The sequence below is a fragment of the Hypanus sabinus genome, chromosome 22 (genome assembly GCF_030144855.1).
Source record: "Hypanus sabinus isolate sHypSab1 chromosome 22, sHypSab1.hap1, whole genome shotgun sequence".
NCBI classification, from domain to species: Eukaryota; Metazoa; Chordata; class Chondrichthyes; order Myliobatiformes; family Dasyatidae; genus Hypanus; species Hypanus sabinus.
Genome location: NC_082727.1, coordinates 59,729,184 through 60,015,664, shown reverse-complemented (window position 1 = coordinate 60,015,664; position 286,481 = coordinate 59,729,184). Strand labels below are relative to the sequence as shown.

At 41.7% G+C, this 286,481-nt stretch overlaps 4 protein-coding genes across 15 annotated transcripts; 1 reads left to right on the top strand and 3 right to left on the bottom strand.

Moving 5' to 3' along the window:
• Nucleotides 1-10,992: 10,992 nt before the first annotated feature.
• On the bottom strand, nt 10,993-44,512 carry LOC132379667 (pleckstrin homology domain-containing family S member 1-like). 3 transcript variants are annotated; one of them, XM_059947889.1, is made up of 16 exons: nt 44,340-44,512; nt 40,852-40,896; nt 40,054-40,154; nt 35,907-36,028; nt 34,613-34,744; nt 33,209-33,275; nt 32,745-32,858; nt 30,447-30,563; nt 29,188-29,289; nt 26,429-26,490; nt 22,606-22,695; nt 20,428-20,538; nt 19,609-19,710; nt 17,438-17,561; nt 16,305-16,388; nt 10,993-14,222 (listed from the first exon to the last, which is right to left on the bottom strand). In XM_059947889.1, the coding sequence occupies exons 2-16, from the start codon at nt 40,862-40,864 to the stop codon at nt 14,169-14,171; spliced, it is 1,395 nt and encodes a 464-aa protein (XP_059803872.1). In that variant the 5' UTR covers nt 40,865-40,896; nt 44,340-44,512; the 3' UTR covers nt 10,993-14,168. The 3 variants fall into 3 exon arrangements, with proteins under 3 accessions (XP_059803872.1, XP_059803873.1, XP_059803874.1); XM_059947890.1 differs by having other exon boundaries at nt 44,345-44,512; XM_059947891.1 differs by lacking the exon at nt 22,606-22,695.
• Nucleotides 44,513-76,838: 32,326 nt separating this feature from the next.
• Nucleotides 76,839-126,930, bottom strand: casp7 (caspase 7, apoptosis-related cysteine peptidase). 4 transcript variants are annotated; one of them, XM_059947893.1, is made up of 7 exons: nt 126,779-126,930; nt 115,050-115,164; nt 93,279-93,430; nt 85,999-86,127; nt 85,197-85,372; nt 81,197-81,332; nt 76,839-77,362 (listed from the first exon to the last, which is right to left on the bottom strand). In XM_059947893.1, the coding sequence occupies exons 2-7, from the start codon at nt 115,160-115,162 to the stop codon at nt 77,130-77,132; spliced, it is 939 nt and encodes a 312-aa protein (XP_059803876.1). In that variant the 5' UTR covers nt 115,163-115,164; nt 126,779-126,930; the 3' UTR covers nt 76,839-77,129. The 4 variants fall into 4 exon arrangements, with proteins under 4 accessions (XP_059803876.1, XP_059803879.1, XP_059803878.1 ...); XM_059947896.1 differs by having other exon boundaries at nt 126,826-126,923; XM_059947895.1 differs by having other exon boundaries at nt 126,609-126,917.
• An 11,885-nt stretch (nt 126,931-138,815) lies between these two features.
• Nucleotides 138,816-151,348, bottom strand: LOC132379664 (uncharacterized protein DDB_G0290685-like). The gene is made up of 3 exons (XM_059947882.1): nt 151,149-151,348; nt 141,351-142,507; nt 138,816-140,457 (listed from the first exon to the last, which is right to left on the bottom strand). Exons 1-3 carry the CDS (start codon nt 151,201-151,203, stop codon nt 140,323-140,325), a joined length of 1,347 nt encoding a protein of 448 aa, XP_059803865.1. The 5' UTR covers nt 151,204-151,348; the 3' UTR covers nt 138,816-140,322.
• Nucleotides 151,349-151,359: 11 nt separating this feature from the next.
• Nucleotides 151,360-280,583, top strand: nrap (nebulin-related anchoring protein). Of its 7 annotated transcripts, XM_059947878.1 has the most exons (44): nt 151,360-151,369; nt 151,733-151,842; nt 157,995-158,159; nt 164,738-165,206; nt 166,322-166,480; nt 166,570-166,664; nt 166,999-167,083; nt 172,235-172,339; nt 173,116-173,211; nt 173,322-173,420; nt 176,439-176,543; nt 181,309-181,416; nt 184,871-184,987; nt 192,987-193,091; nt 195,650-195,757; nt 200,279-200,383; nt 205,355-205,453; nt 205,759-205,863; nt 213,400-213,507; nt 215,421-215,528; nt 216,372-216,569; nt 217,638-217,742; nt 223,099-223,197; nt 225,715-225,819; nt 228,648-228,755; nt 231,049-231,360; nt 233,788-233,892; nt 234,756-234,854; nt 239,019-239,123; nt 242,847-242,954; nt 248,977-249,090; nt 250,674-250,871; nt 252,424-252,528; nt 255,329-255,427; nt 259,612-259,716; nt 259,806-259,913; nt 260,669-260,980; nt 266,018-266,122; nt 267,236-267,334; nt 274,312-274,416; nt 275,098-275,205; nt 276,030-276,341; nt 278,269-278,421; nt 280,318-280,583. In XM_059947878.1, the coding sequence occupies exons 5-44, from the start codon at nt 166,412-166,414 to the stop codon at nt 280,426-280,428; spliced, it is 4,995 nt and encodes a 1,664-aa protein (XP_059803861.1). In that variant the 5' UTR covers nt 151,360-151,369; nt 151,733-151,842; nt 157,995-158,159; nt 164,738-165,206; nt 166,322-166,411; the 3' UTR covers nt 280,429-280,583. The 7 variants fall into 7 exon arrangements, with proteins under 7 accessions (XP_059803861.1, XP_059803860.1, XP_059803858.1 ...); XM_059947877.1 differs by lacking the exon at nt 151,360-151,369 and having other exon boundaries at nt 151,591-151,842; nt 164,738-164,781; XM_059947875.1 differs by lacking the exon at nt 151,360-151,369 and having other exon boundaries at nt 151,591-151,842.
• The last annotated feature ends 5,898 nt before the right edge of the window (nt 280,584-286,481 follow it).

Sequence of the window (286,481 nt, the reverse complement as noted above, 5' to 3'; positions counted from 1 at the left end):
TGGCTTTTCACTAATATTGTAAAATATCAATAGCAGATTATACTTAAAAAATAGTTGATGCATTCATGGTGAGAAAGTTTCTTCCTCCCAGACTCAAAAACATTTTGTCTCAGTATAATTAGCACACTGGAAATGTTAAAGCTCATTCAGCTGGCTTGCAAACAGCAGCCTGTCTTGTCTGATAGTGTTTATTACCGGCAAGGATAACCTTTTAAGCAGACTTGTGATTTTTGGCACAAGAACTACTTGAACTAAAACCGAGAGGAAATCTAAATGCTCCAATGTTGATTTTACTCAAATATGGTGGTTTCTGATAGCGTCTTTAGTGCTAATTACTGTTTTAAAATTATGCTAACATTCAGAAGCATTAGTCAGGAAAGATAGAGCTTTTGCAAATGGGGGAGGGGGATCTTTCATAATTTTGTTTTAAGTCTCTGTCGTAAGTCTACTACATCCAGCATGACCCATGCATTGTGTGCTTTCAAAATAAAATTGGAGAGAAATCTTTCAACGCAGGAGCCTTGGCTCTCCTATGCTCTAAAAAGTTATTCTAAAATATAGCTCCCTTTGTGAAAATGAGCATTTCTAATGGCTAATGTTATCCAAAGGAGGTAGTTACACACTCAGCAGAAGAGATCTGTTATTTTGCTATGTCCCGGAATGGCCACTGACTTTCTGTCCAACAGTTAAATGTACACCCCTGTTGCCCAATGTTTCCAGAGATGATTGAAGTTACAGGGCCTCAGATTTGTCCCACCTACCTGGTTCGTTGTTGGTATTGCAGAATCAGGTTTATTATCACTGACGTATGTCAGGAATTTTGCTTCTTTTGTAGCTGCAGTAAAATGCAAGACATAAAAAATCTGTAAGTTTCAATAATAAATATGTAGATAGATAAATAGATGAATAAACAGTGCAGAAAAAGCGTAGTCACGTAGGGTTCATGGGTTCATTGTCCATTCAGAAATCTGATGACGGAGGAGAAGGAGCTGTTCCTAAAATGTTGAGTGTGAGTCTTCAGGCTCTTGTATCTCTTCCTTGACGATAGTAATGAGAAGAAGCCATGTCCTAGGTGGTGAAGGTCCTTAATGATGATGTAGTCTTCTTGAGGTAGTGCCTTTTGAAGATGTCCTTGATGGTGGGGAGAATTTGATAAATTTATGGAATGAACTGGCATTAGCTGTTGAATTATTCAGTAGTGGAACTTGGGGAATCCGAAAGGCACAATTCCCATTTGTTGGTTGTACTTTGGGACTTGGTTTTGACAGCGGACCCTCTGTAATTGCAATTCAAAGATCAGACTCTCTGACGGACAGCTTGACAGGTTTGTTGCTGGTAAGTTTAATTCTGAAATGGCTGAGCAGCTGATGCCTTCCTTTGTATGGGGACATCATGGTGTGAAAGTTCTTTCAACAAAAGCTCCAACACTAGAGTTGATGAACTAAGGAAAGAAGCTACCTGCAAAGTTGGACCCTCACAAGATTGGCTTGGTTCTGCAGGAGACAAATGTCTACATTATTTGAGAGTCTTTGCTGCATGTCATAATCAGAGGCAGGTTTTATATGGTGTGAAATTTATTGTTAGAGAAGGTGCTATGACAAGGTTTTCTGTTCTGAGCCTCCAGGAATTAATAGTTTCTCATAACCTCCTCCTAAATAAGGTGGGACTCTCCAGAGGAGGCTGAGGACAAACTAATTGAGGTTTTTAATTAAATGATAAGGCAGCAGTAAATATACGTTTTCACTTGTCAGGCAATTCAAATCTAAAGGAACATGAATGTTAGAATGTTTTAACATTTAAACAGGCACATGCGTAGGAAAGGAAATGGGCCAAACACAGGCAAATGGGATGAGCTCCGGTAGACAACTTGTTCAGTATGGGTGAGTTGGACCAAAGGGCCTGTTTCATGCTATAATACTCCATGACTCTGAAATAGTTGCAAATCAATCCAGAAAATAATTCAGGAGATGCTTTCTTAACAATTTACTAAAATGCAGGAGAAACAATACTTAGTACAATTCTTAAGTAAAACTGGATTTGACCCAGTCTATCACTGGCAAAGCACTCCCAATGATTGAGCACATCTACATGAAGCACACTTACAGGGAAGCAGCATCCACCATCAGAGACACCCACTACCCAGCATGTGCTCTCTTTTCACAGCTGCCATCAGGAAGAAGATACAGAAGCCCTGGGACTTGCACCACCAGGTTCAGGAACAATTACCACCCCTCAACCATCAGGCTCTTGAGTCAAAGGGGATAACTTCACTCAACTCCACTCGCCCCATCACTGATTGCTCCTACAACCAATAGACTGACTTTCAAGGATACTTCACCTTATGTTCTCAGTATTTATTGCTTATTTACTTATTGTTTATTCTTCGTATATTGGTTCCTTCAGGTTCTTATAGTTGCGATGGTAATAAGGACAAGCTCCCACTACCTATTAAATGCTTCCAATGGCATGCACCTCAAATAGCCTTTGGCAGCCATGTCCAGCTCTTGGCCTTCACATGTGGCTCAGCTGCTAAGCCTGTCAGAACCATTTCTACTGATAGGAGAAGGGGCAAAGGAGGGTTACTGGCACCTTAAAAGCATTCACTTAAGGCAGATGGGGCTCATCAGCCATGGTTAGCAGCTCATCTAGGAGCAGGAAAACCCTGATCTCAAATCTCTGCTGCCGTGCAGCTTTACCCACTGATGGGGAAGGCTTCAGGAGTAATCCCTGAGAAAGAAGTACAAAGCAGGAGTCCCTAACACAGTCCTACGAGGAGTTCAGTGCTGCCTGGCAACTCCTGTGACGCTGCTGATACCAAACTGTATCGGTCTCTGCCTTTGGGTTCGTCAGATGCATGGAGATGGGGAGCCTGCTACATGGGCAACAGTTTTCTCCCCATATTGTACTGCCCACGCTTGAGAATCTAGACAGCTAAATGCCACATCCATGGTCAACCCTGACCAACGTAGGCCTCACTCACTATTTGTTGTCTTCTGCCCTCTGGTTGAATGCCCTGGTTGGGTGACCTTTCATTTATTCTGCTATGGGTATTATTCTGTAGATTTGTTGAGTATGCCCGCAAGAGAATGAGCCTCTGGGTTATATGTGGTGTCATTTATGTACTTCAGTAATAGCATTTACTTTGAACTTTGAACTTAGAAAATAAACCAGAAACAATTTCCCCAATAAATAACTAAAATGCAGCAGAAACAATGCATGGTAGAATTATGTAGTAAAACTGGAACAGTCAAAGGTTTCAAAGGTACATTAAATGTCAGAGATATGTATACAATATACATCCTGAAATGCTTTTTCTTCTCAACTATCCACAAAAACAAAGGAGTGCCTCAAAGAATGTTAGAACCCCAGAGTCCCCTCCCCCCCGGTTCCCCTCCCTCCCGTGTGTAAGCTGCAGCAAGCAATGATCTCCCACCCCATCGGCACCCACCACCGAGCACTCAAGTGTGAGCAAAGCAACAGCAAAGACACAGACTTGCAGCACAAAGACTACTCATTCACCCAGTATTCGACATACCGCAGGCTCTTTCTCTCCCCCGATAAGGGAGAAAGAGGAGTCTCCGTTTCAGAGTGAGTGGGGAGACATGACAAACAACTTGCTGGTTTATGATGTTAAAAGTCTGTTGCGTAACTTTTTCTGAGCTCTGTGCTCAAAGATCTCGGGTCTCTGGGCACACAGCCTTAGATCTTCCATCTCCCACAACACACCAATCTCCCGCCTGGACACCAACCTCCAATCTCCCCATCTCCAGAGCCATGAAATCTTGCACCTCCAAAGGTGAGTGAAGATTTTAGGTCATGCCCTTGGCGAGCTGAATAACAGCCAGTCATTAAACCCCGAGAACGGGTCCCGTTCCCACAAAGAACGTAGTCAGCATGTAACTCCAGGGCAGGGTCTTCAAAAGTACCCTGAAAGGGAAAAATAGAGATATTAAAGATGGAAATAGATGCAAGCAAAGGAGTTGCCATTAGCTGTCGTTTTGGAAATAGTCAGCAATTAGGCAGCATCTGGAGGGGGAAACGTAGTTAGCAATGCAAGTTCGAAAGTTTTTATTAACTTTGTTTCTCTTTCCACTAACAGTGGCCTGAGCTTCTGTGTGGATCTGGCATTTGCTAATGTGGGAAAATTCAAGTGGCCTTTTCATCAGAACAGGAAGCAATTGGAAATAGTTTATGATGCAAGATGTGTAAGACACTAGTGAGGCTGCACTTGAGTATTATGTTCAGTTTCGATCACCCTGTTATAGGCGAAATGTCATCAAGATGTGAGAAGCACAGAGAAGAGAATGTTGCCAGGATTCAGTGGCCTGAGTTATGGAAAGGTTGGGCAGGCTGGGCCTTTATCCCTTGGAATATAGGAGACTGAGGGCAACTTTACACTGGTGCATAAAATCACAAGGGGCAGAGATAGGATGAATTCACAGAGTCTAAGGAAATGGAACCAAACACTAGAGGGCATAGTTTTAACAATTTAAAAGGGACCTGAGGTATAACTTCTTCATGTAGAGGTTGGTGCATTATGAGGAATGAGCTGCCAGGGAGAGTAATTGAGGCTGGTACAACAACGGCATTTAAAAGAGCTTTAGCTAGCTATTGGGATAGAAAAAGTTTAAAGCAGTGATTCCCAGCCTGTTTTATGCCAATACCATTAACACATGGACCCGAGGTTGAGAGCTTCTGGTTTGGAGGGATATGGGCCACATGTGGGCAAATGGCATGAGCTTAAGTGGGAACATTGGTTGGCATGAAGAGGTTGGGTCAAAGGGTGTATTTCTGTACTGTACTATTCTATGATTCTATAACAACAGATGCAGAGAACGAGGGGAGAGCATGAAAGAACTAAAAGGAAGCTGGTTTCCTTTTGACAGCAGAATTTTGTTAGTGACAGTTTCAGTCACGGAGTCATACTGTAGTATCTGTAATATATTGTGGACACTGATCTCTGCTGGATTCCTTGCTGTTGAAGGCCCTGGGCTCAAGCCTGTAAGAAGCTCTCTTGTCTGCATTAGAGTCATTGAAAAGCACAGAAATTAGCCCCTTGTCCCATCTAGTCTGTGCCAAACCAGTTAAAATGCCTACTCCCCTCAACCTGCACTGGGACCAGAGCCCCTCATACCCCTACCATCCATGCAATTATCCAAACTTCTCTTAAACATGGAAACTGAGCCTGCATGCACCACTTGTATTGGCAGCTTGTTCTACAATCTCATGACCTTTAAGTGAAAAAGTTTCCCCTCATGTTCTCCTTAAACTTTTCACCTTTCACTTTTAACCCATGACCACTGGTTCTTGTCCCACCCAACCTCAGTGGAAATAAACCTTCTTGTATTTACCCTATCTATACCCCTCACAATTTTGTATACCTCTATCAAATCTCCCCTCAATCTTCTACGGTCCATGGAAAGAAGTCCTCACCTATTCAATCTTTCCTCATAACTCAGGTTCTCCATTCCCAATATTCAGTAAACTTGCAACGTTGTGGAAAAGCCCTGAAACACGGACTGCCATTTCTTATTTTGCTTTGGAACCATCCCCACATCTACGAATAAATACACTGAGAAAACCTCTGATAGCAATGAGACAGCTGGAACAGAGTGAACAATACTCCTCTGTTCTCTGTCCTGTTGATTCTTTATCTCTGACTCATCTTGCTCTTGTTTAAGTGGGATTTGGACAGGATTGACCAGTCAAAATATCAAAAATTTAACAATCAATTATAGTCCCTTCTTTGACAGTGGCATAAGAGGAACAAAGAGCTTTCAGGGTAATTTGGTTCCTATCCAGACACGAAAGCAATGCATCATGTTCTCATAGGGTGAATCACTTATAATTCATAGGCTGTCTGCTCATTGTATTTATTCATTTGGAGAAACCGTGCAGTGTAGGCCCTTCCAACCCTTTAAGACACGGTGCTCCAGCAAACCTGATTAACCCTGACCTAATGATGGGACAATTTGCAATCATCAATTAACCTACCTACTACATCTTTGGACTGTGGGGGGAAACTGGAGCACACGGGGAAAACCACACACTCCGTGGGGAGGACATACAGAAGCACCGGATTTGAACTATGAACTCCAGACACCACGAGCTGTAATAGCGTTGTACTAACCGCTATGCTACTGTGATTAGAATTTTTCTAATTGGTATCGAAACCAGAATGCTTGATCAGTACACCAGAACTGAGCTCAACATTCCCTCTCCAATTCCAAGCACTCCAAGAGTAGGGCATTGACCTAAGTTTATTCTGAGAAACACAGGATTAATGTCCACTGTGTAGAAGTTAGACCTGCCGTGACTTCAAGACTCCTTCAGTGTGAGCCCACACCTGAATATCTTCCATTATCCCTTCATCTTCATTGGACTAAAACCTTGAGTCCTTCACCAGCATAGAAAATAGAATAGTACAGCACATTACAGGCCCTTCGGCCCACAATGTTGTGCCGAACCTCAAACCCTGCCTCCTATATAACCCTCCCAATTTAAATTCCTCCATGTACCTGTCTAGTAGTCTCTTAAACTTCACTAGTGTATCTGCCTCCACCACTGACTCAGACAGTGCATTCCACACACCAACCACTCTCTGAGTGAAAAATCTTCCTCTAATATCCCCCTTGAACTTCCCTCCCCTTACCTTAAAGCCATGTCTTGTACTGAGCAGTGGTGCCCTGGGGAAGAGGCACTGGCTGTCCACTCTGTCTATTCCTCTTAATATCTTGTACATCTCTATCATGTCTCCTCTCATCCTCCTTCTCTCCAAAGAGTAAAGCCCTAGCTCCCTTAATCTCTGATCATAATCCATACTCTCTAAACCAGGCAGCATCCTAGTAAATCTCCTGTGTACCCTTTCCAACGCTTCCACATCCTTCCTATAGTGAGGCGACCAGAACTGGACACAGTACTCCAAGTATGGCCTAACTAGAGTTTTATAGAGCTGCATCATTACATCATTGTTTGAAGTGAAAGAGTCGTTGGCCTCATGATTGCTACAATTTATGATGAAGGTCCATGCTCGTGATTTGTAGATGAGAAATAAACATGGGCCTTCCACGTGGTATCATCCCAAAGCAGTGTTTTCACAAAACACTTTCAACAAGTTCATGCTGTGTTCCTTGCAGTCCTAACACAGGTTCTCGGCCCAAAACCCCAACTCTTTATTCCTCTCCATACACGCTGTCTGACCTGCTTAGATTCTCCAGCATTGTGTGTCGGTTGCTCTGGACCTCATGCATCTGCAGAATCTTGTGTGTGTCTGTGTTCTTTGTTGTATTTGTTCATTTATTCTCTGCCATGTCCTGTGATGTGGACAACCATGGTCTTTACCATGACTGTTCCTGGCCAGTTCTTCTACAAAAGTGGCTTGCCATTGCTTTCTTCTGGACAGTGTCTTTACGATATGGGTGACCCCAGCCACAATTACTAATCTTCAGAGATTGTCTTCCTGGTGTCAGTGGTCACATAACCAGGATGTGTGATATGCACCAGCTGCTCATACGACTGTCCACCACCTGCTCCCATGGTTTCGGGTGACCCTGATAAGGAGTCTTACACCTCCTTTGGTAGAGAAGTATCCTCACTCCACCACTCACTTTGTACTATACCGGAGGCAATCTGCTGTTAGTAAGTCTCTGCTGAACCTCAGCAAGAAGTCCTACTCCAACATTGACGTATACCTCAGCCTGGACAACAGCAGTAAATGAATCAAGATGAAGCCATACTGCTACTGTGCCATTCAGAAAGATCTTGTTGATCCATTGCCTTGCCCCTGATCCAGCTGCATCTTCTGTCCCACTTAACTGAGAAGTTGCAGTCCTCTGGCAGAGAAAGCCCACAAGCTTTCATAGAGAAAGATTCCCACATAACTGACCCCTCACACTGTGTCTCTGACTTCTATTAAAAATATTGCTGTTTTAATATCCTTCCTGACAAATTAACATTTTCCTGTGTGTGAAACAAGAGATTCTGCTGATATTGGGAATCTTGAGCAACACACATAAAATATTCAGGCCAGATCAGACAGCTTCAAAGCAGGGGACTAAGTAGTTGACATTTCAGGCTGAGACAGCGACTGTTCATTTCCCTCCATTTTCTATGTGTGATCTGAAAAGTCAGTATTCTGATTTTAGACTTTCCAGCTAAAAGGAACACTTTAAATATTGCCTGTCAATTCTTCAGATGTTTTAATGGCTTCCAGGGAACAGAGACCATTCTGACTCAATTTCTCCCTGAAGGACAAAATACTCACCCCAGAAATCTGTTACACAGCTTCCAACAGAGGCATATTCTTCCTTAGATCCAGAGATCAAACTCCACAAGGCTGGCATCCCCAGACTGGTTCACCAATCCTCATCGTGCTGCTGCCTTTTAAAATGCTTGTACAGGAACTTGTAAAATTCCTTTGTTTTAACTTTCTAAGTATAACACAGATGGCCATTCTGTCCATCAGTTCAATGAATGGTCCAGAGTAATCCCCTGATTCCCATTTCCCCCTTTTCTTCTATCTCTGTATTCCTGCTACTTATTGTTTCTACATACCAGCAACATATCCCGCTACCATCCCTAAGCTGAAACTCACAGCAGCCAATTAACCAACTAGCGCATCCTTGGGATTTAGGGGAGGGGAAGTGGATCATCCCATACAGCCTGGCCTGGAAGCAACAATGCCTTTGAACAGAAAATCTTACAAAAAGTAGTGGATATGGCCCAGTCCATCATGGGTAAAGTGCTTCCAACTATTGAGCATATCTGCATGACATAACATTGTAGGAAAGAAGCATCCATCATCAGAGATCCCCACCTCTCAGGTCATGATCTCTTCTTGCTTTTGCCATCGGGTAGAAGGTACAAGAGCCTCAGGGCTCACACCAGCAGGTTCAGAAACAGTTACTACCCCTCGACCATCAGGCTTGTGACCAAAAGGAGTTAACTACACTGAACTTCACTTGCCCCGTCATTGAAGTGTTCCCACAACTGATGGACTCAATTCCAAGGACTCTTAATCTTGTGTTCCCATTACTTATTGCTATTTATTTATATTTTCATTTGCAGAGTTTGTTGTCTTCTGCTCTCTGGTTGATCTTCCATTGATCCTATTATAGTTACTATTCTATAAATGCATTGAGCATGCCTGCAAGAAAACAAATCTCAGGGTTGTTCACGGTGACATTTATGTTCTTTGATATTAAAATTTACTTTGAACTTCGGTTGTTGTGTGTTGTTTTCCATTGATTATATTGTGTTTCTTTGTATCTACTGTGAATGCCCTCAGAAAACTGAATCTCAGAGGTGGTATGTGGTGACATATGTATATTTTGATAATAAATTTACTTTGAACTTTGATATGAGCTCTAACATATTTTTGAAATGGACAGAAGCTTCAAGAAGGCATATATGCATCATTTTTAATATTCTTCAGCAGATCTGCACTGAAATCAGATAGAAGATGATTTGGGCAAGACTGAAATTTTCCAGGGTAAAACCAATGTGTTATTTTGAGTATCGTATTCAGTGCGTAGAGAGTCTGGAAGTTCGATATGTGGTAAAACTCCAGACTTCAAATGATGATTTACTGCTTTGTTGCCTCTTAATAGTCTCTGAGCAATGTTTTGTTAATGGTTTCCAAAGTTCGGGAGTTGGATTCTGTCATGATGACCTGGGTTAATAGGGCTTCATGTAAATAATGTGTAGCCACCAATTTTCATTTAATTTTGAACTAAGTCCTTCTTTAATCTTCTGTCACCTATGTTTTTGGCACTGAGGCAAGAGGGACAGAGCTGTGCAAAATGGCGCTGACTGTGAACTGTAACAAGTGTTGGGTGAATGCGATAAAGGACTTCTAAAACTTAGTTGCCTCTCCTCAGTTATGTTATAGGTTGCCTTGGTAGCTTAGTGGTTAGCACGATGATATTACAGGTCTGGGTGTCAGAGCTCAGAATTCAATCCCAGCATCCTCTGTAAGGAGGTTGTGTATCCTCCTCATGGAATGCATGGGTTTTTTCCCTGTTCTCTGGTTTCCTCCCACAGTCCAAAGATGTACTAGTTGGTGGGTTAATAGTTCATTGTAAGTTGTCCCGTGATTAGGCTGGGGTTAAATCGGTGGGTTACTCAGCAGCATGGCTCGACAGGCTTATTCTGCACAATGTCGTGGAAAAGCAAATTAAATAAATGAGCAAAGATTGCCATCTTCCAACTGTATCAAGGATGGTGAGTGGATTGTGAAATGATGGAAACAGGAGGAAGTTGCAGAGGATGCCTTGTGTTTCGGCAGACCACTAAAGCGATTCAATAGATAACACTGAATTCAAAGCACATAAATTGACAGTAACTTTTTGGACCCCATATCTCAGAAAGGATATGTTGTCATTGGAGAGATTTCAGAGGAGGTTCACGAGGATGATTCCGGGAATGAAGAGGTCGACATACGAGAAACATCTGGCAGCTTTGAGTCTGTACTCGCTGGATTTTGAAGAATGCATGGGGACCTCATTGAAGCCTACCAAATGTTGGAAGGAGTAGATAGGCTGGATGTGGAGAGGATGTTCCCAATAGTGGGGATATTTAGAACTAGGGGGCACAGCTTCAAAGTTGAGGGACGACCCTTTAAAAACAGGGGTAAGGAGGAATTTCTTTTAGCCAGAGAGTAGTGAATCTGTGGAATGCTCTGCTGTAGACTGTGGTGGAGGCCATGTTGGTGGGTCTACGTGAGGTGGAAGTTGATAGTTTCCTATCAGTCAGGGCATCAAAGAATATGGCGAGAAGGCAGGTGTGTAGGGTTAAGAGGGATGCGGGATCAGCCATGATGGAATGGCGGAGCAGACTCGGGCCAAATGGCCTAATTCTGCTCCTATGTCATATAGTCTAACTAAGACTGAGGACATTAGATTCAGGGTCACTTAGACTCATTTTGAACTGCACACAAATACCTTTTGCAGAGAACACATAGGAATTGACAATTAGAGCTGATTCAGGCATAAATGTTTTTATTGTATAAAAGTATTCATATTATGCGTACACTACATGTTTTGCAATATGCAATAACTGTGGCATCTACTGGAGATTAGGAGAACTACAAACAACTCAACACTGAAAAAGAGTGCAGATTCTTTTTGGATTTACTTCCTTCAGTTGTCTTTCTTGGTAATTCTGTAACGAAAATCACAAGAATTCATGCCATTCATGCTGTATTCTTGCATGAATGGTATAACATATTAAAAGTATGCAAAAAAAAAGGGAGTGACAATGATTTGGCAACATACACCTGACCAGTGACATTATCAACAATGGATGCAATTGTGAAATTAAGACCTGTAGAACAGAGTATTAAAAATCTCTAGTGAGCAGCAGGTACTATGAAAGACCTGATCTTTGAGCCTTTAAGGTTTAGCAGCCGTGCGTTAATGTGCTATAATTACCAGCATCCAGCTGATGACTTGTTACTTCAGCTGCAAAGCAAACTCCAAGCATTCAGCTGCAAGAATACTTGTCACACGGAGACTCATCCCGCCTGGTGGTGGAGTAAGCAGGAAAGCCCAACAAACCAGCACCCCACTAGTTGCAATAAGTCACAGCAACATTAATCTATGCCAGTTGGGGTTCTTTTGACATCTAAATCAGGCCACTAGAAAAAATACAGAATAAATAAAAATGATAAAAGGGCATAATTGAGACAACGGCTCAACTAACTCCGATTTTAAACTTGTTAAGCCTCACTTCTAACTGCTGGAGGGTGTGTTAGTCTCTGCCCTAAATGAAATTTTAAAGTCAGAGGAAAGAATGTGTTACATATTATATCCAGCACAGTGCCTCACATCACTTGAGCCACAATCTGTCTTAAGATAAACATAGTACCTTTTCAAAAACTTCGACTGTTCATGTTTTTCAATGATGTTGGTGTTCAATTATCTCATTTAAAGACACAAAGCAGCATAAAGCCAGGGTTCCCAACCTTTGTTATGCCATGGACCAATCCTATCAAGCAAGGGCTCCATAGACCTCAGTTGGGAACCCCTGCATAAAGCATAAATTTCACCAATTGTGTACTCAAACGTTGTGGAGTGTACATCAATGAACAACCGCTATGTTACATTTCAAGTTTAGGAAGGTCAGATACGAATTGCCATTAAATCTTGAAATATCTGATTGATATCTCAACTGATCACTGAACTCTAAGGGAGCTCTCAATGATCTGACATTACAATTATTTACAAGGTGCCATTACAGACATTGTGTTTCTTTTAGAAAATAATGCAATCCATAGAAATCATGTCATAATACTAGATTAATTTGCCAATACAATTTATATTAAAGATCTGAAACTGTAGTTTCAAATTTTTAATCTTCATATAAAACCAATGTTTTAAACATGCACTGACTGCATGCCTAAATAACAATTATACATATATACATCATTGCAATATTTACACCCTGGTGCAACTTGCAGGAGACAATTACAATTGACCATATTTTCTATAGGCATCATGCTATGTATATAAAATCACAAATTAAAGTAACAAATCTTGCTGAAGATTTCAATAGTGCTCTTAGCATGTTGTTTGTTCTATAACATTTCCTGTATACTTTTAGAATATTGCATTGGAATACAGTGGCAGTGAGCACATTTTTATAGCAGAATGAAAAGGACATCAGGATATCTTGCAGCATTTCACCACAAGTGAAGTTCTTTTGTTGTTTCGTTCTTGGTGTCGGAAGCTACAGTGCTCAGTGTGTGAATTGCAAAGTTTGGTATACTGTGCAAAACAAAGCTGAACAGATAATTTGTTTGAACAACATTGGGTAAAGACACTGCCAGGAGAACTTTAATTATCTATGTGAGACAGCAGATGGCTTTCAACGTCATTTACACAAATGGCAGCTTTAGGCCTAAATGTCAATTTTAATCATGGATTCAGAAAGACACAGAAAACATGCAGAATTCCAAACTAATGATTGGGTTGTTAGCTAATAAGTTTTGCTGCTTATTAAATTCCTTGATTTGGCGGATTTTCACAGAGCAATTAGATGCACACTATCACCCTGGCAGTCACCTATTCACCAAATTGCTATCAGGGAGACGCTGCCAGTCCATCACCAGGACTGCATGTCATCTCCGTAGCTTCTTTCCTGTAGCTATCCAGCTTCTCAATAAAACTCACTCTAGCTGTCCCTCCACAACATCCATTAAATGGTCCTTCCTGCTCTCCTTGTTCTGTTGATAGTTATTGAGTTTGTTCATATCTTCACACTTACTTCAGTTTGATTGACATTTGCACTAATTGCCAATTGCTTGTGGCTATTTGCACTATTGTCCTATTAGCTGTTGTGCTGTCTGTTATGGTTTTGCCATCATCGCCGAGGCCTGACAAGGTCATTGTCAGAAACCTCAAAGCAGGTGGTGAATGGCAGGACTGACAGTTCTTTGGGAAGACCAGATTGAGGAGGCGTTTGAGGCTGTTTGCACTATCAGTTGCTATTGTGTTGCCTGTTATGGTATTGTCCTGTGTTTTATGCTTGGCACCGAACCACTATCAATTCTAGTTTGTTTCACACACTGGCAATAAAGTGACTCTGATTCTGGATGGGTAGAACAGCACCAAGGTCAGATCATCTCGGAACAGATCTAGGGCAGCAAATGCGCATTACTACCAAGTCAGATCTGTACTACATTCCAACATGAAAATACACCGTTTTATTAACTACACCCTGGGAAAACATTTATGAAGGATAGTGGCTATTAACTGTACATTTGCCAAGGAGTAATTACTGTTGGAGGGAAAAACGTTGAGCAATTAGGCATGATGCTCCTGCTTATAATGATGTAAAGTGTCTTAGAAATGAACAGCAGATATTAACACGACCTCCTTTGTTCTATTAAGTAAAGGGCATAAACTGCAACAAAGTGTTAAAGAAAGATTCCTGATTCGTCAAAAGTATATAGTCCAGATGTTACACATCATTCAAAGGAGAACTTGCAAGAGGTGTCAATGAACTCAGACCACAAGGAATGAAAGGATGACCAATGTTTCCAGAACTAAATGTTGCAAACATGTTCATCATTAAATCAGTAGTGATCCATAAGATTCAGAGGAGTATACCAGTTCATTGAGTACTGATGAATGTCTGCTGGATAACGTAAGCTGATTATTTCTGGCTTTTCATGGTGATTGGCTTGTTGGTGGTTCTTTGTGTAAATTACCACGTTGTACAACCTTGCAAAAAGAAATTAAATATCATTAATTTGCATAACATTCCTTAAACATTGTTTCAAAGACATCCATAAGACCGTAAAACCATCAGATATAGCAGCAAAGTTAGACGTTTTGGTCCATTGAGTCTGCTCAGGCACTCCATCATGGCTGATCCAATTCCCTCTCAGCCCCAATCTCCTGCCTTCTCCCTGATCCCTTCATGCCCTGACTAATCAAGAATCTATCAAACAGATTTCAGATGTTTTTAAACTTTCTCTTCAGATGGATGATATTTGTTTTTCATTTTCCAGTCACTCAATGCACATCTTACTTGCATTCTCACGAGTCCTGTCCCAATCATGGCCCTTCAGTACTCCATACGAAATATGACTTCAAGGCTATTCCTATGGTTAAGTTTTAAGGACACAGACTAGTCCTGTACATCCATGCTGGGAAATGGTGTAATTCAAATAGATTATTTGCTTGGTGGAATAAAAGCAGGAAAGATGCACAAATGAAAAACAAAGGAGGCTGAAAGGAAAATGCTTTGAGTCCAATAAACTTGTAACTCAATGTCAATATGACTAAACACACACATTCTTCCCTGTCCACTAACATTAAATGTGTGTGAACTTAGCAACACACACAAAATGCTGGAGGATTTCAGCAGGTCAGGTAGCACCTATGGAAATGAATAAACAGCTGCTGTTTCATGCCGAAACCCTTGTCTGGAGCTTAGAAGGAAAGGGGAAGAGCAACAGTGCTGGGGGGAGGGGAAGGAGGGTAGCTTGAAAGTGACAGCTGAAGCCAGGTGGGTGGGAAAGGTAAAGGGCTGGAGAGGAAGGAATCAGATAGGAGAGGAGAGTGGACCACAGGAGAAAGGGGAGGAGGAGGGGACCCAGTGGAGGTGAAAGGCAAGTGAGAAGAGATAAAAGGCCAGAGTGGGTAATAGAAGAATAGGGGAGGGGGAGGGAAAAAATTTGGTGAACCTATTAGTCTTTGGTTGTACACTTGTTTCCATTGCCGTAAGTGGAACCGTAGGTATAGAGGTACAAATAACTGTCAGCCAAATCCAGCAAACGCATTAAACGGCAGCAATCAAAGGCAAACTTCTATCTTATAAACGTGCCTTTGCTTATTTTCACTTAGACCGGGGGTCCCAACCTGGGGACCACATTAAACCTTGCTTAATGGTTTTGATCCATGGCATAAAAAGGGTTGGGACCCCCTGATTTACAGACAGAGCACAGTAACAGGCCCTTTTGTCCAATTACATACAATTAATCTTCCAAATGGTACGGTGTTCGGAATGTGGGAGGAAACCAGTGGACTCAGGGGAAACTCATGTGGTCACAGGGAGAACACAAAAAGGAATTGGTGGGAACTGAACCTGGGTCACTGGCACCGTAATACTGTTAGGCTGCCTACTATACCCAATTGCCCCTAGCATTGTCCCTTCTTTATTAAGCAGTGCTTCCACTTTCTGGGGAATACAGTACCTTGCAAAAGTCTTAGGTACATATATATGCTGGAGTGGTTAAGACTTTCGTATTTGTCAAAGTGGAGTGGAGAGCCAGTTTGGTAGGAGCAAAGTGCCATGGGAGAGGTATGGGAGAGGTGGCAGAGAAGGAATGCGAGGGGCAGGGGTGGCGCAGTTGCAGACATACCCAGCTCTGAGACACCAAGCAAGGTAACTTGATTCCAAACTATTGGATTATTATTCATTACAGAATGTCTCTCTGGTGCTTCCCACTCCATCATCTCTCCCTTCCCTTTTTCCCACCCATGATTCCCCTCTCCCTGCCCCCTTCCCACTCTCAGTCCACAACAGAGACTCATATTGGGATCAGGTTTATCATCACTCACACGTCATGAAATTTGTTATTATTTTACAGCATCAGTACAGTGCAATACATAAAATTATTACAGTCCTATGCAAATGTCTTAGGCACCCTAACTATATGTATGTCCTAAGACCTTCAAACAGAACTGTACATCCGTTGTAACTGAACATATAAAAATTGCCTCGAGTAACACAGTGGTTTTCTGGACAATACAGTTCAAATGAACCATTTCCACTGCAGACAAGGCATAGACACTTACTTTTATTATTTCCTTCCTTAGCTTTTCCATATTTTCATTGTGGGCTGATGGAGAATCAGGCATTCGCAATATGGTGGCAAGCACCTAGGAGAAAGAATCACTTCCTTTAACTTCCAGAAGAACATCCAGTTTATTTCCCAATAAGCACTAAAGGACATCTTTGAAGGTGGTTTAACTTCACACAGTTCAAACCTTTTGTCGACTGACCCTATTCTAATCTTCACCCTTCTGCACACTTAAAGCATAAACCCCTTTTTTCCTTTTGCTGATCACAATTCAATCTCTGGAAATCCTTTGTCAAAGGTTCCTCTAAAAATCTTCTTAACCTTTAACTCTTCTGGTAAGCTTTTGATTACCCAAATTTATCTTTCTTCGCTATAAGTATATGGTTTCCACTTACCTGTCTGTGAAATTCTTCCCCTGAATGGTCTCTCAGACCATCTTAAACCATTTGCAGCTTCTCAGCTTCCCACACAGGGAAGCCTGGATGTACAGTTATACCCCTGTGCATTATCTAAGAGAGATGGAACCATCTCTAGTTGTTGCACCAGTATGAACCATGGCACCAGAGATCTCTGGATGTTTCAGTGCATCCCCGCCCAAGTGAAAGCACATCCAGGAAAGGAGGTCTGGAAAACAGACCAGAACTTGGAGACACCAGGCTTCGGCCTAATGAGACGGAACCTCCCTTTGGAACCGGACTAAAGGTAGGACTTCTTCATACTCAGTACCTTAGGACACCTTCTCTGTGTGAGAACAGATCACCTTAACAGCCTGGTCCATGGGGATGGCTCAGGTCCCTGAAGACTGAGATAAGTTGGGGGCAGTTCCCTTATCCCACTGGAGAAAAACATGATTCTCTTTATTGTTTTCCAGGGATGAGGTCATGATTTCCAAATTGGCACCTCCCACTGCAGTGCGCAGGAGCCTAGGAGATGTGTGTACATACATTGAGGAACCACAAACATTCTACAGTAGGACCAGAGGGGAAAGGCCTGGTTTTGCAAGTGGAATGGTGGTGTTGGGATTATCATATTTGTCAAAACTAACATCATTTTTACTAAAGCAATATCCAACACATAGTTTGACTGAAGAACAACCATTATTAAATCCACATAAAAAATGCAACTTACTTCCTCTTCCATTGACCTGTTTAGTAACATCCGCAGTTCCCCCACATTCCGGATCTGAAGTTTATTAATTGCCACAATTTGATCTCCAGGTTTGAATGCACACTTCTCATCCGAATATGTGACACTGTGGGCCAGATGAAGGATTTATTAGGAAGCCTTCATCACACACTTGACAAAGTGACTAGCTAAAAAAAAGGACCATTGGGATTGAAGAGAAAATGTATTTTAGGAGCTGGTGATATGTGCAATCAGCCACAGGGTGGCACCGTTGCTCGGTTTCCAAGGCCATGATTCACCCTGGCTTTGTGTCGATGCTGTACTTGGAACCGTAAGCACTCTGGCCCAGAGTGCCGAATCAATTAGATTAATAATCAAATGGCCAACTAAAGTAATCCTTTATGCCTACACCACCCCAGGCAGCATTTTCCAGGCACCCCCCACTCTGTGTAAAAAAACTTGCCCCTGATATCTTCTTTGAAAATACCCCCCTCACCTTAAATGCATGCTCTTTCGTATGAGACATTTCGACCCTGGAGAAAAGAAGCTGTCTGCCTACTCTACCTTTGCCTTTCATATCTGCTAATCCAGAGAAAACAACCCACATTTGTCCAACCTCTTGTTATAGCACATGCCCTCTAATCCAGGCAGCACTCTGGTAAATCTCCATCCATTCTATCCAAAGCCTTGACATCTTTCCTAAACTGGGGTGACTAGAACCATATGCAATACTCCAGATGTAAACTAACTAGAATTTTATAAACCTGCATCCAAACTTCCTGACCTATAAGGCGCGAGTTTATGGAACACTAAACTGCACTTTTTCCCTTTTTGTCTTGGAGACATATGCTCGCCCGAGTAAAATACACAGAGGAAAACTGAATAGGGTGAAGCAACCTTCAATAAAATATCCTGAATTTCGCTGCATTCATCTCAAATGGATGGAAGATCTTGCAAATTTTATTGCAGCTTCCCTTCCCCTTTTTCCAACCATGACTCCCATCTCCCTGGCCCCTTCCCACTCCCAGTCCACATTAGAGACCCAAATTGCCCAATTTTATTGCCTCCTATTTCCTGATTTCTTCTTTATGCAGAATGTTGTGCTCAAGAAGAAAGTCTGCCCTTCCACACAGTCTGTGCAACAGGTACATGCTGTATACAGAGCTAGCGTGCGCAAGACTCTGGCACAGGGTTGTAGTAATTTTATATATTGCACTGTTATTGCTGCCATAAAAAAGACAAAATTTCATGATATATGTGATAAACCTGATTCCAATTTGCGTCTCTAATGTGGACTGGGAGTGGGAAGGGGCCAGGGAGATGGGAGTCATGGTTGGAAAAAGGGGAAAGGAGAGAGGAAGGAACATGAAGCACCAGAGAGACATCTGTAATGATTAATAACCCAAATGTTTGGAATCAAATAACCTTTCCTTATGTCTTAGGGCTGGGTGTGCCTGCACCCACACCACCCTCCACCCCTAACACTCCTTCTCTGCCACCTGACCCACACCCCTACCTTCGCCATTCTCAACATCCTTTGCACCCACCAGGTTTACAAACTCACTCTCTGCCCCATGTTGACAATAACAGTACTGTGAAAAAGTCTCAGGCATCCTAACTACATACATGTGCCTAAGACTTTTCCACTGAACAGCATGTTCTTCTTCCTTGGCAGTCTGTCAAGCTCAAGAAAGACAAATTATCAGTGTGAGCAATTTGCAGGTGGTATGAATGTTTGTTACAAGAAAGTCAACAGTATTCTGGCTGTCAACACTGAAGCTAAACAGGAAATGAAATGTGCTGTTGCAAACAAATTTTTGTAACACTCACAAATCAATACTCTTTGGACTGAATCAGTACTGCAATGGCAGCAAATATTATCAAAATGGATAAGACTGCCATTGAGTCAGCCCTGTTCAAAACACCAATGCAGTCCAGGTCTCTGTACAGCTTGTCCCTCTTTGTACGCTGCAATATGGAAATATCCTCATTTCTGAGCAATTCTGAACTAACATTTGTTTTAACCAAGTGAATTTTACATATCTTTATTCACACCTTCATACAAAGTATTTTGCAACAACTTAGAGGAACAATTTTTTACTTCATGATGTAGTTTGTGTTGGTCTTAAAGGTTTCATAATATGTTAGAAGAAAAAAAATCAAAAGTGACTTACCAAACTTTGTCCTGCACTTCTAAAAGTGAAAGATTGGTTTTGAAGTCCTGTTGGCAAACAGCTATGTTCAATTTTAGCAGCTTGGTTTCTTCTGTAATTTTGCTGAAAAATGAAGTTATGTATATATTCAGAATAATCTAGTGCAAATATCATCAAAAAAAGTTTGAGATTGGTGTTGACCTGACAAAGCTACAAATCTGTTCTGAAGTCTCACAGATCATATGTCCAAGTAATTCATTGCTGGACAATACAGTTTTGTAGCCAGCCACTGGGCATACAGAAGGGTATGCGCAACTGACTCACGTGATCTACAGATAGCTGAAGGTTGAGGTCCCTACATGCCCACCTTGGAATTAGAGAACAAAAGAATTTCCTCAGTTACTGTTGCCAGGTGTGGATCCTGACAAACTTAAATAGTCCAACCTTGGCTCTTCCGAGTGCTCCAGCTTCCTTCCACAGTCCACAGTTAGTAGGTTAGTCATTGTAAATTGCCCATAAATATGCTAAGATTAAATCGGGGGTTGCTGGGCAACGTGATTAAACTACTCGTAAACCACTCTTTCTTGCTCAGTCCTTCGAGAGAAATTTTTTGAAAGAAGCAGGTTTAGTATCACTGGCATATGTCGTAAAATTTGAGAAATTGAGAGTTACTGCAAAATAACAACATTAGTTGATGTGAAGATGGTGGGATCAAAGAGGCTACCTTCTTTTTAAATTACCCAACCTTTTCCAGGCAGAGAGAACTCCAACTGAGAAGTGACATTACAACACTGCTGTGGAGAATTCGCACCAGGGAAGGAAGGAAGGCGGCTTTCTTACCTAAGCAATGTTTCCAAGTCCTCTTTGGCAAGTTGTCTTCCCTTGTTTGATTCTTTGAGTGGTGACTGAAGACAATTTTCATCCAGGAAGCCATCTGGAAACATGTCATTCCTGAACAAAGAAGTCTTCCAGTCAGTCACATGTTCATCATGAGCCGTGCTGCACTAAGTTCAATATGTTAAGCCAGGGCTATTCCTCGCTAAATAAGCAAATTAATGTAAAGTACATTAATCCCGACACAAAAATATTTCAAAGTAAGCAATATTTGGAAAAGTGTAAATGACATTACGTTCCATTAATTTTGTACTTTGATGTTTAATTTTGTGATTTTTGCTCATTTTTGCAATTTGTTCTTTTTTGCATGTTGGGGATTTGATGTTTTTCTTTGAATGGGTTGTATACATTGATAATAAATGTACTTTGAATTTTTGAATTATGATGGTTTAGGTTTTACCTTAACCATATACAAATTGTTATGTGTCTGTTTTATTTAATGCCCTGTCATGTTCAAAAGAAATGTGTTTACTTATTGAGATACTGCACGAAATAGGCCCTTCGAGCCCGTGGCAGAGCAACCCTCCGATTTAACCCTACCCAAAGCCACACGGTCACAGGGAGAACGTGCAAACACCTTACAGGCAGCTACCGGAATTGAACCCAGGTCGCTGGCACTGTGAAGTGTTGTGCTAACCACTTCGCTTCCGTCCTGTCCCAGCATAAGTGTTTTTGCTTACTGAGTTTGTCACAGCCGGGGTATTGCATTCATTTCTGCCCACCCATTCTAGGAATAATGTCGAGGTGTTGGATCTGGAAGAGGTTTTCCAGGTTGCTAGAAGGCACGAGCTATAAAAAAAGGTTGGGTAACTTGGGCTGTTTTCTCTGGAGTAGTAGAGTTGAGGGGAGATCTGATAAAGGTTTAAGGTTATGAGAGGCATAGTCAGCCAGTATCTTTTTCCCTGGGTTGAATTATCTAATACTAGAGGTCAAACATACAAGGTAAGAGAGGTTAAGTTCAAAGATGTGCAAGCCAATTTTTTGAAAAATATTTATTCACAGAGTGGTGGATGCCTGGAATGCACTGCCAAGGTTGTGGTGGAGGGAGATACGTTCGAGGTGTTCAAGAGGCTCTTAGATGGACCCCTGACTATGGAGCAAATGGAAAGATATGGCCATTGTGCAGGCTGAAGAGATTAGCTTAGTGGGCAATTTGATTACTAATTTACTCAGTTTGGCACAGAATTGTGGGTCAAAGGGCCGGTTCTTGCATTACGCAATTCTATATTCTATGCTCCAAAGTCTAAAGCTCCAGGAGGCTTCAGCAGTCCTGATCACAACTCTGAAATGCTGCATGACCTCTTGAGTATTTCTGACAGTGTTGCTATTTGTTGCAGATTTCTACAGTGTTTCTCTTCAAAAAATCATGACAAAAACTTGAGGAAATATTAATTTAATTTCATCTCACCACTGGGGTGCACAGATGAAGAAAGCAGATCTCAGCTCCATAAGCAGTATTAAATCGAACTTTTTCAAGGGTGATAAAATGATTCACACCCACACTGTCCAACTCCCTAGCATTCAATTGCAAACTTTCCTCAAAATAGAATGTCTATTGAAAAATATCTCAAGTCATTTTCAAAGTATAAAATTATAACATGGTTTTATTGGTTATACAACTTGGATGGAGTGGTAGTACTGGTAGTTTCTACAAGGAAACATTGATTACAAACGTTATCAAAGTTCATTTATGTTGCCTTTAAGAATAAAATTGATGTAGAACTATCCAATGAACTTAACAGTCTTGTATAAAAATGTTTCCTGGGATCTATCCATCATAGAGTAGCAAATTCCACTTGTGTTGTGTTTCAGATTTATTTCCATTAATAACTTTGGTTCCAGAAAATTTTCTATTGTCATACCCAAAAGCCCAAATCTAATCTATTGCCCGATTCTGTACCACGATCTCCTAACTCACATCATTCTGTGCAGAAAGGAAAGTAATCACTCATTAATTACTGGAGTTTGGAACCAATTTACATATGAGTAATAAAAGCAATAAGATAGAGAACAGCCAAGCTGCTTGTAAATTGTATTTAGGGAGGTTGACTACCCCAAAGGTAAACAATGACTCTTAAGGTTGGCATCAATCTGGTCAGATGTAATTAAGTTAGAAATACATACGCTGTCTTGAGATTTAAAAAACTGCTTTCATGTATATGATCAGAAGATCCAAGAGAGTCGATAGATGAAACCGAATCATGGCAGGCTTTACTGAAATAATAAGCAACATTGAAATGTAGTTGGCTTGACTTTCAAAGTCTTAACCCCTGTTTTTCATATAATCATCATCATCATGTGCCGTGTCATAGAAAAGTTTGCCAAGAACAATCATGGCCATGGAAAGACCATGATCGCCCATGTCATATGACACGGTATATAACAAGTTTGTTGCACTGCACTGCTGCCACAAAGCAAGTTTAGCAACGTATGTCAGTGCTAGAGCTGACTGCCCAACAAATGTTTAACTGTTTCATTTGTTTGAAGATGAGAAAGGCCTCAAGCCCATTTCAGGAACAGGAGAAAATCTGCAGATGCTGGAAATCCAAGCAACACACACAAAACGCCGGGGGAACTCAGCAGGCCAGGCAGCATCTATGGAAAACAGTACAGACGACGTTTCGGGCCCAGATCCATCAGTAGGACAGGAAAAAAAGATGAGGAGTCAGAGTAAGAAAGGGAGGAAGAAAGACAAGGTGATAGGTGAAATTGGGAGGGTTGAAGTGAAGAGTTGGGAAGTTGATTAGTGAAAGAGATACAGGACTGGAGAAAGGGTAATCTCAGAGAACAGAAGGCCATGAAAGAAAGAGAAGAGGGATGAGCACAAGAGGGAGGTGATGGGCAGGTAAGCAAGTAAGGTGAGAGAGGGAAATGGGAATGAGGAATGGTGAAGGGCTGGTGGGGGGGTGGGGGGTGGCGCTATACCAGAAGTTCAAGTAATCGATGGTCATGCCACAAGTTTGGAGGCTACCCTGGATGGAATATACAGTGTTGTTTCTCCAACCTGAGTGCCTGAGTGTGGCCTCATTGTGATAGTAGAGGATGGATGGACATGTCAGAAAGGGAATGGGAAGTGGAATTAAAATGGAGATCCCACTTTTTCTGGTGGACGGAGTGTAGGTGCTCAACAAAGTGGTCTCCAATCTGCATAAGGTCTCCCCAGTATCCAGGAGGCCGCACCAGGAGCACCGGATACAGTATATGACCCCAACAGATTCACAGGTGAAGGGAGGTGCAGAGGCACTTATTCTGCTTGCAAGGTTAAGTGCCAGGAGGAAGATCATTGGGGAGGGACGAATGGACAAGGTAGTTGCGTAGGGAACAACTCCTGTGGAAAGCAGAAGGGGGGGAGGGAAAGATGTGCTTGGTGGTGGGATCCTGCTGGATATGTATGGCAGAAGTTACAGAACACTTGTGTGCTGGACACCCAGGCTGGTGGGGTGTTAGGTAGTAGCCCATTTGAGGTACGGTCAATGCTTTCAGATTTTATTTATTTTTCCTAATATAGCAGAAGTTGAACTTTCAACTTATAATGAACTTGATATTACAACAGGAAAGGCAAAGACAGAAGAGATACTCTTCAGAGATAAACAAAATGTAGTCATATTTTGTTACTACTCAGCTCAATTTTAAACAGGATCTTTATGTACCTGTTAAAGAAGTTCATTGTGAACTCCAAAACAAGGAACAAAGAAGGTGCTTGTTAAAGCAGGAGAAAATCTGCAGATGCTGGAAACCCGAGCAACACGCACAAAATGCTGGAGGAACTTAGTGGGCCAGGCAGCATCTATGGAAAAAATTCCTGCCGAAGGGTTTCTGCCTGAAACGTTGATTGTACTTTTTTCCATAGATGCTGCCTGGCCTGCTGAGTTCCTCCAGCATTTTGTGTGTGTTGTTAGAACATATATATTGTGATAACTTCTACTTTACAAAAAGACGCCACTCCAAACACCAGCCGATTGTATCTGAATAATCCCTTGTGCGTATTGATGGTGACGTACTCATTTGAATTCTTGTCGAGCAGCAGCTGTTGGTAGGCGTGGCTCATGTCCAGCTTTGTGAACAGTTTACCCCCTGACAGGGTCGCAAACAGGTCATTCACCCGTGGCAATGTGTACTCCTCCAGCTTAGAGACCCGAATCACCGTAAGCTTGTAGTCCCCACATATCCTCACCGTTTTATCCGTCTTCAAAACTGGACGGGCTCAATGATGCCCAGTCCCTGTAAACGTACCAGTTGTGCCTCGACTTTGCCTTTCATGGCATAGGGCACTGCCCTGGGCTTAAAAAAACATGGTGTGGCCTCAGGGTCGACACGGTCACGCCCATCAGTGTGCCCAGCTCATCCCTGAAAACGTCACTGTACCGCTGCAGAATGTCCTCCGTTGTGCGTGCATACTTAATTTCATGCCAGTTGAGCTGGATTTTGCAAAGCCAATCACGGCCCAAAAGACTGGGCCAACTGCCCTTAGCTATCACCAGCCTGGCTTCAGCCTTCTGGCCCCCGGCCGAAATATCCACATATAACACCCCTAAATGAGGTCCCCCGTATAGGTCCTGAGTTGGAGCTTAGATGGTCTGATGGGAGGCAGGTTGGATCCCCAGGTCCTCCTGTAGGTCTCTTCACTAATGCCCCTGAATCAATCTCGAACTTAATGTCCTTTCCCTTGACAGTGACGGTGGCATAATATGGTTCAGGTGGTCCCTCATCCGTTCCCACCCCAAACATGTTGTAGGCACACGTTGCCTCCTTGTCTGCTTCCCCTAGGTGGTGTGTGGCTGCCTGAGTCTGCTGAGCTTTCCCCTGCCCAGGCTTAACCTCACCCTTTAAGCTCCTGCACTTTTTAACGACATGTCCCTTTTTGCCACAAGCATGACAGACAGTATCTTTGAATTTACAAACATTTGCATATTGCATTCCTCCACACCGAAAACATTCGACCCGCTTTCCCTGTCTACCAGTCTCCCTCCTGACTTGGAGCACTGCCGTCGACTGCGACCCCCCATATTCTTTCTGTGTATCCTTGGCATTATCAGCAGCCAGCTCCATGCCTTGAGCAATCTCTAGGGCTGTCTTGAAAGTCAACGGTGAGGTTTCCCCCAACAAGCGGCATTGTACGGCGGCATTATTAATGCCGCATACTAATCTGTCACGGAGCATGTCAGCCAACATGGCTCCGAAATCTCAATGCTCCGACAGCTGCTGAAGCTCGGCCACAAAATCGCCCACAGACTGACCTGGCCTCCGGACACGGCTGTGAAACTTGAACCGTTGAACTGTCACTGAAGGCTTCAGATTGTGGTGGTTCCCCACGAGCTTGACCAGTTCGTCGTACGGAATTTCTCCGTTTCCGCGGCGTAGCTAAGTTCCGTATCAGCTTGTACGTCCTTGCCCCACACACACTCAGGAGAATACAGCGCTTCTTAGCCTCCTCAGTAATTTCAGTAGCACAGAAAAAGTGGCCCAACCTTCCCTCGTACTCCGGCCACTCCTCGATTTGCTCGTCGAACACACCGACCGTTCCGAACGCAGCCATCCGAACACAAGGCTCCTCACCTGCTCACAGCTCCTGACCGAAAAAGGAGCCAACCCGTCCACAAAACCAGTTTACCTCGTTGCCAAAAATATGTGGTAACTTCTACTTTACAAAAAGACCACTCGACAACTTGATGGCCAAAAGAGCATCTTTATCTGGGACGGCAAATGATATTTACAATACAGAGGCTTCCAGGTACCTCGTGCAGCCTGGGTGGGGGAACTATATACAATGCGTACTGGGAGTAAAAAGAGTGGAAGTAAAGACCCCGCCAACCCCAGATCCCACCTCTTGCTACCAACAGCTTCCCGATTAGTATTAACTTACTTTTAATAACACTCACATTACAACATATATCTTTCTAATTACAGAGGCCTATTATTTTAACTACTGAAATTCTTTTATACTCACATTGTGGCCATGGACTCATAGATCCCTGAGTCGGCCGATTCCCCTTTCTTACTTCTCCAGTTCTAGATTTGTGACAGGAAAAAAACTGAATGAGCTTTTAAAAAGTTAATAAAAATTGGCCACATTTTGCAAACACACTGTTAGCTTTTAAAATCTCTAACTATGTGACAAACCCAGAGACGTTCATATTCTAAACTGCTTGTTTGGGTGTTTTGAGTTTGGACTAGTTACAGCATTATGTGGATCAATCTTTGTTGAATGTTAACACGTTGCCTAATGAATACATTAACCCTGGTGATCTGGTTTTTTAATGTATCAATTTCTTGGCTTAAATCCTGAAAAAAGAAATGCTATTTTTAAAATTTCTTGTGCAATGGATCTGAAGGAATTTTGGCAACTTCTAAATAAGATGAGATTAAATTTGGGAACAGGGACAGGCAGTGTCACAGTCAAATGTTTCGCATGGAGGTATCAAATACAGAGTCATGGTGCTATCATTTAGCCTAATCTCAATGGAATTAGAAAGGATAGTCTGTCCTCTAATCTCATTTTGTTTCATCTGGTTTAACACATGAATACAGTTCTCCCAGATGACAGAAATGGTAGTCGACTCCTCCAGGTGGGGCTCTACCACCTTTTACCTGCAGGTGAGTAAAGGTATCACAATAATGCTTCCTTAAACATTAGTGACAAATTACTCCCCACTATCTTCAGGCTGGTAACTGATGACGAGGCGTACAAGAGCGAGATAGATCAGCTGGTTGAACGGTGTCACGGGAACAACATCAGTAAGACCAAAGAACCGACTGTGGACTTCAGGCAGGGGAAGTTGCAGGAACATACACCAGTTCTCATCGAGGGATCAGCCGTGGAAAGTGTGAACAATTTCAAATTCCTGGGTGTCGACATCTCTGATGATCTATCCTGGGCGCAGCTTATGGAAGCAGTTATAAAGAAGGCTTGACAGCAGCTGTGTTTCATTAGGAATCAGTATATCATCAACAGCTCTCACAAACTTCTACAGATGTACTGGGGAGAGCGTTCTAACTGGTTGCATCACCATCTGGTATGAGGCGAGGGGGCACTGCACAGGATCGGAAAAAGCTGCAGAAAGTTGTAAACTCAGCCAGCTCTATCATGGGCACTCGCCTCCCTAGCATCGAGGACATCTTCAAAAGGCGATGCCTCAAAAAGGTGGCATCCATCATTAAGGACCCTCATCATTCAGGACACGTCCTCTTCTCATTGCTACCATCTAGGTAGTGGTACAGGAGCCTGAAGATACACCCTCAACGTTTCAGAAACGGCTTCTTCCCCTCCGTAATCAGATTTCTGAATGCGCATTGAGCCTATGAACAACACCTTAATATATTTTCCTTTTTTTGCATTATTTATTTGTTTATTATTGTGATTAATAGTTTTTATTATTGTGTATTGCAATGTACTGCTGCACATAACAAATTTTATGGCATATGCCAGTGATAATAAATCTTAATTCTTGCACATTTCAAAGGTGTTGGGGCACTTTACATCTTTTACAATACATTTTACAAATAATAATCTTTGAACCTCAGTTTTGCCATTTAAAGTTTCCAGATGACAGGATTTGATAGTTTTGTAGATTAAGTAATTAATAAATATTTTCATTAATTTGCCCACTGCATATACGTGAGAAGCTTCTATTGTGGTCATCTAATTGACCTGGAAGTGATTGACCTACCAGGCCTTTCCTGAGGGCAAAGATGTGCTGACCAGATTGGTGAGGTGGAGTTGTCAATAAGCGCTGACCAGATTGGTGAGGTGGAGATGTCAATAAGCGCTGACCAGATTGGTGAGGTGGAGTTGTCAATAAGCGCTGACCAGATTGGTGAGGTGGAGTTGTCAATAAGCACTGACCAGATTGGTGAGGTGGAGTTGTTGATAAGCACTGACCAGATTGGTGAGGTGGAGTTGTCGATAAGCACTGACCAGATTGGTGAGGTGGAGTTGTCGATAAGCACTGACCAGATTGGTGAGGTGGAGTTGTCGATAAGCACTGACCAGATTGGTGAGGTGGAGTTGTCGATAAGCACTGACCAGATTGGTGAGGTGGAGTTGTCGATAAGCACTGACCAGATTGGTGAGGTGGAGTTGTCGATAAGCACTGACCAGATTGGTGAGGTGGAGTTGTCGATAAGCGCTGACCAGATTGGTGAGGTGGAGTTGTCGATAAGCGCTGACCAGATTGGTGAGGTGGAGTTGTCGATAAGCGCTGACCAGATTGGTGAGGTGGAGTTGTCAATAAGCTCGATCAAGTAAGGATTGCTAATGTCCTTCCTTTGATATTTGATGCCAGTAGAGCTTTAACAACAATCCAGTAATTTCACCCCCACAATTACAGTTACCAGTTATTATTATTATTTCTTTTTCTTTTTGTATTTGCAGTTTGTTTTTTTTTACACACTGGTTATTTGTCCGAACTGTTGGGCATGTCTTTCAATGATTCTATTGAGTTTCTACATTTACTATAAATGCTCACAAGACAATGAATCTCAGGGTTGTGTATGGTGACAGATATGTACCTTGGTGATAAATTCACTTTGAACTTTGATTTGTTTTATTTAACTGGTAGACACAAATTCAAACTCAGGGCTCTGGATTAGTAATTTACGGCTTTGGGTACTGGTTCAGTAATTTAACGAAAGTGTTAATATAACCACAGTGGAAAAAAACAAGTAGGTAAGAAGCAATTTTTTTTTAAAGAAATCTGTCAAACTTACAGCAGCTATAACCTTCCTGGGTACATCATAGTGGGCTGGGAGCTGTGGGGTAGGCAGTGAATAACTACGTAGCTTTTCTTTGTTGGCTGGTTCTGGTGTGGGCTGCAAGTAAGAAAAGATGAGCGAAACAACTTACTTTTTTGATACCTTTGCTTAGCATGTAGAACATTACACATAATACAGGCACTTTGGCCCATAATGTTGTACTGACCTTTTACCCTACTCTAAGATCAATTTAACCCTTTCCTCCTACACAGCTCTGCATCATCCAGGTGCCTATCTAATCACTTGGTGAGCTGAGGCCTGTGTTGGTCAGGGTTGACCATGGATATTGCCTCTAGCTATCTAGATACACGAGGCTGCGTAGAACAATATGGACAGCAGGCTGTTGGCCATGTAGCAAGCTGCCCCTCTCCATGCATCTGGCAAACCCAAAGGAACGGCAGGGACTGATACAGTTTGGTACCAGCAGCGTCCCGGGAGTTGCTAATCAGCATTGAATTCAATGTAGGACTGCCTTAGGGACTCCAGCTCTGGATTTTTTTCCTCAGGGATTACTCCTGAAGCCTTCCCAATGAGTGGGGATAGCCACACGGCAGCAGAGGTTTGACATCAGAATTTTCCTTCTCCGATGCTGCCAACCACGGCTGACGCCCCACCTGCCTAAAGTGACTGGTTTTGAGTTGCCAGTAACCTGCCTTTGCCCTTTCTCCACTCAGTAGAAACAGTTCCGCCAGGCTTAGAAGCCAGGTCACAAATGCAGGCCTTAAGCTGAACTTGGTTGTCAGAGGCTATTTGAGGCACATGCCATTCAGAGCATTTACTAGGTAGTGGGAGCTTGTCCCCATTACCAACCATAGCTATAACAACCTTAAGGAACCTGTAATCATTTGATTTAATATAATTTCATAATTTTATTATTGTCATCTTCTGTAACTTGCCTGTCACAGGAAAGCCAGCTGCTTTTGCAGAGTCCTCTCAGCTTGGAACAGAACTTACAGAGTTATCTAGAGCACACAGACCCTTTGGCCAACCAAATCTATGCTGACCACTCACCTGTAACTAGGAGCGATTTACGGTTGCCAATGAGCCACACGTTTTTGGGGCTTGGGAAGAAACCGGTGTGCCCGGGGGAAATGTGCAAACTCAGTGTAGACAGCACAGTGGTCAGGCTTGAACCCCGCTTACCGCAGATGTAAGGAAGCTGATTCTAGCAGTGCAGCACTGGAAAATGTTTGGAAAGAGGACATTTACACTACCTGTGACAGCCTGAGTAGTAGACTCCTGGGAACATCGTAATAGGACTTTGAGTCGTCTGTGAAAGTATATTCAACAAATGGTTCTGGATTGCTTGTGGCCCTTTGTTGTTTGTGTGCCTGAAAGCAAGGATACATTGGTAATCTTTTAATGATGTCTGTCCAGTCCATCAAATCCATTCAAGTCTGTAGCACCTTCTGTAGTTTCAGCACCTGGTCAACTCAAAATGCTTTTACTGCAAGGTCTGCTGCCTCAAAAGTTCAACACGTTTCACCACATCTTCACTTTCAAAGAACTGCAGATTGCAATAATCAATTATCCCTAAATCTGTGCAAAATATGTTCATTGTTCATGCACGTAGAAGTGCTTCAGATACGAACATCCCAAAACATTTTTATTATTTTATTTTAAAGATATGGCGCGGAGCAGGCCCTTTCCCCCCAACGAGCCGTGCCACCTATTTAACTCCAGCCTAATCACAGGGCAATTTACAGTGACCAATCAACCTACCAACTGGTTTCTTTTTGGAATGTGGGAGGAAACCAGAGCACCCAGAGGAAACCCACACAGTCACGGGGTGCAAACTCCTTACAGATGGCTCTGGAATTGAACTCCAAACTCTGACACATCGAGCTGTAATATATGCTTTTCAAAGTGGAGGTGTTTTTGATCTAAAAGGTAAGTTGCCATTTTGGTCTTTGTAATATCTTTATGGTATCTATCTATTGTTGTTAACTTCAATCTGTTCACAGTGCACAAAGTTAACTGCAGACAATATGCAAGTTATATATAATTTATGTTAATTTAAATGTATAACTTCTATTTATCCTCGTCTCGTAATGCACTGTGCTGCAGCAAAAAGATGCTTTTCATAGCATGATGTAAGCATATGACAACAATAAACTTGAACTTGTGTTCTGAGTCCCAAACACAATGCTGTGGGTGCTGGAGATCTTGAACAGCACACACAAAATGCTGGAGGAACTCAGCAGCAGGTCAGGCAGCATCCATGGAGGGGAATATTTCCAGCTGAGATCCTTCATCAACCTCCAAGAGGATCACAACCTTGTTGTTGGGTTTGAAGGTTTGCATGCCTCAATGATCAGGAGAGCTATGTTGGCTGGAGTCAGGTCTTTACACTTTGGCTCTTGGTAAGGTCACCCATGCCAAACAGTTCAAAGGATAGAGGCTAGACTAAGAGTGGCCCACTGTTCCTCCAGGTTCAGCGGGGTGGGGGTGGGGGGGTCAGCTCAGCCAGCCCCATCACCGGCACAACCCTCTCTACCATTGAGAACATCTTCAAGGGGGTACCTCAAGAATCCATCACTGACCATCCAAAACAAGTTTAACGATATTGTCAGCGATAATGAACTCAATTCTGATTCAATGTGAAATCATAATTGTTTCTAGAGGCATTCTAGCAATGTCTACTCATCACATGCAGATCTTACATTACTGAAAAGAGCCTCTAATTCACGCCACTCTAGCATCTTTCCTTCTACAACCCTCTAACCACACTCCTCTCTTTGCTCAACCAACGTCTCCTTTGGCATTCTTCTCATCTAAGTTCTCCAGAAGAAAATTCCATGTTTGCATCACTCTCAGTAATGGAGCTTCTTATGAATTCGTTAGGTGGGACGATGATGATTATGGTGTAGGTTTTGCTATTCTTTTTCCCTATAGTGAAAAGCACCCTAGGAGTCTGCTCTTTGACCTAAACTTCATACACTCTGACAAGATGGAGTATGTTACCAAAGTAAATTATCCAGTTAATCAAATCATTGGGAAACACCTTCAACTAACTGGCTTAATATTAAAGAGCAACACCAAGATACCCATTACCTTTACCCTATGTATACTTCCTTGATGCCAGTCGCTTTGGGCAGATGGGGCTCATCTAGGAGAAGAAGAACTCTGATCTCTGCTGCCTTGGGGCTATATCCACTCACATCGAAGGCTTCGGGAGTAAACCCCAAGGAAAAATACTCCCAAGGAGCTGGAGTCCCTAATGCAGTCCCATGTTGAGTTCAACATTGACTGGCAACTCCTGTGATGCTGCTGGTGCCAAACTGTATCGGTCTTTGCTGTTCATTTGGGTTATCAGATGTATGGAGAGGGGAAGCTTGCTCATGAATAAAACCTTGCTCTCCATACTGTGCTGCCCTGGTGTGCAAATCTAGACAGCTTGGATGCAAATTCCATGGCTGACCCCGGACAATGGAGGCTTCAGATTTCCTTCCCAATGGCCACTAAGTAAGAAGTATCAACACCACAGAGTGCAAAGAAATATATCGCATTACCTGCTCTTGCTGCAGAACTTCACGTATTGAGACATAGATTTCATCAGCTTCATTTGGTGGTGTAAATTGTGATTGTTGATTCAGATTGGTATTCACAAGTTCACAGGAATTATTCTGTAGATAAACATCATTTAAAACTTGAAAACCAAGCATCCTAGAAATCTAAACTTCAAGCCTAGTTTGTGTATTTATTTTTCAGTTGTATAAAACATCGCGGAATCATACACCTCTTGGCACTGGATTTCTGGACAATAAAAATACCACCAGTGTTGATATAAGATCAATTTAAATATACTTTAACCAATAATCATATCACTACTAGTTCATACTAAATTATAAATACAAGTCGCACACATTATGGAAGCACCTGTAGCATTTTAATTGGTGTTAAGATGATTCTAAATGAGCAAGCGCATTTGAAACTTTTAGCCACAGTTAGTTTTGCACGTGTCAATTTTTCTTACCTGGATTTGGCTTTCACTCATCTGACGCAGACTTGCAATTACTTGGTGCAGTAGTTCTAAGGATTTTCTGAGAATGAAAAGTCACAGTTAAAAGAGGTAATCTACAGGACATTCTCACTGTTACACATGTAGTGATACCATTTCACACCCTGTTTATTGCCAGTCTTTCCTTAACTTCATGACCTTTAAAAGCTTGGTTGATGGAAACTTCTGTGGACTTCCAATGACTTCCCCCATATATACGAGCACATAATTCTGTCACCTTAATTCCAGATGTGTATGCCTTGGAATTATTTACAGTTCACTTCTAAATCGCCTTTACACCATAGTAGTGCCTCAGTTTCTTTCTTTATCTATTTATTTGTTTAGAGATACAGCACTGAACAGGTCCTTCTAGCCCACTGGGCCAAGCTGCCCAGCATCCCACCTATTTAAACCTAGCGAAATCACAGGACAATTTACAATGACCACTTAACCTCCCACCCAGTGCATCTTTGGACTGTGGGAGGAAATTGAAGCACCTGAAGGAAACCCAGACAGTCCTTGGGAGAATGTATAAACTCCTTACAGAATCTGAACTTGAACTCCAAACTCCAATGTCCTGAGCTGTAATAGTGTTGCACTAACCACTATGTTACCATGGTGTCTGGTTCTACTGTCACCCTGATCCAGGAACCCAAGTTTGGTCCTGAATTTGGGTCATGTCAGTCTGCCTCTTCATCTCATGTTCTCAATATTTCTTTCTTTTTTTTTGTATTGGCACAATTTGTTGTCTTTTGCACACGGGTTGTTTGTCTGTCCTGTTGGGTACCATCTTTCATTGATTCTATTGTGTTTCTTGGATTTATTGTGCATGCATGCAAGGAACTGAATCTCAGGGTTGTATAAGCTGACATATTTGTACTTGGATAATAAATTTAAGTTGAATTTTGAAGTTTGTTCATTTCTCTTGGAACCACATAGGTGCACTGATTTCCCTCCAAGTGGCTAATATAAATTCTGTAGTGCGAGTGACAAAAGAATCAAAGGTGATGTGGGAACAAAAAATAGTAAGTTGTAACTGCACCTGATAGAAGCTCTGTTAAGCAGTGCTAGAGATGAGGCTGAAAGGCAATACTATTGTGTGTGACCATCTCCAAGATGTAGTGGACCTGTTTTCAGTGTCATACTTAGAAAGTCACCAGCAAGTTCATTGGAGACAGGATCAAAGACAATTTGATTTATTAGTACCAAGGTTAACTGGTAAACTCGGGTAAATTCTTAAGCTTCAGAATATTAGTCATGACAATGTCCTGCTGTGCTCTATTTGTATATTAGTTATATTATAAATTTTCACTCAAGCTTCTCAGAACATTCTGCATTTGTTGATACCAAAATGTGATCATTCTAATTCTCAATACTCACGCTTCTCCGATAAAAAAGTATTCTCTTTCTTCAGTCTTCACAAGCATAACATTCTCAGAAGAACATTTTAAAAGTTTTTGTAGTGTATTCCATTTGGAATGGTAATCTGGTCTTATGCATAACTCTGTAATGCTGTTTAAATAAAGAGAAATATATGAAAGATTATCAAATGTGGTTTGAGTGTTAGCTTTTGATCACATTAATAAAACTTTAATGATTAAAACAGCAATTAAATGTTAAGCAACACAAACTAAATACGAGAGGAACTCAGCAAGTCATGCAGCATCTATGGAAATGTTGATACAGTCAACGTTTCTGGCCAAGACCCTTCATCAGGACTGGAAAGGAAGGGGCAGGTGCCAGAATTGAAAGGCGGGCAGAAGGGAAGGAAGACAGGCTGGAAGGTGATAGGTGAAGCCAGGTGGGAAGGAAAAGTAAAGGGTTGTAGAGGAAGGAATCTGATAGGAGAGTGGATCATGGGAGAAAGGGAAGGAGGAGGGGGCACCAGCGGATAGGGTGTTGAGAAAATATAAGAGACCATAGAGGGGAATAGAAGAGGAGGGGAGGTAGACTGAGCAAAACATAGCAATGCCCTTTCCTTCAACACTTTTTTTTAACTCATGCATGTACTTGGGTCAGGGATAGCCAATCAGATTCAATATAGCAAGGATACTCTAACAGACTTAAAGTTTTGGAAACGAAAGATGGAATATATCACAGGAGTGCTGACATTAGGAAGCATCATTTGATCTAGAAATGGAGGATGTCGCATATGGAACACGTCTTGCAGTGAAAGTAGTTTGTAGATCAGGATTAATCAATTCTGCCATGGATAGTCCCAAGCCAAGTTGTGAAAAGAGGAGGTTTAGGTATGCAGCTCGGAACCTGATCCCGTAAAAACCCAGAGCTCCAGAAATGTTAACAGAAGCTCCAAAGACCTCGTCCCTGGGAGAAGATGGGCTACACTTGTGACAACTTGCAAGACTGGCCCAGGACAGAGAACTCAAGTGGGTTGCTGATGGCAGCCTATGCCCCAGTAGGGAATGATGGCTTAAGTCAGAATTAATACTGAAAACTGTCAAAGGAACCATTCTCAATTAAGTCAAAGCTGAGACTGCTCTCTTTAAGTGAAAGTTGATTGAGTAGCCATTTCAGGTTCAATCACCAAATTTTACCAGACAAATTAATAAAAGACAAACTGTTCTGAAGAGAACTTGGTATAGATATTCTATAAACCACAGCAGAACTTCAATGCATGAAAAATAAATTAACTTTAATAATGCTGTGTTCTTACTTTCTTATACGTATCTCCCCCAGTGGCAGTGACTTTCGGCTCACTTCTTTGTTTTTGAAGTAACTCAGAACATGTTCTTCTTTTGATTTTGCCAGTATGAAGTATCGTTTTTTCCATGATGACTAAGAAAAGAAAATAATGAGTCTGAGTAAAGGCCAACCCACACCAAGAGCAAATTCGCTAGAAGTGCAGATTGGTTAGTTGGTGGCATTGTGCTAACAAGCTAAAGTTTGCTCCTCACCAAGATTAATTTCAGAAAATGCAAATTTTACACGATGCTGTGATAAGTAAATGCCATAGATTCATAATTTTGTCTCTTAGTTCTCCTCCTATGACAGTCCCCCGGAGTTGAGGCTGACCTGCTTCCAGTGAGGTTCTGTGTTCTGAGGTGGGTGATGAGGCCCGTTGTAAACTGCAGACTCTTCCACGAAAAGGCAGGAAGTGACTGAGGGGGCAAGGTTGTAACATGCCGTGCTCTTTCCCCTCTAACACGGGGATTCCGCATGCTCCTAATATATATCCTCGAGGTATTCAACACAATCCTGGATGCTGCTGCACTTTAGATGGTCATGGGCCAGTGATTCCCAAGCATCAGTGGGAATTTTGAACTTTAAGGAAACTTTGAGCACATCCTTCAGTCTTTTTCTGTCTGCCTGCTTACCTCCTCCCACAAGCTCAGAATAAGGGCCCTGTTTTGGGAGTTTGGTGTCAAGCATGCAGTTGATGTGGCCAGTCCAGTGCTGTTGGTTTGGTGCTACAAAGGCCTCAGCACCAGAGATGTGGTTGGGAGAAAAGGCTGATGCTGATTCACTCACCTTTTCTGGGAACTTGGAGGATTTTTCAGAGTGTTGCTGGTATTGATCACATACCTAGGCCTGGGGTTGGGGTGGGGGGTCCACACCTTTTTTATGCCATGGACCAATAGCATTAAGCAAAGGGCCTGTGGACACCAAGTTGGAAACACCTGCAGGTGCTTCAAGTATCAGAAGCCTGGAGGGGACATCATTCATTGAGGCTAGACAGACCAACAGTCTTGTGCCAAGTAAGAGGTCTTGATCTTCAAATATCTTTTAGCTTATTCAACCAAATTTTCACAAAAATTATACACTGGATGAATGTTAAAACTGCACTGATAAGAAAGTCACAAACAAGAGAAAATCTTCAGATGCTGGAAATCCAAGCAACACACACAAGATGCTGGAAGAACTCAGCAGGCCAGGCAGCATCTATGGAAAAGAGTATAGTTGATGTTTCAAGCTAAGACCCTGCAGTACGACTGGAGAAAAAAAGATGAGTCGATTAAAAAGTGGGGGGAGGGGAAGGAGAAGCATAAGGTGATTGGTAAAATCGGGAGAGGAAGAGGTGAAGTACAGAGCTGGAAAGTTGATTGGTGAAAGAGATACAGGGTTGGAGAAGGGGAATCTATAAGAGAGGACTGAAGGACGTGGAAGGAAGGAAAGGGAGGAAGAGCACCAGAGATAGTGAGAGAGGGTAAAGGGGATGGGGAATGGTGAAGGGGGGCCCATTACCAGAAATTTGAAAAATTGATGTCCATGCCAGCAGGTTGGAGGCTACCCAGACTGAATACAAGGTGTTGTTCCTCCAACCTGAGTGTGGCCTCGTCCTGACAGCAGGGGATGCTGTGGATAGACTTATCGGAATGGGAATAGGAAGTGGAATTAAAATAGGTGACCAGAGGACACCACCTGAGAATAGAGGGGTCTTTCTAGAACAGAGAGGAGGAATTTCTTTAGCCAGAAAGTGGTGAGCCTGTGTAATTTGTTGTCACAGATGGCTGAGCAGGCCAAGTCATTGGGTATATTTAAGGCCACACCAGGAGCTCCAGATACAGTAGATGACCCCAACAGACTTACAGGTGAAGTGTCACCTCACCTGAAAGAACTGTTTGGGGCCTTAAGCTATGTTAGGGAAGGAGGTGTATGGGCAGGTGTAGCACTTGTTCTGTTTGCAAGGGTAAGTGCCAGGAGGGAGATCAGTGAGGAGGGACGAATGGACAAGAGAGTTACACAGGGAGCAATCCCTCCGGAAAGTAGAAAGTGGGGGCGAGGGAAAGATATGTTTGGTGGTGGGATCCCATTGGAGATGGCAGAAGTTGCGGAGAATTATGTGCTGGACACAGAGGCTGGTGGGGTGGAAGATGAGGACAAGAGGAGCCCTATTCCTGGTAGGATGGTGGGAGAATCAGGTGAGAGAAGATATGCGTGAAATGAAAGAGATGCTGTTGAGGGTAGTGTTGATGATGGAGGAAGGGAATCACCCTCCTTTGAAAAAGGAGAACATCCCTTTTGTTCTGAGTTGAAAAGCTTCATCCTGAGAGCAGATGTGGTGGAGACAAAGGAATTGAGAGAAGGGAATGGCGTTTTTACATGTAACAGGGTAGGAGGAGGTATAGTCCAGATAGCTGTGAGAGTCAGTAGGCTTGTAATAGACATCAGTAGATAAGCTGTCTCCAGAGATAGAGAAAGGGAAGGGAGGTGTCGGAAATCGACCAGGTAAATTTGAGGACGGGTGGAAGTTGGAGGCAAAGTGAATGAAGTTGATGAGCTCCGCATGGGTGCAGGAAGCAGCACCAATGTAGTCACTGATGTAGCTACGGAAAAGTGGCAGATGGCCGCAAGTGTAGGCTTGGGATACAGACTGTTCCATGTAGCAGACAAAAAAGTAGGCATAGCTGGGACCCATGCAAGTGTCCATGGCTACACCTTTTATTTGAAGGAAGTGTTTTTGATTATCAATATCTTTCGTTGAGATTTTTTGCAGAAATATTTAAAGACACCTTGTATGATGGGGGAGTCCAAGACCTGAAGACACAGCCTCAGGTTACAGGGGCATCATTCTAGAATGGAGATGAGGAGGAATTTCTTTAGCCAGAGAGTGGTGAATCTGAGTAATTTGTTGCCACAGGCAGCTGTGGAGACCAAGTCATTGGGTATGTTTAAGGCAGAGGTTGATAGATTCTTGATTAGTCAGGACATGAAGGGATATTGAGAGAAGGCAGGAGATTGGGGTTGAGAGGGAATATGGATCAGCCATGATGAAACAGCAGAGCAGACTCAATGGGCCAAATGGCCTAATTCTGCTCCTATATCTTATGGTCTGCTGGTTATTTTGCTAATTTAAATTCACTCCCTTCACCCTGTATTAACAGACATAACTGTTGCTGAAAGGCCTTTTCCTGTGCTATATTCTTCTGTAACTCATGAAAGTGACAGGACAACATTGGATAACTCAGGTAATATTCATTTCAGGTAATGTTCCTGATCTTGCTGTGTGACATTGTGCAATAGGTTATTCAAATTTAAGTTACAAGTGGAATTCTGGCACATATAACGAGAGTATATTAGAATCAGAATCAGCTTTGTGATCACAGATTTATGTCCTGAAACTTGTACAGCAGTACAGTGCAATACACAACACATGCAAAAAAATTACAAGAAATACATTTTAAAAATTACATAGGTAGTGCAAAAAAAGAGCAAAATTAGTGAGGTAATGTTCATGGGTTCTTTGTCTGTTTAGACATTCTGATCATGGAGGGAAAGGAACTGTCATTTCACTAAACTTTTTGTTCCTTTGTTTGATAGGACTACTTTTTCAATGGCTGTTCACTACATTTTTAAGTGCATTGATGGGATGTTTTGCTAAAAGGCAATATTCTCTTCAATTTAAAGAAATACTTATTTGTTGAATAGGCTCTTCCACCCCCCTTCAAGCCACACCACCCAACAAAGTCCCGATTAAATCCACGCCTAATCACGGGACAATTTACAATGACCAAGTAACCTACCAACCAGTAAGCCTTTGGCTTGCTGGAGAAAACAGGAGCACCTGGAGGAAACCCATGCGGACACGGGGATAACATACAAACTCCTTACAGGCAGCGGCAAGAATTGGACCCGGGCCATCTATACTGTAAGGTGTTGTGCTAACCATTACACTACCGTGCCAGGTTTTATGTATGAAAACATTATGCAAAATGATTTTTTAGATACAGATTTCTTCCATATCACATTATACTTACATGGGTTTTTGTTTGCAATTTTCCTGTATTTCAATACCAGAAATATATTCATGAATGCTTAAAAAGCTGTCAAGTACAACATCTCAGTGAATATTTTGAACATACCTGTGTTCCAAATTTACTCGCAGGTGGTGACTTTATCAGATAGTCCTCATAGCAAATGTCATCCTCCTTGATGTCATTTCCCAAGTAAAATGCTGAATTGCCTATTTTGAAACATTGTAGCATTAATTTAACTGTATTTTATAAGATAACTCTGTATTAGTACCATATCAAATAACAAAATATCTTCAGCAGGTTTTACATTGGTTTACTTTCATGATAGTGCAGTCCAAAGCAAGGGAAAAATAGTACCAAATTTTTAAACTTCTAAAATAGCATGGAATCTGTAAAATTTTAAAGGTAAATCATGCCAAATCCCTTAAAGATTTGAAGTAACTTTATTATCAAGCAGAATACTACTCTCAGAGATCCGTCCTCCCATAGGCAGCCGTGAAACAAAGAAGCACCACTGAACTTGTGTGAGAAAACATCAAACACCCAATCTGTGAGAAAAGACAAATTGTGCAAGTGGCAAAAAGCGGGCAAGAAATCTGGCCGTGCAGCACGAACAAAATACTCAGACTGTAGGGGTCTAGAGTTACTAATGCAGGTGGCAAAGTATTTTTTAATCCCATCCCCAAGTAAGATTCTCAGTTCAATTTTGAAGCATTAGTCATTTTCAGTGAAAGGGAGCAACAGTAACTTTGGTGAAAATGGCACATGGAGGAGGTGGTGCTGAAGAAAGGATTCTATGGTGTTCTCATGTAGCATAGAAGTTTTTGATTACAATGCAAGCTAAATAATGTGATCAAGCATTTTTCTTTGAAAAATAGAAACCATTTAAAAATGTAAAATTATTACCTTTTTTATTCATTTTTAAAGAAGATTTTTACTATTAGAACAGATCTGGTGGGAGAAGAATAAAATGTATCAGAAAACTCCAGGAATATTAAACAGAAATATACAGTAGTTCTAAAAAAAAATCCCAAGATCCAGTCAGTGCCAATATTTTGGATTGGATCTTCACTAACAATAAGAACACAGTGAATTGAACTTGGTAACATTCAACATTTATGTTTAAATATTATATTTTATCAGTTTATACTATTTCAGGTGGCGGGGTGGAAATGCGTCTCTACCAAAGGAGGTGTAAAGCACTCTTTCCTTCCATTTTAGCTTGCAGGTCCCCCTTGGGCAAGGTGTAGCACCTGCTTCGCCCCCCAGCCAGTATCATGTGAAGTGATATGAGTAGGTGGTGGATAGTTGTACAAGCAGTTGGCGCATATCACAAGTCCTGGTTATGTGACCACTGATGCCAGGCTGACGATCTCTGAAGAGTATTGATAATGGCTGGGGTCACCTGTCCTGTAAGGGCACTTCCCAGAAGAAGGCAATGTCAAGCCACTTCTGTAGAAAAGATTTACTAAGAAGATTTACAAGGAAGATTTGCAGAGATTTACAAGGATGTTGCCTGGATTGGAGAGCATGCCTTATGAGAATAGGTTTAGTGAACTCGGCCTTTTCTCCTTGGAGTGAAGGAGGATGAGAGGTGACCTGACAGAGGTGTACAAGATGATGAGAGGTATTGATCGTGTGGATAGTCAGAGGCTTTTTCCCAGGGCTGAAATGGTTGCTACAAGAGGACATAGGTTTAAGGTGCTGGGGAGTAGGTACAGAGGTGTTAGAACAGGGGGTAAGTTTTTTACTCAGAGAGTGGTGAATGCGTGGAATGGGCTGCCAGCATCGTTGGTGGAGGCAGATATGATAGGGTCTTTTAAGAGGCTTTTAGATAGGTACATGGAATTTAGTAAAATAGAGGGCTATAGGTAAGCCTAGTAATTTCTAAGGTAGGGACGTGTGCGGCACAACTGTATTGTGCTGCAGGTTTTCTGTTTCTAATTGTAGTCAGGGACAGAGAAAAGAATATCAGTGTGCAGGGTCTTCCCAACAGGCAACAATCAGATGGAAGACCATGATTGCCCACATCTATAACGAGGCACATAACGATGATGATGATGATGATATTACAACTTATTCAAAGTCCAGTTGTCAAAAATACCTAAATTCAGAAGGGGGATTTATAGTCCGGGTGCTTAAAGCAGACTAGCCCGATTTGCAAAAGAGCTGCATAACAGCGCACAAGGTGTTCCTCAGCGACGTTGTGGACCAGTGTTGCTGGGACGCAAGCCGGGGTCTGATCAAACCTGGCTGGGTCGCCTGGGCAAGAGCATCTGACGTTGGAGGAACTGAAACACCCGATGACCCCAGGTTACATCATTGACGATGTGCCCCAGCGCATATTTATATACATACATACATACATGGACATCTCTTTAGAACCAAGATGAGCAGAAATTTCATTAGCCAGAGGGACTTTTTACAGGAAAATGATAACCACACAGCAAAGCTTACAAATCACAGCAAGGAAAAACAAACACACTGGAGAGCACAGAATCTTATTCTGATGTTGCTCAAGCTTTCCTGTTTTACTTCTTTTCCTCCAAGAAAGCCAAATACCTTCACTCCGGTTTTGCCCAACAAATTTAATAAGAGTCCTGGTTGCGTGAAACAGTTGTGATGAAGAAATGCAAGTGACCTTCTTACTGCATGGTTCAAGGTTCAAGGTTCATGGTACATTTATGATCAAAGTACAGGGTACGTATTCAGTATGGATTCAGCTCGGAGAATCGTCGTCAAAATTAAACAGCCACAAAACAAAGAAAAACCATGGAAGCCGTTCAAGGAAAAACATCAACAAACCACCCCGCCAAAAAACAAAAATCGCACAAACGGTTAAGCATTGTTCGAACGATTTGGCCCTGAGGTCACCTGACAGTCCGGAGCTGGCCTCCCAAACCACCACCACAGACCTGGACTGTTTAGAAGGTCGATCCAAACACACTTTATCGGCGCGCAGTTGTTAACATCGGGACACTACAATACGGCGGCCGTTTCAGTTCCCACGGGTCTGCTTATTCACTTCAGCTCCGGGCGCAAATCCCGAGCGGAGATATTTTATTTCGTATTCAAGTGGAACGAGACTGCCTGGACGAAGGAACCTCATTCTAGCCGATTTATGCCACAGTGTTAGAGCAATTGTTGCAGCATAGTCAGTGGGGTGGGTGCTGGGGTGTAAATTCGGCCCACTTAGTCTGTGCTAGCTGTCTGCGAAGCAATGCATTCCCTTACTCTTTCCCTGCAGGCATGCAAATTATTTTATCTCTACTATCCTTGCAAATGTCTTATTTCCAGCACCCTTTGTCTTGCGGAGAAACGGACTCAGTACTAGGATCAAACACATCGTTATGGAGAAACTCCAACATTTTTCCTCAAGTGGGGGAGTTGAGAACATGCTCAGAACACAGGGACGTCACAGAGATGAGGAGGCACTTCTTTAGCCAGAGGGCGACGGATCTGCGGCGGCCAAGTCATTGGGTATGCTTTAAGTACTGTATATAGGTTCTTAATTAGGGCGTCAGAGGTTACGGAGAGAAGACAGAAGAACGGGGTTAAGAGGGGTAATACATCACAGGCGCACCAGAGACAAACAGTTCTGCTCCTATGTCTTATCGTCAACACATCATCAGCCACTGTCTGATAGAACCATAGAAACAGGCCTTTTGGCTGTGCCGAACCATTGTTCTGCCTAGTCCCACCGACCTGCACCTGGGCCATATCCCTCCAAACCCCGCTCATCCATATCCCTGTCCAAGTTTTTCTTAAATGTTAAAAGTGAGCCCGCATTCACCACTTCATCTGGCAGCTCATTCCACACTCCCACCACTCTCTGCGTGAAGAAGCCCCCCTAATGTTCCCTTTAAACTTCTCCCCCTTCCCCCTTAACCCATGATGTCTGGGTTTTTTTTTCTCCCCTAGCCTCAGTGGAAAAAGCCTGCTTGCATTCACTCTATCTATGCCCATCATAATTTTATACACCTCTATCAAATCTCCCCTCATTCTCCTAGGCTCCAGGGAATAAAGTCCTAACTAATTCAAACTTCCTCTGTCTTTCTCAAGTCCCAGCAACATCCTTGTAAACCTTCTCTGCACCCTTTCAACCTTATTAATATCCTTCCTGTGATTAGGTGACCAAAACTGCAACAATCGTCCTAGGTACCAATCAGATGCCATGATTAAAGTCAGTCAACGCAACTGCGAGTGTGGCAAATGGAGACAGTACTCGGCAATTTCTTTTCCTTTAATGTTGCACTTCTCCATTACCTAACCTGTGTAATATATACAACATGTAAGAAATCTCTGCCCTCAGTGTTCTGAGGAATTCTATAAAACCCCGTTAAGCCTCTGTCTTTTTAAACCCCATTTCGAGAGGAGAACTTGGTAGTACTCACTGTACCGCAAGCTTTTCACTCTGCCGATATATTCCGTGCGTTAGTTCAGTCCCGAGCACCTCCCGGGAACACTAAGCGCTTGACCAGCTAACTCTCACTGCTCTTCTGACTGTGAACAAGCTTTTTAAGTTTTCTCAAAGGGACATTCCACCCGGAAATCACACACCGCGGTGCTTTTCCTTTCCACCCCCACTTCAGTCGACGTCAACCTGTAATCATTAATGAAACTCCCAGGGCGTCTCCAGTGATTTTGCTACAGTTGTTAAGGAACCAAAAGTACAGCTGTGAGTTGTTGGGCCACATCCAATAACCCTATGGGAAAGAAGGGGATTTTTTAAAAAGTTTCTTAGCTCTACACATAGCTTGAAGTTTGAAATCCTCGGTACCAATGAGATGCCATGACTCAAGTGCGAGTGTGGGAAATGGAGACAGTGTTCGGGAATTTCTTTTCCTTTGGCTTTCGGCCAGTATGGCTTGAATAATCCTGGGTGTTCTGGACAATGTTTCTCACCTGCATGCCACCTTGGCTGAACACTTTCAGTAATAGGCTAAAGGCAACTGCGCTGCTCAAAGAGATGGTTCTTACCCTCGGCCATTAGGCTCTATAATGAGTCAACCTGCAGCCGGGGAAGTGATGACCCCCCAGCCCCAATCCTGTTAAACTGTTTCTTGTAACTTTTTTTTATTCTTTCTACTTCTAATATTTACATCTGTGCACTTGTAATGCTACTGAGACACTGATTTCCTTTGGGATCAATAAAGTACCTATCTATCTACTCTTCAGAGGCTGTCTGCGGGGTGCCAGTGGTCTCTCATAACCAGGACGTGACATGCCCCAGCTGCTCATTCGACCATCTACCACTTGCTCCCATGGCTTCACTTGACCCTGATCGGGGGCTAAGCAGGTGCTACACCTTGCTCAAGGATAAGGTGCTACACCTTGCTGGGGGAAGGGGTGCAGGGGTGCCTTGTGCCTTGTGCCTTACACCTTCTTTGGTAGAGAGGTATCTCTATCTTACCACCCAAATTGTGTGTGTGTGTGTATCTAAATAAGTAGTGGAAAAAGAGAGGAGAAATGCTGAGGTCACGTTCACAGGGTTCGTTGTCCATTCAAGTCTGATGGCAGAGGGCAACAAGCTGTTGCTGAGATGTTGACTGCGTGTCCTCAGCCTCCTGAATCTCCTCCTTGATGGAAGCAGTGAGAAGAGGGCATGTCCCATCCTGCCGTCCTTAATGACAGATGCTGACCTTTTGATATCTGAAATAAGGAAAAAATATGGAGACTTCCATGTTAAGTTTCTTCTCTCTCTCTCTCTCTCTCTGGATATGCTCCTCAGCTGCTGAGCACATCAAAGTTGATATTTATTGTCATATGCAGAGTGGTGGGGTGGAGAAACATCTCTACCGAAGGTGTAAAACGCTCTTTCCCTCTTGCTAGCCTTCAGGTCACCCTTGGGCAAGCATAGCACCTGCTTAGCCTGATCAGGGTCACATGAAGCCATGAGAGCAGGTGGTGGACGGTCGTATGAGCAGCAGGTGCATATCACAGGTTCTGGTTATGTGACCACTGATGCCAGGTGGACAATCTCTGAAGAGTGTTGATTGGCTGGGATTACTCATCTTGTCAGGACACTGCCCAGAAGAGGGCAATGGCAAACCATTTTTATAGTAAAATTTACTTAGAACAATGATGGTCTTGAAAAGACCATGATTGCCTATGTCATAAAACATGGCATATAATGAACAAACGACTTGTCATATGTACAAGTGTACAGGATCATCACCATCACTTGCAGCACCATCACTGGCACATAGCATTCTTTAAGCAGCATTCATAGGTAAAGAATAAATTAAACAAAAAGAACACAATTAAATTTTTTAAAATGTCCAGATGTAGCGAATAAGGTCGTGCAGGTTAGTTCAAGAACAGGATGGTTGTGGAATGTGATGGTGGGACCTCAGGCTTCTTTTCCTCTTGCTTTGGTTATCACTGTGAAAAGATGCCATGGCTGAATGCTTCCATAACCAGCATACTCTGCAAAATAATTTTCACACTGACAATCTTCCTTTGCACATTAAGTAATTTCAAAGCCCATGGTAGAAATAGAATATTACACATAAACTTGTTGAATATCATTTTGTCTGCTGACTGTTTTGCTGAGAGGAATATTGCCTTTGAACCAAAAGATTATCAGTCCAACCCCATTCTAGGATATAACTAAACCAAGTGTTCTCTTATTGTAATGATGGTATACTGATATCCATGATTTATTGTCCATATTGGTATCTGGTGTGAAATCATGAATGTCAGCCATATGCCATTCAAAAGGTTATAGTCTATATGACAAAGTGTCTTTTGATTGTAGTTGTGTGATAGCACCTAGGACATGACAGGAGTTTCCAAAGGTGTGAAAAGATGGCCTGCTCCACCTTCTGGGATTTGCAGCTAGCTCATGTTGTCCAGGTACTGTAGTTCAGGAATTGCTCCAGTATGGTTGGTGATGGCATCTTTGCATGTGGTGTGTTTGTTGATGAGTTGAGACTGCTCTGAAATGAGATGTATTGTTGGGTGTCTCTCCCACAGTAGTTTTTGAATGGACCCACCATTGGGTCATGTCTTCCATTTTGTAGTGAATTGTTTTAATGGGGTTGTGACATGCTTGATGAAGATTTTCTTTCTCTAAACCTGAGGGAACACTGTTCACCAGCTTTGTTAGCCAGTTGATGGTAATAATAGACATGGCTTGTTATAGGTCTACTATCTATCTGTAAAAATCCCACACTCAGGGTACAGGAGATTAAAGACATAGCAGAGACTTGCATGTTTTTACCTCTCATTCTATTTGGTTTCTGGAGCTACTTCAAGACATTTGTATTTATCTTCATCCTTTCCCTGGTTTCAAGAGCTGGTGGCAGAGGCTGACCTTGGCATTGCCTTCCTTCAATTGTAAACCTCATGGAGTGATCCCTGTGGCTGACAATGGAGCAAGGCACTGGAGCTACAAATGCTCATTTTCTGCTTCAATATGTTGGCACTCTAGTCAGAATGAAATTTTTATTAAAAATGTTCTATTAGTTTAATCATTAACCGAGATCTAGGTAATACAGAGCTGTTTTAACAGATATCACCAGACTGCAGAGTCACTACGTTATCGATAAATTCCTATTGAATTGTACTTTATGGCTTTTATATATTTAGTGCATACTTTGATGTCATAAGCAACAAAAATATTTATTTTTCTGGACTTAAAATATAAACCTTTAGACTTTTCTCAGGGCAAAATATTATTTATTTTTGTTTTGACTTTAATTGTTTTGATATGGAGATATTCTGAAATCTGAGGGGCTCTATTCTGAGCCTGGCCATTTTATGGAAAGCAAAACAGTATTTTTGCTTCTTGTCAAAGACTCTTCATGAGAACTGTGAAAGAGTGGAAACAAATTAGTTTTAAGTTCTGGAGCAGGGGTTCATGGACCTCTCGGTTAATGGTAGGTGTCCTAAAAGGTTGGGAACCTCTGTTCCAGACAATGTGGGCAAAGGATGGATAGGACGAAGGAGACAGCTGTGACAAAGGGGAATCCAAGGTTGTCATGTTGATCAGCTCTTGATGAGTGATTGTGTTATGGTTGATGAGGGCAGACAGACAGTCTGAAAACCATGGAACATGTAAACGCTTTGAACTGTGGGTCAGAGTGCAGGAAATTCCCAGGACATTAGGCATCCTCATAGTGAACATTTTCACCTTTAACTTTATCCAGATCAAACGTTTCACTATTGGAACTCATATGGTCCAAAACCACACCTGTTTTCTTGTGGGAAACATGAAATAATCCTTACTACAGTTCTACACTGTCCCCCTCAGCTTTGTTTCTGTAAATCCACGAGTCTGTTGGTATTGCTTCCTACACTTGTACAGAACTAGAAATTATTATTACTTCACTACCAATGCCTATACCTGCTCATTCACATGCCTCACCTCTGACTCACCTCTCTCTCAAACTCTTTGTTTACACCATGGATGATCAGTTTAAAAACAAATATCCATCAATAGGCCCCAGGCTTCCTCAGCTAACCAGATCTCCCCTCAACCTGTCAACCTGTTCATTCACCCCGTTTATCTCCATTATATCAAAACCAGTAATGAGATTTTTCACATTGAGGAGATTGAGGGGAGATTTGATAGTGCTTTACAGAATTATGAGGGGTACAGACAGAGTAAATGCGAGTAGGTTCTTTCCACTTAGATTTAGGAGAGATAAATACAAGAGGGCGTGGCTTTAAGGTGAAAAGGGTAAGATTTACGGGGAACATTAAAGGGAACTCCCTCACTCAGAGAGTTGTGGGAGTGTGGAATGAGCTGCCATCTGACATGATAAATGCGGGCTCACTCTTAAGTTTTAAAAATAAATTGAATAGATACATGGATGGGAGAGGTCTGGAGGGTTGTGGACTGGGTGCAGGAAAATGGGACTAGCGGAATAAAGTTTTGGCACAGACTAGAAGGGCCGAATGGCCTGTGTTCTGTGCTGTAGTGTTCTATGGTTCTATGGATGGCTGTGAGAAGTTTTCATTCTTCCTGAATCATGACTTCCCTGTGCCACAGTTGACGGAGCTCTTAATAGATCAGGTTTATTTGTCACATGTACATCTAAACAGCTAGCTAAATGCATAGTTTTTGCATCAATGACCAACACATTTTGAGGATTATGCTGGGGCATCTCGCAAGTGTTGCCATGCTTTCAGTGCCAAGGTAGCGTGCTGAAACTCACTAACCCTCATAGATCACATTTGGAATGTGGGAGGAAACCACAGCACATGGAGGAAGGTCACACACAAGATGCTGGAGGAACTCAGCAGGTCAGGGAGCATCTATGGAGAGGAATAAAGAGTTGATGTTTTGGGCTGATACCCTTCATTAGGATTGGAAAAGAAGGGGGTGTGAGGTGGAATAAGAAGATGGGGTGGGGGGGGGAAGGAGTCTAAGCTGGCAGGTGGTAGGTGAGACCAGGTGAGGGAGGGAGGTGGGTAGTTAGGGGAAGGGGAATTGAGTAAGAAGCTGAGAGGTGATCGGTGGAAGAGGTAAAGGGCTGAAGGAAAAAGATTGATAGGAAAGGACAATGGATCTTGGGAGAAGGGGAAGGAGAAGGGGCACAAGAAGGAGATGCTGGGCAACTGAGGGTCAGGTGAATGACTAAGAGGGAAGCCAGAATGAGTGATGGAAAAAGGGAGAAGGGGCATGGGGGAGAAAGTTTGAAGAAATCAGTGTTCATGCCATCAGGTTGGGGGCTACCCAGATGGAATATGAGATGTTGCTCCTCCAAACTGAGTGTGGCCTCATTGTGGCAGTAGAGGAGGCCAGGGAATGATATGTAAGAATGGGAATGGGAAGTTGAATTGAAATAAGTGGCCTCTGGGAAATCCTGCCTTTCATGGCGGACGAAGAGAAGGTGGCTGACAAAGTGGCCCTTCGATCTATGTCGGGTCTCAAAAATGTAGAGGAGGCCGTGCCAGGGTCTCCATTAGCACTTTGGGTACGTTGCTCTGGATTTCCAACATCTGCAGAATCATGTGGTTATGATTTCAAGTATCTTGCTTTCTCTGTTCTGTTTTTGGTTATGGGTGATATCAACTACATGTTTCAGTCTACTAGCATTGCTTGAATTGTTGAGCATTTCTAACTGCTATGCCATCTTTTCTGTGTTCCTTTGGTTTATTCCTCTCTCTCCGATGTATACCGAGCGCTATGATGAACTGACGCTGTGGCCTGCTCCAGCTGCAGTGATGCCAGGCTCTGTGCCATTCACAAATCTTCAGTTTTAAATGCATTTTGCTTGCTCTTGTTGTTTGTGTGGTTTGCACGTTGGGTGTTTGATGGTCTTTTTTTTTAATGGGTTTCTTTGTTTTGTGGCTGCCTGTAAGCAGGAGAATCTCAAGGTTGTAAAATGTGTGCACACTTTGAGAATAGATCTACGTTGACACCTCTCATTGACCGACCAACCAGATGGCTCTATGCACAGGCAACACTGACCTCACCATATCGGAATTATTCCCTTTTTCCTGTCCATTCTTCCCTCAGCCTCTCTATCACTCAAATCTAACATGTCTTCTCTCTTTTCCATTTCTGATGATTGGTCTTCATCTGGAAACGTTAACCTTGTCCCACTTTCTGTGTATGCTGCTTGATCGACTGACTTTCAGCAGTGATCTTTTTTGTGTTTATTTCAGATTTCCGGTATCTCCCTTCATTTTTCCCGTTTTTAATTAATGATCATTCTAGATTGGGCTGACAAAAGCAAAATGTTACACTGATATCTCATTTTACAACATTAGGATATTCCAGAGTATGGTTGTGCTCTCATCTGTAACATAGGTTTGTCATCATCATTATGTTCTGTGTGGAGTGGCATGGTGACTAAACTTTTCTACAGAAATGGTTTACCATTGCCTTCTTCTGGGCAGTGTCTTTTAAAGACAATCAATGCTTCTCAGAGATTGCCTGTCTGGTGTCAGTGGTCACATAACCAGGACTTGTGATCTGCACCGGCAGCTCATCCACCACCTGCCCCCATGGCTTCACATGACCCTGATTGGTGGTGGTGGGGAGTTGGGTTGTTGGGGGTTGGGAGGGGGGAGCTAAACAGGGGCTACACCTCGCTTGAGAGTGACCTGCAGGCCAGCGGACAGAAGGAGCGCCTTACCTCAGAGATAGAGGCGTATCTCCACCCTGCAAGTGGGCTGGCTTTTTAAAATTACCGGTAATAAGATGAATTAATCAAGGTAATGACAGAATACCTCTATGTGCTTGATGCGCCATCAATAAATCTCTGCCGTGGGAGGCGAGATATCGGCTTTTATTGACTGGAAGAAAGAACAAGCAGCAATTGACCACCATGCTACATCCTGGAGACTGAGGGCCGGGCTCAGACCCCAATCGCCTTTATACCGGGGTCTGTGGGAGGAGCCACGGTCAGTGGGAGCAGTCAGTGGGGGGCGTGTCCAGACAGGTATATGTAGTTCACCACTGTGTCCCAAGGTTGAATGGTTTCTTAACCATTTGAAGAATGTTGAAATGCCGGACTACCAGGTACAACCTAACTAACTGCCACTCAACTTTTTTTTTGTTTCTTTTGAGAACCTCGGCCGGGCGGTGGCCTTTAAAAGAACGTGTTTAAAACCTTACTGCTTTTCATGATTTTTTTTTGAAAGATGATTTGCCCGAATCTTACATTCGTTCAGGGCGTGTGTCCTCTGTCGACTTATTCCGGCTTTCTTCTCCAAAGTTACCGGTAAACACAGCAGATAGGCGCGTGTAAAGCAGGTCACGTAACTTAAACCAGAGCGCTCTTTGTTTACGGAGGATTAACAAGGAAATTACCGAAGATCTGTGAGGAGGATGTGCAGTGAGAAATCAGCAGATTTCAAGGATTCAGACCAATGAGGGAGAAAGAGTACTTCGAATTTGCTATGGGGTATTTATTTATAGCAGGGGTTCTTAACGCGAGGGTCCGTGGATAGATTCCTGGGGGGAGGGGGAGTCGCTGAACACAGGAAGAAATGCATTTTTATTTTCAGTAACAAACTGAAATTTATAATTTCCTTCAATTATGAATGTAGGCAACAAACCACAGTAACGTGAGCAGTATTTGAGCACTAATAGAAATCACAGATATTTTATATCATATTACATTTGTTACAAATATCTCAAAATATCGTTTACGGCACGCTCATCACTATTTTTGAAATGATGGTAGTTATTAGACCTGCCACTAAATCGAATGTAATCGCTCATATGCGACACAGCCGGACAGCTATCGATACTCGTTCAGCCGCCACATTTGTGACCCAGACATCCGCTGCGTAGAAGGAGGGGAGTCGTTTTTACTGTTTGTTTAAGTTTTGTCAAACCGGACAGTTCAAATGAGAATTCTTTAACTCTCCGTAAGGCCGCGCCACTCCATGGGCTTCCATAGCCCGATTCCAGAAAGGACTTGACGCTTGGGCTACCGCGGGTAATCCCTCTGTTTATCCGTGTTTCTAAAAGTCATTAGAAGTGTTAAAACTTAGTATAAATTGTAAAACCTGCCTTATTTTACATTTCCCAGAAAAAAATTCTTGAATATCCTTCACTTTGCTTAATTAACATACTGATTACTTATTTGCAGATTTATCAAACAAATTACTTGAAAACCATACAAAAATATTGTTTCAAAGCATGTCAATTAAATACATCATTCTGAGAAGGCTCACCAGACTGCTGAAGGGGTCAATGCTTATAAAAGGTTAAGAACTGCTGATTTAAATTATAACAAGATATGAGTACTATATACAGAAGAGTGAGGCTAAAAGACAGTGTAGAAGGATTGATGAAAGAACAAGTTGCACGCCCTTCTGTGTGGATTCCAATTTAGGATAACTGGTCGGGAGGATCTCAAAGATCCTTGGGACTGATCCCAATTCTGTTCAATGAATCTGTTCATTACTCACTCTGAGTGCCTGTACTTTTTTAATCTATGCATTCTGGTTAGCTACAATTCTTAAACGGGACAGTTCAAATGAGAGATTGATGAGGGTAGGGCAGTGGATGCTGCCTACATGGATATTAGTAAGGCCTTTGGCAAAGCCCCTCACGGGAGGTTAATTAGGATGCATGGGGTCCGCGGCAGGTTGACTGTTTGGATTCAGAACTGGCTTGTGAATATAGAAGACAGGGTAGTGATGAGGGGACCTGTGCCAGCTGGAGATCTGTAAATAGTGGTGTTCTGCAGGGATCTGTGTGGCGACCTCTGCTACTTGCAAACTAAATGACCTGGATGAAAATGTAGATGTGTGGGTTAGTAACTTTGTGGATGATACCAAGACTGGTGGAGTTGCGGATAGTACAGAAGGCTAGAAAAGAATACAGTGCAATATAGATCTGTTGCAAATATGGGTGAGAAATGGCAGGTGGAGGTTAACCCAAATGCAGGGAAACAGTACATTGTTAAGGCAAGGTGTTGTTGAGCAGATGGATCTTGAGATCCAAGTTCATAGCTCCAGGAAAGTGGCTACACATTGTTGATAAGGTGGTGAAGAAGGCCAATGGAATGCTTGCTTTCTTTAGTCGAGGCTTTGAGTCCAGAAGTCAAGAGGTTATGTTGCAAGAGGCTCTGGCGAGGCCCCATCTGGAGTATTGTGTACAGTTCTGGTTGCGGCTTTGGAGAGGCTGCAGAAGAGATTTACCAGGATGCTGCCTGGTTTAGAGGGCATTTGAATTTTGTATTTATTTTATTTCTTACATCCAAGGGAGTAAAAACCTTTTATGTTGTGTCTCTGTCGCAATGTAAAGCAATAAGGAAGGGAAATGTGGGAGGATATTGCCCAAACACTAAGATTGTATACATATTGTTTTGTATACATGTGTACAGTCAGGTAAGCAATCAGATCAATGTGTATTGATAAATCTGATGGCCTGGTGATAGAAGCTGTCCAGAAGCCTGTTGGTCCTGGCCATAATGCTGTGGAACAGTTTGCCAGACGGAAGCAGCTAAAACAGTTTGTGGTTGGGGTGACTGGAGTCCCTGATGACCCTCCGGGCTCTTTTTTACTCACCTGCTGCTGTCAGTGTCCTGAAAAGAGGAAAGTTCACATCTGCAGATGCACTGGGCTATCCGTACCACAGACCATAGAAGAAAGGGAAGGAGGAGGAGCATCAGAGGGAGGCGTTGGGCAGGTAAGGTGGTACGGTAAAAGACAGAACCAGGAATGGGGAATGGTGAAGGCATTTGACGATGCCATGGACTGGTGTGTCAGAATGGGAATGGAAGGTAGAATTGAAATGGATGGCTACTGGGAGCTCCTGCTTCTTGAGAAAAGTGCTTGGTAAAATAGTCTCCCAATCTACGTTGGGTCTCACTGAAATACAGGAGGCCATACTGGGAGCACTGGATACAGTAGATGACCCCAACAGCCTCATATACTGATCAGCTGAGTAAATAAAATACCATATTTGGAATAGTTGATTTTCAGTATGAAAGTAATTGATTGTGAGTAGCAATTAAATCATATTTTCATTTCTGATCAATCCTCCAGAATATCTGAGTTGCTGAGAATGCATCCTTTATTGATTTTCAACACTTGTTCATACATTCTGCATGAATAATAAAATTCCCCTGAAAGATCCCAAATTCAGATGGCTCACATTTCCGTGGCAGGTTTACATCCTCTTCAAAAATAAGGGCATGCAGAACTATAGCAGAATTTGCTACTTAGCCATCAAAGGTGCCGACACTGCTTTATGTTATTTATAAATACATATCATAGCAATTTTGGATCAAGCTCAGATATGCAGTGGAGTGAAAATATTCAAAGGTTGTTTGCTGAGCCATGTTGCCATCTTCCTGTGATCTTCTAGAAGTATCTAAGATCACAAGCGGTGTAGATGGGGTGAATGCACGTGCTTTCTCTCAGAGTTGGGGTATCAGGATTAGGTAGTGTAGCGGTTAGCACAACACTCTTTACAGCTCAGGGCATTCTGAAGTTCAGAGGTCAACTCCAGCGCTGTTCGGTAAGGAGTCTCTGTATGTCCTCCATGTGGAACGAGTGGGTTTTCCCCAGCTGCTCCAGTTTCCTTCACAGTCCAGTGACCTACCAGATATTAATTGGCCATCGTAAATTGTTCTGTGATTAGGTTAGGTTTAATCGGGGCTGCTAAATAGTAAGTCTCGAAGGGCTGTCTCCATGTTGTATTGATAAAACAAACAGGCAGCACAAGGTACAATATAAGGTGAGAGGGGAATGTTTTAAAAAGAACAGAAGGGGCATTTTTATTAAACCAGTTTGAAACAAATATGGAATGAGCCAAATCCAAAGATTAGCCACACTGAGTATCATTAATGTTACAAAATTTACAAAGTCATTTTACAATTTATTATAACTTATTTTATAGAAATAACTGCCACAGTTCAAGTTCTGCAGTAGCTCTGTGAAATAATACGAGTGAGTCAATTCTTCCTGATGGCTTTGCTGTTGTAAACCAGTGATATCACTGGCTCTGCCAGCCTGCTGTCAGTATTGCTGGAAGTGAGGAAAATATTCTGTGACAAACAAGAGGAAATCTGCAGATGCTGGAAATCCGAGCAACACACAAAATGCTGGAGGAACTCAGCTGGCCAGGCAGCATCTATGGAAAAGAGTACAGTTGACTTTTTGGGCCGAAACCCTTCAGCAGGACTGGAGAAAAAAAGCTGAGGAGTAGATTTAAAAGGTGAAGGGAGGAGAGAGAAACATCAGGTGTTAGGTGAAACCTGAAGGGGGAAATTGATAAAAGAGACAGAAGGTCATGGAAGAAAGCAAAGAGGGGAGCAGCACCAGAGGGAAATGAGAGAGGGAAAGAGGATGGGAAATGGTGAAAGAGAGGGGGGTGGGGCCATTACTGGAAGTTTGAGAAATCGATGTACGTGTCATCAGGTTGGAGGCTACCCAAACAGAATATAAGGTGTTGTTCCTCCAATCTAAGTGTGGCCTCAGCACCACAATGGAGGAGGCCATGATTAGACATATCGCAATGGGAATGGGAAGTGGAATTAAAACGGGTGGCCACTGGGAAATCCTACTTTTTCAGTAGGTGCTTGCTGACCCAATCTATGTTGGGTCTCACTGATATAGAGGAGGCCACACCGGGAGCACCGGACACCGTATAGGACCCCAACAGACTCACAGGTGAAGTGTCGCCTCATCTGGAAGGACAATTTGGGGCCCTGAATGGTAGTGAGGGAGTAGGTGTAGAGGCAGGTGTAGCACTTGTTCTGCTTACAAGGTAAGTGCCGGGAGGGACTTATTCTGTGAACTTAGACTGCCACAAGTACACAATTATATTTGTAGAATCCAAGTTTGGCAATCATGTGAAATGGTCACTGATTAAGTACATTTGGTTTTGCTGAACAACGCTTTAAAGGGTAACTCTTCTGACATGTCTTGTACTTGAAAGTTGCAGAAGTAAACACATAGCCAGGTTCCAGATTACATTACAAGCTTGATTTTATTTGGGATAGTTTGAAAGTTTGGGTTTTGCATACGATACTTTAATTATGTACCTCAAATTCAAGTTTTTCACACAGTTCCATGTACCATGTGCTGGATGCATCCAGGATCAGATTAGTAATTGCTGAGATGAGAGACTCACTGGACCTGAATGCTTATACCTTGCTGTATTGTTCTATATTTACAGGTGGCTTGATAGTGCAGTGGTTAGCACAACGCATTACAGTACCAGCAACCCCACTTCAACTAATGCTGCTGCCTGTAGGGAGTTTGTATCTCCTCCCTTGGACTAAATAGGTTTCCTCCGGGTGCTCCGGTTTCCTCCCACTGTCCAGAGACCTGCCGGTTGGTAGGTTAATTGGTCATTGTAAATTGACAATTTAATAGTTTTTAATCATCACCATAAATATTTAAGAGACTTTGATAGGGTGAGGTTCTGTCACAACCTTCTCTCCTATCAGAGGTCACCAGGCTTCAACAGTATGCAGAGGCCTAGTCATCTGAAGTCTTGCTATATCTCACCTCTTGATTGTAGGGTCAGGAGACGCAGGATGACTGGAGCGATACATCCATACCTGGTTAGTATTTGCATGGAGAAAGCATGAGGATTATTCTGAGCAGCAAGTGTATATCAAATATTCACATTACTTGGGGTATCATCATCATCTTTATGTGCTGTGTCCTATGACATGGATGATCGTAAGTCTTTGACCATGATTATTCTTGGCAAATTTTTCTGCTGAAGTGCATTGCCATTATCTTCTTCTGGGCAGTCTCTTTACAAGATGGGTGACCCCAGCCATTATCAATACTCTGCCTGGTGTCAGTTGTCACATTACCAGGACTTGTGATATGCACCAGCTGCTCATACGACCATCCACCACCTGCTCTCATGGCTTCACGTGACCCTGTTTGGGGGGCTAAGAAGGTGCTACACCTTGCCCAAGGGCTAGTGGAGGGAAGGAGCACCTCCTTGCCGGAGATGTATCTGCACTCCGCCACCCTACTTAAGTATAGAACAATTAAAACTACCAAGGAGGTTGTTTTGTATTAAAGTACATTTTTATTTGATTTGTTTTTACTTTGCTGGCTCCATCCATTGATAAATATTGTTATCATTATAAAGCCTTGTATGATAATGATTTTTGTTTCAGTACAAATATAGAGTTACTGGGAGCCAACGACTGAAGCAGCAATTTACTTCACAAAGCCCATTCTGCATATAATAAACTTAAGTAGAAGACTTTCAAAATCAAAGGTCATAACTGACCTTTCCAGCTATCCTAACTATCCCCTAATTTCTCTTGTTCTAAATGGAATGAATTGGTAATACAGTCAATTGGCAGCGTATTGTCCATTCGGGCAAGGATTCAGCTCCTCTTCACTAAATGAAGAAATGTCTCAGTTTCTGTTCTGAGGCTCTGTACCTAATTCCGAGTGCCCTCAACCAGAGAACCTCCTTGAGCACTAAATATACCGTTTCAGCTCACCTCTCATTCATCTAAACTCCAAAAATTGGCAGGGTATTCCTGATGCAAATCTCTTGTCATTTTGAGCAGCATTGTAACATAATACTCAAAAGTATTTCATCAGAAACATAGAAAACCTACAGCACACTACAGGTCCTTTGGCCCACAATGCTGTGCCAAATATGCCAAACTTTAGAAATTACCTAGGGTTACCCATAGCCTTCTGTTTTTCTAAGCTCCATGTACCTATCCAGGAGTCTCTCTAAAGATCCTAATGTACCCTATTATACCATCATCGGCAGCCTATTCCATACACTCACCACTCTCTGTGTGTAAAAAAAAAAACACCCCGACATCTCCTCTGTACCTACTTCCAAACACCTTAAAACTGCCCTCTTGTGTTAGCCATTTCAGCCCTGGGGAAAAGCCTCTGACTATTGTCTGGAATGCCTTATTGTTGAAATTACATTCTGTATAAAGATCAGTAGTACAATCTCCTATTGGTATGACATCTCACTGATAATATTCCAAGAACTTACGTTGCCATGTTTAAAACCAGGGGAATCTTTAGAAATGGATATTTTAGATCATAGACTTGATAGCACCAAGAGGGCTGCTTTCTCAGCAGACTTCTATCTATGCAGAAATAAACTTATGCTCACCCAAAACAATCCCAATAGACTTTGATCCCAGATTCGCTTAAAAGTAGAATTAGTGTACTTCTCTGCAGACGCAAATGTATGATTAGTAGTAAAAATACCGCTGACCATCACTATCAACAGTCTTTATTTTATATGCAGTTTTTTCACTAATGTTTTATTTATTGCAACACTTGGGAAGTACAAATTGCTTAAAATGCAACAGATTCTGTAAAATGGAGGCAATGTAGATGGCTGTCATAGATAACCATCCTTATGTGAGAATGCTGTTCTTGGATTACAGTTCAGCATTCAACACCATAATTCCATCCAGCTCAGAGACCTCGACCTTGACCCTGCCTTGTGCAACTGGATCCTGGACTTACTGTTAGATTGCCAGCACGTGGTAAGAGTGGGCTCCCTCACCTCCATCCCGCTGACTCAATACAGGAGCCCTTCATGGTTGCGTACTAAGTCCCCTCTTTTACTCCCTGTACACCCATGTCTGTGTCACCACCCACAGTTCTAAACGGCTAATTAAATTTACCAACGACACTACGTTGATTGGCCTAATCTCAAACAATAACGAGGTGGCCTACAGGGAAGAAGCCATCTCTCTGACATAATGGTGTCAAAAAAAACCTCTCTCAATGTTGCAAAAACACAGGACTACAGGAGGTATGGAGACAGGCTACCCCCATTGGCATCAATGGATCTGGGGTTGAGAGAGTGAACAGCTTTAAGCTCCTCAGCATCCACATCACCGAGGACCTCGCGTAATCTGTATGCATCAGCTGTGAGCTGAAAAAGGCACAACAGCGCCTCTTTCACCTCAGACGTTTGAGGAACTTTGGTGTGGGCCCTCAAATCCTAAGAACTTTCTACAGGGGCACAATTGAGAGCATCCTGACTGGCTGCATCACTGCCTGGTATGGGAACTGTATCTCCCTTAATCACAGGATTCTGCAGAGTGGTGCGGACAGCCCAGTGCATCTGTAGATATGAACTTTCCACTATTCAGGATATTTACAAAGACAGGTGTGTAAAAAGAGCCAAAGGGTCATTGGGGACCCGAGTTGCCCCAACCTCAATTATGAGTACCGCAGCATAAAGCCAGGATCAACTGGCTCTGGGTCAGCTTCTTCCACCAGGCCTTCAGACTGATGAACTTAGGCTGATTTGATGTATTTCTATGTTACACTGACTGTTCTATTTATTATAAATTACTATGATTGCACGTTGTACATTTAGATGGAGACGTAAAGATTTTTACTCATGTATGTGAAGGATGTTAGAACTAAAGTCAGATCAATTCAGTAACTGATTTCTAAAACATTAGTTGTGAAATTGAAGTAAACTAAGAAAGTATGGTGAGAACACAAGAACTCAGCAACTCCTCTATGGGAGGAGGTAGTGACGACTTTTCAGGCCGAAACCCTTCATCAGGAGTGTTGCCTAAGGAAGTATGGTCATGGATTTGTGGATAAGTTAGGTTTGCTCATGTTTTTTTTCTTGTATATGTTCTAAATGATAGCATTTCAATATCTGAGAACTATTTGTCTAAATACTGTATGACAACTTGCTGTATTTAAAAATGTTGCCCACAATGTGTTAAAATAAAATAGTTAGCACAAACATGAGAGAATATCCAAAGGAAATCCAGTCGTGATGAAAGATTTTGGCCCAAAACTTTGGCTGTTTACTCTTTCCCATAGATGCTGCCTGACCTGCTGAGTTTCTTCAGCATTTTGTGTGTGTTGCTAGTCTTAAGTAGTCTTCTTCCCTTCTGCCATCAGCTTTCTGAATGGCCCATGAACATAACCTCATCATTCCTTTCCTTTTGCACTGTTTATTTATTTTGTAAATTTATAATCATTTTGTGTCTTTGCACTGTTCTGTTCCCACATAAACAAATCTCATGTCATAAAAGACAGTGATAAATTACCTGATTCTGCAATGTGTGTGTGTGTATACAAATAGTTCAATCATCTGGTGATTAGGCAACAAAAAATTAGCCATAAAAAAGAAAAATATGAAATGCACGTGTCTCAGGTTTGTTCTTGAATGTCTGCCATTGCATAATTGACTAATACAAAAGGATTGTTATTCATTAACTTCTCAATGGGAAGGCAAAGTGGATGGCTGCTGTCGATTGGGCTGCAGTTAGTCTGTGCCTAAATCGGCTGCAGGCCATCTTCATGCAGAATCAAGACCATTTCTCAGAGGTTGAGCCGTTGAAAATATTTCACATGAATCTCAAAACACAAGTGAACAAGCTGATTCGATCTCTACACAGAACTATCCAAGAAGATATAGAAATGCTCTGGTAACATTGCTCTCATAATCAGAAGGTGGAACAGCATTGCAGTGTAGTGGTTAGCACAATGCTTTACTGTGCCAGCGACACGGGTTCAATTCCTGTCGCTGCCTGTGTGGAGCTTGTTTGTTCTCCCTGTGACCACATGGGTTTCCTCCGGATGCTCCAGTTTCCTCCCACAGTCCAAAGATATACTCACCAGTGGATAGGTTAATTGGTCATTGTAAATTGCCCTGTGATTAGGCAAGGGTTAAATTGGCAGAGGACTAGGTGGCGCAGCTCATAGGGCTGCAAGGTCCTATTCTCAATAAATAATAAATTCCCTTTTCCAGTGATCTGACTGTGAAGTTTGGACTGAAGACACAGGAAACAGCAGGTGCTGGAATCTGGAACAAAAAGAGCAAATTGCTGGAAGACTGCTGTGGGCCAACGAGGCATGCGTGGAGGCAAAGGAGTGCTGATGCTGTATCAGACTGGCACTGACAGTGCTATCCTTTTATGAAACTGAAGGCCTGTCTGGCTCTTTTGTATGGAAGTACAAGTTCTACAATCTCTAATTACCTCAGGCTTCCCAACCTGAGGTCCATGGACTCCTTTATTAATAGTATTGGGCCGTGGCATTAAAGAAAGGTTGGGAACCCCTGAGTATAAAGAGGAGCTCTCTCTGGTTTCCAGAATAATAGTCATCCCTCAAACAATGTCACTTAAAAATATTATCTAATAATTAGCACTTTAATAGCAAAAATATAGTTATTTTTCTTGAATTATGACTGACAGGACTTCATAGATTCAAAATATGGAATATACAATTCAAAGTCCTCCTATGTGTTCCATGTAATCATCAAGCATGCAACTTCAAAATCATTAAAAATCCTTGATAATAAATACCTTTCACAACCAGAAATTGATGAACTATACTCTATTCTCAATACAAGCATTTTGAGTAAGACTATAAGGCCTACCATAAGAGCTGAGTGAGGCCATTTTCCTCATCATGTCTCAATACCATTCTCCTGGCTTCTCCCATGCCCGTTGACACCCCGCCTGACTAAGAGCTTATCAACCTTCACTTTAACTGTACCCAATGACCATCTGAGGCAATGAAACTCACAGATTCAGCACCATGTGGCCAAAGAATTTTTTTCCTCATCTCTGTTCTATATGGATATGCCTAGATTCTGTGACTGTGCGATAGAGTGGTGGGGTGGAGATATGTCATCACCAAAGGAAGTCTAAGGCACACAATCCCTCCACTAGTCTGCAGGTCACCCTTGGGCAAGGTGTAGCACCTGCTTACCCCCCTGATCAGGGTCGTATGAAGCCATGTGAGCAGGTGGTGGATGGTCGTATGAGCAGCTGATGCAGATCACAAGTCCTGGTTATGCGACCACTGACGCCAGGCAGACAATCTCTGAAGAATATTGATAATGGCTGGGATCACCCATCTTGTCAAGGCACTGCCCAGAAGGTGGCAATGGCAAACCATTAGTGTAGAAAAATTTGGTCATGTTCAAATGACACGGCACATAATGATGATAATGCTAACAGATTAGGATAAATAAATAGTCTACTTCTGGAAGAAGAGATGAAATCGCAGTGTCTACACTGTTGTTTGGTGCAACACAATCACGTTTCAAAATGTATGGCTACTTCAGATTTTTTTTCATAATGTCTCCATCCTCAATGCAATATGGAATACCAAGGAAAATTGGCTGCCTGTGTTATGAATGTGAAGCAACTCTGAAGGGCCGAAGGGTACAAAGTCGCCCCCTCCTTTTTGAGAATCGCAAGATCGCTATTAATTCGGGTCTGGAGCCCAGGAAATGAGAGAGAGACATGCAGAATACACAAGGTTTGGAATGTGTCCTGGCCTCAGTGGAACGGATCCACTGATAATGGCCATTCTCTCTTGGAGACGGAATTGTGTATTGAGTACTGTACTATTCATTGAAGCCCTCAGGGGACAACCAAAGTGGTCTGGTTGAGGGATTGCATCATCCCAACCTGATTGACATCTGAGACCCCGTGAGTGAGGATAAAAGAGGGTCTGGGGAACAACCCCTTTAGACGCAACAGGAGAAACGCTAGAAATCCCGTGATAGCGTTTTACAGCGAAGGCCGGTGAGGGCTTGTGTGCGTCCTCCCTTGCCAGGGTGGTGGGCTCATCACGGAAGAACGGTTTAGCTAAAGGAGAGGCCACAAGTGAACGGCCACGACAACGAGACTCCGACGGATTGAAATCATAAAAGGAAAGCCGGCAAGTTTTTCTCCAAATCTCTCTCTCTCTCCAACCATTGCAACCCAGCGGTCCCCAAAGGCTGCAGCCTGCAAGAACTGAGTGAACTTTATATTTCCATTGGACAATACATTATCCCCTAGACAACGATAGAGCTTATTTCTTGTTGATTATTATTATACCCGCACTTTTAGATTTAGTATTGACGACGTATATTATCTGTATATTTGCATTGATATTATTTTTGTGTATTTTTACTAATAAATACTGTTAAAAAGGTATCATCAGACTTCAACGGACATCTCCATCTTTGCTGGTGTTACGTACTCGTGACATGTGACAGTGGATCCTTGTCACGTGACTGGGGTTGAAGCTATACTGGACTTGAGGTAGTGGTCTTGTGTTGGTGGAGTGACGTCATTTTCCCACCAGTAGAGGTCATGTGACAGGTTTTTTTTTACAGGGTATAAAAGGAGGACCCCTCCTCGTGAGGAGGGGCAGTTCGTGGCTGGATTTGCCATGTTGACTTCATGCCACTGCGTGATTTAATGTGATGACACAGTTTAGTTGAAAGATGAAGTTTTATTTAATGCCTAAAGTTTAAAAGGTCATTGCCAGCAGTTTCTTTACAATACTGTTAGTTAAGAATCAGTGGAGAGTGAAGATTGGAGTTCGGGAGATAGAAGATCGAGGAGAATCGATTTCGACGGTGAAACGGGTTCGACCTTGTTTGATCCTTATTCGGAAGGAATTCATTGACTGTTCTCATGTTAATCCCTGCGAAATAGTAGAAAGGATTGAGAACAGTGTTTCAAAGGAAAGGTCAGTGCCTTTAAACCGTTTCGTTTCGTAAATTCTTCGTGGGAAAAAGTTTGATTTGGGAACCGAAGCAACACGACGTGAAAGATAATTCAAATCTACTTAAAAAGTCTCTCCCTTTAATGGACTGTGAGCATTTTGAACTTTTGGCAATACTACTTTAAAGAACAGTTTGTTCAACATTGCTTTAAGAACTGTTTAAGCTTCATTGCTTTAAGAACTGTGTAAGCTGCCGCACAGCAGCTGATTTCTGGTTACGTTAGTGATTTGTTTACTTTTGGGGGGAGTTTGTTTTCAGTGTTTAATAAACATGTTATTTGTTACAAAAACCCTTGCCTAACTCATATATCTATTGTTGCCTGAATCTGTAACATAAATATGGGGGCTCGTCCAGGATTGGATCGTTTGAGTTTAAATGCTTGCTAACTTTTGGATCAGTGTTCTGGAGAAGGGGAATACTTGATTCTTTTGTTTGATTGGCTTGTGAGTGGTTTTCGGAAACAATGAATATTGATGAGTTTCTGGCTTTGCCAGGCGCGGAGTTGTTAGCGAAGGCGAAAAAAACTGAGGTATCTGAGATGGCTAGTAGATTGCAACTTAAAGGTATTTTGCAGACTACATCAAAGGCTCTATTACAGAGAAAAATCGCGTCACACTATGTGGATTCGGGTGTTTTTGATGAATCGATTTTAGAGTTGTTTCCAATAAGTAATCTGGAGATGCTGTTGCGAATTGAACAGATGAAGTTGGAACAAAGTAAAGCTGAATTGGAGTGTTGTAGGTTAGAAGCTGAAAGTAAACAGAGGGAATTTGAATATGCAATGACGGAATTAAGGTCTGGGAATCAGTCTGCTGGTTCTAATAAACTGTTTGTTGCTAGTCAAGAAATTAAATTAGTCCCCCCATTTAGTGAAACAGAGGTGGAAAGATATTTCCAACATTTTGAAACTATTGCTCGGATGTCAGAGTGGCCAAAAGATAAATGGTCAGTGTTGCTACAGAGTGTAATTAAAGGCAAAGCACAACAAGTTTACACAGCTTTAACTGCTGCGCAAGCACTTGATTATGATATTGTGAAAATGCATATTTTAAAGTCATACAAATTAGTCCCAGAAGCATATAGAGAAAGATTCAGAAGTTTGAAGAAGTCTGTGGAAAAGACTTATGTGGAATTTGCCTATGATAAAGCTATGTGTTTTGAGAGATGGGTTTCTTCTAGAAATGTAAATGGGGTCTATGATACATTGAAAGAGCTGATTTTAATGGAGGAATTTAAAAGAAGCATTCCTGTTGAAGTAAGGACCTACTTAAATGAGAGGGATACTGATAAATTGCAGGACTGTGCTAGATTAGCTGATGAGTATGTTTTAATCCATAAGAATAAATTTCTTCAGGGCAAAATTTTTAAGAGGAAAAATAACACAGAGACTCACGGTAAATCAGAAATTAAATCAGAAGTTAATGAGAAAGGTAAGGAGGAAGGAAAACCTGTGAAGGAAAGACAGTTTGGTCTTATTTGTAACTATTGTAAGAAGCCTGGACATGTAATAGCTAACTGTTTCAGATTGAAAAAGAAAGAGAAGGAAGTAATTCCAGATGCTTGTGTGCAACATACTGAAGCACCTGTAAAATTACAGGGTTTGATAAACACAAATAAGGCTTTGTTAGAGTCTGACCAAGTTAGAAAGGGATATGATCATTTTATAACTGAAGGGTTTGAATCCTTGAAAGAAGGATCTACTCTGGTGCCAATAAAAATCCTTAGGGATACTGGAGCTTCTCAATCACTGATGTTAGACAGTGTATTGAAGTTTAATGAAGAGTCTGATACTGGTGACGTAAATTATGTAAGAGGTGTTGGGAGTGATTTTATGCCTGTACATTTACATAAAGTAAATTAAAGTCAGGGTTAGTTACAGGATTTGTTAAAGTAGGATTACAGCATAGCTTACCTGTGAAGGGTATTTCTTTATTGTAAGGTAATGACTTGGCAGGTGGACAAGTTTTTCCTGAAGTGCATTTGACAATGGAGGCAGAAGAGCCAGAGATGAATTCTAACACAGATTCTTCCTGTGTTGTGACTAGAGCTATGGCTAAAAAGATTGATGCGCAGAATGAGGTTGTTACTCAGGACTGTTCAACTCAGGATTCGAGTTTTGAGGATGTGTCAGAGACTTTCTTACCTTCATTGTTTGAACAAGATTCTTGGAGTAAGTCTGACTATGAAGTTTTATCTCTGTCTCGGAAGGAGATGATAGCAGAGCAGAATAGAGACCCTGAGATTATAAAATTAAGAGAACCTTTACTAGGTAGTGAAATTGAGAAGGTGCCAGTAGGATATTACTTCGAAAAAGGAGTGTTGATGAGGAAGTGGAGATCACCTACAATTCCTGCAAGTGAGCAATGGAATGTTGTTTACCAGGTAGTTGTCCCTAAAGTTTATCGAAATGAGATTTTGACTTTAGCTCATAGTGTGCCTTTAGGTGGACATCAAGGGGTAAGGAAAACTGTGGACAAGATTTTAAAACATTTTTACTGGCCTGGCCTAAGAAAAGATGTGGCGATGTTTTGTAAAACATGCCATACTTGTCAAATTGTGGGTAGACCAAATCAAGTTACACCAGTGGCTCCATTACAACCTACTCCAGCATTTGGTGAACCGTTTTCTAAAGTTATTGTCCATTACCGAAGACAAAAACTGGTTATCAGTTTTTGTTGACTATCATGTGTACTTCGTCTAGGTTTCCAGAGGCAGTACCACTTAGGAATATGAAAGCTAAAACTGTGACAAAGGCCCTTATAAAATTCTTTACTTATTTTGGATTACCTAAGGAGATACAAACTGATCAAGGCAGTAATTTTATGTCTGGATTGTTTCAACAGATAGTTTATAAATTGGGAGCTAGGCAAATCACTTCGTCTGCATACCATCCAGAGTCGCAAGGTGCTTTGAAGAGGTTTCATTCTACCCTCAAGAATATGATTAGGACATATTGTGTGGAAAATGAAAGTGACTGGGATGAGGGTATAAACTTACTTTTATTTGCAGTAAAGGAATCGGTACAGGAATTTTTAGGTTTCAGTCCATTTGAACTTGTGTTTGGGCATAGAGTTAGAGGATCTTTAGCTTTATTGAAAGAACAGTGGACTAGTAAGGAAATACACACTAATTTGTTGGACTATGTTTTGAAATTTAAGGACAGGTTACATAAAGCTTGTAGCTTAGCCAAGGACAATTTAAAATTGGCTCAGGAGAAAATGAAGACTTGGTATGATAAAGAAGCTAGGATGAGGATGTTTAAGCCCGGAGATAAGGTGTTGGTTCTTTTCCCAGTGCAAACGAATCCTTTACAAGCTAGATTTCATGGTCCTTATGAAATTGTGTCTAAAATCAATGATGTGGATTACGTGATAAAAACTCTGGATCGTAGAAGGTCAACACAACCTTGCCATATAAATATGATAAAACCATATTTTGGGTAACAATCTGATACTGTGACTGTTGTGGTTAATGAAAAGGAGTTTGATTTAACTAGGAACATGATAGATGATTCATCTGAATTTCATTCTAAATCCAACATTGTTTCTGTTAGGTTATCAAATTCAACCATTTTGGAAAATATTGATGAGAAATTTGCACATTTACAGCTAGAGCAGAAACAACAGATGAAGGAGTTAATTTTTAAATATAAGGATTTGTTTCCAGATGTTCCGAGAAGGACTACTATAGCTTCACATGATGTAGATGTTGGAGATGCCAAACCTATTAAACAACACCCATATAGGATGAACATAGAAAAATGTGAACTTGCTGAGAAAGAAGTTGAATATATGTTAGAGAATAATATTATTAGACATTCTAACTCGAATTAGAGTTCACCCTGTGTTATGGTGCCAAAACCAGATGGTAGTATTAGGTTTTGTACGGACTATAGGAAGGTGAATGCTGTAACGAAAACAGATGCATATCCAATTCCTAGAGTAGATGATTGTGTAGATAAAGTTGGAAAAGCAAAGTTCCTTACAAAGATTGATTTATTGAAAGGGTATTGGTGTGTTCCATTAATGGACAGAGGTAGAGAGATTTCTGCATTGTAACTCCATCTGGGCTATATGAATATAACGTTCTTCCATTTGGGATGAAGAATGCCCCAGGTACTTTCCAGAGGATGATTGTGATTCAGGGATTGAAAGATACTGATGCTTATATTGATGATTTAGTGACAGGAAATGATACTTGGGAAGCACACATTATTGCAGTGGAGAAATTGTTTGAAAGGCTTTCAAAAGCTAACTTAACTATTAATTTAGCTAAGAGGGAATTTGGACATGCCACTGTGACTTACCTTGGTTATGTTGTGGGTCAAGGTAAGGTAGCTCCTGTTCAGGCAAAAGTTCGGGCAATTGTAGAGATTCCCACTCCAATGGGGGAAAAAACTCTCAGAAGATTCTTGGGAATGGTAGGATATTATCGAAAATTTTGTAAGAATTTTGCTAATGTTGCCCTTCCATTAACTAACCTTTTGCAGAAGAATGTGAAGTTTGTATGGACAGTGCCTTGTCAAGAAGCATTTGAAAGATTGAAAACGATGATATGTCAACAACCTGTGCTTAAGGCACCTGACTTTGAAAAACCTTTTTCATTAGCTGTAGATGTTAGTGATGAGGCTGCAGGAGCAGTATTAATGCAAAGGAATGAGGGTGATGAGGTTGATCATCCAGTAGCTTACTTTTCTAAGAAATTTAATAAGCATCAAAGAAACTATTCGACAATAGAGAAAGAATTGTTATCTCTTGTTTTAGCTTTAGAATATTTTGAGGTATATGTTGGTACAACTCAAAAACTACTTATTGTTTACACTGATCATAATCCGTTAGTTTTTCTGAGTAAGATGAAAAACAAAAACAGAAGATTATTAAATTGGAGTTTGAAGTTACAATATTGTGATAACTCATATTAAAGGTAAAGATAATGTGGTTGCTGATTGTCTATCTTGATGTTGAATGTACAATGTAATTTTTTTATGGAATGGTTTCTTTTTTCAATTGTAACACTCCTACTGTATTGAGTTGTACGATGTTATATGATGGTCTTGTATATTGTGTATGTTATAATATTTATCTATTTGTTTTTCTTGTAAATAATTGTTGAAATTTTTGTTCATGTCAGACCAAAAATGTTTTTTTTTTGGAGGGAGGTGTTACGTACTTGTGACACATGACAGTGGACCCTTGTCACGTGACTGGGGTTGAAGCTATACTGGACTTGAGGTAGTGGTCTTGTGATGGTGGAGTGATGTCATTTTCCCACCAGTAGAGGTCATGTGACAGGTTTTTTTTACATGGTATAAAAGGAGGACCCCTCCTTGTGAGGAGGGGCAGTTCGTGGCTGGATTTACCATGTTGACTTCATGCCACTGCGTGATTTAATGTGATGATGCAGTTTAGTTGAAAGATGAAGTTTTATTTTATGCCTAAAGTTTAAAAGGTCATTGCCAGCAGTTTCTTTACAATACAGCTAGTTAAGAATCAGTGGAGAATGAAGATTGGAGTTCAGGAGATAGAAGATCGAGGAGAATCAATTTCGACGGTGAAACGGGTTCGACCTTGTTTGATCCTTATTCGGAAGGAATTCATTGACTGTTCTTGTGTTAATCCCTGCGAAATAGTAGAAAGGATTGAGTACAGTGTTTCAACGGAAAGGTCAGTGCCTTTAAACCGTTTCGTTTCGTAAATTCTTCGTGGGAAAAAGTTTGATTTGGGAACCAAAGCAACACGACGTGAAAGATAATTCAAATCTACTTAAAAAGTCTCTCCCTTTAATGGACTGTGAGCATTTTGAACTTTTGGCAATACTACTTTAAAGAACTGTTTTTGCAACATCGCTTTAAGAACTGTTTAAGCCGCCGCACAGCAGCTGATTTCCGGTTACGTTAGCGATTTGTTTACTTTTGGGGAGTTTGTTTTCAGTGTTTAATAAACATGTTATTTGTTATAAAAACCCTTGCCTAACTCATATATTTATTGTTGCCTGAATCCGTAACACTGGTAAGTGACCCAGTTATGGGGTTCGTAACAACGTGGGGCCTCGTCTCGAGATTTGATACCAAATTGGAGGGCCAGTAAATCAAGCTTTTAAGTCCAAACTTGGATCTGGTTGCGCGGGTAACCAGACGGAAAGCTAGCAAAGATGGATGCAGACGAATTCATAGAAAACCTGACTCTGGAGGTGCTAGAGGCTGCCACAAAGTCGGACTTGATAAATATTGCGAAAGGACTAAATCTCGCAGAGGTGAGGTTGTCAATGAAAAAGCGGGAGGTGCGGAGGGCCATAACTCAGTATTATATTGTGAAGAATGTGTTATCAGCTGAGGTATTGGAAAATATCCCTGAAAAGGTACCAGCTAGTGGGACAACTCAGTTAGAGTTGGAGAAACTAAGGTTGGAACATGAAATTAAGTTAAAGCAGCTGCAAGCATCCGAAAAGGAAAAAGAGCAGGAAAGAGCTGAGAACTAAAGCGAGAAGGAGAAACAGAGGCAACATGAGATGGACCTGGAGAAGTTAAGGCAAGAGCGAAGAGGAGAGATTTAATGTTAGTAGGGAGTTTAGGTTAGTACCTCCGTTTGAGGAGACAGATGTTGATAGTTATTTCTTGCATTTTGTAAAGGTGGCAGTGAATCAGAAGTGGCCCAGAGATCAGTGGGTGGCGTTGTTACAAAGTGTGTTAAAAGGGAAGGCACAACGGGCATATGCGGCATTGTCTGTGGAGGAGGAGGAGTCTGAGAATTATGAGAAAGTAAATGAGGCCATTCTTCGGACCTATGAATTGGTACCTGAGGCCTATAGACAAAAGTTCAGAAATTTAAAGTAAGGGTGGAATCAGACGTATGCAGAGTTTGCCTATGAGAAGGGTGTGCTCTTGGATCGTTGGTGTGCAGCGGAAATAGTGGAAGAGGATTTTTGGCATCTCAGGGAGTTAATTCTGATTGAGGAATTTAAAGGTTGTGTTTCGGATGATATCCGGATGTATTTGAACGAGAAGCTGAATAAGTCCATATCAGAATTTGCCAGGTTCGCAGATGAATATGCCCTAACCCACAAGACAAAGTTTTCCTCGAATAAGAGTTACCAGAAAGACCGTGGGAACGGTAGAGAAAGCCCGCCGGCTGAGGCAGAGATCCAGCCAGGAGCTAGTGGTAAAAATAAGGAGGAGGAAAGGCAAGACGGCAGGAGGGTTCCTGGCTTGACCTGTTTTAATTGTGGAAAGGTGGGTCATATTGCATCTATGTGCCTTGCTCCGAGGAAGGAGACAGGAAAAGGGAAAACAGCAGTCCCTATAGGATGTATTGTGGTGATCAGTAAATTGATAAGAAGCCCCAGGTAGACAGAATATGAGAGGGGCCTGAGAAATTTATTTCAGAAGGAACCGTGTCTGTGAAAGAGGGGGAGACACCAGTTCCAGTGCAGATCTGGAGAGACACTGGAGCTGAGCTGTCATTGATTCTCAGTAAGGTACTAGATTTTGGTCCTGAGACTGGAGAGGTAGCTTTGAGAGGCATAGGAAAAGGGACAGAAGCTGTGCCTTTGCATAGGATCATTATAAATTGTGAGCTGGTATCTGGACCAGTTGAAATAGGGGTGCGATCAGAATTCCCGAGAACTGACGTAGACATCCTTCTGGGTAACGATTTAGCTGGTGGTGAAGTCTGGTCGGCCATGGAGCTGACGAGCCAGCCTGTAAGTGTTGAGAACCCGCCCCTAGATTCCAAGATCTATCCCGCATGCGCGACCACTCACAGCATGTCAGAAAAGGCAGCTGAGAAAGAGGCCAGTATCAATTTGGCTGAGACGTTTTTACCGACCCTGTACCAAGAGGGGTTCAAAGGTGGTAAAACGGAGAATAGGGAGGTGAAAGAGAGTAAGGAAAAGGAGGTAGACCTGCCCTTAGCCAGGAGGAGATTTATAGAGGCACGGAGTAAAAATGAGAAACAGATAGGGCTGTTAGAAGGTCCAGGGTTGGACATGGATGATCTGTCTGGTTTGACAGAACTGTTTGAAGAAGTTGAAAATTCTAAAGGTGTTCCCGTTAATGAAATGAGGGCAGTCCTAGATGAAAAGGATGCCATTATCTTGAAGAAGTCTGCTGGGTTGGCAGATGAGGTTGTTTCAGCCCGCAGGGTTGAGTTTACTCCGGAAGGGAGTTGCCCAGAGAGTAACTGGGAGGATCAGGGGAACTTAGAATTTGAAAAGGGTACGGGTATTGAAAGCCTGGAAGAGGCAGGTGTCCCGTTTGAGTGTGTTCAAGATGTGGATGCACGTGGTACTGAACCTAGTAATGGAACTCAGGAAAAGTCTGAGGTATTTGATTCAGTTGAAAAGGAATGCAGTCCTTGTGGGTCAGATGGGCTTGGTTCAGTGAAGAAAGGGTTAACCTTGGTACTAGTGGGAAGTGAGAATTCCCAGTTGTTTGTGTTCGAAGGTGTGTTAAAAGTTAGTGAGGAGGTAAAAGGTGGTGAGGTGAATATTATTATTGAAGGAAAAGGGAAAAGTGTAGTTCCCAAATTGAATGAAGAAAATTTAAAGTCTGGATTGATGTCAGGAGCAGTAACCAGGCTGAAGGGACAATGACTTGTTAATGCCTGCGAATCAATTACAGGTTGATTTGGAATGTAAAGGTGCCCCACACGCTATTTTTATTCAAGAGTGTGCTGTGAAGAGGCGGAATTTGAAATGCTGTTTGGACAAAGAGGGATCGCTTGCAGATTTTAAACTTAAAACCAATAGAATGAAGGGTCTTGAAGATAAAACTAACGACTTGCTTAAAAATAAAGAATTGTGTGGAGATTCAGCCAATGGGCTACGTTTGGAAAACACTGTTGATAAAATATGAAGGGAGCATGCAAAAGCCTATTCCACACTGGTATACAAGCTAACCACATGGGAGTTAACTGGAAAAGGGGCGAGGGTTGACGGGATGTCACTTTAAATAACAGGATCCGGTTTTAAGGGGATTTCGACAAAGCATGTGACTAATAAAGACAACCCCATGGAAGATTGACTTAAGTTTGAAAGGAAAATAAAGATTAGTATTTGCCTGAACTTTTGTAATATACACATAAGCTAAGATCACAACTCTTTAGTTTTGTTTGTTGAAGAAAAGGAATAAAAATAGGTGGTTATTAAATTGGAGTCTGATACTACAAGAATTTATTAAGGTACAAGATATTAAGATATTAAAGGAAGTGACAATGTAATCGCTAACTGTTTAGATGCTGAATTGAATGTATAATTGTATTACTCTGTAGTGAAAAAAAAGCTCTTTTGTATTGTGTTAAAGACTCTGTATTAATTAATTTTTACCTGTGGCAAAAATCTTAGAAGGAAGGAGGTGTTATGAATATGAAGCAACACTGAAGGGCCGAAGGGTACAAAGTCGCACCCTCCTTTTTGAGAATCGCAAGATCACTATTAATTCGGGTCTGGGACCCAGGAAATGAGAGAGAGACATGCAGAATACACAATGTTTGGAATGTGTCCTGGCCTCAGCAGAACGGATCCACTGATAACGGCCATTGTCTCTTGGAGACGGAATTGTGTATTGAGTACTGTACTATTCATTGAAAACCCTCTGGGGACGACCAGAGTGGGCTGGTTGAGGGATTGCATCATCCCAACCTGATTGACATCTGAGACCCCGTGAGTGAGGATAAAAGAGGGTCTGGGGAACAACCCCTTTAGACGCAACAGGAGAAACGCTAGAAATCCCGTGATAGCGTTTTATAGCGAAGGCTGGTGACAGTTCATGTGCATCCTCCCTTGCCAGGGTGGCGGGCTCATCACAGAAGAATGGTTTAGCTAAAGGAGAGGCCACAAGTGAAAGGCCACGACGAGACTCCTGACAGATCGAAATCATAAAAGGAAAGTCGGCAAGTTTTTCTCCAAATCTCTCTCTCTCTCTCCAACCATTGCAACCCAGCGGTCCCCAAAGGCTGCAGCCTGCATGAACTGAGTGAACTTTATATTTCCATCGGACAATGCATTATCCCCTAGACAACGATAGAACTTATTTCCTATTGATTATTATTATACCCGCACTTTTAGATTTAGTATTGATGACGTATATTATCTGTATTTTTGCATTGATATTATTTTTGTGTATTTTTACTAATAAATACTGTTAAAAATAGTATCATCAGACTTCAACGGACGTCTCCATCTTTCCTGGTAAGTGACCCAGTTACGGGGTTCATAACACCTGTAATAGTTTGTAAGATTTAATTCAGCAGTTTCAGATTGTGGTAGCACTCGTAACATTGACCTGGGAGAATGAAATTATTCATGTAAATTAAAATGGCCAGATTAAGTACACAAATTTTGTTAAACTGTCTAGTAATTATGTACATCTTCAACCAACAGGCTCCTGAACCAGTGTGGACATCTTCACTCACCACTGCATGAACTGATCATTGGACACAAAATTACTGACACCCTTTCAAGGACTCTACAACAAGTTGGATAAGTCACTGGTACCAGACAACATGTACCCTAGGCAACCATGGGAGGTGAGGAAAGAAATTGCTGAGACTCTGGCGATGATCTTTGCATCATCAATAGGCACGGGAGAGGTTCTGGAGGATTGGAAGGTTGCAGATGTTGCTCCATTATTCAAGAAAGGGAGTAGAGATAGCCCAGGAAATTATAAACCAGTGAGTCTTACTTCAGTGGTTGGTAAGTTGATGGAGAAGATCCTGAGAGGCAAGATTTATGAACATTTGGAGAGGTATAATATGATTAGGAATAGTCAGCATGGCTTTGTCAAGGGCAGGTCGTGCCTTACAAGCCTGATTGAATTTTTTGAGGATGTGACTAAACACATCGATGGAGGTAGAGCAGTAGATGTAGTGTATATGGATTTCAGCGAGGTGTTTGATAAGGTACCCCATGCATGTTTTATTAAGAAAGTAAGGAGGCATGGGATCCAAGGGGACATTGCTTTGTGGATCCAGAACTGGCTTGCCTACAGAACACACAGAGTGGCTGTTGACTGGTCACATTCTGCATGGAGGTCGGTGACCTGTGGTGAGTCTCAGGCATCTGTTCTGGGACTCCTTCTCTTTGTGATTTTTATAAATGAACTGGATGAGGAAGTGGAGGGATGGGTCAGTAAACATGCTGATGACACAAAGGTTGGTGGTGTTGTGGATAGTGTGGAGGGCTGTCAGAGGTTACTGTGGGACATTGATAGGATGAAAAACTGGTTAGGAAGGTGGTTAAGAAGGCATACAGTGTATTGGCCTTCATCAACCATGGGATTGAATTTAGGAGCTGAGGTAATGTTGCAGCTATATAGGACCCTGGTCAGACCCCACTTGGAGTACTGTGCTCAGTTCTGGTCACCTCACTACAGGAAAGATGTGGAAGCCATAGAAAGGGTGCAGAGATTTACAAGGATGTTGCCTGGATTGGGGAGCATGCCTTATGAGAACAGGTTGAGTGAACTCGGCCTTTTCTCCCTGGAGCGACAGAGGATGAGCGGTGACCTGATAGAGGTGTATAAGATGATGAGAGGCTTTGATTGTGTGGATAGTCAGAGGCTTTTTCCCAGGGCTGAAATGGCTAACAGGAGAGGACACAGGTTTAAGGTGCTTGGAAGTAAATACAGATGAGATATCAGGGGCAAATTTTTTATGCAGAGAATGGTGAGCATGTGGAATGGGCGGCTGGCAATGGTGGTGGAGGCGGATACGATAGGGTCTTTTAAGAGACTCCTGGACAGGGATATGGAGCTTAGAAAAATAGAGGGCTATGGATAACCCTAGGTAATTTCGAAGGTAAGGACATGTTTGGCACAGCTTTGTGGGCCAAAGGGCCTGTATTGTGCTGCAGTTTTTGTATGTTTCATGTTCTCAGAATTATTTATTATTATTTGTTTCTTTTTGTATTCGTGCGGTCTTTATTTGTGTGTACTATTTAATTGATTCTATTGTACTTTGTCCTACTGTGAATGCATTCAAGAAAATGACTACTAGGGTAGTATTTGGTGACGTATATGTATTTTGATAATAAATTTGCTTTGAACTTTTGGCTTTGAATTGAAACCAGATTATGCATTGGCATTGCCTGCTTTTACCAAAATAAGTTCCTATTATGTTCTTTTCCAGTTATTAACCATAATAATAATTAAAATAAGGCAAACCTTTTTGCACAATTTTTAAAGCAAGTTTTTAGCATTTTAAGAAAACAGGGTAGCATTCTGTACTAGCAACATCAAACAACTGTAAGATAAAAGAACAGTTTTGTGTGTATGTGTATCTGCGGGTGTGTCTGTCTGTGATCTTCCTCTGCATCATGAGCAAACTGTGATGTCCAAAAATAAAGAGGCAGATTTTGTTTGAGATATCTATTTCCAATCCATTATCTGATGTTCATTAGTAGATTCTGATATGGAGGGAAAAAGTGTTTGTTACACAAATTTGGCTGTTTCAGATTCTGGAACAAAATATGTAAATTCTGGCAACGTTAATGGGGTGAAAGATACTCTGCAAGTTCTGGTGGATGGAAAGGTTTCTTGGTTTCTTGTTTTTGCAGTGAGCAGCGCTTGAAGGAATGGTGCAGGACTGAGATGTAAGAAACAGATTCCCCAACAATTCACTTAAAGAATTCAACTTTGAGGTATGGTCATAGAGCACCACAGCACAGAAGCAGGCCTTTTTGACCCATCTAGTCCATGCCGAACTGTTATTCTGCTAAATCCCATCGACCCACACCTGGACCATAGCCCTCCATACTCCTTCCCATCCCATCCAAGTACTAGACCAAACTTCCTGTAAATGTTGATCGAAACCACATCCATCAAATATATTAGTTGAAATATTTCTAGAAGTTTAAAATTCGCAGCCCATTAATAAATCTGTACTGTAAATCATACTGCTGGCTTTGTCTAAAGAACTTTGAATCTTTAAGCAAAACGTGTAACAGATTAATGAGACAAATTCATGAGTCAGTTTGTACTCCAGCTGTATCAAGTGGCCATTTATAAACTGCATTGTGAAGTGATTCAGACAACGTCAGAGAAGAGACATTATTAGTTTATGTCCCAATGTATGAGGTCCAGGTGAGAGAGAGAGAGAGAAAAAAATAACCGATAAATTCACAGAGATAGCAAGTGTTTTCCCTGAATCTTAGTTTCCTTCAGCTCAGTTTTAAATTTTCACTTGAAAGAAAGACCTAAAAAGCAACTTAAATTTTACAATTCAACGTTTCCCTGAAATACTAATGGAAAGATAGAGTTTCATTTTTGCTTAAAATAGAGTTCTTTTGTTAGCATGGAAACAATGCAGGGGATCTGCTTCTTCTCACTGAACCGCGGGTCTTCAGACCAAGACTCAAAGTGCATGGCCACCATGTAGTTGACCCTGGTTAAAATTTGCATGATCTCAAAATCCTTCCCATATTCTTTGAAAGCATTGCACAGGGCCTGTGCAAACCAAGAGCCCTTGCCTGGATTCCTCCATGAGTAGTATCCTGCAATGACAGATAGGCATCATTCTCAAAAACGCTTCATACAATAGTGTGAATTTTATAGACATACAATGAAACTAGCTCTCAACTGCATTAACTTGTTCTTTAAATACACTTTCAACTGGATGATTAGAAAATATTTAAAAATATAGTCATTATATAGATATTAGTACAAGTTAATAATTAAAAATTCAGGCTCCTGTACCACCTTACTAATGGTGGCAATGAGAAGAAGGCATGTCCTGGGTGTCCTTAATGATGGATGCTGTCTTTTTGGGGCATCACTTGTTGAAGATGTTCTGGATACTATGGAGGCTGGTGCCCATGATGGAGCCGACTAAGTTTGCAACCCTCTGCAGCTTTATTTCGATCCTGTGCAGTAGCCCCACCCCTCCCTCATGCCAGATAGTGATGCAGCCTTGAACATTGGTTGTTTGCCAGTCTTTATCTCTGTGTAGTTTTTTGATTCTTTTGTATTTCTTTGTTCTACTATGAATGACTGCAAGACAATGAATCTCAGGGTAGTTTTTGGTGATATACATGCGCTTTAATAATAAATTTACTTTGAATACCCCTACCTTAGCATAGGTAGTGTGGGGAATTCATCAATATAGTCTGCCTAATGCTCATGGTTGACTTGTGAACCTACAATTTGGGAGTAGAAGTCCATCAATTGTTCCCTCAGATCTGGTCTGGTCTCTCTGAAACTTCAATACCACATTGTAAACCTGTATCCCTTAAAATCAAGAATTGATCTTAGACTATAAGGTATAGGAGCAGAACTAGATAGATAGGTACAGTGCCCACAGAAAGTATTCACCCCCTCCAGAAGTTCTTATGTTTTATTGTTTTACAACATTGAATCACAGTGGATTTAACTTGGCTGTTTTGCCACTGATCACCAGAAAAATACTTCTGTGTTAAAGAGAAAACATATCTACAAAGTAATCTAGATTAATTACAAATATAAAAACACAAAATAATTGATGCATAAGTATTCACCCCCTTCGTCAGTATTTAGTAGATGCACCTTTGGCAGCAATTACAGCCTTGAGTCTGTGTGGACAGGTCTCTATCAGCTTTGCGCATCTGGAATCTGCACTTTTCCCCCATTCTTCTTTACAAAACTGCTTAAGCTCTGTCAGATTGCAAAGGGTTCTTATGTGATCCAGCCATGAGTTCTAAACCGGATTGAGGTCTGGACTCTGACTTGGCCACTCCAAGATATTAACTTTGTTGTTTTTAAGCCATTCCTGTGTGGCTTTGGCTTTATGCTTGGGATCATTGTCTTGCTGGAAAACAAATCTTCTCCTCAGTCACAGTTCTCTTGCAGACTGCATCAGGTTTTCCTCCAGGATTTCCCCATATTTTGCTGCATTCATTTTACAATCTACCTTCATAAGCCTTCCAGGGCCTGCTGGGCTGAAGCATCCCCACAGCATGATGCAGCCACCACCATGCTTCAGGGTAGGGATGTTGGGTTTTTGATGATGTGCGGTGTTTGGCTTGAGTGTTTAGTCTGATGGCAAAAAGCTCAATTTTGGTTTCACTAGACCATAAAACCTTCTCCCAGCTGACTTCAGAATCTCCCACAATGTCCAGCCGAGATTTCACGTGAGCTTTTTCAACAGTGGCTTTCTATTTGCCACTCGCCCATAGAGCTGTGATTGGTGAAGCACTCAGGCAACAGTTATTGTACGCGCAGTCTCTCCCATCTCAGCCACTGAAGCTTGTAACTTCTCCAGAGTTGTCATAGGTCTCCAGGAGGCTTCCCCTGCTAGTCCTCTTTTGGCACGGTTACTCAGTTTTTGAGGACGGCCTGCTCTAGTCAGATTTACAGTTGTGACATATTCTCTTCATTTCTTGTTGATTGAATTTTCTAGATCCATCTCCTGACCTGTGTATTTCAAAAACCTTTTCACCGAGTTGCTTGGAGTGTTCTTTTGTCTTCATGGTGTAGGTTTTGCTGGGTGTAATCCTCACCAGCAGTTGGACCTTCCAGACAGAGGTGTATTTTCACTGCAATCAATTGAAACACCTTGACTGCACACGGTGATCTCCATTTAATTAATTATGTGACTTCTAAAATGAAGTGATGCTTTGGTGTGTCATATTAAAGGGGGCAAATACTTAAGCAATTAATTATTTTGTGTTTTATATTTGTAATCAACTTAGATCCCTTTGACATGAAAGAGACTTTTTTCTGTTGATCAGTGTCAAAAAGTCAAATTAAATTCACCATGATTTAATGTTGTAAAGCAACAAAATATGAAAACTTCTAAGGGGGATGACTACTTTTTACAGGCACTGTAGATGGTTCATTGATTCCCAAAGGATATTACAGTACCACAGTAGCATTACAAGTGCAGAGATATACAGATATTAGAAGCAAAGTAAGAAAGAATAAAAAATAAATTGCCTCAAACAGTCTTACAGGAGGGGGTCATCACCTCCCTGGCTATAGGTTGACTCATAGAGCTAATGGCCCAGGGTAAAAATGACCTCATACAACATTCCTTGGAGAAGCGCTATTGTCTTAGTCTATTACTAAAAGTGCTTCTCTATTCAGAGGGTGAGAAATATTGTCCAGATTTGTCAGAATTTTTCATAGGGTCCTTTGTTTTAACACAGCCTCCAGAGTGTCCAGTTTGACCCGGCTAATGGATCCAGCCAGTCTAATCAGTTTATTGAGGCTGTTGATGTCATTGCCCTAGCACATCACTGCACAGAAAATTGTACCGGCAACAATTAGGCCATTTGGCCCATCAAGTCCATTCTTAATCTTTTATTCCCTAATCTTATCAAGAACCTAGCTAGTTTTTTCTTAATATTATTCAAAGATCCTTCTTCCATCAGCCTTTGGTTAAAGGGAATTGCAAAAGCACACGACCTTCAGATACAAAAAAAAATTGCCTCATCTCTGTCTTTAATGTGATTCACGCCATTGTTAAGGTTTTGTATTCTCTCACAATAAGAAATATTCACAGCCATCCTGTCAAATCTTTTCAGGGCCTCTGTACTGGAGGGGGAGAGTGGAGAATCCCCAGGGGTCTGTCTGGGATGGAGCATTTCAGTTACGAATAGAGACTGGGTAGAGGGTAGAGTGTATTTTCCTTGGAGTGGAAGAGGCAAGTTGTAGGGGAGGGAGGGAATGTGAGAGAGATATACAAAATTATAATAGGCATGAATGTGAAGGATGGTAGGAAGCATTTTTCCATAGAATCAGTGTCCAAAACTGCTGGTGACTGGGACTAGTATAGATAGGTACTTGATGGTCAAAGTTCAAAGCAAATCTATAATCAAAGTACATATATGTCACCATACACAACCCTGAGATTCATTTTCTTGCAGTTATACTCGATGAATCTATATTAGAACAATAATCCATTGAAGGCTGCACCAATTTGGGTGATCAACCAGTGTGCAAAAGACAACAAATTGCAAATATAAAAAGAAAGAAAAAATAATAATAAATAAATAAGCAACAAATATCAAGAACATGAGATGAAGAGCCCTTGATAATGAGTCTATAGGTTGTGGGAACATTTCAGTGATGGGGCAAGTTAAGCTGGTTACAAAGCCTGATTGTTGAGAGGTAATAACCATTCCTGAACCTGGTGGTGCGAGTCAGTGTGGACTTATGGAGCTGTGGGGCCTAATTTTTGTGCTGCATGACTTTATCTTGTATATTTTAGCAAATTCCCTTTGACAAACCCAGCCTGTACAATATATAAAATTGATTATGCATGGAAATTGGGAGTGGGCAAAGCAGTACAGGTATTAGCCTAGACTATTACTGGAAATCTAATGCATGATTAACTCTAGTATGTGCATTACCTGGTACAGTAGAATATGCATACAAGAAGTCAGCCTCCACTGGGATTTTGTATCGAGGATTTGCATCCGTTTCTACTTCGCCAGCGGAACCTGAGTCCGTTTGTACTCCCTCATCAAATTCTGAACCTCTACAAGCCTGAAACAAGCCAAGAAAAGCAGTGTCCATAATAATTTTATGTAATAAATGTAATGCAATTGTCACGAAACTTCATCATCATTATGTTCCATGTCGTATGACGTGAATGATCATGGTCTCCATGACCTAGATTGTTCTGGGAAATATTTCAACGTAAGTGGTTTGCTAGTTGCTATTCTTCCGGGCAGTGTCTTTACAAGATGGATGACCCCAGCCATTTTCAATGTTCTTCAGAGATTGTCTGCTTGGCATCAGTGGTTGCAAAACCAGGACTTGTGAAATGTACCAGCTGTTCGCACGACCATCCGCCATCTGGTCCCATGGCTTCACGTGACCCTGATCGGGGGTTGCAGGGAGACTAAGCAGGTGCCACACCTTGCCCAATAGTGACCTGCAGGCTAGCAGAGGGAAGGAGCACCTTACACTTCCTTTGGTAGAGACGTATCTCCATCCTGCCACTCTGGCATGATACTTAGGGCTTCAAATTACATTGTACAGAGAATAACATACACATCCTAATCCTAATAGGACTGAGAATAGAAACTCACCCACTTGGCAGCTCTAAAATATTCTGAAGTCAGTGAAATTAAATGTATTTATTTATTTATTGAGATACAATGCGGCAAAGGCCCTTCCAGACCTTCGAGCCGCACTGCCCAGCAACCCCCAATTTAACCCAGGCCGAATCATGGGATGATTTACAATGACGAATTAACCTACTAAATGGTTATGTCTTTGAACTGTGGGAGGAAACCAGGGCACTGCGGGGAAACCCAGAGAGAGTGTCTTACAAACTCCTTACAGGCAGTGTGGGAAATCAGTCGGGTTGCAGCTAACAACTACAGTTCCATGCCACCCTTTGCTTTGGAGGCAAAGCACACATTACGCACAAGAGAAAGAATTTCTAACCCCTAGTACTTCTGTTCAAATGCAGTTTTCTCCATGTCCAATTAGCATAATTGAGTAATTTTAAGTACAAGTTACTTTCAGTAGAACTTAAGTTCTGGCAGCCTTTCCTTACAAGCCACTTGCACCAGGGGCAGTGGAAGAGGCAGATACATTAGGGACATATATGAGGCTGTTAGGTAGGCACACGGATGATAGAAAAGTGGAGAGCTATGCAGAAGGGAAGGTTTAAATTGATCTTGGAGTAGGTTAAAAGGCTGGCATAACATCATTGGCCAAAGGGTGTCTACAGTGCTGTACTGTTCTATGTTCTACATAAAGCTGGAAAAGTTCCCTTTCTAAATTCAGAACAATTGGGTGTTTTGGCTGTTCATCTTAGATCAGTGTATAGTGTGATCCAAAAACTATGCTGGACCTTTTGGGCACAAAGATATCAAAAGGATCTGTGATGTACTGTACTTAGGTTTACCAATGAAACGACTACTGCATACCGATCCTCCCACAGATTACACTTGGAGGCCACTTCAGTAGGTACACCAGCTTGTTAATGCAAGTATCTAATCAGCCAGTCATGTGGCAGCAACTCAATGCATGCAGACATTGTCAAGAGGTTCAGGCATTGTTCAGCCCAATGTCAGAATGGGGAAAAAGTGTGATCTAAGTGATTTGGACTGTTCTAGGGCTTACAGATGATTTTAAGTGTAAGTTCGGGGTAAGAGACCAAGATATAAAGTAGGTACAATGTATGCCAGAGTCTGTATCATGTCCCAAATAATATATCCTTTGAAAGTCAAATTAAATTACTCTGTGACTATGATGTATGTATTGGAATAAGAGGGTAACAGAGTGGAAATGTGTCTCTACCAAAGGAGGTGTAAAGTGCTCCTTCCCCCCACTAGCCTGCAGGTCACCCTTGGGTAGGGTGCCACAGCTGTTTAGGCCTCCCACACCGAGATAGGGGTCATGTGAAGCCATAGGAGCAGCCGGTGCATGTCACAAGTCCTGGTTATGCGACCACTGACACCTGGCAGGCAATCTCTGAACGGTATTGATGATGGCTGGGGTCACCTGTCTTGTAAAGACACTGCCCAGAAAAAGGCAATGACAAACCACTTCAGTGAAAAATTTGCCAAGAGCAATCAGGGTCATGGAGACCATGATCACCCATGTCACATGATGTAGTACACATGATGATGATGACTGGAATGGGAATGCTGTTAAAGATTTGTATACTGTTTCAGAGAAGGTAAGAATAGCTCCACCCTTTCTCCACATTCTTGAGCAATACTCCCTCATTTCAAGTCAAGTCACTTTTATTGTCATTTCGACCATAACTGTTGGTACAGTACATAGTAAAAATGAGACAATGTTTTTCAGGACCAATGTGTTACATGACACAGTACAAAAACTAGACTGAGCTACGTAAAAAAAACCAGAGAAAGCTACACTAGACTACAGATACACAATGAAATATTTGTTCAGGAATGTACTTTAGTTGAGCAGACATTCCTCTAGTCAGTTACACAATGACCATAAAGGAAGCTACCTTCTGTCCAGATGATGCAATTGTTATTTTCATATTATCAGGTGTAAAACAAATATTTTAATTGAATTCTTGAAGTCTGAGCACAATTATTTTTGGCAGTTTTCAAAACTCCCAATTTTAAAAGGCACTCAGAATTTACATGAGTTCATTTGCACTGTGCAGGTAGGCAAAATATATCAACATGTCTGATTTTAATAACTGCAGTTCCGTACAGTTGGTTTGCTTCATCATCATCATCATACGCCATGTCGTGTGACATCATCATATGACGTGGGTGATCATGGTCTTTCCACGACCATGATTGTTTTTGGGAAATTTTTTACAGAAGTGGTTTGTCATTGCCTTCCTCTGGGCCATGTCTTTACAAGATGGGTGACCCCAGCAATTATCGAGACTTTTCAGAGATTGTCTGCCTGGTGTCAGTGGTCGCATAACCAGGAATTGTGATATGCACCAGGGGTTCATACGACCATCCACCACCTGCTCCTATGGTTTCACGTGACCCTGATTAGGGCTAAGCATGTACTACACTTTGCCCAAGGATGACTTGCAGGCTGGCAGAGGGAAGGAATGCCTTAGACCTCCTTTGGTAGAGATGTATCTCCACCCTGCCACCCATAATTTTGATTTCACTGCTAGGTATCAAGAGATAGTGGTCAATATAAAAACTAAAACCAGGCTCAAATGACTGTAAAGACCCTTCCAAAATGGTTCTCTATTGATAGAATCTTAGAATTCTTCCTTCTGTTCTTTGTTAACCTCAAAGCACCTTGCAGCACTTGCAGGCCCTGTGGAAGTTTTAGTGAAACTTGGGCTGGTGAATATCACAAAAGATTCCATTCATCTTTGCTTTAATCTGTAAATGGGGAAATTCCAATTCCTTTTCTGCACTACAGGAAGAATTCAATCTCCTTCTGGTAAACCATTTCCCCCTTCCCTTTCTTCTATTCACCACTCTGACCTTTTGCCTCTGCTCACCTGCCTACCACTTCCCCCTCCATCCCCTCCTCCTTCCCTTTCTCCTATGGTCCACACTCCTCTCCTATCAGATTCCTTCCTCTCCAGTCCTTTACTTTCCCACCCATCTGGCTTCAACTATCACCTTCCAGCTAACTTCTTTCCCCTCCCCTCCCACCTTTTTAGACTTGTGTCTTCCCCCTTCCTTTTCAGTCCTGAAGAAGGGTCACATTCCAAAACATCGACCCTTTATTCATTTCCATAGATACTGCCTGACCTGCCAAGTTCCTACAGCATTTTGTGTGTGTTGCTTTGGATTACCAGCATCTGCAAACATCTTTGTGTTTATAATATAACATACACCATTCCAACCACACTGACAGACAATTTAAACATGTTCACTCAATAAATGAGTGAAGTCTTTTTGCAAAGAAGCTCAAGAACATCAGTGTTACCTGAATGAAGAAGAGTTTTGGTTTCCCTACAAGGGTCTTGCACACATCACCTCGAAAGAGAGAAGTGAGGGTCTTGATGGGCATTGGTCCATCGGTGCCATAGATCTTGCCTTCATCGCCATGGCTCAAAAGGATACAGGCAAAACATGCATTGTTGCTGTGGTTTTCCTGAGAAACTACAGATGCAACATATTTAGCTCCAAAAGTCAGGCACTCCAGAAGATGCTTTTTCTTTGGATAACCAAGTACCATGTTTCATACTGATCAGCATTAAATTAAATAGAACATGTGGAATTAAAGGAGAAAAGCAATCAATCATATTAATGGCCCTGCTTTCCACATTGGACATGTCAGCATCACTACATCCCCAATGCTACACTATCTGATTACTTTTCTCAACAATCAATACTAACCACTACCCTTTAAAAGACCATCCCAGGCCACTTGCAGAAAAAGATTAGCTTATTGGTATCATAGTTATTATACGGTTCCTTAAGGTTGTTATAGTCAGGGGAGATAGTGGGATAATCTCCCACTACATATTAAATATGCCTAATGATGTGTGCCTCAAATAGCCTCAACTTCTCCTCTTTTACGTGTGGCTTAGCTACTAAACCCAGCGGAACCGTTTCTACTGACAGAAGAAGGGGAAAAGACGGGTTACTGGCTCCCTTCAGGCAAATGGGGCTTGTCAGTTGTGGTCGGCAGCTTGTCCAGGAGAAAGAAAACTCTGACCCCGAACCTTCACTGCCTTGCGGCTATAGCCGCTCAAGCCGAAGTCGGAGTCCCTACATTTACTCACCGTCCTGCAGTACTGTTTTCATCTGAGAACAAGTCTGGTCGTTTAAAACAATAACTTGGAAACCCAAAGAGCAAAAACACTTGAATAGATTTCCAGCATCAATGTCGGTGCCGTTACGCACATTCATTTCTAGAAAACACAACACACATGACCAGAATAGCTTAAGTTTTCAGACTGCAAGATAACAAAGCAGAAAGTAGTTTTATTATCAAAGTACATATATATCACCATGTACTGTACAGTCTAGAGATACATTTTCTTATGGGCATACTCAACAATTCCATGATCGAATAATAACCATAACAGAATCAATGAAAGACTACACCAACTTGGGCTTCCAACCAGTGTGCAAAAGACAGCAAACTGTGCAAATACAGAAAGGAAGAAATAATAATAAATAATTAAGCAATAAATACCGAGAACATGAGATAAACAGTCTTTGAAAGTGAGCCTGTAGGTTGTAGGAACATTTCAGTGATGGGGCAATAACTTACAATGGATAATCTATATTATAATAATATATTAATAAATAACTTACAAAGTGGCTATGCTATGTTGCCACTGAAATGTGTGATAACACCTGTGGGATAACCGTGTACACTCTCAATGTATTGGTTATTAACACTGCACTTCACGCTATGTTTCAATGTACTCCTGAAAAGAAATTTGTGTTTTTGACCTTGAACTCCAAAAGTTATTGTGATTACGTGTATGATTGTTACTAACCTTTGATCTTCAAGGAAGTAAAGTCTATGAGTTTCGGTATAGCTTAAACAGCCATTATTTGGAGATAGAATACTTGAGACAGGACCATTTAAGATAAGTTCATTGCATTCAGAGAAAATTTAGTTTATAAAGCTACTGGACAGTTTGATAGCATGATCCTTGTAAAGGTTATGAAGGTTCTCGTTATGATTTTACTTCATTGGAAGCATTGCAGGTCAAGGAGTTTCAGTTATCATGGTTTCTATTATGTGTAATTTAAACACACACTTTAAATCTATCCAGAATACACACACACACACACACACCCACATCCACACACAAAATGCTGGCAGAACTCAGCAAGTCACACAGCATCCACAGAAATGGATAAAAGTTGACTTTTTGGGCCGAGACCCTTCTTCAAGACAGAAAAGGAAGGGGGCAGAAGCCAGAAAAAGGTGGACAGAGGGGGAGGAGGACAACTTAGAAAGTGATCAGTGGAACCAGGTGGGTGGAGGAGAAGGGGATGAAGTAAGAAGCTAGGAGATAAAGGGTGGAAAAAGTAAAGGGATAGAGAAGAATGAATCTGATAGGAGAGGAGTGTGGATCATGGAAGAAAGGGAGGAGAAAGGGCACCGGGGGAGGTGAGAGGCAGGTGAGGAGAAGAGGTAAGAGGCTAGAGTGGGGAAATGAAGGGGGAGGAGAAATTACATTTACCAACTTTATTGTTATTTCTAAGTTATGCATGTTCGGGTTTTCTTACTCATTGAACACACTCTTGCATTTGTGGACCAATTTTTCTGCTCTTAACAAATGGGGATTTATTTTCTCATTTCCCATTTCCAGATGCCAATGATCGGAAACAGTGAACAACAGGAATACTACACCCCTTATCTACAAGATAAAGTTCCAGTACAATATCCCAGTGGAAGGTTCCTCCACCATTGATGCTGCCCTGACTCCATTTCCTCCATTTCCCGAACATTAGCACTCACCCCATCTTCCTGCTGCCTTAACTGTGATAGAGTTCCTCTTGACCTTACTTGCCAGCCCATGAACCCCCGCATCCAGCACATCATCCTCTATGGGTTCCGCCATCTCCAAAGTGATCCTACCACCAAACATACCCTTACCTCACCCTCTCTCTCCACTTTCCACTGGGATCGCTTCCTCCATGATTTCCTTGTCCATTCATCCCTCCCGGCACGTACCCCTGTAAGCGGCAAAAATGCTACACGTCCCCATTCACCTTCATTCAGGGCGCCAAACAGTCCTTCCAGATGACCTGCTGGGGTTATTGATTGTGTTTGGTGCTTCTGATGCTGCCTCTCTACATCGGTGAGACCTGATGTAAATCAGGGGACTGCTTCATCAAGCAGTTCTGCTCTATCCACCAAAACCAGAACTTCCCAGTGGGCAGACATTTTAATTCCAATTCCCATTCCGACTTGTTGGTCCATGGCCTTCTCTTGTGCCAAGATAAGGCACCCTCAGGGTGGCCTCCACCTCCCCTTTTTCCTATACTCATCTCTCCTCTCCTATCAGATTCCTTCCTCTCCAGCCCTTTATCTTCCCTACTCACCTGGCTTCATCTATCACCTTGTAGTTATCCTCCTTTTCCTTCCCCCACCATTTTATTCTGGTGTCTTCCCCTCTTTTCCCAGTCCTGAAAATGGGTCTCGGCCTGAAATGTCAACTGTTTATCCATCTCCATAGATGCTGCCTGACCTGCTGAGTTCCTCCAGTATTTTGTGTGCGTTGCTAATATAAGTACCAGGTACCTGCATAACTCCATTTCATTATCCTGTTACTTTGCCTAGTGGAGGATTTAGACTTTGCTTGTTCCCTCTTCATTAACTGGATGGCTCCTTTAGTCAAGTTTCATTTTCCAGGCATCAGGAGTTTTGGAGAAGAAATCGAGAGGATTTTTTTTTTGTTGGAGATCTCACCACACAAAGTGATGCTTTAATTTAGGCCACACAGTCAAGCCTGGATATAATGCCTCCCTTTGCCATAATTGTTTACCAAGTTACAAGACTCTATTTAAAAGATATACAGAATCATATTATATTAAGTTTCAACGGCAATATTTTCAAGACCCTATTTGCCGTTTTCTTCTCCATATCTCTGAAAAAAATAGGAAATCCTCTTTTCTAATTAAACAAATCAACTTGAATGCAGTTTCTGGGTCAGAAAGTTCTACACTTCCAACTTCCACACCACACTATATTTTCTAAACTACTTTGGGAGAAGATCACATTTGAGAACAAAGTTCTATTTTTCTCACATCTACACAAACCAACCATTGCTTTGAGCAGATTTTTACATGGTCTGAAAACTGCACAGCACTTTAAATGTCTTTTTTATACATAAGTATTCTATGAATATTTAGAATTTAGAAAAAAATTTTGATTTAATTTATTGAGTATAATGAAATACAGTACAACAAAGATAATCTTTCATATTTTTAAATGTGTTTGTGTCTGTCATTATTACAAATCCTCTGTCTATAAACACTGTCCAGGTTAATTTCACATCCAGATGAAAGATACATCTTAATCCTCATTAGATCATCCAAATGTTACACTTCTAGTCTGTTCCTGGATTTATTTATTGTTACAATTTGTGTTACGTCCATAGCCCCCTCCTTTGTGAGAATCGCAAGATCACTGTTGGGTTGGGTAAAGGTGCGCAGGAAAGGGGAAAAGAGACGTGCAGGCTGGCTCGTTTCCCCGGCGATGTAAAGCTATGGGACATGGCCATTGTCTCCGGAAGACCAAGTTGTGTATTGAGTACTGTACTATTCATTGAAGCCCCTCAGGGGATTACCAGAGTGGGCTGGTTGAGTGATTGCATCATCCCAAACTGATTGACATCGGAGACCCCGTGAAGAAGTATAAAAGAGGGTCTGGGGAACAACACTTTCTGACGCACCAGAAGAAACGTTAAGCGACCACGTAACAGCAGGAAGTCATCTGAAGGAAGCCACGTGCGTTCGAATCCGTGGCCGGAATTGGTGGCTGGAACCAATGGAAAACAGCTTTTAGCTAACAACGGGGAAGCCCGCTCCCCTGACTCAACGGATTGGCATCATAGAAGACCTGGGGCAAGTTTAAACCACATTGTTTTTAAACACAACAATGCTGCAGCTTGAGCGAACTGATAGTGACTGTTATCTTTCCATCGGACAATACATTATCCCCTAGACAACGATAGAACGATTTCTTATTGATTATTATTATACCCACGCACTAGATTTAGTATTGATGACGTATATTATCTGTATGTTTGCATTAATCTTATTTTTGTGCCCTTTATCAATAAATACTTTTAAAAATAGTACCATCAGACTTCAATGGACCTCTCTATCTTTGCTGGTAAGTGACCCAGTTACGGGAATTTGTAACATTTGTAACAGAGTTGTAACTTGAAACACTGATAATGTAAACACGTTGAAGCTCTGAAATACTCAAAGTAAAGGCTGTGGCACATTTGTTATTTAGAACATTTATGGATTATATTCATTTACGCATAATTCATTTGTTTGTTATGTGCCGAGTCGTATGACGTGGGCAATCACAGTCTTTCCATGACCGTGATAGTTCTGCAGAAGTAGTTTGCCATTGCCTTCTTCTGGGCAGTGACTTCACAAGATGGGTGACCTCAGCCATTATCAATACTCTTCAAAGGCCTTACACCTCCTTTGGTAGAGACCTAGCTCCACCCGCCACCCAAACATATAATTATTAACAAGATATTTCACAATTACATTAACATAATTAAAAAAATTATATTAGCATAATTTGAAATTATATTATTATTATTATACAATAGAAAATTCCATCTTGCTGCAACAAGGGCTATGTGCAAGGGAGCAATTCAGTTACTGCGCGGCCCAGCTTAGAGGGAAGAGTGTTTTGGAGAGGATCAGTTCTCAATTATTTTATGCTTTATATTTCTGAAAGCTAAGGATGAAAAATTAATTTTGGAATCTTTCATTCTGATACAGACAAGAATAGGTATGGTCCTTGTGGGCACATTTTAAATTGGAGTAGGGCAAATTACGAGGGCATTAGGCAGGAACTAAAAAGCATTAATTGGGAACACCTTTTTGGGTCCCAGTTTATATTAGGGAAGTCAAAATCTCCCATGACCACAATCCTTTTATTTTACACATTACTTTAATCTGATTGCACATCTGTTCCTCAACATCGCAGTGGCTCTTAGTAGGGGGGGGGGGGCTTGCTGTAATACAATCCCACCAGTGTGACTGCACCCTTCCTGAATTCTACCCAAAATTCTACCCAAATGGACTCAGTGCCTGACCCCTCATGTCTCCCCAGTGTAATCTATTAAACCTGATTAGTAGTGCAACTCCCCGCTCGATCCTTTATCTCCCCCTCTATCTTTTCTAAAACTGTAAAACTACATTAATCACCCATTCCTGTCCCTCTCTCAACCAAGTTACAGTAATGGCGACAACATCGTGCTTCCATGTACTGATCCATGCTCTAAGTTCATCACCCTTACCCATAATACTCCTAGCATTATAACATACACACTTCAAACTTTCCAACCCATCATACCTGTTATTTCAATTTTGTTTTTCAACACTTTTTCTGACATCTACATTCTGGTCCAATCTTTCCCTTACTGACCTGTGGCTCCAGTTCTCAGTCCCCTGTAAAACTGGTTTAACCTCCCGGCCAGGATATTGGTTTCCCTCCAGTTCAGGTGCAACCCGTCCCTCTTGTATAGATCACCCCTTCCCCAGAAAAGAGTCCAATGATCCAAGAACTTGAAACCCTGTCTCCTGCACCATCTCTGCAGCCTCTCGTTCATCTGAGCTATCCTTATTTAAACCAAAATCTAAAACTTCAGGGATATGCTTTATGTGTGTTAGAACAGGCCAGATTATCCAGCAGTGACACTGGCTCTGTTTTTCTCCATCAGCACAACCTGATTTGACGGGCCTGACCTGCTGCTCCGCATTTTGCAGCTTTCACATTACTTTGTCTATGCCAGCGATTCCCAACCTGGGGTCCATGGATCCCTCGTTAATGGTAGGGGTGCAGGGCATAAAAAAGGTTGGGAACCCCTGGTCTATTTTATACCCCTGAAGAACAAAGGATCATGTCACAGTTGGTTTGGCAACCAGATGATCATTTGCCAGTTTATCCCCAGAGCCTCACCCTAACAGATTGAAACTTTGTGCTATCCAAAGTTCAAAACACATTTAGTACATATATATCACCATAAACTATGCTAAGATTCATTTTCTTGCAGGCATTCACAGCAGAACAACATTAGAATCAATAAAAACTACACCTACAATCAATCTATTAAACTTACAATCAATGAAAATTCATCCCTACCCCACACCTCTTGCAGCTTTAAGCTAACTTATTTATTCTATTTCCTAGTTCAAACTGAAATAATAACTTTATTTCTCTTTCCACGGATACCGCCTGACCTACCAAATGTTCATGGCCTTTTCTGTTTTTATTTCAAATTTTCAGTGTCTGCAGATTTTTGTTTTGATTTTTATTTCCTTACTTACATTGGACTCCATTCTCCGGTTCATAATTCAAACTATACAAACTTTACAATACTGCTTGTCCTTGCTGATATGAAATGTTTGTTCCATCTTACACTAATTTTTATTTTGATGCTTCTACATCCTTTTTCTATTCTTGTTTAGATCATAATATAATTCAGAAGGATCATCATTAGGCCTTTGTTGGCTAGAATAATAGATCACGCAACAGGAGAACAGTAAAATTGTCCTCAGGAGGAAATTGGCAGTTTTTTTGTGTAATGAAATATGAAGAAGCATAGCTTGTTTTTATAGTCAATAGTACACTTTCTCCCCAAACTCTAATTGCCATTGTGAGGGTGGCATGCTAGTGTAGTGGTTAGCTGGTGGAGTACCAGCAACCTGGGTTCAATTTCCACCGCTGCCTATAAGGAGTTTGTTCCTTCTCCTTGTGATGGCGTGGGTTTCCTCCCACAGTCCAAAGACGTACCAGCTGGGCGTAGTAAACTGTCTCCTGATCAGGCTTTGATTAAAAATGGGGGATTGCTGGGTGGTGTGGTTCAAAGGGGGGGGGGGGGAAGGAAGGGGATAGATAGAAAGGAGAGGGGAATGGAGAGAGAGAGGGGGATGGAGAGAGGGAGGGGAAGGGATGGAGAGGGGGATGGAGAGAGGGAGGGGAAGGGATGGAGAGAAAGAGGGGAAGGGATGGAGAGAAGGAGGGGGGTAGAGAGAGGGAGGAGAGGATGGAGAAAGGGAGGGAGAGGGGATGGAGAAAGGGAGGGAGAGAGGGAGGCGGGGATGGAGAGAGGGAGGGGGATGGACAGAGGGAGGAAGGGGTGGAGAGAGTGAGGGGATGGATGGAGAGATGGAGGGAGGGAGAGGGATGGAGTGAGGGGGTAGGAGAGAGAGAGGGGAATGAAGAGAGGGAGGGAGAGGGATGGAGAGGTAGATAAATAGATAACTTTGCTAACCAAATTCAATTAATGCAGCTTAGCAATCTCTCAAAACACAGTGAATTGTTACAAAAGTAATACCATACCTGTTACATCATCAAAATTCTTATTATTAATAATAATGCATTTTCCTAGTGTTTTGTAGTTCATGTCGTACAGATGTGTGGGTGCAACAATCCGTGTGCGATGATCAGTTATTTCAGGATCCTGCCGTTGTTCATCTTTTGATTTTTTCTTGCTGTATGGAAAATAGAGAGAACCCATGAGAAGAAATCACAGTGACATGCTGTTTGTCCAGCCCCTCTTCATACTAATCGATCTTGTTGTGATTGAGATATTTAGCTGCTATGATAAAGATCCATTTAGCCTGGCCCATTCTAACGCTCCACTTCACCACGTCGTGAGGCTAGTTAATTGCACTTCAGGATGCTTGCCCCATTAGCCCTACTTAACAGTTTCTTTAGGAAAAGGCCAGGGTCAATGGAAACCAAAAGAAAGTTAACTGCATAACTTCTACACCAAAACATTGATTTGATTTTTGTTTATGTGGAGTTACAGAGATGACGAATAATTTCTTTAGCCAGAGAGTGGTGAATCTGTGGAATTCATTGTCACAGATGGATGTGGAGGCCAAGCCATTTAAAACAGAGTTTGATAGGTTCTGAGTAGTCAGGATGTCAAAGGTTACAGGGAGAAGGCAGGAGAATGGACATGTGAGGGAAGTATAAACCAGTCATAATTGAATGGTGAAGCAAACTCAATGAGCCAAATTGCCCAGCTTTTCTGCTCCAATGTCTTACGGTCTACATTAGTCATGAGCTTTTCACCTGGTTCACTTGCCAACTGCATTGAGGCAAATAATGCCAAGAGAATTCAGAGTGCCCTAATATTAGGGGTGGAGGTGGTGTGTAAGGGAGGAAGGACAATGGCAATCCTGGATCTTAGACATAAGTGATGAACTTTAGATGTGTCTATATTCAAAGGGTACTATGATCTCAATGGGGTGGTCCTGCTGAAAGAGTGTGGCGATGGGAGGCATCAGAACTTAACAATGCTTGGGTGAAGAACAAATGCTGGGAGACCTACAGAGATTAATGCTGGTGATGAGCTAAAACATGAGACAGTACATTTGTAAATGGAAGTTCTCCAGTTTCTTTTATATCCTTCCAAACCCTTTACACTGGTACTTTTCCATGCATTTGGTATCTGCCCCTACACAATGCCCTCGTCATCCTGTGGGAAAAAAACCATGTTTTTTTCCTGACAGCATCACAACAGATATAGGCGAAGGAAGAAGAGATCCATTCCAGTGCTCTGCTGGAAAGAGGTTGGGGTTGCCCAATAACAGACTGTCCTGGGATAGAGGTCCAAGTTTCTATTACAAGGGAATGTTGGACAGGGAACAACATCAGCAGCCCAAGGTTAAAGCAGTCCTGATGGTGAATCTTGAGCAGAAATGTCAATTATCCTCTTACCTCCACAATACTGCTTGACCCACTGAGTTGCACCAGCAGTCTGTTTTGTGCTCTGGATCCCAGCATCTGCAATCTTGCATGTCTCCAAGGGTAAAGCATGGCCCAATGTTACTTGGTTCAGTTCTCAGAGTGAGGCAAGGCAACCCAGAAATGGTCCATTATCAGTCATGATAATGCAAAGCAAACACAATACGAACTTCAAGAAATAAGTTCCTTGGAAGTACTTCCTACATTTCCAGATGTTGCCCGGTGTATAATGTCCAATAACACTGGACAACAAAGATTTTGGGCTACTGATCATGAAAATCACCATGAAATTTCCTTATCATACACCATTTAAAAAATGCCTATCCTTGTTACTTCAATTCATAATTCAAGTCAATTAAAATTTTGCCCACAATGTAAGCTGAAAAGTTTTCTATCTTGTCCAGGCGTGCCTGGGTATGCATAGGCAGGGCAGATACTACATGGTAGGGCAGGTTTTAAAAAGGCTATAAATTTCCTTGAAGGATTTTGATTTTTGAGTTAGGTGTTTTCCAAAATAACTGAAACCAAGATTAAGAAAGGTATTTTTCTTCCACAAATCAAACAGACCATCAGAGCCAGGCAATTTGACAAATTTCTAGTGGGGTGGAGAAAAATGCATGGAAGGCATTTAAGGATGTGGTTGAAGGTTTTCTTGGCAGCTATGGAGCACCTGTACAAACTACATGCAGCTGGTTGACAACGTGCTTCAAGCATATAAAACCATGAAGTGCAACATGTCACTAAAAATTCTTTTTCTGCATTCCCATTTAGACTTCTTCCCTGCAAATCTTGGTGCTCTCAGTGATGAGCATGGTGAAAAGTTTCAACAGAATATTGCGGTCATGGAGAAATGTTATCAGGGCAACTGGAATCCATAAATGCTGGCTGATTATTGTTCGAAACTTAAGCGAGAAGCCTCAGACACCGAGTGCAAATGAAAATCATCAAGAAAGCATTTTTAGCTGAGTTGAACTATTGCAAAGCATCAGCAGCGTTATGCAATTAACAGCTATATATTCAATAAAAGTTATTGTCTTGTTTCTCCAAATTCCTATGTGATACAAGTAGTCTGAAATTATATTTGTGCTTGGCTTCAGGCGGACTATCATAAACAAAGAACAATTCTGAGGAAGCGACAGTTTCAAAATACATGTTGTCCAGTGTTATTGGACATGGTTATAAGTGTTTCTGATTCCTGGTTACTCCTTTTTTATTGCTATTTTGTGATTTTGATCAGGGCTGACTGGCTCTGTGGCCTGCAGTCACTGAACAACACAGTGCTAAATTGAACTGAACTGAATATTCCCAGACTGTTTCAAGGATTCTGCAGGTTGATGTATAATGGTCTGTGTGCTATTTGCTTGTTTTTTGCCATTTTCTCAATTTGTTCATATTTGCGTGTTGAGTGTTTGAGGCTTTCTTTCAATGTGTTCCATGGTGTTTCTCTATGTTGTGGCTGTCTGTGGGAAGATGAATCTCAGGGTTGAATACTGCATACATTGATAATAAATGTACTTTTGACTTTGAATTATTAGGTCAAAGAGCTTGAGTGAAATAAATAGCAGAAATTTTTCTTTAAATGTGATTCAATTTTTCAGTATCTGGGCAATGATAAAAAAAAGACTGTATTTACTGTTTGTCCCTAACTGTCTTTGAGAACGAGGCAGTGAGCCACCTGCCTGCACTGCTGCAGACTGTTGGGTAAAGATACTCCAACAATGTTGTTGGGTAGAAGGTTCCAGAATATACACCCAGAATATATAAAGAAATGGTGATACATTGGTAAGTTAGGGATGGCTTGTAATTTAGATTACAGAAAGAAACAGAGCAGTGTAATACTGTGGCCTCAGAGGAAAGAAACCAACATGAAAGCTCTTAAATTTTACCATCTGCTCCAGGAAACCTGCTTTGACCAATTTCCACTCCAATATTGGGCAGTCAACTAGGTTGATAATTTGACTTGATTTCTCCTAATGTAGTCACCCCATGTGGAACAATAACAGAGTTTTCTAGAAATATTGCTGTATCGGAAAAAGACCAAATTAATCTTCTCTTAAGTGACCTTATTCCAAAGTAAAAACATAAAAGTGGAATTACTGATGAAGAAAAACTTGACATTTGGTATTTTTTCATCTTGAAATAGTCACTCCCCACATGAAACGGAGAAGAAATTTCTCCTCCTCAGTCCTAAATTAACCGCTGTAACATTGTTTTTTTTTAAATTTTTACTACCACAAAGCAATACCAGAGGGGACAACTTCACTCAAGATCAGGGGTTCACCTTTTTCATGGCGTGGAGCCTTTCCATTAATGAAGGGGTCTGTGAACCCCAGCTTGGGCACCCCTGATCTGGATGTTCCCAGAGTCTATGGACTGACTTTCAAGGACTCTTCATCTCATGTTCTCGATACTTTTTGCCTTTTTCTTTATAGCCTTGTATAATTTATACTCATGTGTTGTCCTACCTTATGCTAGTGATGCTGCTGCAAAAAAATTTTCATTGTAGTCATACCTCACCCTAATTATACAGATGACAAACACAAATTAACTCAAGCAAATCCCACAGAATTATTGTACAGGAAATGAATGTATGTATGTCAAGTGACAAAAGATGAAAACATTTGGGTGATCAAATTTGAACAGCCAGGTAAAAGGTTAACTCAGTACGAAATCAAATAAATCTAGTGGAAAACTGAGAAGTCTGTTTTTCAAACTATTATTTAGGATATACACTCGGAAAATTTACAGTGTGGCAAGTCTTTTTTTAAATAACAGCAATCCTACTGCATTACTAACTGTTGACTTCAGAAAAGGTAAGATGAGGGATGACAAATCAATCCTCAGGGGAATCAGAAGAGAAGAGCACGAGCAATTTCAAGACCCTGGTGTCAACATTTCTGAGGATCTAACCAGGTCCCAACCTATTGCAGCTAAAATGGCGGCAAGACAGTGGCTATATTTCATTAGAAGTTTGAGGAGATTTGGTTTGTCACCTAAAACACTCAAACTTCTACAGATATACTGTGGAGAGCATTCTGAATGGCTGCATTATTGTCTGATATGGGGAGAGGGGTGAGGGGCTATTGTACAGGATCGAAATAAGCTGCAGAGAGTTGTAAGCTTAGTCAGCCCCACAGTGGGCACCAGCCTCTGTAGTATCCAGGACATCTTCAAGGAGTGATGCCTCCAAAAAGACAGTGCCCATCATTTAGGACCCTCATCTTCCAGGTCATGCCTTGTTCTCAGTGCTTACATCAGGGAGGAGGTACAGAAGCCTGAAGGCACACACTCAACGATACAAAAATAGCTTCTTCCCCTCTGCCATCTGATTTCTAAATGGACATTGAACCCATGAACACTACCTCACTACTTTTTTATTTGTTTTTGCACTACTTATTTAACTTAACCGTTTAATATAAATGTATATACTTCCCACAATTCAGTTTTTTCCCTCTATATTTATCATGCATTGCACTGCTGCTGCTAAGGTAACAAATTTCACGACATATGCTAACAATAGTAAACCTGATCCTGGCATTGCCTTAGTTTATGAATATAGTATTCATTCAGATAATGGGTCCATGATAAATTGGAGTCAATCCTCCACATGATTGAATACATTCACTGAAGTTTATGAAGAGCTTGGGCCTAACCCGTGGGATTCATCATAAATATGTTCTCTACAAACCTGCTCTCAATGTAAAACAATGAAGTTTCACAGCAAGCTCTTTGAAAACATGCATCTACTCCCAGAATCAGAGTGAGGTTTAATATCATCGGCATATGCCATGAAATTCGTTGTTTTTGTGGCAGCAGTACAATGCAATACATAGTGTTACGTGTGCGGAACAAACCAGATGGAAATGGGGTCCAGAGCTAGCCCCTCTTCTCCCCCCCCCCCCCGGGAACTATGCTGCTAATGAGAGAGAGAGACGAAGAACAGAGGGAGAGGCATCTGCTACAGATAAGAGAGAGAGAGAGAGAGAGACGACTGATTTATGTATTATGGCTTCTTACCTTTTGCTACAAGGACGCTTCTTTGCTCGTTAACATTCTTGCTGAGACAGCAGGGAGTGGCCTAGTTTGATGGACATGGACATAGTGAGTTGATGGATGGCTGATACCCCGTCAATGGGGATAAAAGACGGATCTGGGGAGACACCCTCAGACACACCAGTGGAAACTGACCGAGTGTTGTGCACCCACAGGAAGGTGAGGGCTTCGAGGACTGAATCAGGAGATCTGGCAACAAAGCTCACAGTGTGACGGCAGGGCCGGTGGGGACTTGTGTGTGTGTCCACTCATGCCAGAGTGACGAGTCCACCACAGAAGAACAGTCTAGCCGAGAACGGAGGGGTCATAACCGAATTACCACAACGGTATGACGGAACAAGAAGACAACGGAAGGTTTGCCTGCTGCAGCTGCTCCCATCTCGCTCACTCTCTCTCTCTCCAACACCGCAACACAACAACTACCTCAGCACGAACTGAACTCTATCTTCTCTTATGACATTCATTTACCCCTAGACTTTGATAGAGCTTGTTTTTTACTGTTGATTATTATTCCTACACTTCTGTTTTTATTGTTGCTAACCTGTTTTATATGTATATTTGCATTTTTGATACTGTATTGTTTAGTTTACTAATAAACACCTTTAGTTACAGTACCACCAGACTCCAACGTATCTTTCCATTTCTGCTGGTCTGTTAACCCAGTTACGGGGTATGTAACAATAGTAATAGAACAAACTGAATTATAGTAAATACACATACATAGATATTAAATAGTTAAATTAAATTAGTGCAAAATAGAAATTTTAAAAGAGTAGTGAGGTAGTATTAATGGGTTCAATGTCCATCCAGAAATCAGGAATCAGAACGGAAGAAGCTGTTCCTGAATTGTTGAGTGTGTGTCTTCAGGCTCCTGTACCTCCTTTCTGATGGCACCAACAAGAACAAGGCGCGCCCTGGGTGATGGCGGTCCTTAATGATAGGCGCCACCTTTTTCAGGCATCGCTCCTTGAAGATGTCCTGGATACCATGGAGGCTGGTGCCCACGGTGGGGCTGACTAAGTTTACAATTCTCTGCAGCTTACTTTGATCCTGTGCAGTAGCAGCCCCAACCATCCCCCATAACAGACAGTGATGTAGCCTTTCCTGTTGAATCTACTTCTTATTAAATAATAAAATTCACCATGATTTTCAATGTATGAGCATTGTCCTTGGCCAAATAAATGTTTGAAGATCCAGATCTGGCAAGTCTTGTCTACCTGGCTGCGGTGAGACTTTAACAACCTACTGCAGGCGCTTCAAGGGCTTGAGTGATACCGTAACACTGTCTCTGAAGAATCCTCTACATCCATTAGAAAGATAGTTGAACCAACGTCAATGTCCAACATACACAGCCTTCAGCCCCTGGATGAGAAAACTCATTTCCAAGTTTGGCATTAGGCTCCCAAAACAGATCCTATGTTCTGAGTTCTGTCAAAGGGCAAAATTATCAAAATAAAAATAAGGATCTTTTCAGTCTTTCTTGTAAGATTTAAAAAGCAACATCCGCATTTATCCCTGGAAATCCTTAGCCCTTGATTGTTCAAGGCAGCTGAGAAGCATTTGAAATATTTCAAAGAGCTTCAAAGCACAAGGAAGCTCAGGGTAAATAAATAAACCTCACTTATTTCCCTGACCTTTACACACATACAAACACACACTCGCACACGTACACAGTGCCGAAAAAAGTATTCACTTCCCCGTGGAAGTTCTCATGTTTTTGTTGTTTTACAACATTGAATCACAGTGGATTTAATTTGGGCTTTTTGACACTGATTAACAGAAACGGCTCTTTCATGTCGCAGTGAAAACAGATATCTACAAAGTGAACTAAATTAATTAAAATATAAAACTATATATATAGTTAAAATAAAATTAATTGGTGCAAAAACAGAAATAAAACAAAAGTAGTGAGGTACTATACACGGGTTCAATGCCCATTCAGGAATCAGATGGCAGAGGGGAAGAGGCTGTTCCTGAATCACTGAGTGTGTGCCTTCAGGCTTCTGTATCTCTTTCCCGATGGTAACAATGAGGAGAGGGCATGTTCTGTGTGGTGGCAATCCTTAATGTTGAATACTGCCTTTCTGAGGCACTGCCCCTTGAAGATGTCTTGGATACTATGGAGGCTAGCGCCCACAAGGGTTATTAAATTAAATTTTATTTTTACATATTTACTTTTTATTGCTAGTTATAGCTTTTATGATGATGTATTGCAATGTACTACTGCCATAAAACAAATCTCACAACATATGTCAATGATATTAAACCTGATTCTGATCTCAATGGCCCACCTCAGAAGAATATGTTATTGCAATCCAATATATAATGATGATTTTTATTAAGCAAATGTTATTGCTTTTAATTACTCACCACTTTGCAAGCCACAAAGTTACATTTTTATAATGATACTAGCTCAAATTAATTTCTTTTGATATTATAATCACAAAATCTTGCAGCAGAAACAGATCCTTCTTCCTATCACATCAAGGACCCATTGACCCTAATCCTCTCTCAATCACATTTTTCATTCTTCTCATGCTCCTAGAAACTAACCCCCCAATTCTACCAATTACCTACACTACTGGCATTTAGGGCAGCAAAGAAGCTTCTCCATCTGTGGCAGTGTTCAGGGCTTCCTTCATCGTGTCAGTAGCTCTGTTGTCACTGCTGTCAGTCATGCAAGTCCCGAGTAGCTACTCAGGAATACTGTCACACTGAGATGTAGAAGGATTCTTCATTGTTATGGAAACAGCGGTCAGCCCTGAAATGAACGCCCCAAACCTGGAGGACCAGTGGACCACTCTTAGTTTGTCTCTACCATTTGACCTGTTTGATATGGGTGACCCTACCAAGAAGCCAAAACATAAAGTCCCGACTCCCGCCAACGTGGCTCTCCGGGTGATTGAGGCACGCAAGCCGCCAGACCACAACAAGGTTCTTGAAGGAATTTGGGTGTCATTTATAATGGCTATGAAGTAGCCAAAACTATAATTAGTTAACCTACTCCCCAAATGTCTATCCAATAGGACTGCACTTTCCTCACTGTAATTTGCAATTATTTGGTTGCAAATTTCAAATCATGTTAAATGCTGTTGAAAAGACAGTGTACAGCATTTTGCCTTTATTTGCTGAATAACCTATCAAAGTTAATATGACCATTACAGATGGCCAGTACATCACATATTCAAATTATTTCTGAGTGTTTAAGTATTTCCTGCCAAGTTAAATATTTAGTGGGTGGAGCTGGGAATGGAAAATGCTGAGGCTGACATCAAGAGAACCTTAAACCCAGGTGAGGAATTGTTCTGCCCTACTGACTCAGTGTACCTGTTTACCTCTTAAACTGCAAAGTGGAGTAGCAACACAATGATGCTTCCTTTCAAACTGTAAACTGAGTCCACAGATTTATTTACGTATTGAGTCACAACCTGGAGTAGCTCTTCCAGACATGCCACCCAGCAGCCCCAGTATAATCCTAGCCTAATCACAGGATGATTTATGGGGAGAACATACAAACTCCTTACAGGTAGCAATGGGACTAAACCTGGGTCACACTGACTGCTAACCACTGCATTACTGTGCCAGTTGCAGATGCTGGAAATCCAAAACAACAAGCAGTTGACGTTTCCGGCCAAGACCCTTCTTTAGGACTGAAGAGGAGGGGGAAGACAGCAGAATAAAAAGGCGGAGGGAGGGGAAGGAGGATAGTTAGAAGGTGATAGGTGAAGCCAGGTGGGCAGGAAAGATAAAAGGGAAGGAGTGCACCCAGGGGAGGTGATAGTTAGGTGAGAAGAGGTAAGACGCCAACTGGGTAATAGAAGATGGGAGGTGGAAGGGATTATTCTTTAGCCTTAAGGAGAAATGGATATTCACTCCATCAGGTTGAAGGATACCCAGAATAAGGTGTTGGTCCTCCATCCTGAGGGTGGCCTCAAGAGGAGGCCATGGACTGTCGTGCCAGAATGGGAAAGGGAATAAGAGTTAGAATGCCTGGCCACAGGGAAGTTCTGCTTTTGATGGATGGTGCAGGGGTGCTCGATGACGAGGTCCCCCAATTCAGGATGGGTCTCAGCAATGTACAGGAGGCCGCATCGGGAGCACCAGACACAACAGAAGACCCCAGAAGATTCTCAGGTGAAGTGTTGTCGCTCCTGGACGGACTGTGTGGGACCCTGAATAGGAGGGAGGGAGGAGGTGAATGGACAGCTGTAGCACTTTGGCCAATTGCATGGAGAGGAGCCGGGAGGAAGATATGTGGGAATGGACAAATGGTCAAGGGTCCTGGCAAGGCAGGCCATGCACAGAAGTTGAAAATATAACTGAAAAAAGGGGTATTAAATTCACTAGTTCCAGCAAACAAAGGTGTTGGAACGGTGACACATGATTAGCCCATGTCTGTTTGATGCAGTGCAAGAAGCACGACAAGCCTGGCCACCCAGGGGATCACTGTGGGAATAATGAGCTTCACTTAAGGCTAGTCGACCCAAGCTGAAACGATGGGCGGGTGGATGATAGACTGAGGCAGACACAGCATGGAATCAGACCGCTCGGCACAATGCATCCATACTGACCATGTCCCATTTACCTGCTTTTGTCCCATATTCCTCTAAACACCTCCTATCCATCTAATAATCCAAATGCCTTTAAATGTTGCTATTGTGCCTACATTAACCACTTTTCCGGCAGATCATTCCACACATGCACCAGCATCTGTGTCAACACACTGTCTCTCTCATGACTCGTTTTCACATTGTTCAGCCCTCGCCTGAAACGTATTCACTCACCTTTTTGCGTCCCCTCTCTGAGTGCTCACCCGAACAATACTCCTCGTGATTACAGTTGGAGGTCCTGGCTGAGTGCTCTATAAGTGAAGGAAATGTGGGGAGTGGGGAAGAATAAAGCAATACACCCCACTCCCCCACGGAGGGACTCAGCAGGGCAGGCAGTATCTATTCAGAGAAGTAAGCAGTCGACATTTTGGGCTGAAACCTTTCATCAGGACTCACCATTGTAAGACCATAAGAGATAAGAACAGAATTAAGCCATTCAGCCCATCAAATCTGCTCCGCCATTTCATCATTAGCTGTTCCATTTCCATCTCAATTCCATTCTCCTGCCTTCTCCCCAAAACACTTCATGCCATGACTAATCAAGGCCTTATCTACCTCCGTCTTAAATTTACACAATGACCTGGCCTCCACAGCCACATGTAGCAACAAATTCCACAGATTCACCACCCTCTGGATAAAGAAATTCTTCATCATCTGTTCCAAATGTACATCCCTCTATTTTGAGGCTGTGCCCTCTGGTCCTAGACTCCTCCACCAAAGGAAATATCCTCTCCACATTCACTCTATGTAGGCCTTTCACTATGTGATAGGGTTCAATGAAATCTTCCCTCATTTGTTCTGAATTTCAGTGAGTACAGGCCCAGAGCCTTCAAACATTCCCTATATGATAGGCTTTTCAATCCCGGAATCATTTTTATGAACCTCCTTTGAACACTCTCCAATGTCAGCACATCCTTTCTTAGATAAGAGGCTCAAAGTTGCTCACAATACCCCAAGTTAGGCCTCAGCAGTGCTTTCTAAGCCTCAACGTTACATCCTTGCTTTTAACTTAATTAACTGATCCTTTTAATGCCAGTTTATTATGACAGAGTGGACAGTGATGGGTTCTTTTCAGTCAATGGGGAGTAGGTGGGAGAACGGGGTTGTGTGGGGAGGGGTATAATAATTCAGCCATGATGTAATGGTGGAACAAACTCGTTGGGCCGAATGGTCTAATTCTGTTCCTATGCCTTATGGTAATTCAGCACGGAAACCGGTTCTTCAGCCTGATTGATCCATACTGACCACAGGAGCCTCCCTGCTAGGCCGTGTTACCTGCATTCAGCCCACAACCCTCCAAATGCCTCCTAAATGCTGCAACTGCCCCCACCTTGACACCTTCACCCCAGCCCTTCGTCCCAGGCACTCACCACCCTCTGTGTAGTAACCGGTCTTAAGTATCTCCCCTCTTGTCTGTACCTTCCAGTTCTGAACATCCTAATTATCAACATCCACCTTATCAGTACCCTTCATGACTTTCCAAACTGCTATCAGGCCATTTTTCATTCTCCTGCTCCAGGGAACAAAGATGTGGCCAATTTCACCCCATGACTAAAGACAGCAGATTTTTTGTCAAGAGATCCTGGAGACTTTTCACAGATACCATTGCTTGCTTTTGGGAAGATCATTTCTATGCTGTAGAATTCTATGAGTAATTAGCCTGCGAGGCTTGTGGAGAACTCTTCTCACCCAGCAGCACATCCTGAACTGCACACATAGTATGCTGGAGGAGCTCAGCAGGTCCAGGCAGCATCTATGGAGATGAATAAACATTGACATTTCTGGCCATAGGAGAGAGGGTGGACTAGTGGTTGCCAACCCGTCGATCCTTGAGACTTTTCCAGTAGATCCCGAAAAAACTTTTTTAAAAAAAATACACAAATACTGTTGAGAGATTGCTTCCGGGTTGTGGGGATTTAGTTCCGTTCTTTCTGCTCACCGTGCATGCGTGTAGCTCCCCCGCACGACACAGTGTACTTCCGCGGTCCCTAACCACCGGGCCGCGAGGAAATGATAGGAGTCAGCTGCACCTTTCCTCATTTCCTGTCAGCCCACTGTTGAACTTGAACCCACGCGAGAACATCAGTCGCCTAAATGCAGTGACACCCTCGCACCAGGGATCACTGGTTGGCCTCGGGTAACCAGCTGGTGGGAAGTGCCATCACTACTGGCCTGAAGCACTGCCTCTAAACCTGTTTAACACACTGAATGTTCATGGGGAATCCGGAGCCAAAATATTCACAGACGACCTAATTCGGGCTCAGCATTTCGTAAGTAGCAGAGTAGCTACCTCGCTGCGATCTACTGAAATAAACTTTTCTCAGCTGATAGATCCTCCAAGGGGGACGGGCGCGCTCCCTGTCGCACCTCATCACTTGGTCGGTCTCTCTCTCCAGACTGCGACTGCTGCGGCTCCAGTACGGGGACCTCAGGCACCTACCTTGTCCTCTCACCCCACCCATGACCAGCCGCACCTGACCAAGGCGTCTGGCAGCGGGCGGGCGGGAAGCTGGAGTTCGGGCCCGGAGGCTGTCTAATGAGGCAACGAAGCCCTCAAAATGGCTTCGGTACCCTGACTCTGAGCACCCTGCGCTTAAAGACAAACCCATTGAGTTTTGTCAGCAGAAAAAACGTGAGCAGCATGGGACAGAAGCTAAGTGCCGAGAGCAGTGAAAACAATTGCGGAATAGACTGGACATAAGGAACCTGCTTCGAGTATCGCTGTATTCCCGTCATGTATAACACCCCACCCCCATTGGTCAATCTGCAAGAATATTGTCAATATTAAACCGGTACGCGGTGCAAAAAAAAAGGGTGGGTACCCCTGGTGTTTATATATTATTTCTCCTTCCGGGTTGCAGGGTTTTACTTCCAGTCTTTTCTGCCCCGGTGCGCATGCGTGTAACTAATCGATCTGGGGTCGATCTTGCATTTCACTAAGGCCCAGGTAGGGGATCTTGAGATTAAAAAGGTTGGTGACCACTAGGGTGGCCCCTTGGAGAAAGGGACTGGGAGGGAGGTGATAGCAGGTGAGAAGAGGCAAGAAGCTAGACTGATGAATAGAACGGGGGGGGGGGTGGGGAAAGAGGAGAATGTTCATGCCGTCAGGTTGGAGGCTACCCAGATGGAATTTAAGGTGTTGATCCTCCACCCTGAGGTGGCCTCATTGTGGCACGTGGACCCACATGTCACTACAGGAATGGGAACTGGGATTTAAAGTGTTAGGCCAGTGGGAAGTGTCGCTTTTGAGGAATGGTGCAACAAAGCAGTCCCACAATTTACTACGGGTCTCACCAACGTAGAGGAGGCTGCATCGAGAACTCTGGACACAATGTTGTCCCTGAATGAAGGTGAGGGACGGGGACGGGCAGGTGTAGAACTTCAGCCGCTTGCAGGGCAAAGTGCCAGGAGGGAGATTAGTGGAGAAGGGCAAATGGACAAGGGAATCACGGAAGGGGTGATCCCTGTGAAAAGCAAAGAGTGTGTGTGTGACTGTCAGTGTGTGTGCGCGCGTGAGTGCATGTGAGTGCGTGTGTGTGTGTGTGTGTGGTTAAGACAGGTTTGGTGGTAGGATTCATATTCTGAACTGTCTACACCTGAATAGCTGCAGAATTTCAGAAATTGGAAATAAACTGCAAAAAAGATGACCTATGTGGATATTAAGTAGTTGAATTGGGAGAAGAACTTGAGACCGCACTGGGATGAACAAGTAAAATCAGAATCAAGTTTAATATCACCAGTTTATGTTGGGAAATTTGTTGTTATGCAGCAGCAGTACACTATTATACATAATCATTTAAAAAACTGAATTACAGTATGAAGTATTTGAAGGTCTTTAAAAAAAAATTTTTGGGGTTTCCTGTTTGGTGGCTGCCTATAAGGAGACAAATCTCAAGGTTGTATAATGTATAGATACTTTAACCGTATAACAATTACAGCACGGAAACAGACCATCTCAGCCCTTCTAGTCCGTGCCGAATGCTTACTCTCACCTAGTCCCACCGCCCTGCACTCAGCCCATAACCCTCCATTCCCTTCCTGTCCATATACCTATCCAGTTATTTTTAAATGACAAAGTCGAACCTGCCTCTACCACTTCTACTGGAAGCTCGTTCCACACAGCTACCACTCTCCGAGAATATACCAAGAAGTTCCCTCTCATGTTAGCCCTAAACTTTTGCCCCTTAATATAATAAGTGTTAACTTAAGTACATTTTAAAATAAATGTACTTTGAAATAAATTATACATATGTTAAATTAAATAAGTAGTGCAAAAATAGAAAAAAAAAGTGAGGCGATGTTCACAGGTTGATTGTCGATTCATGAATCTGATGGTGGAGGGGAAGAGTGTGTGTTTTCAGGCTCCTGAACATCCTCCTTAACAGTAGCAATGAGAAGAGGGCATGTCCTGGTTGGTGGGGGTCCCTGGCGATGGTTGCCGCCTTTCTGAGGGTTCACTTCTTGAAGACGTCGAGGAAGCTGGGGAGGCTGGCGTCCTTGATGGAGCTGTCTGAGTGGATACAGTATATTCTGCTGATGCAAGCGTAATTCTACATGACTCCAGGCAATGGGACATTTACCTGCCAGGTCACATCGTTCATATATTGCTTCCCCTTCAATAAATCCATTCATTACAGGCATTTTAATGCAATGGAGTGAAACACAAAAGATAAGGTTCACAATTGCCTGGAACCAGTCTAACAAAAACACCATCAATCAGCCTATTAGCTTAAACAAATGCACAAATTTCCTGCTGGAGGAGTCCCCTCACCTACTTTAATAACTATCCATTCCCACATATGCAAATATCTCGCTGTCAGGGAAAGTCCCGATCGGAGAAACAATGGAATAATGGCACACGTAAACAGTTGTTAAACTAACCAAAATCACTCTCAGATGTGCAAACGGTCCTTATCTTCGGCACAGAAAGTATATATGTATTTGGAATTTGTTTTGTAAAGCAAATTTTCCCTCCCATTATTCATTTTCTACATCACAATGAGTTTCTCTAAAGGAACCCAACAGGCAAAAGTAGAAAGGGAGAGAACCCTCGCGTCTATTTGCATAAAGGAGAATCGGAGAGTGAAGAATGGGAACTCAGTCTTTGGGGCGGGAATTGCAGAATGAGAGAGAGGGAAGAATTAGACCATTGAGCCCTCTCCTCTCCCCCCACTAGTTCCAAAAATAGTCCTTTAATCTTACATCAACTACTGAAATATCTTTAAATGACCTGGCTGTTGCTCAATGCAATAGCTCCTAAAACTGTCAAACTTAGTTTAATTGAAAGATGCTCAAATTTAACTGATTGTGTTTTGTGTAACTATTCTGTAGAGCCACTCTGATATTTGACATGTAATTATATAAATTATTTGTAAAGGACACTTGCTGAAATGGGAAGGCTTGCTTTCTTCAGGTATTTTTTGAGTGATTAGGTTGGATTTAACTCTATGAGTCAAAGATTCAACGTAATTTATTATCAAAGTATAGTTTGTTATTGCCTGTTATGCTGCTGGCATTTCGGGCAGCAATGAAGATCCTCCATCTTAGTCTGTCCATGGTCTAGGTGTGGCTCAGGGTCCTCATTTCTGCCTCTGTGGTACAGTGCAAAGTTGTCTTCGGACTTCTGCATTTCCTCTGCCCTTTAGGGGTCTAATGATGAGCTGCCTTGATGATAGAGTTGGCCTCTCTTCTCATCACTTGCCCAGTCCATCTCTGATGTTTCCTCATGTTGCTTGTAGCCATCTCCTCTTGGTGACACTGAAGTAGTAGGGCATGTTTAGAGATCTTCCTTGGCCAGAAAATACGGAGGATCTTGGTGTGGAATGACGACAGCTTGGCAAAGTCCCTCCCTGTCATGCGACCCGTACAAGAGTGTGGACAGAACACAGCTCGGAGACTTGGTTGATCCCCATTGGTTATCATAGTACGTACAACTCAGAAATCTGTCTTCCCGCAGACAACCAGGAAACAAAGAAACGCCATGGAACCCGCTCAAAGAAAACATCAAACATCCATGTGCAAAAAATAACAAATCAAACAAAAACAAGTGAGAAAACACAGAATATAAAACATCAAATAAAAAGCCATTGAAATAGTCCAGGCATATGCGGTCCGGCTCAATTTAGCGGTGTAGTTCATTGACTGCAGGCCTCAGAGCCATTCCGGCCTGATCCAAACCGCACAAAAAAGCAACAAAGAGGAGCAACCAGAGGCCAGGTACACATCACAACGTGAACTAGAGTCCAATCCGCAAACTGCAATCAAACCTTGCCCAAGACCCAAGACTCCGTAACCTTCTTCCGGCAGCATCAAGCAAGAGGGAGAAAGAGATCAGTCAAACTCGTGCACCTTCCTCCGGGAGCAATGAGTTAGAGCGAGAGACAGAGAGAGCGACAGCCCGGTCACCCATAGGCACATGGCGCTGAACACCCACTCACCTTCTGCTCCCATCCTTACCCACCTTAATCTCCCGACGCTTCAATTGGCGAGATTATGGGTCTGTGCCCCATCTCCAGGCCATGCACTTTGCTGTAAACCTCACTGAACCCCCTCAGAGACAGAAAAGCACCTGCAGAAAGCATGGGCTGGAATGCACCAGTGCATGTGGGCATTGCCAAGGTGGCAACTGTGACAATGTGACAAATGAGCCAGTGCTAGAAGAGGATGATTAACAAGACGGCATCTGAGAAGCCATAAGGTAGCATATTATGTGTCATGACACCAGTACAAATGCAACTTTCATTCCAGAAACTACTATTATTTGAAAAACATTGGTGAAAAAAAACATTCATTAAAACATCAGATTTAAAAAACTTGCAATTTGATGGTTATCAGTCAGATTTTTGACATTTTTCTGCTGGCAGCCATCTTGTTTTTTTAATGTCATTTTTGCCCAACTTTTGATATGTTGTTCTCCACATTGAGTAGTACAATAAACGATCATAAAACATTTTTTTTACAATTTTTTGGGGTTAAATGGCATATTGACCCACCTACACCTCAACTAGAACCACTGCATGTCCTTATTTATTGGGGAAAGATGGGTGGGAGGTAAGACAACTGAGCTGACATTCCACATCAGGGAAAGATCCGGTATCGCAAAGATAGACCTCAGCACAGAGTCAAACTCTGTAGGGCTGAGACTTCGACCTCAGAAAAAAAACAAGAGCAACTAACTATTGGGAGCAGAGGCACTTCCCATCAAATCTGTGAGGTTCTGAAGTTTTTGAATACTCACAAATATTAAAATGGCTGTAAATAATGTTTAAAAAATTAATAGTTAAAATATCATCAGAACATTTACAATGAACTGAAGTAAAATATCTTTTAAGAAAACACATAACTTCCTTGTTCTCCAGGGAGAAAATGTTTTGTTCAGATGGTGTCCCATTGCAGAGCATTGCTGGGAAATTCCAGCAGGTCACGGCTTCACCGCCACAGTTCAAAGACATGAGATAATGGCAAATTGTGCTAGCACGTTTTATGCTTGAACGAAGCCGCATGTTGTTTAAAACATTAGAAACACTCTTTATTTCTTTTCAGCAACGCTTTGAGAGTTTAACATGCCAGATGTACTAGTACCTGTCACTCAGATTCATAAAGGACCAGCCTACCCGCAAGGACTAATGAACCACAGGTTGGTATAATTCAGCCCAACTCTATCCCCTTTTTGGCCTGGCCGATTTCACTGTCAAGTTCAACATCATTCATGAGTAAAACAAATTAATTTCTGTGATAACGGTCCAATCTTCTCTTCAAGGAAAACATGAGGAGAAATTCCTTCACCCAGAGGTTTGCAAGAGTGTGAAATGAGCTGTCAGTGCAAGCGATGCATGCAAGCTCGACTTCAACATTTAAGAGAAGTTTGGAAGAGTGGGATATGGATGGCTACAGTCCTGGTGCAGATCGATGGCATTAGGTAGTTTACAATGTTCGGCATGAACTAGATGGGCTGAAAGGCCTGTTTCTGTGCTATACTTTTCTATGACAATGATGTTTGTATTTGAGGGACCACTCAGAATTGAAGTCTCTGCAACGTGCCACAACAACTAGTGAATTTAGTTTCTTCACGAAAAGAAATGTGTGGAGGGTGAAATTGTCTCTGCACCTCCTCTATGATTTTGTTTTCAAAGTACAAACCCTCCTGCTTGACGTGTTTTCAGAGCCAGACCTTTCAACCTTTTAAGATATTTTCCTTTCAAAAGGCATTGCTTGGTAATTCCATTGTACTGTACTACACTGCCCACTACTGCAGAAAAATGGTACTTCATCTGAAAAAGTTCATGGATCTTGGTTGACTAACTTAAGTGGTGGAAGATATTCAAAAGCACATTTACTATCAATGTATGTGTACTGTACACAACCTTGAGATCTGCCTCCTTACAGGCAGCCACAAAACAAAGAAACCCAAAAGACCCCTTAAAAAAACGGTCAAACACCAAATGTGCAAAGAGAAAAAAAAAATCAAATAAAAGCAAGCAAATAGCATTCAGAATAAAGGTTAGTCTATAGACACGAAGTCCAGAGCAAACCACAGCCTCAGTTCAACGCAGCCGGGAGCAGCTAGCGCCTCAGATATGATATAAAGTGGACATTTTACCAGGTTTCTGCAAGGAGCTGGCTGGATTTGAACCCGCGACCACTTGCCTCGAAGGCCAGTGTGGATACCACTATACCACTGGCCAGCTTACAAGAAGTATTAAACCATAATGAACTATAACAATAAAACTCAGTTGACTATAACAATAATATTGATCATTTGGCTGTTGCAGTGTTTTCTACAAACTTGCTTAGATTGAGAAAAGGGTCATGGATGAAGATTCCTGGCCTGAAATGTCAGCCGTATTCTTTTCCATAGCTGCCGCTTGACCTGCTGAATTCCCCCAGCATTTTGTACGTATCACTCCGAATTTCCAGCATCTGCAGAATCTCGTGTTTAGAACTAGAAATTCGAGTTATTTTAACGATGCCTCTTGGCCGCAGTATATAGATTTGAACAAGCTACACAGCCAGCTCCGGCATCTCCTTCGCTGATGGCTGCTACAGGCAACTCGAGGCACAAAAGCCTTGTCCACGCAGCAACTGAGGGCACGCAGATCCTGTGCCGCCGGTCTCGCCAATGAACTGGTGAATCGGACAACAGCATTCCACATTACCGACGTCCAACAGGGCCGATCACAAGGAAAATGTCCAAGACAAGGATTTCCAGTGTTTGTTGGATTGTGTCTCTTTCCCTGAGTGGCTGCAACATGGTGTGCAAAATCCAGTTCCACTACTGAGCAAGTTGCAGGCAGGTTAAACCTGCCATACTTGATACCTAGCAATTTTACGATTATAAAGGAAAAGGACGAACAACTGCACCTTCGTTTGGGCCCAGAGAGGCAAATGGCAATTGAATAAACTATTTTATTCCTTGAACTTTCAATATCAACAGAACATAAAACTATCTAATAATATAACATACTGTTAGTTTGAGAAAGCAGATCAGTAGTTATTTAGGAGAGTAATTCAGAAACACTGTTGTGATGTGGCAGGATGACAGTAATTTTAATTCAGCAGCTCTGTGTGGAGAACATCTTTCACAAGTTGTGGCAAAGCACCTGATCAGGCTGTTGTCATTGGGAGAAAGTGAGGAAGACAGATGAAGAGGAGAGCCTTTTGAGGCAGGCCTTGCCATGAGCTGGCATCAGTCCAATTCACTCTTGTAAAGAGGAAGTGATGTGAGCTGTAGCTTATAACATTGTAAATTTGACTGCACAGTTCTCATCTCAGGAATTGTAACACCAGTCAGAGCACATGAAAAGTCTAAGGTCTCATACCTGGATTCCACATTAATTGGCACTCCACTCTGCATCTGAAAATCTTTTTGCGGCTATTTGAAACAGAAACAGACCAGAAAGCTGACATGCTCCACCATTACACTGTGTGACACTGAATAATGGTGCAAGTGAGGCCACTCAATATGTACAAACCCCCGAGTCAGCAGCAGGTCACACTGGACTTTTCTATAGAACTATTCAGAGGGCTCCCTGTGACTTAACAACCTGCTGATGTCATCCAGGCCTCTTACATCTTTGCCGACAATCACTATGCTGATGGAGACTATTTGCTCAATAGTAAATCGGGTGAAGAAAGTCTTAAATGTAAAATTACAAATTTTAACAGAGAGGGAGGATACAGAGTTTGTGGCATTAATGAGTTGACAGATTTTTTTATATATTTGCATGAACAAGAAACACATTCTTAGCTTGCATTTGTCAATAAATGAAGTATTTCAGAAAGGAAATAAGCAAACCCATCTTACAATGTTTATTAGAAATGTAGTGCAGAACAGGCCCTGTTGGCCCCACGTGTTGTGCTGCCCAGCAACCCACCTATTTAATCTTAGCATAATCATGGGACAATTTACAATAACCAATTAACCCTACTACTCATTCCATCTTTGGACTGTGGGGGAAATGGGAAGAGCTGGAGGAAACCCACACACAGTTCACGGAGTAACATACAGACTCTTACAGACGGCGCTAACTCTGGAATGCCCATTGCACTGATAGCTATGCTCCTGCGGCACACCAAAATGTAACAATTACAATTGGTAACTACAGATAACGTCAAATCATCTGCACCATACAATGACTCCTGAAACGTCAAATCATCCTGAAACATCAAATCAGATAACATCAAATCATCTTCACCATACAATGACTCCTGAAACAGTCAGTGAAAACTAATCACTGTTGCTTAAGTCTAGCTTTGAGCCTTTGACACAATGTAGGCAAAGTTAAGAAAGTTTGCAAAGAAGGAATATGAAAAGGGTTCCAGTCATCATACCTTTTAAGGGAAAAACTAATAAATTTTGAAGCACAAGGAAGATACGGGCTGGAGGATGATGCAAGGACTATTGGTGCACTTTAGAAAAGATAAAAGATTAGCTTTCTTTGTCACATGTACATTGAAACATACAGTGCAGTGTGTCGTAGGCGTCAAATCACATCAGCGAGGATTATGCTGGGGCCAGCCAGGCTTCCAGCACCAACGCAGCTTGCCCACAACTTACTAACCTTAACCACCTTAAGCCAGGTGAGTAGGAAAGATAAAGGGCTGGAGAGGAAGGAATCTGATAGGAGAGGAGAGTGGATCTCAGGAGAACGGGAAGGAGGAGGGGACCCGGGGAGGTAATAGGCAGGTGAGAAAATGTAAAAGGAAGAGGGGGAAGGGATTTTTTTTAAACCGGAAGGCAAATTGATATTCATACCATTTGGTTGGAGGCTAGCCAAATGGAATATAAAGTGTTGCACCTACACCAAGGGTGGCCTCATTGTGGCACAAGGTGGCCATGGACCAACATGTCGGACCAGGAATGGGAATCAGAAGTAAAATGTTTGGCCACCAGGAACTCTCCTTGTCTGGAGAAACAATAATACTGATGACCATTTTTAATTAAAATGAAAAAGCAAAAAGCTGCAAATGAAGTAAATCTGACAATGTTTAAAATCATCAGCCAGACAATCCGAGTTAATGTTTCCAGTCTATAGAGAATCGAAGAGCTGAAACGTTCACACTTCTTCCTCACTAAAAAGCTGCCCGATCTTCTTGAGTTTTTGCAGCAGCCACTGCTTTTATTTCTATTTTTTGCTGCTTTTTCACAAAATTATTGGATTGTCTCAAGAGATAAGCAAAGTTTACAACTTACTTCAAAAATGCGAATCTTGATGATCTGTCTGGCTTTGCATCCACAGAATCCCCCAGCGCATCGTCATCTTGTTCCATAACTTGTGCAGAATGGTCTTCCTCCTTTTCCTCCATATCTGGTTCATAACAAAGTGGAAGATGGTAAGTGTATCTGAATGCTCGTTTGAATGTTTAGAAGTACAATAATTGAAACTGATTATATATATTCTTCTGCGAATCTGGGTAATTATAAATATATTCAAATAAATTTCTAATTTAAATGCATATCCAAACACCAAAATAATACCAATCATACTAATGCCATCTAAATGCGTAGTACTGATTTACATCTGCAGTTTAAGATGGTGGTGAATATTGGTAGCTCAGGTTGAGGCATTTGCTGAGCTTGACATTTATTTTTGCAGACATTTCATCTCCAATCCTCAGTGTGCAGTTGTTGGTATTTGTTGATATGAATAAACGCCATCCAGATCCCCCAAAGAGCCAGAAGCCATCTACATTCAAAGGTCAACGAGAGGAAGAAATCTCCATGCCGGGGGCTGAGAGAAGAAAGGATCGAACTTCTGGCGAATAGGACATCCCCTGTTCTGGTGTTACAAATCGAAAACGTGGTCTGAGTGAGTATTGGTACAACGGCAACAGTAGAATTCATGGACTAAGTTGTTGGCCCGGGGTCAACATAGTTATTGTTTGTGCAGAGACAATAAAATGTGAGCTTCGATTAATTACAAGTTGCATTGTGAGTTTCCTCACCTAGTTCCGTCGATGAATGGTCAACATGTTTTGCCGTTCCTGGGTGGGCTCAGAGAAGGTCTGGGACCCTAGTTTCAAGTTGAATCATCCACATGGTTAGGATTTTAAAATGGAAAAAGGAGAGGATGAGAAAAACTTAGAGGGCTCGGAGGATTGGAGGTATTATTTTCTTAGATATTTATTAAGAAGATAGCCCAACTGAGGTGTGGATAGGAAAGATTGAGAGTGGAGGGTCAGGAACCTAGACGATGCACTGTGGAAAGCAGTTAGTGAGAAGAGATCAAAGAAACTGCTAGCATTTAAAAAAGCTGTTACGATGGTATGAAGGTGGGAAGATGTAAATGAAATGAGGAGAGAAAAACTGAAACTGGCAGAGGAATTGAGTAAGTGTAAGGAAGAGATGGAAAGAGAAAGGAAAGAACAAAGAGTGGTGAAGTTGTGGAATTTGTTGCCACATGCAGCTGAGGAGGGAGGCCAGGTCGTTGGGTGGATTTAGGCAGAGCTTGATAGGTTCTTGATTGCCCATGGCATCAAGGGTTACAGGGAGAAGGCCAGGAACTGGGGATGAGCAGGGGGTCTTAAAAAATGGTTAGCCATGATTGAATGGTGAAGCAGACTCGATGGGTCAGATGGTGTAATTCTGCTCCTATGTCTTATGGTCTACATGGAACTTCTGTGGGAGCAGAGTCAGGTGACTTTGATCCACATGACTTAGTGTGAACTCATAACAAGGGAAAAGGAGAAACCTGAAGAGTGTAAAAAGGTGAATACAGAAGTCTAGAATTGGAAAAGTCAGTGTCAGGAATTACAGACTGCTGTGAATGTCATGCAGAAATCAGCAGCTGAAAAGAAAGAAGTGCCAACCATATCAAATGTTTAAAACCAGTCGAAAAGCCATATGGTCAACTCTCAGCCCAGAGAAGAGCGATGTACGTATTTGGTATGAGGACCGACAATGACAGTAGTGTCGATTGGGCTGGTTTAGCCTATGAGGATGATCAGGGAAGTGGTTTGCCTCCCTATGAATTTTTCAAAGAGGGAGTGGAACCTTCAACACTCGTAGCCCCATTGGTGCCCGTGGTAATGGAGAGAGTGCAGGAAACACCAGAGCCAGGGGCAGCGGTTATGACAATGTCTTCTACCTCTTCCCATGTGGCCCAATTGACTGCTACAGCTGCGAATATACCAAAGTGTGGACTGGGAGACGATCCTCAGGAACTTTTCCAGTGCACAGGATAATTCATTGTTCAGATGAAGCAGAGGAACGGAAGTTAACCCTTCTGTGTTTAACTTCAGTATTAAACTCAACCCTACTGGAGGAACAGGCTCAAGGCCAGGAGACACTAGGTGATTTACAGGAAGCTACATTAGAAACTGCAGGGGCTAATCGAGGTGACTCAGTGGCGGCTTTGCTTGAGTGCAGACAGGGCAAAGGGGAGCGCCCCTCTGTATTTGTGACCAGGTTGTGGCCGGTTTTCTCGGGTGTTTACAGGCAGTTACAGGAGAAATAAATACAATTTGACAAAAAAATACTCCATCAGACAAAGATTGACAAATCATGAATGTGCAAATAAAAATGCTACTGAGGACATGAGTTCTAAACAGTCCTTGAAAGTGAGTCTGTAGTTTGTAGAATCAGTTCAGAGTAATGGTGAATGAAGTTATCCACACCAGTTCAGGTAGTTGTAGGACAATAACTGTTCCTGAACCTGGTGGTGTATGTCTTAAGGCTTCTGTACAACCTGTCTGATGGTAGTAGCAAGAAGAGGGCACGACCTGGATTGTGAGGGTCTTTGATAATAGATGCTACTTTCTTGAGGCAGCGCTCCGTGTAAATGTACTTAGTGGTGAGGAGGGCTTTGGCTGTGATGGACTGGGCTGTATCCACCACTTTCTGTGGCCTTTCCGTTCCGGGGAATTGGTGTTTCTGTACCAGCCCATGATTGAACTAGTTGGGACACTCTCCGCTGCATATCTGAAGAAGTTTGTCAGAATTTCAGGTGACATGCCGCATCTTCACAATCTTCCAAGAAAGAGGCTCTGTCGTGCTTTCGTTGTGATGACACTTGTGTGCTGGTCGCAGGACAGATCCTCTGATATGTTAGTGTTAAGAAGATTAAAGATACTAAACCTCTCCACTTCCATTCCCCAAATGAGGACTGGCTTATGGACCGCCAGCTTCTTCCTCTTGTGGTCAATAATCAGTTCTGCCTTTGTTGGTGTTGAGTGAAAGCTTGTCATCGGGACACCACTCAACCAGTCTCCCTCCTATATGCTAGTTCATCACCACTTCTGATTCGGCCAAAAGCCGTAGCATTGTCAGCAAACATAGATACGGCATTGGGGTTGGTCTTGGCCACACAACGATGAGCGTAAAGTGAGCAGAGCAGGGTGCAAGCACACAACCCTCTGTGTGGTGAGTGTGAGTGTGCAGGAGATGGTGCCAACCTGTACTAACTGGGGCCTGCCAGTGTGGAAATCAAGGATCCAATTCCACAGGGAGATATTGAGACCTAGGTCTTGGAGGATAGTGAGGATGATGCTGTTCGATGCTGAGCTGTGGTCAGTAGAGAGCATCCAGATATGTGCGTCTTCATTGTCCGGGTGCTGCTGCATGATTACCATGTTCCGCTTGGGCAGCACTATGATTGATGCCCGTGTGAAGCAGGTGGGTACCTCAGGCTGCTGAAACAAGAGGTCAAAGATGTCTGTAAACAGTCCAGTCAGGTGATCAGCATAAGTTGTCACTACTCGGCCATGTATGCCATCTAGGCCTGATGCTTTCCAATGGGCTCATCCTCCTGAAAGATGTCCCGACATCAGCCTCAGAGCCAGATCACAAAGTCACAAAGGTTGTGGGTTCTGGAAATGGGCTGCAAACATTTGTCTCGTTCTCTGTTACCTAGTGTGCTTACCTAATGAGTTTATAACCAAGGTAAATGAGACAGTAACATAGTCATTGAACAAATCAGACGCAGTGGCCCATCATCCCAACAGTTTGTGCTAATCCACCCAGCTATTTGCACACTGTGTTTACTATGCATTTCAACTCTGCAGTGTTTTGTCTGGCCCACACCTCATACAGTTTTCATTCCTGGAGGAGGCATTCAAATTCTGGAGCTAAGTCATAAGAGCCAGTTTTCTAGATTAAAGTGTTAAAGACTAATCTCTAATTGAGGGGCATCTAATACATGAGGGGCATCACTTTCCACAGTTGAAAATAAAGAAACCATTATGTCTTGCAGTTGAACCTCCTCTGTTTAATCTATCAGAGCCTCAAAACTAGCATCAAGTCTTGAATCTCTTGTATTTCGCCCATAAAATGAATTTTGTGGCCTTTTTCAGGCTCCTGTACCCCCTCTTTGATGGAAGTAATAAGAAGAGGGCATGTCTGGATGATGGGGGAGGTGGACCTTGATGATGGATGCCACCTTTTTGAGGTGTCAGCTTTTGAAGGTGTGCAGGATGCTGGGGAGGCGAGTGCCCATGGTGGAGCTGCCCGAATTAACAAAGCTCTGCAGCTTTTTCCAATCCTGTGCAGTGTTCCCTCCATACAGTGATGCAACCTGTTAGAATGCTCTCTACTTTATATCTGTGAATTTTTGAGAGCTTTTGATGACATACCAAGTCTCTCCAAACTCCTTATGAAATATAGCTGCAGTCGTGCTATCTTTGTAATTGCATCAGTTTTCAAAAGGTTGACAGCCAACAACTTGAAACTACTCTCCCTTTCCACTTCTGATCCCGTGATGAGGACTGGTGTGCCCTTCCTGAAGGCCACAATCAATTCCTTGGCCTTACTGACCTCGTGTGCAAGGTTGTTGTCATGACACCACTCAACCAGCTGATCTCACTCCTGTACATCTCTTTGTCAACATCTGAAATTCTGCCAACAATTTGCAAATGGCATTTGAGCGGTGCCCAGGCACACAGTTGTGGGTGTAGAGAGAGTAGAGCAGTGGGCTAAGCACACATCCTTGGAGTGAGCCAGTGTTGATTTTCAGCGAGGAGGTGGTATTACTCCACTTGTCAATGGAACTAGGGTAGGAAACTCATTATGCAACTTTTAATTAATTGAAGCTCTCATCAATTTATTGTCTCAGCACAAACAACTACGTAACTATGTTGACCTCAGGCCAGCAACTTAAAACATGGATTCTACTGTTCCCTCCGTACTAATACTCCGACCACTTGTGCAATTTATAACACTGAAATAGGGAACCTCCCTTTGGGCAAATGTATGATCCTTTCTTTTCCCAGCCCTGGTGTGGGAGTTTCTTCCTCTCGATGGTGATTTTCCAGAGTTACCGCTGATAGCACAATCAAAATGTCCACCTTTATACTCATTTTTTATCAATTCAAATGTAGTGTTTCAGTGTCATTGGAGATAAATCATCCTTAACACCTTTTTATTGGCTCTGGTTCAGGGCTACAGCCAACATTGTTCTATGGTTTCTGCTTCCCAGTCTGGTGTCTTTGTTCCTTTCAACTCTGACCGGTTCAAACCAGCCAAACTAGATGACCAGGACACAGATTCTAAAGAGATTACAGAATTTTTCTCTGGTAGGTCTGTCATTTTACATAATATAGCTACTCGTCAGAGAATGGTCTCAGATTCAGCAGGTCATTGGCTGAAGCTTCTTGTGTCCACATTCAATTGCTCGGATTAGATTATCCCCGAACAAGAATCAGTTCAGCATTCACAAAATGGTGGGGGGGGGGGGGGGGGAAGGACTGCAAAGACAGCCTCACAAAATGGGCATCTGCACCTCCTTCAAGCACGCGGCAAGGACAAAGAGAATTGGTTTGCCTACTTCCACTGTTATTGACCCATTGGAGTTTGACATTTTCTGTTATATTTTAAATCAACCACTGCCAACATCTCTTCCCCCCCCCCCCCCTTCACCAGATCCACAAAAAATCCTGGGGATCACACGACTGTTAATATGTCTGAGTGAATATTGCACAAAAGGAACACCAGCATTCATGACTACATCAAATATGACTGACAAAGGAAGTAACAAAATACTGTAGACATTGATAAAACAACATCAAACACTTGCATATTTAAAAATATTATCAATACATAAGCATAAAGAAACCTGATAGAAATATAGCTGATTTCTTATCATATATCAAGGCATTTAACAGCAATCAATAATGTTTAAACACAACATCATGGTATGAAGACAAACAAAACCTCCACAAAGAGATTTAGAATGTCAGGTAGCAGGCAAACACTTTACTAAAGTTGCCATTTAAAAAAAAACTGTGGAAAATACACTAAATGAGCATTAGGACGAAGAGCAAAACAATAAAAGCATGTGAAGTAATACACAACCAATGAGGTACGTTAACATTTAAACCCACTCTTCCAAACTTCACTCCAAGTGGGATGAATTCTACAAAGCATGGATAGCTCAACCCAAATGACCTTTAATAGACTTGGATGATTCATCCCATTGTCTAGCAATGGCTTTGTTATGGTAAATAACTCCATACCACTCTGCTGTAGGCAAAGTGGAGTAGGTACATATCTAAGTAAGCCCTCAGCAGTATCATTGATATTCATACACACCTCCAGTTGAATAGGTGGTTTTGCAAAAGGTTTGGGTAATACTTGCCCAGTCAAAACTAAGTCCCATAAAACATTAAAAACTGCAAGTTGCAACTTAAAGATTCCTTCTTGTAAGGTATGCTTGAAATAGCAATATAAGTATCATCCACCAAGCAAACTTTAGGAATATTGTGTTATTGACAGGTAAAATAGATAGCGAACAATCATTAGAAGCAACCCCGCAACCTGTTAACGTATTCTTAATTAAATTCTGTTGACAAACCCAATATTCCCCCTTTTGATGACAAGAACCAAATTCACTCCCTTTGTAGATCCAAACCTCTTCACACAACAAAGAATAAGCAACAATTGGCAAGTGCACTTGGAGACCCCGTAGGTAAAGTTGTGCATTTCCACTGGAACCCTGGACGTTACATTGAGGGTAAGGTGGTTGACCTTTCATCCTTTGCTACATCCTGACCATTCCCAATCCATCTGGGTTGTTGGTAATCCCTGGCAAAATGACCTTTGTGCCTGCAATTGAAACATTTTTGTAACCCTCTCTGCTAGGTGGCATTGTCGAGCACAATGACAGCAAACCCTGATGGGCAACCTGTCTCTTAAATTCTACCACTGCACGTCCTGTTCTCTTAGAGGGGCCATTCTCAAACCCTGTTTTCCCTTATCCTCCCTGGTACCTTCCTTCCTTAATTCCCTTTCCCATACTCGTGTCATCCTTCTGAGAACCCATGCTTCAGTTTTTTCAGTTGATCAGCTTCAGTTGATTTAAAGACCAAGGTCTTCAGCCAATTACCAAGTTGTTGAGAGGAACTCAAAACTGCTCACCATTTCTGCTGCTTCCCCTTACTGAATCAATTCATTGGTCCTTTCCATGGTCAGCACAAAATTGCTGCTGTGATACCACTCAACTAGCTGATATATCTCATTCCTCTACACCTCCTTGTCACCATCTGAAGTTCTGCCAATAACAGTTGTGTCACAGGCAAATTTATAGATGCTGCTTGAGCTGCGCTTAGCCACACAGTCATGGGTGCAGAAAGAGTAGAGAAATAGGCTAAACACACATCCCTGAGGTGTGCCAGTGTTGATTGTCTATGGTGAGGAGCTACTATTTCCAATCCGCACTGACAATGGGTCTCCCAGTGAGGAAGTCAGGGATCCAGTTGCAGAGAGAAATATAGAGATCCAGGTTTTGAAGCTTGTTAACTAGAACTGAGGGTATTGAACGCTGAGCTATAATCAATAAACAACAGCCTGACATAGGTATTGCTAATGCCCAGATGATCCAAGGCTGAGTGGAGGGCCAGTGTGATTGATGACATTTGCTGTAGACCTATTGTGGCGATTTCAAATTGCAGCCGGCCCACATCCTTGCTTAGGCAGAAGTTAATTCTGGCCATGACCAACCTCTCAAAGCACTTCCTCACAGTACCTGTGAGTGGAACTGGGTGATAGTCATTGAGGCATCTCACCCTGTCTCTTTTTAGCAATGTTGTCCTTTCAAAGCAGATGGGAACCCACCAACTGCAGCAGTGAGATTGAAGATGACATCAAATACTTCTGCCATTGGTTGGCACACGTTTGCAGTTCCCTACCAGGTGCCTTGCAAGGATTCACCTTCTTGAAAAGTGTTCTGACGTCAACTTCTGAGACAGAGATCACAGAGTCACCAGATGCTGCAGGTATTTGCACAGGTGTAGTTTTATCTCCCATTTCAAGAGTGAAGAATCACAGCTATCCATGTTAGGATTTATGTGCATAAATATACCCTCATACCCCCTACCTGCAAATGGATGTAATTTAATCTTGCTGATGCACTATTTACTTGGTGATGTGTACTGTAGATATCTTTATGTAGACATTATAAAGAGAAACATTCAGATAAAGTACATCATGCAATCTACGTTCTTCAGCACTATTCAAAAGAAGGTTTCACTTTTTTATAGCATCACACAAAATGCTGGAGGAACTCAGCAGGTCAGGCAGCATCTGTGGAAATTAATACAATCGATGTTTCAGGCTGAGACCCTTCTTCAGGATGGAAAAGGGGAAGATGTCCGAATAAAAAGGTGGGTGGGTGGTGGGGGGAGGAGGATAGCTAGAAGGTGAAAGGTGAAGCCAGGTGGGTAGGAAAGGTAAAGGGCTGGAGAAAAAGGAAAATGACAGGAGAGGAGAGTGAATCATAGGAGAAGGGGAACAAGTGGGAGTGGATAGGCAGTTGAGAAGAGGTAACCCAGAGTGAGGAGTAGAGGGGGGGGGGGAGGGATTTTTTTAACCAGAAAGATAAATTGATATTTATGCCATCAAGTTGGAGGCTACCCAGGCAGATTACAAGGTGTTGCTCCTCTACCCTGAGAATGGCCTCGTCCTGGCACAAGTGGAGGTCATGGACTGACATGTCAGAATGGGAATGGAATGGGAATTAAAATATTTGGTCACCGGGAAGTTCTGCTTTTGGTGGACGGAGCGAAGGTGCTCAATGAAGCAGTACCCCAGTTAATGACTGTCCCCCCATTTAAGCTTTTACAGCATCAATCTACACATTTATCTGCATCTATGGCAGGGGTCCCAACCTGGAGTCTGCAGACTCCTTGCTTAATGATATTGGGCCATGGCTTATAAAAAGTTGGGAGCATCTGATCTATGGGAAAACTTATGTATTGCCCAATTGCATTCAGAGATCTTGATAAATCCGATAAAACCAACCCACAAAAATTAGCAATACAGTTCTTAACTTCATGATGTAGCCATTATTAAGATGCAATATATACATGTAGGTTAGCAGCAGTATCTTTTTGTAAATCGCAAAATGCCAGCAAATTTGCAGAAGTGCAAAAGTAATAGGCAACACATTTTGAAACGTGTCATAAATAGCATGTTCTGTGTGCACCACAGAAACCATATCACTGACACTATGGCAAGTTAAAACACATCTTCTCTTTAAATAACTGAATTAGTTATGTGTCAATACGCTGTCTCTAGAATAGATATCAGATCTGTCCTGATCTATATTTCAAGTAGTTATTTTCAGTTTATACAATATTACTGTTAGCGCATAAAGTACTGAGCAACCATTTTCTATCATTAAAAGTATTGCTCAGTTATAATTCAGCCGTACATTTTATATGGCGAGTGGGTGCTGTGCAGAAAAAGTAAGCACTACTCTGAAACAGTCCCTCAGAGTATTACCGTTTGGAATATGTAAATTGACGGAGTAACACAGTCTGCTCCTGGTGGCCAAACATTTCAGTTCCAATTCTCATTCCTGTTCCGACGTGTCGGTCCATGGCCTCCTTGTGCCAAGATGAGGCCACGCTCAGGGTGGGGGAGCAACAACTTATATTCTCTGAGTACCCTCCAATCCGATGGCAATAAGATCAATTTCTCCTCCCAGTGGATAAATACCCCACCCTTTCTCTATTCCCCACTCTGACATCTTATTTCTTCTCACCTGCCTATTTCTTCACGCTGGGTCCCCACCTCCTTCCCTTTCTCCTATGGTCCACTCTCCCCTCCTATCAGATTCCTTCCTCTTCAGCCCTTCACCTTTCCCACCCACCTGGATTCACCCATCACCTTCTAACTAGCCCTCCCCCTGCCTTTTATACTCCAGTATCTTCACGCCTTGCTTCTCAGTCCTGAAGAAGAGTCTTGGCCAGAAAATCATTTCCATAGATGTTGTCTCACCAGCTGAGTTCCTCCAGCATTTTGTGTGTACTGTTTTGCAGCAACCATATTTCAAAGTAAATTTATTATGGAATGACCTATGAGTTATTGTATACTACCCTGAGATTCATTTTCTTGCAGGCATTTACAGGAAAATAAAGAAATACAATAAAGCTTATGAAAAAGTTCTAAAACATAACATACACTGTCAAACACCATTGTGCCAAAGACAAATCATGCAAAAGTCAAAAAATTCAATAACTAATAGAAAATTTGAATATTGCTAAAGTGCAGGGGTTCCCAACCTTTTCTATTCCAAGAACCAATACCAGTAGGAAGGGGTCTCTGCTCCAGAGATTCAGAACCTCTGCTATAGTAGAACTCAGGTACACGCTGCCCTGGTGAGGAATGGGTTGTCGTTTAATAGAAGTTGATTAAGTCCATAAGTCAGAAAATACACAAAATGCCTCCATAGTATTGTAATGAACGGCATCAGAAATAGATAGGAGAGACAGACAGAAAGAAAACTAGCTCTGCCTTTCGGAGGAACGAAGGTACACATGCACTTTGGATTTAATAATATGATGGAAGCTAGTTCATTACAGTAGTGTCCATTGATAGGACATTCTTAACCAGACTAGATGTTCTACTCAGAAGGTGCTTCCTGTTTTGGGAGCAATAGCAACTATGCTAAAAAGAGAGACGACAGATTTATCTTTTTAAAAACAGAGAAGTAATTATATATGTCCAATACATTTCAATCCATACTACCGAATGCGTTAAAAGCCCCAAATTTACAAAAGAACTGACATCAATAGGACACATCGACATGCCAGCCCTCACTGTAAAGCTCAATATTTTCATTTTTCAGTTATTTATTATTTAAAAGGTTATTAACATTAATGTGCCAGAAATGTAGAGCACATAAATCTAGCGTTGCCAGGTACAAATCACGTGTGTACGTTTCCTAAATATTTATGTGGGGTGTCCCCTACTTAAATATTTGTTTCTAAAGTAACCAGGTTTAGAAATTATCGTTCTGAATAAATGTTGATTCAGAGTTCGCTAAACTTGTTCAGAAACATCTTAACTTTAAAAAAGATATTTATAAATCTGCAGTTCCTGCCATAAGTAAACCAGTCACGTGATGACGGAGAGGCAAGCACTTGGGCCCAGTCTGCGTGATTGACAGAGACAAAAGCCAATCATCTCCAACCTTTGCTAGAGACGCGTCCCTTCCACTAATGTCGTTTTGCCAGAATATGTTATCTTTGCTGGATAAGGAGTGTAGCTTTTATTTGTTTGGGCATAATTTTAGTCAAACAAACTTTTCGGCGACCTTAAAACCAGAATAATTTTGTTCCACTGGGCGTTAAAAGTTCTAGACGGGAATATCGCCATATTCTCTCCATCGAGTCCCGATGCGAAAGTGATAGGGGCCAAGATCCCCACTTCGGGTACTGCTAAAACATGGATATTTGGGGGAGAGGAAGGAGTCAAGGCAACAAAATTAGATTACAATAAACATATGTTTTCCCTTAAAGAGTAATAATGTTACCATACCGGACCATGAAAGCAGTCACAAACATTCTGAGATGTACATAACTCACAGTGGACAAAGGAAGTATAGTGAGGGCGTTGTGGCGTGGCTTCTAGTGCTTCCGAGCAACTCAAGTGCAACAATCAAAGTCAGGCGGAACGCGGGAGAAAAGACAGTAAAGTTTTCGCAGTACCTTCGTCTAGCCCGTTTAAGAGTGACTAGAAAACACTTGGTTCTTACTTCGGGCGCTGATGAGCAGATTGCTACAAATTGTTTCGGAGAGAGAGGAAACGGCTGGAACTGAAACTGACTGGCGGCAGTTCCCGCCCTGCGTGCTGTTCAAATAGTAGACAACTTCTTATTTGGGAAAGTGTAAGCGGAAATGCAGAGCAAGGTTTAATCTCAATATTTCGTGTTAGAATCTCTTGAAGCTAATTTGAAGGACACTTTCTAAAATAAAAATGAAGTTAATCTGCAGAGATTGGCCGGAGTTGAATGTAAATCGTTTCTACGGCAGTCCGATATCGGGTCGGGACCTCGAACTGAACTGGATCACTAAACCTGAAATTGCTACCTTGGGAAATTCACCTTCCTTTTATTTGCCGCGTGGAATAAGGGGAAATGAAAATACCTCCCCGAGAATATGAGATAATTCCCTGTCTGGTTCAGCTCCGGATACTTTCCTGGTTATTCAGAAAACTAGCGTTGTTTAACTATTTGTACGTTTAATTATTACTAGCAGGAGAGATCAAACTTCAAAGTAAATTTTGTAATCAAAATATATATCGAAGGGCCGAACGGTCTACTTATGCACCTATTGTCTATATATATATGTCACCATGTACAACCCTATGATTCATCTTTTGTGGGTATACTCAATGAATCTATAGAATAATAATCATAACAGTATCAATGGAAGAGCACCCAACTAGGGTATTCAACCAGAGTGTGGAAGATAACAAGCTGTGCAAATACAAAAAGAAATAAATAAAAATAATAATAATAAGTAAGCAATAAATATTGAGAACATGAGATGAAGAGTCCTTGAAAGTGAGTCCATAGGTTGTGGGAACATTTCGATGGTGGGGCAAGTGAAATTGGCTGAAGTTATCCGCCTTGGATCAAGAGCCTGATGGTTGAGGGGTAGTGACTGTTCCTGAACCTGGCGGTGTGGGTCCTGAAATCTGAAAGCTCTGCAAATGTTCTTGGACAAAATGACCCACGTGGGTTTTTTTTACTGTACTTTTTACCAATTTTCCAAGGAGCTTTATAGATGTTTGATTCGGCTTGGACTGGGAAGAAGGAAGGGATGAGGTCATAAATTGAACCATGTTTCCTTACAACATAGAAAGATGCCGTGTGGCCTATGGAATATATAACAGTTCTCAGAGTACTCTCATCTCTCCATTTACTTCTCTGTAAACTGTTCCCTCACATCATGACACTGATTTCCCTTCCACAAATCCAGAGTAGGGACTATTTACAGTGGCCAATTAATTTCCAATTATATCTTTTGACAAAGAAAATGAAGCAATTCAGCCCATTGAGTCTGTTCCACCATTCCATCATGGCTGATTAATTATCCCTCTTAATCCCATGCTCCTGCTTTCTCCCCATAAGCTTAGACACCTCGACTAATCAAGAATCCATCAACCTCTGCTTTAAATATATTAAATGAATTGGCCTGCACAGCTGGGTGGCTACAGAAATTCATCCTCATCTCCATTCTAAATGAATGCCCCTCTATTCTGAGGCTGTGACCTCTGGACTTAGACTACCCCACGACAGGAAATATCCTCCCCTCATCCAGTCTATCCAGACTTTTCAATTTTCAATAGGTGTCTGAGATCCCCTCCATCATCACCATTCTTCTAAACTCTACCAAGTAGAGGACCAGAGCCATCAAATACTCCTCATATGTTAACCCTTTCTTTCCAGGAATCATTCACGTGAACTTTCTCAGGACCCACTTCAATGCCAACACGTCTTTTCTTAGATAACAGGGCCCAAAGCTACTCACAATACTCTTGGGTGCAGTTGGACCAATGCATTATGTATCTTTACTTTTATAAATATGAATACTAACATTGCATTTACCTCCCTTACCACCAATTGAACCTGGAGGTTAACCTTTAGGGAATCCTGCACAAGGACTCCCAAGTCCCTTGCAGCACTTGCAAGGGACTTGGGAGTCCTTGTGCAGGATTCCCTAAAGGTTTTAGAATTTTCTCCCTGTTTAGAAAATTGTCTATGCATTTATTCCTTCTATCAAAGTGCATGACCATACACTTCCCTGGTGGTGCAGAACACCACTAGTGGCTGACAGCCAACCAGAAAAAGGCCTCCATTATTCCCACTCTTCGCCAACTGCCAGTCAGCCAATTTTTTATCCATGCCAGTATCTTTCCTCTACCACGGGCTCTTATCTTATTAAGCAGCCTCATATGCAGCACCTTGTCAAAGACATCTGAAAATCCAAGTAAACAACACACACTGACTTTCCTTCGTCTATCCTGCTTGCTGTTTCCCCAAAAAAATCCAACGGATTTGTCAGGCAACATTTCCCCCTAAGGAAACTATGCTGACATTGGCCTATTTTATCCTGTGCCTCCAAGTACCCTGCAAACTCATCCTTATTAATGGACTATGATATCTTCCAACTACCGAGGCCAGACTAACTGGTCTATAATTTCCTTTTTTTCTGCCTCCCTCCCTTCTTAAAGAGTGGAGTGACATTTGCAATTTTCCAGCCCTCTGGAATCATCCCAGAATCTAGTGATTCTTCAAAGATCATTAATAATGCCTCCAAAATTTCTTCAGCCATCTCTTTCAGAACCCTGGGGTGTGGTCCATCTGGTCCAGGTGACTTATCTAAGTTCAGCTTCCCAAGCACCTTCTCCTTAGTAGTCACAACTTCACTCACTTCTGCTCCTGACTGTCTCAAATTTTATGACATACTGCCCGAGTCTTCCACGGTGAAGACTGCAGTAAAATACTTATTAAATTCGTCCACTATTTCTTTGTCCCCCATTACTACCACCTCAGCGTCATTTTCCAGTGGTCTGATATCCACTCTTACCTCTCTTTTACTCTTTATATATTTGAAAAACTTTTGGTACCTTCTTTGATATTGCTGGATAGTCTGTCTTCATATTTCATCTTTTTACTCTTTATGACTTTTTTAGTTGCTTTCTCTAGGTTTTTAAAAGCTTCCTAATCCTCTAACTTCTTACTATTTTTTGTTATATCTTATGCCCTCTCTTTTGCTTTTATACTGTCTTTGACTTCCCTTGTCAGCCACAGTCGCATCATTCTCCCTTTAGAATCTGTCTTCATCTTTGGGATGTATCTATCCTGTGCCTTCTGAATTGCCCCCAGAAACTCCAGCCATTGCTGTTCTGCCATCATCCCTGCTAGTGTCCCCTTCGAATCAGCTTTGGCCAGCTCCTCGCTTGTGGTCTGTAATTCTCTTTACAACACTCTATTACTGAAACATCTGACTTCATCTTCTCCCTCTCAAACCACATGGTGAATTCTATCATATGATCACTGCCTTTTAAGGGTTCCTATACCTTAAGATCCCTAATCAAATCTGTTTCATTACACAACACCCATTCAAGAATTGCCTTTCCCCTATTGGGCTCAACCACAAGCTGCTCTAAAAAGCCATCTTGTAGGCATTCTACAAATTCTCTCTTTATGGATCCAGCACCAACCCAAGAGTGGCTGCAGGATATTCTCAAGGGGGAGGGAGAATAGTCAGAGGTCGCGGTGCATATTGGCACCAATGACATAGGCGGAAACGGGGAAGAGGACCTACACAGTGAGTATATAGAGTTAGGAATGGGGCTGAAAAGATGGACTTCCAAGGTTGTTGTCTATGGACTACTCCCTGTGCTAGGGGTAGTGCATGGATGAATGAGAGCCTGCAGAAATGGTGCAGGGGACAGGGTTTCAAATTCCTGGATGATTGGAACCTTTTCTGGGGAAGGGATGACTTGTACATGAGGGATGGGTCGCATCTGAGCTGGAGGAGAACCAATATCCTGGCTGGGAAGTTTGCTGATACTACTCAGGAGAGTTTAAACCAGTTTTACAGAGGATTGCGAACCAGAGCCCCAGGTCAGTAAGGGAAGGATCGGTCTGGAATGGTCCAACAAGAGGAGAGGCTGTACTGACCTGATGTTGGGTAATGAGCCTGTTCTCTAACTTTCAGTGTGTGAGCAGTTAGAGAACAGAGACCACGACTCCTTAACTTTCTATAGGCATGGTTAGGTATGTCCTTGTGGGAGAGTTTTAAATTGGATTAGGGCAAATTATGAGGGAATTAGACAGGAACTAAGAAAAGTTAATTGGGAACATCTTTTCTCTGGCAAGTCTACATCAGACATGTGGAGGGTGTTTAAAGATCAATTGCACAGTGTAGAGGAAAGCTTTGTTCCTGTTAGAAGGAAGGACGGGGATGGAAAGATAAGAAAACCTTGGATGTCCAGAGAGATGATGAATTTAGTCAAGAAGGAAAAGAATATGCATGTAAAGCTTTGGAAATCAGGATCAAACAAAACACGAGGAGTATAGAGAAGCCAGAAAAGAAATAAAGAAGGGAATTAGGAAAGCCAGGGAAGGCCATGAAAAGTCCTTGGTGAGTAGCATTTAGATGAATCCCAACTCATTCTATACATACATCAAAAGGAAAAGGATAACTAGGGAGATTGTGAGACTACTCAAGGATAAGGGCGGGGGGGGGGTGGCATTTGCTTGGATACAGAGAACATGATGAGGTACTTAACGAGTACTTGGCTTCAGTACTTACCAAGGAAAAGGATTTGGAGGACCAAGGGATCACTGCTGAGTACATAAATATTTTAGGGTGTTTAGAGATCAAGGAGGAGGAAGTGTTGGGCCTCCTACACTTCCTGTTGCGATTAACCCCAGGTTAAGGTATGAGATTGCTGGGGCCTTGACCAGTATCTTCATGTCCTCTCTAGCCACAGGTGAGGTCCAAGAGGATGAACAAGTGGCTAATGTTGTACCTCTATTTAAGAAGTGAACAAGAGAAAATCCTGGGTACTATAGACCTGTGAGTCTCACATTAGTTGTAGGAAAATAGTTGGAGAAGATTCTTAGGGATAGGATATATGAACATTTGGAAAGTCATGGCTTAATTAGGGAGATCCAGAATGACTTTGTGCGAGGCAGGTTGTGTCTTACCAGCTTGATTGAGCCTTTTGCCAAGGTGAAGAGAGAGATTGATGAGGTTGATGTTGTCTACATGGATTTTAGTAAGGCGTTTGACAAAGTCTCTCATGTGAGGCAAATCCAGAAGATTAAGATGCATGGGGTCAGCAGTGAATTGGCTGTTTGCATTTCGAACTGGCTTGTGCATTGAAGTCAGAGGGTTGTGGTTGAAGGGACGTTTTTGAACTGGAGGTCTGTAATTTGTGATGTTCCGCAGGGATCTGTGCAGTTTGTGATGTATACAAATGTCCTGGATGAAAATGTAGATGGGTGGGTTAGTAAGTTTGCAGTTGATACCAAGATTGGTGGTAGTGTGGATAGTGTAGGAGAATGGCAAAGAACACAGCGCGATATACAATACATCATTTGCAAATATGGACAGAGAAATGGCAGCGAGTTTAACCCAGATAATTGTAAGGTGTTGCACCTTAGTAGGGTAAATGCAAGATCCTTAACTCTGCTGTTGTCCAGAGAGATCTTGGGATTGAAGTCCATAGCTTCTCGAAAGTGGCTGCATAGATCAATAAAGTGATTAAGAAGGGTTATGGAATGCTTGCTTTTATCAGTCGACACATTAAGTTCAAAAGTCAACTTTATAAACTTTATAAAATTCTGGTTAGGCCACATCTGGAGTTCTGGTTGCCTCACTATAGGAAGAATGTTGAGGCTTTGGAGAGGTTTACCAGGATGCTGTCTGGTTTAATAGGCATGTACGATCATGAGAGGCTGGACAAACTTAAGTTGTTTTCTCTGGGGTGCCAGAGTCTAAGGGAAGATCTGATAGAGATTTATAAGATTATGAGAGGCATAGATGGAGTAGACAGGGTGTTTTTGTTTCCCAAGGCTGAAATGTCTAATACCTGAGGGCATGTATTGAAGGTGAGAGAGGGTTAGGTTCCAAATGCGAGGGGTAAGTTTTTACTTAGAGATTTAACCTCTCTGGTACAGTGGTAGAGGCAAAAACATTAGAGGCTTTTTGGAGATATTTGGATAGGCACATGAATGGAAGGAAGATGGAGAGATATGGACATGGTGTAGGTGGGAGTGGTTAGTGTTTGGCTGTTTTTTTGATCTGTTTTTTAGCTGGTTCAGCACAACATTATGGGCTGAATGGCCTGTTCCTGTGCTGTACTGTTCTATATTCTAACCTGATCTTCCCAATCTACCAGCATATTGAAATCCCCCCTGACTATTTTAACAGTTTGACTGCAATTTGACTGTTGCAATTCATATCTCATAGACTAGCCACTATTTGGAGGCCTGTATATAACTCCCACCAGGGTCTTTTTTTTTACCCTTGCAGTGTCTTAACTCTACCCACGAGGATTGCACATCAGTTTCTCCAACGGAGACATCTCAACCCTTCTGTCTACTCTTCTGTCCTTTCGATACATGGTGTATCCTTGGATGTTAAGCTCCCTACTCTGATCTTCTTTCAACCACGACTCAATGATGCCCACAACATTATACCTGCCTATCTCTAGCTGTGCTGCAAGATCATCTACCCTACTCCATTTGCCGTATTTATTCAAATACCTTCGGTCCTGTATTCATCACCCTTTTTGATCTTGCTTCCATGTCACACTTCAACTCATTCCACTGAATGCAATTTTGCCCTATTATTTGCCTGTCTTTCCCCACAGTCCCACTACCCACTCCATCTACTTGCATACCAAATGCCCCTTCCTCAGCCCTGTCTCTCTGGTTCCCACCCCTCTGCCAAATTAGTTTAAAACGTCACCAACGTCTCTAGCAAACTTGCCCACAAGGATATCAGTCCCCCTCAGGTTAAGATGTAACCGGTCCTGTTGTACAGGTAATTCCTTCCCCAGAAGAGATCCCAATGAAACCCTGTCCACTTCACCAGTTCCTCAGCCACATGTTCATCTGCTAAATCTTCCTATTCTTACCCTTACTGGCACACGACACAGACAGCAACCCAGAGATGACTAAACTGGAGGTCTTACATTTCAGTTTTCTACCTGGCTCCCTACGTTCTATTTTCAGGACTGCCTCCCGTTTCCTACCTATGTCGTTGGTATCAATATGCACCAAGACTTCTGGCTGCTCCCCTTCACCCTTCCATAACTAACAAGCATGTTGCTGGATGTTTGAGGAAACCCACACATTCACCATGCTTCCTCTCTAGTAGCTCCAAAGGTTGGGAATAACCCTGGATTGCTATAGCTGTGAGGTGGAAGTATTATTAATTAGCCCACTCCACAGACCTGCATATCCAGAAAAAGGACTCCATTGCAGAAAGGATAGGATGAAGAAACACAAACCAGTCTTCATAGAGGAATCTGAAGTGGAGAGAGTGAGTAACTTCAAGTTCCTGGGTGTCAACATCTCAGAAGACCTAACCTGGACCCAACATATCGATGCAGCCAAAAAGAAGGCAAGACAGCAGCTATATTTCATTAGGAGTTTGAGGAGATTTGGTATGTCAAGTGAAACATCTGCAAATTTCTACAGATGTACCGTGGAGGGTGTTCTAACGGGCTGTATCACCATCTGGTATGAAGGGGTGGTGCTACTGCACAGGATCGAAGTAAGCTGCAGTGAGTTATAAAATTAGTCAGCTCCATTATGGGTACTAGCCTCCATAGTATCCAGGACATCTTTAAGGAGCGGTACCTCAAAGGGGCAGTGTCCATCATTAAGGACCCCCACCACCTAGGACATGCCCTCTTCTCATTACTGCCATCAGGAAGGAAGTATAGAAGCCTGAAGGCACATACTCAATGATTCAGGAACAGCTTCTTCCTCCCCACTCCCCCCCAGCTATCAGATTTCTGAATGGACATTGAACCCACAAACACTATCTCAGCACTTTATTTATTTCTATGTTTTGCACTACTTATATTTATACTTACCGTCATTCAGTTTTGTCTCTCTTGTCATGTATTGCATTGTAATACTGCCGCAAAGTTAACAAATTTACATTTACAATATGATCCTGATTCTGGTTCTTCTCTTCCTTCCATCGGGTCCATCGGGTCCATCTTCATGGTGTGTTGCATCAAGAAGGATAATGGTATCGCCAACAATGTATGCCAACTGCCCATTCCTTTTTCTCTCTACCTTTTAGAAGGGACAGGAGCTTAAAATCCAAATGACCAGGCTCAAAAATAGCTTCTTCCCCACTGCTGAACTAATGATTGCAATCACAGCCACTTCCTAGTAGTGCTGCCATGTTCTCAAACTCTTCATTCTACCTCTTCCCATATTGTCACTGGCACTTCATTTGCAATATTTCAGTTTGCATGACTAGATTTTGTACTGTTCTGTTGTTTTACGCTTGCCCCTATATTTATTGTTCATTCATGTACTGTATACTCCATCAGCTTCACATGAGCATAGAATTTCATCCCCCCCCCCCCCACCGGAGAAAATAACTTCAAATTAATCTATGGTATCTTACTTACTACCTGTTACGCCACTGGCATTTAGGGCACCAATGAAGGTCCTCCATCTCTATCTGTCCCTGCTTGAGGGCAGATGTGGAAGGAATCTTCAGTTCTGCTACCGTACCAATATTTTGTTTGACTAGTTAGGGTTGTTAGCCCTGAGATGAACCCCTGAACCTGGAGGACAGTGGATCCTCTGAGACTGGTGCCTAACCTTTGACCTGTTTGGCATGGGTGACCCTTCCAAGAGCCAAAGGACAAGGCCCCCCTGCTTCCAGCCAACATAGCTCTCAGGGGCACGTAAGCTCCCAAACCCTAAACCAAGATTGTGGTCCTCTTGGAGGAACCCATGGTATGGATAATAGTTTAAACTGCGAGAAGGGAGGTGACGCAAACAATCAGCAAATGGAAGGAGGCAAATTTAATGGATGGTGAAGGGCTGGAGAAAATCATTTTAAGCAAGTAGTATTGGAGGTTCTAAAATAAGATTATTTATCTTATGTTTTAGACCATAAGACCTAGGAGCAGAATTAGGCCATTTGGCCCATTGATCCTGCTGCCATTTAATCTTGGCTGATCCTTTTCTCCCCTCCTCAGCCTCATTCCCTGGTCTTCTCCCTGTAATCTCTGATGCCATGTCCAACCAACAACTCAACATGCTCTGCCTTAAATACCCCCAACAACTTGGCCTCCACAGCTGCCTGTGGTAATAAATTCTACAAATTCACCACCCTCTGGCTAAAGACATTTCTCCATATCTCAATTTTAAACGGACCCCCCTCTGTCCTGAGGTTGTGCCCTCTTGTCCTCAACTCTCCTACCATGGGAAACTTCCCTTCTGCATTTAGTTTGCCTAGGCCTTTCAACATTCAAAAGATTTCAATGAGATCCCACCCACCCCCCCCCCCCACCTTATCCTTCTAAATTCCAGCAAGTACAGACCCAGGGCCATCAAATGTTCCTTGTATGATAAACCTTTCATTCTGGAATCATCCTTGTGAACCTTCTCTGGACCCTCTCTAATGCCAGCACATCGTAGATGAGGAGCCCAAAACTCCTCACAATATTCAAGGTGAGGCCTTATAAAGCCTCAGCATTACATCCCTGCTGTTGTATTCTAGACCTCTTGAAATGAATGCTAACATGACACTTGCCTTCCTCACCACCAGCTCTACTTGCAAGTTAACCCTTAAGGTGTTTTGCACAAGGACTCCCAAGTCCATTTTCATCTCAGATTTTTGGATTTTTGCCCCGTTTAGGAAATAGTCTGGACATTTATTTCTAATGCCAAAATGCATGATCATGCATTTTCCAACATTGTATTTCATTTGCTACTCTCTTACCCATTCTCCTAATCTAAGTCCTCCTGCAGCCTACCTGCCCCTCAACCAATCTTTGCATCATCTGCAACAAAGCCATCTATTCCATTATCTAAATCATTGATGTGCAGCATAACAAGAAGCGGTCCCAACACCAACCCCTGTGGAACAGCACTGGTCATTGGCAGACAACCAGAAAAGGATCCTTTCATTTTCACTCGCTGCCTCCTACCAATTAGCCAATGCTCTAACCATGCCTGTAACTTTCCTGTAATACCATGGGCTCTTAACTTGGTAAGCAGCCTCATGTGTGGCATCTTGTCAAAAGGCTTTCTGAAAGTCCAAATATACAACATCCACTGTATCCCCTTTAGCTATCTTATGTGTATTCTCCTCAAAGGATTCCAATAGGTTTGTCAGGCAAAATTTTCCCTGAAGGAAACCATGCTGACTTTGCCCCATCTTGTCCTGGTTCACTAAGTACTCTATGACCTCATCCTAAACAATTAATTCCATCTTCCCAACCACTGAGGTCAGGCTAATTGGTCTATAATTTCCTTTCTGCTGTGTGAATAACATTTGCAATTTTCCAGTCCTTTGGCACCATGACAGAATCCAATAAATTTTAAAAGATCATTACTGATGCCTTCACAATCTCTAACACTACCTCTTTCAGAATCCTAGGATGCAGTTCATCTGGTCCAGATGACTTATGTACCCTTAGGTGTTACAGCTTTTTAGGTCCACAGACCCCTTGCTTAATTGTATTGGTCCATGGCATTAACATAGGTTGGGAACCTCCTCTCTAGGTAGATTACTGTTTAAGTGGAAAGAAATCTAGGTCAATTTTTTTTTTGAGTTTCTGAGGTTGTAGCTCATAGGATAAGGCAGAATTCAATCCCTGTGATGCATTTGAACTTCCAGAACATTTTTGACTGTTGCACAAGAAAATATAATGCAATTAGTAGCCATCAGATTCAAGATTGTTTAATGCTATTTCCAGTACACATGCTCTCTTCAGCTTCCTCAGAAAGGAGAGGCATTAGTGAAGTAGTTACTCTAAATTTGGCAGCATTAGGAACACAATATTTGAAATCAAAGTGTATATATATATATATATACACACACACAAGCTTGTAAACTTCAATTGTATGGCCATAAAGTGACACTAGGCACAGGTGCATCTGTACAAAAGTTGACCAACAGTAAATGATGAAGTGGTGCTTGCAGATGTGGAGGAGTGGGTTAGGGGTGGAGGCATTGATCAGCCTTACTGCTTGTTCAAAGTACTGTTTTTGATTGTCGTGGACCTGGTGTGGAAGCTGTGTAGCCTTCTCCCTGGTGGGAATGGAACCAACAGGCCTTGAGCAGGATGCATGGGACCTTCCATGATATTATTGTCCCTTTTCTGTATAATCTGCAGGTAGGCTGATGTTGGTGATGCCTTGGGCAGTTTTGACTATACATTGTACAGCCTTCCTGTCTCCCACAATGTAGTTTCCATACCAAGCAGTAATGCAGCATGTTAGTATGCTCTCTATGATGCATCTGTAGTGCATGAATGTACAAAGTCCCGGTCTCATCGACCTCCTCAGAAGGTGGGTGTTGGTGAGCATTCCCCAACTCTATATATTACATTTTGGGATCATGTGGTTGTGCAAGATGAGCATGAGAAGATAGATGGCAGAATATTGGATCATCTGAATTAGAAAAGTGGCCTTACATTTTTTGGCCATGGAAATATAAATCTCCTCAATGCCAAAGGGACGACAAATACATTTAAACAATTCTAGAATCTGAACATGCAAGCAGTGGCAGATGAGGTAATTTGTTCTGCAATATATTCTGCATCTGTGTGTATGGGATGTCCTCTGGTGTAGGGACTCATGTCCATTCTGGGGCAGCTCACTCACCTTTGATCCCCACCAGCCACTTAGTTCTCACCTGTGGCTCCACGTAGCCGTTTGCATGCGACAGCAGCCCTACACCCTACATCACTTTGACAAGCAGCCTCATACCCAGCGAGATTGGGAGTTAAGTTCATTGATATGAACAAGCATCACAAACTGGGGTCTTCCTTGGTTGCAGTAGATGACCATGATGTCTTCCGTCATGCTCTTCCTTCTTTATGGAACTTTGTAGTAGAGCCTGCCTGCCTGTTGGACCTCACTGTAGATCTTTTGCGTACTAGGACAAGTACTAATCAAGTACTCTTATAAACACTGCGATGTTGATAAAAAAGCACCCCATCAATAAATGACAGTTGAAAATTTATTGAGATGTCATACATTTAGATGCAATGGGGCTGCACAAAACTTTCACAGCAAAGTAGGACAATATTCAATTTACATTTTGACACATGGCAACAACTTAATTTAAAAACATTAGAACTGATTACATGAAATTCCAAAGTAATTTAATTATGCTTATTATATTCATCCTTAGTCTGAAAATAATGCTAATTTCCTCAAAAAATATATAATTTTCATGCCTTGAAATTAGACTGTACAAATTCCACAATACTTTCAGGTCCATTCACACAAAGACAATTCCATCACCTAGTATGAACAATGCCAGCTCATGGTGCATTGGGGTGGCAACCTTGCTGCTTCTTTAGCACTTCTGTTTTTATTTTTAAAATGAGGTTGAGTTGCTAGCTCAACACTCAGCTCAGCACAGATGGAAAGTGTTCAAGGAGCCAGCTGGATTTGAACCCAGGACGACTTGCCTCAGTCTAGTGGGGATGCCACTACACCAATGGTCATCTTAACTCAAAAAAAATGCCACATCATAAATTAAGAGTGGTTTAAGAGAAAGTGATGGTGGGGAGGGGGGGGGGGGGGAGAAGAGAAGAAAGATGAGGGTGGGAAGAAAAATCCCAAACCAAACTAATTCTGCTCAGGAAGTGTTCTGAGATCAAACAGAATTGTTTTTTATTGAATGATAGACAATTTGCAGGGACCATTGGGCACCATTTAAATCAAGGTGCATCTTACTTTGAGCAAATCTTTTTTAATAATTTATTTTATTGTTTTACTCGAATAGACTTGAGGGGAAAAAAAACTAACTTTGAGCAAATCTTGATCAGCTCACTTTAGTCCATAAAATTAATGCAAAAGCTGCTTTAACAGTTATCTCTTGAAGTATCATCAAACAGTAGAAGTAGAAGGCATGCAAGTTAATCAGCTAGGTATCTGGTTAAGTAACTTGATATTAATATTCAGACTTCCCAATTATTGTTACAAACTGAAGAACCACAGATTCAAGATCTAGATCACTGGGGTGCACAGACCCCTCAGTTTATGGCATAAAAAAGTTTGGAGACCCCTGACTTAGATGTTGGCTGGCACAAGTTACTAGACAAGATTCATGCTGATTAAAAAAAAAACTCAAGTGCCACAATTAAGGCGAGTCATCCAACTAGCAAAACAAAATTTTACCATGAGTTACTGGTGCAAAGCAATCTTAGTGCAAACTTATATTAAAAAAAACAAAATTTAAAACAAATCCAATTCATTTATTTGGCTTTTTATGTCCACACTAGAACGAGTTTGTCTTTTTTTTTAAAAAATATTACTTCATGTAAACATGGAGCATGAATCCCCTGGCACTAGACAAGCCTTCTCAGCAAGGAGGAGGAACTGAGGCGAGTAGACAAAAGAAAAAAAACACAATGAATCAAAGCACCTACATGTGATAACGTAACTAAGAAAACTTCCATTGAAAGAAGAATTTTCTGCTAGATTTCAAAGGGCTTGTATCAGAAAATTTCAGCTCATCTTAAAGTTGGATTTCTTTTTGAGACTTGTGATGACTTCACTCAAGTTCTGATCAAGCCGCTGATAATCAGAAGTCTTTGGCCGCTTAGTTCTTTTGGGACCACCTTTCTGACACAAGGAGATAACCTGAAATGAAATAAAGCAATTATATGAAAGTTTCAACTTCACTCTAGCTATAAAGTAGACTTGCCTAACAGGCTTAGATTTGAAATAACAAATGATAAAATCTGCAGATGCTGGAATTCCAAAGCAACACACCAAAAAAATGCTGGAGGAGCTCAGCAGGTCGGGCAGCATTTATGGAAAAGAGTAAACAGTTGACATTTTGGGCCGAGACTCTTCAGGACTAGCCCTAGCCCCTCAGATCTTCGAAATGGTGAACTTGTGGAATTCCTTGACACAAGGGAGACCAAACCCAATGCCATGGGTCATTTTAGATATCCTTCTGCTCCACAATATGCATCATATTCAGATATTATGTGGACCTAAATCCAAGCTTTTCTGTAACCGCACACCCTTTAGAAGGGGTATTCCTAACCTTTGTAGGCCACAGAGCAATACCATTAAGGGATCCATGTACCCCAGAGTGGGAACTCCTGCTTTAGAACTGCTATATTAAACCACGGTTGGCAGGTTGGAAATGCATCTCTACCAAAGGTGGTGCAAGGCACTCCTCTCAGTTAGGCTGCGGGTCACCCTCGGGCAAGGTGTAGCACCCCTGCCTCCCCCCTCCAAAACTGATCAGGGTCACGTGAAGCCATGGGAGCAGGTGGTGGATGGTTGTATGAGCAGCCGGTGCACATCACAAGTTATGTGACCAGTGACACCAGGCAGACAATCTCAGAAGAGTATTGATAATGGCTGGGGTCACCCATCTTGTAAAGACACTGCCCAGGAGAACTCAATGCCAAACCACTTCTCTAGAAAAAAAATTGTCAAGACTCATCATAGAAAGGCCATGATCACCTATGTTACACAACACAGCACAAACATTAAACCAAGAAAATTAATGAGTTTACCTTATTTTTGTTGTGGTATGCAATATATACCACTGATAGAAGCAATAATCCCAGTATCAGATACATTATAAAATGATCATCTTCAACAGCTGGTTTTGCAGCGATGTTGATATCTGACTTGAAGGATACTTTAGGTGTAGTACGAATACCAAGTGCACTAGTTTGGGCATCTATTGCATCAGTGGCAAATGGCTTTTTGTTTACAGTGGTAGATTGGGAAGCCTGTAGGAGCACATCAGATATGCTGACAACCATGGTTCCACTTTGCTGTAGGACATTGTCGCCATTATTCATATCGCCCGCAGGTTTGGAAATCTGGTTATTGTCGCCAGCCTGAGTTCCACTTTGCTGTGAGACATTGTTGCCAGTATTCATATCGTCCGCAGGTGTGGAAGTCTGGTTATTGTCGCCAGCCTGAGTTCCACTTTGCTGTGAGACATTGTCGCCAGTATTCTTATCGTCCACAGGTTTGGAAGTCTGGTTCTCGTTGCCAGCCTGAGTTCCACTTTGCTGTGAGACATTGTCACCAGTATTCTTATCGTCCACAGGTTTGGAAGTCTGGTTCTCGTTGCCAGCCTGAGTTCCACTTTGCTGTGAGACATTGTCACCAGTATTCTTATCGTCCACAGGTTTGGAAGTCTGGTTCTCGTTGCCAGCCTGAGTTCCACTTTGCTGTGAGACATTGTCACCAGTATTCTTATCGTCCACAGGTTTGGAAGTCTGGTTCTCGTTGCCAGCCTGAGTTCCACTTTGCTGTGAGACATTGTCACCAGTATTCATATCGTCCACAGGTTTGGAAGTCTGGTTCTCGTTGCCAGCCTGAGTTCCACTTTGGTGTGAGACATTGTCGCCAGTATTCATATCGTCCACAGGTTTGGAAGTCTGGTTCTCGTTGCCAGCCTGAGTTCCACTTTGCTGTGAGACATTGTCGCCAGTATTCTTATCGTCCACAGGTTTGGAAGTCTGGTTATTGTCGCCAGCCCGAGTTTCACTTTGCTGCACAACTGTTCCATTAGTGGATGGGGCGTTTCCAATAAACTGATTATTTTTATTGATAGAAGTTGTATGTCCAGTTGAGGGATGCATAGCCTTCACTGTGGTTGTACTTTTTTCTGCTGACCCTTCGGCCAAAACAAGGGTGCTCTTGGAAAAAGTAACTGCAAACAGAAGTGTTGGTTATTCATTCACAATCTACTGTTCAAGATAAATCTCATCAAGAAATGCACATTTAAGATGCCTCAGTTCAAAAGTCCACCATAGAGTTGAGGGGAGAACAAACATCTTTACTTGCCACTGATAACACTTTTCCGTGAAGACAAAGCACTTCATGCTTTAGAAGCACTACCTTTGCAGCAATGCAGCAGGCAGCTAACCACACATGGTCATGAACACATTATGAAGGGCAAATGTCAGCTAGGACACTAACTTTTCAAACAATTACACTGGCCTAGGTTAGACAAATTTTCTGGGATTTGTTATTTTTAAATGAAGCAATATCTGGTACTACATTGAACTGAAACAAATCAGCCATTTTGATTTTGAATACAATACTTTGTCCTGCCCCACTTCTCAGAGCATTACCATGACAACTAATTTTTTTTTAAGAGGAATATTTCATACATTTGCAGGTACAACCCCTGACAGCTATTAATTCCTTGCAGGGTAGATAAACATAATGAGTGAGAATTTTACATTGAAAATTTCTGCAAGTCAATTTTGTGCATTTCCCTGCAACTTTGTAGGAAATTCAGAATAATTCAAAAGTAGTGGATATGACCCAATCCATCGTGGGTAAACCACTCGCCATAGAGCACATGCCAGAGGAAAGCAGCCTCCATCAGGAACCCCCAGGACTGCAGTCACCAGGAAGGTGGTACAGGAGCCACAGGACACCCAACTCCAGGTTCAGGAGCAGTTGTTAGCTCTTGAACCAGAGAGTAACTTCACTCACTTGACTGAACTCTTCCCACAATTTATAGTCTCACTTTCAAGGACTCTTCACCTCATGTTCAATGTTTATTGCTCATTTATTATTATTTATTTTTTCCTTTTGTCTTTTTCACATTGGACACATCCTGTTGGGTATAGTCTTTCATCCATTCTATTATGGTCCTTGGATTTATTAAGTATGCCTGCAGAGAAACAAATTGCATGGTTGCATATGCTGACATATAATAAGTTTACTTTGAGCTTTGATTGTAGCATTTTCATTGCCAAAAATCTTGTAACATGAACAGTAGTAAATGAGAAAGCATTGAAATCACTAGAGTACCTATGATGTTAAAGGTACAGTGAAATACACCATCCTCATTATATACAGGGATACATTCCTTAGTCAACACATAATGTGAATAATTATTTAAATGGAGAATAGGGATGTGTTCTGGAGGGATTCCTAAATATGTTTTATCTGTAATTGATTCACATTTTCATACCAATACGACACAAAAGCAGTACCACAAGGCAACATTCGTAATATATTTCATCAATTTAAGGTAATATTCAATGTAACAAATCACAGTAAGTTAACATACTAGGGTGTACAGTACTCAAACCCTTAAGAGCACGGGGGTTTCATGAATGGTAAACTAAGAGACTTCATCTTACAGTCTCCTTCAGCATTGGAACACATAAGCAGAGTCAACCTATCCTTTGCTGCCTTGAAACCTGATGCAGTTTTTTCATCCTTACTTATGCAAGTGCATTTCGGCATACGCTTCCAAAAAAGCACGGACTCGTCTGCATTAAACACCTGCTTTGGTGTTTACACCTAACTCAGTTAACATAGCCCACAACTGCACAGGATAGCATTCAGCAGCTTCGTGGTCAGCATTAACTTGCTCACCACACACAGCTAAGTTGTGAAGCCTGTCATTGTTAACTGTTACGTACCCCGTAACTGGGTCACTTACCAGCAAAGATAGAGAGGTCCGTTGAAGTCTGATGGTACTATTTTTAACAGTATTTATTGATAAAAATACACAAAAATAATATCAATGCAAACATACAGATAATATGCGTCGTCAATACTAAATCTAAAAGCGCGGGTATAATAATAATCAATAATAACTATCGTTGTCTAGGGGATAATGTATTGTCTGATGAAAATATAAAAGTCACTGAAGTTCACTCAAGCTGCAGCTTTTTGGTTGGAGAGAAAGATGGATGTTTAACTTGCCCATTCCTTTTATGATGTCAATCCTTCGAGAGTCATTGGGGGCTGATTTCCCCTTTGTGGTTAGCTAAAGCCGTGCTTCCATGGTAAAGGCCCACCAATTCTGAGGCAAATGAAAAAGGACACACGTGGGCTTTTCCACCGGCTTTCGCTATTACGCTGTTACAGGAGTTCTAGCATTTCTTCTGGTGCATCTCAAAGGGTTGTTCCCCACACCCTCTTTTATCCTGACTCACAGGGTCTCAGATGTCAATCAGGTTGGGATGATGCAATCCCTCCACCAACCCCCTCGGTTCATTGCCTGGGGGCTTCGATGAATCGTACAGTACTCAATACACAATTCCGTCTCCAAGAGATAATGGCCGTTAACCATGGCTTTGTCTCTCGGAGGCCCAGGACACATTCCAAACGTTGAGGAATCTGCGTGTCTCTCTCTCATTTCCTGGGTCTCCTGACCCGAATCAATAGCGATCCTGCGATTCTCAAAAAGGAGGGGGCCACGGGCGCAACATAACTTAGAAAACCATCTCCTATCTGCATTAAATCTAACAATATCACTTGACACTTCCTCACTAGCCTCCGAACAAGGTGACCATAAATTTACAAAGCTTTCACACGCAGATGATTGGAACTAAGTGTTTTTTTTTTCTTTGTTTCATGCTCAATGTACAAACTCAACATTTTCTCTATTTTTGCAATAATTGGGTTATGCACTTTAGTAACAATCTTTTGAAGACACTTGTGATGAATCAATCACTACACTTTTTATTTTCTCAGCAGTTTTCTTTGTTTCTGATTGTGGACTCCCCCAGGCCAAAGCAGCGTCCCAGAGCTGTGTTACCTTCACCTCACACTGCCCTGTTTATAATTTCCAACTCCACCCCCCAAGTGTTAAAGCGATTCTCTGCCACTTGGCTGATAGCCCAAGACTTGACATTGGACACTTAGGAGGCATAGTTAAATATTTCAAGCACAAAAATCACTGCACTGTAGGTAAAAACAAAAGTTTAAGAGTGCAAGATCGCACATCCACACGCTGCCAAAACGAATGCAAGACTGGCGCGAGTGAGACTGTGAGGCGTGCACACATGACTTGTATTGGCGGGAAAGCAGTGCTCCTTGCATTACTGAGCTTTGGACGCATACAAGAAGAAGTTGGTAGAAATAGGTTCCTCACACAACTGTGAATCCGCATTGTCTGAAGACGCATACAACGATGATAGGGTGTATAACATTAGGCTTGGTTGGTGTCCTAGCCACAAACACCAGTGGCCTACAGAGACCTTTCCTAGCTGTGAAAGAGGTCCCAGCCCAGATGTTTTACAGGCAAAATATTTGGACTGGGTAATTAAAACATCAATAATCCACTTATTTTGAAAATCCACATGGACATTAAAACCTTTAAACCAGGTTTTCCCCAACCTGGGGGCTGCAGAGACCTTGGTTAATGGTAAGGCTCTAGGGCAGGAGTCGGCAACGTTTACCACTGAAAGAGCCATATGGACCCGCTTCCCACAGAAAAGAAAACACTGAGAGCCACAAAACCCGTTTGACATTTAAAATGAAATAACACTGCATACAACGGGTTTTTTTTGCCTTTATGCTATGTATAAACAAACTATAATGTGTTGCATTTATGAAATTGATGAACTCCTGCAGAGAAAACAAAATTACATTTCTGCATGCAACAAAAACGTTTTGAACTCCGAAAAAAAGACGTTGGGTTGAAGGTTACTCCATAGTTAGCCTACCTTGGATCGAAGAATTAAAAGGAAGTGTGCACTGGCGGGTGTCAGGCATTGGCAGTGGTGATGTATATTAATAGCGATAAAAAACACGTTGTAGTGGTGTGCTACACACAGCGCTAAAATAAAGACTGCAGTCAAAGGTAACTTTATTCGAACTAAACAGCCTTGCTTTAAAGCCTCCCTCAACCCGTCCCCGTGGGCGCGGATGCTCCAAAAGACACGTACTCACAAACCCCCGTAGGCTGTCTCCCTTAGCCGGAACGGTGGCTAATTGTGAGCTGGTTCGGATGTGCCAGGAAATGGGGTCTCCACAAAGTTTTTAGATTGTACAAGATCACCATAATCTTCAAATTTCGAATTACATTTCAAAAGCTAACAAACCACGGGGAGCCGCATCACAGAGATGAAAGAGCCGCATGCGGCTCCGGAGCCGCAGGTTGCCGACCTCTGCTCTAGGGCATAACGAGGTTGGGAACCCTTACTTTAAACTCATCTTGCTCAATGAAGAATGTTGTACTACTGTGCCTCATAATATAGGAATTAAGAATTGTATGTTGGGGTATTAACAGGAGCAACAGCCAATAGTCTAGAAAGTCTGCCAATTTGATACCACTAAAATATTAAGTGGGCCAGGTGAGAGCTGTGAATAAAAAAAAAAGAAAACTTGATCTTTCACAGAGAAAACCCTTTCCTTTAATTTTCAACAGCATTTTGAATAACTGCTGAAAACAAGCAAAGAGCACCAAAAGCACTTCAGTCAGTGGAAAACTGCTGCGGCTCGAACTTTATTCAACAGAGATTGATAAATGACAGAATCCCATGTGAAAATCTACTCTTCACAGCTTAGTCCGAAGATTGAGTGAATGGCTTAAAGAAACAAGGGTAATTTCAAATATTACTATGACTCAGACAAGCCCAAAATGTTGTATATTACAACAGCACTGAACAATTATTAATCTGATTGATTACAGATGCTATTGCCTTCAGGTATAATTTGTACAATGCAAGATCTACTTTATATTTTGGGCAGAAAAAGGCACAAGGACTGCAAGAATACAATCTGGGTTTACCTTTATGGATGCAGTGAAAATGGACACATTATGTCAGTTGGCTATTCCAAACAGAAAGTGAGGAAACTTTTATACATTGTTTTATTCTTTAAAAAAAAATCAGCGATTATTCAGTGAAATACGTATACCCAAGGGCCTGCAATGACAGCTTTGAGAGATAAATTTAAAGTATTCAGTGCATCACTAAATCAAGAACAAAACGGAAGCAGCAAATTAGTCAGCAGCTGTGGGGACCAGATAAAGGTTCCATGTTACTGACTTTCACATTACAGTGCCTTGAAAAAGTATTTAGCCTGCACAACTAATTTCACATTTTACTGTTTTTCTAAATACAAATATTGAATTAGGATTCTGATAAAACCTACAAAACATTGTACATGTCAAATGAAAAACTCCAAAACCTGTCAATATACTAAAAATTATAAACCAAAATTGTGAGGCCAAGGAAGTATTCACCCACTTGGCATAACTATGCTAACTTTTCTCAAGAGCCACGTTACCCTTTTTGTTGATGTAGAAAATTGGAGGATCACCCCTTCTCAGTGAATTCATAATAAATACCCCTTTATATGGTCCAGGGGAATGGTAGATTTTCAACACTAACCAAAATGAAGACAAGTCAGGAAAATGATAACAGAAGAGCACATATCTGGGGACAGGTACAAGACCACCACAAAGACACAAAGGAAAAAATATGAAAATACTGCCACACTGTCTAGCTCAGACTGCCTTTCTAAACTTAGTTGCTGAAGAAAAATAACACAGGCTACTGTGACGACAGCAGTCGCCAAGTGAGCTGAGAAGCTGCAACTGGAGATGAAGATCATGGCTTCACAATCTCCAAGGCCTTGCACAAAAAGGGCATTTATGGAAGAGTGGCAAAGAACCATGGTGAATAAAAAAAAACCCTTGTCCATAAAGACTTTGCAAAGCATTGTCATAAGGTGGGCATTGGGAACTGACCCAAATGCAAGACACAGACACTGAAGTACTAGGGAGAGGACTAGCTGTATCAAGAAAGCAAGGGAAGTGGGGAAGAAATGACACTGGACAAGACTAGGAGACAGGGCTAGGACTAGAGTAGGAAAGTGGGACCTGGACGAAGAACTAGGAACCCGGACAAGGACTCCGAGCCAGAGACTGGACAGGGACCCGGAACTTGGGTCTTGACTTGGGCTCAGACTCTGGACCCACACGAGGAACTGGAAGTGGCGAGGCAACAGGACTGGATGTGGGGGCAGGACACGGGACTCCAGGGCTGGATGAGGTCATGAAGCTCAGATGGTCTAGATTGAGGGAGAGCAGGAATGCAGAGCCTAGGTTGAGGGAGAGCAAAGCAGAAGTAGGGAGAGGTGTATCTGGACACAGACACTAGCCCTGGATGAGACCGGGACTCAGGGCCCAGGCTATGACTTGGACTTGGACATGGACTGGAACCTCCTCGGAGCCTTGAACATGAAGGACAGGAAGGGACAGATCCTGTCCCTAACGGCAAGAACAGCCTGACTTACCCACACGGAGGTGAGGACGGGATACCGACGAGATGAACCAGCAACCACACTCGAACCCAGGGCTACTTGTATTCCAGCCCCAATATGAGAATCATTTGCCTATGATTAAGCCCAACTGAAACAAGGGACAGCCGGAAGACCCGGAGTCTGGAGTACACAGACTGAACCATGAAATGGAACGTAGACTTTACAGACTGGACCATGACAAGCATCACTTAGAAAATACTGTAAAAATGTGGTTAAAGGTCTTGTGCTCAGATGAGACTAAAGTGGAACTTTCTGGCCTCAACACTAAGCAGTACATGTAGTATAAATCTAATACAGTGCACCAGCTAGGTAACACCATCCCTACTGTAAAGTATGGAGGAGATATGGGGATGTTTTTCAGCAGCAGGGGCTGAAAGTATGGTCAGGATTAGACTCAGAAAGCCGACAGCACAATACAAGGCTTTCAGCCCACAAAGCTATGCCAATCATGTCCTTACCTTAGAACTATCTAGGGTTACCCATAGCCCTCTATTTTTTCTAAGCTCCATGTACCTATCCAAGAGTCTCTTAAAAGACCCTATCTTTTCTGACTCCACCACTGCCAGCACTGATGAGAAGGGATTGATGAGATGAATTCCGCTAAATACAGAGAGATCCTGGATTTAAAAAACTGTTAGCCTCTGCCAGAAAGCATAAAGCAGGAAGGAAGTTCATCTTTCAGCAGGACAATAACCCCAAGCACACAGCCAGAGCCACCATAGAAGTGCTTCAGATGCAGGAAACTGATGCCCTTCAGTGTCCCAGAATCCTGACCTTAACCTGACTGAACATCTGACAAGACATCAAGATTGTTGATCACCACCATTCCCCAACTAACCTGGCATAGCTTGAGCAATTTTGCATGAGGAATGGGCAAATTTGCTCCACCACATTATGCAAAGCTAATATAGACATATCCAAAAGGCTCTGATGGCTGTGAGGTGGTTCAACTAAGTACAGAGCAAAGGGGAATGAATACTTTTGAACTGCTGACATTTCTGCTTTTGAATTTTTAGTTTTTTCATGCTTTAAAATTTTGCCTGTTTGGGGGGGGGGGGGACTTTAGAAAAATGAGCATGTGTTCACAAATAAAAATTCTTAGCTAAATTTATCAAAAATCCATGGTTGTAATACTCATTTATGTGAGCAAAGTAGCTGAATACTTTTGCAAGGCACCATATAGATTGCTTCCGCATCAATATTGCCTGACCACCATTCGGAGAGCCAGGATGCTGTACGTGCTGGAGGCTTGGAGGGGACGAATGGCCAACATTTCAACTCAAACTCTGCAATAGGTCGAATTCTACCCCCACAAACGCTGCCCAGTCTGATGAACTATTCCAGCATTTCCCATCTTTTCAGGATTTCCAATGTATGTTTTTATTTCATGCCTCCAAATTTCTTTTAAGCAAAGCAGAAACAGCTGGAAACTACCATCATCCTGATATTTCTGTAAGCTGGACAACTATTGGGCCAACTTGTCTATTGTATTTGCTATGAACGCCCGTAAGAAAATGACTCCTAGTGTTGTATATAGTGTCATATATGCGCTTTGATAATAAATTTACTTTGAACCTTGGTCGAGGGCGGGATTTTCTAAAAAAAAACAGACCGCGTTAAAGACTAACAGACTAGGAACAACTATTAAGCAAAAAGTAAAATACACAACCAAAATCCGACGATAATTTCAGCAGCAACATTTAATTTGTGTCTAATTACAAGGAAATGTTCACATCTTAGAGGAATACCCCGCCCCTAAACATACCTAAACATACCGTGAAAGCACAACTCAAAATGGAAATCGGAAGTTTCAAGTCACTAACGAGGAACCTTATCACGCCAGAATCTCTTCACGTGGTCATTGCTCGAAGAGATAAAAATTGGCTCTTTGGCACAAATGTTTTGGATGTTATGGAAAAACTCGTGTTAGCATTCTTAGGTTAATCGCATTCTTCGGTTAATCTGATTCTTACAGAAGGGAGCCCCAAAAGAGCCAGCCCCATACACGACAGAAGCCGAAACTTCACTACTTAGAACTTTGACCACACCGAAATAGCGCGTGGAAATAATTTCTTCAAATTCATAATGGTCTGGCACTGGGGAGAACTCCCTGTATATTAAATACTCCACCCGGAACTGTTTGAACTGGAGTTGACAGGACTCTACTGCGCGCACACCTTGCGGCCGCTTTATCTTTATTACTAAACGCGGAAGTTACCAATAGTTCCCAACACCCCCCAACTCAATGTTAACATTTAAAAACTTACCACTGCCGACGAGGAGCCATATAACAACGCCAAAGGAATTGCTTTTTCGTACCATGGTAGTCTACTGTAAAGGGTATGTTGTAGAGCAAGTACAAAGCGAAACAAACTGTTTTAAAATTGGATTGAAAACTAACCCCGCCTCTACATCCGCTCTCAACGTAGCTATTTACACAATTAGCTTTGATCGACATGATTGGATAAAAACAGACCGCTAGATAATAGTATGTCAAGTCTTCTGATCTTATTCGCTGCTAATGACTCAGTTTCTATTGAACTCTTGCCTGGCAATTTATTATTTAACGGCTGGTTAATTATTGATCGTTATATTTGCAAATAAACGTCAACATGCTGAAAAAAAGTTTTAATTTATCGCTTGTAATGCGCCAACTGCATAGATATATCAGGTTTGTTAAGAATTTTAAAATGTAATACTTAATGAAAACATTATTCATTCGCCCTTAATCATGCGGATAACAAAATACTCGTGACTATTCCACGCGGTGATTTTGGAGTGATCCGTGTACAGGAAATTCACATGGTTCCAATCTCCTTGGTTAATGACGAGTGAAGTCTATTTTGCCCAGGTGTTACTTGGATCAAAGGAATAAGTGTGTCGCTGAGGTAGAAATCTCACTCTGGTTTGCAGACAGTGAATGCACTTGTTCTCTAAGGCAACCCGTTATAACCTGAAGCGGTAAGTTTCTTATCAAAGAGGGAAAGAGGGAAAGAGGGAAAGAGGGAGGGAGGGAGGGGAGGGGAGGGGGGGGGGGGTTCCAGAAAAAGAACGTACTATGCTTACCTGGAATTGGTTCAAAAATTTTACTCCAGTGAACACTTGGCTACAAATGTCATTGAGAATTGCAATGCAAATTCTAATTCGGTTTGATAAAAAGCTTAGTTTGATTGTGTTCGTAACTGGATGGAGCTTCAGTACTGTACGTACAGCTTTAGATGTTACCCGCTCTATAATGCAGTATCTAACAGCAGTGGGACATGCCATCGGGGAGGAGGTACAGGACCCTGAAGACCCACACTCAATGATTTGAAAACAGCTTCTTCTCCACTATCAGATTTCTGGACCATCCATGAAAGCACTGCATTGATGATGATTTTTTTCTTTGCACTATTTAGTTTTGTAATGCATAGAATTTTTATGTGCTTGCAAAATAACAAATTTCATGTGTTTCAGTGATAATAAATCTGATTCCACAGCTCTTTATCCAATCCAATGTGGGTATTTATTATGTATTCCCAGTTTATATCATAGACAGTACCGGGCATTTGAGGATTATTGGAGCCTGTGAATGTAAATGCCACGGCAGTCCTGTTAAATGGGATTTTTAGGAAACTGTCTGGGATGATGAGCAAGGTTTATGTTGAGATGGTGTTAACTTGGATTATTCTGTATTCCCACTAAACTTTCCAAGGTGTTGGAGGTCACATGTTAGGTGTTGCTGGAGGAGTGAGTTGTCCTGGAGTGTCCTGGAGTATCCTGTAGATAATTGCAACTGGCATAGTGTACTGGTGAGTGTGGCTATGTCTGTTTTGCCTGTTTTTATTAAACTTTGGGATCTGGCCATCATGGGCAAGACCAGCATTTATTGGTTATCTCTGTTGGCACTGGGAACATGGTGGTAAGCCACTTTCTTAAATTGTTGCAGAACTAGTGACGTTGTGATTGGGCAGGGAGTTCAATTGGAGAAGGGCAGTTCACAGCTCAAATGCCAACTATAAATTTACTGATGATGGAACGATTGGCAGAATTTCAAATGATGACGAGGGCACACAGCAGTGAGATGTATCAGCTCGTTGAGTGGTATTGCAGCAACAACCTTGAACTCAAGTTCGCTAAGACCAAAGAACTGATTGTACACATCAGAAAGGGTAAGTAGAGGCAACACACTCTAGTCCTCAGAGAAAGGATCAGAACTGGAGAGAGTGAGCAATTTCAAGTTCCTGGGTGTCAATATCTGAGGATCCATCCTGGGCTCAACATATTGATACAGCTACAAAGAAGACATGACAGTGACTATTATTTCATTAGGAGTTTGAGGGATTTAGTATGCCATTTTTGTGAATTTTTACAGATGTACTGTGGAGAGCATTCTAACTGACTGCATCATTGTGTAGTATGGGGTGGGTTGGGGGGGGGGAGGCTACTGCACAGGATTGAATAAGCTGCAAAGAGTGTTAAACTTAGTCCGCTCCATCGTGGGCACTACCTTCTGTCGTACCCAGGACATCTTCAAAGAGTGATGACTCAAAGGTGGCATTCTTCAAGGACCCACATCATCCAGGACATGCCTTGTTCTCATTGTTACCATCAGGAAGGAGATGCAGAAGCCAGAAGGGACACACTCAATGATTCAGGAACTGCTTCTTCCCCAATGCCATCAGATTTCTGAATGGGCAATGAACCCATGAACACTACCTCACTACTTAAAGTATTTATTTTGAACAACTTATTTATTTTAACTATTTAATGAATATATACTGCCAGTAATTGTTTTCTCTATTATTGTGAATTCCATTGTACTGCTGCTGCAAAGACAACAGATTTCACGGCATATGCCCATGGTATGAAACCCGATTCTGATTGTCAGACTCTCTCATTCCAAATGCTGTTGATCTTTTTGAGTTTTGTTGCAATCACCCTCTCTCAATCTGTAATATCAACTCCCAGGCAACAAAATATTTTAAGTTTCATTTTCACTTTCCCAGGAATGTATTTGCTTTTATGGTCTACAGGGAAAATGTAGAATATTCAGTGCTCAGTTATAAACTGAGTGACTGGCTGTATTTTGGCCTGGTATGGGCACATCAATGCCTTTGAACAGAAAATCCTACAAAAGGTAGTAGATTCAGCTCAGTACATCATGAGTAAACCCTCCCAACAACTGAGCACATCTATATAGAAACATAGGTCCTCTGGCCCACAATGCTGTGCCAGACATGTACTTTAGAAATTACCTATTTTTCTAAGCTCTGTGTACCTATCCAGGGGCCTCTTAAAAGACCCATCACCAGCAGCTCATTCCATGTACTCGCCACTTCCTGCGGAAAAAGCTTACCCCTGACATCTCCTCTGTACTTCCAAGCACCTTAAAACTGTCCCCTCGTGCTAGCCATTTCAGACCTGGGAAAAAGCCTCTGACTATCCACATGATCAATGCCTCTCATCCTATGTTGCTTCAAGGAGAAAAGGCCAAGTTCGCTCAATCCGTGCAGCAGTTTTGAGTGTAAAATGGACGCAGACTCCAAGCTTCCTCTGATCCTCCACACTACAAAGAGTCTTACCATTAATAAATAGTCTTGCCAAAATTCTGCCACCATATTTGACCTACCAAAATGAACCACCTCACACTTATCTAGGTTGAACTCCATCTGCCTCTTCTCAGCCCAGTTTTACATCTGATTAGTGTCCCACTGTAACTTCTGACAGCCCTCCACTATCCTTTGTGTCATCAGCAAATTTACTAACCCATCCTTCCACTTCCTCATCCAGGTCATTTATAAAAATCTCAGAAGGGGTCGCAGAACAGTTTCCTGAGGCACACCACTAGTCACCAACCTCCATACAGAATTTGACCCGTCTACAACCATTCTTTGCCTTCTGTGGGCAAGTCAATTCTGGATCTACAAAGCAAGGTCCCCTTGGATCCCATGCCTCCTTACTTTCTCAATAGGCCTTGCATGGGGTACCTTATCAAATGCCTTGCTGAAATCCATATACACTACATCTACTGCTCTACCTTCAATGTGTTTACTCACATCCTCAAAATTCGATCAGGCTCGTAAGACACAACTTGCCTTTGACAAAGCCAAGCTGACTTTTCCTAATCATATTATGCCTCTCCAAAAGTTCATATATCCTGCCTCTCAAGATCTCTTCTATCAACTTACCAACCACTGAAGCAAGACTCGCTGGTCTATAATTTCTTGGGCTATCTTTACACCCTTTCTTGAATAAGGGAACAGCATCTGTAACCCTCCATTCCTCTGGAGCCTCTCCTGTCCCTATTGATGATGCAAAGATCACTGCCACAGGCTCAGCAATCTCCTCCCTCGCCTCCCACAGTAGCCTGGGGTACATCACGTTCAGTCCTGGTGATTTATCCAACTTGATGCTTTCCAAAAGCTCCTGCACATCCCCTTTCTTAATGCCCATATGTTTAAGCTTTTTAGTCCGCTATTGCCAAGGTCCTTTTCTGTAGTGAATACTGAAGCAAAGTATTCATTAAGTACCTCCACTACCTACTCCGGTTCCATACACACTTCATTGGTCCTGTTCTCTCACATCCTATCCTCTTGCTCTCTACATATTTGTAGAATGCCTTGGGGTTTTCTTTAATCCTGCCCACCAAGGCCTTCTCAGGGTCCCTTCTGGCTCTCCTAATTTCATTCTTAAGCTCCTTCCTGCTAGCCTTATAATTTTCTAGATCTCTATCATTACCTAGTTTCTTTTGAACCTTTTGTAAGCTTTTCTTCTTGACTAGATCTTCAACGGCCTTTGTACACTATGGTTCCTGTACCCTACCATCCTTTCCCTGTCTCATTGGAACGTACCTGTGCAGAATGCCATGCAAGTATCCCCTCAACATTTGCCACATTTTTTTGCTGTATGTTTCCCTGAGAACATCTGTTCCCAATTTATGTCTGATAGCTTCATATTTCCCTTTATTCCAATTAAGTGCTTTCCTAGCTTGTTTGTTCCTATCCCTCTCCAATGCTATGGTAAAGGATATAGAATTGTGATCATTATCCCCAAAATGCTCTCCCACTGAGAGATCTGACACCCAACTAGGTTCATTTCCCAATACCAGAACCAGATCAAGATCAAGTACAGCATCTCCTTTTGTAAGCTTATCTACATACTGTGTCAGGAAACCTTCCTGACCACCCCCCCCCCCCCCCACCAATCTAAACCCCTCGCTCTAGGGAGATGCCAATCAATACCGGGGAAATTAAAAACCCCCATCATGACGACCCTGTTATTACTGCACTGTACCAGAATCTATCTCCCTATCTGCTCCTCGATGTCCCTGTTACTACTGAGTGGACTATATATATATAAATAAAAAAAACACCCAGTAGTTATTGACCCCTTCCTGTTTCTAACTTCCAACTATAGGCACTCCGTAGACAATCCCTCCATGACTTCCTCCTTTTCTGCAGCTGTGACACTATCTCTGATCAGCAGTGCCACGCTCCCACCTCTTTTGCCTCCCTCCGTCCTTTCTGAAACATCTAAAGCCTGGCACTCTCAGTAGCTGTTCCTGCCCCTGAACTATCCAAGTCTCTGTAATGGTCACCACATCATAGCTCCAAATACTGATCCATGCTGTAAGTTCATCTGCTTTGTTCATTCTGCTTCTTGCATTAGAATAGACACATCTCAAGCCATCAGTTTGAGCACATCCCTTCTCTATCACCTGCCTATCCTCCCTTTCACACTGCTTACAAGCTTTCACTATTTGTGAGCTAACTGCCCCTTCTTCCATCTCTTCAGTTTGGTTCCCAACCCCAGCAATTTCAGTTTAAACTCTCCCCAATAACCTTAGCAAACCTCCCTGCCAGGATATTGGTTCCCCTGGGATTCAAGTGCAACCCATCCTTTTTGTGCAGGTCACGCCTGTCCCAAAAGAGGTCCCAATGATCCAGAAATCTGAATCCCTGCCCCCTGCTCCAATCCCTCACCCATGCATTTATCCTGAATCACCTATCTGCCCCCCTCTAACTATAGAGTCCCCTATCCCCGCTGCCATCCTCTTCCTTTTCCTACCCTCTTGAGCCACAGGGCCAGAGTCTGTGTCAGAGGCATGGCCACTGTTGCTTCTCTCTTCTCTTCTTCTCTCCCCCCCCCCCCCCACACAGTACTCAAACAGGAGTATTTATTGTTAAGGAGGACAGCCATAGGGGTACTTTCTAGTATCTGACTCTTGCCCTTCCCTCTGCTGACTGTTACCCACTTATCAGTCTCTCAAGGCCAACATATGAAACGTTGCAGAAAAGCAGCATCGATCATCAAAGATCCTCACCACCCAGGTTATGCTCTTTCCTCGCGGCTGCTGTCGGGTAGAAGGTACAAGTGCCTCAGGACACTCACCACCAGGTTCAAGAATATTTACTACCCCTCCACCATAAAGCTCTTGAACGAAAAAGGATAACTACACTCTGGTGTTCCCACAACTGATGATTTCATTTTAAGGACTCTTTATCTTGTTATTCCATGCTCTCGTTATTGCTATTTATTTGCATTTGCACAGTTGATTGTAATCTATGCTCTTGCTCTATCATTGATCCTGCTTACAGTCGCTGTTCTCTAGATTTGCTGAGTACAGTCACAGGAAGAAGAATCTCAGGGTTGTATTTGGTGACGTATGTACTCTGCTCATAAGTTTTACTTTGAACTTGGAACATTGGAGGATTATCAAAACTTCATGTCACTGGCAGGCTTCAAAGATACATATTAGGAGGCCTGAACAGATGACTTCTTGATCTTTATGAAGTGATGATAATTCTTCCATTGGAGGTGCTCCATGTTAGGCTTTGTAACTCCAAAATGTAAAATCAATTTGAAGAAAAAGATAAGAGCCCAAGAGATGCGAGTTTCAGTTTGTATACTTTAAGCAAGGTGCCCATGTATCATGGGTCACTTCATGACAAATGTAATTCACCTATTTTTACATATAACCCTTAAGTTATTGAAATGAATAAGGATGCTTAAACAAGATATTTACAATATTAATTAAATGCCACAGAAATTAAGTACAAAACACTCCATACTTCCAAGTTTGGGACATGCTCTTGAATTAACCTGAATGAATAATTGCTTTTTTTTTGTAGATAGCATAAACTGCGGCCGAGGGGTGCTGATTGTGGAAGGCATGAATGTTTATTTTGGTAGATCTGGAGCCATCAAGTAGGCTTTTTTTTTAACTGGATGGGAGCCACACAGATATGAGATCATGCTGAAGGATGCATATTCAGTTGTTCTAGAGAATCTGACAGGTAGGCCATATTAAAGTTGTGCTACAGTTGTGAAGGAGTATATTGGGCTGGTAGATTGGAACTTCATCCATGCAGTTAATTGGTTAGTCTTCCCTTGTACATCTGGCATACAGTACAGTGCAAAAGTCATAGGCACCCTAACTATACATATGTGCCTAAGACTTTTGCTTAATACTGTTGTAATTCTATGTATTGCACCGTACTGCTGCTGCAAAAACAACAAAATTCATGACATGTGAGTGATGATAAACCTGACTCTGATCTGGGTCTCTATTGTGGACAGAGAGTAGGAAAGAAACAGGGAGAGGGGAATCATGGTAGAGAGAAGGGAAGGGAGCAGGAAGCAGCAGAGGGACATCTGTAACGATCATAAAACCAATTGTTTGGAATCAAATGACCTTGCCTGGTGTTTCAGGCCTGGGTGTGTCTGCACCCATGCCACCCCCCCACCCTGCCTCTGGCACCCTTTCTCTGCCACCTGTCCCATACCCCTCCCGCAGCACTCTACTCTCACCATTTCCAGCATCCTCTGCTCCCGCCAGATTTACAAACTTGCCCCTTCAGCAATATTTTCCAGCTGATCCAGTTAAATACCTAGTTCATGGCAATCGTGAATATGTAAGTATGTATATAAAATATAGGAGCAGTATTAGGCCATTTGGCCCATTGAGCCTGCTCCACCATTTCATCATGGCTGATCCAATTTTCCTGTCAGCCCCAATCTTCTGCCTTCTCCCCGCATCACTGCATGCCCTGACCAACCAAGAATCTATCAACCTCTGCCTTAAATATACATGAAGACTTGGCCTCCACAGCTGCCTGTGGCTAGAGAAATTACACAGATTCACTGCTCACTGGCTAAAGAAATTCCTCCTCATCTCCATTCTATAAAGGACACCCCTCAATTCAGATGCTTTGTCCTTGGGTCTTATACTCTCCCACCATAGCACCATAGGAAATATCATCTACACATCCAATCTATCAAGGCCTTTCACCATTCGATAGGTTTCAATGAAATCACCCCTCATTCTTCTGAATTCTAGTTAATAGAGTCATGGTCCGATCCATGAAATGCGTGTTCCCGTTCACGATCTGGTCCGTGGACTCCGGACTCTGGGTCTTCTGGCTGTCTGTTTCAGTTGGGCTTAATCACAGGCACCTGATTCTCATATTGAGGCTGGAATATAAGTGGCCCTGGGTTCGAGTGTGGTTGCTGGTTCATCTTGTCGGTATCCTGTCCTTGCCTCTGTGGGGTAAGTCAGGCCATTCTTGCTGTTACCCAATGTTGGGATCTGTCCCTTCCTGTCCTTGCCTTTGTTGGGTATGTCAGGCTGTCTTTGCTGTCACCCTGAGGCTGGACTGTTCCCTTCCTTCCCTCTGAAGCCTGGCCTGCAACCTGTGCCTGAAGCCCTGCTGGCTACCCATGCCTGCGTCCTTGCCTGTATCGCTGTCAAGTTCAGCCGCTGGAGTGAGACTAGAGCCTTGCCACGCCAACAGAAGGAACTATCTATTGTCGAGCTTGGAACTGTCTGTGTCTCTGTGTTTAGTGTTCATGTGAGTCCCGGCCCTATGTTCTGTCCCCAAGGAGGGGTCCTATGTTCCTGTGCTTGTGCACAAGACTCCGAGGAGGTTCCAGCCCGCGCCCAAGTCATAGCCTAGGCCCTGAGTCCTGGTCTCATCCAGGGCTAGTGCCTGTGTCCAGCTATGCCTCTCCCCGCTTCTATTTTGCTCTCCCTCGACCTGGGCTCTGCGTTCCTGCTCTCCCTCGATCAGGACCAAGTCTGAGCTTCATGTCCTCGTCTGGCCCTGGAGTCCTGCGTCCTGCTCCCACATCCAGTCCTGTTGCCTTGCCATGCACAGTCCTCGCCTGGATCCGGAGTCCGAGCCCGAGTCAAGACTTAGGTTCCGAGTCCCTGTCCAGTCTCTAGCTTGGTCCTTGTCCAGGTTCCTAGTTCCCTGTCTAGGTCCCACTTTCCTGCTCTAGTCCTAGCCCATGCCATCTCCTAGTCTTGTCCGCGTCATTTCTTCCCCACTTCCCTTGCTTTCTTGATACACCTAGTCCTCTCCCTAGTACTTCAGTGTCTGTGTCTTGCATTTGGGTCAGTTCCCAACGCCCACCTTATGACACAGAGCTATGAAATGCTCCTTGTATGACAAGCTATTCAATCCTTTGTGAATCTCCTTTGAACCCTGTCCAGTTTCAACATGTTTTTTTTAAATTAAGGGGCCCAAACCTGTTCACAATACTCCAAGCGAGGTCTCACCAGTTCTTTATAAATTCTCAACATTACATCCTTGCTTTCATTTTCTACTCCTCTCGAAATGAATGCTGATGTTGCACAGACTCAACCTGCAAGTTAACCTTTAGGAATCCTGCACAAGGGCTGCAAAGTCCTTTTGCACCTTTTTTTTTGTATTTTCCCTCCATTTAGAAAATAGTCAACCCTTTAATTACTCTACCAAAGTGCATGACCGTACATTTCCCAACACTATATTCCATCTGCTGCTTCTTTGCCAATTCCTCAAACCAGTCTAAGTTTTCAGCAGCTTCTCTACTTCCTCAAGCAATCTGCTCCTCCACCTGTCTTCATATTGTCAGCAAACATTTTAACAAAGACATTAATTCCATCATTCAAATCATTGACATACGATGTTTAAAAAAAAAAAAATGGGTTCTGACACAAACCCCAGCCAGACAAGCTCCCTTTATTCCCACTCTTTGCCTCCTGCCAATCAGCCACTGCTTTATCCATGCTAGAATCTTTCTTGCAATATCATGGGCTGATAGCTTGTTAACTGGCCTCTTTAACTTATTTGTTGGCTTTGGCTTTGACTTCCTTCGTTAGCCATGGTTGTGTCATCTTGCCTTTAGAGTACTTCCTCTTTGGAATGTATATATCCTGTGCCTTCCAGAAATTCCAGCCATTGCTGCTCTGCTATCATCCCTGCCAGTGTTCCCTTCCAATTAATTTGGGCCAGCTCCTGTCATATGCCTCTGTATTTCCCTTCACTCCAATGTAACACTGATACATCTGACTTTAGCTTCTCCTTCTCAAATTCCAGCATGAATTTGATCATATTAGGATCACTTTCTCCTATGGGTTCTTTTACCTTAAGGTCTATAATCTATTCTGGTTCATTGCACAACAGCCAATCGAGAATAGCTGACCCTCTGGTGGGCTCAACCACAAGCTGCTATAAAAAGCCATCTCATAGACACTCTAGAAATTCCCATTCCTGCCCTTAACCCCTTGAACCCCCTCTGCAGAACTCCATCACTCATCTTGCCCATGTCATTGTCATGTCATCCTACATGGACCATGACTTCTGGCTGTTCACCTTCGTACTTAAGAATGCCGAGGACGTGATCCAAGTATCCTGGACCCTGGCAGCTGAGAGGCAACATATCATGCAGGAATCTCATTCCCATCCACAGAATCTCCTGTCCATTCCCCTAATTAATGAATCCCCTTTCACCATAGTGTGCCTCTCCTCCCCCACTTCCCTTCTGATCACAGAGGCAGGCTCAGTGCTAGAGACTTGACCACTGTGACTCTGTTAGGTTATCACACCTGACAATATCCAAAGGTTGTTGAGGAGGATGGCCCGAGGTGTACTCCGCACTGGCTCCTTGACCCTTCCTTACTGTCACCCAGTTTCCTGTGTCCTGCACCCTGGGTGTAACTGCCTCTCTCTATGTCCTATCTATCCCCCCTTCAGCCTCCAAAATGGTGTTCACCCAGTTCCAGCTCCAGCTCCAACTCCTTAGTGCAGTTTCTTAGAAGCTGCAGCCGGATGCACTTCTTACAGTTGTAGTTGTCAGGGACACTGGGGGTCTCTCTTCCTGCCTATCCCACAAGAAGAGCATTGCACTATCTTGCTTGGCATCTCTACTGTCCCAGCTGAACAGATATAAAGAGAAGAAAAACTCTTGCTTTTCTTTCCTTTGCTTTCACTGAGTGAAGCTTCTCGGCTCTGAAGCCTTGAAGACCTAAAGCCTCAAGATCACGACTCTGTCCGCTCTGACAATGGCCACTGCGCTGGCCCCTGCTTTTCTTTAATTTGATCTTGCTAATCAATACCAGAGGCTGATTGGTCTCTGATCAAAGCTCTATTATGCTTTCACGACCTTTTGCTGCCTTTTAATGCTCAGGCAGTGGACCTGATTGAAATCGTTTCTTCTCCAAACTTCTGATGTCTGGATTGGTTGCTGGTCTTAGCTCTATTCTGCCACTCTCCAGGATATTTGAAATTGGAGCCTTCACAATGCCAACACCAAATGTCATGGATAAAGAGGATAAATTTCCCCTTGTTGCAGATGTCATCGCCTGGAACTGAAAAATGCTCTTCAGCCCATCCCTGAATGTCCCACTGCATGGGCTGCTTCATTTTTTTGGAGAAATTTAGAGTGGCAAGGAACATTCTGCAATCATCAGCAAATGTCTCCATTTCTGACCTTGTGTAGGAAAGGCCATCATGGATGAACTGGGTGAAGATAATTGGCTGTAGATCTTCACTGAGGAATTCCCGTGGCAGTATTCTGGGGTTGAGACGATTCGTGATTTTCCTCTGTCATAGGCTGGTGGACAGTGTTCACTTCTGCTTATCATCAAATTAAGTACATGTATCCGTTGCTACATTGTAGATTTCTTTAAATCAGAGAAAACAAATGCAGATTGGTTTGACACTGCACAGAACACTTGTGTGAATCTTGCTCTTCCTGTCATCTCGCTCTTTAATTTTTCATCTGATTCCTACTCTGAACTCTGTAGGTCTTCTATATAATACTGAGCTTGATGCCCAACATAAACTCGAAGAGCACCATCTCATCTTACACCGAAGCACCTGTAGACTTATGGACAGTATTGAATTCAATAAATTCAACTAATCAGCCTTTTTTGGTCAGTTCTGAAGAAAGCCATTCATCTGTAGGATTAATTCAGCTTTGTACTTCTCCGCACACAGGAACTGATTGAGTATTTTCATCATTGTCTTCTGTTTTCTTCCAGATTCCCAGTAACTCCACAGTTTCAGAATGCTGTCTTTAACACATACTGTTTTCATTCACTTCTGTTCATTTGCTTGCTTCCCAGCACATCAGCTATGATTAATTCTTGTCTGGTGATAGTCGGTCAGGTTTTACTGTTGTCGGACACATGTGGGAGAGTTTTTATAGTGGAAAAGTGATTGCACTGGGGAAGTTCGACTCTCGCAACCTCAGAAATCCAGCTTCAGTGGTATAAACAAGCATCACAAAATGGGATCTTCCTTGGCTGCAGTGGATGGCATGACGTCTTCTGTGCCTTGCATTGCCCTTTGCTCTCCAGAGTGTTGCAAAACCACTTTCCCGGCCGTTGGATCTGTGTCGATCTCATCCGCCCAGTCCGCTGGATGAGCTGACTTCACATGCTAGGACAGGCATGTCCTTACCTCACCGGAGTACGAGGCCAGCCAGCTACCCTCACCTGGTTTAGCCCACCTGTCGAAGTGGTGTACTGGGGTGTGGCTGCTGTCACATATGAACAGTTACTTTGAGCCACAGGAGTGTCAGTGGGGAACTAAGGTGAGTGGACTGCCCCAGAATGGACACAATAAGCCCCTTCAGCATAGGTACTGCCCCTTCCAGTGATTAATTTGATAGAGGTATATAAAATTATGATGGGTATAGGTAGTGAATTCAAGCAGGCTTTTTTCACTGAGGGAAGGGGAGAGAAAAAAACCAGAGGACATGGGGTAAGGGTGAAGGGGGAAAGTTTAAAGGGAGCATTAGGGGAGGCTTCTTCACAGAGTGGTGGGAGTGTGGAATGAGCTGCCAGATGAAGTGGTAAATGTGGGCTCACTTTCAACATTTAAGAAAAACTTGGACAGGTACATGGATGAGAGGTGTATGGAGGCATATGGTCCAGGTGCAGGTCAGTGGGACTGGGCAGAAAAATGGTTCAGCACAGCCAAGAAGGGCCAAAAGGCCTGTTTCTGTTTTGTAATGTTCTATGGCAACAAAAATGACGTTTTTACTTGGATAACCAGATAACCATAATCTCCACCCTATCTCAGACATTCACTTTCTTCTCCCCTTCCTCCAATTCTTCTATAACTTAAAATGCACTTATTTTCTTTCTTTTCAGTTCCAATGAAGGGCCATTGACCTGAAACTTTACCTCTGTCTCTCTCCACAGATGCCATCTGATCTGCTGAGTATCTTTAAAATCTTGTTTTACGTCAGTTCTTCACAGGACTTGTTAATGCTGCACTCAGTCTTGTGCTGTTCCAAAGAGTGCCATTGAACTTTATAATGACTCAACTTATAGTTGGGGAAGTGACGACTCCCTCCTGTTACACTGTTTGAAGTAACTTAATTTTTTATTTTTACCTCCTAATATCTATATCTGTACACTTGTAATGCTACTGTGACACTCTAATTTCCTTTGGGATCAATAAAGTATCGATCTAGCTACAAGTGTCTAAAACACATGTAGCTCATTAACACTAAATCAATTGAATCACTGTCTTTAAATGGCTAACTGTTAAGTCATGCAAGAGTTTTATTCATTCGTTGTTCTTATCAATTGGTTTAACAGGTTCTTCATGTGGCAGGATGGAGATTCATCTCTATTGAAGGAGGGTAAGGTGCTCCTTCCCTTTGTTAGCCTGCAGCTCACCCTTTGGCAAGGTTAGCCCCCTGATCAGGGTCATGTGAAGTCATGGGAGCAGGTGGTGTGTATCACAAGTTCTGGTTATGTGACCACTGACACCAGGCAGACAATCTCTGAAGAATCCTGATGAAGGGTCTTGGCCCATAACGTCATCTGTTCGTTCAATTCCATGGATGCTACTGGACCTGAGTTCCTCCACCATTTTGTGTGAATCTCTGCAGAGAATTTATAATGGTTGGGTTCACCTGTCTTGTAAAGACACTGCCCAGAAGAAGACAATGGCAAACCACTTCTGCAGAAAAATTTGCCAAGGACAATCACAGTCAAGACGATGATTGCCCACATCATACAATACATGAATAATGATGGTGACAACCATGTTCTAAGTTGATTGGTAAAAACAATGTATTATAAAAGATGACAGTATTAATCTTCTAATCACCATTATTGGAAGTTGACATTGCATATGATAGTTACTGTAGATACTTTAAAAAGCAAATTAACTCTGTTCATGATTACATCATAACACATCAACGTTCATTCTAAATGAATCATGGATGCCATGTAAATGACAGCTTTACTGATCACAGAACAGCAAACCCCAACAAAATAGTGGAAGTTTTGAAGTAGATAAATTGATTATTATTTTGGTTTGCGTTAAAACCAATGCAGATTTTCAGCACAGATTTAAAGTTGTCTTTTTAAGAGGCAAAAGAACACAGTAGGAAATAGTAAATATTAAAAATTTGAACTGTAACCATGGCGGATTGATTTATTTCTGTTAACATTCCGTTGCCCTGTAAGTCGTGATGTTATGGCCATGGTGAGCACGACCTGTATCGATTCTATTCGCACTTCTCGATTAACAACATGTTAGATTCCAACACCTTCTGAAGTTTAATGGGAACATTGATTAATTGAGTTATGTTCATAGTCATACCCCATCCAGTCCATGCCGAATTATTTAAACTATCTTTTCCCATTGACCATAGATAGTCCTTAATACCCCCACCAACTTTCTACGTCCAACTCGAATGCACCATTTGCGCTGTGGGTTTATGATATTCAGTTGATAACCAAAGTGATAATGAAAAGAAATACTAGACACACTGAACAAACAATAATAAATCAGTAGTTTACCTTAGGAAAACTCTAGGCAACTTTAAAGCATATGTTGTGACCATTAATAATAAAAAAAACCACAGGAAACTAAATTGTGCTTCAAGCCATTGACCTTAATTTAACTTTTATAATTTTGCTGGTAATGTTGTCAGTTCCCTTTTACATGTGGTTGATGTCAAATTGTAATCAGTATCATATCACTTCCTACTATTTTGGGACGAGACATTTCTGACCACCGTCACGCTCTGTGATTGACCGCTCCGCTGACCATTCGCGAGTCGTGTTCTGGAGATCCGAGCCCGGTAACGAATAGTTCCAACCAATGGGTGAGGAGCGGGTATAGGACGGGATTAGCCGTGAAATAAAGCTCTTGACTGCCCGCGACAGGTTTGAGTACGGACGCAGTGAAAAGACGGGGGCCAAGAAGCACAGCTCGGGGGAAAGTAAAGTTTTTATCCTTATAAATCAACATTCAAAATGAATACACCGTGCGCCCGCTGTGGTTTCGGGGTTTATCCCGCGGAGAAAGTAGTTTGCTTGGATCAAGTAAGTGATAATCTCTAGACTTTAAATGAAGTGCTATTATTAATGAAGATTATGGACAATTAATAACTTGTTTATTTTGCTATCCACAGACATGGCACAAGTCTTGTTTTCATTGTGAGGTCTGCAAAATGATTCTAACAGTTAACAATTTTATTAGCCATCAGAAGAAACCTTATTGCCAGGCGTAAGTGGTTTTTAATATTAGCGGGAACTTCTGTGACACTTTGCGAAAGATTATGACTATTATATCTTTAAAATATGGCAAAATATTAACAGTAAAAACAATGTCATTAGTAATTCTGGCTCAAATCTATTTCTGTTTTTCCTGTGTACACTGACAGTGTCACAACTATTCTAATTTTAGATATTTATACCATCGGAATTCGTCAACCTATTAATAGTAAGAATAGATTGTATGATTGGAGAAACTTGCCTGGGTAACTTTAGGGTAACTTACTGGACAATTCTATTAATTCTATTTTTGTCAATTAAGTGCAATGGTTTTGCTTAATTCTCAGGCACAACCCCAAAGTCAACAAGTTCACCAGTATACTTGACACTCCTCTGAACATGAACGTAAAGAAGCAAAGCGAATCTAGTGAGGTGGGTACACAAAAAAACCGTGAAAACATTTTATTCTTAAAGATCCCTCAAGGCGCCAGTCACTTCAACAGTTCGAAATGAGTCCCAGTGTCGTCTCCTTTAATAATGGGTATTATTCCAATTTAAACAATAAATGAGTTAGTAAATTGTATATAATTTAGTACTTCATGGTGGACAGGTTTTAGTGATTCAGTACAAGCTTCCAGTAACTTTGGAAGGAATCCGTGTCACGGGAACATCTATTTCAGAATGGCAAATGTGGTATGAAACTTCCGACTTCATGTACAAATTATACACCCGGCTTAACTTCTCGTAAACTCTTATCGTCTTCTGTTGCTTTTAGTTACAAATCACAAATCTGTCTTTGTGTTGCTAAAATAAAAAGCCGTGACTTAGTACGTTGAAACCGATCCTTAATAAGTTGACCTTGCAGGTACGAAAAGCAAATAACGGAAATGTCGTCGCGTACACATTCTGTCTATTATGTTATATACGATAGCTTTCCCAAACCCGCTCGCATGTCGTTTGTTGTTAATGTTCATTGGTATAACATTATTGTCACCCCTTAATGTCTTTTATTCCAGTTATACTTTAGTTTGGGCTTAATTTGATTCCATAACAAATGGAATATAAATTTCAATCTGCACCGGAAACTAGCAAAACCAAAATAACATTTTTTTTTCTGTTTAAAATGACTGTCTCATTTGTGTTATTTACAAAGAAGGAATAAGGTCGTCTAATACCATTCAAAGTGAATTCTGTTTCGTCTAATTCTACTATTCCATGAATTTTATTTTGTCTAATTCAATTCATCTAATACTATTCAACATGAATTCTGACTGATACCAGTAACTGAATAGAACAGTATGGAACTTTGTGGGTAACGATCAAGTCAACTAGACTGTGGTGCTAATTCAGTCCTTGCAGAATAGACATTTATAATGCGTGTGGTGCAGCTTAATTTAAAAAAAATAAAAAATAATATTTTTAATGGAAATATAAATCCTTTTTCTTCTAAAGCAGGTAAGTGAGTACAGTGCCTATAAAAAGTATTTACCCTCTTGGAAGTTTTCATATTATTGTTTTACGTTTGAATCACAGTGGATTTAATTTGGCTTTTTTGACACTGATCAATAGAAAAAGACTTTCATGTAAAAGCGAAAACTGATCTCTACAAAGTGATCTAAATTCATTACAAATATAAAACACAAAATAATTGATTGCATAAGTGTTCACTTCCTTCAAGTCAGTATTTAGTGGATGCACCTTTGGCAGCAATTACAGCCTTGAGTCTGTGTGGATAGGTCTTTGTCAGCTTTGCACATCTCAACACTGCAATTTTCCCCCATTCTTCTTTACAAAACTGCTCAAGTTCTGTCAGACAGCATGGGGATCATGAGTGAACAGCCCCTTTCAAGTCCAGCCACAAATTCTCAATTGGATTGAGGTCTGGACTCTGACTTGGCCACTCCAGGATATTAACTTTGTTGTTTTTAAGCCATTCCTGTGTGGCTTTGGCTTTATGCTTGGTGTCATTGTCTTGCTGGAAAACAAATCTCTTGTAGACTGCATCACCTTTTCCTCCAGGATTTCCCTGCACTTTGCTGCATTTGTTTTACTCTCTACCTTTACAAGCCGTCCAGAGTTTGCTGCAGTGAAGCATCCCCACAGCATGATGCTTCACGGTAGGGATGATGTGTTTTGACGATGTGTGGTGTTTGGCTTGCACCAAACATAGTGTTTAGTCTGATGGCCAAAGAGCTCAATTTTGGTTTTATCAGACCATATCACCTTCCAGCTGACTTCAGAGACTCCCACATACCTTCTGGCAAACCCTAGCCGAGATTTCACGTGAGTGTTTTTTCAATGGTAGCTTTCTCTTAGCCACTCTCACATAAAGCTGTGACTGGTGAAGCACCCGGGTAACAGTCGTACGTGCAGTATCTCCCATCTCAGCCACTGAAGCTTGTAACTCCTCCAGAGTTGTCACAGGTCTCTTGGTGGCCTCCCTCTCTAGTCCCCTTCTGGCACAGTTACCCAGTTTCTGAGGATAGCCTGCTCTAGGGAAATTTACAGCTGTGCCGTATTCTTTCCATTTCTTGATGATTGACTTAACTCTACTCTGAGGGATATTCAGTGACTTGGAAATTTTCTTGTATCCATCTCCTGACTTGTGCTTTTCAATAACCTTTTTGTGGAGTTGCTTGGAGTGTTCTTTTGTCTTCATGGTGTAGTTTTTGCCAGGATACTGACTCACCAGCAGTTGGACTTTCCAGATATGGGTGTATTTTTCTACATTCAATTTTAACACCTTGACTGCACCTGATAGTCTCCATTTAATTATGTGATTTCTAAAACCAATTGGCTGCATCAGTGATAATTTTGTGTGTCATATTAAGAGGGGGGGGGGGGGTATGATTACTTATGCAATTAATTATTTTGTGTTTTATATCTGTAATTAACTTAGATCACTTTGACACAAAGGAATCTTTTTCTGTTGATCGGTGTCAAAAAGCCAAATTATATCCACTGTAGTTCAGCATTGTAAAACAATAAAAAATGAAAATATCCAAAGGGAGGTGAATACTTTTTATAGGCACTGTATACAACCAAATGTTGTTAATATTTCACCATTTATTGGAGGTGAAATTCTGCTCTTATTTCAAATTAGGCATGGGTCCAGAATTTGCAGTTGAAGTAAATTTGCTAAATTTTTAGCTACATTGTTCGATCTACTTTCTGTTAACTCTGTTTACTGTTTCTTGCTTTTCAAATGATTTCTGTTTGTTTATTTATATGGGACAGATCACCACTCTTCATCTACTTACATAGCAGAATTTTTTGAAGAAAGGAATTTAACTTGGGCTATTCAACTTCAGTGATATAATGTTCCTGTTGCTCTCAAGTTGAAAATGTTTAATTCTGAAAAGTCCAACAAGGAAATAAAGCATGCACCCAGAGCTAATTACAACTAATTAGAACACAAAAGGACTTTATTTTATTTGCTTACCATATGTGAACATTTGTTGTCCATCTATGATTACCCATAAGACCATAAGATAAAGGAACAAAAGTAGGCCATTCAGTCCATTGAGTCTGCTCCACCATTCAATTGTGGCTGATCTAATTCTTCCAGTTATCCCCACTCCCCTGCCTTCACCCCATACCCTTTGATGCCCGGGCTACTCAAGAACCAATCTATCTCTGCCTTAAATGCACCCAATGACTTGACCTCCACAGCCACTTGTGGCAACAAATTCCACAGATTTACCACCCTCTGACTAAAGTAATTTCTCCACATCTCTGTTCTTATTGCATGTCCTTCAATCCTGAAGTCATGCCCTCTTGTCCTAGACTCCTCTACCATGGGAAACAACTTTGCCATATCTAATCTGTCCAGGCTTTTTAACATTCAGAATGCTTCTATGAGATCCCCCCTCATTCTCCTGAACGCCAAGGAATACAGCCCAAGAGCTGCCAGATGTTCCTCATAAGGTAACCCCTTCATTCCTGGAATCATTCTCATGAATTTTCTCTGAACCCTCTCCAATGTCAGTATATCCTTTCTAAAATAAGGAGTCCAAAACTGCACACAATACTCCAAATGTGGTCTCAGAGTGCCTTATAGAGCCTCAACATCACATCCCTGCTCTTTTCTATACCTCTAGAAATGAAAGCCAACATTGCATTTGCCTTCTTCACCACTGACTCAATCTGGAGGTTAACCTTTAGGGAATCCTGCACAAGGACTCCCAAGTCTGTGTTTTGAATTCTCTCTCCATCTAAATAATAGTCTGCTCATTTATTTCTTCCACCAAAGTGCATGACCATACACTTTCCAACATTCTATTTCATTTGCCACTTCTTTGCCCATTCCCCTAAAGTATCTAAGTCTCCGCAAGCTCTCTGTTTCCTCAACACTACCCGCTCCTCCACCCATCTTTGTATCATTGGCAAATTTAACCACGTCCATTAATGCCGTAGTCGAAATCATTTACATACATCGTAAAAAGCAGCGGTCCTAACATTGACCCCTGTGGAACTCCACTGGTAACCGGCAGCCAGCCAGAATAGGATTCCTTTATTCCCACTCTCTGTTTTCTGCCGATCAATGAAAACTCCACCCATGCTAGTAACTTCCCTGTAATTCCATGGGCACTTATCTTGCTAAGCAGCCTCCTGTGTGGCACCTTGTCAAAGGCCTGAAAATCCAAGTACACCACATCCACTGCATCTCCTTTGTCTACCCTGCTTGTAATTTCCTCAAAAAATTGCAGTAGGTTGGTCAGGCAGGATTTTCCTTTTAGGAAACTGTGCTGGCTTTGACCTATCTTGTCATGTGCCTCCAGGTACTCCGTAATCTCATCCCTAATAATCGATTCCAACAACTTCCCAACCACTGTCAGGCTAACAGGTCTATTGTTTCCTTTCTGCTGCTTCCCACCCTTCTTAAATAGCAGAGTAACATTTGCAATTTTCCAGTCATCCGGTACAATTCCAGAATCTATCGAATGGATCTGCCTGCTAGAGCTGTTGCAGTCCATGCTGGAAGGAGTTCTCGATGTATTATTTGTGTTTGTTTCAAGATTTAGGCTCTGTAATAATGTAAGAACAGAGTTTTCCAAGTCAGGACAATGTGTGACCAGGTGATTTGGAGTTAGTTCCATACAGTTACAGTCCAAGACTTTGTTAGTGGTAGGAGATGGCTGGAGTTGGAGCTGCTGTTAACACATTATGACCATAAGATATAGAGGCAAAATTAGGCCATTTGGCCTATCACCGTTTCATCATGGCTGACCCATTTTCCTCTGGACCCCAATTTCCTGGCTTAGCATTTATCATTCCCCATTTGCCTCCAACTCTCAACTAGACTAAACTGAACAACCAAGACAAAGAGTACATAATTATACTCACTCACTTCTACCACACCCCAACCCACATGTCAAATTACCCATAATAAACATGCAACACGGAATACAATTCAGACAGAAAATAGGTACATGGCTCCTGTAGGTGATGTCATTGGTTGTCAAGGATATGAGGTTGGATTCAAAAGAAATTGTAGTATCTGCATTACTATGGACAGGAACCCCCTAAAGATATGTTTTAAAATTCATCATCATAAACTGTCTACTGAATCTTTGTACTCAGATTAAGTACCGCGAGGAAGCCGAAAAATTCAAATCCGTATTTCAGTGGGATTTAAAATCAAAGCAACTTGAGCATGCCAGTAGTGTCGGACAACTTGCCAGTAAGGTAAGCAATTTGATCTTATTGTGTAATGTGGGCATTGTAATTCATTATTAACAAGACAGTGGCCCTGAATATTTATAACTGTTTTAGTTGAAACCTGCCATTGCTGTGGTCAGAATCCAACACCGCAATCAGAAGCATGTCTGGGGAAGGGCCTGCTAGATTGTGCCTCTTCCTGTCTCTTGGAAGCAATTCACTTTGAGTTTCCATGGCAAGGATCTTCTATTGAGCTGCCCAGTACAGATAGTGCAGTTCTCCCAGGCGGAACAAAGGACCAGACTTCCTTATCTTTAGCCTCTTCAGTAGTTGGGTTGGGTACGATGAAGGCATATAAATTAATGGCCCTCTCACTGATGCCACAAACTTTAGTGGAGTTAGCGGTGGAGATGATTACAGGTACTGTATGATTCTGCATTCTTCCAGATCCTGTGTGGCTAATGATAATAGAACCCTGGAGAAATTTAAAATGGAATTCTGACTAATTAGATCCATTTACACTATTGTACAAAATCAAATATTACCACATTATATTTGTAACAATTGTTTTGAAATTATATAAAAATGGAAACTTGCCTTTGTTCAGCAAGTTTTAGTTACAAAATTTATCACAACTTAGGGAGGATTGTTCCTGGGCCTAGATTCAAACATTAGAGTTTGAAAATTGGATGTGAACCCTGCAGTTTTTCAGTGTTTGGTGTTTTCTCTCTTGTCTCTGTGGGAACTAATTTTAAACATACAAACAAATAAGAGAGAGTTTTCTTTATTACTGTGGTTTGCAGGTGCAATATACTAAAGACTGGGATGAAACGAAGGGATCATATCACTTACCACCAGGCATTCTTCAAGCACAGAACAATCTGGATCTGATCAGTGAGGTAGCATATGACTATTAGCCTTACTAATTTAACAATATTTTATGTTGTACATGTTAAGGTTTGTCACTAGATATAAATAAACAAGGTTTCTCACTTTTCTAACATTCCAGAAAGCTTTCCAAGCTACGTATGGAGGAGGTAACAGTTGGTATTCTGCTACAAGTCAAGAGGTTGTACAAGTTCCCCAGGCACAAAAAGTAATCAGTGAGGTATGTGAACGGAGATTTATGTAGTTATTCATTCTTAAATAAGTTGTATCATGTCTGGTTTCCGCAGATCTGTTTCTTACTGCTGCTTTAGGAGTAAGACCTGTAGATTAGATCATTCTTATTTTCAGACTACAGATCACATACTGCTGAAAGATAAGAATAAAGAGTACTAGTGAATGATGCAGTACATAATTATATATTTATAACTCAGCATTGCGGATTGCTATTCATTCCTGCACTACTACAACAATTTGATTGTTAAATTGGAGTTTGAAAAGCAACTAAACTGAGTATACCTAGACTGTTTCAAAGATTCTGCACTTTGATGTTTAATATTCTGTGTGTTATTGTCTCTTTCTTTGCTGTTTGCACTATTTTTTTGTGCATGTTGGGTGTTTGATGTTTCCTTGAATGTTTGCTTGACTTTCAAATAATGGTCATGGGTCTAAAGTTGAAAAAGTTTCATCCAAACTGATCATATTAGTGTAATTTTTTACTCCGCTTCTGTTGGCTGGTAAATCTAGGGAAGGCAATCTCTGGCCCTGCCAAACATGTGAGATTAATGTGTAAGCTCATCTGAAACCTCCTGTTTGTGTGGATACTGCGTGATTCGTTACCCTGTTACAAGTCAGTACCATGAAATACCAGACAGTACACCATGCACAATTAACGATTTAACTTTATAATTCTGAATTTGACTACATGGTTAGTAAAGAAAAAGAAAAAAAAGGGGCCCATTTTAATGTAACGGTCTAACGTGCACAAGTTGGAGCTCACAGTTTCCCCAAGTCACCGCCCCTCCACTGATTTCCCCGGGCTTCGTTGACTCCCGGCTCCACTCCAAGTCCACTCCTATGACCTCTCGTCTTCGGTATCTTCTGAACAAAAGACCCAGATCACCTTGATGTCAAACGCACTCCCTTCATTGGACGGCTCACATTCCAAAGCACCCATTATCTCTAACCATAACCCAAACACTGCTTCTACAGAAAGACCATTTCATTAGCAATGAAATCTTTCCCAGGGGGATACACAAGTAGCAGTAATAATAAGAAGCCTGCTTTAACTAACGTCGAGGGATAGTTGAACCAAATTAAATGTAATACATGCCCCATTGCTAATTTATGTCTGAGCAGTAGGAAATCTAATACATGTCGACAAATTGTCACAGTTCTAAGAACTTTTAAATGATTAAAGGCATCATTTCTCCCAGCTTATTTGTCATTAATGTTGCATGAAATCTAATAGATTTTAATACTTATTCTTTTTTTCAAATTGGGAAAGGTTGTGTTAATGTTGCATAAAAGGGTTGTTCAGTTTTTTTCATTAATATTTGTAGTGTATATGTTTCTAATTAGTATTACTTGTGAAGAAATACACCAAGCAGATAGTAAGTGATAAAATTAATCACTGAGTAGATAATGTAATTCATGAGAACAGATTTGTATTGATAATTTTAAGTTGGATCTGCATTATTTTCATGACAAATATTTGTTGCCTGAAACATGGATTCTGTGAAAATCAGCAATTGCCATAGTATGGTATACCTAATTTTAGGAAGTTAGCACTCCAATTTAATTCCATTATATACAATTCCTGCACGTGACATTGGCAGACTCAATCCTGTTGATGAACTAATAGCCTTATTGGTTAGGATGTCCTCGGGGCATCCAGGTATGTCTGATAGATGCCAATTTGGATGTAAACCTAAATATGAGGGATTCTGCTGATGCTAGAAATCCAAAGCAACACACGCGAAATGCTGGAGGAACTCAGCAGGTCAAGCAGATCTGTAGAAATGAGTAAACAGTCACATTTTCAGGCCGAGACATTTCTTCCAGTCCTGAAGGAGGGTCTTGGCCCAAAACATTGACTGTGTATTTATTTCCATAGATGCTGCCCTACTTGCTGAGTTCTTGCTGCATTTTGTGCGTGTTGCTTTGGATGTGAACGTCTGTTTCAGGCTGTTTCCCAGACTGTAGCTAACTGCAGTTTGCACCCATCGGGCTGCAAGCAGTGAACAGGAAGTGCAGAAAGGACCTTGGAATGGTGCAAAAGGCTAATTAAAACTTATTTTACATGAGCTGGAGTTTGTAGTGGAAGTAGCAACCACAGTTGGCCTTTGCAAAGTGCCCCTGCGTTTCCTTCTCCCATTAATTAGAGAGTTGTCATAAACCAGAGTATCCAATCTCACTTTCAGGTTGGAAAAGATGCTGTGACTAACCACTGAGTCATAGACTAAATGACTAGACTAGAAGATGACTGAGAATGGTAGACTAATTTTGTGCATTTATATAGCATATAAAATGACAAGAAGCAGGGATCGAGTGGACAGCCAGAGATTTTTTCTCAGAGTTGAAATGGCTAATATCAGGGGCATAATTTTAAGATGATTGGAGGAAAGTACTGGGGGATTTCAGATGTAAGTTTTTTACGCAGAGTGTGGTGGGTGCATGGAACACCCTGCCATGGTTGAGGCAGATACATTAAGGGTGTTTAAGAAACTCATAGTTGGGCACATGGATGATAGAAAAATTGTTGAGCTGTATAGGAGGGAAGGGTTAGATTGATCTTAGAATAGGTTAAAAGGTTGGTAGAATTTAGTAGGCTGAATGACCTGCAACCAGTTGTAATGTTCTATATTGCTAATTTACTCAATCATGTGTGGCATACACTACACGAGAATTGACTCCATGTTATGATCAAATTTGCAGCCAGCTGAAACTAAATAATTTTATTTTGGATTGTTATGCTGTAAGCAAGCACACCTCTGAAATATAATTTCAGTGAATGATTAATAATTAAAGTTAATGTTTCAAAGTCCAAGGACATGAGAATTTTACAGTAAAGGGGGTCAGAATTAGAAGAAAACATACCTGGAAAACTGGTGAAAGATCATTTCTGAAATATTCATGCCCACAGGTGTTTCCTGACCTGCTGAGTGATTCTAACATTTTCTGGTTTTATTTAAGTCAACATTTGATACTCTTGATTTTCTTTTTAAATTTTACATCGCAGTTTCAACATAGTGAAGAATACGAGAAGGACATTGAAAAACAATGGAACCAAGCAGCAGGTGCTGAAGTGGCCATAAAAAGAGAGAACTCACTGAAGTACACTCAGGTTAGTTGGGCAACAAAAGATTATGTTGATACACAAACATCACTCTCCTCAATTCTTTCCTGATTGAATGATTGACTGATATTAATAAAAGTGAATTTCCTAATTGACCAGCTAATAACACAGAATGCAAGTCAATTAATAGTTCAAAGTTCAAAGTAAATTTCATTATCTAAGTATAGATATGTCACCATATTTAATCCCAAAATTCTTTTTCTTATGGGCATACTCAGCAAATCTATAGAATCATAACTATTACTGGATAAATGAAAGATCAACCAGAGTGCAGAAGACAAAAATACTGTGTAAATGCCAATGTAAATAAGACCATAAGACCATAAGACCTTAGGATATAGGAGACAGATTAGGCCATTTAGGCCATCAAGACTGCTTTACAATTTCAACATGGCTGATCCATTTTCCCCCTCAGCCCTAATTTCCTGCCTTCTCCCCATATTCCTTCATGGCCTGACTAATCAAGAATCTATCAACCGCTGTCTTAAATACACCTAATGATTAGGCCTCCACAGCCACCTATGGCAATAAATTCCACAGATTCAACACAATAAATAATGAGATCTTGCGATAATGAGTTAAAGAGCCCTTATAGTGAGATCATTGGTTGTAGAAACATCTCAGTGATGGGGCAAGTGAGTGGACTCACTTTTTATTCAAGAGCCTGATGGTTGAGAGGTAGAAACTGTTCTTGAAGCTGGTGATTAAAAAAAATCCTGAAGCTCTTGAGGGCAACAGTAAGAAGAAAGCATGACAAACACAATGCCAGAGGATCTCAGCGGGCCAAAATGTTGGCTGTACTTTTTAACATAGATGCTACCTGTCCCGTTGAGTTCCTTCAGCATTTTTTTGTGTGTGGCTTGGATTTCTGGCATCTGCAGATTTTCTCTTGTTTGAGGAGAGAGAATGACCTGGGTGGTGGGGATCTCTGATGATGGATGCTGCTTTCCTATAACAGTCTTTCATGTAGATGTGCTCAATGATGAGGAGAGCTTTACCTGTGATGGACTGGGCTAAGTCCACTACCTTTTGTAAGATTTCCCGTTTAAGAGCGTTGTTGTTTTCATACCAGGCTGTGATTCAGCCAGTCAATATACTCTTCGCCACACATCTATCGATTTGTCAGAGTATTAGATGTCATGCTGAATCTCCACAGACTCCTAAGGAAGTGCTAATATATTTAGATTGAAATTTGACATTAACATTTTTATGCTTCACGTCCTACCTCAGTGGGACTTGAATTTTGTTTACTATTTTACCAATGCCATTCCTGTACAACAAATACCCAATGAAATTAATCAGTCTTTCTGTATTCAACCTGAACCAGTGAAAAGCTTTGCTCAATTCTGTCCATGTCCCTCAACTATTTTCATGGTTACTGTAAACTAATACAGCTCCGGTTTAAGTCATGTTCTCATTGCTATCCCATGAAATGCAGAGGGCAAAGGTATTTAAATAAAACATTAAAGATTAGCTGTATTTGTCAAACAAATACTCAGTGGGCTACTTCATTTGGTATCTGCTGAACCTTATAAAGTTGCTGCTGAGGGCAGGTTCGTGGTCTTCTGCTGCTGTAGACTATCCACTTCAAGGTTCAACGTGTTGTGCATTCATGGATGCTCTTCTGCACACCACTGTTGGAATATGTGGTTATTTGAATTACTGTTGCCTTCCTGTCACCTTGAACCAGTCTAGCTCTCTTCTCTGACATCTCTTATTAACAAAGCACTTTCCCCAACAGAACTGCCACTTACTGATTTTTTTTTTTGTTTTATGCACCATTCTCTGTAAACTCTAGAGACTGTTGTGCATGAAAATCCTAGGTGATCACATATTCTGAGATAATCAAATCACCCCATCTGGCACCAGCGATCATTCCACAGTCAAGTCACTTAGATCACGTTTCTTCCCCAGTCTGATGTTTGGTCCAACCAATAACTGAACCTCTTGACCATGTCTTCATGCCTTTATGCATTGAGTTGCTGCCACATGATTGGCTGATTAGATATTTGTTTAAATGAGCAGGTGCACAGGTGTACCTAATAAAGTGGCCATTGAGTAATCAAAACACATGGATTAAAATAGTAAAAGGTTAAAAGATAAATTAAAAATATATAACAATTGTAAACAGTAACAATAATTAACATGAAGAAAGGAATCTCAAACCACTTTCCTTTTCATATTGGGTTATTATTCCCATTCAAATGAGTGGTGTTGTGTTCCATGGTTGAGAAGAGCTGAAAGACTAGATGTAAAGTGTGTTTGCCCCTCAGCTTAGTATACCTGGGTATCGTTCTTCACCCAGTGGCATGTCGAATGGACAAGATGTACCTGGCCTCCACCACCTTTCTGACTTCTTTGATTCATTCCATTGGTGCAGAAGTTAGAAATCTTTACAGAACTACAATCTTCTGTTCCAGACCATTTATTTCTAATTAGTTTTTAATGCAAAAGATATCTGCATGGCTATTTTTCAGGACAAGGAAGTAGTAATTCAGCCTTACTGAGGCTCCTTGATGGAGGTAGTATGTGTGAGGGAGAGTTGAAAATCCACAGAGGCTACATGAAATGCTTCTATCCTTATATTAAGTTAGGGATGTTTTTGGTTTAGCTGGTAGCTGACTGAAACAGAATATTTTTTTAAATATATGAAGTAAACACTGATCCTGTTAGATATTTTATTTGCTCATGTCCACGTGGACTTTGAAGAGTGAAAAAGGAGTTGGGCTGCTAATGTGTACAACCAATTAAACAGCCTCTTAAAGCAGTGACTGTGACCAAAATGTACATTCCTTCAGAAATTAAAATTAAAACTTCCAAGAAGAAGCTGGAATTCCCTCTGATTCCACAATATGGGGAGTGTCAGCAAATTTCCAAATAATAACTTGCCCCTGGTAACAGGCAAAGGAAGCTGATGATATTAGGTATTTCAAATGGGGGTGTAACCTGTCACAGGAACAAACTTTGATTATTGACACCCCCATTTGAAATACCTAATATCATCAGCTTCCTTTGCCTTTTGTTTTGGAAATCTCCCAGCAAACGATTGCACATTAAAAAATGCTGATGTCAACTGCTTGTCATAGAGTTGTATGGGGCGCTACAGCGCACGCTGGCCACGTCAACCAAGTTGTCTACTTGCGCTAGAACTGTTTCCCAAACATTTGGCCCATATCCCTTTAAGTCTCTCCACGTAGCCATCTAAATGTCATCTAGGCACCATAATTGTACTGAAATTTACATCTTCCTCTCACAGCTCATTCCAGAAATTCGCCACACTGTGTGGAAAAAGTTGATATCAGATCCCTGTTAAGTCTTTCCTCCATCACTTAAAACCTATTCCCTTTAGTCATTGGCCTACCCTACTCTGGGGAAAAAGATTGTGACTATTCACATTTGAATGGGATGAAAAATCATATACACCAGGTCTTGTAATTTTTAATATATTACCTCAAGGCAAGGCAAGTCATTAAATCATCTGTAGTGTTGAATTTTCCTTTGTAATTCTATTGTTCACATTGTTAATGTTTTGTGGTAATGTACTTTACCATATTAGCTATGCCTTTTTTTTTATAAGGCATAGGAGCTGAATTGGGCCTTTCAGCCCATCGAGTCTACTCTGCCACTTCATCATGGCTGATCCATTTCCCTTTGCCTTCTTCCAGTAACCTTTCGTGTTCTGACTAATCATGAACCTGTCAACCCCGACCTTAAATATACACAGTGACATGGCCTCCACATCAGATTCCACAGATTCTCCACCCTCTGGCTAAAGAAATTCCTCTTCATCTCTGTTCTAGATGGACACCCTATATTCTGAGGCTGTGCCCTCTGGTCCTTGATTCCCCCACTATAGGAAACATCCTCTCCACATCCATTCTGTCAACGTTCGATAGATTTCAATGAGATTTCCCCTCATTCTTCTAAATTGCAGCAAGTACAGGCCCAAAGCCCTCAAACCCTCCTCACAGGATAACCTTTTTGTTCCTGGAATAATTCTTGTGAACCTCCTTTGAACCCTCTCCATCCTTTCTTAGAAAAGGGGCCAAAACTGCTCTCAGTGCATCAAGTGAGGCCTCACCAGTGCCTTATAAAGCCTCGACATGACATCCTTGCTTTTCTATTCTAGTCCTCTCGAAATGAATGCTAACATGGTATTTGCTTTCCCTGCCACCTGCAAGTTACTCGTGAGAGGATTGCCAGGTCTCTTTGAACCACGGATTTTTACTATTAAATTATGTGGCTTTCCAAATGTGGCTGCCGACCAATTCTATTTGTTTGTTGGCACAAAATAGGATTCACTAGTCAGTTAAATGGCTGGATTATTCGGGTTGAAATGCAACGGATTGATCAAAGTCTGGAAACAACTGATAACTTTGAAGGTGATGCCATCTTATTTTGTTGTTATAACTTCAGCTGAAAAAAAGCTAGTTAGTGCATTGGCATTTTGTTTTAATGATCTAAAGTACCTGTTTGGTTAAGCAATGATAATGATAAAAGCAACCCAAATAAACTGGAAATAAACCAAAGATAAATCAAGAACATTAAATCAGTGTGATCTCAGTTCTTGAGTAACAGATTTGAAGTAAATAGTCTGGGTTATAATTTAGCTAATTTGCAAATTTAAATTAATGAATATTGAGGCTTAAGTCAGAAAGATAAATAGGTGTGTATCAGTGATATATCAGAAAATCTGGTCTTTAAATGTAATTGTCAATATGGATTGACTTACAATTTGCTTCTCCTTTGACAGCCCGAGTTCTCTGCTGAGTTTGAGGAAGCGAAGGGGAAAGGGAGTTTCCCAGCAATGATCACACCAGCATACTACAGTGCCAAGAGAGCCAATGATCTTGCAAGTGATGTGAGTATTTGATTAGGAAAAACAAGGGTTTCATTGCAATACAATTGTTAGGCAGAACATGGAATATTCCAGAATTAAGTTGTTTTCAAGAAACTGGTGTACTATATGACAATCTGCTTAAGGTTGTTTATAGTATGGGAGGTAGTGGGGATGAGTTCCCACTGTCTATTAAATGCTCCCAATTGCAAACATTTCAGATAGCCTCTGATAACCAAGTCCAGCTCCTGTGGTTTAGCTACTAAGCCAGGTGCAGCTGTCTCTACTGACAAGAGAAGGGGCAAAGGCAGGTTACTGGCATCGTAAAACCAGTTGCTTTGGGCCAATGGGGCTTGTCGGTCATGGCTGGCATCTCACCTAGGAGAAGGAAAACTCTGGTCTTGGACCTCCGCTGCCTTGCAGTTATACCCACTCATGGGGAAGACTTTGGGAGTAAACCCTGAGGCAGTCCTGTGTAGAGTTCAACGCAGACTGGCAACTTAAGTGACACTACTAGTTCCTAATTGTATCGGTCTCTGCCATTCCTTTTGATTCATTGGCGGCGTGGAGAGGGGGAGCCTGCTACATGGCAACCGCTTGCTCTCCATGTTGTACTGTCCTGGCTTGTGTATCATGTAGAGAGCTGGGACGCAACATCCACGGCCGACTCTGACTTCTGATAAGACAGATGCACAGAATGAAGTGAAGTGAACTTGTGTCATCTTTATCTACTCCCAGTTTCCAAAGTGAGCCACGGTGGCATAGATAATGTCTCTGTGATTACAGTGAGTGTTCTTACTCAATCAAGTTTCTCTATCCTCTCTGAAAAGTAAGAACAAGCCCAATACCAGATCACTGCACTGTGTGAAAGAAATTTTAGGCACGTATCTATAGCTAGGGTGCCTAAGACACAGTACTGTATTTGTCAAGGTGGAGCGGAGAATGAGTTTGTAAATCTGGGCGGAGCAAAGTATGTTGGGAATGGTGAGAGTGGAGCACCGCGGGAGGGTGTGGGACAGTTGGCAAAGGAGGAGTGCCAGCGGTGGGATATGGTGTGGGTGCAGACACACCCAGCCCTGAGACACCAGGCAGGATCAGTTGATTTCAAACAATTGGCTTATCGATCATTACAGGATGTCTGTCTGATGCTTCCTGTTCTCCCCCCTCTCCCTGACCCCTTCCCACTCTTGGTCTACAATAGGGAGCCATAACAGAATCAGGTTTATCATCACTCACTCATGTCATGACATTTGTTTTCTTTTTGCGGCAGCAGTATAGTACAATACATAAAATTACTACAGTATTGTGCAAAGGTTTTAGGCACCCTAGCTGGATATATGTGCCTAAGACTTTTGCACAGTGCTGTATGTGGCCGCGGTATTGCAGTTTGTTCTTCCCTGCAAAGTCTCTATCCCAGAAATGTAAAATTCCCTGGGAGGCAGCGTAATCTGTCACTTCGAATTTCAGGCATGTGAATGCAGCATTACCTTGATTTCAATCACCCTGTCTCTTCTGATGTCAAGTGAGTTCCAATTACTAAATCGGGTTTCAAACTTCATGAAATTCTCAACAATTTTGATTAAGGTTTATTATGCTAAGCAACATTTTGACTTCATGTTGTCTGCAAAATGAATATGCATAACGTTTTTCCAAGTACAGCTATTTTGTATGTATGTAATAAAGTACGTGTGTGCTGGGGTGGAGATACATCTCCAGCAGAGGAACTGAAAGGTAATCCTTCCCTCTGCTAGCCAGTAGTTCACCCTTTGGCAAGGTGTAGCACCTGCTTAGCTCTCCAGTCAGGGTCACGTGAATCCATGGGAGCAGGTGGTGGATGCTGATCTCTGGAACAGAACCCCTGGTTTCCCATTTTTAGTAGCAATTTGACAAATCTCATCACCCACAGATAGGAGAACAGACCGATGAGTTAACCTTCCTGTAGCTAGTGACTCATTCTTCACTTGGAAATCTTCAATTCACACTCGTGTGTTAATCGTCATCTCACTATGTCCTGTATCGTATGATGTAGTTGATCATGAATTTCCCTTTTCCTCTAGCCCTTGACCTTTTCTACCCACCTGGCTTCACCTCCTTCCCCTCCCTCCACCTTTATATTCTGGTTTCTTCTCGGTCCTGAAGAAGGATGTCACCCCAAAGTATCGATTATCTATTCATTTCCACAGATGCTGCCTGACCTGCTGAGTCCCTCCAGCATTTTGTGTGTGTTGCTTTGGATTTCCGGCATCTGCAAATATTCTGATGTTTATGATCTGACCATGATTGTTACTGGCCAATTTTTCTACGGAAGTGGTTTGCCATTGCCTTCTTCTGGGCAGTGTCTTTACAAGACGGGTAACCCCAGTCATTACCAATATTCTTCAGAGATTATCTGCTGGTGTTGGTGGTTGCACAACCAGGACTTGTGACCATCACCACCTGCTCCCGTGGCTCATGTGACCCTGATCGGGGGTTGGGGGAGGCTGAGCAGGTGCTCCCCTTATCCAAGGGTGACCATCTGGCTAGCAGAGGGAAGGGGCAGCTTACACCTCCCTTGGTAGAGATGTATCTCCACTCTGCCACCCATGCTTTATCTACAGTTGATTTATTGATATTTTGTGACAATGGTGTCATTTATAATCTGATTTCCCTCATCTTCCTGGTGTTAAAGAATCACTTCTCATTGCAAAACTCAAAGTAAAATTTTTGCCCTTCTGATTCACGATGCAGTCACACAAGAGATTCTGCCAATGCTGGAAATGCAGAGAAACACACACAAAATGCTGGAGGAACTCAGCAGGTCAAGTAGAATCTATGAAGAGGAATGAAATGGAATTGTTTTTGGCTGAGACCTTCATCCTTTATTCAGTATCAAATCAACATCACTGACGTATGTTGTGAATGTTGTTGTTTTGCAGCAGTTTTCCTCTTCATGAACGAGCTTTCCTCTCCACGGTTGCTGTCTGACCTGCTGAGTTCAAGATGCAGTATATTTTTATGTTCTGTAATTTACAGCTGGTATCACCGTGGTTATTAATCAATTTTTTCCTTATGTGTCAAGCACATTATCACATATTACATCTTTCTTCAGTATGCTTTCCCATCAACTTGACATGTAGACACATACCAGTCCCCTAATCTAGTTCATTCATGACCAAGACCTGAGAGTTGTGTAACATCTTCCTTAAAATCTTTAAGCTTTTGATTGTCATAATCTTGTCCTTGACAAACAATCATTGATCTTTTTATTCTGAAAACTTAGTTGTGTTCCGAACTTTGAACCTTTGCCCTTCATTCTCATTCTTTACAGAAGGAAAAATGACATGTGGAAAGTAGTCATTGAGGGAGTATTTTGAGAAGAATGAGTACAGGATACAAATACACGGTTAATTGCTGTCATTAAAGAATGATGTTGTAAGGATTATGTCGATGACAAGACACTAATGTACATGATTAAGTCACAATCTCTTCCCGATTGCAGATAAAATACAAGAAAGACCTTACACGGATGAAAGGATCGGCCCAATACCACACAATGACAGCTGAAGAGAACTTAACCATGAAGCGTGCCCAGGAAGTTAACAAGCTTGTCAGTGAGGTAAAGGAACTTAATTGCTTGTGTATTTTTATACCTATTGGTGAGGAGCCATAACTGTAAATTTTCATATAATTCATTATCCTCAGAGGAAGACTGTTTACAGTTTTATTGATTTGTTGTGGGGTAATTAAAAATATCAGAGTCCAGTATGAAGAAGAGCAAATGGATTTTCCACCTGATGATCTGTATCTGTAGCTGATGCCTTTCCAGTCTGATTAATGACAAAGGTTGTATCAGAACTACTGAAATATAGTTCAGTATTATAGGGCTACGTTATGTCTATCTCAGGAATACAAAATAAGATTTAACATGAATTTAGTAATTTAGTGGATGCAAACAATTTTAAATACTGGTCTATTGATGATGGTCTGGAACTCCTGGTTCTACCTGATCTTGGAGGTCAGGGTAGAATTTGGTTGGGAGCACTGCATCTAAACACTAGGTCTAGAAAAGTTTACGTATGAAAAGCTCGGGTTCCAGAAGGTGGGTCCACCAAAGAATCTTCTGCAAAGCGAAGTGCAGCATCTAAGTTGCCTCAGTACTTGCTGCAGCTTTAGGATTGACTTAGTTTTTGACAAGGAAATGATGTCAACAAATGAACATTGGTTTATAAATATTTTTACATTGACTAAAAGATAAAGGAACAGCATTAGGACATTTGACCCATCGACCTGTTCCACCATTTGATCATGGCTGATTTAGGTATTTTTTAATCCCATTCTCCCATCTTCCCCCGTAACCAACTAAGAATTTATCAGCGATAACTTGAAATCACTTTCCAATCAGGTCTGATATCATCGGCATATGTTGTGAAATTCGTTGTTATGCAGCAGCAGTACATTGCAATAGACAATAATAAAAACTGCAATTACACATGTCCTGGGTGATAGGGGAACATAATGATGGATACCACCCTTTTGAGGCATTGCTCCTTGAAGATGTCCTGGGTGCTGGGGAGGCCAATTATAAAACATGAGAATGTACAGATTAGTATCCAAATGTAAATTGTATAGTTGGCCAAGTCTGATCAAATTCCCCTCACTGGCCTCGGTGTCACTTCCTTCTCACATCCCAAAGAGGTGCTGGTTGGTAGGTTAATTGGGAATGCAGATTGTTCCCTGTGTGCAGGAGAGTGATAGACAATAGACAGTAGGTGCAGGGGTAGACCCTTCGGCCCTTCTAGCCAGCACCGCCATTCACTGTGATCATGGCTGATCATACACAATCAGTACCCCGTTCCTGCCCTCTCCCCATATCCCTTGACCCCGCTATCTATAAGAGCTCTATCTAACTCTCTCTTGAAAGCATCCAGAGACTTGGCCTCCACTGCCTTCTGGGGCAGAGCATTCCACATATCCACCACTCTCTGGGTGGATAAGTTTTTCCGCATCTCTGTTCTAAATGGCCTACCCCTTATTCTTAAACTGTGGCCTCGTTCTGGACTCGCCCATCAGTGGGAACATGCTTCCTGCCTCCAGTGTGTCCAATCCCTTAATAATCTTATATGTTTCAATCAGATCCCCTCTCATCCTTCTAAATTCCAGTGTATACAAGCCCAGTCGCTCCAATCTTTCAACATATGACAGTCCCGCCATTCTGGGAATTAACCTTGTGAACCTACGCTGCACTCCCTCAATAGCAAGAATGTCCTTCCTCAAATTTGGAGACCAAAACTGCACACAATACTCCAGGTGGGGTCTCACCAGGGCCCTGTACAGCTGCAGAAGGACCTCTTTACTCCTATACTCAATTCCTCTTGTTATAAAAGCCAGCATGCCATTAGTTTTCTTCACTGCCTGCTGTACCTGCATGCTTGCTTTCATTGACTGATGTAGAAGAACACCTAGATCTCGTTGTACTTCCCCTCTTCCTTACTTGACTCCATTTAGATGGTAATCTACCTTCCTGTTCTTGCCACCAAAGTGGATAACCTCACATTTATCCACATTAAACTGCATCTGCCATACATTTGCCCACCCAACCTGTCCAAGTCACCCTGCATTCTCATAACATCCTCCTGACATTTCACACTGCCTCCCAGCTTTGCGTCATCAGCAAATTTGCTAATGTTACTTTTAATCCCTTCTTCTAAATCATTAATGTATATTGTAAACAGCTGCGGTCCCAGCATCGAACCTTGCGGTACCCCACTGGTCACAGCCTGCCATTCTGAAAGGGACTTGTTAATCACTACTTTGTTTCCTGTCAGCCAGCCAATTTTCAATCCATGTCAGTACTCTGTCCCCAACACCATGTGCCCTAATTTTGCCCACTAATCTCCTATGTGGGACTTTATCAAAAGCTTTCTGGAAGTCCAGATACACTACATCCACTGGCTCTCCCTTGTCCATTTTCATAGTTACATCCTCAAAAAACTCCAGAAGATTAGTCAAACATGATTTTCCCTTCATAAATCTATGCTGACTCAGACTGATCCTTCTACTGCTATCCAAATGTGTTGTAATTTCCTCTTTTATAATTGACTCCAGCATCTTTCCCACCACTGACATCAGGCTAACCGGTCTATAATTCCCTGTTTTCTCTCTCCCTCCTTTCTTGAAAAGTGGGACAACATTAGCCACCCTCCAATCAGCTGGAACTGTTCCTGAGTCTATTGAACATTGGAAAATGATTACCAATACATCCACGATTTCTAGAGCCACCTCTTTAAGTACCCTGGGTTGCAGGCCGTCAGGTCCTGGGGAATTATCAGCCTTCAGACTCAATAGTCTATCCAACACCGTTTCTTGCCTGATATAAATTTCCTTGAGTTCATCCTTTACCCTAGTTCCTTTGGTCACTATTACATCTGGGAGATTGTTTGTGTCTTCCCTAGTGAAGACAGACCCAAAGTACCTGTTCAACTCATCTGCCATTTCCTTGTTCCCCATAATAAATTCACCCGTTTCTGTCTTCAATGGCCCAATTTTGGTCTTGACTATTTTTTTGCTACTCACATACCCAAAGAAGCTTTTACTATCCTCCTTTATATTCTTGGCTGGTTTACCTTCGTACCTCATTTCTTCTTGGTGTATTGCCTTTTTTGTTATCTTCTGTTGCTCCTTAAAAGCTTCCCAGTCTTCCGGTTTCCTGCTCATCTTTGCTATGTTATACTTTTATTTTTATACTGCCCTTTACTTCCCTTGTCAGCCATGGCCACCCCTTACTCCCCTTAGGATCTTTCTTCCTCTTTGGAATGAACAGATCCTGCACCTTCTGCATTATTCCCAGAAATAATTAGGAGCCATTAGGAAGTAGTGATCATAACATGATAAGTTTTTATCTACAATTTGAGAGGGATAAGGGCAGATCAGAGGTGTCAGTGTTGCAATTAAATAAAGGAGACTATGGAGCCATGAGAGAAGAGCTGGCCAAAGTTAAATGGGCGGATGCCCTGGCAGGAAAGACAGTGGATCAGCAGTGGCAGAAATTCTTGGGCATAATACAAAAGATGCAAAAGCAGTTCATTCCAATGAGAAGGAAGGATTCAAAGAGGGAAGGGGTCACAGTGGTTTACAAAGGAAGTCAGAGATTGTATAGCATTAAAGAAAAAGAAGTATGATAGGGTGAAGATGAGTGGGAATACAGATGATTGGGAAAGTTTTAAGGAACAGCAGATCTTAACTAAAAAAGCAATACGGAGAGAAAAAATCAGGTATGAGCTCAGTCTAGCCAGGAATATAAAAGGGGATAGCAAAAGCTTTTTTAGCTATGTGAAGAGAAAGAAGATATTTAAGAACCATGTTGGCCCCTTGAAGAACGAATTGGGAGAAATTGTTATGGGAAACAGGGAAATGGCAACAGAATTTAATGCGTACTTTAGATCTGTCTTCACCAGGGAGGACACAAGCAATCTCCCAGATGTATGGATGGGCCAGGGTCATAAGATATCAGAGGAATTGAGACAGATTGACATTAGGAAAGAAACTGTGATGAGTAGACTGGTAGGACTGAAGGCTAATAAATCCCCGGGTCCAGATGGTCTGCATCCGAGGGTTCTAAAAGAGGTGGCTCAGGAAATTGCGGATGCATTGGTAATCATTTTCCAATGTTCCTTAGATTCAGGATCAGTTCCTGAGGATTGGAGAGTGGCTAATGTTATCCCACTTTTCAAGAAGGGAGGGAAGGAGAAAACTGAGAACTATCGCCCTGTTAGCCTAACGTCAGTCGTGGGGAAGATGCTTGAGTCCATTATTAAGGACGAAATAGTGGCACATCTTGATGGCAGAAATAGGATTAGGCCGAGCCAGCATGGATTTACCAAGGGCAAATCATGCTTGACTAATCTGTTGGAGTTTTTTGAGGGTGTAACAGGGATGTTAGACGAGGGTAAGCCAGTGGATGTTGTGTACCTAGATTTTCAGAAGGCATTCGTTAAGGTGCCACATAGGAGATTGGTGAGTAAAATCAGAGCTCATGGCATTGGGGGCAGGGTTTCAACATGGATAGAAAACTGGTTGGCAGATAGAAAGCAAAGGGTAGCAGTGAATGGGTGTTTCTCGGACTGGCTGGAGGTGACTAGTGGGGTACCACAGGGCTCTGTATTGGGACCACAGCTCTTTACGATTTATGTCAACGATTTAGATGAGGGCATTGAAAACTATATCAGCAAGTTTGCTGACGATACTAAACTGGGTGGCAGTGTGACATGTGAAGAGGACGTTAGGAGAATACAGGGAGACTTGGATAGGCTGGGTGAGTGGGCAGATACTTGGCAGATGTCATTCGATGTGAACAAATGTGAAGTTATCCACTTTGGAAGCAGGAACAAGAGGGCAGAGTATTGTCTGAATGGTGTAGAGTTAGGAAAGGGAGAAATGCAAAGAGACCTAGGAGTCCTAGTTCATCAGTCAATGAAGGTGAATGAGCAAGTGCAACAGGCAGTGAAGAGGGCAAATGGAATGTTAGCCTTTGTTACAAGGGGAATTGAGTACAAGAGCAAGGATGACCTTTTGCATTTGTACAGGGCCCTGGTGAGACCACACCTGGAATATTGTGTACAGTTTTGGTCTCCAGGTTTAAGGAAGGACATTCTGGCAATTGAGGAAGTGCAGCGTAGATTCACTAGGTTGATTCCTGGGATGGCAGGGCTGTCTTACGCAGAGAGATTGGAGAGATTGGGCTTGTACACGCTGGAATTGAGGAGATTGAGAGGGGATCTGATTGAAACGTTTAAGATAATTAAAGGATTTGATAGGATTGAGGCAGGAAATATGTTCCAGATGTTGGGAGAGTCCAGTACCAGAGGGCATGGATTGAGAAAAAGAGGTCAGTTATTTAAAACAGAGTTGAGGAAGAGCTTCTTCTCCCAGAGAGTTGTGGAGGTGTGGAATGCACTGCCTTGGAAGACGGTGGAGGCCAATTCTCTGGATGCTTTCACGAAGGAGCTAGATAGATATCTGATGGATAGGGGAATCAAGGGATATGGGGACAAGGCAGGGACTGGGTATTGATAGTGAATGATCAGCCATGATCTCAGAATGGCGGTGCAGACTCAAGGAGCCGAATGGTCTACTTCTGCACCTATTGTCTATAAATACCTGCCATTTTTGTTCCACTGTCTTCCCTGCTAGGGTATTGTTCCATTGAACTTTGGCCAGCTCCTCCCTCATAGCTCCATAGTTCCCTTTGTTCAACTGTAATACTGACGCATCTGATTTTCCCTTCTCCTTCTCAAATTGTAGGTTAAAACATATCATATTACGGTCACTACCTCCTAATGGTTCCTTTACCTCGAGGTCCCTGATCAAATCCGGTTCATTGGACAACACTATATCTAGAATTGCCTTCTCCCTGGTAGGCTCCAGTACAAGCTGTTCTAAGAATCCATCTCGGAGGCACTCCACAAACTCCCTTTCTTGGGGTCCTGTACCATTCTGATTCTCCCAGTCTACCTGCATGTTGAAATCCCTCATGACAACTGTATCATTACCTTTGCGACATGCCAATTTTAACTCTTCATTCAACTTAGACCTTGCATCCAGACTGCTGTTTGGGGGCCTGTAGATAACTCCCATTGGGGTCTTTCTACCCTTAGAATTTTTCAGTTCTATCCATACTGACTCTACATCCCCTGATTCTATGTCCCCCCCTCGCAAGGGACTGAGTATCATTCCTCACCAACAGAGCCACCCCACCCCCTCTGCCAGTCAGTCCTTTCAATAAGGTGTATATCCTTGAATATTTGTTTCCCAGGCCCTGTCCGCTTGAAGCCATGTCTCTGTTATTCCCACAACATCGTACTTGCCAATTTTCAACTGAGCCTCAAGCTCATCTACTTTATTCCTTATACTTCATGCATTCATATTTAATACTTTTAATTCGGCACTCCCCTCTCCTTTCATATCAATTCCTATTTCACTTGGCCATACTGTATGATCTCTTCTTGAGCTTTCTACTCCATTGATTCTGTTGTCCTTTTTAACTTTTCTTATTTTCACTTTCCCTTTAACTCCATCCTTATATTTCCCGTTCATCCCCTCCCCCCACTACTTAGTTTAAACATATCCGTGTTGCAGTGGCAAACCTGTCTGCCAGAATGCTGGTCCCCCGCCTATTAAGGTGCAACCCGTCCCTTTTGTAAAATTCATCCCTACCCCAAAACAGATCCCAGTGGTCCAAGAATGTAAATCCTTGCTTCCTGCACCAGTTCCTCAGCCACACATTCAGATCCATTATCTCCCTGTTCCTGCCCTCTCCAAACCAGAGATAACCACCCTGGAAGTCCTGCTTTTCAGCCTTCTTCCGAGTTCTCTGAAGTCCCGCTGCAGAATGTCCTTCCTCTTCTTCCCGGTGTCATTTGTGCCGACATGCATTACCACTTCCGGCTGTTCACCTTCACCCTTGAGGATTCCCTGCAATCGGTCCGTGATGTCCTGGGTCCTAGCACCAGGGAGGCAACACACCATCCTTAAATCTCGCCTGTTCCCGCAGAAACCCCCTTTCCATACCTCTTACTATGGAGTCCCCTACTACCACAGCTCTTCCTGATGCCTGACTCCTCGGCTCTGCTTCTGCACCAATTTTCGGCTCGTAGACCTGTCTGCCTCTCAGACTGGCAGTATCTTCTGTCCTGATAGCTTCCAAGAGGGTGAACCTGTTTACGAGAGGTACATTCCCCAGGGTCTCCTGTACTTCAAGCATCCTTTCCTTTCTCATCGTCGCCCCCTTTCTCTCTTCCGGTATCCTTGGTGTAACGACCTCACTGTAGGTCCTGTCCAGAAAACCCTCGTTTTCGCTGATAAACCTGAGGTCATCCAGTTCTTTCTTCAGTGCTGCAACATGCTCCTTCAGAAGCTGAATCTGGACACACTTTCCACAGCTGTAGCAGCAGTAAAGAGTCGGGGTTGGGGAGGTGGGGCATGTGGGGGTGATGTTCAGATGGGGTGAGGGGGAGAGTGTGAAATGGCAGTGGTTCTGAGGGGAATGTGGGGAGACTAAAATGAGCTTAGTGTAAGATTAGCGTAAGTGGGGTCTTGATGGTCTCTTTGAACCCAGTGAACTGCAGGGCCTGTATCCATGCCAAATGGCCCATGATTCTATTGAAAACTCAACAATACCATTGCCAAAAACATTCAGCCAGATTGGCTGGAGAATCATCAGCTGGCAAAGTGGTCAGGAACTCAGAAGTTGATATTATTAGAGGGAAAACTGGAAGAAAGTACACTCTATAATTTAGTTTGTCATAATAGCACACATGATTGTCCAATTAATGTTAAGCTCAAGAGAACTTGGGTTACTTGCCAAATTTATACAAAGGCTTTGAATACTTGATATTTGAAATATTGTCATCCCAAAATATGTGTTTATTTAAATTGCAAGGTACACTACTGTGCAAAGGTCTTGGGCACATGTTCTGTATATAGCAAGGGTGCCCAAAACTTTTGCACAGTATTGTATTTTTTTTGTTTTCTTGGAAATGGAGAAGTATTTCAATGTAACTAACCAGTTACTACTTTGTATTCTTATTAATTGACTATTTTATTTATAACTTTTTCAGATTGGGTACAAGAAGGACCGAGAAACATCCAAGGGTCACAGCATTAACTACTGTGAGACCCCCCAATTCAAGAATATTGCTAAATTATCTAAATTTACAAGCAACGTAAGTCATCCCAACTTTGTGCAACTTTTAGGGATAAAATTGTTGCTCCTGAGATCAATGATTGAATAATTATTGTATTTCTTGTATTTAATTATAATAAGAAATTAGAAAGGTGTATTTATTCTTTGATATACAGTGCTGTGCAAAAATCTTAGCCATGTATGAATAGCTAGGGTGCCTAAGACTTTGGCACAGTACTGTATTTGACAACATGGAGTGGAGACTAAGTTTGTAAATTTGATGGGAGCAAATGATGTTGTGAATGGCAAGATTTAAGTGCCATGGGAGGGATGTGGAACAGGTGGCAGAGGGGGAGTGCTGGGGTGGGGGGGTTGGCACAGCTACAGCTACACCCAGCCCTGAGACACAAGACAAGGTCCTTTGATCCCAAGCAATTGGTTTATTGACCATTACAAAATGTCTCTCTGGTGCATCCCACTCCCTCCCTCTCCCTTCCCCTTTTCCTAACCATGATTCCCCTCTCCCTGCCCCCTTCCCACTCTCAATCCACAATAGAGACCCATATCAGAATTGGGTTTATTATCACTCACATATGTCATGAAGTTTGATTTTTTTTGTGGCAGCAGTACAGTGCAATACATACAATTACTACAGGACTGTGCAAAAGCCTAGCTATATATAGCAACACACATAGAGTGCTGGAGGAACTCAGCAGGTCAGGCAGCATCTATGGAGATGAATAAACAGTTGATGTTTCGGACTGAGGCACATCTTCAGGACTGAGAAGGAAGGGGGAAGATGCTAGAAGAAAAAGCTTGGGGGAGGGGAAGCAGGCTAGCTGGAAGGTGAAAGGTGATACCAGGTGGGTGGGAAAGGTCAAGGTTTGGAGAAGGAATCTGATTGGAGAGGAGAGTGGACCATTGGAGAAAGGGAAGGAGGACAGGACCCGGGGGAGGTAAAATGCAAGTGAAAAGAACTAAAAGGTCAGAGTGGGGAATGTAGGAGGAGGTGGGGATATTTGTTTTCTGGAAGGAATAATTGATATTCACACCATCAGAGTGGAAGGTACCAAGACCAAATATGAGGTGTTGCTCCTCCACCCTGAGGGTGGTCTCATCTTGGCACAAGAGGAGGCCATGGACTGACTCGTTGGAACAGGAATGGGAATTAAAATGTTTGGCCACTGTAAAGTCCCGCTTTTGCAGGGATTGAAACAGAGGTGCTTGATGAAGTGGTTTCACTTTTTATTTGTTTGTTTGTTTCAATGTTCATATGATAAAGGCACTTGATTCTTGAATCACTTAGGTTAAAATTCAGAGTTTAGTTGCTATTGACTTTTGTACATTTTGGTTCCCCTTCAGTGTTTGTGTAGATCTATAATTTAGCCAGATGCAGTATAAAGTTCCTTTTGCTTTGCTCTAGCGCTGGCTCTCTTTGTGGTTTAGGGGTTCCCAAATGTTTTTGTGCAATGGATCCCTACCATTAATCAAGGGGTCCATGGACCCCAGATTAAGATGCTGTGATTTAAAGAGTTACTATTACTGCAGACCAATTCAGTGAACAGCCTTCAGTATCTGGACTCTTGCAATTATATTGACAAATAATAATATTCCAAGTGGTAGTCATATTACACATGTAAATCCGTGAGAGAATTAATCAAGAATTGGTCAGATCACATTCTTTTGATGTTCAGTGCCGTTGCTATAATTGAATTTCCGACCAGAAAGTTAACTGAATTGAGACGGGATGGATTGTTGTCAGGAGGAGATGGAACAGGAGGGTGATTAAAACAAAAAGAGCACAGGGAGAAAGAAAAAGGAATTGCTGGAGCTGGTCTGTTCTGACACAAACTGGAAAGGCTGGTTATCTGAAGTTGCATTCGGTTTCCTGCTCAGCTTTCATTCTCGTTTCACTTCTTCCAGACAACTCACTCGGAGTTAACACATCTTCATTACACCATTTCAGCCAGCACTACTAACATATGTGTCGTTTACTCTGTCCAGATCTTCTGCACAAATATACCCTTTCTTTGTTTTCTCCACCCCCCGAAACTTAAAGCATTTTTAATTTTCCAAACCAATTCTGATAAAATGTGAGTGCCCAGAAACATTAGGAGTATTTTTCCCTCTATAGACATTGGATTATTTCTGCCATTCTCAGTTTTGATTTCAACTTCAGTACATAAGGGCGGCATGGCAGTGTAGTGGTTAGCACAACACTTTACAGTACCAGGAACTTGGGTTCAAATCCCACCGCTGCCTGTGAGGGGGTTGTATGTTCTCTCTGTGACCACTTTGGTTTCCTCCGGTACTCCAGTTTCCTCCCATAGTCCAAAGACCTTCATGTTGGTGGGTTCCATGATTAGGCTAGGGTTAAATCAGGGGATCTGCTGGGCAGCATGGATCGAAGGGCCAGAAAGGCCTGTTCTGAGCTGTATCTCAATAAATAAATAAATATAGTAATGGTATTAATGTAGCATGAATGGAATTCTCTTCTTTTGATGTAAGACAATTCCCAGTCAGTTTTGCTGGTTAAGTAGTTTGTGACTGTGTGATTAAAACATGACATTAATATATTACTCTATTTCCTTTGCATAGCTCAAGTACACGGAAGACTACCAAAACCAAGTGAAAGGTCACTATGAGGGCATTGGCATGGATAGGCGCACACTACATTGTATGAAAGTTGGAAGTTTGGCAAGTGACGTGAGTATAACAAAGAATAGTAATTATGAAGTTCATTGTTAAATTCACTGATCAGATCAATGCTAGAGTGGATACTATAGAAAGAGTGCAGAGTATATTTACAAGAATGTTGCCTGCATTGGAGAGCATACCTTATGAGAATAGGTTGAGTGGACTCGGCCTTTTCCGCTTGGAGCGACGAAGGATGAGAGGTGACCCGATAGAGCTGTATAAGATGACGAGAGGCATTGATTGTGTGGATAGTCAGAAGAGGCTTTTTGCCAGGGCTGAAATGGCTAACACAAAGGGGTATAGTTTTAAGGTGCTTTGAAGTAGGAAACGAGGAGAAGTCAGGGGTAAGTATTTCACACTGAGTGATGAGTGCATGGAATGCACTGCTGGCGACAGTGGGGCAGCAGGGTACAATAGGGTCTTTTAAAAGACTCTTAGATAATGCTTAGAAAGATAGTACATGGAGCTTAGAAAGATAGAGGGCAATGCGGTAGGGTAAATCTAGAAAGTTTCTCGAATAGGATACATGGTCAGCACAACATTGTGGGCCGAAGGGCCTGTAAATGTGCTGTAGATTTCTATGTTCTCGACTTTCCTAGGAATGACCAGGCAATGGGATTCACTGCTGCCAAACACTCGGTGTGGGGAGGATCATCCAGTACACTCAGTAAACCTGCACCAAGTTTCCCATGGTGCAGCGGAATGGCGGGGGAACTGCGGGACGATGGTATTCCACAGTAGCTGGAATGACAGCAGTGAGGCACGTTAGGAGGTCTGAGGCTTACAGTCACACACTCTTGTATGGGACTCCGAAACTTCCTGATAGTTCTACAGTCCATCCCTGGTTCTGCTTTTGCAGACGTTCTCAAACCGAATTTGAACACAAGTCATAGAAATGTACAAAAATCATTTGATACAGCAACCAAACCTTCACGGTGTTGTAATGAATGGCATCAAACACAGAAGTCTGACAAGAAAGAACAACAACCAAAAGGAGGAGGGGGAAGAGGGAAAGAGAGGGAGAGGGAGGGGAGGAGGGGATTGGCAGGGAGCAGAAAGTAGAGAGGGAGGGGAGGGGGAGAGAGTGGAGGGAGGAGAGGGAAAGAAGGGGAAGGGATTGAGGAGAGGGAGGGGAAGGGGTAGAGGGAAAGGGGGGTGGGAGGGAAAGGGATTGAGTGGGAGAGGGGCAGAGGGAAAGGGGGTGGGACAGAAAGGATTGAGGGGGATGGGGAGAGAGGGGGGAGGGGGAGAGGCAGACAGTGAATACAAACTAGTTTGGCTGTTCATAAGAATGAGCTTTGGTATGTACGACAGACTATTAAATTTAATATCATGGGAGCTTGTTCACAGATACAAGGTCACTAAGTTAGGTGTTCATAGCCCTGAGATGACTTGTACCATGCAGAATTTCTATCATTCCTCAGTAATTTCATGTATATTATGTTCAGTAATGATTTCTAATTATAGCCCCATTCTTTTAAATAATGATGATAATGAGGTCACATCATGTGAACAACACACAAAATGGTGGAACACAGCAGGCCAGGCAGCATCTGTAGAAAGAAGTGCTGTCGACGTTTTGGGCTGAGACCCTTCGTCCGGACTAATGAAGGGTCTCGGCCTGAAACGTCGACAGCACTTCTTTCTACAGAAGCTGCCCGGCCTGCTGTGTTCCACCAGCATTTTGTGTGTGTTGTTTGAATTTCCAGCATCTGCAGATTTCCTCGTGTTTGCTCACATTATGTGAGATCCAGTGCTGGTTTATGCTGAATACCACTGCTAGAAGCTGCAAAGTATTTCATAGACGGTAATTTTATGTATGGCAAGACACTTCATAAAAATGATGTCAATTTATGCCTTTTGTGAAGCAATGCAAAGAACAGGAAGTGAACAATGACAAGCTTTTAAGTCAAGGTAACATTTCACTTTAATTTGATTGATTTTTAATCCAAGGCTGTTTACAGAGCGTATACACAAGAGATTCTGCAGAAGTTGGAAATCTAGAGAAACACACAGAAAATGCTGGAGGAATGCAGCAGATCAGGCAGCATCTTTGGAAATGAGCAAACAGTTGATGTTTTGGGCTGAGACTCTTCTACAGGGCCTACTTATTTTCTCCAGCATTTTTTGTGTGTTGTTCCAGTTTACAGAGGGAATATAATCTCAAATATTATAATAGTTTTGTTACGTGCCTGGCTACAGTAAATATGACTGATTCTGAATAGATTGCAAATATATCTATCTGCTTGTTATATTTTAAGGAAAGCTATTAAGTGTATGCAGAAGTCATATGCTAGAAACAACAATTAACAATTTGATAATGAGATAATTAACTTAAACCTACTGGTCTGACCAAGCAACAGTTCGACTCTTGTTTACTAAAGTTGGCATTTACTTAACAAAAAGACATTGCTAAATGCCAATTTTCTGGTATTTGCAGTACAAAGGGCATGAAACTTGTGCATGAGAATTCATAATGTAGGCAAGAGGCAAATCACGCAAGAAAAGATGGGGGCAAAAAAGTAAATATTCAGATTTCCAATGAGAAAATTATTTTTGTAAGTGGGGAGTCACAGTTGCTTAACAGTTGGCCACATTAAAGTAACTTCTGGGTAAGGAATCTGTACGTCCTCTCTGTGGAATGCGTGGGTTTTCTCTGGGTGCTCCGGTTTTCTCCCACAGTCCAAAGATGTACTGGTTATTAGGTTAATTGGTCGTTGTCAATTGTCTGGTGATTAGGCCAGGGTTAAATTGGGCGTGGCTGGCGGTATGGCACAAAGGGCTGGAAGTGCCTATTCAGCACTCTCTCAACAAATGAATAAATCAATAATGCTATCACAGTGCTAGTGACCTGGGTTCAATTCCAGCCACTGTTTATACGTTGTCTTCATGAATGTGTAAACTTCCTCCGTGTGGTTTGGTTTCCTCCCACGGTTGAAAGGTTAGTAGTTTAATTAGTCACATGGGTATAATTGGACAGTGTCATGTATTGCGCTGCATCTCTAAATAAAGAAAGAAGTATACTCTCCGTATGAAGAGAGTTTGAGCAAATTGGAACTTCATTCAGTGGAGTGTAGGAAACTGAGGGTTAATATTTAGAGATGTGTACACACAGGCTGAAAACAATCTTTTCCCCAGTCGGGGAATCAAGAACTAGAGGACATAGGTTTAAGGTGAGAGGGGAGAGATTTAGAATGAAACTGATGGGCAATTCTTTTCACTCATAGGGTGGTTCATGAGCTACCAGAGCAGGTGGTTAAGGCAGGATATAAGACAAATAAGAAAGACATAAGAAACATTTAAAAGGCACTTGGATATGTACATGGATAGGAAACGTTTCGAGAGATATGGGCAACATTCCCTTGGTTTTAAAGCTGCACAGACCAATCATTGCTTTGAGCAGGAATTTTTTACATGGCCTGAAAACTGCACTGCACTTTAAATGTGTTTTTTGTGATTTGCATACTCTGAATGTTTAGAATGAAAATTGAAAAATCACAAATTTTGATTTTATTTATTAATTGGAGGATATAATGAAATATAGCGCAACAAAGAAAATCTTTCACGTTTTGTAAACATTTTCTTGTTTGTCTTTATTCTAACTGCACGGCAACAGAAGTTATGTGCGCAGAGGTATTGCAGTCACTGTGTGGCTGCACACTTGTGCAGATGAGAGGGACAAATGCAGGGAAATTCAGGTCGCACAGTAGTGTAGGGTTAGATCGGGAGATTGCTGGGTGGTGTGCACGAAGGGCCGAAAGGGCCAATTCCACGCTGTATCTCAATAGATAAATAAATGATAACCAGCAGACAGACCTGGCCTAGATAGGGATCTTGGTTGGCATGCACCAGTTGAGCCAAGTGTCTATTTCCAATGTGTATGTCTGTATGACTAAGAAATCTAATAGACAATTCAGGACTAACTTCATTACCCAGAGAGTGATATGAACGAGGATTTCCGTACTAACGTGCATCCAAGAAATTGTGATGAGATGATCATTCATGTAGCTGGATGATATTCTGGCTGCTGGGTACCATTAAGCTGACACCTGAGAGCAAGGAAAAAGAAATCTAACAGAAGTCTAAGAGAAAATCCATCGCTGACATACTTTGTAAACTATAACAAATTGTAAATCATTTTACAAATCAGGTAAAAATAATTGTGACCAGCTTTCTTTGGAGTCAATGGAAAGCATTTTCTCCAACACAATTTGTAGAATTACTTTTTTAGTAATTATCTTTATATTTTATGAACCATAAGATTGACTATTATGTTAGATACCATTGCTTAGGAATAATCAAACACTTTTTGGCATGCAACATAAGAATAAATATTCATTTTCTTGACAGAGTCCAATGCACTCAATGCTAATTAATGTTTCACAGAATTATGTATTGATACCTGTCAGGATTCAGCCCCTGTCACTGACAGACACAGAATGTTTTCAAAACCATATTGGTGCTAATCCAGTAAATGCAAGCTTCTTGAAGGAATAATATTTACTGCAAAATTCTGACGTATTTTTTCAGAGGAAGTACAAAGGTGGTTTGGAAGGGGACAAAATGCTTTGCTTTTACCCAGCTGATGTCACACCTTCATATGAGACGATGAAGAAACTGGTCCCATTAAAAGATGTAAGTGTCATGTTTTGTAACTTAAAAACATTAAACTAATTCAAAAGAAGTCACAGGAGTCTAACTTTGTGTTTACTTAAGCGAGGCACGCACGTATCATGTGGTGGCTTGATTTATGTATGCAATTAATGTATTTATACATACAACCTGTAATGAGTTACTTAGAAGAACAAGAATGCTTAATCAACAAATATATATATACAACACACACAAAATGCTGTAGGAACTCAGCAGGCCAGGCAGGAAAAGACTACAGTCGATGTTTCAGGCCGAGACTCTTCAAAAAAAATTGGGATGACTAGATTGTGAAGTCTCTTCCAGGGATGTCTACCCTGAAGAAGTTTCATCTTCCCTATGAAGTGTCTCAGCCAGAAACGTCGACTATACTCTTTTTCCAGAGATGCCGCCTGGCCTGCTGAGTTCCTACAGCATTTTGTCTGTGTTGCTTGGATTTCCAGCGTTTGCAGATTTTTTTCCTGTTAGTATGTACACAAGATTACTCAAATATTACTGCTGAACTATTAAATACACAGCATTCCTTGCAGCTTAGCTATATACACCAAATCGAAGGAGGCTGCATCTCCACTATACATACAGTTGTGGTTGTCTGACAATGACTAAAAACCTGTGCCGGAGGTTTTAAAGAGGAGAAGAGTTGCACTGGGGCAATTACACTCTCTCGACCTCAGAAGCCCTAGTCCAGTGTTATAAACAAGCATCACAAACTGGGGTCTTCCTTGGTTGCAGTGAATGACCATGACATCTTCTGGCCTTATCATGCCCTTCGCTCTCCATGGAGTGTTGCAGTACCGTCTTCTGGGTCGTTGGATCTCACTGTAGATCTCATCCGCCTGGTGCCGACTTCACATACTTGGACAGGCATGTCCACGTCTCGCGGGGGCGTGAGGCCGCCAGCCTATTGAAGCAGTGTACTGGGCTGTGGCTACTTGGAGCCACAAGTGAGAGCTGAGTGTTTGGTTTCTTACTCCTGTGGGATAATGTTTTCTTTGACAAGAGGGATTGCTCTGCTTGACAGGTGAGACTTGTGGTTGTGAAACAATCTCAGGTTCTGAGGCCCCCCTCTGCAGAGTTGACAGAGCCTGCAGGAGGTGGTTCTGACAGAGCCTGCAGGAGGTGGTTCTGACAGAGCCTGCAGGAGGCAGCCACCTTTCTTGTTCATTTCTCTCTGAATCTACTTCTCCCCCAGCCCTGGTTTCATTCTTTCTCTTCTATTTCCTCACACTCCTCCCTTTGTTTTTCTCTATCTCTTTCAACTTCTTGCCTTTTGTTTTCTCACCTTCCTTTTTCTCCTTTCTAGGACATGCATCTTGTCTTGGGAAGGTGCATTTGGTTCTGAGACTGCAAAAGTGGTTCTGAAAACTCTGGGCTCCTTTCTTCTTCCTTTTTCTAGTTCGCGCATCTCGATCTTGTGAAGGTACATTTAGTTCATTGAAGTATTCTCTTATTAATCCTATGTCTCCCTTTACAACCTGATCTCTCCTCTTGATCTTCTCATGCACAGCATCATGTGGCGAGTCCTCTATTTTCATATCTCTATTGATTCCTTTCTCTTTGTCCTTCCATTCAGCCAGATAGGTTTTGGTTTTTGCATCTACTTTTACAAGCAGCTTTTTGTCTTCTACTTGAAGTTCATGCAATAACCTTAATGCACGCAGAGTAGATTCTGCTTCTTCAAACTCTCAAAAGCTGAATGGTTGTAACTTTCCTGAAGCTCTTTGAACTCTTTCCCATCTTAAAACCAAGCCTCATTCACAAGTAACTGCCTGATTAACATATCCTTGGTCCAATATGCTTTCCAACCAGAGGCTGGCAACAACACCTGTTTGCCCTTGGTTGGGCAATAGTTCATGGTGTACAGCATGGAGACAGTTGTGGCATCGCCCAGTACCTTTCTTAGTTCACTTTCAGTTGACTCGTTTGCAGGGGATGTGGCATTGAAATGGTGAATGGATCTCCAATCAAGTTGTCATTGTCTCAGTCAATCTCGCCCCCACAATACTGGCCCTCCTGCTTTTACCACAAACAAGCCCAATGTGGCTTGTTGGTTGCTGTATTTCACTGTTATGAACATCATTCTCCATTGACTTTATTTTTTCTCCAGTATAAGTTTTTAGTTGAATATCTGCAGGCTTTAATTTAGTATCTTTAAAATGCTGTTCAAGCTTATTTTGTGGAGTGACTGAAACCGCTGAGCCAGTGTCCAGTTCCATTTACCATTCACACTTATAGTCATTGCTTGTCTATCGTTTTCACATGGTAAATCTCAAGGCTACATAATCTGGCATCACTCTCATCATTCAGATTTTTCATCAACAGCATGCAGATTAGTACTCATTTCAAAACTGCAACTTGACTTTTATCTTTTTCTCTTGCCTGAGCAGTTCATTTATCTTTTTCTGCCCAATATGCCATTTGTATGTGTCCTACTTTGTTGCATTTTCTGCCAGTTTCACCTTTAAACCTGCATTGGTCTGCTGTACGTGAGCCCCTGTCACAAGGTAATGTAATTTGTTCAGCCAGGAGGAGGCAGGTTTCTGTTCAGATATTGAAATTCTGTTCATGCTCAGTTTCATTCCTGACTTCAACTCAATTGTGTCTCTATCCGCCATTGCCGTTGATAGAGCAATTTCTCTTTTAAATGTAGGGTGTGCTTGAGCCATTTTTGAATGCTTTCTTGTAAGATTCCACAAACAACACAATCTCTCAGTGCATTATAGGACCACTACCGAACTGACAATGCTCAGACAGTCTCTTTAACTCAGCCACGTACACCGAAATGGACTCCCCTTCCTTTTGGTTCCACTTGTGAAACCTAAAGCATTCTGCATTCAACAATGGCTTCAGTTCTAAGTGCTTCTGCATTACTTTCACAACATCAACAAAGCTAATCTCTGCTGGCTTGGTTGGAGCTGTTAAATGTTGAACAAAACTTAAATCCAATGCACTTAGCAAATTTCATAATCGCTTCTCATTGGCTATTCCATTTGTTCATTTAGCCCAGTATACGTGAACCCATTACCTGGGAAGCAATCAAATGTGCCAATTTTCCAATGTAGTCAGCTATTTCTGCTTTATTTTTAACGATTATTATGAACCCATGAATTCTTCGGTTTTCTACCTTTTTTAAACTCAGTTGTGTTTTCACTTCCAAGGAACATGTGCTGTGCTGCCTTTTTTTAAAAAAAAACCTCACATTTCTTGTTGTGCTTCAACAGGTTGATATTTGTCTAGGCTCGCTGTAAAAATACTTTCTTTGTAACTGCATAACATTCAACTAATTCCAAGGAAGACATGGGAGTCTGACATATGAGTCTAACTTCATGTTTACTTTAAGCGAGGTGCACACGTATCACATGGTAGTGTGATGACATATGCAATTCATGTATTTATACATATAACCCATAATAAATTATTTAAACAAGTCCATAATCAACCAATATATATACAAGATTATTCAAATATTACTGAAACATTAAATGTACAACGGTGAGGTTCTTCAGTAATCCACCTGTGCCACTTGGTGCTGGTTCTTGTGAAGCCAAGGGTCCCACTGTCCTTTTCCACCTTTGGCCCAAATATCTCATCCTGAAATGTTGACTGTTCATTCATTTCCGTAGATGCTATCCAACCTGCTGAGTTCCTTCAACATTTTGTGTGTGTTGCTTTGGATTTCCAGCACCTGCAGATTTTCTTGTGTTTATAGTTAATTTTATCAGACTACTTGAACCATGTTGGTCATCGTATGCTAAAATATCTCTTGACGATCCTGTTCCTGTATCCACCATCCCTAATCTCAGCTACTTTGGATGTTTTTTGAAGCATTTCCAGTTTCAGTTGTTAACTCTGGCAACCATGCTGTCAGCTGCCAAGTCTAGAAGTCCCTTGTTGAATCCTTTTGGCTTCTGCCTCTCTGCTTCAGTATGCTTCTTGGGATCAGTTAATAGGCCAAAATTTTCACCATCTTGTCAAATATTTCTTTATGTCAATTTTTGTTTAGTGTGGGCAGTCCCCATGTTATGACAGGGTTCTGTTCCTGAGAACCCACATTTTACATGAAAGCACTGTGTGGGAGAGGAGCAGAGAAACGGCTCCATTGGGAGAGTGAGCAGGCTTGGGAAGAGAATTCGCCAGTTGGCCTAATGGACTCTGTGTGTGAGTCTGCTCAGCTTGATATTCCTCTGTTCTGGCTCGGGGTGGGGGGGTAAGGTGAGAAGCGAAACGATCCATGTGACAAAAGATGCCTGTGGCCCCACAGGATCCCACAAATCCATCGTCATCCATTCCGCTGGCTTCCCAAAAACTTGTCTACATGTATGAATATCTGTAGGTTGGGTGTTTGTAACCCAGTGAGGTCTAGCAATGTGGCTTCAGACACTCAATTGTGTTAAAAGCACTTAGTTTTCTTGTTACAATGTTGTGGCGAAGGGCAATGTTTAATTTCTATACGCCATTTGTTATATTACTGTAAGCATCAAAGAATTTAGTCTTGACTGCCTTTCCTTAGGAAGGATTTTTGAAGCCCTCTGTTGGTCAGGGTTGTCCATGGATGTTGCATTCCAGCTGTCTACATGATACGCAAACCATATGGAGAGCAAGCTGTATCCCGCGTAGCAGGTTCCCTTCTCCCTATGGTGCTGAAAGGAACAGCAGAGTCCAATACAGTTTGGCATCAGCGACGTCGCCAGAGTTGCCAGTCAACGTTGAACTCAACGTAGGAATGCCTTGGGGACCCTAGCTCTGGATTTTTCATCAGGGTTTACTCCAAATGGGCCAAATGTCTTCTTTCTCTGTTATAAAGTTCAGTCGTCCACATTTTAAGCATTTACTGTTTCTTCTTGCAGAGTATGCATATAAATCATAAACGCTTCACATTTTCCAGAGAATTTAAGCTGTATTCATTGTATTCCTGTCTATCTCTCTTGCCCTCTGTGGTTTTCTGTGTGGTTCTAGATGTACTACAGGCAGCACGTGGAGAAGCTGAACTACACATCGGTAACAGACACTCCTGAAATTGTTCGAGCAAGGACTAACGCTCAGCAGCTAAGCAATGTAAGTTATTGTAAAATAACTGAATTAACAGTTGGATATGGGGTTACTTGGGATGCCTATGTCAACTATGGGGATAAAATAATTGTTTTAAAAATGCTCTCTTCGAGGGAACATTTTTAGAGTCATTTGAAAGGATAATGGTAAATGCAGATTGTTTTTTTTCCTTCCGCTTTTTTTTTTCCAGATTCTCAGCAGGAAAGCTCTATGAGGAGACAATTTACTGCTGTCATTGACAGTTTGGTAGACGTGTTTAACTTGCTTTGTGTTTTAGTTACAAACTTGAGCCTCTGCCTCTTTCTTTTCAGTTAAATTATCGAGCACAGTATGAAAAGACTAAAACCAAGTACACGTTGCCTCTTGAAGTACCACAGCTAGTTAAGGCTAAGGCTAATGCTGATCTTTACAGTGATGTGAGTATGGAAGCCTGCTATTAACTTTTTATTCCACATCAGAATGTAGTGCTTTATTTTATGAAGTGATATCAATAATTCATCGTTAATCTGATTGCTGTCTTGCTTAGTTTTCGAATACAGTCAAAATCGTGTGTTAAGTTCATGTTGTTGTCATTCAACCATACACATGTATACAGTTAAATGGAACAGCGTTCCTCAGGGGCCAAGGTGAAAAACACAGTGCATACAGTCACACACAGCACAAAGTCACGATCCAGCACGTACAGTCGCAAATTGATATCAGCACAGCCCCGAGTGGCTGGGCCTGAAGACTAACAGGTTGACATAAAGCATGAGGTACATGGTTATGGGGGACAGTATAATGCTACTGGCACTATTATAGTGAAACACACAGTCATATAAATATGTGAAACAGCAGCAATAAAAGATGAAAAGTGACCAGGGCATTCATTCAGGGTATACTTGTGTTTTCGTCTTGGGCTCTTGGCTCCCAGTGGAGCCTAGGCCATTGATGACCTTCCATCTCTGTCGATGTGATGGTTGGAGCTCATCAATGTTTCTGCAATCCATCGTACCCTCTGTACAGGGGATTGGCCTGTACAGCTTCACCAGAGCCCTGTTGGCCAGCCTTATCTCTTTTCACCTCTCACGACAGGGGCGTAGGGTTAGATTTTGAAAGGTGTACAGATGTACTGAATGGTTTTAAATCTGTGCTGCTCACTCAGATCTAACTACGATTGATGTGGTTAGTATGAACAGAGGAGTTTTAGCAGAGGAAAGGTCACCGGAGGGTTCAGTTTGCAATCCTGCGCACATAACCCCAAATGGAGCAGCAGGTAACTTATCTACATTTAATATCTATTGGTGCTGAAGAGCTTGAGAAAGAGAGTGTGGGAGGAGAAACTGGGAGGAGGGACGCAATGACAGGGAACATTGTCAAGCAGCAAGCAAGTGCACCAGATTGGGCCTTTGAGAGAGACTAGGGGTGATATCCAGGGTAGGCGCTTACCCCAAGGCCCAAGACATGTCATAATATTGCCCAGGAGGGGTACCCTGTAGGTGGTCACCTGTAACGTTTCAAAACCAGAAGAAAGGCTGCAGATGCTGGAAATCCAAAGCAACACAAAGAAAACACTGGGGGCACTCAGCAGGTCAGACCAGCCTCTTTGGAAATGAGTAGATAGTAGATGTTTCGGGCTGAGACCCTTCCTCAGCACTGAGAAGGAAATACCAGAATAGAAAGGTGGTGGGGAAGGAAGCCAGCTGAAAGGTGATGGGTGAAGCCAAGTGGGTGGAGAAAATCAAAGAACGAATTTGACAGGAGAGAAGAGCGGGCCATAGGAGAAAGGGAAAGAGAAGGGGACCCTGAGGGAAGTAGTAGGCAGGTGAGAAGGTCAGAGTGGGGAATAAAGGAAGTGGTTTGTTTACAAGGAGTAATTGGTATTCATGCTATCGGCTTGGAGGGTACCCTCCACCCTGAGGGTGGCCTCATCTTGACACAAGAGGAGGCTATGGATGGACATGTTGGAACGGGAATGGGAATTATAATGCTTGGCCATAACATTTCAAGTCTTGTTGATATTGGGTTCCAGCACTTTGGATGACTGAATGGAGATTGGAGACAAATCTGTAAGTGGAAAGTGGCATTTGGTTTGGTCTCTTGGCTGTCTGCAGTTTCAGTTTTCAGCTGGTCAATTTGTGGTGGAAAGGTGGTTAGAGTAAAGCTCAGTACCAGTGTAATTGGCACCTAACTACACCACCCCACCTCTGCAATCATCCATAGCCCGCTGGGTTATTGCACCACACCAAGCCTGCAGGCACACTAGGCATTTGCTGCTGGGTAGCTCCCCCACTGCCCCAGGGACCTGGTTGTGTGGCTGTCCCACACAGCAGAGCGCTCCATCAGTCACAGGCTGGGCTCTCCCTCCCAGTCTACACTGACACAACGATCCCTCTCTGAATGTTGCTAATAATCAGAAATGGAACAGTTCAGATTTAAAATTACCAAAATTAAAAATTGTTTAAAACATTCTGACTTCCTTAGAATATAAGACATAGGAGCAGAATTGGGCCATTTGGCCTATTGAGTCCACTCCGCCATTTTATCATGACTAACTTATTGCCCCCTCAACCTCATTTGACACCCTGACTAATCAAGAACTTATCAACCTCCGCTTTAAATACACTCAATGACTTGACCGTCACAGCCATCTGTGGCAATGAATTCCACAGATTCACCACCCTCTGGTTAAAGAAAATTCCCTCCTCAACTCTGTTCTAAAAGGATATGCTTCTCTTCTGAGTCTGTGCTCGCTTGTTCTGGACTCTCCCACTATAATAAACATCCTGTCCATATCCACTCTATCTAGGCCTTTCAATATTTGATGGGTTTCAATGAGATCCCTCCTCATTCTTCTAAACTCCAGTGAGTACAGGCCAAAATGCTCCTCATACATTAATCTTTTCATTTCCAGATATATATAAAATTATTAATATAGTTTAATTTGAAAGACAAATATGAAAAACTTAAATTCAACAGTTCAGAAATACAGGGATTCTGCAGATGCTGGAAATCTTGAGGAACTCTGCAAGTCAGACAGCATCTGTGGAGAGGAATTAGCAGTTAACATGTCTGATCAACACGTTCATCAGGACGGAAAGGAAGGGGACGGAAGCACGAATTAGAAAGGGGGCTGGGATGTAGTACAACTGGCAAGTGATAGGTGGGAACAGGTGAAGAGGTAGATGGTTGAGTGGGGAGGGGGAAATAAAATAAGAAACTGGGAAGTGATAGGTAGAAGAGGTAAAGGACTGAGGAGGAAGGAATCTAAGAGGAGAAGGCAGTGGGCAATGGAAGAAAGGGAAGGAGGGTAACTCCAGTTCAATAGGGACTCCTCACATGCAGAGCTGAAAACCTACCACAACGCTGCCAATTGCTCGGTTCAGATCCATTAGGAGCTACCTCTTTGCTGGCATTTTGGCAGAATTAATACTGCTTAACCAAAAAGAAACAATACTAGAAACTTTCTTAAAGCTCCTGATAAATGATGAGATTAATTTCTATAGTTGCTGCCTGACCCATTGACCTGTTTTTATTTCAGATTTCCAGTATATTGAGCTCACTGCTTTTCAATGCTGTTCCTCTCATTTAGTGTATAGCGCTGTAGTTCCACCAAGCAGCCAGGAGATGGCAGTAATACCCCACATAAACAGCACCTGAACATTTGACAAACATAACACTGCTCTTTTCCCAAAGAATAAAGGGTATTGGAGATTAACTTATTAAAGTTACTTTAGGTCCACTCCAAACATTGAGATTTGGTTTGTTAAATACCTTCCTGCAAAGGAAATTGTAATTCTTTTAAACAGTGTACTTACAATTTAGAAAGCTCCTTTCGTTTGCTCTAATGTTAGTTTTGATGACAAGGTGGATGCAGCTATGTTATGAACATAGAATGTTACAGCAGAGGGACAGGTTCTTTAGCCCATGACCCTGACAATGATGCCACGGTTAGCGCGACACTAATACAGCTCAGGGCGTCAGAGTTGAGAGTTCAATCCTGGCTCGCTCTGTAAGGTATCTCTGTACTTCGGAATGTATGGGTTTTTTCTGGGTGTTCTGCTTTCTTTGCACAGTCAAAAGAGATACTGGCTGGGTTAATTGGTTATTGTAAATTGTCCGTGCTTGAGGTTGTTGAGAGTTGCTGAGCGTTGCAGATCGGCTCGATGTGCCAGAATGGCCTTTTCCGCACTGTATCTCTAAATAAAATAATAAGTTATTAAAATCTGCAAAACGGAGACACAAGAGGTTCTGCTGCTGCTGGAAATCTTGAGCAGCTCAGAGACAAAATGCTGGAGGAACTCAGCAGTTCGGGCAGCAGCTTCGGAGGGAAATACTGAATGATCCCATCCTGAAACAGCAACTGTTCATTTCCCTTCATAGATGCTGCCTGGCCTGCTGTGTCCCTCCAACACTTTGTGTGTGCTGCTGTGGAAATCAGCAAAATGATCTTCGTAGAAAATTCGAAGAGGAGAAATGGTATTTAAGAATAAAATAACAAAGAGGCAGAATGAATAAAATAAACCTGCTTTTGTTGCTAGAAAGCTTGGAAGCTGAGGGAGGGCAAAGAATTGAAAGTGACAAAAAAATTACTTCTTTTGCAAGGGTATATGAAAACAGGCTGGAGGCAGGTTGAATTGATGGCTTTCAGAATGGAATTGGATAATTACCTAACCGGGAACCTATTGAGTGTTGAAAGGCCTCGATAGAGTGGATGTGGAGAGGATGTTTCCTGTGGTGGAGGAGTCTAGGACCAGAGTGCACAGCCTCTGAGTAAAGCAGAGGTTCCCAACCTGGGATACATGGACCTCTTGCTTAATGGTATTGGTCCATTACTAAAAACGGTTGGTAGCCCCTAAAATAGAGGGACATCCATTTAAAACGGAGATGAGGAGGAATTTCTTTAGCTAGAGGGTGGAGTCCATTGCCACGAGAGGCTGTGGAGGCCGAGTCATCGGGTGTATTTAAGGCAGAGGTCAATAGTCAGGGTATGAAGTGATACGGAGAGAAGGCAGGAGATTGGGGCTGAGAGAGAATTGGATCAGCCATGATGAAATGTCAGAGCAACTCAATGAGCCAAAAGGCCTAATTCTGCTCCTATATCTTATAGTCCTATGGAGATTTGCATGTCCTGTATTGAAAAACTGGCATAGACCAATGGGCCAAATAGCCTTTTTTTAATCGTTAACAATTCCTTGATCCTATTTGTATGTGTGTCAGTTGCTTTAATCTTAATCAGTGCAATGGGCAACATTTTCACAGCTAAATCAGTAGTTGAAACCACACACACAAAACGGGAATCACTGGGCATCTGCCGAGAGAGAATTAGAGCTAATGTCCCAGGGAAATCTTGAAATGCAACACAAGTTGGGGTGTAGGGAAAAGGAGGTGGTGCAGAGAGTACAAAAGGAAAGTGGCATGTGTGGTTGGAGAACCAAAGGGATTTAATGGCTTATGTGATGATGGTAGTGAATTTATGTAATTAAAAAAAAAATGTACCAAATTGACAATTGACTACCAACAGTGGTTCAGTATTAGTACTTCTGCTTAACAGTACTATGATTAAGTTCCATCCCAGCCTGAAGTTTCACCCCAGTCTTGACATGCCAATATCTAGGTCCTCATTTAAAAAAAAAGAACAACAATCCATTCTTTCGGATGAGATGTTAACCTCAGATTTTCTTCAAACAGTAAGGGAAGAAAATCCCCATGTCAATTCTATAAGGAATATCAGGGCATTTCCTTCTGTATTCCAGCTCATATCTATCCCATTCAAAAAGGATTTTTTTTACTGTAATGACTTTGCTGTTTGTGGGAGGTTGCTTTGCTCAGATTTGTAGCTGTCAATCCTACATCACAACACTGACACCTCAGACGTATTTCCTGCATTGTAAAGCTGTTTGGGACATCCTGAGGTTGTGAACGCTATTACATAAGTTTTTTTTTTGAACTATCATCATTTTCTGTACATTTATTATGCCAAATGTTCATGGTGTCTGCGATTCATCTCGGCGAGTTCCATTGTTAATCCAATCCCACACATAACTGCTGATAGAAACTGAGGACTCATGGAATTATGTTGGAAAAATATTGCAAACCGTCGATTGGTGCTCCCGATTGAGTCATAGAATGTTTACAATGCAGGAAGTAGTCGATTGGTTCATCCTGTTCTTGCTGACCTAAGTAATATTCTCCAGACTTGGAAGCTCTGCAAATGAAGGACTGTTTAAATTGTGTCTGGTGTTCCTGATGCAGCCTCCTCGATGTTGATGGGACCCGTTGTAAATTGGGGGACTGCTTCGTCAAGTATCTCTGTACCATCTCCCACAAGTGGGACTTCCTGGTGGCCAAACACTTTAATTCTGATTCCCATTCTGACATGTTGATCCATGGTCTCCTCTTGTGCCACAGGGTGGCCACCCTCAGGGTGGAGGAACAACACCTTATATTCCATTTGGGTAGCCTCCAACCTGATGGCAGGAATATCAATTCCTCCTCCTGGTAAACTAATTTCCTCTGCCCCCTTCTTCTATTCCCCAATTTGACCTTTTACCTCTGTCTGGAACTTCCCCTGGGTCCCCTCCTTCCCTTTCTCCTATGGTCCACTCTCCTCTCCTATTAGATTCCTTCTTCTTCAACCCTTGACGTGTCCCACCCACCTGGTTTCCCCTGGCTAGCCTCCTTCCCCTCCCCCCACCTTTTTATTCCGGTGTCTTCCCCCTTCCTTGTCAGTCTTCAAGAACAGTCTTGGCCCAAACGTCAACAGTTTGTTCATTTCCGTAGATACTGCCAGACATTCTGAGTTCCTCCAGCATTTTGTATGTGTTGCTTAATCTAAACTGAATGTCTTGATTACTTTGATAAAGATCCTTCCTGAGCATTGAATCAAGAGAAGTATCACAAAATGTTAATAGAAATCAGAAACTACTGGAAAAGAGGATCGGTGTCTCGAAGCTAATATGTTTCAGGAGTCCATTTATTTGAGTAGTTCCAATCAACTTGCTGTGCTGATCAACATTTCTGAAAATACCATTTGCTTTAGGTGAACACTCAATGAGTGAATCAGTGGCAATGCAGAACCTCAAAACAGAATTAACTTTTATTTTCTATTTTCAATGGACCCCAAGGGTTCAATGTTTAGTAACTCTGAGCAACTTCCTCCAACTTCCCAGTGGATAATAATAATGAACAATAATAACTTTATTTATAGAGCACTTTTCCTGCGGATGCATTCCGAAGTGCTTTACATTGGGATAAATGTACAAACATGAAAATAAAAGACAAAAAGATGTTAGTTAAAAGCAAGGTTAAATAAATTGGTTCTGTGCTGGTGTTTAAAAGTGTCAAATGAGTTTGCATTCTTTATAGTTTTAGGCATTGAATTCCACAGTTTAGGAGCATAGTACAAAAAAAGTCTGACCTGCCAATTTGTATGCTAAACAATAGCCAGCTGCTGTGGTGCCCATTAAAAGTGGCCACAAAAAGAACGAGGAACGTTAGGAGCTCAAAGCAGTGGTTGGCGAAATGATCTCTGATTTCATTTAGTTTTGCAGCTGGTCCTGTGGCTCAGGTCTTCTACGCTGTCTAATTTCTGTGTCTTTTCTGATTCCTACACCATTAATTTCAGCATATAATGTAGTCGGTGACTGAGTGTTCACACCTCCCTGCAATCCTTTGCTCAAAAATTGTACCCCCAATCTCCATCTCAACGGCCCTCTACTTATTATGACTGTGTGTTCACAAATCTAGACTCTCCATCTAGAGATAACCACATAGCATAGGCAGCCATTTGCTGGCCCCCATCATAATTTTGCTAACCCTCTGAATGGACTTAATTAGTTAGGTTTATTCCACCACTCTGGCACTATTGCCCTGCAATTTCATTTTGATTATTTATGCTATATGCCAATTAAATATTGTCATATGCACAAACATGTGTGATTATATAATTGGCATAAACTCTCTGTTCTCAGGTCAAATACAGAGAGCTGTGGGAGAAGAATAAGGACAAAGGGTTTCAAGTGAAGCTGGATTCGATTGCTCTTTTAGCTGCTAAAACCTCTGGGGACTTGGCAAGTGATGTAAGTTGCAGAATTTTTTCTCTACAGTTTCTCCTTAACCTAGATTCAAAGCCATTTTCACACATCCTGTCGATATTTTTTTTTTACCTCTGTCTGCTACACCATAGCTAGGGTGATATTGAATGCTGAAAATTAATTACTAACATTGGTCAAAAAGGTCCTAAGGTTTTGCTGATTGAAGGTGGAATCATGTTTCTGGCAGAGAATTGTTAGAATGAAACACATTCCTGATCTTCTGAAAAGGTTGTCAAAGAAACTCAGACAAAAACTGGGTCTTATTTCCATTGATCCAGATTAAGTCACATCACTTATGCTAATACGAAGCTCAGTGATAAAATATTTTGTTTGATAGATAAAAAGACAGTGATTCCTGAATGAATTCAAAGGGTTGAGGCATGATCTAACCATTGTTTAAAATTATCTAGGTTATGATAGGGTTGGTACAGAGACAGTCATTTTGCTGCTAGTTAATTTACAAGGGAGTTCTATCTTAAAGCTTCTCCATTAAGAAAAGTTAGGAAGCCCTTTGTTGCAGAAGGGAAGATGAAAATCTGGAATTACCACCTTCAAAATGGCTATGAATGATGGCTTCATCATGGTAATGGAGACTGCACAAACTTTTTGTTGGGCAAAAATATCAAAGGATGTGAATTGGCTTTGGGTCAATGGAGACAAGGAACTGAGCAACCGTTATCCAACTAAGTTATAGACTAAAACGGAGAGGTTTATCCATGATTCATGCTCTGTACTGCCACCCCAATGTTGTCTTCCACCCCAAGTCAGCCCAGCCCTCCTCTCCAATATTATGCACTTCCATCCTGTCCTCACCCCACCGGCAACTGAATCCTCACCTGAAGTTTGATTTGACCACCATCATTCCCCAGGTATGGAGGTCTGGTTGCAGTGATGTTGACTCATCGGGTATGAGAGCTCAATTCGTGATGACGGTATTTTGCTGTAACAAATCGTGCCATTTGCGTGATTTGTTTCTTTGCACGGGGGTTGAAGTGGTTAGGTTTTCTCTGAATGGTTTCTATGGTTTACTTTGTTCCATGTCTGTCTGTGAAGAGGATAAATCTCAAGGTTGTATACTGCAGACATACTTTGAATATAAATGTACTTTGAGAGTAATCCATTATATTGAAAGTAGGATGCTGGATTTTTCTTTAATGAAAGTATCCCCTTTGTACGTTAAGGAATGGTTAATCTTTCACTTTCCAAGCTACCCAATCCTAATTCTTCAGGTCTGTGCTGCCTGATGTTGGACCACAGTCCCCTAATGGGTCAGATTTGTATCTCATTCCCTCTGAGGCCTGCCTCTTGCTCTTCCCTGTGGCCTCATCCAACAGTGATTTCCTTTTCTGTGACCTACCCCTTCTGACTGGGTTACACGGTCCGGAATTGTCTTCCTAAATGCCTTACCTCACCTTACCTTTTTTTTATATAGGCACCTTTGACCAAGGCTTTTGGCATTTATTTTCGTGGGTCAGGGTTCTAATAACCAACAGCACCTCCCCACACCTTCATCATCTTATTCCCTTGTGAAGCACCTTGGCATCTTCTGCTTTATTTATTACATTAGCAAAAAGGATTCTAACAGTTGCTGATACATATTTCAGTAAATTTTGCACTTGCACGTGGAATAGCAATTTCCCTTGGAAGTGACTATGTTCTTAACGTCCACAATTTGTTTAATAAATAACTGACATTTCATTCCCTGCTACTTTAACATGTTTTAAATAAATAGGCTGTAGCTTTGTTCACATGTCATCTTCTTAGACACCACATGAAGGCAAATGGACATCTCTTAGCTCCACAAGATTGAGAACATGTTTAAATCGTTTATTTCAACTCTTTATCGCCAGGCAACTGCCACATGTTTAATTTAATTTCTTTCTCCTGTTGTTTGAAAGATAAAATACAAAGAAGCATACGAGAAAAGCAAGGGCAAAGCAATGAGAAGCAAAGTGTATGATTCGAAGACTCTGCATTCTCTGTGGGTTTCCAAGATGAGCAGTGAGGTATATTAGATAAGAAAAATCAAAATCTCATTATTTACCTCAGTTCAATATGCAATTTAAAATCATAATGGATTAACACATCAGTTATCGAAGGGCTGAATTTTTCTTCAAATTGACATTGCATCGTGCTTATGATCTACAGTTGCTAAAGATGCATTTTCATACAGTAGATTGAAATAAAATTTGCACATAAATATGTTGTTACATTGGTTGTAATACATGTTTAATTTATAACCTTGAAAGTAAATATTCATGTGTTTAATACATAAATACAAAAATGTTAAAAGCATAGAAATTCATTCTACTTTCGTGTGTACTAATTATAAACTCTGTCCTTCCACTCCTTTTATCAGCCTGTCACTTGCCCCTGGGTTCCTTCCTCATTCCCTTTCTCTCGTGGTCCACTCTCCTCGCCTATCAGATTCCTTTACCTTTCTTACTCACATGGCTTCACCTATCACCTTCCAGCTATCTCCCTCCCCCTACCTTTTTATTCAGGTACCTTCCTCCTCCCTTTCAGGTCCCGAAGAAGGTCTCGGCCCAAAACATCAACAGTTTACTCTTTTCCATTGATGCTGGATGCCTGATTATATGTGTTGCTTTTAATTATAAACTCGATCCAACATCTCCTCGTGCGTCAATGGTCATAAATGTATCTCCCATTCCCACACCAATCTATGCCAGTTGGTGAACCAACTATTAAAGTGTTATTGGCCCACTGTAGGCAATGTACCTAAAAAGATGCCTTTCAAGTTCCAAGTTATGTACTTTACAATGGAGTGCCTTCACTCCTGTGTTAATACCTTTTCTTTGGATTTGTGTCTCTTTCCTTATTAACAACAGGTAGCATACAAGAAGAACTTTGCAGAGACGTGTAAGAAGTTCCACCTACCGATGGACATGGTGAATCTGACTCATGCCAAGAAAGCCCAGGCTTTGGCCAGTGACTTGGACTATAAAACGAGGCTTCATGACTACACACTGTTGCCTGAAGATATGAAGCTGAAATGTGCAAAGAAAGCCCATGGGCTACAGAGCGAGGTGGGACTGTGATAGTGGAAAATTGACCTCCTCTTAAAGAAGGGTCAAAGTTCAATGGTGAATCAATGGAATTCACTGCCACAGGCAGCTGTGGAGGCCAATTCACTGGGTATATTTAAGGCAGAAGTTGATAGACTCTTGATTGGTCAGGGCATGAAGGGATACGGGGAGAAGGCAGGAGACTGGGGCTGAGAAGGAATTTGATCAGCCATGATGAAACGGCAGAGTAGACTCAATGGGCCAAATGGCTTAACTCTCTGCAGGCCAGGCAGCATCTATGGAAAAGAGTGCAGTCAGTGTTTCGGGCCAAAACTCTTCAGCATGGTTTTGGCCCGAAACATCGATTGTACTATTTTTCAGAGAGATTGCCTGGCCTGTTGAGTTCCTCCTGCATTTTGAGTGTGTTGCTCGGATATCCAGCATCTGCAGATTTTCTCTTGTTTGTAGCTTAATTCTATATTTTATGCTCTTAATTATTGTTTTAAATGTTCACTATAAGATTGCACACTTTATTTATTTGTATAGAAATCACTGGCTATTTGAAGGGTATTGTGTTTTTATTTGGAAGTTGTAGGTAAAAATAAATGCAGTAAGCATCCTGATAAATACGTGGATTTTTCCTGCAAGGTCCCTTGCTGCCTTTCGGAAGATGGATATTTTTGTTGCATCACTACACTTGACTGCCCAGCTTCTCACATAAAGGACAGTGAAATGCTGACGGTGGAGCCTCTGGACTACAGCTCGTTCGCTTGCCAGCAAGGGTCAGAGACAAGCAATTAAGAACTGGAAACCGTGCAATTGTGGGGTTGCTAAGAGCACTTGCACTGCCTTTATCATTGTCGGGATCAGTTAAATCAGCAGTGATCAGACCAAGCCAAGTAACAGGCTGTAGGTGGCAGTCCAATACCAGAAAGTGATTTGTAAAAGACTTCTCTGGTGTGAGAGAGAGGCCCACATGAGTTGAAAGGCTGAACATGAGATTCTATGTTTTGCACAATGTATACCTATCTTTGTCTCATTAACAAGATTTTGGTTGTTAACGAAGATTATTTTAATTTTAAACTGCAGAGTAAATACAGAGCAGATCTGACGTGGATGAAGGGAGTAGGGTGGGAGGCAAATCAAAGTCTGGATGTGGAGCAGGCGAAGAAAGCTGGAGATATTCTGAGTGAGGTGAGAAAACAAACTGGCCAGAATTAAAATGCATTGTATTGCAGCGGTTTGAAGAAAACAAATTCCTCTGATAATACTTCTGCTAAATATACTAACTGATATACCATGGGTGCTTGGATGCCACTAATAAAAATGGTAAAAGAAAGTTTGTGCCAATATATTCTAATCAACCCTGATGCTCTTGTGATCCAAAGGTTATTCTAAAGTCAAGAATGAGGCATAAATATTGTTTCTTATGGCTGGTACAGCAGGAGCATATCACAATTCTTGGTTATGTGACCACTGACGCCAGGCAGGCAATCTCTGAAGAGTATTGATAATAGCTGGGGCCAGCTGTCTTGAAAAATTCGCCAAGACCAATCACGGTCATGGAAAGATCATTATCACCCATGCCATATGACATGCCTCATGATGATGATGACCATTAGATTGAAGTGGGGAATTGTTACTTTTCTTGTATTTTAGCTTGTTTTTCTTTTAAGTTGCTTGTGTGTATTTTTAAATAATCACTTATGTACATGCATGTGATTGGTGAATTTTCCAGTAAATGCAGTACAGTTGCCTCTATATTTTTATTAAGTCTTACAAAGAAGAAGTATCAAGAGAGATGAAGGAAGAGAGCAGACTAAAAAGTAGTTGTGGTCTTCTCAAACCAGACTGGAGATCAACAGAACATCCATTCATAACAGTTAACCAATAAGATAGTCAGGTTCAAGTAATATGACACCTGTGACTGAAACCAAAAAGTTTCCGGAAAAATAGAAGCAACTCTACTGCAGTTACTGGGAAATTCACTGAAAATCATATATACCTAAGTGATTACATAAAAATACACACAAGCATTGGAAAGTTAAACTACAGGACTAATATAAGAAAAATAGCACTTCTACACACCAATCCAACAGTCATCATCATCAGTATGTGCCATGTTGTATGACATCATCATTGTGCTGTGTCATCTGATGTAGGCGATCATGGTCTCATGGCCATGATTGTTCTTGGCAAATGTTTGTACAGAAACGGTTTGCCATTACCACCTTCTGGGCAGTGTCTTTACAAGACGGATGACCCCAGTCATTATCAATACTCTTCAGAGATTGTCTGCTTGATGTAGGCTGTCGCGTAACCAGGACTTGAGATGTGCACCGATTGCTAATACGACCATCCACCACCTGCTCCCGTGACTTCACAAGATCCTGATTTGGGGGGGTGGGGGGTTAAGCAGGTGCTACACCTTGCCCAATGGTAACCTGCAGGCAAGCGAAGGGAAGGAGCACCTTACATCTACAAGTACTTTGGTAGATGTATCTCTATGTGCCACCCAAAAATCCAACAGTACCCAACAAAAATTTCATTTCCCACATACGTTGTACTTCTGGACTTGCTAGTAACTGGCTATGTTTTAGAAGGCATGGTACAACTGATGACTGCTGGGAATAAACAGGCAGTAATGACTGTGAAGTGATCTGCATCCCAGTCTCTGGTACATCAACCCCTTTGGAAAAACTTCCAAAGACTACACATTAGTCTTTGAGGTTCTAATAAAGTTGTGATAAGATCACAAGAAAAGCTAAACTGAAAATTTAATTGTTAGGAAGTTCATATTAGAAGCAAAGCTAAATAAAAAATATACTCAGGTGGCCACTGCTCAACAATCCTGAAAGAGGAGGGCTGCCAACGTTGTTGAGACGTTGAATGGACTGGCCCATAACATCCTCAAATGCAAATGAGGGCTGTATGTTTTATTGAATGTGAACAAGTAATATTTTCATTCTGAATGATTGGGACCTACTACATGGTGGATAAGATACTAACAAAAATCTAATTTGGGATTAATAAATACAATCGACACACTACCATTGGTTAACCTGAAATGATCCTTATAAGCAACACACACAAAATGCTGGAGGAATTCAGCAGGTCAGGCAGCATCCATGGACAAGCATAAACAGTTGACTTTTCACGATGAGACCCTCCTTAAGGAGGATTTTGCCTGAAACATCAATTGTTTATCCCTTTCCATAGTTGCTATCTGACCTATTGAGTTCCTCCAGCATTTTGTGTGTGTTGCTTTGGATTTCCAGCATCTGCAGATTTCCTTGCATTTATGTTTAAAAGCATGTATATTGTACTTCTGCCAGAAAGACAACAGATTTCTTGACATATGCTGATGTTAAACCTGATTCTGAGCATATACTATTTTCACATAAAGTAAATCATTTCTGTACTTATTCTGAGGATGAGAGAAAAATCAATAATTGTTAAGTGGTTTGTTTTCACTTGTGTTTCGATCTGTTACTGTGTCAGAGTGAGCCAGCTCAGATGAACAATCTTTGAATTGCCAACAGGTGCCCTTCTAGAAGCCATTGAGGGAAGCTTACCTGAATTAATGTTGTGTCTGTGAAGCAGAGAGACATTTGTGGCTGATGTTAGCGAGCGTAATTTCCTGTTCAATTTTAAATTCATTTTGTGCACTGGATGGGACTTCAACTGAGCGTGGCAGTATGTTTTAAATTACAATTGGACCCGAAATCTGCCTTTAGTGGGTCGAGTTCAAAAATTTTAGGAAATATGATCAAGATAATCACATAAAGTAATGGAAATGTACAAATATTCTATCAGTTTTGATGGGTTGTGCTTTTTTTAAAAAACACATAAATATGATCCCATTAAAGTCATAGATTTGGCCCCTAATGTCTGTATGTTCTCACATCACAAGTTCTGAAATGTTTCTTCATATGAATTCCTGCATCTTTCTTATAAGATCATACTTAAAGCAATTTCCTGGATTCCTAATAATAACAGCATCCTGACAAGAATTTTAAGAGACAACATGAATTTAGTCCATGCCCTGCCTTGGCTCAATTGTATTCAAAGCTTTTATTTGACAGAAGTTTGTGAAATGGGTTTGATGAAGAATGCATCAGATCTTTTTGAAACAAAATAAAATGCCACGTAACATAGGCATGGACAGAAAAAGCAAAAATACCATTATCCAGGATAATTGAGCATTTTTTTGGATCACAAAATCAGTTTTATCTGGGGTAATCATGAATACTTCTGTTTGAAGAAAAACCTGAGTTTTGTGGTTTTAGCCTGACAGTAACCAAAGTGGAACTATTAATATTGAAGTGTGGTGGCTGGATTTATGCTGCCGTTCTAGACCTCGACCTGACACTTGGTCTGGGAGTTAGATTTAATGTTTCTCATCGCTGTTTAATATCAGCAAGACTGTGTCCTTTAACAATCACTCACCAACCTTGTTATGACTGTGGGACAGAAGCTTCACGTTAGGAAACCTTTAAAAGAAGGATGTGGCAGATCTGCTGCCAGATTAACCTGCTGTTCAGGGCATTGCTGTGAATTCTTCAAACTCTTGAGTTCACTTCCTAATCCCCTCAGTGCCACCACCATTACTTTCATTTCATGTTCAGCTATTTTGCTCAAAATTCCATCTTTTCACAACATTTTTGAAGCCAACATTGTTCTTCTGTGTCTGTTTGTATCATGTCAATTTTACTCCTTTATGATATTCTGTTCTATGTACACAGACAATTGTAGGATTATCTGTTATAATAGAAGAATAACACCACACTGTCTCCATGGTCTGTGCACCACAGAACAGCCAGGAGGGCTCTGATTTCTCCCTTTTGTGGTAGCATCATCATTACGTGCCTTGTATGGTGAGGCTGATCATGGTCTTTCCATGACTGTGATTATTCTTAGCAAATTTGTCAGCAGATCTGGTTTGCCATTGTCTTGTTCTGGGCAATGTCTTGACAAGACAAGTGAGCCCAGCCATTATCGATACTCTTCAGAGATTGTCAGCCTGGTGTCAGTGGCCACGTAACCAGGACTTGTGATATGCACCAGCTGTTCATACGTCCATCCACCACCTGCTCCCGTAGCTTCACATGACCCTGATGGAGCAGAGGTAGCTAAGCAGGTGCTACGCCTTGCTCAGGGGTGACCTGCAGGCTTGTGGAGGGAAGGAGCTCCTTACACCTCCTTTGATAGAGACGTATCTCCACACTGCCTCCCAAATTAGATATCGGGTCTTTTAACTTTAATCAATCGTAGCATTATCTTGGGCTATGTTTTTCTCTCTCTCTCACTTAGTCTTTGTCTTTGTCGTGTGCTATTGCTGCAACAAGCTAACTTTAATGAGATTGATTACCTGTATACATATGCCTAATACAACAGTAACAAAGAACTTGAACAAGGGTACTGATAACTGGGGTTATTATAATTGTTTATTTTGTTATTTGGGTTTTAATAGGAATATAGTAGTGTAAAGGATAATCAGCAGTATTAGGATGTGGCCATGTACAATTTCAACTTAATTTATAGTGCTGTATTAAAGACTTGGGCACATATATATAGCTAGGGTACACAAGACTTGGCACAGTACTCTATTTGTCAATGTGAAGTGGAGATCAAGTTTGTAACTCTGGAGGGTGCAAAGAATGATGAGGGTGGAGTGCCACAGGTGAGCGTAGGACAGGTGGCTGAAAACAAGAGACAGGGGGGTACAGACACTCCCAGCCGTGAGACACCAGGCAAAGTCATTTGATACCAAACGATTGGTTTATTGATCATTACTGAATGTCTCTCTGGTACTTCCCATCCCTTCCCCTCTCCCTTACCCTTTCCCCAACCATGATTCCCCTCTCCCTGCTCCCTTACACTCTCAGTTCACAATAGAGACCCATATCAGAATGAGGTTTACACTCACATATGTCATGAAATTTGCTTTTGTTTTTTGTTTTTTTTTGAAGCAGTAGTCCAGAGCAATACTTAAAATTACTACAGTACTGTGCAAAGGTCCAAGGCACCCTAGCGATACATACGTGCCTAGGACTTTTGCACAGTACTAAATAGATTTCAATATTGGCTACTTGGGAATATTTATTGTCCTGTATTTCATCTGCCAGGAGCAACGAAACCTTGCTATCAGCAAGACAAGATAATAACTTTACATTCCGGATGACAGGTGGATGGCAGGTTATGCAGAAGGGACAGGTTAATTATCAGGCTGATGCAAAACACAAGGCAGCCATGTAAAAATAAATATGGAAGACATATCAGAGAGTGTGACAATTGTTGGTAAACTGGGTTCTACTTGCTAACAATGAATCTTCATTTAATGATATTATGATCCTGAAATAGTGGAATAACCATTTCAAACAGCAATAGTCAAGAAAAGACTGAAAATGAATGTGATCATAGTACATTGGTTTCCTAAACCCTAGCATGCATGATTCACTAGAATCAGGCACAGACTTTTTTTTCGGCTGATTTAAAGAGTAAGTTCACTATTGTCAGAGATTAAATTGTACCTTCTTTTAACTTGCAGAAAAAATACAGACAGAGAGTTGATGAGTTAAAATTCACCAGTGTGGCAGATACTCCACAGATTATTCATGCTAAGAAGAGCCAAGATTTGCAAAGTGATGTGAGTACTGCACTGGCAGAGGGAGATCACTTACGGAAAAAAAAATTTGCTGTGTTTCAAAGAGTGACGGGTGCCACTGACATAATCAAAGATGATCAAACCAGAAAAGTTTGGAAGAAAAAGTTTCATGTGTTTATTTCTAAACATCAGAAAGTTTCTGATTTTTTTTTTTCTTATTGTGTTTCATAGTTCCATACATAAATTTAGTGCAGGCAACTGGGTGCTTAAAATTGAACTCTTTCAGTTCTGAATGTAGTTAGCTCCACTAGCCCACTGATGTAAAAATATCTCTTCTCAACAATGCTGACTGTCATACAAAGGAATAGGTGAAGGTATTTATATGAACACAACACTAGAGATCTCATGCATTTCAAGTACCTTTACTGCGTTATCATTTTGCCTTTTATAAATTGAAGGGAATTAGTGATCACTGACACAAAGGAAGTGGATAAAGGATGTGTAACTTCAGTACCACTTGCCTCCTCCAGGTGGCACAATAGAGAATAGTGGTAAACAATGGCTCCACAAATTCTTTTTTGAGTTTTTCTTTAGAATTTCAATGTTTATATCTGTTTATTGATTGTCAAGCCTGGACAGTTACACTATACTGTGCAAAAAGTCTTAGGCACATATAAATAGCTAGGGTGCCTAAGACCTAGGAGCACAATTAGGCCATTCAGCCCATTGAGTCTGCTCAGCCATTCCATCATGGCTGATCCTGGATACCACTCTACCCCATACACCTTCCTTCCTGTCAGATCCTTTGATGCCTTGACCGATCAGGAAATGATCAACTTCCTCCTCAAATATACCCATGGACTTGGGCTCCACCTCAGTTTGTGGCAGAGCATTCCATTGATGCACTACTCTCTGGCTAAAAGAATTCCTCCTTCTGTTTTAAAAGGTCACCCCCCCCCTGTTTTGAGGCTGCGCTCTCTAGTTCTGGATGCTCCCACCACCCTCTCCACATCCATCCTATCTAGTCCTTTCAACATTTGATAGGTTTCAGTGAGATCCTCCCACATTCTTCTAAATTCCAGAGAGTACAGGCCCAAAGCTGCCAAATGCTTCTCATATGCTAACCCCTTCAATTCCAGGATCATCCTTGTGAACCTCCTTTGGACTCTCTCCAATGACAACACATCCTTTTTGAGATATGGGGCTCAAAACTGTTGACAATGTTCCGAGTGTGGACTGACTTAGTGTCTCATGAAGGCACAATATTAACTCCTTGCTTTTATATTCTATTCCCCTTGAAATAAATGCCAACATTGTATTTGCCTTCTTTACCACAGACTCAACCTGTAGATTAATCTTCTGGGACCCTGGCACAAGGACCCCTAAGTCCTTCTAAACCTTTACTGTTTGAAGCTTCTCCCTACTTAGATAATAGTCCACACTATTGTTCCTTTTACCAAAATGCATTATCACATTTTCCAACGCGCTATTCCATCTAACACTTTTTGATCATTCTTTAAATTTGTCTAAGTCCTGCTGCAATGGCATTGCTTCCTCAGCACTACCTACCCCTCCACCCACCTTGGTATCATCTGCAAACTTTGCCATAACACCGTCAATTCCATTATCCAAATCATTGACAAACAATGTGAAAACTAGCAGTCCCAAAATTGACCCCTGAGGAACACCACTAGTCACCGGCAGCCAACCAGAGAAGGTCCCGTTTAATTCCACTCCCTGCCTCCTGCCTGTCAGCCATTCCTCTATCCATGTGCCCATCCTGCTTGTTACCTCCTCAAAGAACTCTAACAGATTCAAAGACCCTAAGACCTTTGCACAGTACTCTAGTAATTTTATACATTGCACTGTACAGCTGGTGCTTCAAAAAATACATTTCATGGCATATGTAAGCGATGATGAGACTGATTCTGATCTGGGTCTCTATTGTGGACTGAGAGTAGGAAGGGGATAGTGAGAGGGGAATCATGTTTGTGAAAAGGGGAAGGGAGGGTGGAGGGAGCAGGAAGCACCAGAGAGACATTCTGTAATGATTAATAAACCAATAGTTTGGAATCAAATGACCTTCCCTCACCTGGTGTCTCAGGACTAGGTTTGTCTGCACCCATGTCACCCCCTGCTTCTGCCACTCCTTCTCTGTCACCTGTCCCCCGCTCCTCCCACAGCACTCCATCTTCACCATTCCCAACATCCTTTGCTCTGCCAGATTTACAAACTCTCTCTTTGCTCCACATTGACAAATACAGCACTACGTGGAAGCCTTTGGCCCCCTCGCTGTACAGATGTGCCTAAGACATTTGCACAGTACTGTATGTAATTATAGTATTTCAAAAGCTGAAATCCTGAGTATATTCTGCCCCAGTCACTGTGAGCATATAAAGGAAAGCTGAGAATAACAAAAACTTGCAGATGCTGAGAATATGAGATAAATACAGAAAATACTGAAAACAGTTTTTTAATGTTGAAGTCTTGAATTGTTGCATTTAGCATTGGCAAAGGATATTTATTCAAGATCTGTTGTTTTTTGTCCATGTCACACAGCTAACATACAAGGCAGTGGGTGAACAGAGTCGTCGTCAGTACAGCATCAGCAAGGATGAGCCATTGTTCATGCAAGCCAAGGCTAATGCCCAGTACTTAAGTGATGTAAGTAACAAATTATTTAAAAAGCTGAAATTAAAAGTTTGGGTGTCCTTGGGTTCGGCTTTTGTTCCATGATTCAGTACTTAGGTTTTAGAATTGGCCTGAGTACAGGTGAGAACAATAGGTGAATGGTATTCTGGTGAAAATGTTTGTTTATTGAAATATGGCGTAGAATAGGCTCTCCTGGCCCTTCGACCTGCGCTGCCCAGAAATCTCCTGATTTAACCCCATAGGACACTGGCTGGTAGAATGACCTACCAGCCAGTACGCCTTTGGACTGTGGGAGGAAACCCTCACAGTCGTGGGGAGAACATACAAACTCCTTGCACGCAGTGGCAGGCAGCTACCGTGCAACCTCGAAATGTACGGTATTATTTCTCCCTGAGATCTCGCTGTATTTAGTAAGGCTGAATTTTGTGTCCATTTTTCTTTGTTCTCGGAAGGGGCTGATGGATTGCTAGGTCACTTCTGACAATAACTCAAGGAATATGGAGTCATAGATTAGTATCAATAAATTTTAATTTCTCTAGGGCATTAATGGGATAGTTGGAGTTTATAATACAATTTCATGGCTTCCTACGGTTAATGACATTGGGGCTTGAACTTGTGATATCCGTAGCACTGGTTCAGCACCATACCAGCTGCGCTAATTAGCTTGATTCAAACACAAATACTTTATGTGGAAGATCACTAACAAAAACAGTGAATAGATTGTTTATAAACTATTATTCAAAGTAATTAAAGAAACTGTGGTTTAGGAGTTCTTTGCTATTGCTTTGAAAAGTGTTGAAGAGTTGTGTGGCACAGAGAGCTATCTTAGAACAGAACAATGTAGCACAGCAATAGACTCTTTGGCTGTACTAAACTAATAATTAAATACCAAACCAAACACCAGAAAGTCTGCAGATGCTGGAAATTGAAAGACAGACAGACAGACACAGGCAGCACCTGTGGAAAAGAGTAAATAGGTGACATTTTGGACTGAGAATAAAAAGGTGGGGGGGAGGGGAAGGGGACTAGCTGGAAGGCGATAGGTGAAGCCAGGCGGGTGGGAAAGGTCAAAGGCTGGAGAGGAAGAGAGGAGAGTGGACAATAGGAGAAAGGGAAGGCGGAGGGGACCCAGTGGGAAGTAATAGGCAGGTGACAAGAGTTAAAAGGTCAGGGTTGGGTATAGAAGGGGTGCATAGACTTGTTTGTCGGAAGGAGAGCTCAATATTCCATCAGGTACCCAGATGGAATGTAAGGTGTTGCTCCTCCAGCTCAAAGGTGGCCTCATCTCGGCACCAGAGGAAACCATGGATCAACAGGTTGGAACAGGAGAAGGGGAATTGCAATCATCTAAACTAATTCCTTGTGCTACCATGTGACCATGTCAATCTATTTGCTGTACATTTATGTGGCTATCTAAGAGCTTCTTGAATTCCTCTTTCATATTTGCCTTCACTACGATTCCCGGCAGTATGTTCCAGTCACCTACCATTCACTGTAAACAAAAAAACTTCTCTCTTTTCCCCACACATCTCCTCTGAACGTACATCACCACCCCCCACCCCATCGTAAATGCATGACTTCAAATATTAGACATTTCAACCCCAAGAGAACGATACTGTGGCCAGGGGTTTGCTTCTGAAATTTCACTTGTACCTGAGACCCGTGGGAGAACAGGGCCACCTGTTGGGAATCTGAAGGTTGTGGAGGGTCTTGGATGACATCAGATAGTTGGTGGTAGGCTTCCTCCGAATAACGACTGAGTTTAAGAAAAAGAAATTAGACAGTATTCACTTGTGTCAGGTCCCAAGAATGTAGTCTGGGGTCATCTGTAAGAGCCCCTATTTACATGATGTTGATCCTTGGGAGGAGGTAATCCACTCTCCTAATCAGTGCTTCAAAGTAGAGCTGAACAGTGTCATGCCACCGAGTCCTGTACAAGTGTGTCTAAAAGACAAATGTTTAGGGGAAGACAATGGTCAGAGGGAGACGAGGAGAGAGAGGGAGTATAGAGGACGAGAGCGGAAGGTATGTCAGTGTGTATGAGAGAGGGAGAGGGAGATGGAGACATGGAAGCAGAACAGAAAGGAAAAAAACGAGAAAAACAAAATGGATTTTAAGTTTGGGAGATGTGCAAAACCTGAACTTCAGCAAGAAGTGGTTTTAAATTGGCAGTTGTGTGAGTGACACAGCAGCAGATTAACTGCTATAATTAAAAATGTATAAATTAACATATAAATCTGAGCAGTTTCTGTGCACAAATAACTCATTGTTGGAATGCTGTACCCAGGAACAAAAGCACTTGCTTGGTCACATCTAGTGCACTGCACAAGCAGATAAGAGAAATGGAGAAAATAAGTTGGCACTTCATTACAGAGATAAGCCCAATAAAGTCCAGGCATAATGGACTTCACTTGTGTTTTTCTCTCTGCAGACCAGAAGCAAAATAATGATGATTATATGGCTTTGGTTAGATTTTAGAAGTGACCATTTTAATTTTAATTGCACTTGGCTCCTGCATTGAAAGGTTGCATTTTATATCTGGAGGTAGGAAGACACAAACTCTAATTCCCATTGTGCTTCTGTATTTTTACTGTGATTTTGTAAGGGGTATAGAAACTTGGGAAGAATGGTATAATTTTGGCCCTCCAGCTTGTGTTACTGTTGGAAACCAGGAAAATCCCTGTGCAAATTCCCCAGTGACCTTAAATCAAGACTTACCTGGGGTTAGTCAGGAGCCAGATGAGTTCCTGATGTTTCTTTTCTCTACCTGAATGATGTAAACTCTAATTAGCAAAGGGTACAATTAACCGAAACTATTGTAAAATCTGTCTTTCATCAAGAAAATCTACAAGAGTCACTGGGAGGCAGAGAAAGACAAAAGCTTTGAACTGCGGCTGGATACTATAGCCATCCTGGAAGCCAAGGCAAAGAGAGATCTTGCAAGTGATGTAAGTTATCTGTTCTGAGCAATTTGACACACCATTAATGTTTCAAATTTGAATAAGTACTATCTATGCTGAATTTTCTTTATTAGACTAGATCTTGCAAACAATATTACACTATTGCCACTTAAAATTAATTTATCTGAAAATAAAAAGAAGCTTGCTTTAAAAAGACTTGCAATGTAAAAGTCAATATAGAAGTAACTCCAAAATGTTGTAGTCACGAAAGCCAGCAGAGCCTCCAGGCAGTGTGGCTGACCCCCCCCAGGACTGGTTGAGCAAAAGTTTTCTCAGAATGAAATATTTGGATGAGTGAAGCCATCTTTCTTGACCAACATCACAAATGTTGGTTCGTCTCCCACTGACCCAATTTGAAACTGAAGCAGATTCTTTGCAACTTAGCTGTCGACATTCAGTGCTCAGTGCTGTGACAGCTCTGACATTGCTTACCTTCACCTTCATGTCGTCTGACAACCCAGGTCTCATCCTGATCTTTGTTACCCCCAAACTTGTCCGGTCTATCCCACTCCTGGCAGGCCTTTCTTGTTCTCATGCCTGCAAACCCAAGGAGATCCAACAATCTTCAAACTGTGACCAGCCTTACAGAAAACAGATTCCCACAACACACAGGAAATGCTGGAGGAACTCAGCAGGCCAGATAGCATCTCTGGAAAGAAAGTACAGTCAATGTTTTGGGTCGAGGCCATACCCAAAACCAATGATCTAACCTTAAGAACTCTTTATCTCATTATCTTATGTTTTCAGTATTTATTGCAATTTATTAATATTTGCATTTGCACAGTTTGTTGTCTTCTGCACTCTGGTTGATCTTTCACTGATCCTATTATAGTTACGATTCTATAGATTTGTTGAGTGTGCCTGCAAGAAAATTAATCTCAGGGTTGTATACAATGACGTATATGTGTTTTGATAATAACATTTACTTTGAACTTTGGAGTGCGTTTGCACCAGATCCCTGGGTATGCCGACTTGTACTAAAGCTTTGCTTAAATGGGGACCAGTTTTAAGATAGTTTTCAAATTCTTTCATTGTCTCATCTCCCTATATCTTTATGATCACTTTCAATCCTACTGTGATTCGACACATCCCGAGAATTTAACAATTCAATTTTGACCGTTGCATCAAAGATCTAAACTTCAGATTCTCTTCCAGCACCTTTGTCTTGCATTTTGCCACTTTCTCACATTCTCACTTCATTACTTTATCAAACCCTCCCTCTCTCTCCGTAACTCTGGTCTTCTGTTAAGGTGCTCTTTAAAATCTACATGTTTGGTCGAATCTTCTTTTTGTCACCTTTCTTTACTCACATGGCTTGGCAACAAGGTTTTAGTGTGGTAACTCTTAAGTAAATCACTCATACAGTTATGTAAGTGGTTTGGTATTGTTAAAGTCAATCTGTCATACATGAAGCACATTGGCAGAAATAATATAGCATATAATTGCATGATGTAATGAATCGTCTGAATTAGGCAAGGAAAGCTGCATATAGAAAATCCGCAACAGAACTCACAAAAATCTAGAAGTCTGTCAGGATATTTGTCTTCTGAAAGGGGGGGGGGAGGGTAAGTTGCTAGAAGTCTGTGGAACACAAACCGATTCTCTGAAAGATCGGTGCCACTTAAAACAGCATGAATCCAGCTTTTATGTGAAGATAGAAAAGTTGACAATAGATACAAAAACAGTAAGTATGAACAGAACTTGTATACTCGACAGAAGCATTCCCGCTCAGTGATGTTATCATACAGCTTCATAGCATGGGTGGTTTTATTTATTTTATTGATTAAGAAACAGGGTAGAATAAGTCCTTCCAGCCCTTTGAGCTGCAATGCTCAATAAAATAAAGGAATCCCTCAATTTAATCCTAGCCTAATCACAGGACAATTTGCAATGACCAATTAACCTACCAGCCAGTATGTCTTTGGACTGTGGGAGGAAACTGGAGCACTCAGAGGAAACGCAAGCAGTCATGGGGAGAACGTACAAACTCCTTACAGGCACCCGAGTCTCTGGTACTGTAAAGCGTTTTGTTAACCACTATGCTACTGTGGCGTCCTGGAATTATTTGTATGCCTGGAATAAAATGTCAAGTTTCAGTAAATGTACAGGTTTATGGTTTGCTCTTGGCTGGGTTTATGCTTACTTAGATACCTGCCTGGTTCAATGTTTTGAAAGTACATTGCAGGCAGTTCAATATCTGCTTTTCCTTTCTCATTAGGTAGGGCAGGTGATGAAAGAAGGATTGGCCATTCATTAACCTCTTTATGAAATACTTTGACAGCTGAAGTACAAGGAGGAACACGAGAAGCTAAAAGGCAAGTTGATCGGGGTGAAGGATGTCGCAGGTGACTCTCAGCTGGCCCATTCCATCCAAGCCTCCAAGCTGCAGAGTGATCTAGAGTACAAAAGGAAATCGGAGGCAATCAAGACGAAGTTTCACCTCCCAATGGATATGCTGGAATTGGTGCATGCAAAAAGGGCGCAGAGTTTGGCCACTGACATGGGCTACAAACAGCGGTTCCACCAGTATACTGTCCTACCTGGAGACATGAAAACCGAGTGGGCTAAAAAAGCATATGCTCTTCAAAGTAATGTAAGCAACAAGCTGCTAAGTTCAATTGTGCTCTTTACTGTTGTGATGTGGTTCTTTATGGTGCAAAGAAAATTTAACTTATTTCTTTAACCACATGGTATTGCTTCCTTCCTGCCGAGATGTGCCCAGATTGAAGGTGAGATGTTGTTGTTCTGTTTTGACTTGCTCCTTGTTGTAAGAGTGCAAGGTGGGGTAGCCAGGATGGGAGTAGGATGGAGAATTCAAGTGACAACCTGCAGAAAACGGAAGGTCTCTCCTGTGTCTGGGTTTGTCTTCTCCGGTGCAGAGGAGAGACTGCATTGTGCACACCATATGCAACACAATAGGTAGGAAGAAATCAAAGTCTTGATATACGATTGGCTTGATTCTACACACGTATCACAGAAAGACCTAAACGCAATGAAAAAACACACTTGCGTACACTTCTGACATGTTCACATTTCTACATCAGCAAGTAATTGTAAATTTATAAAGCCCTGGTGAGGCCTTACTTGGAGTATTGTGAGCAGTTTTGGGCCCCTTATCGAAGGACGGATGTGCTGACATTGGAGACGGTTCAAAGGAGGTTCACAAAAATGATTCTGGGATTGAAAGGTTACCATATGAAGAGTGTTTGATGGATTGGGGCCTCTATTCACTGGAATTCAGAAGAATGAGGGGTGACCTCATAGAAACCTATTGAATGTTGAAGGGCCTCAACAGAATGGATGCGGAGAGGATGTTTCCTTTGGGGGCGGGGAGCCTGGGATCAGAGGACACTGCCTCAGAATAGAGAGGCGTGCTTTTAGAACAAATTGAGGAGGGATTTCTTTAGCCAGGAAATGGTGAATCTGTGGAATTTGTTGCCACAGGCAGCTGTGTAGACCAAGTCATTGGGTATATTTAAGGCAGAGGTTGATATAGATTCTTGATTAGTCAGGGCATGAAGGGATATGGCAAGAAGGCAGGAGGTTGGGGCCGAAAGGGAAAATGGATCAGCCATGATGAAATAGTGGAACAGACTTGATGGGCCAAATGGCCTAATTCTGCTCCTATATCTTATGATCTTATTTCTGATACTCCAATTTCTCTGATGCATACTCTCCCTTAACTTAATTATGTATAACCTTGTTTGACTCAATTTACCACATGCACAAAGCTGTAATGGCCCTAAAATGTTGACAGCATTAAGATTATCCTGCTAAAAGCATGGATTCAATTAAGCAAGATTATAGTATTTCAGTTTATGTGAAATTTTCTATTTATTCAATTTTGCAGTTGTCAAATCTGGAAACTCTAAGCCAAGTAAAAGTTTGTTTCCTGCCTTACAGCATGTAGTTGTCATCACATATTCCAATGCATTAAAGAGAGCTAATGCAAGAGGGAGCCCAGCTGGTTCTGAAGTGTTGGGTATTATTTATAGTGTGAGCTGTCTTAAAGCTTTTGCCCAAATTCATCCACATGACTCATTAACCAAAGCCCTGGATCATATAACTTTGGAAAATTCTTCCTTCATAAAATGAACACAAATGGAGGAAGGACAATTCTGGTGCCTGTTCACAACATATATTGTTTTTGCACCCCAATAATTTAGTAATCATTTGTGTTACAGTCTTGTTTAATAAGGTTAATTCAATATATTGATGCCCAGTGAAACGAGCTGAATACAAACTCTGATCAAAAGTACTGAAGTGGAAGAATGAAGGGATGTTATGTTTTGTACTTCCAAAACTAATTGAAAGAAAAACACAGGAGTCAGGGATAACTTGCTTTAGTTTGTGTTCTTTAGTAAGGCACTCACATATGATGTGGTGTTGGAATAATATATGCCATTTATGTACTTTTACATGTGGCCCATATTGGAATATGTAAAAAAAAATAAGGAATGCTTAATCAAGCAATATATTTACATATTACTTAAATATTACTGAACTATTAAATATACAATATGGGGGTGATAATTTTCCTTTAAGAAAAACATTGATATGGGTAGATATGTTTTGTAACTTCAAAATATTAAACTAATTCAAAGGAAATCCATGAATGCAGGTCTAACTTGGTGTTTACTTTGAGCGAGGCGTGCACGTATCATGTGGTAGTGTGATGATGTATGCAATTCATCTATTTTTATACACACACACGCGCACACACGCACACACGAATTATTTAAATAAACAATGAATGCTTAATCCACATCAAATTTACAAGATTACTCAAATCTACTGAAATATTAAATACACAATGGTAGAGGAGAGGAAATTACTTAGTTTCTTTTAGCAAGGCAGTTTGTATCTCATGCTAAGACTTCAAGTCTGAACTAATGTTGGGAGATGGTAGAGAGGAAATACAGTGACTCCTCTTGTAGTTTATGAAGCTCGCTTATGTCACAAAAGTATGCCTTGCCTTATAATCCTCTCTGGGAAGATTGATATGGTATTACTTTCTCAGAACCAGTACAAGTCTGACTTGAATTGGATGCGTGGTGTTGGATGGATCACCAGTGGTTCTTTAAGTGCTGAACAAGCTAAAAGGGCAGGAGAACTGTTCAGTGAGGTAAGTGTGATAAATGGTTCCTACTAATCAAAACCATCCGCCAGCACACAATTAGAACACAGAACCCAGCGCCACTTCCATGCCATTCAACATCACACTGTTTCTGGAATTGATTGGAAAGATTTAGAGGCTAATTGAGTCCTTAAAGGTTGAACATGATATCTGCAATATGAACACACATTTTGTGGGGCAAATTGAGGCATCTACTGGTGTTGCTTACGGAAGTTGGCTCATGCACATCTGTCCAGATATGCCAGGTTGTTGCTAGTGCTGCCATTTTGGAGCACAACACTTCATCCTGCCCTTTACTTTGCCTCTTATGTAAGTTCAGAAGCAGCAAGGAGCACCTCTATGCTCCCCACTCCCATAACCATTTCTATTTAAATGGGTCATCAATCATTTGCAGATTAATGTTGGTTAATGCCATTGGGATATAACTTCTAAATGTACTTCACCCTTAGAGTTATTTGAAGTTCAAAGCTGCTTTTGGGAAGTGTTGTGGCAAGTCTTGAAGGAAATTCAGCAATTCTGCTCTGAGCTTCTCTTGGATGTAAGATATTCTGGGTGAAATTTACCAGCTGGCTTCAGCAGGTGGTACGTTTCAGCTGGAAGGCCAAGGGCAAACCCCACATTGTCACTGGCTGTCATGCCAATAAACCTTTATGCATTTGGCTTTATACAGTCTGGAACTAGGTACTGCTAGAAGTACTTGTTGGATTAGGTTGAACCTATGGAGAAAAAACAGAATTAGTCTTCATGTCAATAACTTTTTATTGACTCTGAAAATAATCTGTTAGAAATATGCACTCAGTATTTATATTTGTGTCAATGATAATTCTTGATTTTACATTTATACCTTTCAGAAAAAATATCGTCAATATCCTTGTAGCTTGAAATTTACGAGTGTTACAGACTCTCCTGAAATGATACAAGCCAAGATTAGTTATAACCAGGCTGTGGATGTAAGTAGTTGATTGACATGTTTCATAAATTAACTGCTCAATTATTTGCCCTATGTTATTCTTTTATTGAAGAGAAAATATTAGTAATAGAAAGCTAGGAAGTATCCGAGGAGACAGAAAGAGAATTAACACTGAATGTCTATTGCATTTTATCAGAACCGTTCTATTTTTCTGTAGGAAATGTTTCTCTTTATGAAGTCATAGAAAAGAAAAAAGGTCTCTGTAAATATATCTGGTTATGTTCACATTCGCCGGGCCTGGACGATGAAGCAACAAAAGAACTAAGTATAGTTTTAAACTAGGATTGAATGACAGCGTATGGGACTGTACAATATCTACCAACTTTGGAAGCAGAACAGTTTAACTGTTTTCTTTCTATTACTTTTCTCAGTTTGGAGTGAATGCACTGTGGACAGGGCAAAACAAAATTGTATATTTTGAAGTTCAAAGTAAATTTAATATCAAACTACATATATGTCACCATATACAACCTTGAGATTAATTTTCTTCTGTGCATACTCAATAACTCTATGGAAAAACTATCAAAGGAAGTCTGCCCACCTAGGGCATACAACCAGGGTGCAGAGGACACCAAACTGCAGACATGAAAAGAAGGAATAATAATAATAAATAACTAAAGAATAAATGTCGAGAACATGAAATGAAAAGTCCTGGAAAGTGAGTCCACTGGTTATGGGAACATTTGAATGATAGGACAAGTGAAGTAGTTATCCCCTTTGGTTCAAGAGCCTGATGATTGAGGGGTAATAACTGTTCGCGAACCTGATGCTGTGAGTCCTGAGGTTCCTGCACTGGCTTCCTAATGGCAGCAGCAAGAAGAGAGCAAGTGCTTCACTGCATTTTGTGGTCTTTTATCTACAAGTGTCTTGATGGTTAGGAGGGAGTATTTCAGATCAAATCTATCAAAAAGGCAATGGGCTGTTGAGAATGTGTGAATTTACAGTTGTTCTGCCTGATATAATGGAGACCTGCCGTCCGGCCTAAAGACCCAAGACTACCTTTGAAGGATCAGCTGGGGTGGTATGGTAGAACAGACTAGATGGGCTGAATGGCCTAATTTTGCTCCTATACCTTATGGTCTTAGAGTTAGTAATTTTTAAGGTGAAATGACAGAGATGGGGACAATTTGTCCCTTTGAGTCTAAGCTGACTCAAAGATTCATCACATCCTGTCTTCCCACTAATTTCCCCTGTAACCTCTTCTTCCAATTCTCATCTCCCACCAGTCTCCAATTCTACCACTTACCCATTCTCTTAGGGAAATTTATAATAGCGAATTAGTCACATATTTGGGATGTGAGGGGAAATGAGAGGTTTTGGAGAAACCACCTGTTGTCACAGCGAGCATGTGAAAACTGCACGCAGGAAGTCAGGACTGAACTCGCATCACTAGCAGTGTGAGGCAACAACTACACCTCTGTTCTGCCACAGAAAAAGACTTTCCAAGTTCTCTAACATCATAAAGAAAGTCTTTGGCACGTTGACCTTCGTAAATCTAAGTACTTGGTAAAGGAGATGGGATGTTATGTTGAAGTTTTACAAAATGTTGCTGAGGTCTAATTTGGAGTATTGTGTATTCCTCAACCTGCCAGTCATTAAAGTGAACTGATATTGATCTGCTTTCAGCAACATGTCACTCCTTTGGATTATCAAAACTGTCACATATGACAGCAGAATAAGAGATCAACCGATCTAATGCCTTGGTGTGATTGGGTTTGACTGGATTTGCAAACAATGTCCACAACTATTACATCCAAATCGAATTGTCCATATTGTCAGTAGGGGACTGAGGAGAGCTGCAGAACAAAGGGATCTGGGAATACAGGTCCACAATTCATTGGAAGTGGCGTCACAGGTAGATAGCACAATAAAGAAAGCTCTTGGCACATTCCCCATCGTAGATCAAAGTAGTGAGTACGGGAGATGGGATGTTATGCTGAAGTTGTATAGGACATTGTCGGGGCCTAACTTGGAATATTGTGTGCAGCTTTGGTTACCCACCTATGGGAAAGATGTGAATAAGGTTGACAGAGTACAGAGAACATTTACCAGGATATTGCCGGGTCTGCAGGACCCGGGTTATAAGGAAAGGTTGAAAAAGTTAAGACTTTATTCCTTGGAACATAGAAGATAGGGAGGAGATTTGATAGAGGTATACTAAATTGTGAGGGGTATAAATAGGGTAAATGCAATCAGGCCTTTTCCACTGGGGTTGGGAGGGACTAAAACTAGAGGTCATGGGTTAAGGGTGAAAGGTGAAAAGTTTAAGGGGCAACTTCTTCCCTCAGAGGGTGGTGAGTGTGTGGAATGAGCTGCCAGCACAGGTGGTGCATGCAAGGTCAATTTCAATGTTTAGGCCAAGTTTGGATAGGTACGTGGATGCAGGGGTATGAAGAGCTATGATCCTGGTGCAGGTCGTGGGGAAAAATTGGCAGTTTAATTGGCTCGACATGGACTAGATGGGCTGAAGGACCTGTTTCTGTGCTGTACTTTTCTGTGACACTATAACTCTAATGTCTACATTTTTTTAAGGAAGCCTGATAAACATCGTCCGATCTGATGTTAGCTTGTCATTGTACTTCGTGCATACTCTGTGCCTCTTTCCCAAATGGGCCTTCCTTGTTTGCTAGCTGGAGTGAAGTAATTTTGTGATATTCCTTCCTGCATGATGCACGAGGATCCCCACCGGCTGAGAAAGTAGGCTGCACCCATCATTCCTTCAGAACGTCCTTGTCTTTCAGTTCTCTTCCCTCTGCATCATTATCTCTAAAGTCCCTGTGGAAGGGAATAGGCATACTCCTTGTAATGCAAGTAAGATGATTAAAGCCTTTCCTTGTGGCATTGTAAATAATGTTTTAAAAAAAGATTAGCTTTATTTGGCTCATGTACATGAGAACATACGGTGAAATGCATTGTCCTGTGTTAAATCAAATAGTAAAGATTGTGCCAGGCAGCCCATCGGTATCGTCTGGTGCCAGCATAACGTGCCCACAACTCACTAACTGTAACCGTACTTGTTTGGACTGTGGGAGGAAACTGGAGCACCCGGAGGAAACCCATCTGGTCACAGATGGCAGGAATTGAACCCTGATCTTACTGCTGGCTGCAGTGAAGTGTTGTGCTAAGCTGCCATGCCACCCAGCAATTTCTATAAATACTTTCCATTGATTGTTCTTTTGAACATGTTATAAAATCAAATATTTTTGGAATTATCTGTTGTTTCCGTCATAATAGTTGTTCGCTTGTATTTGGAGCTGGTTTTAAATTCTGTTTTTCAGTGTGGAATAGATCCTTCAGATTCTTCGAGCTGGTGCCACCCAGTATCCTAAATGATGCTTTACTTCATATTAACTCATCAGATTTAATACACAAACCTAATATTAGTTCTCACTTGAACATGGTTCACACCATGATATTTTATGAGTTATTTTAGACATAACTAGCCAAAATGAAAATTAATTGAAGAATATCATTCCTTTTCTATAAGTTTAAAAGAGTGCAATTGGTTTTCAGAGCCAGCAATCACCAGTTGGGGTTCATTTCCTGCTGCTGTCTGTAAGGAGTTTGTATGTGCTCCCCGTGACTCTGTGGGATTCCTCTGGCTGTTCTGGTTTCCTCCCACATTCCAAGGATATATGGTTCGGTTTAGTGAGTTGTGGGCATGCTGCATTGGCACCAGAAATGTGGTGACGCTTATGGGCTGAGTTGATATGATGCGCATAATGCATTTCACTGTATACTTTGACATGTCAATCTACATGTGACAAATAAAGGTAATCTTAAAAAAAAATAGTAGAGGTGCTGAAAGCATTCATATACACTTCCTCATTCTGATTCCTAAATGACTTGCATTAAATAAGTTAACATCTACTTTAAAATAGTGGAAAGTTAAACTGGTACCAGCTAAATAAGCCCGTGAACATTATTCATTATTTAACATGTTTATTGCTTTGTGGCTACCTATTTCTTGAGTTGTTAATGTAATTTGTTATTCAATTAATAATCTGTTAGTGGGATGTGCACAATTGCAACTGTTATATGCATATTTCTCTTACAAGATATAATACTTTTTCCATCTACCAAGATGTAAGATGACGTTGCCCTAGATACATATTAAAATGGAACTTATTCTTTTATTTGACAGAGACTGTACAGAGAACATGGAGAAAGTGTAAAACATGACTACACACTGACAAAGGACCTCCCAGAATTTCTGCAGGCTAAAGTTAATGCAAAGAACATCAGTGAGGTGAGATTTAGAACCGTGTCTCTCTGCCCTGATCCAATGTTCAGTAGGTTTATTAGCTGATCAGAGGCACTGCTAATGCTTATTAGTGAATTAAAATTGTAGTCATTTCTGTAATGAGCAACCCAGGCAATAAAGGCAGTTTGGTTAAAAGATTTTACTTACATTTTCTGTAATTTCACGAGGATGAAACACATATTCCTCAACCTGCCAGTCATTAAAATGTACCGATATCGATCTGTTTTCAGCAACATGTCACTACTTTGGATTATCAAAACTGTCACATATGACAGCAGAATATGAGTTCAACCGATCTAATGCCTTGGTGTGATTGGGTTTGACTGGATTTGCAAACAATGTCCACAGCCATTACATACAAATTGAATTGTCCATATTGTTAGTCGGGCACTGAGGAGTGCTGTAGAACAAAGGAATCTCAGAATACAGATTGAAAATGGCGTCACAGGTAGATAGGGTCATAAAGAAAGCTTTGGGCACTTCATCTTTCATAAATCAATGTACTGAGTACAGAGATGGGATGTTACGTTAAGATGTTGGTAAGGCCTGATTTGGAGCATTGTATACAGTTTTAGTTACTAGTCTACAGGAAAGATGTAAGTAAGGTTGAAAGAGTACAGTGAAAATTTACAAGGATGTTTCTGGGACCGGAGGGCCTCAGTAATAAGGAAAGATTGAATAGATTAGGACTTTATTCCTTGAAACATAGAAGACTGAGGGAGATTTGACAGAGGTATACAAATTTTTGAGGAGTATTCATAGGGTAAATGCAATCAGGCTTTTTCCACTGAGGTTGTGTGGGACTATAACCAGAAATCTTGGATTAAGAGTGAAAGGAGAAAAGTTTAAGGGAAAATGAGGGGAAACTTCTTCACTCAGAGGGTCACGAGAGTGTGGAACAAGCTGTCAGCACAAGTGGTGCATGTGAACTTGATTTCAATGTTTAAGAGAAGTTTGGATAGGTACATGGATGGTAGGGGTATGGAGGCTTATGGTTCCAGTGCAGGTGGATGGAAGTATATGGGTTAAATGGTTTGGCATGGAGTAGATGGGTTGTTTCTGTGCTGTACTTGTCTATCATTCTGTGCCTCTATATAATGTAGCGAAGACCCAACACTAATTGATCCTTGCTTCCTAGCATACATAAATATTAAATCTCAAAGAGCAATTACATTTGTTCTTCACCTTTGGGATGTGGACATCAGTAGTAGGGCAGCAGTGATTGTCCTTGAGAAGGTGGTTATGAACATTTTGTACAGGGAGCTATCACATTTGGGTCCTAATTATAAATTTAGAACAGAAGGGTTAACATTTTATATCAGTTGCATGAGGCTTCTTTCTACAACAACTTGCATCAATATAACAGCTTTAATTTACTTAACATCTATAGCATAGCAAAAACATCCCAGCCAGTTTATCCTGGGAGAATTTGATAAGAAGGATGTAGCAAGAACTTTGAACTAGGTGACGCTGTTCAAAAATAAGTGGTCACCCATTTAAACAGATAAGGCAAAATGTTTCTCTCAGAGGCTGCTGAGTCTCTGGAATTCTTCCTCAAACAATAATGGAAGCTGAGTCTGCCTATTTTTAAGGTAGAGGTAAATAAAATTCTTGCAATCAAGTGGGTGTAAAGTAATCATGGATGGATGGGAATGGGAGTTGAGACTATCATCAGATCAGTGATGATCTTATTAATTGAGAGAAAAGACTTGATAGGCCAAGTGGTCAACTTTTACTCCTTGTCTGAATGTTCAATTAGACCATAAGATATAGGAGCAGAATTAGGCCATTGATCTATTGAGTCTGCTCCTACGTTTCACCATGGCTGATCCATTTTCCCTCTCAGCCATAATCTCCTGCCTTCCTCCTGTATCCCTTCATGATCAGACCATAATTACACTGATATCAAGTAAGATTTGATAGAAAGAAAAACTGGGATTGGTTACCAATGGCTTTGTCAAAATTGTATGGGCTTTAAGGAACAAGTTAAAAATGCAGAGAAATTTGGGATTGGATGTTCAGAGCTTGGGGTGCTGCCACCTGAGGGGAATGTTCATCAGTATCGGAGCAAGAAAATATGGGCCTGTGTTAACGAAGTTCTGTGATTCTGAAGAGCCGTAGGCCTGGAGAAAGCCCAAGTGTAACCATGATGGTCTTTGAAAAATGAGGCTGAGACTATTAAGATTAATGGATGGTCACATCAAGTGTCCATGTAGGGTAGTTGGCAAATGGGTGATGTATGAATGGGAGTTACGATGTGGACAGCAGGGTTTTGGAGGGTGTAAAGTTGGAAGACCAACCAAGACAATGTTACAACTTTAACATGATAAACATCTGCAGGACATTTCAATGGAGCATTTACAGCATTTATACCATGTTGTACTAAAGTGGTGGCTCCATTCAGAGAAATCATAGTATGATTGATTTGAGAATTGAAATAATTACAGTAACTGAGATTGGAGCAGAAAAGGTAGGTTTTACTCTGTATAAAGCTCTGGATTGATAATGGAAATGTTCCATCTCCCAGCACTGGGATCACTTACCTTGACAGGCACAACATCCGCAAAAGTGAAAAACCTTTTTTAAAGATACAAAGCCTTGAGCAAATTAAACAATTTGAATCCACGTACCAAAATTCTAATTAGCCCCAGCTGGCAAGACATTGAAAAACGATGCTGTGATATTTAATGACTTCAGAATTGAATGTATGTGCTTGCTTGGCACTTAATCTTTGTGATTATATGGGCTAAGCAATTGACAATTGTAGGAAAATTATTGTGCCTCTGTTTTAAGTTATTGTTTCATTAGTAACAAGTACATCATTTCGTAATATATTTTTATGTTACTTTGTGGGGTAATTAGTCTTTCAAAAACAAGAGGCATTCGAATGATCAGGTATAAATTAAGATAAAAGTTCATTTAAATAAAATAATTTAAAGCAAAACTGCAGTTTTTCTGTGATGGAGGAGATAACAAAATGTGAATCAATTGTGAATGTGGCTGGCAGGGACACAATTGAATATGTCTGCATTTTCAATCTCTAAGATCTTACAGCTGAATAAGACATGGTGAAAGTGTTTTTACAAAATCAAAGTACGACGTACAGGAGATGGAATACAATGCTGAAATTGTATAAGACATTGATGAGGCCTAGTTTGGAACAGTGGGTGCAGTTTTGGTCGCTTACCTACAGGAAAGAGGTAAATAAGTTTGGAAGAGTACAGAGAAAATTTACGAGGATGTTGCTAGATCTGTAGGACCTGAGTTATAAGGAAAGATTGAATAGGTTAGGACTTTATTCCTCGAGAAATAGAAGATTGAAAGGAGATTTGATGGAGGTATACATGAAGGGTACAGATAGAATAAATGGAAGCATGGTTTTTCCACCGAGTTAGGGTGAGGCTACAGCTAGAGGTCATGGTTAAGGGCAAAAAGTGAAATATTTAAGGGGAACATGAGGGGAAACATCTTCACTCAGAATGTGGCAAGTGTGGAACGAGCTGCCTGTGAAAGTGATTTGATTTCAGTGTTTAAAAGAAGTTTGGATAGATACATGGATGGAAAGGATATGGAGGACTATTGTCCCAGTGCAGGTCGATGGGTGTAGGCGGTCTAAATAGTTTGGCACAGACTAGATGGGTCAAAGGGCCTTTCTCTGTGCAATGCTTTTCCATGACTAAGACTGTAAAATCACTTCTTGTCTTAAAGATTCGCTACAAGGAGGCATGGACAAAATTGCGAGATGGTGGATACAAACTACAGTTGGATGCTATTCCATTCCAAGCTGCCAAAGCTTCCCGAGAAATTATTAGTGATGTAAGTATAACCTTAGATAACTGCTTTGGAAATTGTTGAAGTTAATACTTTCCAGAGGTGCAAAGAAGATGAAGTTAAACAGTTCATGTGCTATTTAGAATTAATGCCATTTACTTGAGAGCAATTTTGGACTCATACACTTGGATAAAATCCAGGCTTAACTATTCCTTGGCCTTTGGCAAACTTACATTTTGAAGCTATTAAAACTACTCTCCAACATGTATGTTGGGATGGGTTCTATCATGATTACGGTCTGCATTGGCATATTTTACTGACCTACCTCACTTTTTTTTACGCGAATAATTATCAGAACGAAATTCAGAGCAGATGATTAGTGCAAAAGGGAATAGTACGTTAGAGTTACTGTAGGCTAAGTAATATCCTTTTTAAGAGCCATGATCTAGTAACAAAGCCTTTAATATTTTAATGAAGTCCACTTCTGATTAAAATACATCTCTCAGCATTCTGAGAACCGGCCACTTTTGGTACGAAGTTCCTCCTGTTTCATTCCTTCCAGTGCTCATAGTTCAGTTAACACTTGAAGCCACTTATTGAGGCCTTTGGCAGCACTCTGCAACCTTGTAGGAACGTCATTTAAAATTCTGACATGTTTGACAGTGTCTTTCCATTGGGATTTTGAACTCCTTTAAGACTTTTGGAAATTGGAAAAGTTTCCAACTTAACAGAGCAGATTTCATTTTTAAGTATTTTAACATCCTTCATACAGAAACATATTGATTCTGACATAACTTTACATTTCAGATGTAAGATGTTGCTTTAAAATGCTCAATATTTGTACACACTGCTGGATGGCTTTAATTAATTTGCTAGAAAGAGAATCAGTCAGGATTATTATCACTGACATATGTTCTGAAATTTGTTGTTTCATGGCTGCAGTGCAGTGCAGGTATTACAAATTATGACACGTTTTAATAAGAATTATATAAAATAAATTAATAGTGCAAAAAGAGAGCGATAGTTCTGTTCATGGGTTCATGAGCAGTTCAGAAATCTGATGGTGGAGGGGAAGAAGCCGTTCCTGAAACGTTGAGAGTCCATCTTCCAGCTCCTGTACCTCCTTCCTGGTGGCAGTAATGAAAAGAAGTAGTAATGACATTTGGTGACATAAAGGATGGTTTACTGCAAACACATCTTTTTGATATGAGCATTAGCTTCATACAGTACTGTGCCATTACTCCAGTTTCAGGCACATGTATATCACTGATAAACCTGATTCTGATATGGGTCTCTGTTGTGGACTGGGAAGGGGGCAGGGAGAGGGGAATCATGGTTGGGGAAAGGGAATGGAGAGGGGAGAGAGCAGGAAGCACCAGCACCAGAGAGACAGCTGAAATGATCAATAAACCAATTGCTTGGAATCAAATGACATGGCCTGGTGTCTCAGGACTGGGTGTGCCTGTACCTGCACTACTTCCCCCTGCCCTTGGCACTCCTCCTCTGCCAGCTGTCCATGCCCACCCATGGCACTCCACCCTCACCGTTCACAACATCCTTTTCTCCCGCCAGATTTACAAACTCGCTCTCCACACCACATTGACAAATACAGTACAGTGCAAAAGTCTTAGGCAGCCTAGCTATATTTGTGTGCCTAAGACTTTGGCCCAATTCTGTTTATATGCAGTATATTTCACAGTCAACATCACACACAGATTGTTTGTCATGATAACTTTACCTTTCTGTATATCAATTGGTTGCCGCGTTTGCTCCATTACAATAGTTACCGAACTTCAGATATGTCCTTAGCTTTAAATTGAATTTCTCTTAGTGAAGGTGTTGAGTTTATGATATACAGAACAGCATGGGGGACTATCACACACAAAGTGTTGGAGGAACTCAGCAAGTCAGGCAATATTTATGGAGAAGGATAAACAGTTGATATTTTGGGCTGAGATCAAGGACTGGAAAGGAAGGGGGAAGAAGGTGGGGTGAGGGGAGGGAGTACAAGCTGGCAGGTGATAGTTGAGTCCAAGTGAGGGGGAAGGTGGTTGGGTGAGGGAGGGGGCTGAGTGAGAAACTGAGTGATAGGTGGATAAGGAAGAGAGGGGAAGAAAAAGCGATCTGTTTGGAGAGGAGAATAGAACATGGGAGAAAGGGAAGGAAGAGGTCCACCTGAGGGAATAGAAGGGGGGAAAGGTGAAGGTGTACGATGAACTTCTCACTACACATGTTACAACCGTCACTTCATTTATGTCTGTTACTTGTAAGGTAGCTGTTGGTTAATCATTGAGATCATTTTGTTTAAAGAGCTTTAATTCAGAAGAAGTCAACACATAGATCTTGTACGCAGGCCCACTGCCCACAATGTTTCACAGAAACCAGCCTCCCTTTTATAGACTCTGTCTATATTTCTTGCTGCCTCAGAGAAACAGCCAGCATCACCAAAGACCCCACCCACCCACCCAGGGCATTCTCTCTTCTCCCCTCTTCCACAGGGAAGAAGAGGCAAAGACCTATACCAGCACGCTCAAGGGTAGCTTCTAGCAGCTGATATAAGACTATTACATTGATGAAGTGGACTCTTGACCTCATTATGATTTTACATTTTATTGTTCGCCTGCACTGCACTTTCTCTGAAGCTGTTGTATTTTATTCTGTTGTTACTGTTATACCTTGTTCTACCTCAGTGCACTGTGTATTGATCTGATCTATATGAACAGTATGCTTTTCACTGCCCTTGGTATGTGATGATAATAAATCACCAATTCCAAAACCCCTAAGCTTACCTGGTGTGGATTTACAGAGCCAACCTTACTCTCTGACAGTATAGCCTGAATTGGGGCACGGCTTGATCACTATATTGGAGCAATTCCACTCCCGAAATACCTGTGACGGGCCCAAAACCCAGCTCCCATCTTTCCTGTCTGTCAAACCTGCTGGGTTTTAAATGAAATAAAGGACAAAAGCAAAATGTTTAAGTTGTTAACTTTCTTATTTACTGCCTGTTATGCCGCTGGCATTTAGGGCAGCAATGAAGGTCCTCCATCTCTGGCGGTGTTCAGGGCTTCCTTCACTGAGTCAGTAACTCCTCTTGGTTTTCACTACTGTCGGTCGTGCAAGTCCCAGGTGGAAACTCAGGAATACCGTCGCACTCAGGTGTAGAAGGATTCTTCACTGCTACTTTCTTAACAACTTTCTTTTCGACTGGTCAGGGTAGTTAGCCCTGAGCTGACCCCCCCAACCCAACCCGGAGGACCGGTGGACCACTCTTAGTCTAGCCTCTACCCGTTGATCTGTTTGGCATGCGTGACCCTACCAATAGCCAAAGCATAAAGCCCTGACTCCAGCCAGCATAGCTCTCCCCGTCACTGAGGCTTCCAAACCATAAAGGTTGTAGTCCTCCTGGAGGTCAAGTTGTTTACAACATGATAAATCTAAAACCATTAAACAGCAACATGTTCTTCCATGGCCCTTCTTCCCTGCAATTCAACAGTCTGGATTGAAGTCAGTAGGGTCACAGATGTCCCACCAGGTCTAACCTAGAGCTGATATCCCTAGGGTCAATGTTGAGGAATCTCAGGAAGATTGAGCTTAGTTCTGGATGCTTTTGTGGAATATGTATCATCAATACTGTCAAGAAAATTTGGACTATTCAGAGAGGACAATTCTTACTGTTACTGATCAACAACTTTGGGGTATAAAAAGACTATCCTTCAACAAATTTGTAATGGTACTCTTAGATGCAGACCAAAGTTCCCACTAATTATTTTTGCAGTGGAGTGGACTAACCCCAAACATTGCACTGAGCAGGAAATTTTTACGTGGTTTGAAAACTGTGCTGTACTTTAATAAATGTTAAATAAAACAGATTCCAGATGCGTGGCTCCATATGCTATGTGGCTGGGAGTGTTTTAGTTACTGCACGCTGTGCACTCGCGCAGCTCAGAGGCAGCCCTTTTAAGGTGCAAAAGGCTTAGATTCTGCTGTGTGTTATTAGTACAGCAGAGAAACAGGCCCTTTGGCCCATCTAGCCTATGCTGGACTATTTAAGCTGCTTGCTCCCATCGACCTGCACTGGACCAATGCTTGAGCATATAGACATTAAAATGGAGGATGTGCTGGAGCCTTTGAAAAGCATTGTTAGATTAGTCACTGGATCGGGACAAGATATGCCCCAGAATACTGTGGGAAGTGAGGGAGGAGAACGCTGAGCCTCTGGTGATGATCTTTCCATCATCAATGGGGAAGGGAGAAGTACCAGAGGATTAGAGGGTTGCAAATATTATCCACTTCTTCAAGAAAGGGAGCAGAGATAACCCAGAAAGTTCTAGACCAGTGGGTCTTCCTGCAGTGGTGGGCAAGTTGTTGGAGACTATCCTGAGAGGCAGGATTTATGAGCATTTGGAGAGAAATAATCTGTTGGGGACGGTCAGCATGGCTTTGTCAAGGACAGGTTGTGCCTTATGAGCCTGCTTGAATCCTTTGAGGATGTAACAAAGCACATTGATGAAGGTAGAGCAGTGGATGTAGTGTATATGGATTTCAGCAAGGCATTTGATAAGGTTCCCCATGCAAGGCTTATTGAGATAGTAAGGAGGCATGGGATCCAAGGAGACATTGCTCTGTGGATCCAGAACTGGCTTGCCCACAGAAGGCAAACAGTAGTTATAGATGGTTTATATTCTGCATGGAGGTTGGTGAACAGTGGTGTTCTGCAGGGATCTGTTCTGGGACCTCTCCTCTTTGTGATTTTTATAAATAACCTGGATGAAGAAGAAGAAGAAGAAGAAGGTGTATTAGTAAGTTTGCCAATGGGGTGGATTGGGGGGGGTGGTGTTGTGGATAGTCTTGAGGGTTGTCAGAGGTTATAGCGGGACACCAGTAGGATGTAGAACTGGGCTGAGAAGCGGCAGATGGAATTCAATTCAGACAAGTGTGAAGTGGTTCATTTTGGTAGGTCAAATTTGAAGACAATGTAATATTGGCATTGTGGAGGATCAAAGAGATCTTGGGGTCCGTGTCCATAAATCACTCAAAGCTGCTGCACAGGTTGACGGTGCTGTCAAGAAGGTGGTGATCAACCATGGGATGGAGTTCAAGAGCTGTGAGGTAATGTTACAGCTATATAAGACCTTAGTTAGACCCCACTTGGAGTACTGTGTTCAGTTCTGGTCACCTCACTACAGGAAGGATGTGGATACTATAGAGAGAGTGCAGAGGATTTACAAGGATGTTGTCTGGATTGGGGAGCATGCCTTATGAGAATAGGTTGAGTGGACTCGGCCTTTTCCCCTTGGGGCAATGGAGGATGAGAGGTGACCTGATAGAGGTGTATAAGATGATGAGGGGCATTGATTGTGTGGATAATCAGAGGCTTTTTCCCAGGGTTGAAATGGCTAACGTGAGGGGGCATATCTTTAAGGTGCTTGAAAGTAGGTACAGTGGAGATGTCAGAGGTAAGTTTTTCATACAGAGAGTGGTGGGTGTGTGGAATGGGCTGCCAGCAATGGTGGTAGAGGCGGATATGATAGGGTCTTTTAAAAGATTCTTAGATAGGTACATTGAGCTTAGCAAAATTAGTGGGCTATGTGGTAGGGAAATTCTAGGCAGTTTCTAGAGTAGGCTGCAGGGTTGGCACAACATTGTGGGCCGAAGAGCCTGTAATGTGCTGTAGATTTCCATGTACTATAGCCCTCCATATCTCTACATCCAAGTGCCTATCCAAACTTTGCTGAAGCGTTGAGACTGAGCAGGCATGCACCATTTCTACTGCTTGCTCTCTTTCCACACTCTCACCACTCTGAGTGAAGAAGTTTCCCAAAGTTTTGAAGTTTTCATAAAATGATTGAAATTCCTCTCAGCACTAGAGTAATATTAGATTAATTGAAAGAGTATAATCACCTAGGTTACAGCTTCAGATGTACGCATTGATTGTGTGGTTCACTTGGCTGTGTTTCTAGAGTATCAGCCTAAGAAAATGAAGCACTTCTTCAAGCTTCATTCTACACAATTGTACTACTTCCCTCCACTTCAGCTGCCTCCTAACATCTGTTTTCTATTGCAGCATAAATACAAAGAAGCATTTGAGAAGACGAGAGGTCAGATGGTTGGAACACGAAAGCTGGAGGATGATCTGAATATTTCTCATTCGGTTCACGCAGCCAAACTCACCAGTGATGTACGTAGGAAAACAACTTCACAGCGTATTGTTCTGAGATACATTTTTCAGCATTGTGGGTAGTCATGGGAGATACTGATGGTATTGTGGTGTAAGACAGCATCGTATCATCAGCGTTGTGTTGTGTGAGGCAGAGAGCAGATTGTGAAATGAATGTTTAATGTTGGCCTGTTGGGTTTACACGTGTGCTTTGGAAATATTTGTAATTTAATTTGATTTAAAGTTGCCTGATGTTGAAGGAAATCATGGAGGTATCAGTGCATTGTTATCCTCCCAAGTTCAGGTCAAGGTGTATTTTGAACTTTTCCACTAAAAAATACCTTTTCAGGATTGTTTAATGACATTTCCTGTACACAATGTAATGAAAATGAAATAATTGTTACTCAGGATCCAATGCAGCATGAATATAAACCACAAAGGCTAAAGAACAAAAAAAATAAAAAAGAACACCAAATAAATATAAATGCATACCATAAGATAACTTATACGTAGTTCGATTGTAAGTCCATAACGTGACTCCGGGCTGTACATACGGTGACTGTTGGGAGATGATAAAATAGTGGTGGAGTTAATAGGTGGAGATGTTGATGAGCCTTACTCCTTGGGTAAAGGAACTGTTTTTTGAGTCTGGTGGTCCTGGAGTGGGTGCTACAATACCCCCTCCCTGGTGGAAGTGGGACTAACAGTCCATAAGTAGGGTGGGTGATGTTACTGGTCCTTTTCTGGCAACTTTCTGTATATACATTCTTGATGGCAGGTGGGCCGGTGCCTGTGATGTGTTGGACAGTTTTGGTTGCCCGTGGTAGAGCCTTCCAGTCCATCACAGTGCAGTTTCCATACCGCGCAGTGAGGCAACTTGCACATCTGTAGAATGACGTATGGATTAGAATGCTAAATTAGAGACATTTATGTTTACATATACTGTTTATTTACAGTAGTTAGCTTTTGAATGACTGGTTCTCTTGGATAAGGCAATTACTGTTTCAAGGCTCAACACCAGCTTCTCCTGTGTCTACGTGATGTCTGGATAGAAGAAGGGAGGAAAGGGAAAGAGGTGCTTCTCTTCCCCTGTTGAGCAGTAGAGTAGAGCAGCGGTTTACAGTACCATTGATCACTGATTAGGGTTCAATTCCTGCCACTGTCTGCAAGGAGTTTTGTACCTTCTCCCCATGACCAGTTGAGTCTTCTCAGTGTGTTCGTTTCCTGCCACGGTACAGTACAGTTAGTGTTTGTGAGTTGTGGGTGTGCTATGTTGGTGCAAGAAGTGTGATGACACTTGCAGGGCTGCCTGGTAGAATCCCTGCTGATTTGATTTGCCACAATTGATGCATTTCACTACATGTTTCAATGTTTCAAAATACATATGGCAGATAAAGCTAATCTCTATCTGAAGGCCTAGACACTAACCTAACTCCTTGGGGAACAATAATCCCAGAATCCCTGATATAATGTCTTTTTTTCCTCCTTTTTCCATGAAATATCAGTATTTCATCAACTTTATGGGTAGTATTTTTCTTCCAGGAACTAAATGATCATTGATCGGAATAATGAAAAGATATTTTCTTGCTTGTTGTCTAAACCAGCTGAAGTACAAGGATGATTTTGAGAAGACAAAGACAGACTTCCATCTACCAATGGACATGCTGAACTTTGTACATGCTAAAAAAGCCCAGGCCTTAGCTAGTGACCAGAACTACAGGAGTATCATTCATCATTATACGACACTACCGAGTGACATGAAGGTGCAATTGGCGAAGAGAGCATATGACCTACAGAGCGAGGTATGTTTCCGTTAACAGCTTGGTACTTCACCCACATTCGGCTTTCTCCCTGGAGGGTACTGCCTCAAACTCTGGTGAAATTTTCTGACTGCTGCCCTACCTCTGGACCAAGGTCTCCTCTAAATTTTTTTTTACAACTGCTCAGTTCAACCATCGCTCCGAGCAGGAAATTTTTACACGGCCTGAAAGCTGCATGGCACTTTTATAAAACATTATATAAAAGAAAATTCCAGCTCCATGGCAACAAAGGCTATGTGCATGTCCATATGTTTGTTACTGTGTGGCTTACGGGGAATGGTGCTCGGGATATTTCTTTTCCCATGTCTCATTACACTAGGAAGGACATCCCTGTGCTGATCTTGTGTATATCCTTGTGTATTTTCTTTAAGATAGCGATTCAATTTTGCTGCTGCTTAATCTCCAACTATGCCATGATTTGTAAAATATATTCTTTTCAGTTTTTAATGCTTTAATGCCCAGGTTATCCATGGATTACAAAACAATGGAAACTCTTACATATGAATGGTCTCTCATAATATTATTAAATTCAAAACTCCTATTTATATACATGTTTCTTTCTACAAATGGCAAAATTAGTTTTCCTTCTCAAAGTTCAAAGTAAATTTATTGTCGTAGTACATATATGTCACCATATGCAACCCGTGATTCATTTTCTTGCGGGCATACATAGTAAATCCAGGAATCACAATAGAATCAATGAAAGACTGCAGCCGATGGGACAGACAAAAACCAGTGTGCAAAGGACAATAAATTGTGCATATACGAAAGAGAAAAATAAATTAATTAATAAAAAAATAAAGTATTGAGATCATATGATGAAGTCCTTGAAAGTGATTTCATGAGGTTGTGAGAACTGTTGAGTGATGGGGTGAGCGAAGTTATTCCCTTTGGTTTAGAGCCTGATGATTGAGGGGTAATAACTGTTCCTGAACCTGGTGGTGTGGGTCCTAAGGCTCTGTGCCTTCTTTCCGATGGGTGGTGGGGGCACCTTGTCGATGGATGCTTCTTTCCTGCAACAGCTCTCTGTGTAGATGTACACAACGGCGGGAAGGGCTTCTCTGTCTAAGTCTTGGCCATTCATTGCAGTACTCCAGAGGCAGGGTTACCATGGTTACCATATTGAATGATTTTTGTGTACTACAACTTATGGACAAAATTGATTTTTAGATGCCTGTAAAAATGGAACTGGCCTGTAATTAGAAAAGTAACTGCTAGATCTCTTGAGATTAAGAAAAGAATCTATAAAATAATTAAATAAAATGTCACTGGGAAGCACAAAACACGTGTAATTTGATCTTTTCCAAAGAGGACGGGTGCTGATTGGAAAAGGTGGGTTCACACCCAGTGAAGTTCTTTTCCTGAGGTGAAGATAATGAATTACCAAATCTAGTCCTATCCATTCATTGTCCCCAAAACAGGTTCACAAGCAGCACTCATGCAAAAATATTAACTTTGTGTTCTTAAAATCTTTTTTTCCAATGTGAATTGAATAATGTACGATCAGGATATTTTGGCGATCTGTTTTTTCTAGAATTTGTACAGATCTGACCTGAATTTCATGAGGGGAGCGGCTTGGATTTCAACAGGGGCATTGGGGATTGAAAGGATGAAGAGAGCGAGTGATCTTATCAGTGAGGTGGGAATTTTTTGATATTGGGTTTGTATGCTTGTGCTGTTTAACACTGTGAAATCTGAAGGTGCAGTCTAAGATTAGTGTAAATGGAGAGATATTTTATTGGTTCCTTTGATCGTAATATCTGCTCTAATGTTACCATAGCAATTGTGCAAGCCTGCAAACTACTTACACTGCTATCATTTAAGACAGCAATAAGGTCTTCCATCATGTCAGTAACTTCTGCTTGGTTTTCATTACTGTCAGTCTTGCAAGTCTCAGGGGGAGACTCAGGAATACCATCACACCGAGATGTAGAAGGATTTTTCATTGCTGCCTGTAACAATTTTGTTTTACCAGTCAGGGTGTTAGACCTGAGCTAGACCCCCGAACCTGGAGGACCGGTGGACCACTCTTAGTCTGGCCTCCACCATTTGACCTGTTTGGCACGTGTGATCCTACCAAGAGCCAAAGCATAAAGCCCTGACTCCAGCCAACATAGCTCTCTAGGTTATTGATGCACACAAGCCTCCAAACCACAAAGTGTGGCCCTCTTGGAGGAAGCTTGCAAGCTAAGCAGGGAATAAACCAGCTTCTGGCATCCTGAATGCTGGAGGAACGTTGCCCAGAAAATAATAAATTAATCTCTGCCTACTTCCAAATGATGCCGTGGAATCTTACCCAAAAGTGGGAATTTCGGTGATGCATTTGGTACAGGCCTGAAGTGCTGGTGTGGAATTCGTTCTCTTGTGGAGTGCAGTTTATGTTTGGATGTGAGACTGCCACCATCTGGCCAAAACTGAGATGGAAGTAATTGTGGTGACCTTCCTACATGCTTTGTCATTACCACGTGACATAAGCCTTGGTTCGCTACAAAGAGGTAAAATTTGTTTGGACCAACCATGGAGAGATGGTCCAGTTTTACTAAAATGCTCGTATTTTCTATCAAAGGGAATTGGTTGAGAATAGTTAAACATGTTTCATTTTCCTTCTAAATTCACAAGTTTGGTTGAACTGCCAGGCCATGATTTTACTAAATTTATTTAGAGATGTAGGCCCTTTCGGCCCACCAAGGCTGGCTCACAGCAACCCACCAAATGAACCTTTAATCTAATCACAGGACAATTTACAATGACCAGTTAACTTACTGAATGCTCAGCCTTTGGACTGTGGGAGGAAACTGGAGCACCTGGAGAAAAGCCGTGATCACATGGGAAGATGGTACAGACTTTCTTATAGAGGACATCGGAAATTAACTCCCAACTCCGACACCCCGAGCTGTTGTGCTAACCGCTATGTTCAAACCATACCAATGATTTCCACTTGAAGGACAATAGTCATTCAAAGAATTCCAAAGGGCCTTCACTAATGAATAAATGCAAAATTTCCAGCCCCAAAAAGCATCAATCAACATGCCTATTGTTAAACTGGAGTTATGTGAACTATATGCATTATAACCTTCCAATTTAGACACGCATCTGGATTTATATCGGTTGGAACATAATAGTTATTTTCTGGTGCCATCTTTGTAGATGCTTGGTGTACATTGTTACCCTATTTTCAAGTTTGATCTGCCAAAGTGTGTAACTTCACTTCCACATAGATATTATGTAGATTCAGAACTGTCTTGCCCACAGAAGGCAGAAGGAGGTGGCAGATGGACTGTATTCTGCTTAGAGGTTCAATGATAACTGGTGGTCTGCAGGAATCTGTTCTTCGTCTATGCTGACATTTAATGTAGTCTTGATGAAGGTTCTCAGTCAGAAATCTTGATATCTTTTACTCCCCACCACAGGTGCTGTCTGACTTGCTGAGTTTTCCAGCATTTAGTGTGTGTTGATCAAGACTTGCAGCATCTACAGACTCTCTTGTGTTTAACACTTTAATATTTCTTAGGTGGTGTAAATGGTGACAGGAATGTAGATGGAGGGTGCCAGTGTCAGTAAACACAGAACGCTAGAGGAAACCAGCAGGCCAGGCAGCATCTATGGAAATGAACGAACAGTTGATATTTCGGGCTGAGACCCTTCATCGGGACTGGAAAGGAAGGGGGAAGATGTCAGAATAAAAAAAATGGGGGAGGTGAGCGGAAGGAGGTGATATGTGAGGCCAGGAGGGTAGGAAAAGTAAAAGACTGAAGAGGACGGAGTCTGATAGGAAGGGAGCATGGACCATAGAAGAAAGGAAAGGAGGAGAGGAGCTGGGGGAGATGATAAGCTGGTGAGAAGAGGTAAAGGGCCTGAATAGGGAATAGAAGAAGAGGGGAGTGGGAGTGAATTTTTTTTAACTCGATCAAAGTTCATGCCATTAGGTTGGAGGCTACCAAAATGGAATATGAGGTGTTGCTTCTCCCCCTGATGGGGGACCTTATCATGTCACACCAGGAAGCCATGGACTGTCGTGTCAGAACAGGAATAGGAATCCTTCTCCAAAGACCCTTGTAGAAACAATGAAAAAAATCTCTCACCCCTCTGGAAAACAATATAGTATCTGCACCAGGCATCTAACTTCCTGGGCACCATTATGAAAATTAACAATATAGTATCTGTACTGCTCATATAACTCCCTGGGCAGCATTATGGAGATTAACTGCCCTGTCCCTTTGCCAACCTTAAGATCCACCCCTTTATAAACTCCAGCAGAAACTGATATATCTGTGCGCTGGCATATTGTTACACTCTGATGATCAGCATATTAATCAATGAGTATTAGCATTTTCTGACATGATGGCAATGTGAAAATGGATAATCTCTTTAGCGCTGAACTGAAGTAAGGTGAGGGAATAGATTAAATGGTTAAGAATATCTTGTTTTGTTACTTACAGAAAAATTATCGACAGCATCCGCATTCACTAAGGTTTACGCAAGTGACAGATTCACCTGATCTGATTCATGCAAAACTCAGTAACATCATCGCCAATGAGGTTAGTAATTTCTACAATTCGATAGAATCTCACTGTGGGGGTCACCATTCAGAATTGAAATATTATTCACTTATTGAGAAACAGCATGGAACAGGCCTTCTGGTCCTCCGAGCCGAGCTGCCCAGTAATCCCCCGATTTAACCCCAGCCTAATAACGGGGCAATTTACAATCATCAATTAACCTACCAATTACTACATCTTTGGACTGTGGGAGGAAACTGGAACACTTGGAGGAAGTTTACACAGGAAGAATGTACAACTCCTTGCAGGCACAGGGGGAAATGAAGCCGGGTCACTGGTACTGTAAAGCGTTGCGCTAACCACTATGCTACCATGCTGAATGTGATACAGGACAATAGACAGTAGGTGCAGGAGTAGGCCATTTGGCCCTTCTAGCCAGCACTGCCATTCACTGTGATCATGGCTGATCATACACAATCGGTACCCTGTTCCTGCCCTCTCCCCATATCCCTTGACCCCGCTATCTATAAGAGCTCTATCTAACTCTCTCTTGAATGCATCCAGAGACTTGGCCTCCACTGCCTTCTGGGGCAGAGCATTCCACATATCCACCACTCTCTGGGTGGAAAACTTTTTCCGCATCTCTGTTCTAAATGGCCTACCCCTTATTCTTAAACAGTGGCCTCTAGTTCTGGACTCACCCATCAGTGGGAACATGCTTCCTGCCTCCAGCGTGTCCAATCCCTTAATAATCTTATATGTTTCAATCAGATCCCCTCTCATCCTTCTAAATTCCAGTGTACAAGCCCCGTTGCTCCAATAGAACCAATAGAACAACCTGAATGTACAACATTACTTAGGGAAGAGAGGCTGGTTGTGATGGAGTTGGTGAACTTTCTTCCTCTACCTTAGTTCCACAGGACTGGTGATGAGTTACCTTCACTCTGGTTTTTTTAATGTTCTGAGGAATTTTTGGGGCAGGTGCAGGAGCCGCAAACCCTTCTGCAGAAGGGCAGGAGCAGGGCAAGTGGGTGAATCGCTCTCTGTGTTGATACTTTTTTGGTTTTTATGTTGACTTTCTCTGTCATCCTTCAATACCATTCTGAATGCTCTGTGTCTGCTTCACCCATCATGGGCCAGGGAGTGCCAGGATTTGAAGGGATATTGAACTTCTTTTCAAGGAAGCTTGGAGAATTTCCTTGAATAATTTTCTGTGTCCAACCGGCAGTCAGTCCCCTCCTGTGATATATTGTGGAACTGTCTGCTTTGGAAATCTGAGGCTGGGCTGGCAAATGACATAATCGGCCTCACACCGCCAATTGAGAGATCGGTAAGACTTTGATGCTGGGGGTGTCGGCTTGGGAAAGGACGGTGGCATTAGCTATTTGGACCTTCCAGTTACACCTGAGTCAACGGAGATGATTAGGATTGGTCATATGGTGGCCAGCAAAGTCAGGAGGTGCCCTTATTATCTGCTTATGTGTTCCATATTTGGTGTGCAAGTTGGGCGCTAACTGGAGGCATTTATAGTGATAGTGAACACTGTGTCTTGGGATCTTTGAGTAATGGGGCAGCTCTGGGAGAAGAAAACATTGGGAATACGATCCAGACATTAGTGAATACCGGGGGTTGTCCTGGGGATTTTAGAGTGGGGTTGGAATCCATAAGCAGCAAGGATGAGTGTCCGAGCCATGTATCATATTTTGAGCTGCATGTTTAGTATGGTAATGTGGGAGAGGATGTGGTGGAAATGAAGGGAATAAGTTACATATTCATGCCTTGTTCTAGGCGTTTTGGTTCTGGGGACCACTGGGTGTCATATTTTTAGTTGACTGCTTAATTGCATCGCTTCAAGATTGTATGTTTTGCTAGTTACTAATAAAGGATCAAATGCAGTTCTTTGACTTTTTGGACCAGGGTTATTGAATTGATCGGAGGGTACGTCATAGATGATAACTCCCTGCATGGTTGCCAGCAGCGGCATTAGCTTCTTTGAGTTGCCGCTACAGATGAGTTTTTCCATCACTGGAGGTACCTGAGTCTGGCAACATTGTTGTTACTTGCCTCCAAATGCTTTGGTGAAGTAATAGAAATGATGCATATATAGTGGCCTGGAGATCCTGCAGAAACCTGGCCTAGCAAATAAAGTACAGTATTGCACTAAAGCCTTAGGTACATATACTGTATATAGCTAGGGTGCCTAAGGCTTTTGCAGAATACTGCAGTGATTTTTATGTATTGCTCCATACTGCTGTGTCATAAAAAAAAACATGATGAATGTGAGTGATGATAAACCTGGTTCTGACATGGGTCTCTATTGAAAACTTCGTGGGAAGGAGGCAAGGAGAGAGGAAATGGGAAGCACCAGAGAGACATTCTGTAATGATCAATAAACTAACTCCTTGGAGTCAAATGACCTTGCCTGGCGTCTCAAGGCTGGTTGTGTCTCCACTTATACCGCTACCCCCGCCCCTGGCACTCCTTCTCTGCCACCTGTCCCATAATCCTCTCATGACACTCTATCCTCGCCACTCCCAACATCCTTTGCTCCCGCCAGAATTGCAAACTCACTCTCTGCTCCATGTTGAGAGGTACAGAACTGTGCAAAAATCTAAGGCATCCTAGCTAAATATGTGCCTAAGACTTTTGCACAGTACTGTATGTTAACAGGAAGACACAACATGTTCAGGACTTTTCATAATCTGTTCATTTGCAGAGGCACAGCTTGTAGTTACTCTTCCACCTATTTGATAGTTATCTAATATGCCAGTGTAAACATCATAACCATGTTGTATTCCTTGAAGATATGTAATTTATTTTGTGATATGATATTCCTTGATCTCTGCTTCTTTCTCTGTTGCTCTGTCTCTTTGTTTTGATCTAAGACAACCTTTATTTCAGTTTCTGTGATTCTGTTGCTTTGGGGACCAATTCTCTCATGCATTTGTGCTCAGACATCATATGTGGTGGGTTGTGCAGTGTGCCAACATCCATTTACATTGTGTACCACTGCAGACGACGTAAGGATTGAGCACAGAATCCACACATCCATCCTTTTTATGTTCAGACCACTTATCTTTGCTTCAGGATGTTAGGTATCAAATAGCTGCCAATAAACTCTTAAAGGGCACGTTGAGTGGAAATTGCTAGATAATGCATGGACATAGTGTACACATAAATATTTCCATAAGTGCTCTTGGAGAGGACACTGGTTCGTGTCACTGCCCTTGGAGAGGACACTGGTTCGTGTCACTGTCCTGGAGCGGACGCTGGTTCGTGTCACTGCTCTTGGAGAGGACACTGGTTCGTGTCACTGTCCTGGAGAGGACACTGGTTCGTGTCACTGCCCTTGGAGAGGACACTGGTTCGTGTCACTGTCCTGGAGCGGACGCTGGTTCGTGTCACTGCTCTTGGAGAGGACACTGGTTCGTGTCACTGTCATGGAGAGGACACTGGTTCGTGTCACTGTCATGGAGAGGACACTGGTTCGTGTCACTGTCCTGGAGCGGACACTGGTTTGTGTCACTGTCCCGGGAGAGGACACTGGTTCGTGTCACTGTCATGGAGAGGACTCTGATTCGTGTCACTGTCCTGGAGAGGACACTGGTTCGTGTCACTGTCCTGGGAGAGGACACTGGTTCGTGTCACTGTCCTGGAGAGGACACTGGTTCGTGTCACTGTCCTGGAGAGGACACTGGTTCGTGTCACTGTCCTGGAGCGGACGCTGGTTCGTGTCACTGTCCTGGAGAGGACACTGGTTCGTGTCACTGTCCTCGGAGAGGACACTGGTTCGTGTCACTGTCATGGAGAGGCCACTGCGTCCTAATGCTCTCAGAGCGGCTGCTGGGTCCCGATGCTCTTGGAGATGTTACTGAAATTCTGAGATTTATGGATTGGACTGTGGTTCATATCGGCTTCTTTCAGTTCTATGTTTTTTTTTAAACCTGTTCTCACCTAATCTTTCTTGTTGCCAGTTGGCGGGCTGGGGATTTGGGTGACGATAGTTTTTGTGTGAGGGAAGGGTTGGGGGGGGGGGGGTTGTTGAGATTTGCTAGATTTTGTTTCTATTTTTTCATGTGGCGGGGTTGGGATTGATGTCTTTTGTTCAACTACTTCTATGGTTTTCTGTACTTTATGGCTATCGTGAGAAGCCAAATCTCAGAGAGTTATACTCTGCATACATATTTGATAATAAAATGAATCTTTGAGTCTTTCCCTTTCAGCGCTTGTACAAAGCTGCAGGAGAAGATGCACGACACCATTACACTGCAGTTGTTGGCTCACCTGAATATATTCGGGCAAAGGTTAATGCAGCCAATCTCAGTGAGGTAATATTCAGCTCCTTAGTGCTCAACTGATTCAGATTTTGTATCTATCTTTAACTACATAACTAACATTAAGTTCTGCCTCTCTGCAGGTGAGGTATAGACAATCATGGCTGAACCAGCAAGCTCTGGGATACAAATTGACCCTGGAAGCCATTCCTTTCCGGAGCGCAAAAGCATCCAGAGAAATAGCAAGTGATGTAAGAGGAAATCTCTTCAGATTCAGGGATAAAGTGTACTTGCATACAGTAATTCCTTTATTTACATATTTAGCGATACAGTGTGGAGGAGGCTCTTCTGATTCCTCGAGCAGAACCACTGCAGCAACCCTGATTGAACTCTAACCTAATCCAGGGTCAATTTACTATGACCAGTTCACCTAACCGCTGCGTCTTTGGACTGTGGGAGGAAGCCAGATCATTGGGGAAAATCCTTGTGTTCCATAAGGGTTGAACTCCAAACTTTATGCCCCGAGCTGTAATAGCATCGTGCTAACTGCTACACTACCAGGGCTTAGCGGTTAATGGTATTCTGCATACAAATATAAGAATTATAATCCTTGTCTATGACTATTTCTAGTGAAGTAACAGTGGATGATGACTTTCATGGTGTTCACTGAATTGGCACAGTAGCAGCTGTGAGATGATAGTGGCCCTCAAACAACCTACCAGCTAATTTTCTAATAAAACTGTACGGCAGTGTGCCTAAGAGCATTGATGCAGTTTAAAGGCAAAGGGTGGTCACACCAAATATTGACTTGATATGGTTTTCTACTGTTTACTGCTCTTTATAGTACATTTATTGATATTTAGAAACTTTTCAGTTTATTATTTTTGAAAGCATCTTCGTTTTACAGTTTTTTACATTTGCCTAAGTTTTGGGCAGTACTCTATGTTTGATGAAATTTGCATTAATTTTTCACCTGAATTTTTGAATACTAATATTTATTTTTCAGTATCAATACAAGAATGCCTTTGTCATGGCCAGGGGAAAGCATATTGGTGCAAGAAGCATTCTGGATGACCCCAAAATGTTGCACTGCATGCAAGTCAGCAAGTTACAGAGCGACAAACTGTACAAGAAAGAATCAAAAGAAATCCAAACTCAGTTTCACTTACCAATGGACATGGTGAATCTGGTGCACGCCCAGAATGCCCAGGCGTTGGCCAGCGGCTTGGGTTACAAGAAGTTGTTGCACTCGTATACAATGCTGCCAAGTGACATGAAGACACAATTGGCAAAGAAAGCATATAATCAGCAGAGCGAGGTGAGTCCACAGCCATAGTTTAACACAGATTAGTATAAATTGGGATGATCGTTTCCTTTTACCTAATTTATCATGGCAATGAGTCGTTTATTGTTTGAGATACAGTGCAGAATCGGCTCTTCTGGCAGTTTCAGCCTCGCCGCCCAGCAACCCTCGATTTAACCCTTGCAGGTATTGTGAACAATAGCTGTGATACAAGATACAGCCAATGACTTATAGAAGAGTACAGAAGTGCCATTCAGTCCACAATATTGAGCCATTCATAATGTCCATTTATACTGAATGTCCTCCTGTGTGTCATCTATATCCATTCATATTCATGTGCAGGTACATCTAAAAGCCTTTTAAACTCCACCAAACTGTCCACTTCACAACTATCCTTGGTAATCCCCCTATCAATCCCTGCTTAAAAATCTTACCCCATAACTCGTCTTCCCTTATATACTGTGATCCAGCTAATGATGACTAGCATCTCCAATATCCTCACTACTCTATTTACCTATGCTGCCACCATCAAAGATGCTTAGACTTGTAAAGCAAAGTCCGTTTGTTCCTCACTGCTTCGTTCTATTACGAGATGACATCCTAGTCCATTTGCTATTGCTTTGTCTATCTTACCAGCTCTTACTATCATTCAGTACCATAACCCCACCCTCTTCAATATCAGCAATAATACAATCTTTTTATCATTTACAAACTTGCCAAATCATAACTGGATGTCGAGGTGGAGCTATGTCTCCACCAAAAAAGATGGAGTGTGCTCCTTACCTCTGCTAGCCTGCAGGTCACCCCTGGGCAAAGTATTGCACCTACGTGGCCACCAACTCCACCACCCCCACCCAACCCTTCAATCAGGGTCACCTGAAGCCATGGGAGCAGGGGGTGGATGGTTGTATGAACAGATGGTATATATCTCAAGTCCTAAAGAGTATTGATAATGCCCGGGATCACCCCTCTTGTAAAGACACTGCCCAGAAGAAGGCAATTGCAAACTTTCTGTGGAAAAATTTGCCAAGAACAATTGTGGTCATGAGGCCATGATTACCCACATCGTACAGCATGGTACATAATGATGTTGATAAAACCTCGAATATTCACATCCAATTTGTCATGTGTGTAATAAGCAGTAAGAGTCCTAGTTCTGATCTCTGTTGCTAACTTGCCTTGGACCCAATGGGTTTGAACTTTTAGACTAATTTCTTATGCAGAATCTTATCAAAAGCTTTGCTGAACACCAACCACTTTGCCACCATCAAAAGGTTATTGATGGTGTGGGCCAATTTCATCTTTAAAATGGTTACAAGATGTACAATCTGGATTGGTGGTGTGCTGGAACCAGAATTAGTGCAGGAACTTTCTGCCCATGTTAACCTGTTTATCTGAACATCAGCTGAAGCCAGATAGAGAGAGGCATACCTGATAGATTCTGAAGATTTTAATCCAAAGTTCTTTCAGAAGTCAGGGAAGAGACACAAAACTTGTTGCTTCAAGATCTTTTTATTAAATGTAACAGAGCAAAGGAAAATTGAAACAGACAGTGGAGGGAAAGCTAAAATGAAGAAGATGGTACTGCTTTGTGTTTAACTATTTTTACTCGTAGATAAGTACAAATTCTATTCAAATTTATAGATAAGAGTTGACCAATTAGAAAATTATTATTCAAATATTGCAGTACAAAGAAGCTTCCAGAACTTTCCAGAATTATACATTGTATAACTGCTAGAGGCATATTAAACTTGTATTTACATACTACAGCCACACTAGGAAGCATAGTAAGCTGTTACTTGGGTATAAAAGTAATTATATATGCAAGTATAAACAGTTGCCCAATTTAGGAATGTTGACAAAGAATGCTATATGAGGTCATTAAGTCATTAGACTCTATGAGTCAACCTATAGCTGGAGAAGTGATAATTCCTTCTGTTAGACTGTTATTAACCTCTGTTTACCACACCCTTCTATCACAGACACACTGCGCAATACTACCATCACTTCTTATCCATGCAGTGTGAATGTGCACCCATTACTGTATTCTTGCACTACCATCTTATCAGTATGAACTTGTAAATCTTATAACCTTTGACTTGTAAATTTTGTACATCTTATTTTTAAGGTAACTTACTTTATATTCTTCTGATATTTGTATATCTGTGCACTTGTAATGCTACTGTGACACTGTAACTTCCTTTGGGATCAATGAAGTATCTATGGATATAAAATACAAGCAGATAATTAATCGTTAAACTGCAAAGAGAATAATAATTAAACAGCCAAATCTAATGAAACCCTCTCACTGTGGCTCGTATGCAAGCTTGGCTTATTAGTTAACTCTGCTAACAGCCATATAACTCAGTGGTGAAAAGGCCACCTTTCATAAACAATATGTCCAGGATCAGAATGATTTGGGATTCAACCAAACAGGACAATTCTGATGTTCCAATTGATTAAGTTTAATTGTAACAAATACTATGTAAGTGCTGCTCACAAACGATTATTGGTGGGTAAGAAATAACAGATTGTACACCAGCATATAATTATAAAGAAAGTTTCTTTACCAATTTTTCAACTTTATTAAACAATTAACAGGAAAAGAAAAGTCAAAAGGTCCATTACAGTTAAACCAGTCTCAATGTGCACATAAACACTGGAGCTTGTTTCTGTAGTTGCTGGGTATATTCCATTACTCATGGCGCTGAATCCCCATCATCAATCACAGGTAGAACTTCCCTTCTAGGGTCACCCCTTGGATGGGACTCTCCAGGGGTGTTCCTTTGTGCTCTTCTCTTTGTACCTCACCCCAAACCAGACTTCTGTCCTTCAGAAATCTCTTCCTGTCCAGCTGTCTCAAACCTTCTCTTACATCTCATTGGGAAGAAAGTTACAACACACACCCAGACAGTCTTGATTGGCTGACACTACATTCCTAAATTGGGCAACGTGACTCCTTTAGCTGAAGCCAAAACCCTCTTGCTAACAGGATACACTGCTTTGCAGAAAACTGCTAAGATAAAAATACCTCACAGCATAGCAGTAGAAATCTTACTCAGTGCATTACACTAAGAATTCAACAGTCAGATCCACTATTGAGCAGGTAGAATTGATGATTCATGACAAAGTCTAGTCTAATTGCTGCCTTTCAAAAGTGCTGCCAAATGTCAGGATTTAAAAACTAATCAGGATTAAAACATGAGAACTGAGAACGAATTCACCTAAAGCGATGCTGTACCTTCCATTTATTCTATATTTGGAATGCAGGAAATTGAGCAGTTTTGAGTTTTGTAATCTTATGTTTGAAGTACTAGAGCCGACGGCTTGATGTGCTTCCTTGAATTAATTCATTTTTTTTTTACCTCCCTCAAAGTTTCTCCCCATAGGTGTTTTGTGCAAGGATTATTGCCAATAGGTTCTATCACACATTATGGCCATTTTGAACAGTTAGTCCTAATGGTGCATTTAATGTAGATATTGATGATAATGGTTAAGCAACAAGCTTTACATTAAAATAAAAAAACATTTGCTGAGATTTGTTCCAACTGGTTCATCAGGCCGTTGACAGATTTTGGAGAATGTTGCCGGCCTTGAGGCCCTGAGTTATAGGGAGAGGTTGCGTAGGCTAAGAGTTCACTCCTTGGAGTGTAGAAGATTGAGGGATGACCATATAGAGCTGTATAAAATCAGAAGGGGCATCGATGGGGTGGATGCATGCAGTTCTTTCCCTACAGCTTGGCTCATCAAGAACTAGGGGGCATAGGTTAAAGGTGAGAGGGGAAAAATTTAATAGGAACCTGAGGGGTAACTTTTTCAAATTGTGTATATGGAATGAGCTGCCAGAGGAAGTAGGTGAGGCAAGTATGATAACAGCATTTAAAAAAGATTTAGTCACGTACATGGCTAGGAAAAGTGTACAGCAGGGGTTTCTAACCTGGGTTCCATGTACTCCTGGCATAAAAAAGGTTAGGAACCCTTTGTTTAGAGGAATAACACAGCCAAATAGGACTAGTGTGAATAAACATCTTGGTTGTTGTGCACAAATCGGGACGGAGGACTTGTTTTATTCTGTATGATTCTTTGACTCTGTGACAGTTCCAAAGAAATTGTTTCTTGAATTTAGTGACATTTTTCCAACTCTCTTGGCAGTGTGGGAACAGATATTCTGGAATTTGATATTATACATGTGGAATAGAACTCTTGAGGTGTGCATGGAAATTTGGAGGAATGAGTTTCTTGTGCATTTTGTGTTCATGTGTACTGTGTGAATCTTAAGTTTTATATAATGTGGCAGAATATTTCCTTTGTTGAATTTGCACAATAATTTTTTAAATTTATGATTTAATTTCCCTTTCAGAGTCATAGTCACAGAACAGTACAGTATAAAAACAGGCCCTTCCATCCATCTCGTCCATACCACACCATTTAAACTGCCTTGTCCCATTGTCCTGCACCTGGACCAGAGCCCTCCTTACCCATCCAGACTTCTCTTAAACATTGAAATCGAGCTCACATGCTCCACTTGTGTTGGCAAGCTTGTTCCACACCCACGACCCTCTGAGTGAAGAAGTTTCCTCTCATGTTCTCCTTGAACTTTTCACCTTTCACCCTTAACCCATGATCTCTAGTTATAGTCCCGCCTAACCTCAGTGGAAAAAACCTGCTTGCACTTACTGTACCTACACCCCTCATAATTTTGTATAGACAGACATACTTTATTGATCCCGAGGGAACTTGTGTTTCGTTACAGTCGCACCAACCAAGAATAGTGTAGAAAGATAGCATATAAAACCATAAATAAATAAATAATAATAAGTAAATTATTCCAAGTGGAAATAAGTCCAGGACCAGCCTATTGGCTCAGGGTGTCTGACACTGAGGGAGGAGTTGTAAAATACCTCTGTTAAATCTCCCCTCAATCTTCTACATTCCAAGGAATGAAGTCCTAACCTGTTCAATCTTTCCTTATCACTCAGGTCCTCCAGTTCCCGCTTACTGTTTATATTTCACTCTTGTAAATTAATGCAGGTTTCTCTGTAATTTCTACAGGTACGGTATAAGTCTGATCTAAGTTTCCTCAGAGGAGTTGCATGGATGACTCAGGGATCTCCACAGATTGAGACAGTGAAGAAGGCTGGTGCACTAATCAGCGAGGTAATTATACGCAGTCATTCAATCATATGTTAATACCTATGAATACAGCCAAATGAGACAACATTACTCTCAGGCCAAGGTGCAAAACACAGTACACCAGCCACACACAACACAAAGCACACATAATACATACAAGGTAGCAAGCACATATAAGACTCCAGTTAAATACAGCCACGCAAAAAAAAAGTACAGACCCTGGGTTCATGAATGCTACAAAAATCTGCAGCTAACCAAAATAGTTTGTCTTCTGCCAAGCAAACACTGGGGGCAGCACCAACTCCAGCCTGGATGCTGCACCGCATCCTCCCCAGTGAAGCACGTTGGTTTTGATGCCTCTCTCCTGGCAGCTGTAAGCACTGCAGCTTGAGGTCCAGTCCTTGCTATGACTAAGGCCACGCAGTTCCCCTGCTGTCTGCCAATAATATCAGTGAGTCGGACTTACAGCATACCACATTAATAAAGGGTCTTGCAATCACAAGTAAAGCCACGAGAACGGTCACTTGCTATTTAACTGCACACCTCTTTTGCACACTGACTCCTCCAAAGCCTCTCTGACACACTTCCTGACAAAGGTCATAAACTGTAGATGTCTTTCAACTAAATGAAAAGTGAATCTTTATTAATCAGATATCTATGAAGATTCCTGATAAACATTTTGTACTTTGAAAGTTGTGGCAAAGAATTTGTCAAGAGAATTGCAATTAAATATATGGTCATGGCATAAACTGAGTCTGTTTCTTTAGCTTTCCCTAAAAGGAATATAAAGAATTAATCTACTAAATGTACAGTGTATGGAAATATCCACATAAAGTTCATCTTTGTAGCCCCTGAATAAGGGCTTTAGTCAGTGTTAATTTGCTCTCCTGCTCATTTAGTGATGTCTGGTGTCCTTGGCAGAATTAGTTGCTATGTTTATCAGGAAAAGATTGGCACTGATAGGAGGGACACATGAAGATTAATATCACGCTACCAGTGTATTATAATCATCTCTGAGCAGAAGTGACATTCCTAGAACAGATATGGTGGAAGACAGTCTGATTCCATTAGGTACTTGGCTTTTTTTTTAGTTTCAACAGTATATTTAATTAAATTTTCCATTTCTTTGTTCTCTAGAAAAAGTACAGACAGCATCCTGATACCTTGAAGTTTACAAGTGTGACTGATTCAGCAGACATCATCCATGCTAAGACAAGCTACCTGCAATGCAGCGATGTACGTTAAGGGAGGGATTTGAAGTATCCTTTCAAGTGGCAATAATGTTTTGGTGCTGCGTCCAATTTTCCCCTTCAGATCTGAGATAGAACTTCTTCAGCAGAATAAGTAAATGTAGTTTGACAGAAGGGCAATAATTAATTCAGAGAACATACCTTGCTCTCCTTTTCTTTGACTGTAGCATTGAAAGCAAAGAGAAATCTATTGTAATTTTAGCATATTCACTGATTTTCTCACAGGAATGGGGAGCAAGATAGAGGCAAAAGAAAGCTGTGCTGTCAAATTTGATGCTGCCAGTGGCCTAATAGTAATTATTGCTTCAATGGTCCTGTCCCCAAGTGGGTGAATATAAAATTATAAACCCCAGCCAACGAAATACTTCCCCTTGGCACAAGTCTGGGTTGTGGGCTATGCTGCCTAGTGTGGTAGTAATGATAATCTGGCTATCACGAGGTGACAGCTTTACAGTTTATTCTGAGATTGGTGTGGAGGTTGGGAAAGGAGCAACAATGTTCTGTTGTTATCACTCTTCCTGACTTATAAGACCATAAGGTATAGGAGTAGAGTTAGGCCATTTGGTGCATTGGGTCTGGACCAAGGCTGACTTATTCTCCCTACAATTCCATTCTCCTGCCTTTTCCCCATAACCTTTGACACCCTTACTAGTCAAGAACCTATCAATCCTTTATTTAAATAAACCCAATGATTTGCCATCTGTGGCAATGAATTCCACAAATTCATAGCCCTCTGGCTGAAAAAATTCCTCATCTCTGTTCTAAAGGGATTTCCTATTATTGTGAGACTGAAGCTCCTTCTATTCCAAATTCTTATGGAAATTGCAATTTGGTCCAGGTCATCGCAGCCCAAAGATTAACGCTGAATGAAACTGGACATTCATACAATCATGCTGTAAGTCGGAGATACAAATGGAGTTATGATTTTAGGCCAACGGCCTTTTTCATCCTGCTCCCATTGTCCTATAAGTCTAACTTATAGCCTTAGGGTTTTGGATTTTCCTGCTCTCCCCCTCATTTTTGGCTGATGGCCTTGGTCTGCATAGTTGTCGATGGACCCAGTCTCAAGATAAGAGGAAAGGTATTTAGGACCGAGATGAGGAGAAATCTCTTCTCTCAGAAAATGGCATCCCTCTGGAATTCTTTATTCTAGAAGCCATGTTGCTGATTATATTTAAGCTAGATAGATATCTATGTATCAAGGAGCTTGGGAGAATGTGTGGAAACATATAATAAGATAAAGGATCAGCTGTGATTGCATTGTGGGAGAGCAGGATTGAAGGGATGAATGGCCTACTCTTGCTCCTATGTTTTGATGCAATAGTAAGTCGCTGCGTCTGTGTGACAAGTACTGTAACACTGTAGTACCCTGGACTGGTACAAGTGTTTATTTACTATCATCCTGCGAGTTATGTGGCTCTCATTGTGCCTGTACTCAGCTGCTGTAGAGCAGAGCAGCAATAGTGGGAGCAGCCAGGAAACAGAGAGTGCTAACATCGTATTTGCCTTCCTCAACATTGACTCAACCTGAAAATTAACCTTTAGGATGTTCTGCACAAGGATTCCCAAGTCTCTTTGCCTCTCAGATCTTTGGATTTTCTCCCTGTTTAGAAAATAATCTGCACATTTACTTCTACTGCCAGTGCATTAACATTGTATTTCATTTGCCACTCTCTTGCCCATTCTCCAAATCTGTCCAAGTCCTTCTGCAGCCTACCTGTTTCTTCAAAACTACCTGCCCCTCCGTCAATCTTTACATCATCTGAAAACCTGGCAACAAAGCCATCTATTCCATCGTCTAAATCATTGAAATACAGTATAAAAAGAAGCGGTCCCAACACCGAACCCTGCGGAGAACCACTAATCACTGGCAGCTAATCAGAAAAAGATCCGCTCACTGCTTCCTACCAATCGGCCAATGCTCTAACCATGGCAGAAACTTTCCTGTAATATCATGGGCTCTTAACTTGGTAAGCAGCCTCATGTGTGGCACCTTGTCAAAAGTTTTCTGAAAGTCCAAATATGCAACATCAACTGCATCTCCTTTATCTATCCTATGTGTAATCTTCTCAAAGAATTCCAACTGACAAAGAAAACCATGCTGACTTTGTCCTATCTTGTCCTGTTTCGCCAAGTACTCCATCATTTCATCCTTTACAATTGACTCCAACATCTTCCCAACCACTGAGGTCAGGCCAACTGGTCTATAATTTCCTTTCTGCTGCTTTCCTCCTTTCTCAAAGAGTAGAGACATTTGGCATCATGCCAGAGTCCAATGATTTTTGAAATATCATTACTTGTGCCTTCACAATCTCTACCACTACCTCTTCCAGAACCCTAGGGTGCAGTTCATCTGGTCCGGGTGACCTGTGTACCCTCAGGACTTTCAGATTTTTGAGCATCTTCTCCCTTGTAATAGTAACTGCACTCACTTCTCTTCCCTCACACCCTTCAACATCTGGCACACTGCCAGTGTCTTCCAGAGTGAAGACTGATGCAAAATACTCATTTAGTTCATCTGTCATCTCCTTGTCTCCTGCTATTATTTCTCTGACCTCATTTTCTAGTAGTCTTATATCCACTCTCATCTTTCTCATTTTTTACATATCTGAAAAAGCAGCCATTTGGGAGGTGTAGCCAAGATCTGGGGCCATCACTTGGGAAGGTGCTGTAGTGGGGAAGCTGTGCAACAGTATGATCTTGACCTACACAGAGAGAACAATCTGGAATTGTCAGGAGTCCTGTGAGCCTCTGCGCCCTTGCTGTAGAATGTTGGGTTTCTGGGTTTCTTGAGCACCTGTGTTTGCTAATTGCTGTGTTAACTAGAGTTGTTAAGCCCTTGTGATTTTTGTTTCATCTTGTCAAGTTAATTGTGACTGGCACGGGGGGGGGGGGGGGGGGTTTCTGCATTTTGTGATTATTTAAAGTGGACCTGATTAGTGCTTATCATGGGGTCCTTGTGTTGGGAATGATTTGTCTCAAGTGTCATTCAGTTGTGCCCCTGATGTTCTGGTGGAATTCCTATCTTGTTTCCGTTTCTAAATGGGAGTCTGCCGTTCCTTCGCACCTGGGTTCATTCATTGCCAGTGTGCATCATGAGAGGAATGAGAGTGCAGCCAAAGGGGCTGCTGATCATTTCAAATAACTCAATGGTCACAAACTTGGGAAACCCTGAGCTGTCAATGCGCCAGCGAAGTCTAAGCAGGATCTGGTGTCTCTAAAGGCCTGGCAGGCCTAGGTTCTTTGAGCAGGCCTCCAGCCATGAGGAACCCAGCTGACCTGGCTCAGGCAGCCCTAGTCATAACAACCTCTCTGATAGTGCAGTGCAACCTGCTGTGTGTGGAAGCAGTGTCGCAGCAGGCAACTGCTGGAAAGGCACTCAATGTTAGAAGACACATACTTAATAGTTTTGGAAGGTGTTTGAGCAGCAGCAGTCAGCTCTGAATTTGTGTAGATGGGTCACTCAGTGTCATCAGAGAGCTGATTTAAATTGTGTGTAAACCATTGGCCTAGCAATATATACTATGGGACCGTGCAAAGCAACAATGCTGTGGAGCTTGAAGATCCAGTTTATCAGGCAGGCAGAAATGTGGAATGCTTCGTTACTGACATTATTTATTGCAGGCCCCATGGTGTGTGAGGTCATGGTTACTAATAAAGCTGTTGCACGGCAGTGCTTTGTCCAGATTCACAACAAACATGATTTTAACTAGAGATGATCCCAGTAGAAAAGTGAATTTTGCATGCTTAATGCCAAAAAGGTGTCTGACCAGTTTCTAGGCTTTAGATCTTGACTATGTTGCTGGCATTTACCAGGTAAGTTATTCATTAAGCCACGACTGTTGTGGTATGGTGTTCTGGTACTGTTCAATGCACAGCCCTCTTTGGGTTTGATTAAATGTAAAAGTAAAACCCGGCCTAACCTGTTCATGGCAAATCTGAATTTGACTTGAGCCACGTGCATACATTCTTCTTTTCCTCAGGGTCCTGACTCAATCATGACACAAGTATAACAATCAGGTTTAATATCACCAGTTTATGTCATGAAATCTGTTGCCTTTGTGACACCAGTACAATGAAATACATGGTAATGATAAAGGTCATGAATTATGTGAACATGAATATCCAGTCCCAATAAAAAGTATTCACCCCCCCCTCCTTGAAAGCCTTCATGTTTTATTGTTTTACAACTTTGAATGACAGAGGATTTAATCTGACATTTGTTTGACACTGATCAACAGAAAAAGACTTCCGTGTCAAAGTAAAAACAGATCTCTACAAAGTTATCTAAATTAATTACAAATATAAAACATATGATAATTGATTGTACAAGCATTCACCCCCTTCAAGTCAGTATTTAGTAGATGCACCTTTGGCAGCAATTACAGCCTTGAGTCTGTGTGGATAGGTCTCTGTCAGCTTTGCATATCTGGACGCTGCAATTTGTCCCCATGCTTCTTTACAAAATTGTCAAGCTCTGTTAGATTGCATGGGGATTATAAGTGAACAGACCTTTTCAAGTCCAGCCATAAATTTTCAATTGGATTGAGGTCTGGACTGACTTGGCCACTCCAGGACATTAACTTTGTTGTTTTTAAGCCATTCCTGTGTAGCTTTGGCTTTATGCTTGGATCATTGACTTGCTGGAAAACAAATCTTCTCTCAAGTTGCAGTTCTCTTGCAGACTGAATCAGGATTTCCCTGTATTTTGCTGCATTCATTTTACTCTCTGCCTTCACAAGCCTTCCAGGGCCTGCTGCAGTGAAGCATCCCCACAGCATGATGCAGCCACCACCATACTTCAGGGTAAGGATGGTGTGTTTTTGATGATGTGTGGTGTTTGGCTTATGCCAAATGTAGTGTTTAGTCTGATGGCCAAAAAGCTCAATGTTGGTTTCTTCAGATCATTGAACCTTCTTCCAGCTGACTTCAGAGTCTTCCACATGCTTTCTGGCAAACCCTAGCCACGATTTCATGTGAGTTTTTTTTTCAACAGTGGCTTTCTCTTTCCCACTCTCCCATAAAGCTGCAACTGGTGAAGCACCCGGGCAACAGTTATTGTAATTGCAGTCTCTCCTATCTCAGCCACTGAAACATGTAACTCCTCCAGAGTTGTCATGGGTCTCTTGGTGGCCTCCCGCACTAGTTCTCTTCTTGCATGATCACACGGTTTTTGAGGATGGCCTGCTCTAGGCAGATTTACAGCAGTGCCATATTCTTTCCATTTCCTGATGATTGACTTAACTGTACTCCAAGGGATATTCAGTGGCTTGGAAATGTTCTTGTATCCATCTCCTAACGTGTGCTTTTCAACATCTATTTTGTGGAGTTGCTTGGAGTGCCCTGTTGTCTTCCTGGTGTAGTTTTCACCAGGATACTGACTCACCAGCAGTTGGACCTTCCAGATACAGGTGTATTTTTACTACAATCAATTGAAACATCTTGACTGTACATAGTGATTTAACTAATGATGTGACTTCTAAAACCAATTGGCTGCACCAGTGATGATGTGGTGTGTCATATCAAAGGGGGTGAATACTTACACAGTGAATTATTTTGTGTTTTATATTTGTAATTAAGTTAGATCACTTGTAAAGATCTGTTTTCATTTTGCCATGAAAGAATCTTTTTCTGTTGATCAGTGTCAAAAAGCCAAATTAAATGTTGTAAAACAATAAAATATGTAAACTTCTGGGGGGTGTAAATACTTTTTATAGATAATAGATGTATATAAACAGTACATTTATATACAGTTACATTAAATAAGTAGTGCAAAAGTAGAAATAAAAAGGTAGTAAGTTAATGTTTATGGGTTCATTGTCCATTCAGACATCTGATGGCACGTGGGGAGAAGCTGTTCCAGAACCATTGAGGCAGGCTTGTGTTCCTCCTCCTTGATGGTAGCATTGAGAACAGGGCATGTCCTAGATGATGTTGGCACTTAGTGATGGATGCTGCCTTTCTGAGGTATTGCCCGTTGAAGATGTCCTGGATACTATCGAGGTTAATGCCATGATGAAGTTGACTATGTTTACAATTCTGCAGCTTACTTTGATACTGTGTCTTAGCTCCTCCCCCTCCCCCTCCTCCCCCTCACAGATTCCGAGATGGCTGTTAGTTTGTCACAGGAAATACAAGAAATGTTGAAGACAGGAGAGATGTGATAATATTCAGCAAATTACCCAGCCCAAGCTGAGCTGAATCCAAATGCTTTATTGGAATGTACAGTCAGCCCAGTCCAATCAAGTACCTATAATTGGGTCATTTGGGCTTGAGCTGGGGAGACTGATTTAATCTTAAGTGCTTAATTAATTTCTTCCAGTCATTTAAGCCAAATCAAAGTCCAGTTCCATCGCTATAATCTGGTTCTGATGTTTATTGTACAAATGAAGTAACAGAGTTTGACTTTTTGGAGAGGTGAAAGAGAATATTCTAATGTAAGTTAACAATGAACTTTTCAAATGGAGTTTTTTTGCCTACAAATTAAGTTTCCAAGTGTTGACTAATCATCTTTAGAAGTAGCAAGCAATGATTATCTTTATTCGATGTTGCAATGAACAATCTTTAACGTGATAGTAATGGACCAGTTGGGCTGAAGGGCCTGTACGTGTGCAGGGGCACTTTGTGACTTCTTTGGCCTGATATAATTTATTTCGCTATTAATGGTATCTTCTGTCTCAAATTCAGTGCTGGACATGTCTAAATATAATCAATTTAGAATTAAATTTTCAGTTACTGGTATCATGTATCAGTCAAGAAAAGTAATAAGTGTTCCCATAAGTTGACAGCGCATTAGAAACCATATAAGGTAAATCTGGTAAATATCCAAGTAGGCTTGTTTGTTATTCAGTCAAATGGCTGCTTTTGGCCTTTACTGGTCAACAGTGAGCTAATGGCAACTGCACCTCCATTTGGAGGGAGAACTGAGTTTGAAATCTAATTTAGTGGTGCACTGTGTTTCAGAGATTGTACCGATCCAGATATGCACAGACTATGCACAGATCTACGATACCACCTGACCACCCTGATTTCAAGCGAGCGCGAATCAACGCCTACAACATCAGTGATGTAAGTCGCCGGACTCAGCTTTATTTCTCACATAGATGAACTTGTACTACTTCTGCTCTGCCCCACCTCCTTATTTTGGCTTCTGCCGCCTTACTTTCCATTCCTGCTGAAGGGTCTGGGCCTGAAGCTCTGACTGTTTTTTCCTCTCCATAGATCAGGAGTTCCCAACTTTGTTATGCCATGGACCGATGCCATTAAGGAAGTGGTCCATGAACCCCTGCCATAGATGCTGACTGAGCCATTGGATATCTACCTATGCATGAGAAGAGTTGGAATAGAAAAGTAACTAACAGCCAGATGATTTAATAGGCAGCTTTCTATAATCTAACACTGTTAATTTCACCGCAGCATTCATTTTTGGTGACAGTGAGGGTTTAGTATGAACTTGAAGTGAATAGTAATTGTTATAGACAGCCAGTTTTGTGGATTACTGCCAGCAGCTGGTGTCTGATGTTACTTTGTTGGATTCCTGATTTCAGCTCAAATGCTGTAAGAAAGCAACACAAAGGTGATTGCTGCTTCTCTATAGGACCAATTGTTCCAGACCAACCTTGAGCACCTCTCACTATTCATTCAGGGTTTTGACGGGGAACTGAGAATGCTACCTCCAGCGTGGTAATGAGAACCAGATGTGAGAGATGTTCTATTGCATAAAGTAAATTTTTGATTTTAATATTACAGAAAGCTTACAGGACATCTTGGGAACAGATAAGGGCATTGGGTTACGACCTTCGACTGGATGCTATTCCCTTCCAGACAGCCAAAGCATCCAGGGAAATAGCCAGTGATGTAAGAACTATTTCCTTTAAAATGTAAACAATTTAGCTCAATTTGCATCTACTGTTTATATTAAAAATTGAGTACTACGTTTTACTTGAAGATAAGAAAAACTAAAAGATTCTTAATGTCTGAATCACAAAAAATTAATGAGATGCAATCCATTAAGAAGTCTGTTACTTTTAAAATTTGTTTAGATTTTACCATGCAATATTTTTGATGAATATCATTGAATACATTAGATTTTTGGAATGGTTTTCACGTAATGTTATTATATTATTACTGCCCATTATGCCACTGGCATTTAGGACAGCAAATGTCCTCCATCTCTGGCAGTGTTCAGGTCTTCCCTTGTCGTTCTGGTAGCTTCTTAATAGTTTTCACTGCTGTCTGCCATGCGGGTCCCAGGTTGAGACTGAAGAACTGAGCTGAACCCCAGAACCTGGAGGACCAGTGGACCACTCTTGGTCTGGCCTCTACCCTTCGCCTTGTTTGGCATGGGTGACCCTAGCAAGAGCCAAAGCATAAAGCCCTGACTCCAGCCAACATAGCTCTCTGGGTCATTGAGGCATACAAGCCTCCGAACCATGACAAGGTTGTGGTCCACATAATGTACACAAAAGCAATATTGACTATTTGTGTTTGTCTTTTATAAAAGAGTATTTGCTATCAACCACAGATTTTAAATATGGGTTTTAATGACTGCTCAGAATTGGAATTGGTACCATTGTATTGATAAATAAAATGATTTTGACATAATAAAATTATAAGCTTGATCTTTATAGCATTAGATGCATGTAACAGCATTTGGTTTTAAAATTTTCTTTCTCTGGTAGTACAAATACAAGCAAGCATTTGTGCAGGAGAGAGGCCAACAGATAGGCTGCCGCACTGTTGACGATGACAGAAAAATGAGGCATTTCCTGGCTGCCAGTAGACTCCAGAGTGCAACTGAATACAAGAGGCAATTTGAGGAGGGCAAATCCAAGTACCGAATACACATGGACCAGCCTGGCTTTGTACAAGCTAAAAGAAGCCAGGAACAAGCCAGTAACATTAACTACAGGCAGCACCTACATCATTGGACATGTGACCCAGAGCAACTGAATGTGAAGCATGCTCGAGAAGCTTACAAACTACAAAGTGATGTAAGTAATGATTGTTTTCCTAAACAATCTTGAACAAAAGTTTGAAAACACAAGGCAAGTTCTTTTGCAAGGTCAAGGGGAAACAGCCTTGTATATGTGTTTTCCTTACACTTATGAAGCAAGGTTCAGACAAAACCATGTAGTTACATTATAAATAAGTTCATTTAGTATGCATTTATTATGTCACAGCATGTAGGAACCATAACAATTCTTTTGGCCCTTGACTAGAAGTGCTCAGGTAAGGACTTTGTTGAAACTGTCCATGAGAAAAACAGGAATGTTTCAAGCTCAGTGTACAAAGGACGGCCGTGATGGGTTCTTGGTAATATGGCGAATCAGGTTTATTGTCACAGACCTGTTGTGAAATTTGTTTAATTTTTTTTATTGAGATACAGCATAGAATAGACCCTTCCAGCCCTTCATGCTGCGCTGCTCTGCAATCCCCCAATTTAATCCTAGCCTAATCACAGGCCAATTTACAATGGCCAATTAACCTACCAACCTTCCACAGTCCTTGGACTGTGGGAGGAACCCAGAACATCCAGCAGAAACACACACTGGGAGAACGTACAAACTCCTTACAGGCGGCAGCAGGAATTAAGCCTGTACTGTAGTGTTGTGCTAAACACAATGTTAATGTATGGTGTTTTATGGTAGCAGTGAAGCTATTATAAATTGTGCAAAAGAGGGATAGTGAGGTAGTGTTCATGGAGCGTTCAGAAGTCCAATATCAGGGGCATTTAGGGTGGCAATGAAAATCCCCCATCTCAGGATGTTCAAGGCTTCCTTCATCGTGTCAGTAGCTTCCTTTCAGTTTTAACTACTGTCAGTCATGCAGGTCCCAGGTTGAGACTCAGGAATACCATTATATTCAGATGTAGAAGGATTCTTCATTGTTGTTTCTGTAACAATTTTGTTTCACCAGTCAGAGTTGTTAGCCCTGAGCGGAACTCCTGAACCTGAAGGATTGGTGGGCCATTCTTAGCCTGGCCTCTATCCTTTGACCCATTTAGCGTGGGTGACCCTACCAAAAGCCAAAGCATAAAGTCCTTACTCCAGCCAACATAGCTCACTGGGTCATTGAGGTACAAAAGCCTCCAAGCCATGACAAGGTTGTGGTCCTCTTAGAGGAGTTTACGATACACAAGACCATAACACATAGGAGCAGAATTAAGCCATTCAGCCTTAACATCTGCCAGACGATGCTGAGGATGTTCTACGAGTCTGTGGTGGCCAGTGCTATCATGTTTGCTGTTGTGTGCTGGGGCAGCAGGCTGAGGGTAGCAGACACCAACAGAATCAACAAACTCATTCGTAAGGCCAGTGATGCTGTGGGGGTGGAACTGGACTCTCTGATGGTGGTGTCTGAAAAGAGGATGCTGTCCAAGTCGCGTGCCATATCGGACAATGTCTCCCATCCACGCCATAATGTACTGGTTAGGCACAAGAATTCATTCAGCCAGAGACTCATTCCACCGAGACGTAACACTGAGCGTCATAGAAAGACATTCCTGCCTGTGGCCATCAAACTTTACAACCCCTCCCCCGGAGTGTCAGACAGCCTGAGCCAATAGGCTGGTCCTGGACTTATTTCCACATGGCATAATTTACTTATTATTTAATTATGGTTTTATATTGCTATAATTCTACACTATTTTTGGTTGGTGCGGCTGTAACGAAACCCAGTTTCCCTCGGGATCAATAAAGTCCATCTGTCCGTCAAAGAAGCCAACATAACTGGAAAATAAGACTGAACTATATGAAGGCATAAATTAGCAAATTCAGTATAAATATTGAAGTCACAATTCTCCTCACTAACTACTGGAATCCATACTGGAGCGTAAGATGTTGCAAAGTGCTTTTCTGTCCTGAGTGATTGTGGGGCAGGGTGAGCTGGAGTTTTGATTGACTGTAAATGTTTTCCTAGGTTGCATACAAATCTGACCTTAACTGGACTCGTGGGATTGGTTGGACACCTCCCGGTTACCATAAAGTTGAAATGGCCAGGCGTGCTGCTAACATGGCTTATGCCCAAGGGCTGGACCCTCAGGAAGCTGCTATTCAATATGAGCAATTCATGGTGAGTAGTTTTACATTACAACACCGAACATATCCTTTCATCTTCCTCACATTTATGTGCCTATCTAAACATCTCTTAAAAGCCTTCAATATATTTGCCTATACCACCGAACCAGGCTGCACATTCCAGACATCCTCCACTTTCTGAGTAAAAAAATTATCCCTCACATGCCCTTTGAACCTACCCTCTTTCACCTTCAATACATGCCCCATTAGGACAGGGATTCCCAACCCTGGGGTTCATGCACCCCTTGCTTAATGGTAGGAGTTCATGGCATAACAAAGGTTGGGAACCAATGTTCTCTCTGAAGTGTGCACTTGCCCATAATGGAATTTAAAATGCATACAAAAGGTTGTCACCCTCTACCTCATTGGCATGTTAAGTATATTTCACAATCATGCACAAACACATTTCCTTTTCCGGTTTCTTATGTGGACAGTGTGAACAATGTGGAGTTTGTGACAATTTGTTTGCAGATTTTGAAACTGGCTTATTTATGTTGTTTTTATTGAAGAAATTATTCAGTGAGCACATGTTGTTGCCACTGGGCAAAAATTGCACAATACAAGATTTTTGTGCACACTAGTCATTACAAATTGGAGGGAACATTGTTGGGAACCCCTGAGTTAGGGCATGTGACAAATTATTGGGTCAGTCAATAATTATTGATGATAAGATACCCATCAAAACCATCATAATCAGTGCAAAGATTGCTGGAAATCTGAAATAAAATGCCAGAGACTCTGAGTAGAACAAGCTGCAGAGAGGGGGGAGAGAGTTAACATTTCATTTTGACCCAGAATGTGAACTCCACAGATGCTGCCCGACCACTGAATGTTCCCAGTACTTTTCTGTTTTATTGTCATCAGTATAAAATCATTCTCTCCGACAGTCACCATAACCAAAACCCGTCAAGATATTTGCAGGAATAACCAGGATCTGCTCCTGTTCTGACCCTGTAAGTCCACAAGAATCTGTGTGGTGATGTGGAGCATCAGGCACTTTGTGAAATTTCTCTGCCTTTATAATGATAGACAACCAGGTATCACAGCACATAAACTTTTGAAGAATATTCTTTTTGTCTGATGTATTAGTGGTTTCCGTGCTTTGAAGAAATAGCTCTGAATCTGTGCATCAATGGCATAGGTTCATTAAAGGAACATTATACATTGAAAGCATATAAGTGAACCAGATAATATATGATCTAAATTTAAACTGTATGTTCCCTGAGTAATATTGAGTGTGATAAGAAATGAGTTCACCAAAAATAAAGCTTTAATATGACAGCCACAGTCAAAATGAAAGCATCAGAGAATTAAGAATATCATACTTAACATTCAACATCTGATGTCAAATGAAGATCTTAATAAATATCAGATTCAGGTTAAGCTGTGCTTATGCACTTGGAGTTTTACTGACCTACATCTATTCCTGCAAGGATCAATGCTTTTGAATACAAAATATTAAACTGGAACTTTGGGAATCATTCCGGTGAGTAGTTTGCTCATGTTTCAAAAAGCTGAATGAACAACGTGAACCCTTGAAATGAATGGGCAGAATACAGAAGTGCACTGTGCACCCTGGCTTCAGATATGTCCTCTGGCAGATGAGACTCCCCAGGAGAGCAGCAAGTTAAATAAGCACCTTTTAAACTACAAGAAATCATTTATATGTCTGTGTACTCAGAATGATGTGATGGGGTCTAATCATATTACATTGAAGGACAATGTAAAGTACCCTAAATTTCTGAAGTTTTAATGCTTGGAGCTATTCTTTGTGCTTTCTTGATGGTTGCACTGGAAAATGATTGATGTCTTATGGAATGTGACTGAAATGTATTAACACAGAATTATTATGCATGAATCCAAAAGCTCACATTCCCCTTTTTGTTATCAGCGAGCTCAAGCAAACAGGAGTACAGAAGAATTTCAGCGGACAGATGTGATGCCAGATGCAACTGAAATACTTCAAGCAAAAAGATTCAAGATGAAACCCAGTGAAAAATAAAATGCTCACATGGCTAATTGCTGCCCTACTTTTTAAATGGCATATTTCCCCAACATTATATATAAGCTACATTTAATTTTTAGTCAAACTTTGCATACATAATTAATGCACCTTCTGCACTGCCAGGTACTTCTCTTTATTAATTTTCTATTCAGTCATGCATTAAACAATTTTAAATTGTAATTTTTGTCTAATTTTTAAAAAAGTATGCATTAAAAGTGATAGAAGTCTTAAAGTATATTGTGGTTTGTAAATGTTATTCGCCTGTTCGATAGAATAACTCATTTTGCATTAGCACAGGGTCATATTTGATTCAGAGTTCACCATAAGTGATGGGGAGGCTTTCTTTGTTAAGCAATCAATACTCAAACCATTGAAGGTGCTTCAACAAAGTCTACTTAACTTTTGACCATCAGGTGGCCAAAATCTACCTTCAGAATTGGCCTTCAGTGATGCCTGAAGTATGAAAAGGACACTTTGCAGAGGACTTAGAAAGTCTGCTGAAGTGGAAATTCGGTTTGTAGGTTAGACGTGTTAGAGGACAAGTCCAGACAGAAGGAAGATGGGCATCAGCAATGGGCTGGAAGATTTTCCTAATGCAGCCATTATAAAATTGACATTGTAAAGCAAATAACTTCACATAGTAACTTAAGATATAACATATATCATCCATGATCATGTTCTTTTTATTAACAATCGCCTACCATTCTATAACAGAGATGGCTGTCCAGGTTGGATCGTTCCTTTTTCAAAGTTCTCTCACTACTGCCCACTATGTCACCGGCATTTAGGGCAGCAATGAAGGTCTTCCATCTCTGGCGGTGGCCAGGGCTTCCTTCATTGTGCTGGTAGCTTCCTCTCAGCTTTCACTACTGTTGGTCATGCAGGTTCTGGGTGGAGACTCAGGAATACTGTTGCACTCAGATGTAGAAGGATTCCTCATTGCTGTTTCTGTGACAGTTTTGTTTGATCAGTCAGAGTTGATACCCCTGAGCTGAACCCCTGAAACCTGGAGGACCAGTGGACAACTCTTTTCTGGCCTCTACCCTTTGACCTGTTCGGCATAGGTTTAAATTAAGTTTATTATCAGTTCAAACTAAATTTAAATTAAATTCATTATCAATGAAGGTACAGAATATATCACTATATACTACCTTAAAATTCATTTTCTTGCAGGCATTCACAGTAGAACAAGAAAATATAACAGAATGAATGAAAAACTATATGCAAAGACTGACAAATAAAATCAATGTGCAAAGGATAACAAACTGTACAAATTAAAAAAATACACACACAATAATGACAAGCACAAATAACACTGAGAACATGAGTTGTGGAGTCCTTGAAAGTGAGTCCATTGGTTCTGGAATCAGTTCAGTGTTGAGGTGAGTGACGTTATTCATGAAAGCTCAGAAGCCTGATGATTGCGGGGTAATAACTGTTACTGAACCTGGTGGTGTGAGATTGCTCCAGTACCTCCTTCCCAATGTCAGAAATGAGAAAAGTGTGGACGATGGGGGTCCTTGATGGTTCTTTTCCTCTTCTTCCTCCTTTTCCAGTCCTCAACTGCTTTCCACTTTCCACATAGCTTCTTCTTTCAGTCTTGTTTAATGTGCAACGAGCTCAGGGATTAGGCCAAGGTGGGAACTGCAGTCTCTCGCTCAAGCAAGGATCCTGATGGGACAGGTGGAAAGTCAGTTTCTGAGGTAACACACTTAAGCCATTGCTTCTTCAGTTCTTCTGTGTGCTCCTGATGAATCATCAAGGCCACTTCTTCACTTTGTGTAGATATAAGCAAGAAAATGCCAAGAGTAGGAATGTTTCGAAGAACCTTTGAGAACTTTCTTGAATGTTTTTCACTTCCTACCTGGTGTGCTCTTCCCAAGATAGTGCTAAAGAGGTGTGATTAATTAATCTGAAAGAGGCCAAAATGGGGAATAGAAGAAGAAAGGAGAGGGAGGGATTTTTTTAAACCAGAAGGAGAAATATCCTTCATTCTGTTAACCTCACAAGATAGACATGTATAGAGCAGCTAGAGGAGGTCATTTAAAAGCATCAGTAGCTGTAAAAATGTTGATTTCTCCCTCCAGTAAAATAAAAATTCCCTCCCCCTTTCCTCTTCTTAAATTCCCTGCTCTGGCCCCTTACCTTTTCTCAACAGCCTGTAACTAATTAATTACAAAATCTCTTCCTAAGATTTTATAGGCTGTCAGTGGTGTTCACCTGTGGCAGCTTAGTCTTTCAGAAGAAATGTCCTTACAGAACTAAAAGTGTTCTTCATTGAGCTTCGTAAAGGTGGGTTGCTTTCTAAACATGCTGGGTGAGTTTGGTTCCCTACTGAAAGCCTTTCTTTTCCTTCTCCTAATGATTGTTATTTTGAGGGTCACAAACAAGGCAAAATCTGCAGATGCTGGAAATCCAAGCAACACACTCACAATACAGGAGGAACTCAGCAGGCTAGGCAGCATCTATGGAAAAGAGTATGGTTGACATTTTGGGCCATGGCACTTGGAGTCTTGCTTGTCATTTCAAGTGTATATTCTGCACACCTGCCCAGATAAGGTTTTGAGCTGTTCTTAATGTCTGGATTTGCAAAGAAGTTGGTAAAAATGACCTTTAACATTCAAAGTACATTAACTAACAAAGTAGATATACTGTACACAACCTTGAAATTCATCTCCTTAAAGGCAGCCACAAAACAAAGAAACCCAATAGAATCCATTAAAAAAGACCATCAAACAACAAATGTGCAGAAAAAAACTAATGATGCAAACAGTAAAAGTAAGCAAATGCCATTCAGAATTGAAGTTTATGAAAGCGAGTCCACATCCTCGAAGCTGTATGTAAAAATACAGGTTATACGTAAAATTATGTTAATTGCATACATCATCATGCTGCTGTGTGCCTTGCTTAAAGTAAAACTGAAGTTACACCCAGATTTTTGGATTCCCATTGTTGTAATGAATTAATTTAATGTTTTGAAGCTACAAAATATAATAGCGGTGAGCTGAACACTGGCCGGTCCCTTGCCCCCATACCCCACACCCTGACCTTTTCCATATGAACCAGTGCTTAAATCAGCCAAACAGTAGATCTTTTCTTGCTTTCAGACCCAGGCCCTGCCACCTCGGCTTGCTCTTGGCCCCACTATCATAACACTTCCTATGGACTTTAGCTACTTCAAGGACTCTAACAGCACTAAAACTGTGTAACATTGGCACAATAGAAGGAATGATGTTCTCTGCTTTATAGATGTGTTGCTTGTTAGATTGACAGAGGTTGTAGGCTGGAAGGTGGGGTTAGCATTGGGTTGTGGGGTGGAGATAAATCACTACCGAAAGAGGTGTAAGGCACTCCTTCCCTCTCTGTAAGTCTCCCTTGGACAAGGTGTAGCACCTGTTTAGCCCCTCAAACAGGGTCAGGTGATGCGTGGATGGTTGTATGAGCAGCTGGTGTATATCACAAATCCTGGTTATGTGACCACTGACGCCAGGCAGACAATCTCTGAAGAATATTGATAATGGCTGGGGTCACCTGTCTTGTAAAGACACTGTGCAGAGGAAGGCAATAGCAAAGCACTTCTGTCGAAAAATGTACCAAGAACCATCATGGTCACAGGACCATGATTGCCTACGTCACACAACACGGCACGTAATGACGATGATAAGTGTTAGCATCACATCAGTGTTTATCATCCGCGGCTGCTCACTCCTCTTTGTCACCCACTGAGATCTTGAGCATCACTGCCGGGTTGCACGCCTGTGCGGTGGGTGCCATGTTTAATTTGAATTCTGAAGCTGGAGCTGCTGAAGAGAGAGTACTGCTGACCTCAATTTCACACTCGGGAGGTTGAAAGATCTATGTATTCGCAGCAGCCTTCATTACTGCAGCCTTCCTGACTGCCTTAGTGCGAAGAATTGAAACATAAAAGAAGCTGACACCATAGACTTAATCCACAAGTAGATGATATTTAATCTTGTATGATGTTGACAATGCATGAAACAGGCAAAGAGATAATAAGAATCACCCCAGACAGGTGTGAATCGCTTCCAGACAGGATGAAACACATAAAATTGTTTTAGAAGTGTCATTGACCAGATTTAAACAGTAAGATCCTTCAATATCTAAGCATTTGAGAAACGACTGTTGGCACCGTGTGAAGTTCAGGACCCTCAGCAGGCTATAAACAGGAGGAAGACTAATGTTGCAGAGATATGACTTTAAAAGCACGGGAACTGTGCTTGGCTACTGACAGAAGGGACGCGAGAGGAACGAAGCCCCTGTCCTCTGAATGAGAGCATGTGCTCCACTTCCAGGGCGCTTGATTAAAATTTCTAGAGGTATGCCAGCTTGTTTGATCTTCTCTGAATGCATTCCTGGAATTCAGTAGTTCCTGTGCCCGTTTCTAAAATAATTAATGCAAGCCACTTCAAAGCAAAGACGATCACGATGAGAGGGCTATGCATAAATTTTCCTTAAGTGGAGGAGGGGTTCTGCATCAGCCTTTCCCCTTCTTTGACCTTGCCCATCTGGTGCCAGTTGTATAATGAGGTGTGCAGCAGCTGGAAGCCACATTGACTGCAGTCTGTTGCCGTTGGATGGTAAATGTGCCAGATCATCTGCCCTTCCGAGAGTTGTTCCTCAGAATCTAATGCACTAGGTGTCAGTTTAAACTGACACCATTACCACCTGCATTCCTTCCTTGCAGTTGTGTTCTGCAGACACCACTGAGGTCAACATGTGTAACGCTGGCTTTGTGTCATAGATTGTATTTGGGAAGCAGCCAGGATTCATTTACTGTAACACCTATTCAAAATTTGTGATAAGTTTTACTTGGTTGCTAAAATTTGCAGCATAATGGACTGCTGAAGGAAGTAATGATAAATGATACCAGGTATTATTTATTTATAACTATACTAGCCCATCAGAACAGGTGGAAAATATTTGCTATCTTGTCGGGTTAAAAGCTTTGTATTTTTTAATGAATTAATTACGTCACTGCTATTAATTCTGGTGAGGTGCAAGATATGTTTCCACCAAAGTAAAGCGCTCCTTCCCTCCACTAGCCTGCAGTCACCTTTGGGCAAGTTGTATCACCTGCTTAGTCTCCCCAGTCAGGGTCACATGAAGCCATGCGAGCAGGTGGTGGATGGTTGTATGAGCAGCTGGTGCGGATCACATCCTTGTTATGTGATACTGACGCCAGGCAGACAATCTCTGAAGAGTATTGATGATGGCTGGGTTCACCCGTCTTGCAGAGACACTGCCCAGAAGAAGACAATGGCAAACCAGTTCACCAGCTGTTCATATGACCACCCACCACCTGCTCCCATGGCTTCACGTGACCTAGAATTGGGGTCTAAGCAGGTGCTATCCCCTGCCCAAGGGTGACCTGCAGGCTCGTGGAGGGAAGGAGCACCTCATACCTCTCTTGTTAGCGACATATCTCCACCCTGCCACCCATAGTTAATCTTTAATATTCCCTATTATGAAGCGGTGACTTGTCTGGTCTGTTTCGTGGGACTCAGTGCAACAGTAGCATCGCAGGAAAGGGTTTAAAAGCAATTTGGTTACCCTGAAATATTAGTTAGAATTCTGAAAATAAAATAGATGCATAAACCATTGCATATGACTGAAAGCATAAAACCAGAAATCATAATGATATTTATCAAAAACTTTTTTTTTGGAAATAAATGTTCCTGCAAGATTTGTCTATGGTAATCAAATCCATCAGAGATTTTAGTTTTAAGAGAAAGTAATTACTTATATAATGAAATAAAATGTATCAATTGAGTTGTGTGAGTTTTCTGTTTATATTTTAGATGGCAAATAGAGTCAGAGTCATTGAAAAGTACTGCATGGAAACCGGCCCCTTGACCCATCTAGTCTGAGCCGACCCATTTAAACTGCCTACCCATTGACCTGAACCAGGATCTTAGCCCTCCATATCCCTACTATCCATGTACCTGCCCAAACTTTCCATAAGCTCAAGTTTGTGCCGGTACACTCTCATGACCCTCTGAGTAAAGGGGCTTCCCCTCATGTTCTCCTTA

Bases quoted from the DNA above. Each gene is read 5' to 3' on its own strand.
- LOC132379667 (XM_059947889.1), bottom strand. The intron at 34,745-35,906 runs GTAAGAACACAG...TTATTTAAACAG, and splicing joins GGGGAGATACGTATAAGAAA to CATTACAGAGTTATGCATAA. The intron at 32,859-33,208 runs GTAAGAAAAATT...GTTTATCTACAG, and splicing joins TGAGTGAAAGCCAAATCCAG to AATAATTCCTGTGAACTTGT.
- casp7 (XM_059947893.1), bottom strand. From the start codon at position 115,162: ATGGAGGAAAAGGAGGAAGACCATTCTGCACAAGTTATGGAACAAGAT. The intron at 86,128-93,278 runs GTATGGTATTAC...TGTGTTTTCTAG, and splicing joins GAATTTTGATGATGTAACAG to AAATGAATGTGCGTAACGGC. The intron at 81,333-85,196 runs GTAACACTGATG...GGCTTGTTTCAG, and splicing joins CAAAACTCTTCTTCATTCAG to GCTTGTAGAGGTTCAGAATT.
- LOC132379664 (XM_059947882.1), bottom strand. From the start codon at position 151,203: ATGGTACGAAAAAGCAATTCCTTTGGCGTTGTTATATGGCTCCTCGTC. The intron at 142,508-151,148 runs GTAAGTTTTTAA...TTCTGTTTGCAG, and splicing joins ATGGCTCCTCGTCGGCAGTG to TTACTTTTTCCAAGAGCACC. The intron at 140,458-141,350 runs GTAAACTCATTA...ATTTCATTTCAG, and splicing joins CATACCACAACAAAAATAAG to GTTATCTCCTTGTGTCAGAA.
- nrap (XM_059947878.1), top strand. From the start codon at position 166,412: ATGAATACACCGTGCGCCCGCTGTGGTTTCGGGGTTTATCCCGCGGAG. The intron at 242,955-248,976 runs GTAAGTATAACC...TTTCTATTGCAG, and splicing joins CCCGAGAAATTATTAGTGAT to CATAAATACAAAGAAGCATT. The intron at 249,091-250,673 runs GTACGTAGGAAA...TGTCTAAACCAG, and splicing joins CAGCCAAACTCACCAGTGAT to CTGAAGTACAAGGATGATTT.